The sequence below is a fragment of the Lutra lutra genome, chromosome 10 (genome assembly GCF_902655055.1).
Source record: "Lutra lutra chromosome 10, mLutLut1.2, whole genome shotgun sequence".
Taxonomy (NCBI): Eukaryota; Metazoa; Chordata; class Mammalia; order Carnivora; family Mustelidae; genus Lutra; species Lutra lutra.
Window position 1 is genome coordinate 69,996,679 of NC_062287.1, and position 288,358 is coordinate 70,285,036.

General features: G+C 44.5%; 2 protein-coding genes, 1 non-coding gene and 1 pseudogene across 5 annotated transcripts; 3 read left to right on the plus strand and 1 right to left on the minus strand.

Moving 5' to 3' along the window:
- The first annotated feature begins 11,429 nt into the window (after positions 1-11,429).
- On the plus strand, positions 11,430-16,245 carry LOC125079314 (calcitonin gene-related peptide 1). Its single transcript, XM_047692835.1, has 5 exons — positions 11,430-11,498; positions 12,538-12,632; positions 12,880-13,020; positions 15,170-15,354; positions 15,836-16,245. The coding sequence occupies exons 2-4, from the start codon at positions 12,547-12,549 to the stop codon at positions 15,327-15,329; spliced, it is 387 nt and encodes a 128-aa protein (XP_047548791.1). The 5' UTR covers positions 11,430-11,498; positions 12,538-12,546; the 3' UTR covers positions 15,330-15,354; positions 15,836-16,245.
- A 22,994-nt stretch (positions 16,246-39,239) lies between these two features.
- Positions 39,240-167,405, plus strand: INSC (INSC spindle orientation adaptor protein). 3 transcript variants are annotated; one of them, XM_047693998.1, is made up of 13 exons: positions 39,240-39,512; positions 79,363-79,463; positions 101,922-102,267; positions 103,326-103,378; positions 104,516-104,639; positions 117,790-117,903; positions 124,418-124,543; positions 143,128-143,299; positions 147,231-147,409; positions 154,867-154,933; positions 159,056-159,211; positions 160,713-160,789; positions 166,750-167,405. In XM_047693998.1, exons 1-13 carry the CDS (start codon positions 39,417-39,419, stop codon positions 166,876-166,878), a joined length of 1,740 nt encoding a protein of 579 aa, XP_047549954.1. In that variant the 5' UTR covers positions 39,240-39,416; the 3' UTR covers positions 166,879-167,405. The 3 variants fall into 3 exon arrangements, with proteins under 3 accessions (XP_047549954.1, XP_047549955.1, XP_047549956.1); XM_047693999.1 differs by lacking the exon at positions 39,240-39,512 and adding an exon at positions 41,167-41,459 and having other exon boundaries at positions 166,750-167,403; XM_047694000.1 differs by lacking the exon at positions 39,240-39,512 and adding an exon at positions 57,029-57,120 and having other exon boundaries at positions 166,750-167,404.
- Positions 54,884-55,383, minus strand: LOC125080135 (CGG triplet repeat-binding protein 1-like; annotated as a pseudogene).
- LOC125080212 (U6 spliceosomal RNA) lies at positions 93,894-93,999 on the plus strand. The gene has a single exon (XR_007121248.1). It is a non-coding gene; the product is annotated as a U6 spliceosomal RNA (small nuclear RNA).
- Positions 167,406-288,358: the final 120,953 nt, after the last annotated feature.

Genomic DNA, 288,358 nt, shown 5'->3' on the forward strand with positions numbered 1-288,358 from the left:
TTATTTTGTCACAGTAGCTCAAACAGACTGAGATACTAGTGGAGATGGAAATGGATGGATTTGGGGTGTGTTTGGGGTGGGGAGAGTAGAATTAATAAGACTTACTGATAGACTGGATATAGATAAAGGGAAAAGAAGAATTAAGGATAATACCTAAATTTTGAGCTGAACACACTAAGCTATTGGTGTTTCCATTTACTATGAAAGGTAAAAGTGGGGGAGAAATAGATTTGGATAGAAAAAAACCTGTAAAATTCCTTTTTAGAGAAGATTATTAGGTATTCAAGTGAAGCTGAGTGTAGCTTACTCAGTAACCATCCAAACCCCTTCTTGCAAGCCTTCCTTTAGAGGTTAGAAAATTAAAAACATTTCCTCTCAGGTCCTCTTGCAGCTAGAGTTCTACACAAAATTTAGGTTCTGGCAATTTTTCATGAACAGCCAGACATTCACGAACACTTGGAAAGCAAGCAAGAGTGAACATCTTAGGATACTGGCTGTATGAGAGGGTCCTGGATATTCTGCGGACGGCACTCATGGAGTAGTTTCCTGGAGGCAAAGCTGCTATAGGTGAACAGTAATAACTTCCTACTAGCACATTTCCATGGTGTGGTTGGTTTCTCCTGGCTGTGTGGCATCCAGACCTGATTCTCTAGCCTTAAAAAAAAAAAAAAAAAAAAAGTCTGTAAGCTACTCAGTACCCTGTAACAAATACTGTCCTGTTTAAATTAGTTTAGAGGACTCTGTTATATGACACTAAGCACTCTGCTGAATACAATGTCAAATGTTAACAATTAGCATTATTGGTAAGAGTTATTCTACCATGTTCCATAGCCCTCCATCCTTTCAGGAGTGAGTATGAAAATTTAATTTTAACTCACCAAGGTTGAGAGCTGAAAACACCTATATATGAAAAAAAATCCTGATATAATTATTTTCAACAATAAGCAGAAGGAATTCTCCAGTAATTTCCTGGCCAAGGAAATTTGTAGGATGTGAGGTTTGAGAAAATATGGTCTGTTCAACAAGAAATAGAAAATCGATTCATGAAAACTAATAAATTGTGATTGAGAACCCCCCATACCCGCTCTCCTGACTCCTGCTGCTGGCCTTTATCCAGCATTAATAAATCTCTGACAACACGTCCTTTATATTTTCCTTTGAATGGCAGCCTTCTGCATGGGTTTGATTTATTGCTTCAAGAGAATAGAGTACTGATCTTTCTGTGTGTTCGTCTACTGATGAAAGGAGCACTGACGTTAACAGTATCTAGGACTCAGCGGGTGCCAAAGGGCTTTCTAGATACTCTGAGAAAAGACCTTAAGAGTCAGATGGGTGGAAATAACACCAGCATAGAACAACCTGTTTGCTAATCTTTCACAGCATATTATGGATGAGAAACTTATTCCTGCCTGTTTTGAGGGAGGGTCATTAAGGAGTGGCAGACTATAATATTAATATGACTATAGTGGACTGTCTTCATGCCCCACCAGTGTTCCCAGTTCCATTTGCACCCACAGCTTTCTAGTGTAAGCCCCCAGGACCCTCTGCCTGGGCCAGAAGCTTGGCCATGTGGGACTGGCTAGAGGTACTGGGGAGTTTGTGCTCTGGGAGGACCCCCAAAGCAGTGATGGACTGGAGTTGGTAGATAGATAGCTTATCGTTTGTTGGATGGGACAATTCTAGGTTTTCTCTCTACAGTATTCCAGAAGATCCCAAGCAGGATAAAGCCCCAGTGCCTGCAGCTGTAACCTACCTATTACTATGCTCTGTAATGGTTATCTTTCCTTCCTTGTCTCACTTTCCTGTTCCCTTACTGATAGAACTCCCAAGTAAATATTTTGTACTCCAGTTCTTATTTTGGGTTATGCTTCTGGAAAAACCCAATATAAGACAGTGGTTAACATTTATATAGAACTTACTAGTTTGTGATGCACTATTCTACGTACTCCATGTTTATTACCTGTGTAATCCTCACAGCAATGCTATGAAATGAGCAATATTAGTATCACCCTTTTACAAAGGAAGGTCACAGGAACTTCAAGAGGTTTGTCTGTGGTCAAACAGCTAATAAGTTTGAGAGTCGGAATTTGAATGATAGGCTTTCTGGCTCCAGAATCTGCTCATTTAACTACTTGCTCTATTCCATAGACTGTGGTTGTCTAATACAGTAGCCTCTAGCTAAATATGGCTATTTACATTTATTTTTATTTTTTAAAGGTTTTATTTATTTATTTGAGAGAGAATGTGTGTGAATGAGAGGGAGAGAGAATCTGGAGCAGGCTCTGCACTGAGCACAGCCTGATGTGGGACTCAATCCCACAACTGCCAGATCATGACCTGAGCTGAAACCAAGCGTTGGACACCTAACCAACGGAGCCACCCAGGTGCCCTGGCTATTTACATTTAAATTAATTAAAACTAAATTAAATTTAAAAATTTAGTCTTTTAGTGAACACTAGCCATATTTCAAGTGCTCAAGAGCCGTGTGTGGCTAGTGGCTATTGTGTCAGATGGCACAGATATGGAACATTTCCATTATTATGGAAAGTTCTATTAGATAGCACTGTCATGCAAGACCCCATTTTATATCTATGGCCTATTTCATATTTCTTTAACACCATAGAAACACTCACTTCCCCGGAAACATTCTCTATATAGGACATAGGTGAGGACCAGAAAAGATAGGAAAGTACATTAGAACTCTTTAGCATTGCTCATAAGAGATATACTCACATCTTTCCCTTAATCCTCCTTTTGATTTGCTCCAGCCAGTTCTACTGAGCATGCTTCTTTTGGCTTTTTTTGATGGCATTGAATTCAGCAGGTGAAAATTCAGGTAGACGGGGCCTGGGGCTAGGGGAAGATACATTATTGGAGACCAGAAGAAATCATCAGAAATAAAAAATATTATCCTGCGATCTTGATTGAGAGGATCTTATAGGCAACTAAATATGAATAACTACTATGCTAAGATGAATATAAGATGACTAAAAATGATTGGCCAAGAGTTGAAAACCACAGCATTTGAGGTCAACAGTCCTGGAGGTAAACATCCCAGCTAACTCAGGCCCTCACTGAGGATATAGCTGATGATGGTTGTGAGTCATCCAGAGAAGGTTAAGAGGAGAATGTATGCATTAAAAATGGTTTCCATCCAAAACGGCTTTTTAAAAGGTACATTTTTCCATATAAAGTATGTTTCAGTTACCTGGAAATTTACCGAAACTCCCATTTTTTCTGACAGTGTTGAAATCAGGAGATTTTGCTCTAATTAGCTTTATGAGAAAGTTTTAAGGACCTGTATTTCTACTTCCTTTGTAGTGCGGGGCAATGCTCTCAGACAGCAAAGAGAGAGTCAATTTTGGTCCTGTGGGTCTGAGCCAAGAGAGAATTTTAATAATCTCAGAGAAACCCAACCTGAGTAATTCCTTGACGTCATTCACCAAGTCTGTCCATCTCTAACAGTGACTAGCTTGGGTCCGGGCCACCATGCTTTGCTCATTCTCTGGCAGGGAGAGACAATTCTAAAAATATTCTCTAGAAGGGACTTCTTTGGGTTAAATATTGGCATCTCTATTTCTCTTGGGTTTGGGAAAAAGTCTCCAGGCAGGTGGCCTGTGATGGGGAGTGGGAATCAGCTGAGGTCAAGTGCCCAGTGAACTGGGTCTAATTTGAGAGCTCTGCAAAGACTGTCTGTATCTCCCTCTTTTAGCCAGTGTTCTTAACTGGTCGAGTAGAAGAGAAAGAATTGCAAAGACATAAATTTCTAGTATAAACTCTGGTAGGGCAGGGAAATCCAACAAGAAGCAGATGACATGATACTTTATATGGAAAACCCAAAAGACTCCACCCCCAAACTACTAGAACTCTTACAGCAATTCAGTAATGTGGCAGGATACAAAATCAATGTACAGAAATCAGTGGCTTTTTTATACACTAACAATGAAAATATAGAAAGGGAAATTAGAGAATTGATTCCATTAACTACAGAACCAAGAACCATAAGATAGGGGTGCCTGAGTGGCTCAGTGGGTTAAGCCTCTACCTTCGGCTCAAGTCATGATCTCAGGGTCCTGTGATTGAGCCCCCACATCCGGCTCTCTGCTCCGCGGGGAGCCTGATTCCCCCCCCCCCGCCCCCAGCCTCTCTGCCTACTTGTGATCTCTTCTGTCAAATGGGTAAATAAAATCTTTTTTTTTTTAATAAGATACCAGGGAATAAACCTAACCAAAGAGGTAAAGGATCTGTACTCGAAGAACCACAGAACACTCAGGAAAGAAATTGAAGACAATACAAAAAGATGGAAAAGGATTCCATGCTCATGGATCAGAAGAATAAACATTATTAAAGTTTAAAACATTGTTAAAATGTTTATACTATTAAACATTTAAAATTAAACATTTTAATTTTAAACATTGTTAAACATTGTTAAAATGTCTATACTGCCTAGAGCAATCTATACTTTCAATGCCATTCCGATCAAAAGTCCTGGCATTTTTCAAAGAGCTGGAACAAACAATCCTAAAATGTGTATGGAACTAGAAGGGACCCCAAATTGCTAAGGAAATGTTGAAAAAGAAAAACAAAACAGGGGGCATCACATTGCCAGATTTTAAACTTGACTACAAAACTGTGATCACCAGGACAGCATGGTACTGGCACAAAAACAGACACATAGACCAGTGGAACAGAGTAGAGAGCCCAGATATGGACCTGCAACTCCATGGTCAAATAATCTTCTACAAAGAAGAAAAAAATATACATCAGAAAAAAGACTGTCTCTTCAATAAATGGTGCTGGGAAAATTGGACAGCTATGTATAGGAGAATGAAACTTGACCATTCTCTTACACCATACACAAAGATAAACTCAAAATGGATAAAAGACCTCAACGTGAGGAAGGAATCTATCAAAATCCTAGAGGAGAACATAGGCAGTAACCTCTTCAAAACCGGCCACAGCAACTTCTTTCAAGACATGTCTCCAAAGGCAAAGGAAACAAAGGTGAAAATGAACTTTTGGGGCTTCATCAAGATCAAAAGCTTCTGCACAGCGAAGGAAACAGTCAACAAAACAAAGAGGCAACCCACGGAATGGGAGAAGATATTCGCAAATGACACTACAGACAAAGGGCTGATATCCAAGAGCTATAAAGAGCTCCTCAAACTCAACACTCAGAAAACAGATTAATCACATAAAAAAATCGGCAGAATACATGAACAGACACCTCTCCAAAGAAGACATACAAATGGCTAAGAGACACATGAAAAAATGTTCATCATCATTAGCCATCAGGGAGATTCAAATCAAAACCACATTGAGATACCACCTTACACCAGTTAGAATGGCCAAAATTAGCAAGACAGGAAACAACATGTGTTGGAGAGGATGTGGAGAAAGGGGAACCCTCTTACACTGGTGGTAGGACTGCAAGTTGGTGCAGCCACTTTGGAAAACAGTGTGGAGATCCCTTAAGAAATTAAAAATAGAGCTACCCTATGACCCTGAAATCGCACTACTGGGTATTTACCCCAAAGATACAGATGTAGTGAAAAGAAGGGCCATCTGTACCCCAATGTTCATAGCAGCAATGGCCACAATTGCCAAACTGTGGAAAGAGCAAAGTTGCCCTTCAATAGACAAATGGATAAAGAAGATATGGTTCATATATACAATGGAGTATTATGCCTCCATCAGAAAGCATGAATACCCAACTTTTGTATCAACATGGATGGGACTGGAGGAAATTATGCTGAGTGAAATAAGTCAAGCAGAGAGAGTCAATAATCATATAGTTTCACTTACTTGTGGAGCATAAGGAATAACATGGAGGACACTGGTTGAAGGAGAGAAGTAAGCTGGGGGAAATAGGAGTGGGAGAGGAACCATGAGAGACTGTGGACTCTGAGAAACAAACTGAGGGGTTGGGAGGGGAGGGGAGTGGGGAGTTGGAAGAGCCTGCTGGTGGGTATTAAGGAGGGCACATATTGCATGGAGCACTGGGTGTGGTACATAAACAATGAATCTTGGAACACTGAAAAAATGAAATAAAATTAAAAAAAAAAAAAAAAGAATGAAGCAAGGATCCAGAACAAACTTGGGGCTTTGAGCAGTTGGTTGCCTCTGTTGTTGGAGATACAGGATGGACTGAAAAGTGGAGAAATTGCAAGACTTTAAGAGGAATACATAGACACAAGACTTCTTTCTACATCCCATGCAGTTAGATGTTTATCCCTCCTTGGTCCTAGAAAAGCCTGGAGGATTACTATAATGAATGGCAAACTGTTAGCCTCCTTCCCCACTCATTGGATTATACTCTACCTTGTACCCCATCCCACTGACCCATGCAGGAGATTGGAGGACTCTTAGGGTGAATGAAAAGACAAGGAAAAATTCTTATACCTACTCATAGTTTAGGATCCCCTCCAGTAAAATGGAGAGGTTGCTTCCCATCTAATCATTATATTCAGGCCTACTGATGGACAACTCTGACAAGTCCTTTATTCTGATTAGCAGTTTATTACCTTCCTCTTAAATATAAATGAGCAGTCAAGGAGAACTAGAGGTGTGAGGATAGCCTCTAATGTGAGAAGAACAAAACAAAAAAAGTAACACTCACAAAATAAAAACAAAAAACCTCCTGGAAATTAAAAATACAATCAAGAGAACTTAAAAACAAGGTAAATTTGAAAAGAACCCCAAAACTCAGAATGTTAAACCCAAGGTGGTAAGGGAGGGAGGAAATTATCAAAGAAATAAAGCAAGAAAATTTCCCTGAAGTGAAGGGCATGCAATTTCAGATTACAAGTGTTCTCGTAGTACTCATAACAATAAATAAAAACACCCTATGCCAAAGTACATCATCATGATATTTTAGAGCACTAGTGAGAAGACTCTGAGAGAGAGATACAAAGAAGAAGAAGAAGAAGAAGAAGAAGAAGAAGAAGAAGAAGAAGGAGGAGGAGGAGGAGGAGGAGGAGGAGGAGGAGGAGGAGGAGGAGAAAGAGAAGAAGGAGGAGGAAAAATCTGAGTGAGAGTAATTTCCAGCCTAGAATTCCATTTCCAGAAAATCTATCCATCAAATAATAGTGAATGTGATCCACAAAAGTGAGAGGAAACCAAGAATGAGAAACAAATAAGATCAAGGAAAAGGAATAAACAGGGATGGGCAGAAAGAAAATTAGACAAATGAAAAGTGAGGGAATTACTAGAAGTAAAACAAGTAAACAAGGAATTGTAATCAAAGTATACTATGTTGATCAGCTGAGAATAAATAATATTTACATTGTTTAATTACGTAAACCCCTAATATCCTTCTGACAAATAAATATATGACATTACCACACTGAAAGGATGTGAGTAGGGTAGGGATGTATTTTATTTGGGTAGAGGGTAATATACAAAGATTCCTGTTGAATACATCATTTTAAACTTTATTTATTTATTTGAAAGAGAGAGAATGAGAGAGAGAGAGCATGTTAGAGAGAGCATGAGAGGGGAAGGGGCAGAAGGAGAAGCAGAGTCCCCACTGAGTAGGGATCCTGATGTGGGACTTGATCCAGGACTCCAGGATCATGACCTGGGCTGAAGGCAGTTGATTAACCAACTGAGCCACCCAAGAATACATCATTTTAATACAAGCATCAAGAGGGCAGGGGTTTTGTTCATCATGAATTGCTAGTGCCTAGAATGATGTCTGGCACATAGTAGGTCCTCAAATAAATATCTGTTGCATGAATGAAACTTACTCCTAAGGAATATTTCTCCTAGGAAATTTGTAAAGAAAGCAGAGAGTAAGTAAAAATAAACTTCAAAAAGTTTAGTATATAGCATCTCTTTCTCTCTAAAATTGGTTAAGACAAGCAGTTTCAACTGGGGGTTGGGAGAGCCTGTTGGTGGGTATTGTGGAGGTCACATATTGCCTGGAGCACTGGGTGTGGTGCATAAACAATGAATCTTGGAACACTGAAAAATAATTATTTTTAAAACGACTAGCAAAAAAAGACTAGCAGCTTCAAAATTTAAAAGTAATTACATAAGATAGTTAAGCAGAGCATCAAAATACTTGAGATGATTTAAAAGCACAAGGCATTCCTGAGAAACTATCCTTTGTAAATCTTTATGCTAGTTGGTTTGATTGGGGATGCCTTGGAGCTCCAAACAGTTCCAGGGAAATCAAAATTTAATTTTCTCGATATAGAACCCAAGTTATTGTATTGACTTTTCCTTCCATCCACTCACTAATATAATACAAGGATGCAGTGAGGAAAACTGCTTTTGAGCTGGTGTACTTGGGAAGAGAAGTCCTCAGTACTTCCTCTCACATTAGATTCCAGAAAGTTTTCACCAGAACACTGATTCCTTCTGTTCTGTAAAGAGGTGTGTCTTTGGATCAAGGTTCTGTTTTGCCATCTAATGGATCTAAATTGGGTCTATTTAGTCCAACTTGGCTGCGAACTTGACTGCTGACTCTGACTGTTATGAACCCATGGAACTCTACTCATCCTCTTGCTGACTCCCCCTTCACCGAATATTGGCTGTACACCTACTGTGCGACAGACACTGTGCAAAGACAGGAGGAAGAAGACCATGTCAAAGAATTCCGGATGCTTACAGGTAAAATAGCCGGTCCCCTTGGAGTACGCAAGAAGATATTCAAAGCTCGGACCCAGGTATTTTGGTGTTAAGTTTGCCTGCGGGTGGGGTGCACACCTTACTTGTCAGAGGCCTTTAAAGAAACATCCGCGGACTTTATCGGGGTAGCAGCTGTTTGCTGGACTGTGGGCAACCCAGCGCGCGCCGCGGGGGCAGAGGGCACAGCTGGGGACTCCTCTTGGTCCCTAGCTCTCTCCAGTCCTCAATCCCAAGGAAACTTGGAAAAATTTCCCCCAAATTCATATTTGTGGGCCTCCTGGGAGGCCAAACCCCAACCTGAATCCACCCACACGCCCCATCTGCTTCCCAGGCTCGGGGCGCCACTAGCTTCGTCGGGCTAGGCAGCTTGGGGCTTTAGGGTTTGAGGTCTTCTGGAGCTGCTTTCCTACTCTTTCCCCCTCCCCCTCGTCCCCTAAGTCGGCCCAGCTATTTCCGCAAGTTCCCTAGAGCTCGGGGGAGATAGGTGCAACCCCGAATTCCTGGAGCCCGTTACAGGCTCTGCCAGACCTCAGAGACCGAAGCAGTGGTCCTGGAACAGGCGGTGTAGAGGGCAGAGACGTTAGTGGTGCCTCCCAGCTGTGCCTTTCCATTCCTGCCAGAAACAGGGAGAGAGGGACACAGAAGTCTCCTGTTTCTGCAGGGCTTTAGGAGGAAGGGGCCGGCCCCTGCTAGCCGTCCGCTACTGCTCTGAGCTACTCTAGGCGCCGCGTGCCCGGGCTACAGGCAACCTGGGTCATGCAGCCACTGTGCACTCTGCCTGTTGGGGGAGCAAGCAGACCCGGCAAGAGCCACCGGATTCCAGGATCAGGATTCTTTGGGCTTGTTACCTGGAGTTTAGTTGCCCAGGTGCATGGCAAATAAGATCCAGAGGGTCCAGACAGGCAGCCCCTGAGCGCCCTTCTGATCTGCAGAAGCAGTAAGCACCAGCAGGTGGGATCCCGTGAGCCTCTGGCTTCACCCTCTGCCCTTCACCACTGGGCGAGGCTATTCGAGAGGCTTCTGAGGTCAGGATGGGCCAGAGGACGCATTTGGGGGCACAGCCCTCACCCCTTAAAAGGACCAGCCTGAGGCCCCGAGGTGTGTGTGTGTGTGGGGGGGGTAATCTTCACTTCTTCCCACTGCTTCTATCCGCCAGCCCACTCTATGGCCCTTCGCCAAGAGCTGGGGATCTTCTCTCCGCGTCCAGGTGTGGCGAGAGCCCGCAGCGAGGGCTCCAAGAACCCAGCTCTCTTAAGAAATAAAGCTGAGGGACGCCTGGGTGGCTCAGTTGGTTAAGCAGCTGCCTTCGGCTCAGGTCATGATCCCAGCGTCCTGGGATCGAGTCCCACATCGGGCTCCTTGCTTGGTGGAGAGCCTGCTTCTCCCTCTGCCTCTGCCTGCCATTCTGTCTGCCTGTGCTCGCTCGCTCTCCTCTCTCTCTGACAAATAAATAAAATCTAAAAAAAAGAAGAAAAAAAAAAGAAATAAAGCTGAGACTGGGTGCGTGCGCGCGTGCTTAGGGAACAATGTGCACCCCTGTGTGTGTAAAACGTGTCTGTTACCCAAAGCAGAAACTCGCAGGGTCGCTTTTGGATTTGGGAGACGTTGGTTTGGCTTGCTGGGCGCGCGCTCATTTGCTAACAGCGGGTGGAGGCGCGATAAGTTGCAGCAAGTACCGGCTCTTTACCGGAGTGTCCGCGTGTGAATGCGAAAAGCCGAGCGGTGGCTGGGCTCCAGGTGTGTCAGCGCCAGACGTGCGCCCCGCGCGCAGCGTGAGTGCACTCACCAGCCCGCCTGTAGCTGAAAGAAGCAAGAGTGTGAAAGTCCGAAGGCTGCCCTTTGGGCTTGCGGCACCGGCTGTCCTTTGTGGGACCGCGCAGGAGCCCCGCCCGCTCCGCAATCAAGAGCTTCAGAGAAGTGGGGTCGGGGTGCGGCGCGACGCAGGTAGAAACCCGGACACAGGTTGTCCCAGCGCAGCAGCTTGGCAAACAATATCTTGAAGCACAGGACAGCTGTGTAAACCAGCCCAGCGATGAAGTGGAGGGTCCTGGGTTAGAGTGGAGGATGCTGAGCCGGCAGTCCAGGTCTCGGGAGTAGGAGGGAAATGCCAGCTTAGCCCCTTCCCCTGTCCTCCCTCCCACTCCCACCCGTCCCAGAGGAGTGAGGCCAGGGTGGCTTTCTCGCCAGACTAGAAGCAGAACAAATTTGCGTGGCGCAGGGTGCCAAGGCGCAGGTGGAGTGGGGGGGGTGGGGGAGAGCAGAGGATATCTCAGGAGTACCCAAGGTGTCCAAGGAGATCAATCTTCCAAGTTCCTCCCCCTTCCCCCTACCAACTTCTTCACAGGGGGCTATTTCAGCTGAGATGCCTTTATAGAACCCCAGCCTGCTGTTTAACTTCCTGGGGGTCTAGGCGGCCAGTCCGATGGTGCGGGGGGGAGGGTCCCATACTGGTATAGTAGGAGGGGCTTCGAGATCGGAGTTCAGGCACCAAGAAAGTGAGAGAAGCTCTGGCACCTCACCGTAGGTAACGCCAAACTCCCCGCTGGGCTCCCACTTTCTGGACGTCGAAAGCGCTCCACCCCTCCACGCCCTCCCGCTCTCCAAGCAATGACCTCATTGCAAAAGACAGCCAGAGCGGATGGTTCCCCTCCCTAGAGAACCAGTGCAGGGAGAGCGAGCAATGACGCAATTGGAGCTGGGTAGGTCCTGGCCACTTTGGATTGGCCACGCAGACTCGTGGGGACCCCCCTCCCACTATCGCTGGAATAAGAGCCCAGAGCTCCGCGGGGAAGACGCCCGCAGCAGGCGTTGTGTCCATCGGGGCGGACCAGCCGCTAGAGCTCTCCAGAAACTCCAGTCTCCAGGTGAGGAACTTCCCACTTTGATTACTCTAGTAACTTGCCTCTGGATTAGTTCATCTGGTTTGCTCCATCTATCTGCCTTTTGCCTCTCAAGGCCGTTGAGGCCCACCTGCAGGCAGGTGCTCCTAGTTCTCTGTCCGGCTCAAGGGAAGGAGGGCGGCTGGGATAGTCAGAGCGTTGTTTTCTAATTAGCGCAGGTGAAACTCCGAGCATTCCCTGGGCGTCGCCTGGGCGCTGGAAGCTCCGCCAGCTCAGGTAGGCGGGTCTGCAGCCCCTGCGTTGGTGCACCTTGGCGTGCAGAATCCAGCCTGAGTTTGGTCTGGGAGTACCCTGCTTGATCTGTGCCCTGAGAAATCAAGTTTGATTCTCCGGACGGCGGATCCTTGAGACTTCCTATGAGGCGCCGCCAGCCCACGAGCGTCCTGAGACGCTGGCGGGGACCTGGGCTGTGCAGTCAGCCGAACAGGGCAGGGGCTCACCTCCGGAGGCTGGCGACCAGCAGCAACAGCTAAACTGCACTCCAGCACGGGGGGCTGGGGTGCCAGAGCCCAAAGGCACCAGTAACTGGCAGGTTAAAAATTTCCCCGAGTCCAAACTCACTGAGAGGTCAGTGCTCCTTTCCAAGGTACCCTTCCTACTTCCCTCTCCCACGCATTAGTGGGGAGGGGAAGGTGGCCATGGATTTCTCAGTCCCTGAGAAGAGTGGCACAGTGGGAGAACAAATGTGTGTTAGGGTGGGCCCTGCTTGGTCACTGTAGAAGCAGAAGGGTGTGCATGTATGTGCAGGCACTGGTGTGTGGTTTCTCCCTGATTTTCCACCAGCCCCAGGACACCTGTTTCTGCTCTACCACCCCCTTCACTGCGGGTATCTTTTGAAATTCCCAACAGCGCTTCTGGCAAGTGCAGGGAGGCTGGGGGAGGTGGGGTAACTTGACTGAAGCCACAAGGCAGTTGTGACTGAGGCAGCACAGGAATCCATGTCTGTGGGCTCAAGGCCTTGCTGGGTCCCGGCGCAGTGTGTAATGTCTTTCTCTCCTTACAGAGAGGCATCATGAGCTTCTGGAAGTCCTCCCCCTTCTTGGCTTTCAGCATCTTGGTCCTATGCCAGGCAGGCAGCCTCCAGGCGGCACCATTCAGGTGAGGCAGCCTGAAGCCATTGAACCTTCCCCTTCTACTGCCCCTGGGATCAGGCAGTCCTTGCTTCTGAAGTCACCCCCGGAGTTAAGACGCTTGGTGGACATTGAATTCAGCCCTGCAGAGGCGGTGGGGAGTAGAAGGCACGTCCTCAGGGAAAGTCACAGAGACCGGGAAGCCTTGCTGCTTATCTTGGGGAGGAGGCAGGCAGGGGCTCAGAGTCTCTGTTGGGTTTGCTTTCCCTCCCCAGGTCTGCCTTGGAGAGCCTCCCAGACCCCACTGGGCTCAGTGAGAAGGAAGGCCGCCTCCTGCTGGCTGCCCTAGTGAAGGCCTACGTGCAGAGGAAGGCAAATGAACTGGAGCAGGAGCCGGAGGAGATGGAGGGCTCCAGGTAAGCCTCCCCACTCCGCCCTGGCATATGCGGAAAGACGTATCCCAGAGAGGTAGGAACAGCAGCCTCTGGCCAGCAGGAGTCCAGCAGCCTGTGGTTGTTCACCAGGCCATGCAGCGCAGCCATCCTCAGGCTCGCGGAAGACCCGTCCCCGTGGAGCCGAAGAGACTGTGGTTAGACACATTAAAAAGGCCCATTCCTGAAAGCAGTTAGGAAATAGAATGGGGAAGCGTAGAACCCCTTACACGGGGCATTGGTCTTGCCCTACTGAGGAGAAATCCCAGCATTGGTTGGCTTGGGACTGGTAAGTGTGAAGCCAGGGGATGGACTTGGTATATCTCAGGATGTTTCAGAAATTGAACCAGTGTGTTCTTTCACACTGACAAGGAGCCTTTATTGCAGGTTGGCAAGGTGAAGCCAAAGGCCTTTGCAGAGGGTAGGGTTGGGTAGGGCACTGTCTGAGGTAGGTCTGGGGTCTTTAGATGTGTAGGCTGTGCAAAGATGCGCACGTTGTCGGGGGGCCACACGCTCTGCCCCTGCTTCCCCTCCCTGCGTCCCCTGAGCTTGGAGCACACACCAGCCCCGTGCTGACCCTGGCCCTGCTGGCTCAGAGGCATGAGATGCACAAGCAGCTACCCTGCAAATCTCAGTGCAGAGCATGACGACTGACCGTTTGCAGCATGAGGAATGCTACAGAAGGCTACCCCTTTCCCACCACAGCCCTTCCCCACCCTGCCCTGGCTCAGGAAATCTCTAGGTTCTCCTACGGGTGGATTGAGAGCTGCGCGGCCGCCTGCCCCTCCTGCCTCTGCTCCAACTGCCCCCTCCCTGGCCCAACCTTCTGCATGACTGCCCTCTGGGGCAGACCCTGGGCATGGTATTGTCTGGCATGTCTTTTCCCTGCAGCCTGGACAGCTTCCGAGCTAAGCGGTGCAGTAATCTGAGTACCTGTGTGCTGGGCACATACTCGAAGGACCTCAACAACTTTCATACATTCTCTGGCATCGGCTTCGGGGCTGAAACACCTGGGAAGAGAAGGGACATAGCCAGCGGCTTGGAGAGGGGCAGTTAACCCCACTTTGGGGCTCCCCAGGATGCCAACTGAACTCCTCCCACTCCTTCCTGATTTCCCTTCCTGCTCCCATTGATGAACTTAGCACATGCAGGTTTCACTTCGGTAGCTCTTCAAGCTGGTATTGGCAGCTTTGCTTATGCCAGAGAATGCTGGGGATCTCAGGGTGGAGGGAAGAGGGCAGGACTCCTAGACCAGGTTAGAGGTAAGAGCAAGGGAAGATCTGTGAGATCCCAGAGGATTTCAAGGCAGAGTCCTCCCATTTCTGCTTCATCCCTCATGCTTCACCATTGATGAATAAACCTATTTTCTACAAGAATTTGCACTGTGGTGGTCATTACTCTGGTCCCTGTCTGAGGCTTGAGAGTGACCAGAGCCTATGTTCAAAAGCAGCTTTAGCCTCAGGGTAGCCGGATACAGGCCTTGGTGAGTGGTCCCTATGAACCGGCTCCACCATCAAGAACAGGTGTGCTGAGGAGCAGGTAAACACTTCTGGGGGAGGATGCAGCTTCCGTGCTCTCTGAGCCCCTTCCAGGTAAGACTTCAGGGGATTTTCATTTTCCCACGGAAAGTGGTTTTGTTGGTGTCTGTGGCTGCTGTCTGGCTGCTGGTCACTCCTTGCATGTCTTGGGGGTAGGGCTGGGCCTTTGGTGACCCCTTCCTCCTGGTTCTAAAAGGACTCTATGTAAGTGGCAATAACTGTAGGTTTTAGTACGTGTGTCCTGGAGTCTAGCTTAGCACTGGGTTTTTTCTTTTTCTTTTTGTTTAAGTTTTTATTTAAGTTCAGTTAGTTAACGTACAGTGTAATATCAGCTTCCTGCATACCCTATAGTGATTGCACAGTTCCATACCATCGGCACGGGGTGTTTTTCATGAAGGTCTTTGGGCAGGGCTCCTAGCCAAAGCTGCCAGGCCATTTCTCCTAACAGCTTTGATAATTGCATTTAGGAGAAACCCTTATTCTTAAGTGGTATGTCAAGGAGCTGCAATTCTCTTTATGAAGGCCCCATGGGGCAAGCTCTTGCCTCTTGCCTCTCACTGACAGGACTTGTCTTCTTTCTCCATCCTGCAAATCAGCATCACTACCCAGAAGAGATCCTGCAACACTGCCACCTGCGTGACCCATCGGCTGGCAGGCTTGCTGAGCAGATCTGGAGCTGTGGTCAAGAACAATTTTGTGCCCACCGATGTGGGCTCTGAAGCCTTTGGCCGTCGCCGCAGGGACCTTCATGCCTGAGCAGCTACTGGACTCCAGGAAGAAGGTGACCACCTTTGTATTGTTGAATGGGAGGGGAAGGAATTTGGAGGTTATGATCCACATTTTGAACCCCACTGGACCTGGTAGGGTGTTCAGATCCCTTCCTTCCAATGACATTCTTCCTTCTGAGTAGTGAGTTTCTTTTGTACATCAGCCTGAAATCAGAGCACTGGGATAGGCTGCAGACATGCAGTGTCATCTTTCTAAGAGGAGAAATGAAAAACAAAAACAAACAAACAAAAAAAAGCTTGCTGATTGATAGTTGCTTTTTTTTTTTTTTTTTGCTAAAAGCCTATTTATACCTCAGACCCATACTTTGTAAATGCTATTTAAAGAAGCACTCCTGTAAATTTGTTTTCTTTTTAGTAATAATTGTGATTGTTCCCTTCTTGTCCTTCTTATTCTCCAATTTATCTTTCTTATCCTTCTCCACTTCCTCCACCTTCTTCCTCTTCTTTTTTTATTTTTATTTTTTCCCATCTCAGGTAACCATGAAGCTGAACTCACCACTTCTATTAATTTCTGTTGACAACACTTGGTGAGAAGGCCCCATGGAAGATATACATGTTTGCATCCCAATAGATACTGGAAAAAAAAAAAAAAAAGCACCTTTGTCACTTGAAAGGAATGAAACTGAATGCAAAATAAGCTAATTCCATATGTATTGTGTATTTTTTTTTTATATTTGATTCTGTGTGCAGTGTGATGGCATCTATTATTGGCCTATCTGGTAGCAAATGGGTTCTCTGAGAGCTATCCTGTTGATCATGGTGGCTCTGCCAAACCTTAGCGGGGGCAATAAATCATTGCCTTCATGGCTTCTAGGGACACATGGGAACAGTGATGCTTTGCCTTGTTGTCTAAGAACATGATTGTATACTTTGTTTAAGGAAATCTCAATATTGTACCATTTGTGAACTTCATCAAGATTAAAAACATATTTTGGATACATGTGTTTTGAGACCCTGGTGGTTCATTTCAACTTGTTCCCCAGTATAATAATAATAATAGTAGTTATTGATGTTTTTTGAGTGCTAACTCAGAATAGGCCAGATGATATTCTAAGATAGTGTTTTATACCTATTAATTCATTTAATCTTTATGACAACTCCATGAAGGAGATCCCATTATTATTTCCACTTTGTATCTGAGGAAACAGAGGCCTGGAGAAGTGAAGTCCAAAGTCACATAGATCGTGGCAAACTCAGGTGGTGGTTTCCAGAGTCTACGGTTGAAACCACTGTGCTGTATACTTCTCAACAGTGGCTTCTGACATGTGCCAGAGACCCATGCACCATTCTTTGACCTAACGGCCTCAGATGGTGGATTTTGAAGACAAATGGAAAAAAAAAACAAGACATACAAACAACCTAGACTTTATATAATAAAATGCATTCCCTCTGCCCCATTACTTGGTGGTACAAGTTAAAAGTTTGTGTCCCTACCCCCCCAAAAATCGTATATTGAAACCTCACCCCCAAAGTGATGGTCTAGGGAGGTGGGGCATTGGGAAGGTGATTAGGTCATAAGGGCCATCCCTTGGTGAATGGGATTTGTGTCCTTTCAAATGATGATGGAAAGGATTCCCTTGCTCCTTTTGCCATGCAAAGTCACAGTCAGAAGACTGCTCTGAGGGAGGAAAGGGGCCCCCACCAGACACGAAATCTGTGGGTGTACTGATTTTGGATTTTACAGCCTACAGAACTGAGAAATAAATATTTGTTGCTTAAAAGCCACCCAGTTTGTGGCATTTTGTTATAGCAGTCCCAATGGACTAAGACACTTGGCTTCAAAAATGATCCTTTTATGGTCAATGTTGTTACATCTATGCATCATCTCTTACACCCCCCACATGTATTATAACATCAATGTAACCATAAATACTTCCCCATACATGGGAAGGACTTTTTAAACATAATCATAGTCCCATTTAACAACTAATATAAATTAACAGTAATTTCTTAATTCCTATATATCATATCCAGTCATGATTCAAATTCAAATTCAAATCCATAAGATAATGTGTATATATAAAATCAGGGCTCAACTTATATCTTCACTCTGTTGCGGGTTTATATGTTTTTTGTTTTTTCTGGTTTATATGTTTTAAGGCCCTTTTGATCTAGAGGTTGGCTGTTCTGTTGTTTCTTTCCCCCTTGCAATTTATTTGTTGGAGAAACTAATTATTTGTCCAATAGGGCTTTCCACACTTTGAAGTTTGATGACTACATTTCTGTGGTGAGGTTTAACATGCTCCTTTATCTGCTTTATTTCTTGAGAATCAGTGAGTGAGGAGAAAGAGAAGTCGGAGGCAAGGTCAAAGAAGTAATGAGAAGGGCAGATCATGTAGGACCTTATAGGGCACAGGAAAGACTTTGGCTTCCTGTCAGCTTCTCATCAGTAAAGCAGAAACCGCATCAGTAATTTTCAACAGAAAGTATAATTTAAGAAACTGACGAAGCAGGTAGTAGAGTTCTGAAAAAGCGAAAGAGAACAAGAGTTAGCACAGAGATAGAAAGTGAAGGAGGCGGCTGCCATCCTCAGGGACTGGGGAACAAAGACAAGAGTTGGGGTGCTGAAAATCTAGAACCTTGGAGAAGGACGCTCAGACCACTAAGAGGGGAGATGGGCTGATGCAGTATCTTTGAAAGGGTGTGACAAAACTGTTCGAGGAGTATGGGAAAACAAAATAAAACTGGAAACGACTTCCCTGCCAGAGTAAACTCTGAAGGTGATGCTGACAGAGACAGAAATCAAAATGGGAAAGAGCAAGTTTCTTTTTCTTCATGCCTTCTTATCTCCTTTAAGTGTTCCCAATTGGCAGACTCTGAGATCCACCTGACGAAGGAAAACACAGCTCTCAGAGTCCCAGCTCCATCACTCTGTTACAGCATATTGTTTTCAATTGACATAGAGAAAGGTCAATTCTTTTTGGTGTATAGTTCTATGAATTTTGACAAGTTGGGCAATCACCACCACAATAAAGATACAAAGACATTTCATTGTTCTTCAGTAGTCTCCCATGCTTCTCTTTTGCCCCCTTGACCTCAACCCCTGCTAACAACTGTTATGTCTCTGTCCATCTAGTGTATTTTTTATATTTACCTTTTAAAATTGAGATATAATTGACACGTAACACTGTATTAGTTCTGTGTGTATGACATAAGGATTTGCTATTTGTAGATAATGTGAAATGATCACCATAATAAGTCTAATCAACATTCATCACCACACATAGTAATAATTTTTTTCTTGTGATGAGACCTTTTAAGATATACTCTCTTAGCAACTTTCAAATATAGAGTAAGGTATTGTTAACTATAGTCCCCATGTGTACATTACATTCTCCAGGACTTACTTACCTTATAACTGGAAGTTTGTACCTTTGGACCCCCTTCACCGATTTTGCCCACCACCCACTCCCCGCCTCTGGTGACCACAAATCTGTTCTGTTCCTTTGAGTTTGGTTTTTGTTTCTTGGTTTTTTTTTTCTCAATTCCACATATAAGTGAGACGGTCCAGTATTTGTCTTTCTCTATCTGGCTTATTTCACTTAGCATAATGACCTCAAGGTCTACTCATGTTGTAACAAGTGGCAGGATTTCCTTCTTTTTTATGGTGAATAATCTTCCATTACACCTATATCTATATATTTCTCTCCATATATATAAATGGCATATATATCACATTGTCTTTAACCTTTATCTGTTGATAGTTATTTTTTTTAACACCATATCTTGTGTATTGTAGGTAATGCTGCAGTGAACATGCAGATGCAGATATCTTTTTGAGATAATGATTTCATTTCCTTCAGATAAATACCTAGAAATGGAATTGTTGGATCATATGGCAGTTCTATTTTTAATTTTTTGAGGAACCTCCATACTGTTTTCTATTGTGGCTGCACTGATTTCCATTCCCAACAGTCCACAAGGATTCCCTTTTCTCCACATCATTGCCGACATTTATTATTTTGTATCTTTTTGATAATAGTCATTCTAAGGGTTGTGACATAATATCTCGGTGTGATTGTGATTTGCATTTCCCTGATGATTAGTGATGTTGAACACCTTTTCATGTTTCTATCAGCCATTTGTATATCTTCTTTGGAAAATATCTATTCAGATCCTTCTGCCTTCTCCAGAATATCATATAAATGAAATTAGTATGTAGCTTTGAGTCTTTTACTTAGCATAATGCATTTGAGACTTATCCATGTTGTTGCATGTATGAATAATTTGTTTCCTCTTATTGCTGGGCAGAATTACATTGTAGGCATGTACTATAGTTGGATAATTCATTTATCTGTTGAAGGATACTTGGATTGTTTCCAGTTTTTGGCATTTATGAATTCAGCTCCTATAAATTTCTGTGTATAGATTTTTGAGTGAAAATAATTGTAGTGGGATGAATGGAGCTCCCCCAAAATATATGTCTATGTTCTGATCCTTGGAGTATGTGAATATTTCCTTGTTTGGGAAAGGGTCTTTGGTGATGTAATTAAATTAAGAGTCTTAAAATGAGATCATCTTGGATTATTTAAGTAGGTCTTAAATCCAAGGATATGTTTTTATAAGAGATACACAGAGAAAATACACACAGAGTAGAAGGTGATGTGAAGACAGAAGCAGAGAGTCACAAGCCAAGGAAGCCAAGTTAGCCAGCAACCTTTAGAAGCTACAAGTGGCATGGAGTGGATATTCCCCTAGAATCTCTGGAGGGAGTGGAGCCCTGTTGGCCTCTGGAATGGGAGAATAAGTTTCTGCTGTTTTAAGCCACCAAATTTGTAGCAGTTTGTTATGATATCCCCAGGAAACTAATACAGTATTAAAAAAAATTTTTTTAGGTAAATACCTTGGAATGGGATTGCTGTCATTTGGCAAGTATATTTATTTTTTTTCCTTAAAAGGTCTTTTATTTTTATAATTACCTTCTAATCTCTGTCCTCATACAGTTACATGCTTGATAATTGTTACCAAATAATCTACAGATAATACCTTATATTCTGCTTATTATTACATATACTATAGTAAACATAATTATATTGATTAATTAAGCAAAGTAAGAACAATGAATTACAAAAGCTTGGAAAAATCCAGCCATGATAACAGATTTCAGTAAGTTTAATTCAACCATGATTTTTGTATTGTTTTCCTTTTATAGGTTTATTTTACATAGTTCTGTACTGTTGTATTTTATTTTATTTTAACTGACCTGTTCTATTGTTTTCTTTCTTTCTTTCTTCCCTTCTTTTTAGTTTTATAGCCATTATGTCTGCTCTAATCTTTATTGTTTCCTTCCTTCTGCTGGTTTTGTGGGACTTGGGTTCTTCTTTTTCTAGCTCCTTTCACTGTAAGGTTAGGTTGTCTATTTGAGATTTTTCTTACTTCTTGAGGCACTTATATTACTATAAACTTCCCTTTTAGAACTGCTTTTCCTGCATGCCAGAAGTTTTAGGCCTTGGTGTTTTCATTTTCATTTGTTTCCATGTAATTTAAAAAATTTCTTCTTTAATCTCTTGGTTAGCCCAGTCATTCTTTAATAACATGTTATTGTAACCTCCATGTGCTCATTCCAGATTTTTTCTTGTGGTAGATTTCTAGTTTAATAGAAAATATGCATGATAGGACTTTGATCTTTTTTAATTTGTTGAGATTTGTTTTGTGGCCTAATATGTGATCAATTCTGGACAATGTTCCATGTGCACTTGAAAAGAATATGTATTCTGCTGTTTTAGGATGGAATATTCTGAAAATATCTGTTAAATCCATTTGGTCCAGTGTGTCATTCAAAGCCACTCTTTCCTTGTTGATTTGCTGTTTGGGTGATCTGTCCATTGATGTAAATGAGCTCTTACAGTTCCCTACTATTATTGTATTACTGTTAATGAGTTCCTTTATGTTGGGTTATTACTTGTTTTATGTATTTGGTGCTCCCATGTTGGGTGCATACATATTTACAATTGATATATTTTCTTTGAGATTGTCCCTTTTATGACTATATAGTATCCTTCTTTGCCTCTTGTTACCATCTGTGTTTTAAAGTCTATTTTGTCCAATATAAATATTGCTACTGTCTTTCTTTTGACATTCATTTGCATGATAAATGTTTCTTCATCCCCTCACTTTCATTCTGCAGGTGTCTTTAGGTCTGAGATGAGTCTCTTGTAGACAGCATATAGATGGTTCTTTTTTTTTCTTCTTTTTTTTTTTTTTTAGAGAGAGTTGGATGGGTGAGGAGGGGCAAAGGAGAGTAAGAAAGAGAATCTTAAGCAGGCTCTATGTCTAGAGCAGAGCCTGATGTGGGGCTTGATCTCACAATCCCAAAATCATGACCTGAGCTGAAATAAAAAGTCATACACTAACCAACTGAGCAACCTAGGTGCCCCAGTGGGTCTTGTTTTTTTTTATTCAATCTGTCACCCTATGTCCCCTTGATTGGAGTGTTTAGTCCTTTTGCATTCAAAGTAATTATTTATAGATATGAATTTATTGTCACTTTGTTACTTGTTTTGTGCTTGTTTTTGTAATGAGCTAAACTTTAGATTTTCAACTGGACACTTGACGTGTTCAATTTGAGGAATTAGAAAAGAAAAATGGAGAAAAGCTAAAGAACATGAAAAGGAGATGATAAAACAGAAATTAACTATGAGATGAGGATTAAATAAAGAAGATCAACAAAGCCAAAAGTTTGTTCTTTGAAAAGGCAGATGGAATTGACAAATAGTGAGGTTGAGCAGGAAAAAAAGAGAGCAGACACAAATAATACCAAGAATAAAAAGGAGAACATGCCTATAGATAGAGCAGAGATGAAATTATAGTAAAAGAATATCACAACTATCTTTATGCCCCAAATTTTTATAATATAGATGAAATGGACAAATTCCTAGAAAATCTGAAAGTATTAAAACTCACTTGGGTGGGAGTGAAAATCCTGAATATGTTTATAACTATAATATATTGAATCAGTTTTGTAAAATCTTATCACAACAGCAGCATAGACTTGCTGAAGTTATGATGAATTCTCTCAAATATTCAAGGCATCAATTCCACTTATATACAGAATTTTCCCAAAAATAGAAAAAGAAGAAATATTGCTTAACTCATTTTAGAAGGCCAGTGCGACAAAGATAATAAGAGCAGAAAATAAGTTCATGAGAAAGAAAAAATTCAATTCAATCTCACTCATGTACATAGATGCAAATATCCTAACCAGAACTATAACAAACAAAAATAAAGTATACCTAAAACAATGCATCATGACCAATAATTGCTTGCTCCCCAAACATAAGAGTGATTTGACATTTGAAAATCCATTAATCCATAAAAAATTAATAAATTTAGTAATATTATGATTAGCTCAGTAGATAAAATGAGCTGAGAAAACCTCAGAGTAATCAGGGAATGGAAAGGAACATTATTTTCTTTTTAAAGATTTATTTATTTACTTGAGAGAGAGAGAGAGACGGGGGAACGGCAGAGGGAGAGAGAATTTCAAACAGACTGCCCACTGAGCATGGAGCCTGATGGGAGGTTTGATCCCAGGATCCTGAAATCATGACCTGAGTGAAAATCAAGAGTCATGCCCAACCAACTGAGCCATCCAGGTACCCAGAAAGGAACGTTCTTAACCTGATTATAGATACTACCAAAAATCTGCAACAATTATCAATCTTAGTGAATAACATTAAAAACAATCCCTTTAAAATCAGGTAAAAAGTTAAGAAGCCAACTATCACTGATTCTATGTAGCAATTTACAATGGATTCTAGCTAATTCACTTAAACAAGAAAGAGAAAAGAAGTTTTAAAAATGGGGGAGAAGTTTTCATAATTTTATATGTTGAATCCCCCAAACAATACAGAAATAAAATTATTAGAGTTGATAAAAACATTTGGAAAATGGCTGGCCATGAGATTAGTAAACCTTAAATAGACTGACTTATAGTAAATGTTTTGAAAATATGGTAAACAAGAGATACCAATGACAATAGCAATGTGTATACATGTGTATACACACACACACACACACACATATATGTGTATAATCTAGGAACAAATTAAACAAAATATGTGCTGAGAAACCATCAGACTTTATTGAGAGATGCTAAAATAAAAAAGCAAAATAGTAGAAGAAACATGCTATGTGCATAGCTGAAAAAACTCAGTATCTTAAAGGTGTCAAATATCTCATAATTAAATTCAAAGCAAATTCGAGAAATACTAGGGTTTTCCTTAGAATCTGGCAAGTTGATTTTAAAGTTATATAGAAAAGAAAATGGTTAAGAACAGGCAAATGTTCCTGAAAAAAATAATATTTTTTGAGGATTGCTTGCCTTATAAAACTATATCAACTAAAACAAAGTGGTATTGATCTAGCAATTACCCAATGGGAAATCATCAAGATCCCAGAAATAGATTCACACATATGTAAAATTTTGCCAGAGGAACTACCCAGTAAATGAGTTTGGGCAATTGGTTACACCTTTGGGGGAGAAAATGAACTTGAATCCTATCTTGAACCTTGAAAAATACCAATTCAAGATGGGTTGGGATTCTACTGTGAAATGAAAATACTTAGAACATTTAGAAGAAAATATAAGGGAAGTCTTTCTGACCTCAGAGTAAAGAAGTCATCTTAACCTCAACAGTGCTAACCATAGAAGAAAAGTCAATAAATTAAAAAACTCCTATTTTTTTTTAAAAGATGCAATAAAGTGAAAAAACAATTGGCAAACTAGTAGAGGTATTTGTAACACATATGATCAATAAAGGATAGCATTGTATCATATAAATATAGGAGGTATACATCAGTCAATCTATCTATCTATCTATCTATCTATCTATCTATCATCTATCTGCCTACCTACTTTCCTGCCACCCATCATATGTAGTGGACATGAGAGAAATAGGCCTTCTCTTATAAAGTAAAAGTATCTTCAAGCAATGAAAAAATAACCTTCTGAACTGGGTATGGGAGGCTTATTTCTGAGGAATAAGAGCCTCAGTAGAAGAGTAATGACTTTAAATATTTGAAATCCCCCTGAATCTATCGAAATACCTCCTTTCAGAAATCTCAGGATCATCCTCATTCCTGATTAATGTCTTAATTTCATATAGGACACCTGGTGATCATATATAATTCCATAAAGGCAGGCTCAAACTTCAAGTTTGGATTTTGGTCATTTTGGTCCTACAGCTGGTGAGAAATTTCTTCAACACTATCATAGAAAGCCCAAAGTCCTTGAGTTTCAGTTCACACCTTGAGTTTGAGAATTTGGGGATTGTAGGGACATAAGTATCCACCTCCACCCTGAGATCCTTGGATTACCCATATCCTTGCATTTAATGGGAACTTGGTTCCAGGTAAACAATTTTTTACTGAGTGTCATAGTTGCTGGATTTCCATTCTGGAATGTGAATGGGTTTTTATGCTATTTACCTATGTCAGCTAAATAAATATCCTAAATTTCCTAAATTTAAATATTCTAAGTTTAAATATCCTAAATTTAAATATCCTAAACTTAAACTTAGGATTTAGGATATTTAAATATCCTAAATTTCCTTTTTCTGAACATTTCCCTAAGTATCTGTCTCCTGCATTCCACTCATGGCATCAATCTGTGTGTCAGTAAAAGTTCTTGGCTGGAAGCAATAACATTGGACTTGGGTACTGTCATGTGGGAAAGCAATCTTTTTGGAAGAATATAGGAACCTCACTGAATTCCTGAATCCGTAGAATGTGGGGATGGCTTAGCTGAGTGAGTGGTTCTGGCTCAGGGTCTCTCTTGAGATTGCAGTTAAGATGTCAGTCAGAGCTGCAGTGTCCAAAGACTTAAATGGAGGATCTTCTCTAACCTCACTCATGTGACTGTTGACAGGAGGTTTCAGTTTCTTGTCATGCTGCCCTCTTCATAACGTTGTTCATGTCCTGGTTTATGCCAGAGCAATTGATTGAAGGAGGAAAATGGCTGGGTTGGGGGAGAGAATGAGAGTGCAAGATGGAAGCTGCAGGGTCTTTCATATCTGAATTATTTCTGTTATATTCTGCTCATCACACAGACCAACCCTAGTACAATGTGGGGGAAATTACACAAAGGTGGAAATACTAGGGGAAGGGATCATTGGGGGCTGTCTTTGAGACTTCCTACTGCAATGGAAGTGGAGGACAAAGCTAGGAAACAGGAAGAAAATAGGGATGGTCTTGAAAGCCAGCCAGTAAAACTTCAGAAAATGGTACAGTGGGAACAGAGATCTTTACATTATTGCCACAGTGATGAATATGACCTTCAATCATTCTGCACTGTTGGTCACTCATTCAAGATTTAGAATCCTGAGAGATTTTTGAGATCGCTGCATGTGCTTGCATCCCCACTGTGATGGGTTAAGGAGACATTCAGCTTCTGTTGGGAGAAGCAAGAACCACCTTCCACCAAGACTACACCCAATAAGGAATTCTTCAAATGGGAGGTCAGGGTGCTAATATGGAAGAAAGGTTTAAAGCTAGATGTCTCACTGCCCCCTCAAAAAAGACACTAGACACCTTAGTCAATAGACAATACTCTATATAGTCATATAGAGTTGAGGACTCCTTCATGGCTAACACAATCTATAGCTCTTATTGACCTCTGCTGGTAATTAGATGTGGTAGTCATTGGAATTTGAATACAAGGTAATGCAAATGTAGCAAGTGTCTTTCAGAGTTTGTTTTGGAGAAGAATAATCCTTTCTAAATAATAGCATCTATCCATCTGATGATTCTTCAGTTGCCTCAAATCTGAGCCTCTAGAAAAAGAGTAGAAGTCATTCTACTTTAATCTATTGCAGACAAAGAGACAAAATTTCCAATATTTGGTATGTCTTGTGTTAGGGAATGATATTCTGCTTGTATAACCTTTCATTTTTATTCAATGAATATTGTGTTTGGAGCTCACCTGTAGGGATATAACAGTAAAGGATAAAACCAGAGCCCTTCTATTAGAGATAAGGTCTTTCCTATAGAGTAAGCTTATTCCTTCTTCCAGTTATATAGGGAAGCAGGCCTGCTTCTCCAATAAAACTAATACTAGGGAGAAGTGTCCCAAGTAACTGGAAGGGAATTGATCTCATCTTTGGCCTTGATTTCAGAAAAGGGATGTTAGGATGGCTAGAAGGAGGTTCACTGATGCTGGGTGTTAAGATGACACTGACCACAAGGAGGCAGGCTGGGAATTGAGAAGGCAGGACCCCAGGAAGGTGGCCAACCTTTTGAAGCTAGTTGATGGTAGTCTTTCTGGGATGGAAGTAAATTGTTAAAGGCCTTTGAGCCCTAGGAATGAACTCCTTGTGGTAATCCCAGCCTTTGACAATAAAGCTAGACTTATTATTCCCCCAGCTTTTATTTACCTGTTGTTCTCCATCTGGGTTCAAAAAAATCTGTCAAAGTTCTGGGCAGACTCAGCAGGGTACCTTAGAAGAAGAGCCTGTGTTCTGCATGAGCAGGAGAAATCATATATATGTAAAGCCACAGTTCACTTTCTCTTGACTGTTGGGGTTATTTGCTTTGGGAATGCAGAATGAGGAAGTAAAGCTTAGTGAGAAGCATGAACATATACCATATCTCTCTATGTACCACTGAGATCATACCTGGAACATCACCCCATCCGTGTAGGACTTCACGAGCCAGACTGTGTTCAAGTTCTGGTCCCTGCTCTTGCTGCCTTCTTGAGACCCCAAACCTGAGCTGATATTGACTGGAGCAAAGATCTGGACATTTTGTCACTAAGATCCCAGAATAATGAGCTAAAAGCCTAAAAACTTTTCAAGGACCCATGACAATGCTCAAGTTTCCAAAGTTAAGTGATTGGCTCCAAAATATGAAAATTGTGAAACATTGAAAAAATGTTTACTTAAATATCTACATGCCCATTGGTCTACTCCAACTCGACTCTTGTGTAGTTGTATATAAACTATATTTAATGTTAGGTACAGGTGCATTTTAATATAATGTAGGGTGAGGATGTCAACAATAAAAGTGTAGGGGCCTGGCACCATCTTAAAATACCCTGTCTCCCCCAGTCCCTTCCTCAGAGTGCAAAGCAGCCCCTTCTCCACCAGAGGGCGCACAAAGCAGGCACTTAAATTTGTTTTGCCAGGACCCCTTCCGCCCAGTCTGTCCAGCAGGTCTCTCAGATTGACCTCTCATTCTTCCCTCTCTGAGCCTTGGTTTTTCTGGTCTATAAATTTGGGATAATCACGACTTCCTCAACATCCTTTCGGAGGCACTCAGGATTCTGGGGTAGATGGTAGTCATTTAGGGAAGAGAGAGACTCGAAATTTCTCCTTGTCTGGGGACCTGGTCTGAGATGCCCAGGGACTAGGAAAAGGGCAGCCATAGTGAGACTTGTTTGGTTACCTTCTATGTCCCTCAAAGGACACAGGCTGGGACAGAGACGAAGGAGTAGTGGGAGTAGGGGGCACCAAGGACATGAACTTGGCATCATGCATTCTGACACAGGACTGGTCTTTCTCCTGAGTCTCTTTTTTTTTTTTTTTTTTTAAAGATTTTATTTAATTATTTGACAGACAGAGATCACAAGTAGGCAGAGAGAGAGAGAGGGAGAAGCAGGCTCCCCGCTGAGCAGAGAGCCCCATGTGGGGCTCGATCCCAGGACTCTGAGATCATGACCCGAGCCGAAGGCAGAGGCTTTAACCCACTGAGCCACCCAGGCGCCCCCTGAGTCTCTTTTCTAAGATTTATTATTTCAAAATGCTGTCTGAGCTCAGAGGAGGCATAAATATCTCCTGTCTGGAGTTGGGGGGTTGGGTGAAGGCAAAATTAGGTTTTATGGAAGCTTTATGGAGGAGTTAGTCTTGAACTCAATGCAGAAGGGTTGGCAGGTTTTTTTTTTTTTATTAAAAAGGTTTTTTAATTAAAAAAATTACTGAGAGGAGCCTGAGGAGACATGACAACTAAATGTAATGAGGTATCCTGGATGGGATCCTAGAATAGGAGACATTCGGTAAAAATCTAAGGAAATTTGAGTAATATGGGTTTTAGTTAATAATAATGTATCCACAGTGGCTCATTAAGTGTAACAAATATGCCATACCAATGTAAGCTGTTAATAATAGAGGAAGCCAGCTACATGGTGAATGGGAAGTATCTATACTGTCTTTGAAAATTTTCTGGAAATCTAAAACTGTTTTAAAATTAAAGGTTTATTTTTAAAAATTCAATAACTTCTTTTTGTAATTACTAAATAAAAATAACAGAAAATTTAGAAAATACAAGAAAGCAAAAAAAATGAAGAGGATGGACTGTGTTTGTTATTTATCTTACATGGCAGAGAAATCCACTGTTAAGTCTGGTGTATAGTCTTTCTTTTATATTCTGTGTACATACTTCTTTGAAACCTGTCTTTTTCAATGTATATCTTTCTATATCATTCAATATTCTTGTATTATTCTGTATGTCTATTTCACATTCCATTGAAGAAATGTGCCAGGGTCTATTTAATCAATCCCTTGTGTACATAATGTACATGTATTTTTACTTTTAGAGAGATTTTTATTATTGTAAAAAATGCTGTAATAGGGGCGTCTGGGTGCCTCAGTGGGTTAAAGCCTCTGCCTTCGGCTCAGGTCGTGGTCCCGGGGTCCTGGGATCAAGCCCTGCATCAGGCTCTCTCAGCAAGAAGCCTGCTTCCTCCTCTCTCTGCCTGCCTCTCTGCCTACTTGTAATCTCTGTCTGTCAAATAAATAAAAATCTTTTTTAAAATGCTGTAATAATCAGATTTAGAGCTTTGTAAAATATGCCTATTTTCTTAGAGGGAGTGTACATGGACATAACCTGGAATCATCTTAATCCAATTTTAATCTAATTGATATAATTATTTTTTATCTTTTCTGAAGTGAGATTGTAGAGTCAGAGTAAATGCATATCTAACTTTGCTAGATACAGGCATTGTACCATATTGCATTCCGCCAGCCATGTGTGAGAGTTCTTGTGTTTCCCAGTCTCGCCACCTGGATATGTTGTCAAATTTCTGGATGACTTAACACAGGGAGAGATAGAGTGACATAAAAAACAGACATAGAAGCTAAAATATAGGAGGAACAAACAGGAAGAGATGAGGACACACTTCTAACAATCGGAGCTAAGCTAAAATATAGGAGGAACAAACAGGAAGAGATGAGGACACACTTCTAACAATCGGAGCTAATGATAGCATAGACTTCTCTGGAAGTGGTAGGCTCCCAGTCACTGGAGGTATTCAAGGAGAGGCCAGATGACCATTCAATAGAATTTGGTGCAGAAGATGTCTGGTACTTGGCATCAGGACTGAGGACCTTCAGTGCCTGGAGAAAAACACACAGCTGTATTCATTGATTGCCTCATTTTAGATCCGTGAATCCATGAGCCTGAGCCTTAATTGGTTTTGTTTTGTTTTCTTTAACTGCCAGGAAATCATATGTCTTTAGTCCATTCACTCTCCCATATACTTTTAGATCATTATTTCACACCTTTTCCTCAAAATCCCAATATCTCCTCCAGCCCCTGACCTTGTTTCCTACTTCATTGAGAAAATGACATCAATCAGAAGAGACCCTTCAAAGACTCCACCAAAAGTGCTGTACACTGGTATCTGATTCCGGTCCTCTTCTCCCACTAGTTGCCGTAGATGAACTTTAACTGCTCCTAACTAGAGCCATTTCTTCCATTTGTGCAATAGATCTCATTCCCTTCCCATGACTCAAGGGCATTGCTCCAGTTACTCTCCATCTCGCTCTCATTCTCTCCTACACCCCTCCCTCCCACCCTTGTTTACTTTGCTCCACTTCCCTAGTCTTTTGTTCTTGCTCAAATATTAGATTCATACTTGTCTTAGAGTCTTTGCTTGGACTGTTTTCCTTTTCTTGGAAAGCTCTTCTCCCAGATAACCAGCTGAGTAGTAACACATAAACCCCTTACCTCTATTTACATTGATTGGATTTAAAAAAGAGTCTAACTGTGGGTTCTTCACAAAAAATATCAAAATGTAGGAATATAAAATGGGCAAAGGAAAGAATGCAATTTACCATAAAAAGAGTAATCAAAATAATGGTAATCTAGCTTTATTAATTTTGAATAAAATTGACTTTAAATCAAAAACATCACAGAGATAATGAGGCCCTTATAATAATAAAACCTAACATTTTCTGACAGGTTGTAAGAATTCTAAACGTACATGCTCCTAATAACATAACCTCAGAATGTATAAAGTAGAAATCCACAATTATGGTGAGACATTTTGATACACCTCTCTTATTAATTAACTCCTAGTATGGGAGTGCTTTATTTATGTTTCTTTCCCCACTCTTATACTGTGAAGCATCCCAAGGTCAGAGACTGCCTTGATCACTTGCATCCCAAGTGATGTGCATAGTTCCAGGCACAGGGCTAGTCTTCATTCATTGCTTGCTGGACTAAATATCTAGCAATAGTGAGATCATTATGTTCTGAAATGGCACATTCTTTCTTTTGGAATGTTCTTTGTCTTAGAAGGGTCTTAGTATTCTGGACTAAAACCTGTCCTCTCCCCTCTTTCCAGCTTTTCTAATGGGACTTGGGCATGGGTGGGTTCTGGAGAATTTCCCTCCAGGAAGAATGGGTGTGTCTGAGGTCAGACTCTTTATTTTTTAAATTAAATTCATTTTTTAAATAATGTAACAGACACATACTTTCCATTTTACTTTAAATCCTAAGAAAGTTCATCATTTGAGGGGCACCTGGGTGGCTCAGTGGGTTAAAGCCTCTGCCTTCAGCTCGGGTCATGGTCCCAGGGTCCTGGGATTGAGCCCTGCATCAGGCTCTGCTCAGCGGGGAGCCTGCTTCCTCCCCTCTCTCTCTCTCTGCCTGCCTCTCTGCCTACTTGTGATCTCTGTCTGTCAAATAAATAAATAAAATCTTTAAAAAATAATAAAAATTTTTTAAAAAAGTTTATCATTTGAAATATGTACTTTGGGGGGGGAGTATGGAGTTGCATATTTAAAATATTTTCTTGTAGAACTAGACAGAATGACCTGGGTTTATAACCAAACCCAAGTTCATCTCCCTAATGCACAAAAACATAATCACTGAGGCATCAAGGACGCAGCAAAGAAAGGGTTTATTTGATCGGCAGCCAAATGAGGAGATGGGAGTGCAATCCTCAAATCTGCTTCTCCCTGGGAGAGTCAGGGAAATTTACAGGCAAATGAAAAGGTCTAGGTAAAATGTTGCAGCTGAGTTTGTTAGTCTGAAACTGTGATCAGTTAGTCCCATTAACCCTTTGGTTGCTGGTTTCAGTCTCCACTGTCCTTTGATCATTCCTCATTCTTGAGGGAATTGGGATGATGACCATTCTAGTTACTTCTTGTTGAGATGGGGCGAAGATTGCATTCAGAGGAATGGAAAATGTCTGTATGACTTTAGAAATATTCTTAGCTCCAGGATGAAACCCAACATTCTGCATGACCAAGATTTTTGTACATTGGTCATTAGTTTTTCTACTATTTTTTATCTAGGGCCTTAGTGGGGATTTGTTGTAACCAAATAAGGTGTGTTTGAGGCCAGACCTTTTAAACCAAAGGTGGGTATTAATTGTAGGAAATTTAAAGTAGATCCATTGGGGTTTTTTTCCCCTACAAAGTCCTAGGCAGGGTATGGTTTCTTTTTTTCTTTTTTTTTTTTTTTCATTTTTTTTAAATTTTTTTCAGCATAACAGTATTCATTATTTTTGCACCACACCCAGTGCTCCATGCAATCCGTGCCCTCTACAATACCCACCACCTGGTGCCCCAAACCTCCCACCCCCCACCCCTTCAAAATTCTCAGCAGGGTATGGTTTCTATTAGAAGGGTTCTTTCTAGCTAATTATCCATTCATTCTCAATAATGTATCTGGAGGTTGGCATTAAGGCTTTTCAATTATTCAAATTGTCCAAGTTTTCATTTACTGGTGAAATTGTTCTGGAAGGTCTTGTGGCAGCTGTTGCTTATGCTTGATCCATAGCTAAAGTTCTTGCCTCTGTCTTTGGCAAGCTCTTAGCCAAAAGCTGTAAATCTGGGTCTATCAAGACCATTATGGCAATTTAGTGGCTTCCTGGACAGTTTAGTGCTTCTATAGAGAGATTTAAATGAGAGGGAAGATGTGGAGATTGAGAGCATTTGTAGATCATGGTTATTTTCTGGGTCTAGTTATTTTCCATTTGCACTGTGCACCCTCCCCCACAGCTTCTCCAACTTTTCTTGCTCTGTGTCCTGAGGAGCTGGTCCTCAGATCATACCACCAGGCCTCTCTGGTTGAATTCTGTCAATGGAGGCACTGTTAGGGAATTCCTTCCTTGCTTGTTGCTATGGTTTTGAGATGATCTCTTTCATGGATGCAGCCCCTTCCATGGTTCCACTGGAACACCTGTGAGCTATTTCCCCTCTGTTTCTCTAGGCTTAGAGGTGATAACAGCTTCCCCACTTGTCACTACCTGGGTGCCTCACAGCAGGTGTTCTACACTTAACCCTGACATAAATAGCCTTTCATTAAATTGTCTTCCATATCCCACCTGAGTAGATTTCTTTTCCTGCTGGGACCTGCCTGGGCTGTGAAAATAAACAGAATATACATTCTGCCGAATGATAACCTTTTTCCTTAGTTCATGACCTCAGAGTCCTTGTCAGATATACCTGGGAGGACTCTTAGACCAGATCTCAAATGCTATAGACTTGGCAACCCAGTGAAAGAAAGACATTGAGTTTTGGTCAGAGCGGGAAAAGATAAGCCTAAGAACCTTATCTCCTGTGCTGTGTTCTTCCCATCAACTTCAGGGTCTTCTCTTGATGCCGTATTCACCAAAGAGACATGGGGAGAATGTATAAATTAGTACTTTTTAACTTGTAAGCAAAAGAAAAAAAACTCAAGCCAGCTTAGGAAAAATTTTTTAAAAAGTGTCATCTCATGGAACTTCCAGGACAGGGAAGATTTTAGGTCTCATAAACCACGGATGCAAATGCTCTTCTCAGGGAAAATTTTTGGAAACCCAAGTCTTCTTCCTTTTAGGGGCTGGGTGTCTGTCTGGGCTCTGTTACATGGGGTTCCACCATGCTTGAACCATTCCACAGAAGTTTCTGGTATTTCTAATATGTGACAGGCTCTGCACTAGAAGATAAGGCCTCTGTTCTTGTGGAGCAGAAGGCGAGAGAGGCAATAATCAAGTAAGTAAATAAACAAGGAAATTTCAGAGAGTGATAAGTGATATTAACAGGAAAATGTCAGGGGAAAGTTCTTTTTGTTTGGGTGGTCAAGGAAGACCTCTCTCAGGAATATGACATGATCTGAGACCCTAATGGAGAGAAGAATCATGTAGAGTTTTGTGAGCCAGAGTAAAGGGTCTAGAACTTTTATTCTAAGTGCAAAAATAAGAAGCTGTTGAAGACTTAGGTTGGAGGAGAACGTGATCTCATTTATATCGTTAGAGGATGACTCTGACTGCTTTGTGATTAATGGAGTCTAGGCAGTTATGGATTCAATATGGAAGTAGAACAGATAGGCTGGACTGACTAGCTGGATGTCAGGAGAGGGGGATGATGAGTTAAGAGGAATTAAAAGATGACTTTTATTTTGTTTTTTATTTGATTTATTTGTTTTTGATCAGCTGGGTAGATGTGGTGCCATTTAATGACTTGCCTTAATTCCAAGTCACAACCGTTTGCAGAGCCTTCCACTCTCTGGGAGGGGAAAGTTCTTTCCACCTTGACCACCTCTATTGACAGACCCTGTTCCGTCTGAGAATCTGGTCCGTGTTCTTCCAGGGCTGGGGGCAAAGTTCTTCAGAACAGCGTGGGCCACACAGTGCCCTACTTGGGACATCCCCCAACCATAGTGAGGCAGGGTCCCAGCCATTTCCCCTTCTGCCTTTAGATGGTAAGCTCCTTCCAATCCCCATTTAGGACACCTCTCAGCTCTTATCTCCAAACTTAGATCTAGAGTTACTGAGTTCTGGCTTGTGTAATTGCTCTCCCTAGCTTCATTTCAAATGTCTGTTTTTCAACTCTAGCCTGGCCATGATTGTCATTCCTAATTTGCTTCTTCCCCTGCTTCCTAGGGGAGCTTGCTGTTCCTTCCTTGACTCTTCAGGGCTCTGTCCCTATTTTGGCCTCCCACTATAGAAAATGACCCTCCCACCTCTCCTTTCCATCCCATCTGAGCTAGCCCTCGCTATCTGTCTCAGCAGCAGGTGTCCTTCCTCCTGCCCTGGGTGAACCTTTGCACCTGTATTCTTCTGTTGTACCTTGTGAAGCCTGTAGGGTCTAGAGTCTGTCAGACCTGGATTTGAGTCTTTGATCCTCCACTCCCTGGCTATGAGATCTTGGGAGAGCTACTTCATCTTTCTTAGTCCATGTGTCCTTACCTCTACAGTGGGGATAGTTATAACAATATCATTAGATCATGGTGAAACATAAACTAGGTAAACCATGATACACAGAAAGAAGTCAATTCCTGTTCATACAGTAGTAACTATTTTTATTATTTTGTCCCTCTTCCCAAGACCTCACTTTTTTTTTTTTGCATGTAGCCCAATGTGGGGCTTGAACTCACCACCCTGAGATCAAGACTGGAGCTAAGTCGGACATTCAAAAGACTGAGCCATCCAGGTGCCCCAAGACCTCACTTTTTAAATTACCCTCAAATCTCATCTTCTTCCTGAACCTGGGAGCACAAAAAGCAGAGAAAATAGTGGACTCACACTGAAGAGGCTGAAGCAGCTTCTAAAGCCAGGTCCTTGGCAGGCCTCTTTCTAGAAGGATTCCTGAAGTTGTCCCCAGGCCAGCCAGAGCAAGCTTCTGAGAATTCAGAGGGTCAGGTAATGTCCACTGAGTCACTCCCTCAACCAGACACCAGGACAGTGATGGGAAATTCTCTACTGTATCTCTGATAAGCTTGTCCTGCTCTTTTTGGAAAGACGTTGGCCCCTTAGACTTTGAAAAGAGGGCCTCTGTCTTAGCTCAAGATGCATGGCTACAGCTCTGATACCCAAAATTCCCAGGAGCATGGGGTTAAGGAGGCTGGCCAGGAGGGAGTGTGATGGGTCACATAGCTGGCTCTGGTCTTGGCACCAGGATGACCTTTCCTCCGGAGCCAAACAGCCTTTGATTCATTGTCAGGGAGACAGAAACTACAGCCCCTCCTTTAGAATGGCAGTCTTTGAAGTTTAGAGGACATCAGTATCACCTGGAAGGTTTGTTAAGCCATAGCTTTTTGGACCCTAGCCTCGGAGTTTCTCATTCAGCAATTCTGAGGGAAGACCTGAGAATCTGCATTTCTTATACAAGCCCAGGGTCACTGATGCTGTTGGTTGGGATCATCTTGCAAAAACCACTGCCCTGGGGAATTACTTATTTCCATGTTCACTCATTCTTTTGCAGCTTGGACGTAGGGGCAAGACAAAGGGGTGGGGATCCTGGATTCTTACTTCTATTAACTTGCTCTGTGGCTGTATTTCTGGAGGTGGTTTTGGTTGGGAATAATGGAAAATAGCTTTTTACTTTAAGGCAGGGAATTTGTGGAGAGGATCTCTAAATTTAATGAAGAGATGAACAATTCAGGCTTGGGAAAGGCAGGGTGGCCCTGCAGCCGTCCATGCCTGGAATTCATGGATCTGCTGTCCAGGGCACTCCAGTTGAGTGATCTGGCCATGAAGAACCTCTAGTCCAGCCTATTCAAATTCCAGATGCTGATAAGAGGTAATATGATTGATCCACAAAGGGACCCTTCCTGCCTTGTCTCACTTAACCAACAAACCGCCACAAGTGTGTGGTGAAAAGGCCACAGGAAAAGGTCCAGAAAACAGGCAGGGCTGCCCAAGCCCCCACTGCCCTGAAGTGAGCAGCCATGACCCCACAAGGGACCTACCACAGTGACGGTGACCGAGATTCTTCCCTTCATCGGGTCTCAGTTTCTCTATCTGTAAAATGATGGGTTTGGGTTAGAACCTCATTCCTGGATCAGTGTTTCTTTCTCAAAATGGGCCTGCATCACAATTCCTTGGGATCCTTGAAAATAGAGACCCACATGCTTCATGGTGTACTAGCAAATAGTCCACAACAGAATTTCCAAAACAAAGCAAAACATAGTGTAACAAAAGAGAACACCCCAATTTGTAATGTTTGCCCAGTTTCTGTGATGTAAACAAACATTCCCACCATGGTCAGTTTCAAGCTAGCAAAGTGAAAGTCACTGAACAGGGATTTGGGAAGAGAGGTGCCCCTGTGGCCCCAACTCATCACTGGCCAACAAAATCAGGATCTCTGAAGGAACCCTGGGCATCTGCATTTCCCCCCGCCAGGTGATTCTGGTGGCTAATACAATTTCAGAACCCCTGCGCTTAGAGATCTCTGAGGATCTTTCTGGCCCTAACACTGCCTCGTTCTGATTATATCACAAATTCTCACACTGGCTCTGGAAGTTAGGGCAAGTTTTCCCTTTTGAGAGCATCACAGAAGACATCCTGGGGAGATCGGTGGGCCTAGTGTGTCAATGGTGTGCTTGTAGCAGCCAGTCTGGGACTCTGGGGCCAAATTGAGCTCTTCCTATTCTCCCAGAGTGCCCTGTCGTGCAATCACACCCAGATGCAGGGCACTGCCTTGGCGTGCATGCCTCAGGGATGGAGACAGGGGTTACAGGACATGAGGGGACAGCCACAGTTCCTGGGACCCTTTCCCAGCTCTCGTCTCTCTGGGTGCCCTGGCCTTCCTGCCGTCAGCACAACCTCGTGATCTGATATCTCCAGCCCCAGACCCAAGAGCCACCTTGGTTGGCAGTGATTTCTGTGCAGGTCCCTCAACCTGATAACCTTCTCTGAGCAGTTGGAGTACAGAGTGGAGGATATTGTCTCTCACTTGGGAAGTGCCAAGGCAGAGGGGCCATCATGGAGCCCACAGGAGACACAGTAGTAATGTAGTAATGGATAGCAGGGCCTGCACAGAGGCTGGGGAGATGGAGGTTGGGGAGGGGAGAGTGGAAATGACCCCTGGATGTGAATTCTTTTTTTAGGGACCTTGTGGAAGGATCCATTTGCACCTAACTTCAGTTAGGTTGCACATTTACTTTTGAGCTGGAGTGACCTCTGACTTTCTCTTATTCTATAAAGCAGGAGTTCTCATAGCCTAACGCCCAAATGGGGAGCATCTGAGAACCTTTCAGAAATGCAAATTTGCACACTCAGAATGTCTCCACCTCTTAGAGCCCTTGCCTGACAATGTGATGGCAGGTTCATTTGTGGAGGTTTAGCATTTGTCTCCCCTAAAATCCTTTTCCAATCCAGATGCTCCATGGGACTGCCCTGCTGAGCTGTCCTCAGACCACAGAGGGGATGGGCTTGTGACAGTACACACGGAGGATTCTGGACGGTGATGGGGGGGATGAGAAACCACAAGAGCCAATGGATATAAGCCTATGACAGACCTTCCTGGGTGGTCTCTGGTGGGGCTGTTTGGGAGGAGGCCCAGGGTCAGGGCAGCCTCTGTTTGGGGGTGTCTAGCTTAGCATGGAAGCCTCAAACAGTGGACAAGTTCTTGGATGCTAAACTCTTCTGTCCTTCTGCAGGCCTGTTCTCTTAACTCCCTGGGCTCTGGACTTGGCTACTTGTCCTACATCATGGCCCTGCCCTGTCTTCTGCTCCATTCCCCCTCCCACCAAAGTCTTGCCATGTCTGTAATGTGGCTCCAGTTCCCTTGAGTAACATGTGCTCTTTTCTGCCTGACGCTCTGGTGCTGTACCCAGTCTCTGGTGCTCGTCCACCCTCCTCTGGCCCTGGCAGCCGGGAGCCCTCCTAGGCCAGGTCCTCCACAGTGCCCAGAGTCTCTAAGGTGCTCCCACGATCCCTTTAGGAAATGACACATGGGTCTTCTTCCACTGACCTTGGAGTGGATGCTGGGCAAACCAGATTCGGCACCAAGTTGGGGGGCTGACTGCTGACCTGGCTGGGTAAACTGTAAACCTGAAATCTTCCCTCCATTTAGCTCTGAACTTGCCCTTCCTAAAGCAATTTGTGAAGCTGGTGGAGCTGGAAAGGAAGAAGAGCGTGGAGTTAGGCTACGGGAGACCTTTGCCTAAGGCAGCTCTGGACTATTCCTGAGGCTTCTTTTGGTAGAAGAAACTATGGTTGTGCCTCTGTGTGTGCGTGCACGTGTGTGCATGCACGCATCTCCCTACCTGTGTGTCTCCATGCTCCTCTGTGCGGGTTCCTGTGCATATCTCTAAAAGTCTCCTTGCAGCTTGCAAGCTGTGAGGCCACAGGCAGGTGACTTAAACCATTTGACCTCCATTTTCCCTGTCTGTATAATGGGATAAGAGTAACTTCCGTGAAAAATGACCGCAGTGGCAAAATGAAATGCACATAAGTCCCTTCCATAGTTCTTAGCACCCACTTGTTAGACTATTGCTACTAGATGCCTTATGCAAATGACTTAGCTTCCCTGTGCCTCAGTTTTCTCATGTGTACATTGCTGATAATAGCAGAACCCAGTGTTGTTGTGGGGATCAGAGAAGTTGCTATCTGCAAAGTCTTTAGCACCATGCCCTATTAGTGATTAGAGTGCCTATTATTTTTCTGTGTACGGTTGTATCTGCGTGAGAATCTCTGAATTTGTGAATGTCTCTGGGTAAGTCTTCTGTTCGTGTGTGTATACACATATGTGCATATGATGTATCTATGTTTATATGGTCAGGCAGGCCTCTTGTCTCTGGGTGGAGCTTGCTGTTGGCCCAAACCTGGACGCCATAAGCCAGCCAGGCCGGCGCTAGGGATGGAATTTCCATTAAGAATTAAACAGGACAGCACTGGGAAGCCAGGCAGACAGAGGGGAGGGGGTCGAGGGGGGATGATGTTCCAGCTCTGAGCTCCCTTGGACAGCCTCAATTCTGAACTGCCTTGGAGAAGGCCTCTGCCACCTTTGCCTTGAGTTGCAGGCCTTGCTGGAGCCATGGCCCAGAAGGATGGGCAAGGAGAGAGGAGTTGCCCGCAGGGGCCTCCGTAGGGAGATTTGGAGCTGTTGCAGCCAGGACCAGAGCCATGAGACGTCCTCCCGGGAATGGAGAGGCGGCCAGCGAGGGTAGAGGCAGCTGGGGCCTATGGGGCCGACAGGAGGCCAGGAGGCTGAACTGTGCCGTATGTATCCGGGAAAGTGTGTGTGTGTGTGTGTGTGTGTGTGTGTGTGTGTGTGTGTGTGTGTGTGTGTGTGTGTGTGTGTCAGGGAATGCAGGGTGGGAGACATTCATACAAGTGCCCTAAAGGAACCTCTAGCAAACCACGTCTGTTCCTCTCTTGCTCTGAAACCCAGGCACAAAATTTGGTCCTGGAAATAAAAGATTTCTGAGGCTCTTGCCAGTATTTATCCTGTTTATGATCTAACCTCATCCCATTACTTGCATACTAAAAAATATCTTGGCTTTCCAGGTAGTTTTACATTCCTGATCTCATCTCATACTTTTAACACCCTCTGAGCTAGGCAGAATTATTATGATTGCCATTGTAAATACAAGAAAATAGAGTCACAGAGAGGTTAAGTGACTTGTCTAAGGACACACAGCTAGAAAGCAGTAGATGCAGGATGCAAAGTCAGATCTCTCTGAGGAGCAAGTCCAGACTACTTTTATTATACAACCCATCTACCAGGAACAGACTCAGAGAAGATTCTGCAAACCATGCCCATTGGAGGAAGGCCATGGCCCCAAAGTCAATGCCCAGCCATGTTGGGTGGCTGGGGCCCCAGCTCTTTCCCAGGCCCTGAGACAGACATGATTGAGATAGGAACTGAAGCTCTCAGGGGACTGGGAGTGGAATCAGACTCTCCTGGAGAGATGCAAGCTGCCGGCGAAGCTGGCTCATCAGAATGACTCCGGCACCCAGAGCTGGGGTTCCCAGAGAGCTGATGCAGTTGAGTTAATGACAGGAGCTGCGAGGTGTCCAGGGTCAGGGTGCATTTGTCCTTGTTAGCCCAGGGCTGGAAAAGGGAACAAAGGTATTGGCATCAAAGAAGAGGAGGCTGAGTTGGGACCTGGGAGCAGTCCTTCTGGCGTGGAGATGGAGCTGGCCTTCTTCCCTCTGAATGCCTAGTGTGAGCGTATTGATACAGTTTACATATGCGGGATTTAGGTTAGATGCCAAGGAGAACTTCCTGCCAACTAGAGGGTGTGAGCTTAGGAACGGGGTCCCCAGGGAGGCTAGGGGCTGACTTACCTTGGTGATCTCCCAGAGTGGGTAGAGGCCCTTCAGGCCCCACTGGATTCCGGGCAGGGTGGAGGGACTTGGACGGAATGACCTTGCAGCTTCCTTCGAATTCAGGAATGCAACATTCCTGAGCTTTTGGGTAGGAATCAGCCTTCTTTTCTAGACGTAGCCATCTGACACAAAGACATCCAGAGGGGAAGTCTGATGTGCCCCAAGTTAGAAGGAGTCTCAACAAACACGTCTGTGGGTTTTGGCAGGTCGGTGGTCTGGAGGTCGGTGATCTTATATGGGTGACTTAGCTTCCAAAGGGAAGCACCTGTGGTCAATAAACCCAGGCACATTCCAGGCTTTTGGGGACTGCTCAAAGTTTGGCGGCTCTGTCCTCAGAGCCTGTGAACCGCACCCAAACCCCTCCTTGTTTTGTTTCAGCTCCAAGGGAAGCGCTCGCCTCTCCTTCCCTTCCCCTCTCCAGATGTTGGCCTACGGGGCACACGTGGGCACCCCTGCCTCGTGGGCTCCCGGGTGCTTCCGAGCCCCGACTCCTGCCGGGTCCCGGGGTGAGCCAGGCTCTAATTCAGCCTGACCACGTCCCCATTCCAGCGCTCCCCGCACACCAGACAGCGACGTCTCCACCGCCAGGGTACCAAAATAGCTTCGAGGCCGGGCGGAGACTCCGGCGGCGGCGGTGGCTGACACGGGACCGAGGCTTGGCAGGGGGCGCGCTGTCGTGGAAGGTCCTGCGGCCGGGGAGTGGGCGGGCTGGGGCTAAGCGGGGCGGGGGCGCGGGGCGGCGGGCGGCCCCTCGGCTGGCCCGGCCTCTGGAGCCCCAGCTGCGTCCTGCCGCTGGCCACCGCGCGCACCCGGCTCTCCGCCCGCTCCCTCGAGGTGAGTAGCCCCCCTGGGCCGGCTGACTGGGGCCCTACCAGGTGGGCCGGCCTAGTAGGGGGCGCAGCGTGCTTGCGACTCTGGATAGTAGGTGTAGGAGTGGCAGTGGGCAGTGGAAGGGAGTGCCTGGGTGGATGTGTTAACATGTGGAACTTTCTAGCATGTGTCCCAGGGTAGGAGTATGAGTTCTGAGAGAGTATGTCCCTGTGTGTGTGTGGGGGGGGCACATGTAGGTGGGCCTGGAAAGTGCCCACAGGTGGCATGGGTGTCTCTTTCCTTACTTATATTCGTGTGTGGGGTAGGAAGGCTGCAGATGGGCTGAGAGAGGGCACCCGTGGGGACGGTTGACTGTGTGTGAGTGAGCCCATGAAGACAGAATAAGGATAAAGAGTGTTATCTGAACTCCGACTTTCTAGGGTGACCAAACTTGTCCCCAGCTGGGGTGCCTTCTCTGTGGGTCACTTTGGCGGCTTTGGTTTCTCAGGGCTGTGAGCAGGGAGGGAGCTCAGTGTCTTCCCCTGACACTGGAGTAGATGGGGCTCTGAGGGACCCCAATGGGCTGGCCAGGGTGAGGAGACAACTTGGGGTACCCACTGTCATGACAGAAGGAGCAGGAGGACAGTGAGAGTGGATGGACAGACCACACAGTTGTGCACACTCACAAACACTGAGAGGGCACTCACACCCACACACACACAGCTGCTCGTGTACATACATTCCTACACACACACACTAGCTTTGCATGCACTTCCAGTCAGGACATCCATGCACACACTCACGCACTTCCATTACATACACCTGTGGACAGTGACATGTATGCAACACGCGTAGAATGTGTATATGCACAGATATGCCCCCCCTGGCTTAATGTACTCTCAGCCTCCATATCCCCTTTTTGGGTCCCCTTTAACCTACACGTAGCACCTTGGACAATGAGTCCAACAGGCTGGCCACACTAGGGACGATCTTAAGTTAGGGACTTTGGCTGCAGGTTCTTCAGGGAAGATGGTAACACAATGCCTTTGGTGTTTCCCATTTGGTCTAGAACTGAGGCTGCCCACGTAGCCTGGGGCTTAAGGGTCTGGCCTTAAAAACAGCTTTTACCCTCTTATAAATGAAAAGGCCAGGCTTGCAGGCTGAGGCAGAGCACAGCACCTGTAATTTGTACTAGGCTCTAGTTTGCACTCTGGATTCTCCCTGCTGTAGAAAAACCATGAGTCTTCTGTGGGCTGGGGCCATGCAGTCATTTGACAGAGAGGGACAGTGAGTTGAGCTGGGCTGATTCTTTGTCTTTGGTCTCAATCAGTCCTGTTTTGAGTCTCCCATCTCCACTAGACTGGAAGGGCTGCCTTTGGCTTTGCTCCTCCCCCTTCCCCCAGTGGTTATCTCTTCCCTCTACAGAATCTTTTTCTCCCTGATCTCCTTCCTCTGGGGACCACTGGGGACACACTAAACAGTGCTTGGAGGGGTAGGTGACCCAAAATCAGGTTGTTGTTGTTGTTGTTGTTGTTATTGTTATTATGGCTTCTAGACCTTTTCCATCCAGGTCATTCTCCTCTGGACAGGCTTCAGTGGGGTGCCCAGACTTATGTGCTCCTTCAGCCGGGAAGTTAGAAAGATGACATTGACTTACCCTTACTTAGGGTTTATGGTTTAGTCCAACGAGTGCCTGAGCTCTCACCCCACCAAGTCTCCTTGTATGCGGGGAGAGATGATCTTCAGCCATTTGTTTAGTGGGGTGCAGGGACTTATTCTCCTCTGCCCTGGTCCTCAGCCTGACCCCTGGGGATGGTTCAATAAGGCAGGCTGAGGTCAGCCTGGCAGCCTTCTTGCAGAGTGAAGGAAGTCTGCACACTTTCCCCGGCTTTACCTTTTGTAGGGCCCCAGCCACCTTAGGACTCGAGACAAGACTGGAAAACTGGAGGACTCATAGTGACTCAGTCCTGATCTATTTCCCGCCCCCCCCCCCCCCGCCTCTTAATCAAATACATATACCTGCCAGTCAGAACTTCAGAACAACAATGTGGAGCATCAGGGCAACCCCACTAAGTTCACATAGTTCCAGTTTAAAGAGGAGAAATCAGATAACAGAGTAATAGTAATAATCACATGTGTAATAATGGTAATAGAAACATATGGACTGAATCTTTAAATGTGCTTTATTTCATTTACTTTTCACAACTTTCTTAGGTTAATAGTCCCATTTTTTTTTCCTGATAAGGAAATTGAGGCAGAGAACGCTCAAGGGATTTCTGTAGGTCTCCGTGACTCTTGAGCACATGCCCGAACCTGTGGGTTTCTCTTCCTACTCTAGCTTCCAGGAGGCTCTTAGTCTGTCATATTGCTTCAGCCTAGTAATTGTGTTCCTTGGAAATCTGGCTTGACTTCTAATTTCTGCTTTGACAACTACATAGTATACACATCTTTAAACGTAAACCCCCACATCCTTTGTAGAAAGAGATAAATAAATGAACAACCAGCAATTAAGCCTTTTATTTGCCTGTGAGGATGGGAAGCGTGTTGCCTGGATTTGTGGGGGGACAGCTCCAATTTCAAATATTTCACATTGTTTCCAAGCCATGTCTCAATTTTGGCTTCTGTATGTTTGGCCTTGGATTCATGACTATGTCTTGGGGCTATTCTTTCTAGTGGCTCTGAGTGATAATGCCTATCTCTGTGCTGGCTCACACAATGGGGATTGTTGAGAATGAATTGGGCCATTGATAAATGCCCCTTGCTCTGAGGACTTCAGCGCCCAGCGCCTCCCTGTCTCAAAAGAGTGTGTGTCTGGATGCCCGAAGGAGTTTGACCCCTGCCCTAAGCCTGGCCCTGACCCCATGGCCACCCCTTCTTCATGTGACCCTGTCTAGGCCCAGGGCTCTGCTGGGAGGTCTGTGTCTCTTGGACTTGAGCTCTGCCTCCCCCACTCTGGACCACATGGTCTCCGATCATGATGGCTCTTCTATAACCAGAGCTCAGGATGAGGAGTCTGGACTCTGAAATGTGGAGGCTTTTCTGCTCCCTTTCCTGGACCTGTGCAGGCATAGATAAATGCTCACTTTTTTCTCCTTCCCAATGAGGGGGTTTCAAGTCTACCAGGTGGTGAGGGCATCATTTGTCACCTCTTATCCATAAGAGATGTTGGGTCACTAGGGGCCTCTGTATGCAGGGCAGGGCTCTGGCTGCTTTGAAAGTTGGTGAGACTTCTAACTAACTGACTCCAAGACTGACCACTTTACCCTGCCCTATTAATGTCTGACAGGGGGAGCAGTGGGGGGGGGAGTGTTTAGTACTAAAGAATGATTAAAAGGACTCTAATGGCAGGCTTTCAGGCACTGTATTGGGATTCTGCTTCTCTATGTATTAAGTCACCAACCCCTCCGCCCCCCACATGCTGGTGGCTGTTGTTAACTACATTTAAGACTGAGCCTTCCCAAAACGTTTGGTTTCAAAGTGGAAAAGAGGAGTCATTGGCCTGAGGCGTTGGGAAATACCTGGTGCTGGGAGATATGCTGGGGAGGAGCAGTGGGGAGGGTAAGGCAAGTGGTTTCCTCCTTCACTGGTAAATGTCATCTCAAAAAGGTAAGACAGATTTGATTGTGTCTCTGGTAAGGATTTGGGGTGTTCTCAGGACTTTTAGCTCAACCAAATGTGAACAGACTTAAAATCCAGCAAGAGCCTGTGGCCAGCCCAGCAGTCAGAGTGGCTGGGGGAAGTCTTACGCAGGGTTGCTCCCATTTGTTTACTACCTGCTAAAGGCCAGCCCCTTGTGGGTTCTTTGCATCTTTTGTTTCATGAAACCTCTGGAACAACCTTGTGAGAGAGGCGCTCCTGTTTTAAAGATAGGGCAATGGAAGCACAGTAAGGTTAAGTAGGAGCTGGTCATGAGGCCATCCCAGGTCTGTCTGCCGTCAGGGTCTGTGGTGAATGTCTGCTGACCATTCCCCCAGTTCTAAAGCTCTGAAAACAGGAAAATCCACCCCTTGGGGACAACTGGGGAAGGGCTAAGGGCTTGACGTCTCTGACTCTGGGACTTGAACATGAGCATCCTCAGCCTTACCAGTCTCAAATGGAGACTGCCATGCTGTGGGAAGCAGGGGTGGGGTGGGGAGGTCTCTTGGATTTGGCAGGGATCACACCCACTCTCTTGGGGTGGGCAGCGCTGGGCCTCTGTGGTTCCACTTCTCCCCTGGATCGGTCTCTGCCTAGGGAATGGAGGCTCCCCTGGGACTCTGTGATCCAGCCAGCTCAGTCTCCCTCCCCCAGTTCCAGGGTCCCCTTGATGCCAAGCTCTGGGGGAGTCTAGGATCCGCCGAGGATGTCTCTGGGCAGACCAGACCCTATTTGGCATGATGCAGTGTCTGTAGACATCAGCAGTTTGGCTGGGTAATTGTGCGTAGTGTTCACTTTCTGCTGGAGAAATGGAGGTTTTGTCTTACAACCCAAATATCCTGGGTTTGGAAACCATGTAAAATACAGCCTGTGGTCTGGGAGTGTGGGCTGCACTATGAGCCTGTGTGTGGTGCTGGTTTAAAGGACATGGTTGAGAGACAGAATGATGGACTCAGGCTGTCTCCTTGCCCCTGATGGAGGATCAGGGGAGGGCTGTACATTCCAGCCATGTGCAGAGAAAAACAGACAGATCTGACCTGGAGTCTCAGTTTCCCTATCTGTAAAATGGGGTTCCTTATAATGTTAGGGTGTTGCTAGTGCTAGAAAGTTTACTGAAGTGTAGTATATGACATAGAATAGGGGAACCATGAATGGCATATATTTCCTGCGTATCCCCCTCCCTTTCTGGGGAAGAACACCAGACTGATTGGCAACAGCCCTGGACTCCAGCTCTAGCTCAGACTCTGTGTTATCTTACTTTCTCGGGGCCTCACTTTCCATGTGTGTAAAATAAGGGAAGAACAAATTTCTCTCACACTCCGTGGTTTTTGAGGATAATGAAGTCAGGGGGATCTCTCAGAAGACACAGAACTCTCAGTTACTATTATTCACTTATTCATACCACACATATTAATTGAGACCCTGGGGTGTGCCAGGATCCGAGCAAGGCACAGGGAAATGTGAGCAGGGCATATTCTGGTCTTCCAGCTGCAGTCAGATCATGTGGCTTGTGAACAGTAAGCAACAGGCCTGTCTGTGGGACATGATTCCAGCAGCTACAGGACTCCTTGCCATATCAGAAGAGGACCTAACTATCTTCTCTTACTAGGGCAAATCAGAGAGGCCTTCCCAGAGGTGAAAACTCTTGGTCTGGATCTTGAGAGATAATAGGAGGTTTCTCGCCCTGGAACTAGCCATTTCTCCAAGAAGCTCTGGATCCTTTTAGTGGAGAATGGTGTTTAGAAACCAAATTCTGGGGCAACGTGTGCTCCTTGCTTTGGGTGTGTCATTGCTTTTATGCCCTCTTAGCAAACAGAGCTAAGACATAGACCCATATGTCCATATTTATTTCTATGATTAAAAGTACAAGAAATTATTATCTATTTTTAGAAAGGAAGAAAACCCCACGAGTGACTGAAATAGAGAGTAGTAGCGTAAGGGTACTTTAGATTCAGTGGTCAGAGAGGGCCTCTTTGAGGAGATGATATTTCGTGAGAGCCTGGAGTTTGTTTTAATGACAGGGACCTTAATTAAGACAAGGTGGAGAGGAGGTAGAATCAGGTGACCAGTCAAATGCAGAAAGGGAGGGAGACAAAAAAGTCAAATGGACTCTCAAACTCAGCATGTCCGAAAAGGAATTTCTGTGCTCTTTCCCTGTACTATCCCATTCCTGTGGGGTCCTCTTCAGATATGTCAGATCTCCTTGACAAGCTCCTTCATCTACACAGCTTAATACATCAGAGAGTGCTGGCAATCCTCCTCAGCACCTCTCTTCCCTCAGAGCCCACGTCCCATCCCTCACCAAGTCTGGTTGTTGTTCTCTTGTAAATATCTCTGAAATTCATCACTTCTCTTTGTCCATTTCCACTAGGATCACTCTGGTTCAAGGCACCGTTTTCATCTTTCTGGAATACCACAGGAACCTCCTAACCGGTCCAGCTATATCCATGCTAGCTCTCTCCAATTTGTTGATTGCAGAACAGCTAGAGTGCCTTTCAAAACCCAACTTGTTAATGTCATTTCCCTCCTTGAAAATTTTTCAGTTGCTTCCTGTTGACCTTAAGATAGAGACCACACACTTTAGTAAGTCCTACAAAGTCTCATTTGTCCAATGCTACCACCATCCCCTGTGTCTTCCTATCCAGCAACCCCCTTCCTTCCTTCTGCCATGCTGGTGTAGTCTCAGTCCCTTGGGCTTGTCAGACTCCCTCCTACCATTGGGCATTGCATTTGCTGTTCCTCTGCTTAGCACACTCTTCCTTCATGTCTTCACATACTGAATTTGGACTTATCTCTTAGTTTGTAGCTCAGCTGTCCCTTCTGTGACCTCCACGACTATGTCAAATCCCATTTTGTAAGGCTTTAAAATACCATTTACCTCCTTCAAGGGTTTATCACAGTTGTAACTTCACCTTTATTTATAATTATCACATGATAATTAATGTCTGTTTTTCCTATTAGATTATGAGTTCCATGAGTGCTGCTCATTGCTTGGTCCTAGCAGTTAATATGTTACTGAGACATGCTGCAAATATTTGTTGGATGAATGAATGAATGAAGTTTTATCAGCTGAGCACCCAGGTAGATGGTGGTGCCATTCAGTAGAATAAAAATTTTAAGGAAGAAGTAGATTGTGGGGGGAGGGAGATAATTCATTTTAGGACATATGGCATTTGAGGTGCCTATCAGCCCTTCCCCCTCAAAGATCTTACCATTGTTTGGGCAATACAAATTAGACTTGTCATTTAGCAGCTTTTGCAGGGGGTACTGGTGATAGATGACATCTAATTCTTAGAGGATTTTAAGGAGCTCCCTGGAGGAGGGAGCTAAGTCACAAGGCATTCCTGAGCTGTGGCTCACCCATCTACCCTGGTTTGTAGAGGATACAGGAGATCTGAGAGGCCTCCAGGTGGTCCTGACTTGGCTCCATGGCTGCTTTTTTGAAGGATCTTAACAAACTTATGAAGTCTCCTTGGAGCTTGAGAGTTATTTGCATGATACGTGGAACAGGAGCTGACAGTCTTCTCCCCACCCCGAGGTTGTACTAGACTTAGGCCTACAAGAGCATTTGGAGAGTCTTACTATAAGCCCAGGGAGCCATCCTTGCAATGAGGCACTGGGACAGATAGCCTATTCAGTCACTGTGGCTCACTGACTCTTCCTTTCCTCACTCACCCATTCAATGATCTATTTGGTCTTCACTTAAGTCACTTACTCCCTTCACCCTCCTTCAACACTCACCTGTCCAGCCACAGACAAGGATTTATGTTGGGTTTTTAGAGGGACTCAAGACTGGTGAATCGCAGTCCCTCTTCTTCATCCTTCTTTCACATGGTTCTCACACCTCAGAAGCTCAGGCAAAGAGACCATTGGGGTGGAGAGTTGTCACTGTGCTGTTTGAGGGCCATGTGTGATTGCAGGTTGTTAACAGGAAGAAAGGGAGACCAGAAGCTGCCACGATGATTGCCCTTCTATCTCACTTTTTATTCTTCTAGTGTCCTGTCCCCCTTTTCAGTGTGATATGAGCTTAGGAATTAGGCTCCTCGATCAGATAAATGGAAGGTGGTAGCTGGGCTCTGCAGAGGTGCTTGGGCCTGAGGTCCAAAGGGCCAAGAGAAACAAAGCTCCATAAGAGTTCCACCATGGGAAAGAGGATGCTTTTGTTTTCTTCTTCATCTTCTACCAGAACTGTGCTTTTAGCCTTGTGGAATTTGCAGAGAGGCTGGCAGGAAGAGGGAAAGCAGGATTTTACAATGTGGCCTTATGAAGCAGGCAGTAGACTAATCCTGGCCATATCCTCTCCAGAAGATGTCTTTCAGTTCTCTTAAGTTTTCCATTTACAAATAACCCCTAAGAATGTGTGCTGTCCATCTGCTGTAATATTGGACAGGGCTAGAACTGAGCAGACACAAGACAATGTCAACCACATCAGACAAAAATGTCTTAGAAAAATGCCCGAAGGTGTCAGGGATCTGTTTCGGACCCATTCACTGAATCCCTCACTGATCCAGCCAGCAACTATCCACCTAGTACCTCCTCTGTGCCATGCATTGCTCTAGACACTGGAGATACAGCAGTGAGCAAAACACATGTTCTTGTAGAATCTGCTTCCTGGTGTGGGAAGATGGACAGTAAGCAGGTTGATATACAGCATGTAAATGGTCCTGAGCATTGTGGAGAAATACAGCAAAGGCAAGGGAATCCCAAGTGTGGGAGAAGGTTTATGTATCTATACAGGGTCAGATGGTTTTTTTCTGATGAGCAAATATTTAACCAGAGGCCAGGAGGAAGTGAAAGGGCAAGCTGTGTGAATATTTGGGGGAGGAGAAAGGTGGAAGTCCTGATGAATGCTTGAGGAGCATGAAGGTCCATATACCTGGAATGAAATGAAAGTCAAAGTGTTGAAGTCAGTGCAATCATTTGGTGAGGTCACGAAGGCTATTGGAGAACTTTGGCTCTTAATCTGGGTGATACATGTGGACATTGGAAGGTTTTGAGTAGAGAAATGACATGCTCTGGCTGCAGGGATGGCAATTTGATGAGAGTAGGCAGGAAGGCAAGTTAGGAGCCTATTGTAGTAATGCAGTTGAGAGATTGTGGTGGCCAGGACGGAGGTCCACTTACTCATTTATTTCTCCATCCATTTCAGTCTTTCTTTTACCAGTGTGACATGGCCTCTGTCTGAGGCTTTTCATCACTGTTCATCCATTCCCTTGTCCCTCCATCCTCTGTCCAGCTATCTTCAAGGCAAGTCTTTACAAGTCTTTACCGGTCTTTAGTAAGTCTTTACCTGCCGCACATAGAGCATTATGCTAAAGGCTGGTTGATTGGAACGTATTCTTCAAGGATTTGGACCCCAGCAGGGGGTGCTAGATACACCCATGGGAGATCACCAGTCAGTTAGAAAACCAAGTGGGCCCTGGCAAGCCCAGAATGAAGCATGTCAATGCTTCAGTATTTTGGATGCCTTGTGGTTTGGGGAGTGTGAGTATACTTCCAGGAGGAGGCCACATTTATGCTGAATCTTGATGGGTGGGGGCAGCAAATCAGTTCTGAAGAATAGCAGGGAACTTGCTCTGTGGCTTGAACATAAAGGATGGCGGGGGGAATAAAGGGTGGTAATGCCAATTGAGGTGGGGTGGCCTGGACGCAGGGTCTGGGGAGTCATGAGAGCCAGGCTAAGGAGTTCAGACTTGAGTTAAGAGATATTGGGGAGGGGGCGCCTAGGTGGCTCAGTGGGTTAAAGCCTCTGCCTTTGGCTCAGGTCATGATCCCAGGGTCCTGGGATTGAGCCCCACGTCGGGCTCTCTGCTCAGCAGGGAGCCTGCTTCCTCCTCTCTCTGCCTGCTTCTCTGCCTACTTGTGATCTCTGTCAAATGAATAAATAAAATGTTTTTTAAAAAAAGAGATAATGGGGAGACGTAAGAGGTTTTCAAGGAGATATTATGAAAGCTGTATTTTAAGGGGCTGAAACTAACACTGGAATGACTGGGGTAGGCTGGAGGCCAATAAGAAAATAATTGCCTTGTGCCAGCTTTCTTAGCCATATGACCCATAGGTTCCTGAGAGTGGAGAGACTGTTGAGGTGGCCCCCAGGTGCCCAGTGGGCAGGAATGCAATGATGTGGGGGCTGTAATGGCCAATGATAGCAGCAGGTGATGTGAACAGCTATCACTGGGACAAATTCTAGATGTCTCTGGTAACTCACCTTTGAGCAAAGAACATAGAACAAGCTGAGTTGTGGGCAGAACAATCTGGAGAAGAGTTTGGGTCTGGCTTCTGGCCATGATGACTTTTGTAGAAGCTTCTACAAGAAGCTTCTACAAAAGGAGGGAGGGGGTCATGGGATTGTGGGAACATAAATTTCAGAATAGAAGTTCGTCTAATCCACTCCCCTCCTCTTCCAGATAGGACAATTGGCAATTGGTCCCCAGAAGGGACATAAGATGTTTAAGACCATATAGAGCACATGTGGCAAGAGAAAGGTCAAGCATCTTATTTGAACTCCTGTTGGGGGAATTACTAGATTGAATTATACATTTATATATTTCTTTCAATGGAAGAGGAAATTCTAAGAAAAAGAAAATTGTTTTATTCATTTACTTCTCTGTCATTTAGCTGGGGCCTGATACAGAGCAGATGCTCTGTCCACACCCCTGCCCCAACCATGACCATACCATCTTCCCTCTTGATCCAGACCAAGAAGGTGTTAGACAGGTCTCAGGCTGGGCCAGAGGTAGGCTGCCTGCCGATAGGGATAGAGCCTGGTTCTGGATCCCTCATGCACTCATGTGGCCTGGCCTGTGACCATTTCTACTGCAGTTGTACTCAGAGCTCTTAGCAAAGGCTCACTGGGGACCATGGGTGTGAGTGAGTAAAGGGGGTGGCTACCCATGAAAGTGACTGCCGAGAGGGCAAGGAGACGGATGTGTAATAGGCTGGGGTGTCCCGTGCCTGAGGTCATTGCAAGAGACAAAGTCCCTGCCCAGCAGGAGATAGAGAGCCTCCCCTGTGGGAGTCAGCCCCCACATAGATACCTGGGATGCATACTTGGGACACAAGTCCAGAGTTGGTCTTGTCTGAGGCTCAGCCTCCAGAGACTTCACTAGACCCACTTATTTGCTTTTCTGTTGTCCCAGCCAGCTAGAAGCCACTTCCTTAAGAACATGTCCTCTCACCACAGCATGCAGAAGTCTGCAACTTGAAGGCAGGATTACAGATGGAATTGTCCTTTGACACATTCAGGATCCTAGTCGGGGAGGGCTGAACAGGAGACAGTTTTCTGAAGAGTCTCAGGGATTTGGGCCATAGCTCCAGCCAGCCCAGGCCCTGTGGTCTCGGTCAGTACTGGGTTTGTAATTGGTTCTTAAGCCTTGGTCAACAGGTTCTGTTTGTCTTGTACTGTGGATTTGGCAAAGGGATTTCCACACGGAGGAGAGTGACTTATCCTCATGAACAAACTGAACTTGCAGATGCAGGAAAATAAGTGCCCCCAAGTTCAGCATCCCTCAGTGAGTACCCTGGAGAAGGCAGTGGCATTTTTTTCAGGTGACAGGTCATTACACTCTCTCTCCAAGGGGGCATTGTGGGCCAGAGTAGACCAGCATAGCATCATGCGCCAGTATCAGGACGGAACTGAGAGGGAGGGAAGAAAGCACTTGAATGCTAGTCTGGGTTCAGCCACAAATTCACTCTGTGATTTGGATAAGTCATTCACCTTCTCTCGGGCTTGGTTTCCCTTTGCACAAGTTGCAGGATTGGAAAAGCCAATTCTTGAGTACCTGTCCTCTTATAACCTTCCGGGTTTCTTGTTTACATTATGTTAATAGAGATTTTTGGTTAGGCCCCAACTTCTAGATTTCTATCTTGGTCCTGGGTTCGTTTTTTGCTTTGCCTGAAATCCCACTGTTCTAGGTTCATTCCTTCGGGTCTTTGAAGAGACTCTTATTCCACAGACCATATTGCCTAACAAAATCCCTCTTACTTTCATGACCTCGTGTAGAGATACAAAGCAGTGTCCACTCCATTATTATATTTCAGTCTTTACAACAACTGTGCCAGATTAATCAAAGGTGTATTATTATATCCAGTTTGAGAAAAGAGGCCTGGAGAAGTTAGTAATTTGTCCGGGTTCACAAGGTTAGTTATTGGCAGAGTTGAGAGGAGACTGTTGGTTTCTTAACTGCTGGTCTGTTTTTTTTTTGTGTCACATTTTGGGTTTGGCAAGGAGTCATAAGGACCGTATGAGTCATAAGGGGCTGTGGGTTTTTTTTTTTAATCAGGTGGCAGAAGTATCAGGATAAAAGCATGAGCCCCCACACATGGGTGCCCCGTAAGGTTAAAGTATCCTAAGCCAGGGCAGCCCTAGGTGCAGTGCTGAGGGGCTGTCCCTGGATATGCACAGGCTGTCCAGGCAGAAAGCAAGCCCTCTGTCTCTGTCACAGACTGTTAAGCATGGTGATAGTTATCTGATCAAGCCTGGGTCTTCTTGTTTTTTCTTTCCCCCAAGCTTTATGAAGATATAATTGACATGTAATAATGTATAAGTTTCGGGTATATAGCGTGATGATTTGATATATGTATTGGCTGTGAAACGCTTAGCATAGTAAGGTGAGTTAACATACCCATCAACTCACAGTTAACTTTTTTTTTTTTGTAAATGTGGTGAGAATATTGAGGATCTACTCTCAGCAACTTTCAAAGATGCAATACAGTATTGCTAATTATAGTCATCCCCTGTGCCACATGCTAGATCCCTAGAACTCATTCATCTGAAAATTTGTGCCTTTTAACCAATATCTCCTCATTTTCCCCAACCCCCAGCCCCTGGCAACCACCATTCTACTTTCTGTTTCTATGAATTCAGCTTTTTTAGATTCTACATGTAAGTGAGGTCATATAGTAGTTCTCTTTCTCTGCCTTATTTAGTTCACTTAGCAAAATGCTGTTAGGGTCCATCCATGTTGTTGCAAAAGGCAGGATTTCCTTTTTTATGGTTGAATAATATTCCACTGCGCATGTATGTGTGTGTGTGTGTGTGTGTGTGTGTGTATGTGTAAATATATATATTATATATATGTGTTTATATCATGTTCCATATATATAGAAAATGTGATATTTCCATGCCTCGGCTTTTCTGAATTATGCTGCAAGGAATGTGGGGATGCAGGTAGCTCTTTGAGCTTCTGGTTTCATTTCCTTTGGATATATATCTAGATGTAAGATCGCTGGATCATATGGTAGTTCTATTTTTAATTTCCTGAGGAACCGCCATACTGTTTCCATGGTGGTTTTACCAATTTACGTTTCCACCAGCATTGCACAAGGGTTCCCTTTTCTCCATATCCTCACCAAATTTGTTTTGTCTTTTTTGATGCTAACCATCCTTACAGGTGTGTGGTGATATCTCCTTGTGGTTTGATTTGCATTTCCCTGATGATGAGTGATGCTGAGCAACTTCCATGTATGTGTTGGTCATTTGTATGTCTTCTTTGAAGAAACGTCTATTTGAGCCTTTTGTACGTTTTAAACTGATTTTTAAATTAAGGGGTTTTTTTGTTTGTTTTTTTGCTGTTGAGTTGTAGGAGCTCCTTATATATTTTGGATATTAACCCCTTATCAGATGTGTGGTTTGCAAATATTTTTCCCATTCTACAGGTTGTCTTTTCATTTTTTTGCTTGATATAGTCCCATTTGGTTTTCTGTTTTTTATTTTTGTTTTTGTTTGCTTCTGTTGCTTGTATTTTCTTTTGCTGTTGTCAACTCAAATACTCCACATTTATCTTGATAATGTGGTTAACACAACCTGCTTGTCAACAGTCTTGTGAGTTGAGGAATTCATTCTCATTCTCATGTCCATGAGGCACATATGCTCTCTTCAGCAGGTCTGACTTAGGTATGGAGGCTCCGTTCTTCACATGGCGAGACAGGAAAGCACGGACTGCTGGGTGATCAGCCTTCTCAAGTGGGATGTTGGCTTCCAGGCACATTTTCACACAGTCCTGGATAGCACTGACTGTCTGCTTGTGCAGTACTTTTGCATTGAAGGGATGCAGTTAGAAGCCTCTGCTTCATTCTCACATTTTGCTCTTCATATGCGCCTCACTCTTGGTGTGAGTCTTGGACTTGAGGCGGTCGCTAACGGCAGCCTTGCGAGCGTGATTCGAAACCGCATTGCAAGAAGGGTAGAAGAGTTTTCCTTCCTCTCTGTGCAGCTCACCTCCAAACTCAGTGACTGGATTCAGAGGAATCAGAGCAAAGCAATCTCAGAACAGTTTTAGCCAGGTAGTGCTGTCACCATAAATCTTTCCATTCCAACTCTGAATAAGGTTCTGATCAGTTTCCAGTTTTTTTCATCTTCATACTTAGCAGGGAAGGGTCTCCAGTGCAAAAACAGAGACACTTGAAATCCTGGCACTGCCTTTGTTCAAACCCAGAGAGGCGTTCAAATCAGTTTTTCCACAAGTGGTGATAGGGAAATAGTTTGTGGGCTTGCACCCTATTTTCTTGGGGTGCTGGGAAGTCTTGCCTTTGTGTAGCATTAGAATGCCCTTAGGGGAAATGGATGAGACTTGGCCAGAAAGGAGAGGAGGAGGAAGAAAGAAAGGCACAAGGGGGTGAGGGAGGAGGAAGACCATTCCTCTCTGTCACAGTCTTTTCATTGCCTCATGAGCCCAGGGTGGCCACCATGTCATTGTCGAGACCAATTTCAGAGAGTTTTTCCTCCCATGCTTTCTTCTAGTTTTATAGTTTTAGGTTTGACAACAAAGTCTTTAATCTATTTTGAATTAATTTTTGCAGACACTATAAGAGAGGGGTCCAATTTCATTCTTTTGCATATGAATATTTAGTTTTCCCAGCACTGCTTATTGAAGAGCTTTTCTTTTCCCCATTGAATATTCTTGGCTCCCTGTCAAATGTTAGTTAGTCATATTTGTGGGGGATTATTTCTGGGCTCTCAATTTTCCCCACTGGTCTAGTTGTCTGTTTTTATCATTTTCCCACACAGTTTTGATTAGTATAGCTTTGTAATATAGTTTGAAAGGAGAAAACCTCTAGTTTGGTTCTTTCTTAAGATTGCTTTTAAGTCTTTTGTGGTGCCATATGAATTTTAGGATAGTTTTCTCTTTTTGTGAAAAAATGTCATTAGAGGGGCGCTTGGGTGGCTCAGTTGTTAAGCGTCTGCTTTCAGCTCAGGTCATGATCCCAGGGCCCTGGGATGGAGTCCCGCATTGGGCTCCCTGCTCACGGGAAGCCTGCTTCTCCTGCTCCCACTCACCCTGCTTGTGTTCTCGCTCTCGTTATGTCTCTGTGTCAAATAAATAAATTAAATCTTTTTTTAAAATGTCATTACAATTCTAGTAAGAATTATATTGGGTCTGTAAATGGCTTTGTGTAGTATAGACACTTTAACAACATTAATTATTCTCATCTATGAACATGGTATGTCTTTCCATTTATTTTTGTCTTCTTCAGTTTCTTTCATCAGTGTTTTATAGTTGTCAGTGTACATATTTTTCACATCCCTAGTTAAATTTATTCCTAAGTATTTTATTATTTTTGATGTTACTGTAAATGAGATTATTTTCTTTATTTCTTCTTTAGTTTGTTTTTAATGTTTAGAAATGCAACTTTTTTTAATATGTGGCTTTTTAATCCTGAAATATACTGAATTCATCTATTAGTTCTAACAGTTTTTTGGTTTTTTTAAGCGTTCTTATATATAATTTTTTATATATATTTATTTTTTAGGGGTTTTTTATATATAATATTGTGTCATCTGCAAACAGAGGCAGTTTTACTTCTTCCTTTCTGCTTTGGATTTCTTTTATTTCCTTTTCTTGCCTAATTGCTCTAGCTAGGGCTCTGGTACTGTGTTGAATGGGAATGTTCAAAGTGTGCACCCTTCTCTTGGTTTTGACCTTAGATATTATTTTTCTTTTTCAGGAATAATCTTGGTTATACATTTCAGATTTAACTCATGAAGTTCTAGGATAAAATCCTATGGGGATTTGATTGGGATTACATTGTATCTATACATCAGTTTACAGTAAATTGACATTTTCCTATCTATATATATGAAATATCTCTTATTTATTTTGGCCTTCTTTAATATATTTTAATAGTATTTGTGCTCATTTTTTGCACATTTTAAGATTAACTTGCACATTTTAAGATTAACTTGTATATACCTTACATATTTTTGTTGCTCTTGTTAATGCTTTTCGTTCTACATTTCACTTTACATTTGTACCAGTGTCTAGGACTACACTTGACTTTTGTATATTCATTTTTTTTTGACATTTTGCACTTTATTACTTTTTTTTTTCAGCATAACAGTATTCATTATTTTTGCACCACACCCAGTGCTCCATGCAATCCGTGCCCTCTACAATACCCACCACCTGGTGCCCCCAACCTCCCACCCCCCACCCCTTCAAAATTCTCAGATCGTTTTTCAGAGTCCATAGTCTCTCATGGTTCACCTCCCCTTCCAATTGCCCTCAACTCCCTTCTCCTCTCCATCTCCCCTTGTCCTCCATGCTATTTGTTATGCTCCACAAATAAATGAAACCATATGATAATTGACTCTCTCTGCTTGACTTATTTCACTCAGCATAATCTCTTCCAGTCCCGTCCATGTTGCTACAAAACTTGGGGATTCATCCTTTCTTTTTTCGTTTCTTTTTTTTTTTTTTTTTTACAGCTTTATAAACATATATTTTTATCCCCAGGGGTACAGGTCTGCGATTCGCCAGGTTTACATATTTCACAGCACTCACCATAGCACATACCCTCCCCAATATCCATAACCCCACCCCCCTCTCCCAACCCCCTCCCCCCCATCAACCCTCAGTTTGTTTTGTGAGATTAAGAGTCACTTATGGTTTGTCTCCCTCCCAATCCCATCTTGTTTCATTTACTCTTCCCCTACCCCCTCAACCCCCCATGTTGCATCTCCTCTCCCTCATATCAGGGAGATCATATGATAGTTGTCTTTCTCCGATTGACTTATTTCGCTAAGCATGATACCCTCTAGTTCCATCCACGTCATTGCAAATGGCAAGATTTCATTTCTTTTGATGGCTGCATAGTATTCCATTGTGTATATATACCACTTCTTCTTTATCCATTCGTCTGTAGATGGACATCTAGGTTCTTTCCATAGTTTGGCTATTGTAGACATTGCTGCTATAAACATTCGGGTGCACGTGCCCCTTCGGATCACTATGTTTGTATCTTTAGGGTAAATACCCAGCAGTGCAATTGCAGGGTCATAGGGTAGTTCTATTTTCAACATTTTGAGGAACCTCCATGCTGTTTTCCAGAGTGGTTGCACCAGCTTGCATTCCCACCAACAGTGTAGGAGGGTTCCCCTTTCTCCGCATCCTCGCCAGCATCTGTCATTTCCTGATTTGTTAATTTTAGCCATTCTGACTGGTGTGAGGTGATATCTCATGGTGGTTTTGATTTGTATTTCCCTGATGCCGAGTGATATGGAGCACTTTTTCATGTGTCTGTTGGCCATCTGGATGTCTTCTTTGCAGAAATGTCTGTTCATGTCCTCTGCCCATTTCTTGATTGGATTATTTGTTCTTTGGGTGTTGAGTTTGCTAAGTTCTTTATAGATTTTGGACACTAGCCCTTTATCTGATATGTCATTTGCAAATATCTTCTCCCATTCTGTCAGTTGTCTTTTGGTTTTGTTAACTGTCTCCTTTGCTGTGCAAAAGCTTTTGATCTTGATAAAATCCCAAAAGTTTATTTTTGCCCTTGCTTCCCTTGCCTTTGGTGATGTTCCTAGGAAGATGTTGCTGCGGCTGACGTCGAAGAGGTTGCTGCCTGTGTTCTCCTCGAGGATTTTGATGGATTCCTTTCTCACATTGAGATCCTTCATCCATTTTGAGTCTATTTTCATGTGTGGTGTAAGGAAATGATCCAATTTCATTTTTCTGCATGTGGCTGTCCAATTTTCCCAACACCATTTATTGAAGAGGCTGTCTTTTTTCCAGTGGACATTCTTTCCTGCTTTGTCGAAGATGAGTTGACCATAGAGTTGAGGGTCCATTTCTGGGCTCTCTATTCTGTTCCATTGATCTATGTGTCTGTTTTTGTGCCAGTACCATGCTGACTTGATGATGACAGCTTTGTAATAGAGCTTGAAGTCCGGAATTGTGATGCCACCAACTTTGGCTTTCTTTTTCAATATTCCTTTGGCTATTCGAGGTCTTTTCTGGTTCCATATAAATTTGAGGATTATTTGTTCCATTTCTTTGAAAAAAATGGATGGTATTTTGATAGGAATTGCATTAAATGTGTAGATTGCTTTAGGTAGCATAGACATTTTCACAATATTTATTCTTCCAATCCAGGAGCATGGAACATTTTTCCATTTCTTTGTGTCTTCCTCAATTTCTTTCATGAGTACTTTATAGTTTTCTGAGTATAGATTCTTAGTCTCTTTGGTTAGGTTTATTCCTAGGTATCTGATAGTTTTGGGTGCAATTGTAAATGGGATGGACTCCTTAATTTCTCTTTCTTCTGTCTTGTTGTTGGTGTAGAGAAATGCAACTGATTTCTGTGCATTGATTTTATATCCTGACACTTTACTGAATTCCTGTACAAGTTCTAGCAGTTTTGGAGTGGAGTCTTTTGGGTTTTCCACATAGAGTATCATATCATCTGCGAAGAGTGATAGTTTGACTTCTTCTTTGCCGATTTGGATGCCTTTAATTTCCTTTTGTTGTCTGATTGCTGAGGCTAGGACTTCTAGTACTATGTTGAATAGCAGTGGTGATAACGGACATCCCTGTCGTGTTCCTGACCTTAGCAGAAAAGCTTTCAGTTTTTCTCCATTGAGAATGATATTTGCGGTGGGTTTTTCATAGATGGCTTTGATAATATTGAGGTATGTGCCGTCTATCCCTACACTTTGAAGAGTTTTGATCAGGAAGGGATGCTGTACTTTGTCAAATGCTTTTTCAGCATCTATGGAGAGTATCATATGGTTCTTGTTCTTTCTTTTATTAATGTGTTGCATCACATTGATTGATTTGCGGATGTTGAACCAACCTTGCAGCCCTGGAATAAATCCCACTTGGTTGTGGTGAATAATCCTTTTAATGTGCTGTTGAATCCTATTGGCTAGTATTTTGGCGAGAATTTTTGCATCTGTGTTCATCAAGGATATTGGTCTGTAGTTCTCTTTTTTGTTGGGATCCTTGTCTGGTTTTGGGATCAAGGTGATGTTGGCCTCATAAAATGAGTTTGGAAGTTTTCCTTCTATTTCTATTTTTTGGAACAGTTTCAGGAGAATAGGAATTAGTTCTTCTTTAAATGTTTGGTAGAATTCCCCGGGAAGCCGTCTGGCCCTGGGCTTTTGTTTGTTTGGAGATTTTTGATGACTGTTTCAATCTCCTTACTGGTTATGGGTCTGTTCAGGCTTTCTATTTCTTCCTGGTTCAGTTGTGGTAGTTTATATGTCTCTAGGAATGCATCCATTTCTTCCAGATTGTCAAATTTGTTGGCGTAGAGTTGCTCATAGTATGTTCTTATAATTGTCTGTATTTCTTTGGTGTTCGTTGTGATCTCTCCTCTTTCATTCATGATTTTATTTATTTGGGTCCTTTCTCTTTTCTTTTTGATAAGTCTGGCCAGGGGTTTATCAATCTTATATATTCTTTCAAAGAACCAGCTCCTAGTTTCGTTGATTTGTTCTATTGTTTTTTTGGTTTCCATATCATTGATTTCTGCTCTGATCTTTATGATTTCTCTTCTCCTGCTGGGTTTAGGGTTTCTTTCTTGTTCTTTCTCCAGCTCCTTTAGGTGTAGGGTTAGGTTGTGTACCTGAGACCTTTCTTGTTTCTTGAGAAAGGCTTGTACCGCTATATATTTTCCTCTCAGGAATGCCTTTGTTGTGTCCCACAGATTCTGAACCGTTGTGTTTTCATTATCATTTGTTTCCATAAATTTTTTCAATTCTTCTTTAATTTCCTGGTTGACCCATTCATTCTTTAGAAGGATGCTGTTTAGTCTCCATGTATTTGGGTTCTTTCCAAATTTCCTCTTGTGATTGAGTTCTAGCTTTAGAGCATTGTGGTCTGAAAATATACAGGGAATGATCCCAATCTTTTGATACCGGTTGAGACTTGATTTAGGACCAAGAATGTGATCTATTCTGGAGAATGTTCCATGTGCACTAGAGAAGAATGTGTATTCTGTTGCTTTGGGATGAAATGTTCTGAATATATCTGTGATGTCCATCTGGTCCAGTGTGTCATTTAAGGCCTTGATTTCCTTGTTGATCTTTTGCTTGGATGATCTGTCCATTTCAGTGAGGGGAGTGTTAAAATCCCCTACTATTATTGTATTCTTGTCGATGTGTTTCTTTGATTTTGTTATTAATTGGTTTATATAGTTGGCTGCTCCCACGTTAGGGGCATAGATATTTAAAATTGTTAGATCTTCTTGTTGGACAGATCCTTTGAGTATGATATAGTGTCCTTCCTCATCTCTTATTATAGTCTTTGGCTTAAAATCTAATTGATCTGATATAAGGATTGCCACTCCTGCTTTCTTCTGATGTCCATTAGCATGGTAAATTCTTTTCCACCCCCTCACTTTAAACCTGGAGGTGTCTTCGGGTTTAAGATGAGTTTCTTGTAGGCAACATATAGATGGGTTTTGTTTTTTTATCCATTCTGATACCCTGTGTCTTTTGATTGGGGCATTTAGCCCATTAACATTCAGGCTAAGTATTGAGAGATATGAATTTAGTGCCATTGTATTGCCTGTAAGGTGATTGTTATTGTATATTGTCTCTGTTTCTTTCTGATCTACTACTTTTAGGGTCTCTCTTTGCTTAGAGGACCCCTTTCAATATTTCCTGTAGGGCTGGTTTGGTGTTTGCAAATTCTTTCAGTTTTTGTTTGTCCTGGAAGCTTTTAATCTCTCCTTCTATTTTCAATGATAGCCTAGCTGGATATAGTATTCTTGGCTGCATGTTTTTCTCATTTAGTACTCTGAATATATCATGCCAGCTCTTTCTGGCCTGCCAGGTCTCTGTGGATAAGTCTGCTGCCAATCTAATATTTTTACCATTGTACATTACTGACTTCTTTTCCCGGGCTGCTTTCAGGATCTTTTCTTTGTCACTAAGACTTGTAAATTTTACTATTAGGTGACGGGGTGTGGACCTATTCTTATTAATTTTGAGGGGGGTTCTCTGAACCTCTTGAATTTTGATGTTTGTTCCCTTTGCCATATTGGGGAAATTCTCTCCAATAATTCTCTCCAATATACCTTCTGCTCCCCTCTCTGTTTCCTCTTCTTCTGGAATCCCAATTATTCTAATGTTGTTTCGTCTTATGGTGTCACTTATCTCTCGAATTCTCCCCTCTTGGTCCAGTAGCTGTTTGTCCCTCTTCTGCTCAGCTTCTTTATTCTCTGTCATTTGGTCTTCTATATCGCTAATTCTTTCTTCTGCCTCATTTATCCTAGCAGTGAGAGCCTCCATTTTTGATTGCACCTCATTAATAGCTTTTTTGATTTCCTCTTGGTTAGATTTTAGTTCTTTTATTTCTCCAGAAAGGGCTTTTATATCTCCCGAGAGGGTTGCTTTAATATCTTCCATGCCTTTTTCAAGCCCGGCTAGAACCTTGAGAATCGTCATTCTGAACTCTATATCTGACATATTACCAATGTCTGTATTGATTAGGTCCCTAGCCTTTGGTACTGCCTCTTGTTCTTTTTTTTTGTTGTGAATTTTTCCGCCTTGTCATTTTGTCCAGGTAAGAGTTTATGAAGGAGCAAGTAAAATACTAAAAGGGTGGCAACAACCCCAGGAAAATATGCTTTAGCCAAATCAGAAGAGATCCCAAATTGTGAGGGGGGAGAAAGGGGATAAAAAGGGGTTCAAAAAGAAAAAGAAAAAAGAAAAGAAAAAAAAACTATTTAAAAAAAGAAAGCTGATAAAGAAAAAATATAAAAAGAGGAAAAAAATATATATATATTAGATAAACTATTTAAAAAACGTTAAAAAAGAAAACGGTAAAAGTTAAAAAAATTTAGCAGAAGAAGAGAAAAAGAAAAAGAAAAAAAAATTGAAAAAAAAATTAAATTAACTGCAAGGCTAAAAAATCATGGGGAGAAAGCCATGAGTTCCGTGTTTTGCTTTCTTCTCCTCTGGAATTCCGCCGCGCTCCTTGGTATTGAAACTGCACTCCTCGGTGGGTTAACTTGGTCCTGGCTGGGTTTCCCGTTGATCTTCTGGGGGAGGGGCCTGTTGTAGTGATTCTCAAGCGTCTTTGCCCCAGGGGGAGTTGCACCGCCCTTACCCTGGGCCGTGCTGAGTAATCCGCTCGGGTTTGCTTTTGGGAGCTTTTGTTCCCTGAGCGCTTTCCGTAGAGTTCCAGAGGACGGGAGTGAAGATGGCGGCCTCCTGGTCTCCGGCCCGGAGGAGCCGAGAGCCCGGGGCCCCACTCCTCAGTGCGCCCTCAGAGAACAGCGCCCAATGACTCCCGTCATCCTGGCCTCCGGCCGCGCTCCGAGCTGACCGAGCCTGCGACCGGTTCAAGGCAACCCCGAGCTGAGAGTCACTCCTCGGCTCTGTCTCTGTAGCCGGCTTCCCCGCTCCAATACCGGTAAGCTCTGCGACACGCAGACACCCCCGATCCTTCTGCGACCCTGCGGGACCTGAGGCCGCGCTGACCCCGCCTGGGCTTCACCCCAGTTAAGCCTCTGGAGCGATGTCCCTCAGCGGAACAGACTTTTAAAAGTCCTGATTTTGCTCCGTTGCTCCGCCGCTCGCCGGGAGCCGGCCCCTCCCCCCGCGGTCTATCTTCCCGTCGCTTTGGATTCACTTCTCCGCCAGTCCTACCTTTCAGATAGTGGTTGATTTTCTGTTTCTAGAATTGCTGTTCTTCTCTTCAATCTCCCGTTGGATTTGTAGGTGTTTGCAATCTTTAGATAAGCTATTTAGCTGATCTCCCGCTACCCGAAGTAGTCTCAGCTGCTACTTCTCCGACATCTTGACTCCTCCCTCCTCAACCTGTATATTCATTTAACGCCAACTTCCTAAGTCATTTTATGAATTAAAATAGTTTATTGTAGATACTTTTGAGTTTTCTGTATTCACAATGAGAGTGACTTGCTAGTTCATGCTACATTTTAATAAGAATTAGGGAACGACATCTGGGGAGATGTGAATCCCTGGAGACTAGGCATGCCCAGAGGACTACAGGTTTGTGTCTGTGTAAGGAGTGTGACTGGGTGGTCACAGCAGAATGCCAAAAGCAAGCTCCACTCACTCCCTTGGCTGTGTGCTGTTGTGCATAGGCAGATGTGGCAACCCTGTGGAAAATCGTATTAATTGCAAATAATGACAGTTTTGTTTCTGTGTAAGGAGTCTGACAGGTTTGTGTCTGTGTAAGGAGTGTGACTGGGTGGTCACAGCAGAATGCCAAAAGCAAGCTCCACTCACTCCCTTGGCTGTGTGCTGTTGTGCATAGGCAGATGTGGCAACCCTGTGGAAAATCATGTTAATTGCAAATAATGACAGTTTTGTTTCTTTCCATTCTTATAAGTTTTCTTTCTTTCTACACTAGCTAAGATCTGTAGTACAATAATGAATAAAAGTTAGTGGGAACTGGGGATTTTTATTTTGCTTTTGGTCTCGTAGGAAATGCTTTCAACATGTCATCAATAAGTATGTCATTCCTGGTATATTTTTTTCTTGGTAGATGCCCTTTAATCAGTTTAGAGAAGATCTATTGTATTTCTAGTTTACTAAAAGGTTTTATTATAAGTGGCTGTCGAATTTTATAAAGTTGTTTTTCTTCATCTATTTACATGATCATAAAGTCTTCCTTTTTTAGCCCATTAATGCAGTGGGTTTCATTAATCTATTTTCTAATGTTAAAACAGCTGAAACATTAGGCTAAAACCAACTTGGCCATGGTGTATTAACCTTTTCGTATGCAGCTGGGTTGTTTGATGGTATTTTGTTTAGTGTATTTTCATCTATGTTTGTATATGAGATTGGCCTATAAATGTCCTTTCTTGTGTTTTTGCTTAGTTTCAGTATCAAAATTATGTCAGCCTCATAAAATGAATTGAGGTGTGTTTTTTGGAAAAGTTTCGGTGAGTTTATCTTTTTTTTTTTTTTTTTAATGATAGAAACTCATCTGTGAACTTCTCTGTACTTGGTTTTCCTTATGGGAAAATTAGTTTATTTCCTGGTTGTAGATCTATTTCTTACTGAGTCAATTTTGGCTAACACATTTCTCTAGAAATTTGTCCAACTTATTTATGAATAATAATATTGCATTTATGAATAATAATATTGTAGAATATTCCTGTCCATATAATATTATCCATAATATTCTTTTATCTCTGCTGCACTATAATTATAAATTCCTTTTTATTGTTAATATTGTCTGTGTTCTTTTTTTTCCTGACCTTTCTTCCCTCTGATCATCTCAGAGTTTTGTCTATTTTTTTTGTGCTTTCAAAAACTAACTTTGACTCTACTGATCCTTTCATTTGTGTTTACATTTTGTTTTGTGTCTTCATTGTGTTTTGCTTAATGTTTTTTCTCCTATTTTAACTATTTTTCTTCTGCTAATTTCCTTAGAATTATTCTCTTCTCTGAAATGTCTTATGTTGGTATGCCTCGGTGGCTTAGTCAGTTAAGTGTCCAACTCTTGGTTTTGGCTCAGGTTATGATCTCATGGGCCATGAGATCAGCCCTGCATGGAGCTCCACACTCAGCAGGGAATCTGCTTGAGATTCTCTCCCTCTTTCCCTTCCCCTTGCCTGCATGTGCTCCTTCTGTCTCAAATAAATAAATATTTTTTTTAAAAAATAAAGTGTCTTCATGAAAAAATATTCATCATCACTAACCATCAGGGAGATTCAAATTAAAACCACATTGAGATACCACCTTACACCAGTTAGAATGGCCAAAATTAGCAAGACAGGAAACAACATGTGTTGGAGAGGATGTGGATAAAGGGGAACCCTCTTACACAGGTGGTGGGAATGCAAGTTGGTGCAGCCACTTTGGAGAACAGTGTGGAGATTCCTCAAGAAATTAAAAATAGAGCTTCCCTATGACCCTGCAATTGCTCTACTGGGTATTTACCCCAAAGATACAGATGTAGTGAAAAGAAGGGCCATCTGTATCCCAGTGTTTATAGCAGCAATGGCCACGGTCGCCAAACTGTGGAAAGAACCAAGATGCCCTTCAACGGACGAATGGATAAGGAAGATGTGGTCCATATACACTATGGAATATTAAGCCTCCATCAGAAAGGATGAATACCCAACTTTTGTATCAACATGGACAGGGCTGGAAGAGATTATGCTGAGTGAAATAAGTCAATCAGAGAGAGTCAATTATCATATGGTTTCACTTATTTGTGGAGCATAACAAATAACATGGAGGACATGGGGAGATGGAGAGGAGAAGGGAGTTGAGGGAAATTGGAAGGGAGGTGAACCATGAGAGACTACAGACTCTGAAAAACAACCTGAGGGTCTTGAAGGGGCAGGGGGTGGGAGGTTGGGGGAACAAGGTGGTGGGTATTAGGGAGGACATGTATTGCATGGAACATTGGGTGTGATGCAAAAACAATGAATACTGTTACGCTGAAAAGAAATTTAAAAAAAAAGTCTTATTTTAGAAGTTAAAAATCTTCTAATTTTTATATTTTCTTATTTTCTCTTTTAATGCTGTAATTTTTGCTTTTAATTTTATCTGTATACAATATGATTTTTGTATAAGTATTTTTATAATAATTTGGATTTGTTTTTTAATTTCTGTTCTGATTTCTTCTTTGACCTCTGATTTATATGTTTAAAATATCCAAATTATGGGTGTATTTATATTGGGGTAGAGATTGCAGTCTATAGGATACCAATCATTTGAAATTTGTGGAGGCTTGCTTATGCTCTAGTCTCTAGTCATTAAAAAAAAAAAAAAGAACAATTCATGAATCCTTGAAAAGAATGTGTATTTCTGATAAGTTGAATGCAGTGTTCTGTTTATAAACATTAAATCTAACTTGTGTCATTCAAATGTCCTATATCTTCACTGATCATTTTTCTGCTTAAGCTCTCAATTAATGGCAAAATTGTGTTGGCCTCTCCGTCTGTGATTCTGAACTTGTTTATTTTTCCTTGAAATTTTATCAGTTTTTTTCTTTGTATATTTTAAGATTATTGTTGTTATTATGTACATCCTCACTATTATATTTTCTTGGCGGGTCCATCTTTTTATTTTTATGTAACAAATTTCTTCATTTCCATAATGGTTATTGTCTTGAAGACGTCTTTAAGTAAATATTTCTCTGGTTTATCTTTTGGAGCATTTAACTTTAAGTTGTTTTGGGTCTTTTTATTTTTGGGATATTGTTGCTGGAACATGGCACACTTTCTCACTTTTTTCTCTACTTTTCTTTCTCTCTTTTCCTGTGTGTGTGTGTGTGTGTGTGTGAATGTGTGTAAGTGGAATGCACACTTTATAATCTTTGCTTACAATTAGCTTGTTTAATTTGTCTTCCCCTTACTGTGATTCCTATTATTCACCAATAATAGCCCCCCAAACTTCCTTTTTCTTCTTTTTGGTTGCTTTTTTTTATTACTCATTTATTTTTTCCCCTTTTAACTTATTTTAATGGTAATATTTATTTTTATTTTTATGTAAATTATCTTAGTTATGCATACATATTATAGCATTTATCATAACCTTATAAGGTAACCCTAGATATTACAGCATTAATCATTACCTAATAAGGCTAAAGTTACATCTCTATTTTCCTTCTCCTCAAATAAAAGAAACTTAGAACACTTTAGTCATCCCTTTTGAATTTGCATAGAGTATTTTGGATTTATCTTTTTTCCCCTTACCTCACAGGTGAAGTGTAATTGTTTCTTATAATTAAGGTTTGTTTAGATTTACTCAAATGTCACAAGTAAGTTTGCTCATCATTCTTTCTTGTATCTCAAATCTTCCATTCTGGCATTATATTCTTTCTGCCTGAAATCCTTTAGAATTTCCTTTGTGGGGTTTTTACCTGTTTGAAAATTTCTTTATTTCATCCTTACTCTTGAAAAGAGTTTCTACAGATATAGAATTTTAGGACAATTATTTTTTGTAATCAGATATTTTCTCATTGCCTGCTAACTTTCATTGTTGCTCTTAAGTGGTCACCTGTTGGTCTAATTCTCTCTGTCTCTCTGTCTCTCTGAGTCTCTGTCTCTCTCCTTCTCTTTTGCCCCCTTTGGTTGCTTTAAAATCATTATATTTGGTGTTCTTTAGTCTTAGGAGTTTTCTAGGGTGTGTATATATTTTGTATTTTTCCTGCTTGGAATTCATCGGCATTCTTGGATTTGAAAGTTGCTTTGTCTTTCAAAATTTCTGGGAAAAAATTCAGCCACTGTTTCTTTGAATATCACTTTTTCCTCTGTTCTTTTTATTTTATCTGCCTTTGGAAATCTGATTAAATACTTGGTAGACTACTTAACTCTTTATTCCTTAGCTTTATTTCACTCACATTTTCTCTCCCTTTGTCTTCCTGAGCTACATTTTGGATCATTTCTTTTGTCCTTTTAGTACACTAATTCATTCCTTAGCTGTGATTAATCTGTCCAATGAGTTTTTCATTTTAATTATACATTTTTAATTTATAAAAGTTCCATCTCAAATTTGGTTCTTTCTCAAATCTGCTTGGTCATATTTTATAGCCTTTGTTCCTTGAAAATATTTCCAAGGCTCTCTTTTATTTCTTGAAACTTAATTCTCTAATTGAGTCCCTCCCTTCCAGATAGTGGGAATTCAGGCCACAAACCTATATGAAGGCCATATTGTGGTCGTTAATTCTTGGGAGAGATTTTATTTCCCTTTACTCAATGCAAAATTTGCGACACTTTTCTTGCATCTTCTGTAGGGAAGATTATTTCTCATTTACTCTTAACATTGAGCTTCTGATCTTTTGGACCCTCTATTTGATTCCTTCCCTAATCCCTAGACTTTGTGCCTAGTTTTCCCTGCCCCATACACATGTGAAACAGAAGCTTAAGGAGTACAGTGGCAGATGTCCTTAGGGCAAAAATTCCCTTCAGTTCTTGCTTATCACCCCTGGTTCCTGCTTTTGTCTTCTTCCTGGCCTCTCCAGATTGCTTATCTTTTGGTGATGCATTTTAAAACCATTGAGAACATTTTAATCAGTCCTTCCAAATTCTTCTTAGGGAGAAGTATTTTAGATATGTGATCCACCATATTGCCAAACATAAAATTCACGTGTGATCTTTCTCTATAAGAAGGGGACTCTATTTAGTCACCTAAAAACCAGGAGCTGAAAAACAGTGGCATGGTATGAAGTTCCTTAAAGGGAGGGTGTCATCTTTATCATCACTCAGCTTACTAGCTGTGCACCTTGGCAAATTATTGAATCCCTCTGGGTCTTCATTTCCGCATCTTTAAAATGGGGATAATAGCAGTACTGATTATTTTGGATTTTTTGAGAAATAAATGAATTTATTTCTGGGAAGCACTTAGAAGAGTGCTTGGCATATACTTAAGTGCCTAGTACTATATTTCATTGAATTTAAGATGCCACAGATTATAAGATGACCTGTTACTTCTTCAAAGAGAAAATATGCTCTCAATGAAACTGTGACACAGTGCCAAGATACCATTGACTGAAACATGCATCTTTATTTCAGTTGCTAAAATATGAAAAAAAAATGCATCTGAGAACCACCTGAGTATAATAAAATTTAGCTATTATTGTGAATGGATGCACATGAGCAGAGAAGGCAGTGGCTGAGAAACAATCTTAGTCTCGGAACTGATGGGACTTTGAACGTTTGTAGGTATTTATTCCATCCTACTCTCACCTCATCAACTTCTGGACTCTGGCTGTATGGTACATGAACTAGAGTCAGGGTCCAGACAAATACAGACAAACACAGTATTCCACCATCTCCAAGGCTGAAGAAGAAGAGAAAAGGAGCTTATATTTACTGAAAGACTTCTGTGTCTAGCACACTTACAGATGCCTTAAGTATAGCATCTATTTTAGTTTTTGTAATTAGGTTAATTCAGATTAGTTGCTATAATAAACAGCCCCCCAATATTAGTGGTCTAGCACATTGTGTGTGTTTCTTACTTACCGTCCCCCTGGATCGATGTGAGTTGGGTGGCTCTACCCCAAAAAGTGTTCAGGACTCATCTTCGTCCATCTTTTGGCCTTGCTGTATTGTGACTTTCCAGTTGCTGTGGCTTCACTTAACAGGTGGACTGGGGAAGAGAGAAGGACATGGAGAAAATATGCCTTCTATTACAATATAGTTTAAAACTGTTCAAGACCACCCACTTTCATTGATTCCTAGGGAACTTTTTGGAGGGAGAAATTACTGTCAGTTAGAGTGGTTGGAGAAGGCCTCTCAGATGAGGTGGGATTAGAACTGAGTCCTGAAACATTGGTATTACCAGGAGATAGAAGAAGAGAATTGACGATATTTTGGTCTGGACATGTTGCGGTGCCATGACCAATACATAGCATTATGGAAGGGCACGATGTTTTTGGAGAACCGTGGAATCCCCTATTGGGTAACGACTAATATTTATTGAGTTCCTACTCAGTACTAGACACCTTGCATTGCGCTGTTTGGATGCTACTAGAACATGTGACATATCAGACTTAAATGAGCCTTAATAAGACAACATTCTGTGAATGGGCTGTTCATGTTTGACTCCTTCTATGCCCCAGATTGCATGGTTCTCTCCCCTATGTCTTCTTTCCCAAGGGTGTATAGAACCCCTCAAACTGGGGCCTCATCGTGACTCAGTGAGGGAAATAGCTTGCCCAGTGTAACCTCTGAGTGTGATTTATGAAACAGGATGTATCCAAATTTTCACCACGCTGGAGCTATTCAATTTTCTCTAATGGCTTTTATCTGAAAATTATGTCTCTTTGTGGCAGTCACGACCAGTAAGTCATTAGCTTAAAGTATACTGGTTGTTAATTTTAGCACCCTGGGATCTGGGCCCAGGGAGAGAGAGCTCTCACTTTTGCAAATCAGAGCTAAGGAACGTTTGAGCAGTTGGCTAACATTCACATCAGGAAAAGTTAGAAAGTAAGAAGGGATAATTAAAAAAGTTAAAGAGTAAAAAGCAGTTGACTAGTTGGATATAGTTTAGGAGGCTGTAGTGTGGCCTCCATCTGGCTGTTCCCTGACTGCGAGGTACTTGTCCTCACCAGGAGAGAAATAGAACCAGTCTTATATCAAGCACCCCTGTGTGCTGGCTGCACATGGGATCTCAGTGATCCACACCGTAGCATCATGAGGAAGGAACCATTGCTTCCATTGTCCTTCTTATATACCCAACTTTACAGACAAGGACACTTAATGCCCGTGATCATATGGCTAGTAACTGACTCCAAATCTCTAATCTTAAGCAACAGAGGTCTGGACTGGGGTGGCCCAAAGGTCCAGCCGAGCATCTCCCAGGGACTACGCTCTGCCAAAGGTCCTGGAGGTTGGGGACGCCACTTGCTCCTTCTGACCCTTAGAAAGTCAGCAGCTCAAGTCCAGCTCCCAAATGCCAGCAACCGCAGTTTCCTTGTGTGGTTCAGGGCTGGGTGCTCATCTGATGGGCGGCTGGGATGTCGGAGTCCTGGAGCCAGGAAGGACCCACCCTGGGGTATAGGATGGGGGTCAGCATGGCTTTCCAGTCTCCAGGAATTTGGGCTTCCTCTAAGACTGTTACACATGCTCCTTCAGGAAAGGCTGCCTAGGGCTTGTCTTTGACAAGTTGGAGCCATTTAGAAGATGGGCTGTCATATTGATTGGGGACTGGGGCACATAGAACTTTGCAGGGAGATCTTGACTCTGGCTCCTTCTCTCAGACCTCTGGGGAGTCTGCATCAACCTGCCTGGCTCATTCCAAAACTGGGCCTAATTAAACTAGGAATCCCTGTAATTTCTCTCTCCACTTTTCATTTCCCTGTGTTGATAGCAGCAGCAAAAGAGAAAGAGCATGAGTAACTATCCCACTTTGTAGATGGCGAACTGCCAGAACCATTGATTTCCCAGGGTAAGTCACTCTGAGCATGGGTGGGTCTCTCAGGGCTCTAATCACACAAAGCCTTCCTTGGATTTCCCATGGGGAAGTTGATGGCAGTGAGGAGACCAGGGTGCATGTCCCAGATATAGCTCAGCTGCTGTGTGACTTCAAGCAGATCTCTTCCCCTCTCTGAATCATTCTCTCCATCTGCCCAGACTCGTCTCTGTGCTTCAGTTTCCTCATCTGAAAAATGGGGATAACAAGAGTATTTTGAAGATGAAATTTAAAGCACTTACCATAATGTCTAACATAATGTTAGTATCCTAAATATTTCTCCCTCTTCTCCTTCTCATTATTATCATTATAGTTATTATTACAAAGCAGGAATCCCTAAGGCCTCCTACTAATTCTAATACTCTAGCTTTATGATGTGAGCTCCTCCAGGAAGGCTACCTAGATTGTGGCTGGAGGCTGGAGGCTATAGTCTTACCCTTGACATATTTGTGCAGGTGGGATTCTTGTTACTTTTCAGGTAAAGCCTAGAAGATAGATGTATCCAGTTAATCAGGGGGAGACTCGGAGTCTTGCCTGTGCTTTGTTGAAACTGTTCTAACTCTGGAATGGAGGAGCAGAGCTCAGGTCTGGGTGGCCCCTGTCTGACACACAGTCATTCTGGGCTGCCCAGCTCTGGAGCCCAGAGGTCTCTTCTGTCCACTTACCGGACCCTGTTGCCTGACAGCTGTAAAATGTCACTCGGGCTTCCTCTAGAGAGTTGCTCTGTCTGTATTTCATAAGGCTCAGCCCATTCAGTAGGTTATAGTAGTCCATTCAAGCTAGGTGACAGCCTGCTTAGTTTCTTGTGCCTCCCCTGGGAATGAGAGTCAGAGAGTCAGATATCTGATTGCTGTAGGATGCTGACCACCCCAGCTCGCAATACTGAAATGTCTTGATGTCTATTGCCACCCTCCTGCAGATCAACAGGGCCTTGAGTGGGGGCAAGAGGAAGCTCATTGTCATTACCTCCTAAAGCTCATTGTAACCGCCCTCCTTTCTACCGCAAGTCCCCATGGCTCTAACCCCAGGACTTTTGTGGTCCCCCTTGGGAGTAGCATCTGTCTCTTAAATGGACCCCTGCTGCTGGCCTCACTCCCTGGAGTCCATCCACTTACTGGTCACCATGGAAGCTGAAATTCCACTCTGATCATTTCAGTCCCTACTCAAACAACCTTCAGCGACTCCTTATCACCCACAGAATAGAGTCCAAAGAATCTGGCATCCAAAGAAGGTGCCACAGAGGCGCCTTCCCTCCAGCCCCATGAAGGAATCTGGGTCCCTGAATACTTGCTTCATTTTCTTTTTGCCACTTCTCACACTGCTCTCTTGGCACTGGATGTCCTTGTCTTATCTTCACTTGGCAAAATCCCACCCTGCATTTAAGACCCAGTTCAGCTGAAAGTGGCTACTCCTTCTTCTGCATTCCCATGCCACTAGGATATTTTCCCTAAACCCCTCCCCCAGCCTGAAGTGCTCACTACAGCCTTCTAGAGACACTTGCAGTTCCTTGAAATTCCCATGTTCTTCCCTCTGCCCCTGCACTCTTCCCTTTGCACCTCCCCCTTTCCTTTGTCTTCAAATGCCTCTTGCAAGGGTCACTTTTAGGGTCATGCCTTGAGAAACTTGCCGTGACCCCTTCTCCCCACCTTCCATTCCTGCCTAGCACAGCTGGAAAGCCTTCTGGACCTCCCTTAGCAACCTCCCTTTCCCCCCCCAGTTTTTGCAGCTGTCATGCAACTGTCTTTTGTCCGTCTGTCTGTCTGTCTGGAAGAACTTGCCTAGCAGAGCAAAGAGCTCATGGTGGGGAAGGAGCCTGCTCAGCCAGGTATGATTGGACAGTGAGGACCACAGAAACTCAGGAGGGGCAAGTGGCTTTGTCTCAGTGGGTGTTAGGATGCCAAGCCCTTTCCCTGCAGCGTATATGGTTGGAAAAGGCCCTCCCACAACCCTCTCAACCAGTACTGATCACAGTGTGACAGCATAGGCGCCTGTCTCTCTTTTACCAGTGAGTAAGCTGGGGTTCCGGTAAGAACCCACCCAGTCAGTCAATAAGAGTTCATCAATCTGATCGATCTGATCACTGTGCACCAGGCACCTGTCAGGAGGGGGTGTGGGGGATACAGCAGTGGGCAGGACAGACCTCTAGTCCCTGCTCCCAGGATCCTCAAGGGAGAAAAGTTAAAGCCACTAATTTCAGTTGTTTAATTACAATTGTGATAAATTCTAAGAGAAATAATGAGGGGGTAGGGGATCACATAATGAGGGACTTGATTGAATCCCCATGTCTCATTCCTCCCCCACCCACTCCCCCAGCTGCCTCCTCCCTATACCTAGCACAGAGCAGAACTTAACCTCTTTCCACAATATTTACTGTCCTGCCTTGTTGACAGCCCTAATGGATTCTGCAGATTAAATAATCCCAGCCCAGCCTTGAACCATACCAAGATTGGCCCATCAAACAATGACAGAAGCCGCTCCCGTCCTGGTTCTAACTGAATAATTTACTGTAAATCATCTACCATTTCCTTCTGAGCCCAAGCTGGCTTGTTCGCCAAATGGAGGTGAGCAAGGTCTGCCTCTAAGAAGAGGCAGGAGAGAAATGAGCTGTCCAAATGAGCAGTTGTCACAGCGGGCATTGAATTAAATCAGAGAAACTTAAGGCTTCAGGTTTGTCTTGTAAACTAGCCTCTTCTGGTGAGGGAGGCATTGCTGAGAGCCCCAGAGAACCAAGGCTGCAGCCTTGAGGGTGAGATTTCCAATGAGTTAGGAAGCGCCTTGGGCAGGGTTGTGGGGTGGGGACGGAAGTGATGGAGCCTCCTCTTTCTCACTCACTCCTGCCTGTGTCCTTTCCACTGTTCTCAGGGCCAAGGCAGCATCTCTGCCCTGAGACACATTTCTCAACTCCTCCTTCCATGAAGAACACTTCCTCTTTGAGGCTGCCATGTGCCAAGCACATGATTCTTTCCCTTCCCTTCCCTTTCCTTCCCTTTTCCCTTTTCATTTCCCTTTCCCTTTATCCTTTCCTTTCCTTCCCTCTTCCCTTCCCTTTTCCTTCCCTTCCCTTCCCTTCTCTTCCCTTTCCCTTTATCCCTCCCTTTCCTTTCCCTTCCTCTCCTTTCCTTTTTCCTTCTCTTCCTTTTTTCTTCTCTTTTTCCTTCCCTCTTCCCTTCCCCTTCCCTTCCTTTCCCATTTATTAGGGGCTTTTGCAAGTGAACATATTTAACCCCTATGAAGCTCCTAAGAGGCAGGTATAATTGAGGTAACCTCATTCATGGGGGTTCATGATTTTCTCAAGGTTATGCACTAATCTGATATAGAGTCAGGATTTGAATCCACGTCTGTCAGATCCCAAAATCCAAGTTCTTTTTCCAACACCATTGAGGACAGACAGTGGGGAGCAAAGGGATTACCTTGAGTCCATTTTCTGACATGCTGTCAGGAGGCATCATACTTGGAATTTCTGCTCACTAGGATGAACCTAGCTTAGGGCTTAGGGAAGGGGGCTGCCAAGGCAGCTGGCTGCGGGAGCTTCTATGAGGGCTGCATCCTTGAAACAGGTCTCTCTGTAAAGCTAGTGACACTTAAGGCCTTAGCTGGGATTATGGTTTCCTCATCCCTGATTCCTTTAGGGCCCACAGCTGTTCACATGACTCTCACAAAAGGAACCAAGAAATGAGGGACAGAAGAGGTGTGCCCACTATCCACGCCCCTCTTCCTTCCTCCGTTTGAGTGGAGTGTTGGCGATCTGCTTCATTTTTCTAAGGACTGTTCTTCTGTCCTCTGGCTGTGTCATAGAGGGCCAGCACCAGACGAAGCTGGAGGACTCCCAGTCAGGGAGGTGGGAGCAGAAGGAGGCCCTTGGTGTGAAGGAAGAGAGCTGGAGGGCTAAGTGTGGTTGTGACCTTGGAAGGGAGTTTGGCTTCCCATTAGCAAATGCAAACACCTGTCATTTGTTGTCTGTTGTCGTCATCCCTCCATCTGCTCCAGGACCTCCCCTCGAAATCCTAAAGCCTGGACCCTAGTCCTCTGTGTGACCCTGAGCAATGCACACACCACCTCTGAATTTCAGAGTCTCATCTGTAATGGGCATGATGATCGTATAAAATGAGTTAATACTATATGAGGCATTTAGAACAGTGCTTGGCTCATGGCACGCACTCAATAAATGCTAGCCATTATTATTATTAGAGACATTTAAAAAATATCAGCTGGGTTAAACTCTTGGTACTTCCTATCTTACCTTCCAGATGTTCTCTCTTACCTGTGCCCCATCTCCAGTGCCTCTGAGCGGTGGCTCCTCTGTGAGCTAGTCTGATTCACAATCTTGTCTTCTACCACGCGGGTCATCATGTAGGATCCTGGGCCCAGGCTCACACTGAGCAAGATGTGCTTTCAGGCACCGAGGAGCCTTGTCCCACTGGGGGAAGAGGCAGGCATAAATAATACAGTCAGTAGACCGGGCAGGAATGGAAATGCAACCCACACGTCCCCACGAGGCTTCCCCTGCCCCTGGGAAAACCTGCAACCCCAGGAACCAAGGTTTTGTTTGCTGGATGTCTCCACTGGCACAACTGCTGGGAGGCCAGGGGTGAAATGGATGAACAAGGACATCTCACCGGGGCATTTTAACGAAATCAAGATATACCAGGTTTACTGTCGTGTTCCCCTCTGCTAGGAGCCCACGGTCCCCTAATGAAAAGGAAGCCGATTGTCTGGGCCTGATTTGTTCCTCCTGGGCTCTGGCTGGCTTCTGCCTGAGGGGCTCACAGATCAGCAATTAGGAATCTGTTCTAGGATTTCAGGGTCACTGAGCTGTGTTTCTAGAATCTACCTCTTAGAAATTCAGGTCATTCTCTTGCATCCAGGTTTCTGCTCATGACAGCTCTCCCTTTGTCTGGGGGCATCAGATACAACTTGATCGGATCCATAGCTCCCCCAATACCAAGGACATGCTTCATCTCCTCACAGAACCCTGACTAGATCACCCTTTGAAGGGCCTTGGAGCCCATAAGTTTGAATCCCCCCTTCCCCGTTTGTACACTGTATCCCTTTCTGCTTGATGACGGAGTGGAGGTAAAATAAGATTTGCTTGCGCACTGCTGTCTGATGACGTCGTAGCATTCACTCTGCGAAGCTCGGATTTCCCATTGGGTTTCTTTGGTCCTGCGCATCAGAAGAGGAACAGTTACCTCCTTTTATTGTTTCTGGCTTTTTCTTGTGTGCCATCCTTTTCAGACTGCTGACTCACTGGGTCCCAAAAACACACTTTTTCAATCATGATCATAACACTAGAGATAACAATGGCGATACTGCCAATGTTGATGGGCTCTCATCAAGCACGATCAAAGCGTTCTGGGCTTTGTCTCATTTTCTGCGTCGCCTTCAGCATAACGGACCACAGGGCTGAGCGTACAGCAGACTCTCGGGGCATGAGAATAACAAAGGGCTACTGTTTATCACACTCTCACCCTGGCCTGACACTTGCAGAGTCCTTAAATCAGGTCACTGTTATCATAGATAGCATTGACAATAGATACAATAGATAGTATTATTCTCAGTTACAGAGAAAGAACTCAGGCTCAGCATAAAGGTATTAAAAATGTATTCCACTCATCTTTTCAACAGATACATAGAATGCTGGCTGCATGGCTGGCGTTTGGGTTACGGGGCTTATAGGGTGGTGGGACCCGCAGACCAGGAAATACGCAGTGGGAGTGAGTCTCCGCAATTACATAATGCCCTAGTTTATTCTGAGCTCCTGGCTCCCATACTTTCCAGATCGACTGTTTTCTTCTTTATTCCACGCGTCATAAAGGGTACATTATGTCCAGCGATATCACTGTTAATTAAAGTCCTCCTCCATTCTTTTCTCATAAGGGTCATTTGTAATCATGGAGTAAGAGTTTACTTTTTCTGGATTCATTTTACCCTTCCTAGCTATTCTCTTCCCACAAGTTCATACTTGTGTTTTCTCAGAAAGTCTTGAAATCTGCTGTTCTTCAGCTCAGGGCATGCCAGATGATGGCCAGTCCTCTCCTGGGTTGCTCTACCCAGGCAAAAGCAACAGAATCTCCTTTTTCCTTGGGGAGGGCTTCCTCCCTGGCTTGAAGAAGGAGGTGGCAGAGAGGGAGGAACAAGGAAAGGACAGGTGACAGGAGGAGTCCAACAGGTGGAAGGACATTCTTGTCTTGGTCCAATCTGTGAAACACAGGCAAACCAGGTAGGTCCTCAGTGCTGGGATTGGAGGCCCCTAGAACCTGGTTTACCATTATCAGTTAGGCTGCTTTTGGCTATCTACCAGCACAATCTTCACTTAAACAACAAGAACTTTATTATCTTACATAATAGGCCTAGGGGTGGGCCAGACTCCAGGGATCACTGATTGATTCAGTGGCTCAGGGATCAAGGACCCAGATTTATTATTCTCTGTGTGCCAACTTTATTCTCCCAGCTGGGTCCTCCCTTGATTGCAAGATGGTCTCCAGCAGCAATGAAGTGACGTCCTTCCTTGCTCAGGGCCAGCGGGACAGATACAGTCTCCTTGTGGTTTGCAGTTAGGAGAATGAAAACTTTTTCTGGAAGCAATTCTGTCATGGCTCATTGGTCTGAATTGAGTCCCATGCCTATTCCTGAACCAGTTAGTAGCAGTTTGGGTGAAATTATATCATCTGATGTGGAATGGGTTTGGGGAAGCAACCACCATGCTCATTACAGAGTCACATTTCCCGGGCATAATCGAAGTAAATAACCCAGTGTTCTGATGGTTATGGAGAATTAGTGTGTAGAGTTTCCAGATTTAGCAAATAATACACAATGCCCATAAATGTGAATTCCAGATAAACCATAGATACTTTTTAAGTATCATGTAATATTTGCTGGTCTATGTGTCCCAATGTTTGGAACAAAGTGAGATGGGTTAGGCAAACATTTGATAATGGGAGATAAAAGATTGTAGGGATTCCTAGTGAGCTTGGGACGTAGAACTAAGTCCTGCACTACTTGTGTGAAGACAGTGGTGTCTAAACTGGTTCAAAAAGAAGAGGGTGAGGGGGCCTTCCCTCTGCACCTGCCTTGGCTCCTTGTAGCCAGGAACTGGGAGAGAAAATCATTGCACCTCCTCTCTCAGGGCATCCCTTGACCTTGGCCTACTCTCCCTTTTTCCAGGGTCATGACCACTGTGGGAAGGCTTTGCTACAAATTGGGATCAACATGATGGCATTGCCTGGAGGCCGGCATCTGGACTCCATCCCTCTGCCCGGTCAGCGGTAAGTCCCGTCTCTTAGGGCCAGGCCTCTGGCTGAGGCCCAGCTCCAGGATCTTGAAGTTGCAGGTAGTCCCATCTCTCTGTGCACTGTCCTGGACAGGAAGCTTAAGGCAAGGTATTGGGGATGCCATGTTGACTCAGGAGAGCCTGATAGAACTGGACCCTGAGACATGGAGGAATCAGGCATATCCAGTCCCTCAAGGAGCTGGAGTCTGTGATGCAGGCAGACAGTGAAACAAATGATTGAATGGGATGTTCTGCTAAGATAGGGGATCCCAGAGGAGGCTCCCAATCCCACCTGGGTCAGGAGGCTGGAGTCCTTGGGGGCCCTCGGGGTTATGGAAGCCTCTCTTAGAGTCTCTTGAAAGGGACGGCCTACTCTTAAGTGTCCTCTCCTTCTCCCAGGGCACCAGGGAGGGAACAGAGCACAGAGCTTATCCTTGGGGATATTTATTGTCCTGAGTTGGGTTGGGGGTGAGAGATGGGGAGGAGGAGGAGGAATCCACTGAGCAGAAGTTGAAGCCCAGATGATGAGGTGGGAAGGAGAGATGGGGGCACCAGAGGTGACTTCACACGCTGAAAGACCTGGGGACCTGGCTGGTCCTGAAGGTCAGAACCAGAACCAAAGGGGAAAGTACCAGAACAATGAATCTGTGGTGACCAGCTGTCCCTGTTGCCCCAGGACTGTCCTGATTTTGGCCCTGAAAGATTTGTGACTTTGGAAATGCTTCAGTCGTGGGAAGACCAGGCTCTTTCCTCTCTCATGCAGGTTTGATCACGGAGGACCTGTGCGACTGAGTGTTCAAGGCTTCCATCTTGCTTTTCTTTTCTTTTTTTTTTTTTTTTCTGAGACATTTTGATGGGGCCATTTTGAGGTAACAGAATCCAAGTAGCCCTTGTAAGACTGTTAAGTCACTGTTGTGTTGTCTGGTTTTGTTTTGTAGGTTTTGTTTTGCCTATCACAGGCATCATGGATATCTGAGCTCTATTCTGTCCTTAACCACATCCCACCTGAGTTATCATCATTCATTTCTACATTGCTTGGGTTTTGAGTATATTTCTAAGTGTGTGTTGCTTTTATTTTTTTATTTTTTTTTTAAAGATTTTATTTATTTATTTGACAGCGAGATAGATCACAAGTAGGCAGAGAGGCAGTCAGAGAGAGAGGAGGAAGCAGGCTCCCCGCTGAGCAGAGAGCCCGACGCGGGCCTCGATCCCAGGACTCTAGGACCATGACCTGAGCTGAAGGCAGAGGCTTTAATCCACTGAGCCACCCAGGCGCCCTGTGTGTTGCTTTTAAAATCAGAAAAAAATGTTGACTATTTGCTGAAAGTCTACTAGTACTGGGTTAACCTTTATGAGGTCATCTGTCTGCTCCCCCAAAGTCATCATGACAGCAAGGCTTATGGGTATGACATATAACTTGTGTGTGCCATTTAGAATAGAAAACCCTTTTAGAGACATAGCTGGGAATTTTCTGTGCAGCCTGATGCTGAGAATAAGAGATCCAATGGGGGCCCAGATATCTTTCCACATGGTATGCCTTAGGCCGAGCTCAGAGATTGTGAGAGGCAGACCCGTTGGGATCCATATGTGTTGGAAGAGCTAATGGCCTTTCACGAGGTGGGCAGTGGCCATTCAGCTTTGAACTCACGGCAACCTGGTTTCAAAGGCAGGGTCTACCTCTTATGACTGTGTGGCCTTGTGCAAGTTCTCACACTCCATCAGCCCCTCGGTTCCGGTTCTCTCATGTATGAAATGGGGATGAAAAGAATATCTACTTCATAGGGTTCATGTGTGAACGGAAGGAATTAGTGGGTACAAAGTGTCTGTAGTGCAGGGAACGCTACATAGGTGGCGCTCTTGTTTATTGAGTGCCTGCTGACTCCAGAGGTCCACCGTGGCTCTCAGGGCAGTCTTCTAGAAATCCCTTCCTGGACCCCTCTTGGCCAGTGATCTCACTAAGAAAGTAAGAATCACCCACAGACACTCCCAGTATTTTAAACCAGGAGGAAGTGGAACTGTTTTAGATGTAGTGGAATCATAGTCTTCCTGGCTCCTGTCCAGACCAGGCAGTAGGTTGGTACCACATACCAGATGGGCGGTGTGTTGGTTCAGAAGCACCTGGGGACTTCCCAGGTGCAATCTGAAACCAGCCTCTGTAAGCAGATGGCAGGAAGAGACCAAAGACAGAGACAGACCACTCCAGACTGGTGGGCAGCAGGTTTAGCAGGCAAGGGAACTTACATATGGAGCTTGTCTTCAGTGGTAGCAAGACATGGTTTCTGCACCTGCCACCAAATCTTAAAAGTTTATATGGAGGCCTTAAGTGGGTTCAGTTGAGTATACCATCCAGATGGTCTCAGCATCTCATCACTATCTCAAGGTTGTATCCCTGGGGCAGCCTCTGGGAGTCGGGAAGGCAAATGGAATGCACATTCCAAGGATGGGAGGGGTGGGGGGAGCCTCTGATGGCCGGGGTCCTGCGCACGGGTCAACTGGCGCCATGTCCTTTTGACGACTTCACCCAACACAATAGGGCTTTAGGACCCTTCCTCTGAGCCTCGTGGGTCCTGGGATGGTCCACCAGTCCCTGTGCTGGGGTAGGGGAAGCTGCTCTCAGAGGGCAGGTTAGGACAATGGTTAAGGACCAGGACAGTCTCAACTTAGTTCTTGGTTCTGTTGCATATTAGATGTGACCTGGGGCTTCAGTTTCTTCATGTATAAAAAGAGGATATTTACACTTACATCACTGAGTTGTAAAGAGAATTTAAGATAATATGTACAAAGCACCTGCCTAAACACGGAAACAGCCCCATCAGTGTTAAGCTCTCCAGATGAGGACTGGGTCCCTGGGGTAGCAAATTGGGGCAAAGGTAGATGAGACCCTGGCACCTTTTCTGCCTTGGGGAACCTCTCCCCCCAACCCGCCTCACTTCCAATCTCCTCAGAAATTTTAAGAATACAGAAATTTAAATCACATGACAATGACTTAGAAATTGGATTTCTCTTCTTTTGGAGGCAGGCTAGGGTTTCTGGTTGATACTGCACACACACGCACCTTGGGAGGAAGGTCCTGGACTAACGTGACCCTGAGAGTTCTGGCTGGCTACAAAGCTGCAGCCTGAGAAGGGGTTTGCTTAGAAAGTCTTCAGCCCTAAAGTTCTGATGGGGCGGGGTGGGGGAGGGGCAGAGAGAAGGTGCTAGTTCCTTTAGTATATTCAGAGCCTGGCCTGGCCAGAATATTGGGGGAATGTGATCCCTGGGCCTAGCAGCCTATTAATTTCATGTGTTTTGGGGCCAGGTGCATGGATCATGTTCCCAAAGAAGGCTTATGTGTATTCACAGGATGTCAGGAGGGTTAATTTACCCAACCCAGTCTGCACTGTGGACAGATAATAGCAGCTACCTCTTCTTTCCTCTTGTTCCAAGCTCTAGAGGCCTCGAGAGTGAGGAATATCACCACAGTTATTGTCCCCACATACATAATTAATGCTGGATAATTGACTTCTCTCTGCTGTGTTCTGCTGAAACTGAATTTCACTCTAAAGTGCCATTGTTCACTTCAATATGCAAAATAAATCAATATTGTCGAGTTGCGTGGGATCAGCCAGCAGCTTGGGTGGCTCCTATGTGGTAGGCCTTTGGTATTTGAGACCCTTAGGAATAAATAGCACCAAAAAAAAGACCTATCTAGGCATGGACTCCGGGGAGATGATAGAGGGCAGGACATCCCAGCGTGCCACGACAGGGGCTGGGATCTCATGCTGAATTGGTGTGGGCAATAGGAGAGGGAGGGTCAGGGTTCTCAACTTCAACTTCATCTGAAGCTCTTGGAAAGCTTTCAGATTTAAAAATAATGAACAAGCCAAAGAACAAAACCCTACTGTTGGAAACATTAATGTGGGCCTAAGGGTTTGAAAGCATACAGACCTTGGAATCAGACTTGGACTCAAGTCCCAATGCTCCTCCCTACCAGCCGTGTGACCTTGGCTCCCCACCAAACCTGCCTGTCAGATAGCGCAACTGTGAGCTGGTTATTATCTCTATTTTGTGAATGATGGGACAGGTTGGGTTCTCTGGGAAGCAGCCTTTGGGATGGAGTTGAGAGTTCAGGGTGGTTAATAGGGAGTCCAAGCCCTGGGGAAAGAAGAGGACAGAAGCAGGACCAGGGGAGGGAGAAGATGGGCTGAATGATTTCAGCTACCCTCACAAGGAGCTTTGGAGTCAGAGTTTTGTGCATTGGCCAGGGTGACCATAGCCTTCATTCATGCCCCACTTGATGCGTGTTTTAAGTGGGCAGCGGTGGACAAGGCATGACCTTAGGTGAGGTGGCTTTAAGACAGTCCGAGGACCTGATGGCTGGAGGCTGTTAGTTAATGATACTCCCAGCAGCTGGAGGCAACAAGTCCTTCCTTAAAGGGGAATCTGAGCAGCACATACATGTGCCCCGTGAGGAAACGGAAGCTTGCCCAAGGTCAGAGCTTATAAGGAGCAGAGCTTAGACAGATGTTTCCAGATGATGCTTGAGCCCGAGTGCTAGCCAGTACCCTAACCAGTCTCTTTCCCACAGTCTTCTTGGGGTCATCACACAAACAAACCACTCACACATTATTTCAGATGGTCGTACTCATTTGCCTTCTACAAATTTTACTACATGTTCATCTTGAATGCAGATCATGGGCCTTGTATGATGCTTGTGTGCTTAAGGACATGTTGGTGACAGAATTGGACATGGTCCCTTCCCTCGTGGAACTCACTGATTTAGCTCTTGACCTGATCAGGCCTGCGTGTATACAAGGATACAGCCAGGGTCTTTGGTTTGGGATCACTCACTGTCAGTGACTCACTTTCTCACCTGCTTTCTGTTCAGCCTGGAGTCTGAGACGATGGGATGGGGGCTGCTGCCCCTAATGGCACACAGCCTCCCGGCTGGCCTGGCCTGTTGGCAAGGAGCCCTCCAGCTTCTGAGCCACTGGGGTCCACCGCAGGCCTGCCTGTCTCCGAATAGATAATGGCTTGCATGTGTGCACCCCTGGGCTGTGGCTGGTTTTCTGCTGCTGGCCTGTTTTCTATGCCTGCGGTGAAATGTGCAGACTGTAATTGTCAATGGGATAATTGGATATTTTCTTCTCTTGTTTAAACAGAGAGGAAGGCCAATCAAAGTTAGAGTCGAATTCCCTCACTTCTCTCATCTCCCAAGAGAAATCCACAGAAACGCAGGCATGACCTTGAGAAGGGAGAGGGACAATGATTCAATAGTTATTTTTAGGAAGAGAGATTGGGTTTAAACTCCCATAAAGTGCCGGGAACTGGGCTCAGAGAATAATCAAATGTTAGTGCTGGAAATTTCCTCAGATCCCATCATGATGGTGGGGAAACTGAGGCTCGGAGAAGTGAATGGAGCTCTCAAAATACTCTTCAGACCCCCACCTGCCCATTTGTGAAGTCCTGCCTTTTCTGAGCTGTTTCTTAAGCTGTTTCTGGAAGTGCTGTGTCCTAGTCCCGGTGGAATTCTCATGTGGCAGTGATCTGTAGTAGACCCTGATTTCATTCATTCACTCATTCATTCAAATGAGACTTACTTTGGGCTAAGAATTTACTTTGGGCCAGGCCCTGGGTTGTAGGGTGATGATTTATGTAAATTTCATCACCCAGCTCAATGACAAATGTCCATGTCTTGAGGGCCGAATTACATTCTGATTCATAGCTATGCTCCCGTAATTAGAATGCACACAGAAGGAGCTCAATAAGTGGTTGTTGAATGAATAAATATTTAATAGATGTTTGATGAATGAAGGACAAATGGCTGAGGAGTCTCAGGTGAGTGTGAGAAGTTAAATGGCTTGGATTTTGTTCCTTTCCCCAACACACTCCTGTCTCCAGCAAAGTACTCTCATTCTTCTTGGTAGAAAGTTGCTGCTTGGAGGGAAAGAGTAAGCTAGTTTTATCTTGATTAATTTAAATCCTCTTTCTGAGTGGAAGCCAAAGATTTAATTGGCTGATGGAGTCAGAATGCTGGAGAGAGATTTTTTTTCTTCTAAAGAAAAGTAATTCAGAAATATTTTTAGTCTTTGGTTTTATGTTTACTGGAAAAAAGTCTGCAATTTTATCATTAAATCTCTTGCCGGAAAACACAGTGCAGTGGGGAGTACGGACTAGAAACTAGAGGCTTCCCTTCCTCCTTCCCTCCCTCCCTTCCTCCTCTCCTTCCTTCCTCCCCTCCCTCCTCTCTTCCCAGCCCTGGCCTGCACTAACCTGCTGTGTGTCACTGGACAGTCCTTCTTCCTCTCTGAGCTTGAGTTTCTTCTTCTGAAGACGAGAAAGTAGGCTAAAGCTTCCCCAGGGACCCTTCTAGTTCTAACATGCTAAGAGTTTGTGAATGAGTTTTGGATAGTCTGTCCCCTTTTCTGGATAAAAATATCACACTTTAGTTCTTAGGGCTGGGAAAGCAATCCCACTGACCAAAACAAGGTCTTCTCATTCCTTCCTGTGACATGCACAAAGAGGTCTAGTGTTTGCCTTGAAGCTGGGATGGAAACTGTAAGACCTACTAGCATGGGACGCCCTTCCAGCGTCCGAGGGTATGCCTTGTTCAGTTTTATGGAAGTCCCTTGGTGTAACCAGGAGAAATGTTCTGTAGGGGAATAGGGTGCCCTGCTTTGGTGGGATAGAAGACGGATAAATCCATGACCCCTAGCACTCAAACGTGCTTTGTAATTTGACATCCTTGCTTTGGACTCCACCTCTATGCCTCTGGTTGTTCTTAGGACTTGCCATGTTCCCAGTATGTGGTTCCATGCCTTCATTCCTTTGTACAGGCTATTTCTCCCATCAGACTCCCCATCATCTTCCAACTCTGGTTCCTCTCCTGAAGAACTCAACAGCCCTCTTCTGGTGTTGCCCTGGTAGCTTTCTCAGATATCATAGCTTGGACTAAACAGCCCTTCTTCCACTTGTCAATGCCTGTGATGTGCCAGGTGCCACGCTGGGTGGAGGGAATGTGTCACTGTGCAAGGTCCTGCACTCTCAGAGATCCTCCTCCCACTGCCTCCCTCTTAAATTGCAGCACTCTAGCCTAGTGCTGGCACAATGGGATGCTCGGTAAAGTTTGGAGGCCATTACCAAGTGTTCTTGGCATAGTGGAGTGGTTTTTGTTGTTGTTGTTTTGTTTTGCTTTTACAGAAAACACTCCACACAACGGGTAGAATAGGGTAGGGCAGAGGAATCCAAATTTCGGACTTCGAAGGAATAAAGTTCCATTCTAAGTGAATAGAGATTAAAATGAATCAATGAGGGTGTCGGCATAGATTTCCATAAACTGTTGACCCCCAGTGTTTTGGGAGAGCACTGGATGCTAGGCCATTTGAAGTAGCTGGGGAAGAGGACTCTGGTACTAGCAGCTGGGGGTCAGGGCGTGGGTCTGCTGAGCTGGGAAGAATTGTTCCCTTTAGCATCTGAAGGGTCAGGAACAGTGACCTTTCCCCAGTGATGGGCTTTGATGACTGAAGGGGACAATCCAGGAGACAGAAGCAGAGGCAGGACAAAGAGGGATAGGAGGGGACCGCTTTGCATCCGAAGTCCCGAGCGGGTCACTTCCCCCTCTGTTTGCATGGTCTCCCTGGCTTCCCTCCTCTGATAGTCCTTCTGGTGCAAACAGAGGTATGTGAGGATGGGGCCAGTAGGCCACAGTTCAGTCTTGAATTCAAACAACACACATCTGATTCTTTCCCGGAAAGAAATGGGGTAAGGGTTTGAAAAATGACTGGACACGCCATAGTCTTTGATGATGGTAAGTTTTAAAAAGGTGTTGCTATGTCATGGAAGGGCATTCTACCATAGTAGAGAGGGCACTGGCTGTGCGTCTGAGGGTGTGAATATCAGCTCAGTTGCTGAAGACTTCCCAGAGCAGCCACATCATAGCAAGGCTCTCGCCTCAGAGTGCCTGCATCCTTATTTCTATGTATTTCTACTTATCCACTGTGTAACCTTGGCCAAGTCACTTAACCTACCGAATCTCGGTTATGTGGACCTCATGGGATTATTTTGAAGGTTAAGTGAACAATTAAGATTGAATCACGCCCTTAGCACAGAGCCCAGAATGTGATAAACACTTGATCCATTCAGCTTTATTACCACTATTAGCAGTGAGGTCTTAGACAAGTCATGTCATGCTTCTGAGCCCCTTTCTACACCCATAAAATGGGGATGGTGATCTCCAACGTCAGTGTGCTGTTAGGGCCTGAAGGAAAGAGCACTTGGTATACAGAAGGCGCTCTAGTGTTGATAAGCCTCCCTGCTTGCTGGATGGGTACTTAATTCCCCCTGACTTTAAAAACAGGTTAGGGGTCCCATTGTTTCATACTGTAATTTCTTGGTATGAGACTACACTCTTCTCTTCGCCTATTCCAACTCCACCCTGGATAATTCCAGCTTAAAAGAAAATCATCCTACCAGTACCCTGATATATTGAGATGATTGTGGTTATATCTGGCTTTGTGTTTGTAATCTGCCAGACTACAGAAAACCCAGATTTTAGGCTTTGGTCACATTCTTCCGGATGTCCAGGAAAGCTGCCATCAGAGAACAAGGAGGTTACTCAGGGAGCAGGCATCTGCTTGTCTCCGGGGCTCTCTGGTGAGAACTGGGCGGGCTCCTGGGAGTTCCATTCACTGTCTGCCCATGGCTTCCCTGCTCTCCAGGGGTGGGGATAATCTTGACAGTGTCAGGCTCAGATTCCAGTTCGTGCCGGAGACTGAGAAAATCCAACCCCAGTCCTGGGCCCTGGCCCCTGGCTCCTCAGTCTCCTTGGCCAGAGACCCTACCCTGATCTGACTGTGGTGGTTTTCCACCATGAAGGGAATGTGACTTGCTGCCAGCCCATCTGCTTTGACCTCAATTTTCAATTCCCTTCTTCTGTGAGTAATCAGATCAGTCGTTTGGACATGCAAAGGAAAGAGGTCATGTGTAGGGAAACGGCAGCTCAAAGTTTATGGCTGAGGATGGTCAAATCACCGGGAGCTGCGAGGTTCAGGGCCAGCAGGCAGTCCCCACTGCACGGCGAGAGCTGCCCCATGTAGCCAGACTTTCTGTGTTGGGGTCAGTCAGCAAATCCAATAGGAGAGGTGGAGCCCAGAGAGCGGAGAGCTAATGACAGAGAGTCAGGCGAGCTATGCAATTATGGGATGCTGAGCACTAATGCAGTCCAAACCTTAATGAGTCGCGGTCCCTAGACTCCAAAATTGAGAAGAGCAGCTTATTATGTGGCGGCAAGGTGGCCGTGGCTGGGAGGGGACCGACTTGTGGTGGGGCCATGCCAGGTTCACTGGGCCTAGTCTCTTCCCTGAAAAAGCTTGGGGTGTCCTTGATAGACCTCTGGCTAGGCCTGGGCCCCCCATCTGCTGGGGCCTTGTGTACCCCACTTGTTATCATGCCTCGCCCTAGAACAAGCAAAATGAGAACTAGCTCTTCCCTGTGTGGGTTTTCTATCTCACCCAGGCTAGACACCCAGGAGCCAGGCCTGTCCCTTTCCCTCCTTCACCCTCACATCCTCTCCTCTCCTTCCCAGACCAGTCACTTCCTCTCCCATGTCACTCACTGCCAAGTTCAGGCTTCCATCCTCTCTCTGCTTTATGCCCACCAGCTCCCAGTAGGTCAGCCTCTTGTACTTAACCTTGTTTCGATCCAGTTTCTACTAACTCTCTGCACAATGATAGCATTGCCCTGCTCTACAGCGTTTTTGTGGCTCCAAATTATCTTTAAGATTAAACCCAAATTACTAATCAAGTCAGGGTCTTTGATCACCTGGCCTCTATCTCTCCCTTTAGGTCCTTCCCCAGCCACTCATGCGGAGCCCCCCAACCCCCATGCTTGAGTCCGGTGAGAATCCTTGGTGTATTTCTATTTTTAGGCCTCTAGGCTTTTCCATGTTTGTGCGGAGGTCTTTTTGCCCTCACCATCCTGGCCAGCTCCTCTTCTCTAAGAACCGGGGCAAATGTCACTTCCTTTGTATACATATTCCCAGGCCAAGTCAGGCCCTCTGTCTCCTGTGGCCCTCAGCCATCCTGCTCACAGCTTCTTGATGGCTTCATGATGGCAGTCTGATGTTTAGTTGATAGGAGCGGAGACACAGACTGGGTCTGAGTAATGGCTCTACCACTTAACTCACCATGTGGCCTCTTCTGACAGAAGTCTCCTCATCTATAAATGGGGACAATAATAGTTTTCTCTTTCAGATTGCAGGGGTGGGGAGAGGGTGGATTAAAAGAGATAATACATAGAGAGGGCTTACAACACTGCCCTGCTCAGTGCATGTTAGCTGCTGTTGGAATTACCACTGGAGTGGATTCCTGGTACTTTCTTGCCTGTTTGGGGTCTTAGCTGAGCTCTGTGCTTTCTGGAATTTTCTCCTGGTTGGTTTTGTCCTCAGCTCTTAGGACAGGCTGGTGAGCAGGTACACAGAAAGCTCTGGAACATCAGGGCCTCAGGCCTGGCCCCAGCACACACTGGTTGTGGGAACTGATGGGACAGTTAACTTCTGGCCTCTGCTCGTAGGGACCCTTTTGGAGGGCAGTTCTGCATGTAGAGCCCCAAGGTGAAGAATCTTTCATCCTCAGAGTCTGCCCACAACTGGGGGATAGAGAACCTTGACCAGAGCCTGAGGCTTGGGTGTGGTAGAGGAAAGGGGTCCTAGGAGTTGGGGATGGGAGGCTTTTGCTTCTATGGAGTCTTGGCCATAGTGTATACCAGGTCTTGAAAACCCACTAGTGGTGACTTATCTACTGACAACTGCATTTTCCAGAACTATCTAGAGGTACCAGGATGGCAATGGACACATTCAATATGTGAATTCTCCTAAATGTTCCACTTCAGCAAATGAAAAGACTCTCCTTAAAGGAAGGAGAACAGAATGGGAAAGACAAAGCCTTTTCAGCCTATCCATCAGGTCCTGTGGGAGAGCCCTGAAGGTGGAGGGCAGCCTAACGCTGACCCTGTGTGTGTGAGAATGCATTTGTAATTTTTACCTGACAGTGCTAAACGTGCCATTTGGACAGGGCAGGGCCAGAAGCAGCACTTAAGCATGTGGGGTCTGGAGTGTGGTAGGCTGAGTTCAGAGTCAAACTCTGCCCCTTACGAGCTGGGGGATGTCAGATAGTTCACTTTCCCTCTCCAAGCTTCAGTTTCTTTAACTGTAAGCTCGAGGCAGTGGGATTGCCCTCCTTGTAGGGTCATTCTGAGACACAGATAAGGTAATATCCATGAGCCATCCGCTTGAGGGCTGGCATGAAGCCCAACCTCTATAAAGGTTGGCAGTGATGATTTGGGGTTTCATCTTGCCCCTCACCCTGAGCCACCGAGGCTGCATTACAGTGCTGGTTAATATTATTCCCATTTGATTCCTAGCTCAGTCCCATAGACACCGAACCTCCTCAGCGCACCAGGTCCTGGGCTGGGTGCCATGTTGGGAGCTTGTGACAGACGTGAGCCCTGCCCTTGGGTCCAGTGGACGAAGCAGATATCAATCCAGTAGTGAAACAATTGAGGCTGGTGTCCCAGCGGGGGAAAGACGGGGTCCTACAGACTCGTGGGACACCTGGGACATAAGCTCCCCTCGGAGTCGGAGCACCCTATTTCAACAGAGACGTTCAGACAAGATTTCAGGGGTGTATGGGCATCGGCAGGGTGGAGAGGAGATGGGGAGAGGGAGGCCAGCCTGTGCAAAGGCTGGAAGGGCCGGAAGTGACGGCAGAGGGACTGAAAGAGCTCCACGTGGCTGGGACAGAAGTTGGGAGTGAGGGGGACGGCAGGTCAGGGATGTGACTCTGGGGAGGTGAGTGTCGTGCGCATGAGCCTGCAGCTATGAAGAGGCAGAGGTGGGAAGGGGGCCCGGGGGATGGTGTGTCATCAGGTGTTTTTGCTGTCATTATCGTCATCCCTGCTCTCCTAGTAGGCTGGTAGTGCCGAGAGACACGCATGGAGCCTTTTAAGAGGTTAAGAATGAGTCATTCCTTAGTTAATGAAAGGCCAGGGAATGTTAATCAGCATCCCCCTCTCCCCGGGGCACATCTAAAATGCCTGAGTTTGACAGAGCTAACAAGATGGGCTCTGAGTCATCGGAGAGTGGGCAGCTGTCAAATGAATATATTGGTTTATTGGATTGGAAACAGTTACCTGGAGCCAAATTCTTGTTCCTTGGCTTTCTGAAACAAAAACACACTCCACTGGGGTCCTGGACAGACCGGGTGGTGGTGAGGATATGGGCTTTGGAGTTAGCAGAACTGGAGGGATGTCTAGGCTCTGCCATTGACCTCTCTGAGCCTTGGTTTGCCCTCCTCTGTAAAATGGGGATACTAAATAGCATTTCTGTGAATCCAAATGGGGATCGTATGTGCAAGCACTTGATACATGCTTGGCTTGTGCAAGGTACTCAGCGTTTCCTTTATAGCATGCTTGGAACCATGCTAGGTTCTTTTAAATTGATTTTTTAGAGTGGTCCGACAGAGGATTAGCTCTCTCCCACCACGTTATACTGGACACTTTAATGAACAGAGAATGCTGTGGGACGCATATATCCAAGTGGGTAGGGTAAATTATGAAAGTGGGGGCTTCTGGAAAACAGTCTGAAAACTCTTCCCAGTGTGACAGCATGGAGCAGAGGTTGTGCCCCAGAGATGGCCGAGGACACAGAGATCACATAGGGAAAGAGACCAACCCCAGCATAATAGGTGGGTATAAGAACCATTTTTGCACAGTCCGCTGTAGGAGAGAAAGCCTCCTTCCTGGTTCTGGGATTGCCCACATGGGTCAGTTACAAGTTAGCAACAGAACTTCTGTGAGCTGCCTAACACCGCATGTCATGAAGGCTCGACACAGGCCGTGTGAATTTGGAGCAGTTTGGGCTGGAGTGTTGCAAAGTCCCAGGGCACAGAAAGGCCAGGGCCAGTGCAGCTCAGCGTGGGCTTCTGGGTGGATCAGAAGCAGGGCAATGTAAACACGGGAAGATTCAAACAAGATCAGAGAAGCAACATTTCCTCTAGCCCCAAGTGGCTGGGGCCTCACCAGGACCTTAGTGAGGAGGGGTTAGAAGTTAATATCGTAACCACACTGTAAATTATTTATAGCTTGTTGCATAAATAATTGTACTTAAATTAACTGTTTAGTAAACAGTTTACAATTCACTGCATAGTGAAGTTAAGTCACTGTATATGAATCTGTGTGTTGTTTTTACAAAGCCCTTAGTGAGAGAGCCTTCCAGGTTGGGCCTTAGAGAGGTATAGGGGCTAGGTGGACCCAGCTGACATCTGGTGACAAGATTCCTTCCATGCTTGGGAGGAATGCTTCTCTTGACGCAGGGGAAGCCTGGAGGGCCCACAGTGGCTCCCAAGGCCCCGTGTGATCTAGCCTAGAGCTGAGCTCATGTCCTATTCAATTCCCTTGCTCAAGCCACGTTGATCTCCCACCCTTTCTCAAACAAATCAGGCATACTCCCAAGGTGGGCCTTTGCACGCTCTGGTCCCTCTGCCTGCATGACTCTGTACCCATACGCCAACATGGTTAACTCTCCCACCACCTGGAAGCTTTCATCCAGGCCTTACTTCTTCGGCGAGCCCGGCCATTAATTCATTTCAAATGGCAGTTCCCTCCCTGCCTCCTGCAGGAGCAATCTCATCCATACTTATTCTAACTCGGAGAGAAATGATCTGCTTTTTACATATTCTATCCTTTTTCATTCATTATTATTATTATATTTATTGCCCCCTGCTCTGGAGGAGAGGCAGAGATATGTTTGTTTTGCTCACCAGTGTGTCCCAAGCAGCTAGACCCGTTCCTGCACATAAGTGAGCACCTAGGAAATGTGCACTGAGCGTTCAGGGTGGGATTTGTGGGAGTGTGTGGGCCACACGCCCAACGTGGATGCTGGGAGCCCTGGGTGGTTCTGAAATGAGGTGCTACGTGAGGACAGTCCAGAGAGAGGGACTGGACCCCAAGGAAGAAATGGGCCCACTGCACTCAACATGCCCCAGACTGAGCCGTCTTCTGAACAGGTTTCTCCCGTTGGTCTTGTGCTCAAGTGAAAAATCGGGGGTTCTCTTTGTCCCTTTCATTCATCATCTGTGTGCATCAGCGTCCAGGATCCAAGATCAAGGACCATCTCCAACAACTGTCCTCCAACATCGCGGCGCTGGTGTTGCTTCCTTCTCACCTCACACTCGAAAGTCATTTTGGCTGAATATAAGGTTTTTGGCTCACATTTTATTTCTCTGAGTATATTAAATAAGTTACTCTACTTTTTTTCTAGTATGAAATGTTGCTATCACAAAACAAACAAACTGATGATAGCATCATTTTTTTTATCCCTTACAAGTAACATGCACTTATTTCTAAATGCACAAAGGATTTCCTTTCTTTCTTTTAAAAATCTAATAATCTTGTGCTCGCTTTGGCAGCACATCTACTAAAATTGGAATGATACGAGAAGATTAGCACGGCCCCTGCACAAGGATGACATGCAAATTTGTGAAGCCTTCCATATTTAAAAAAATAAATAAATAGAAGTCTAGTAATCTTACTAGAATATGTCTTGTACATTTGTTTTCATGTACAGAGTATGCCTTTTCAATATGTAACAATATGAATATGTAACACTATGAAACATATTTTTTTCCCAAGAAGCTTTCCCAGCTCATAGCTTTTCATATGCATTTTGTTGTGTGTTTTGGGTTCCTCCCTAGGGAACTTTCTTTCTCTTTTTTTTTCAAGTAGGCTCCACACCCAGCATGGAGCCCAAGGCAGGGCTTGAACTCATGACCCTGAGATCAAGACCTGAGCTGAAATCAGGAGTTGGATGCCCAGCCGACTGAGCCACACAGGCACCTCTCTTGGGAACTCTTATTGTATGTATGTTCGATCTTTTTTTGCCCATCCTTAAACTTCATCACTTTCTTGCAAACCTGTTTTTATCTTTCTTCATTTTTTAAAAAATTTAAAACCTTTTTTTTTGTTTTTGCATTTGATTTTCTTAAGGCATTATCCCACATTTTCTTCTTGTTTAATCTGTTTCGAAGATGACATTTCCTGTTTATGTCTAATTCTTTTCTTAAGATATCTCTTTTCTGAGGTTTTGTGCTTCTCTTTCACAACTTACATCGTTTTTAAAAATTTTAAGTTCATTTTGAACTAGTATATTACATTCCCTTCTGTTTTGTGAGACCATTTTCCTGGTATTTTCTCATTGTAGGGATACTATTTTGTTATTTATTCTCTTTTTTAAATGATTATGTGTGGAATGAGAGTTCAGTATTTTTGTGCTGCTTATTTTTACATGAAATTAGTTTTCATGAACTTTTAGAGGGAAGCAGGGCTCAGGAAGGCAGTTCTAAATTCATACAGCTCCATCCTCGTTTTTGTGTAAGGTTCAACGTCATGTGATCTGCTTTCTGAGAGTTCCAGCTCTGCTTCCACCCCTTCCATGGACCTCTCACCTTTGTCTCTGAGGTCCCAGTCCTGCTCAATTCTGATCGTGCTTCCAGAAGTTTCTTCTCCACATGGCAGTTTGTTAGAGAAGGGACTCCTGCTGGGTTAGTTTTTAGAATTCTTGGTAGGTGCCGTGCACGCACCTGATCATGGAGAGGCACGTCCCCTCCTAGTTTCAGCGACTATTGAATGGTCATACTGTGATTTCCAATAAATACCCAGTGACTGGGGGGGGGGGGCGCTCCTCCCTCATATTCCTCAGACACCACCCCATCGCTCTCTCCTCCTTCCTCTTGGACAGATGATGTCCAGCAGGTCTTGTAGCTTTAAATGGTCGATCCCAGCTGCTTGTATTTTGAGTTTTGTGGGGATATTTTATCATCTAGTTTTGTTGTAAATTTTATCCATAAGGTTTCGGTTTTATTATCTTTGTTGTTCTGCCGGTTTTTCACCTGGGAATTTAGAGCAATTTAAAAACTGCTGTCACGACGGCCATCTTCCCAGAGTTTTCCTTATTTCTCTACTTCGAAGTAATTAAATTTCTTATGATAACAGCTGCTTTAGTTGAAACTTCTCTAATAACAACTGACATGTATAATACTTCCTGTCAGGCATTATTCTAAGCAAGTAGATATACATACTTGCATAAATGCATATGTATGTATATGTATATACTCTCTTCACTTAATCATCCCAAAAAACCTGGGGGCTGGGTAGTATTTTCATTTCTTTTCTACCAACGAGGAAACTGAAGCACAGAGAGATTCAATAACTTGCCCAAAGTCATGCAGGTGGCAAGTGGCAGATGTGGGATTTAATCTAGGCAATCCAGCTCCCGAGTTCACACTCTGATGGGAACAGTGATACCCCACAAAAGCCACATAATGCCTAGGAGACCCAGTGGTGTGCCTGGTTCTGATGGTGGCACTATGGTGCCTAGAAGACACAGCAGCAAGAGAAGAAGTGGTGACTGTGATCAGCATGAGATATTTAGTGGAGGCGGACAGCAGGAGAGCCCCTGGAAGGAAGGGTCGCCGTGCCAGTGGGCCTGACAGGACCTGGCAGCCAGGGTAATCCCAGTGTAAGGGTGCTAAAGGAATTAAAGATCACATATTTGGGGGAGGATCTACACTTGACCTTTGAACGATGCAGGGTTTAGGGGCACCCACCCCCCAACACAGTGGAAAATCCACATGTCGCCCTTGACTCCAAAACTTAACTACTAATAGCTTACTACTGATCGGAAGCCTGACTGATACCATAAAGTCAACTAACACATCATTTCTGTGTTACGTACGTCCTGTACTGTATTCTTACCAAGTAAACTGGAGAAAAGAAAACATTACTGAGAAAATCATAAAGAAGAGAAAATATGTCTACAGTACTGCACTATCCACCTATAAGTGGACCCGTGCATCCAAACCTGCATTGTTCAAGGGTCAGCTGTATATGAGATGAACTCTGGGGACTCCTGGATAATGCTTGAGGTGTGTGGCGCATGGTGTTGGGATGAGAAAGAGGTTGGGTTACATTTACTTATGTTTGTCTCTCTCCTAGATGGGGTGAGTGTCCTGAGGGCAGGGACCAGCACAGAGTGTGTGTGCTCAACATCGATAGTGTTTCAGTGAATCAGGTCAAGTAGGGATTGTCTGACAGGCATGGCTTCAATGTTTTAAGCCTTATTGAACTGAGTGAAGATATTTTGTGTTTGTTACAGGTGTCCTATGGGGATAGCACTTCCCATAGGAGCTAAGATCTCCCTTTAGCCACTCCCTACCCCCCCACCCACCCAACCCTGGGCTTGAGTGTCCATATCCATACTTTACCATTTTCCTGGAAGTTCTGAGAATTGGGACAGTGGTTGCGAAGGGCCCAAGCTTTATGGCTTAGTGGAATCAAGGAATGTTTGTAGAATGACTTGTACAAAAGGTCTCTCTGATTCTACTGATACCTGGTCATGTGTTTCTATTTAACACAGAAGTTTTTATTATGATGTCTTTTGTGGAATGGAGTTACTTACCCAGCTCTTAAACTTGAACCACGCTGCAGGGAACTCACCTACACTTTGTCTGACACGCCGGCCAGAGATCGAAACCACAACTCCTGAAGTGTAATTCAGAACAGAGGATTGCATGAGTTCAAGGGTTTCCCATGTGTCAGGCCAGAGCACTCATGCTTATCTTGTAACACCCCTACAAGCCCAGAAAATATTTCCAGCTGGCATGGCAGGGCTTACAATCCATGCTTCCTAGGCAATTTCTGATTTACTTGATCGCTTAAGTATTTACTGATCCCAACCATGTGTCAGGCCTTGTGCTGAGTGCTGGTCAATGAGGGAGGTCAATGCCTGCCTTTGAGGATATCTCAAAGTTGGTGGTAGAGAGAGACAGGTGAAGAAACTGTAGAATATGGTCAATAGGTAAACAGTCTTTGGAATCGGGTTGCCTGCAGGGAGTCCTGGCTCTCTTAAGTCATATAAGTCTTCTGTACCTGTGTATTTTCATCTGTGAAATGGAGACAAGGAAAGTATGTACTTAATCAGGATATTCTGAGAATAAAATAATGTGTGATAATTATATAATCCTTGGAGTACTATAAGGGTCCAATAAATATTAACTATTATTCCTGATGGGTTTTGTCTATTTTCCCTTTCCCTCTGCTTTCAGAACTGCTTTTCATCCAATTCCCTATTTTTTTAAAATGCCAAACACAGTGTTTGCTTCGGCAGCACATATACTAAATGCCAAACACAATTATATTGTAATCTCAATGGTTTATTTGTAATTTGGGCAGCTTGGGTGCAAAGCATACTGGGTAAAGTCAGGCTGGGTGGGAGACAGATACATGCCTTGAGCAGCCAACCCATTTTTCCCCTCCAGCTTTGATGGGTCAGAACCTCTTGAAGTCCTCCCAGCCCTCCTGGAGTTGGCCCTGGACCTAAGGGGGCTGCGCCTACTTGATGGGGCCTGAGGCCTAGTCACTGAATGAGGTTAAGAGGAGGCAGGGGTCTCTGCGCTTCCTAACCTACAGTTTATTCTTCTCAGTATGCTTGTTTGCTCCTTAGGGGGGAAAGAGGAGGTATCTCTTCAAACAATCTCTAGAAATGGAAGTTATTTTAAGCTCATTCTTAAAGAAAACCAGATTCTGCTTTCCCGAAGGCGCCCCTGTCTGTCCTCGCCTCTGCAGCTGTCACCCTGGAAGGCCGCTCCGGCGGTTGGGCAGGCCGGGAGTGGGTTTGGCCTGGAAGCAGCAGCTGCATCTCTGGAACTGGGTTCCCGGTCCGCCCTGTACCCCAGAGCTTTAGGCAGAGCCAGGGGCTCCCAGCTTTCCTTCTTCCTCCCGTTGCTCATAAGCAGCCCCAGAACTCTTTGCTTGGGAAAATTGTCCTTCCTTTCTCCCTGTGTCAGGCTGTCTCATCTTGCTCTCTGCTCCTTGATGTATTTTTTTTTTTAAGGTTATTAGAGTGGGAAGCAGTAAGGCTAAGAGGTTAAGAGTGAAAGAGACCAAAGTTTTAATGTCAATGCTACTACCTTCTACCTGGGTGAATTACCTCTCTCATTCTGGCTTCCTCATCTGTAAAATGGGGATAATACTACTACTAACGCAGACACTTGTCTTGAGGGGTAAATTAAACGATTCGTGTAAAGCACTTAGCACAAGGCTTAACATGTGGCATGTGCTCAGAAACTTCTAGCCATTGTGATGGTAATTATTGTAGGTGCTGAAGCATTCCATGGGGGACACACAGCAAAGAGAACTAACATTTTTGAGCATTTCTTTAGGCCATGCAATGTCCTAAGTCCTTCACGTTCACCATTTAATGTAATTCTTTCATCTCTCTGAAATTACTACCTTTATTTTCAGATAAAGAAATTGAGGCTCAGAGAGGTTAAGAAACTTACTAAAGAGACTAATTAATCTATGTTGTTAAAAAGTCAGGATACTGGATATCCTCGTTGGGGAGTGACCAAAAGGGGGTGCCAGGGAGACTACCGGGATACGGGCAATGTTTCAAAACTGGTTCCTGGACACATGAATGTGTCGACCTTATGAAAATTCATTAGACTGCAGCTTGATATGATAATTTGTTCACCTTCATGTGCATATGTTATTTCAATACAAATTTCAGAAAAAGGGGGAAAAAGCAGCAATAGCTTTCCTTCAGCCACACAGATTGTAAGTTGCACAGCCAGCCCTTCACGCCCCCACATGCAAAGGTACAAGCCTTCTTGGTCTGGGCCTATAGTAGCTTTTCGTAGGCTTCCTTACACAGTGGGCTGTTTCATCCTCAGGAAGCTTGGGTTCAAAGCCTGTTCAGGCAACTAAGGAGGGAGCAGGATCATCAGAGAGGCGTCTGAGGGCCTGACTCTGCCCAAGGGGGCCTCCCTGGGCAGGTCCAGGAGGCCTGCCTGGAACCAGCCATTGGTGGGCTCCAGGGCAGATCATAGGACCAACTGGAAGACGAAGCCAACTAGGCTTGCCACATTCCTTTCGTCTGAGAGAACAACTTCCGTCCTCTGGCCCAACCAGGTACCCTCTTTCCTTCCACTTCCAGGTTTTTTGAGGAAGCTTCCACTCCTGGATCCTTAGCTAGGTTCCTCCTACATGTCCACTGGAGCTTGGATTGCTCCAGTGGAGGATGATACATTCTCTAGGTTTTCCTCCCATGAGGCTCATGACACAAAGCCAGAGAGACAGCCAGTTCCAGTCTGGGCTCCTATTTGGGGAAGAGGCAATGGAAATGCAATTCTTCCTGTGGATAATGGAGTAAGGAACCCTCAGCTCTGTTAGCTGGATTCTACCTCTCTCCCCAGAACCCCATTTCTTCAAAGAAACATTCAAACTTTAAAATAGCTTTAGATTTACAGAAAGTTGCAAAGATAGTACAGATGGCCCCTGTATGCTACCCACATACCTAATTACCTTGATCGTTAGCATCCCCTGTGAGCATGGTACATTTGTTACAACCGAGGAACCATCATTAGTCTGTTGCATTAACTAAACTCCAGACTTTATTTGGCTTTTACTAGTTTTCCATGAGGGTTCTTTTCTGTTTCAGGATTCCATCCAGGAGATCCTGCTGTAGTCAGTCATCATGTCTCCCTTGTCTCCCGTTGCCGCTGATAGTTTCTCAGCGTGACCTTGTTGGTGAGGACACTGGCACTTGTGAGGAGTATTGATTAGGTATTCTGTAGAATGTCCCTTAGCTGATCCCTGAGGCCCTTCGCATGATTAGACTAAAGTTCAGTGTTTGGGAGAAGAAAGTCCTGCTCGGGGCGCCTGGGTGGCTCAGTGGGTTAAGCCGCTGCCTTCGGCTCAGGTCATGATCTCAGGGTCCTGGGATCGAGTCCCGCATCGGGCTCTCTGCTCAGCGGGGAGCCTGCTTCCCACTTCCTCTCTCTCTGCCTGCCTCTCTGCCTACTTGTGATCTCTCTCTTTCAAATAAATAAATAAAAATCTTAAAAAAAAAAAAGAAAGTCCTGCTCATCACGTCCCATCCAAAGCCCACGCTGTCAACAGAGGCTGATGAGCAATGAGGTTCCTTTGGATCACTTGAGTAGGATGGGGTTATGTCAGGTTTCTCCACTGCAAAGTTACTTGTTCTCCGTCCCCTTTCTGTACTCTTTACTTTGGGACTGAGTCATTTAATGCAGCCCACGCTCACGGCCCACCCCAGCTGTTCTTAGTCATCGAGTTTATCTGATGCAAGGCTTGTAAGCACCCACAATCATTGGATGATTGGCGCAGGTAGAGACACAGCAACTCCGAGCCAGACATCCCAGACACGAGCACACAGATATATAGACAGACACCTAAATGAGTTCATATCCACAAACACAGACTCTCACAGGCCCCAATAATGCAGATACTAGAGAAATCAATAGCTTTGTCATTCCATGTCTCTTACCCGCCAAACGATAAATCAACTAGGATTTTAATTAACACAGCTTCGGAAATCCCACTTTCTTTCTAGTTCTAAAAGATCTTAAAGGACAAGAATGGAGTATGCCTCCGTGTGAGCTGGGGCTGGTGGGGGTGACAGAATGGTGAGTCTGGGATCTAATCAGGCCTCCTGGGAAGGGTCCGGGCCAGGGGCAGTTTGGTGGCACTGATTCCCTTTTGCTCCCTTTGTGGCTTTTCCATGGCCCTTTCCATTCCAGGCCTGAGGAAAGGGGTGGGAGTGGGTCCCACTCAAGGGTCCAGAGCTCTTCCCTGCACAGTACAACAGGCTTCCTCTGTGCCAGGTGCTGGTTCCCAGGTGCCAGGATTTAGCTGCCTTGCAAGCCCTGTGTTTGGAAGGAGGGAACAGCCGTAGCCCACGGCAAGAAGCCACACCAAGGGGCAGCAGTATCACTTGCCTCTGCTGTTGACAGAAGAAGGAGGAAGGATGCTAGAAGGACAAAAATGACAGCTGTCCTCTGTAGTGTTCATGGAGTAAATGAGTCAGTGAGTGAGGGTCTAGTTCCTTTCCTCCCTCTTGGACGCTCTTAGATCAGTCTGCTTCAGCTCTCTATCTCTAGAACATGATGATCAGAGGCTCTTGTATTCTCTTTATCCCCTTTCTAACCATGTTAGTCTTGGGCCACTCTTTGTGAAAGCATGTTTAAAAATGCTTTCATTAATAAAATAAATTTAAAAAGGTTCACACTCGGTAACCACACAGCTGACTGTAGCTCCTAATCACATAACCAGGATTCAATATTTAGGCTCCTTCTGTTTTCTTCTTCTTGTAAATACAGTCTGCTAATGTGCCTGACTTCATGTCCTGGTGCTTGTCTGGTCATCTGCTTCCAAAACTTCTGTGCCTCCCTCTTATTATCTGTGAGTTGGAGATAACAGAAGAAAAGAGGGTTAATGTAAGCGAGTGCAAGAAACAGTGATGAGCCTAGAGCAGGTGCTTCATAAACGTCAGATGACCTGAAATGGGAACCTCTGGAAGTCGCAGGGTGCTGACAGTCACTGTGGTGCTGCTCCCTGGCTGCAGGCTGCACCTGATGCAGGCGGACTCGGTCCAGCGCTGGATGGAGGACCTGAAGCTCATGACGGAGTGTGAGTGCATGTGCGTCCTGCAGGCAAAGCCCATCAGCCTGGAGGAAGATGCTCAGAGTGACCTCATCCTGGCTGGCAGCCCTGGCCCCGGAGACCCCCTGCAGCTGCTTCTCAAGAGGAGCTGGGTCATCAGCACCGAGCTGCACAGGATCGGGCAGAAGCTGGCCCAGGACCGCTGGGCGCGTGTGCACAGCATGAGTGTGCGTCTGGCCTGCCATGCCCGCTCCATGGTCAGCGAGTACAGCGCTGTCAGCAGGAGCTCCTCGCAGGAGATGGGCCAGGTCAGCTGCCCCAGGGTGGGTGCGGGCGGGCATTTGCAAGGGGGATGCCTTCTAGAAGCACGGGTCTGAAGTGCTTGGAGGTTGAACTTTTCCTGCTCCAACACCTCCCTCCTCTTCCCAAGAGCAGAGAAGATAGTAAGGACCTTTACTAAGTACCTACCATGTCCTGGGCATTGAGCTAGGTGTTTTCACTCACCCATCTCATTTAACCTGCACTAGATACAAAGCAGACAGAACCACTGTGAGAGCTGTGAGAGGCTGTACAGGGGAGCAGTGCACCTACTTTAATGCCAGACTGTCTGGGTTCAAAGTTCAGCTCTGCCGTGTGACGTTGGCAAGTTACTTACCTTTTCTGTGCCCCAGTTCCATCCCATTAACGAAATGAGTAATAGTACTTTTTCATGTTATTTACATGTTATTTACATGTAATGAAACATTAAAAACAGTTACTGAAAAAGTATTAGCTAGTGTGAGAGTGCACCGAATCCTAACCACTAGACCACCAGGGAGCATCGCTAGTGTGAAGTCCTCACTGTATTGATGAGGAAACAGAAACTCAGAGAGCCTAAGTAACTTGCCCAAAGTTATGCAGTGAATGGTATAAGCAGGATTTAGTCTAAGTTCTTCTGATTCCGAAGCCCATGATTTCCAATCTTCTTTTCCAAGCCCATAGCGGAGCACTGAAAATCCCCTTGTCATTGTTTTTCTTTCTTCTGGCATTCACTTCCCAGCTTACAGCTTTACCATTTTCCTTGCTCCACTTCACAAACAGCAAACTTCTTATTCATCCTCTGCAGCCCAGCCCAAATGCCCCTTCCTCTCAGAAGCTTCTCAGATCCTCCAGCACAACTAAGTGCTTGGTTTTCTTTTTTGAGCTTGCAAAGAAGCTGATGATGGTGTCTTGCCATCCATACAACACTGTGTTATAGTTGATGGGCCTGATTCCAAAATCAGATGATTTGATTCTTCATCTTTATACCCCAGAGAGCCCCACGCAGTAGTCAGTTCTCAACCAGTGCTTGTTGAATTGAATAAACTTTCTTCTGTTTTTTCCACAGATTGAGAAACTGTTAATGGAGAAATGCTCAGAGCTCTCGGCAATCACAGAGAGGTAAACCTGGCTGCTGGATGAGACTGGACAGCCTGTCCTCAGTCAGGGGAAGGGGCTGGTATCTTCTTCCAGGGGGAAAAAAGGTTGGGGTTGGGGGGGCTGGTGGTGGTCTGGGAGCTTCCTTTTGCTGACTTTCATCACCAACCTTGGAAGACTCCTTTGGGCTTTTCTGCCCCATTTTCAGGACCTAGAGAGAATATAAAAGAGGAGAGGCCCGTGCGTAGGAAAAAAGAGGATTATTGAGGTTAGTAAAAAGGAAAAGTTTTCCTGTAGCTTTGGGAAACCCCCTAACCTGATCCCCAAAGTCAAGACAAAGTGAAAGCAGACACTCACAGCCTATACTCACAGACACATAGACAAGGATCTCACAGACACACTTGCCTGTATGTAGTGTATAAACATACACTCATATATTCCCAGAAATACACTCACACCCTCTTCTCTGTATGTCACACACGTCAACATGTACATGTTTACACTCAGACACATACAGACGCTCAGCCTCACATGTATACACACCCACTGTCCTTACTCTTTCCAGCCCCCATGCCCTGTAAGAGAAACATGGGACTTAGTCTCCCTTAGGACCCTTTGGCGTCTTTGGCCTTCCAGTAGAACATTCTCAGGCCCTCGGGATATATTTAAACCTGATCCACCCCCTGTTCTTTCCACCTGGGGAGAAAATTTTCAAGGCTCCTTTCTGTAGACAACCACTGTAGATGGCCATTTCTTCAAGGGTCGTGAGTATTACCGTGGCAACAGCAGCTGACCTGGCAGCAGCAGCAACCTCCCCCTTGCAGCTCCCACCCCCAGCCCCAGACCCTGGTGCAGTGATGGCGGGTTCTCTAAGGGAGGAGCCCAGAGGAATGGGTCTGACCACTGGCTGACAGCCTTTCTTCCTGGTGACGTGGACTGTTAGCTCCCATTTTTACCAGCACTTCTCTGAACACTAGGAGGCCAGAGGATGAGCCGGTTGTGAAATATTCCATCTCTGACTCCCCTGGAGCTGATGACGTCCTCCTAGGCCCCTCGCACCACTCACAAGCCTGCGGCAGGCCCAGATCTGGCCCCTGCAATGGCTCTGGGCTGAATACCTGCCCATCCCAGGGGCCTACGTCATGATTTTTTTTTCCCCAGGTGCCTCCAGGTTGAAAATGAGCACGTCCTGAAGTCGATGAAGGCCTGTGTGAGTGAGACCTTGAGCACGCTGGGTCAGCACTTCGGCCAGCTGCTGGAGCTGGCGCTGACCCGGGAGGTGCAGGTCGGTGCAGGCTGGGCTATGGATGGAGGCGCTTGCGTGGACTCCTGGGGTGGGAGTGGGGGTGGGGCCGAGGCACCGGGCCAGGCTGGGGGAAGCTCTCACATGCTTTTCTTGGGGCACATCCTCAGGCTACCAAAATGAACCCCAGCACCTAGCAAATAGGACTGTTAGAGCTCGATGCTTCCCAAGTTAGCCCAAATCTGCATTTTCTAGATGTGAGAACTGGAGCCTAGAGAGGAAAGAGACTTACCTAAGGTCACACGAGGCCATGGCAGAAGCATTTCCTAGCTGCTCTCTCAGTATTGTCCCTACTATCTTAAATCTCTGTTGCTATTGTCTACAGTATACACAACAGATCTGTATTGTCCTGGAAGATTGAGGCAGCTGTGGGGAACAAGCCAAGTCCAGAAATCTGGCAATAGAAAAGAATCTAGAAAGGTCATATAGTCTAGCCCCTGCCTCTAGGCAGACTCGTGTCTGATTCTAGAAAGAATGAGGGCTTTGGAACCAGACCTTCTTTCAAACTATGGCTCACTGTGAGACCTTGATCAAGTTCCGTAACGTCTCAAAGACCTCATTTTCTTCACCTACAAAGTGAGAACCTTCCCCGGAAGAAAAGTGAGAACATTAAGCAAACAGCACAGTGGGGGTTAAATATATGTGATTTCCCTCCGTTGCCTTTTCCTATTTTAAAAGCCTCCCAGAAAAGCAGATTCCATAAGGTTTTCATTATGAAAGGTATTTATGTGTTATTTATAGTTACAGAAATATTGTGTTACATATTTGCCATTCTTTTCCCACCACCAAATAAAAGCCTTCCACAAATAGCAAGTCTCTTCCCCTATCAGCTTCTCTCCAGAATCAGCCTTTCCATAGAGCCCAGAGCTTTCCTTTTTCTCCTTCTTATTTGTCCGGCTCATTTTCCACAGGGGAGAGGCTCTTCTGGTCTGGTTCACCTGCTTCGTCAGCATGTCTGGCCCCAGGCTTTCTCACCCTTCCTACCCCAGAGATCTGCAGAGGCTGCTCTGTCCCAGGAGCCTGGGATGAAGGGAAGGAAGGGCCAAGGGGGGGGGGGGGGGGGCGGGGCGCTGCTGGGGCTGGCCTTGGAGTTGACATGCAAATGGCGAGTAGTGGCTTAAGCTGGGGCCAGTGTCCCACACTGAGCTCTCAAGTCCCAGAGGGACCCTGTGGGACATGGGGCCGAAGTGGGTGAAAAAGACAAGGGAGCGATGAGTGAGAATATTGAAGGTAGTCACAGGGACGAGGGGAGCCTGGAGGTATTTTTGAGAAGGACTGCCGGTGCTGACGATGCTTTTTATGTGACTTTTGTGCCCTTTCTCCTGGAACTATCGGGTTCAACAGAAAGGGCTAACTGTGAATTATAAACAGAAGTCAGCTGGGTTTGGAAGTAGTCTACTGGGAGTCAAAGAGGGTAGAGTGCATGGTCTAGGTCAGAATCCTGAGGAGAGCTCCCTGGGCTGCCAAGGAGTCTTCCTGGACCTTGTGGGTTATGTAGCTGTTTTCCTGGGGTTTCTGGGCCTATTCTGGTTTTTCCCTCATCCTGATCTTGTTTGCAATGGAATTCCTGATCTGGGTCCTTTTGCTTCCCCAACTAAATCCTGCCCATCCCCAGGTCTGGCCATGTGGGTCACGGATACTTGGCCTGGGAGCTTAGCTGGATCAGCTGCTCCTCTCTTAGAATTTGCACCCCCCACCCTCCACCAGCCTGAGTGGCTCAGTCAGTTAAGCCTCTGCCTTCAGCTCAGGTCAGAACCTGGGGTCCTGGCATCGAGTCCCACATCAGGCTCCTTGTCCAGTGGGGAGCCTGCTTCTTCCTGTGCCTGCTGCTTTCCCTGCTTGTGCTCTTTCTCTCTGACAAATAAATACATAAAATCTTAAAAAAAATTTGGTCCCGCATTGGCCTCCCTCCCCTTGTCTGCCCTGCATTCCTCTGTATATTCCTTAGCTTCCCAATAAGCCCCCCTTTCCTCCCAGTGAGCACCGTGGTGTCTGCTACACCCTCCTATTGTTTGGGCTCACCATGCTCTTAATACATTTTGGCTGATCTTTAGTTCTGTGTGTGTGTGTGTGTGTTTCTGTACAGATGGCAGTGACATAAGGAGATACATCGGCTGAAGGCAAGGTGATCTGTGCTCAGTGTTGTAAACATATGTTTCTTAACTGGTGACCAGTACATTCCCTAGGATGTTAATTATACGAGGATCCTATATTTGAGGTCTTTTGACATAAAGGGACTTAAGCCTGTGTCCTTACATCAGAATTTCCCCTATGATGTGCTCTTCTGCACTGGGAGTCCTCTAAAAGATCTTCACACATTCATAGTATTTCTTGTCTGATCTGTAGCTCCCATAGACAAGGATTTGGGTTTGTTTTGTTCATGGGTATATATCTGGTGACCAGGATATTACCTCTGCTACAGTAGGCACTCAATAAAGACTGGATACTAAGCTGTATGTTCCAAACTTACATAGTCATAACAAATCTTTTTTCTTCTTAAAGCACCTGATCACTTGGGATGCTGGTGTTTCAGGAAATGCAATTTGGTCAAAACATTTTTTGTCCTTGGGAAGTTCTCAAGCAGAGCCTTGCCACCTCCCCTATCCCCACCTCGCACAAAAATAATCTATGGTAGAACAATGCTTACGATAGGGCAGCAGCAATCTAGCACTACTTTGCACTGGTCTGCTCCATCCTGGAATGTCATGTCCAGTTCCAGACCCCAGACACATCACTGGCAATGGCGGTACTCTGAGGAGGCTCCTGAAAGGGTGGGAGAGAGGCTGAAGATCAAGGTCTGTGGGAGTAGATGGAGGAGCAGAGAATGTTTTGTCCAGAGATGGACACTCTGTCACCTCCAGCATTCTGTGTTTGGGGACCCCGAAGGGAAGAAGGTGCTCAGGTCAGCCTTTGAATCTAGAGGATGTTCTATGTAGAGAGGGGTTTGTGAAATGACAGGGCTGTCCTGCAGGGGGTGGTGTTTGGAAGTCCCATCCCTTAACAGGCCAAGCTAGGCTTGGAGGACACTGGCAGGGGATGAATGAGTTCCAAGGTCTCTTCCAATCTTGGTAGTATGGGATTCTATGATGTGGGGATGGTAGGGTAGGGGCCTGAGCATGGAGTCTGGAGGCATATCAGGGTTCACATCCCGCTAGTGCTGCTTACTGGATATGCAGACCTGGGTCAGTTACTTCCTGTCCTCACGTCTGCAGTGGGTTGTCATTAGGATTAAATGAAATGACCCATGAGGAACCAGTGGACTTTTCTGACTCAGTGAGCTGCTTTCTTCAATCGAGTCTTGTTCTGCCTTAAGAGAAGCTTGCAGCACTCTTTGCTAAAAGAGCCCCCTGTCACCTAATGAATTGTGTATTAAGATAATTTAACTATTTGGCGGGTATGGAAGAATTTAAAGTTAAAATGTTAGGAGCCACTGATAGGAAATTAATGAACATTGATGATTAATCTATTTGGGAATAAAGGATTATCTATGTGGGAGGTAAGAAAGACTTAACTTATAAAAACTGATTTGCTCTAAAATAAAGGGGACTCTATGAATAAATTGACTCTTAGCTGTACCTTTGATTCCTTGACTCAGCTTCATGTGGGTAGATGTTATATTAATTTATCCTTTCATTCCATCTATTACTTTTGATTTTAGTTTAAAATAACATCTTTATTCTAATAAAACTGATTAGGGAATGTATCTTTGGCTCTGTGGCTAAACGAACTAGTTCAAGCTTTATCTCACAGCTTAATTTCCCCTCCCTGTCCTAGGCAAAGCTGGTCAGCCTCAGGCCTCACCTAAGGGAAAATCACCTAACTTGTGACAGAACTCAGACCTGAGGGACACTTCCTAAGAGAGACAGGTGCCAAGCTGACTGTCCTCAGTTCCTTCTTCCCAAACTCATGAACTCATCCCTACCTTCTCAGTAGGGTGACCTAAAAAGGTAGGGAGTGATGCTAGCAGGGGTGTGTTGCTGAAATCCTTATCTAGGGAACAGGAGTAGTGGGGACCAAGTACTGCCCCTTAGTAGTGATAGTTTCTGTCCTACTGTCTCAGTGGCCTTATCCATTGGGCTGTGGTCAGGCGGGAGTGCGGCTGAGCACCTTGGGGGAGGAGGTCAGCTGCCAGTGGGAAAGATATTTCCCACCTTCATGAAGCCATTCTTTCAAATAACAACACCTCTTTCTTTGTAGATCCTTCTGGAATCATAGTGGGAAATTTACACTCTGTTCCCAGAAGGCTTGAAAATGACTCATGATATTAGATCCATTAAGTTAGCTCTAGGAGGTTTTGTAACTAAAGCTCAAAATTTGCTTTCCTGTCCTATTTCCCACTGTCAGATTTTGCTCAGCTATGTTGTCCTATATAGGTAATCAGAGGCTGCAATGCAACTAAATTGTAACATAAAGATAATCTGTATTTACCAGATGAGAAATATAAAGATGTCCAAAATTTAGAAATAGTGTGTCTCATTATAAAGTTCCCAGAGAGAAAGTAAAGTTAAAGAAAAAGGTTTAAAAAAAAACCAACCACCACCACAACAAAAACAGCATGAAAAACAAAAACAAAACATAACAAACAAACAAAATTCCCCGCATCCCTTTACCTGTGGGAATAATTCAAAGTCTCAAGTACTTAGATTAATATAATTCTCTCCCATTTACTTACTGTGCTCATCTTAGCCAGAAGGGTCTCATTCCAATGTGTGTGTGGTCATGTTTTCTTGGGAAGCTACAGTCTGGGCTGTCTCTACAGCAATGGGAGGGGTTCCTTCCAGGCTTCTCAGTTTGTACTGGTCTTTCCCAGCCATACTTGGAAGAGTTCATACCTTGGATATGCAATAGTATAATAGCACTACCCCTGCACTCACAGAAAGTTAAAACAGACCAATCCTTGGTCCCTATGGCAGGAATTCCATGCAACATTTCATGCTGGGACTCTGTCTTAGAGTTGCTGAAGACCTTAACAGATACTTACCTGCAGCTGAACAAAAGAGGGTTGGGAATGGGCAGCATCTTGATAGCGTCTGTTGTGGGACATCAGTTTATCTCAGGTGTCCATCATCCACAAGGTTTTGTGGAAACTCACTCACTGGGGGAAAGCATCCACCCTAGGTTAACTGTGGCATTATGTTTACTATATATGGGGAAAAATGTCTCCTTCTTTATAGAAGGGCATTTGATATGTTTACTTCTTCCTGCAAAGTCAGGCACTTAGAATCTCTTCCCAGTAACTTGCCTGGTTTGCATACTTTCCCATCCAGCATTTTCAACATTTCTTAATTTCTAGCTCTCCTCTAAACACTGTCTTTCTGTCACCCCAGACTGCATTGATTTGGGCTGCTTGAAGTGACTTAGGCTAGAAGTTTTCAAACCACTTCAAAGGCATTGCATTCTCCAGGTTCTCAAAGATTTACCAGAAGAAATGCAAGCATATATACTTTTAAGGAAATCAATGCCCAGATCTTCAATTTTTGTTTCTTTCCCAAAACGATCCTCCCAATAATATGCAGTTTCTAACATTCCTTCTATTACTTTCCAAAAGAAGGACATGCTCCCACCCATCCCAAATGTTATGGTACATTGCCCTGCTGTGTAAAACCTTGGAGTAGCAGTAAGACTGGGGAGATCAAAGAAGAAGCCTTCATTCCTGAACCATAAACCCATAGGCCTCTATGAATTATTTCTGTGCATTTTCTTACATATTTCTGTTGAGAAAGGCATTAGAAATTACGTGTTTTGCCCAGTATGGAGATATATGGTAGAATGGTTTTGTGTGTGTTTGTGTGTGTGTGTGTGTGTGTGTGTGTGTGTGTGTGTGTGTGTATAGGAGGAGTGGATTTGAAAGTCTTCAATTTATCATATCCCTTCTATCTGTATTTACTCCCAGATTGTGAATAGCTCTTAAGGGACATTCTCCTTAGACAAAGCGAGAGAGCTGGTCAGACACATCAAACACTCAGAATGGCTTTTGGGGGCACAAATTTAAATGCAAGCAATTCCTTTTAACTATATCTCATACTCAAACCTAGGATATGTCATTCACTGGAAAGAAAAACATCTTTGAAGAGCCAAAGATTCTAAAGGTTAATGATACTGATTCTTTTAAATGCTGGAATACTTTTGAGAATGACTAAATTTTTCAAGATATATTGGATAAAATCCACAGATGCAAATTTTACATGATTTTTTTTTGTCAGATTTGGTACACATTATTTAAGAAAGCGGTTAAAGCCTATTTTGTCAACATATTTTTGAAATATTTATACTAATTTCTGCTTCTTGTTAGCAAAAGATAAAATTAATTGCTAGCAGCTGGACTAATTAGATTTAAGCAGTGAATACCTTTTTCCTTTTTTAAATATGTAGGGAAGTCTGATCATCAGAGTCCTAAAAATAATCAAATGATTTCTAATACTTATATATGTATGTATTTATTTGTTTGTTTATTTATTTATTTATTTATTTGAGAGAGAGCACACACACACAAGTGGGAAGAGGGTCAAAGGGAGAGGGAATGAGAATCTTAACCAGGTTCCATGTTCAGCATGGAGCCTGACACGGGCTCAGTCCCACGACCCTGAGATCATGATCTGAGCTGAAGTCAAGAATCAGACACCTAACCCACTGGGCCACGCAGGTACCCCGATTTCTAATATTTTTATTCTCAAATTTGAATTATTCCTTATAATGAACACCAGATTTCAATATATATACCCACCCACCTATTTACTGAAAAAATACTAGCTACATATTACTTTACATTATTAAAAGTTTAGTAAATTGCTTTATCTTGGCTTTATAACATACACAAATAAAACCAAATTTTATTTTAGCTCTACATTATTTTAATATTAACAGTTTTAGCATTTTCCCTTGGAGAATGATTTCTATAATTATTTGTCAGTGTTGTTTTAATGTTTCTTGAAACATATCAAAACACTTTGTAATTAAAAACGAAGTCAGTTCTATATTGAGAAAAATTTGTCTTGGCTGATTGGCTTGGCTAAAAGAATGGTCTGCCAATTAGTTTATAGGGTGGGCGTTTTCCATAAATTAAGTAAGCAAAAGCTGTAGCTTCAAGGTTTTGATAAAACATATTTGAAACAGGTGCAAATATTTTACTAAAAATTATATTGGCAATGAAAGTAATAATATTTTGATTTTCCTAATCCTTTCTGAATAAGTTGGATAACCCAAGGTACTCCAAGTGAAAGAGCAGTGGGTATAATTAATAAGTATTTGATAAGTCTTGGTAAAGTACTTTTGGACTTCTTCCCAGAAACTGAGATAGTGAATGAACAACTTTAATGATTGGGTAACAAATGCTTTTACAAGTCAAGTGGTTTCCAATTCTTTGCTTTTACCAGTTTAAAGGAGTTATCAACTGGCAGATCATTAAAAATGGTGTTTGACGATGGATCGCCATTGTGATTGCTTAACTCAGAATGTGCAGGATTGAGCAACTTGGCTATGTAAACTCTTTCCATTCCTCTCTATGGATTTATGGGAATGTTTTTCAGGGTTTACATCTAAAAATATAGCATTAAGTCAATATTCAATCATGTATACATCAATTAATGAGAAACCCTAAAAAGGATACAGAGCCTCATTTATCTCATTAAGATATACATTTATAACAACATTTTAATTTTTATAATTTATAATTATTAAGCAGAATTTATAATTTACGTTTGGACCAATTGTACTGATAATAATTATAACAATGACTCAACCAAGAAGAGAGTATTTGTTTAAGATTTTAATTATTTATTTGTTTATTTATTTATTTTGAGGGCAAGCAGTGGGAGGGCAGAAAGAGAGGGAGAGAGAGAATCTCAAGCAGACTCTGCTCGGAGTGCCTAGCCCACGTGGGGCTTGATGTGGTTCTCGATCTCATGACCCTGAGATCATGACCTGAGATGAAACCAAGAGCTGGACTGAGCCAACCAGGTGCCCCAAGGAGAGAGTGCTTTTAAGCACTTGGAGCCGATAGTTGCAGGAAATAAAATGACATTTCAAATGTCAGTGATAACTATGACAAGGATGATCCCTAAAACACTTTGAAACTTAAATATATTACATTAAGATAAAATTCTCAGGAGGGATTGGATTGGGAACATAAAGGATGAAAAGAAAAGATGAAAAATGCTCACAATGTTAAAGAAAGAGATTATTCATACATTTTTAAGGGGATGATGAGGGCATCAAGTTGTTTTGGTATTTAAATTCCACTGAACACATCCAAAAGAGTGATGTAATGGTCTTATTTTATGTCGATATTTACAACCTACTGGAAATTACATCCTTTCCAACTTTGTTCTTGAAACTTATGATGAAAAATTTTACCTTTCAAATTAAAAATGTGTAAGGGGTCATATGTTTTTCAAAATTCATTTAGAGCTAAATAAGAAAATAAAAACTGCATTAGAACACACAGGTATTCTAGTTCTATATCATGAAGCCTATCTTTCCTGCCTCTTCCTGGAGAATTGCTTCAGCCCTAAAATCCCTGTCTATAAGGAGGGTTTTCTGTGATGCTCCTGAAGTCTGGACCTTTACAGCCTTGTGAAGACCAGTCCTTCAGCCATGCGCTTCTCAGAACACAGTCTTTCCATATCTTTTGAGTATGTTAACTTTAAGTAGCATTTCTTTCTGCTACATCTCCTTTTTTTTTTTTTTTGCATTAATGAACTACGCTTCCAGGATTCTCTCTCCTTCTGTTAATCCCCGCCTCTTTTCAGGGAGACTCTGCTGAATTTTTCTGAAGTTTACCCTGGGTCTCATGTTGGTCTCTTTCTTTATCTAAGTCATAGAATGAGCACTAGTTGCTGGATTTGAGCAGCTTTACCACGTTGACTTCTCTTTCCTTTCTGGAACATTCTTTTGTTTTTCAAAACAAACAACTTCTAGATGTTGGAATTTGCCTTACTGAGAAAAATGAAATCAATTAAGGTCTGTGTTTGCCCCCAAACCTCCAATTCTAAGAGATCTTATCCCCATTTGCCTTCCTAAATTGGATATTCCAACCCAGGAGATATTTTCCCATCAGAACAATAACTAATCCAAGCCTGGATTCCGTTACGATTTTGTCCGTCTCCTCTTTAGTATGTGCAGTCTTTCTGTGCCTTTCCTGAGATGCTTGATTCACGCATTTCTCCAATATATTCTCTGAGGACACCAACAATACTGTATGCTCCTTTTCAAAACCTTTCACCTAGAAATTTATCTAGCAATCCTTTAGATATCTCATGCTGTTTGCTGTAGTCTTCTGTTTTCCAGGGCTCTGTTGGAGTGTAACAACCATTTTTATTATCTTATCATCTGAAGGATCAAGAACATGGGCAGAGCCTGGCTGAGTGATTCTTCTGTTCTGTGTGGCATCAACAGAGGTCACTTGGTGTTACTCAATTGGCAGATGGTTCGGGAAGTCGTAGAAAGCTTCTTCGCATGTGTAGTGCCTTGGAGGGGATTGGGGGGAAGCTAGTGTCTGCTAAGAGCACTGATCAGGGATCCTACAGTCTCAGAGTTCCCAAATGTCTTACATGGTAACTCGGGACACTGAAAAGTATGTTCCAAGAAGCCTGGGGGCAGCTTCAAGGTGTCTCGTGAGCTAGCCTTGGAAGTTCTGGAACATTCCTTCTATCAACTGCTGGCTTTTATTGTTCGAGCAGGTCACTGAGGCCAGTCCAGATTTAAATGGTGGTGGTGGGGGTGGGTACCAGAGCCTACCTGTCTATGGGAGGAGTAGGAAAGAACATGTGACCATGTTTAATCTATCACACCCTGTCACATCTGCCCACATTTATGTAATCCCTTGGCATGGATGGGCTGCCCTAAGTATGCCCAGCTATGGATTCTCTATCTGAATCTTTAGCTAGAGCATGGCTCCCTCTGAGGAACTCATTCCAGGCTGATGTATGAGACTTTACCTCTCCTGATCAATTTCCCTGGGCTGCAACTGCTCTTTCTGACTGAGAGACAATTAAAAAAAAAATTTTTTTTCCTTTTTGGATTCCTTATTTAGAGAGGCTAGGTGGTGTGCATCTCCCTAATTCTTTTTATCCCTTTCTCCTGATCTTCAAGATTCTGAGGGTTTTTTTTTTTTATTATTATTGTTTCCCCTCTGCCTACTCTGTCTTTAAAACAATATTTCTGTCACTCAGCTTCATCAATCTTTGTTCCTTTATTTTGTCTCTTTTCTACCACTTTTCTCACAATACAGGGTGAAGCATATTTTTGACACTTCTTCAGTTCCCTCTTGATTGACTGACAAATCTTGATTTTAGAGACTGTGGTAGTTTGAAGCTGACACCAAGATAGGATGGGATAAATGTCTGTCTAGGATAAAGTGGGGGAGCTGCCTGTCCAGGATACAGGGTGGGTGGGGGGGGAAGCAGGGTCAGGCATGAAAAACCATGTTGCAAGTCTGAAAACAGAAATAAAAGGGTGAAGGAGGACATGAATTGGAAGAGACGTGAATTTTCAGGCCAAAGTCTGTTAAAGGAGTCCCCCCAACACCCATGGGAGGCAGTAGTGTCCCTGCTGTGATCAGTCACAGCTGGAGTGGCTCAGGGAGCTATGGCCTCAACAAGGACATGGGATAGATCCAGAGGGGAAGTTGCTGGGGGCGGTCTGTGAATGCTGCCCCCGGCAGGAAGAGCTCTGGCTACCCCAGGGCAGAAGGCTGTAGATGCTAATGGGAGCCAGGAAGGAGAGCCCCTCTCCAGTTTGGTGAGAGCTGCTAATGAGGCTGGATATTCTCCTTGTCTTGAGACCTCTATCTTTGCTGGTCCAGGTGAGGTCCTGCCAACTTTGAGGGAGAGGAACTCACTGACTTTGGAAAACAGGAAGTTGGATTCACAGGAGTTAAGGTCCAACTAACTCCACCACACACCACGTGCGTGACCTTGGTCAGGTTTCTGCGTCTCAGTTTCCTGAAGTGTGAAGTAAGGGTTGGACGAGATTGCTAAGGGCCCTTCTGGCTCTGACATACTGTGATGCTTAGGGCCTTGATGATTTCAGTGGAGCCTTTGATCTCATATTCTTCCAAATTTATCTTTGTGAAAAGGATGATTACAACTTTTCATTGTCAGGGAGCTGATTCACCAAGATGATCTGAGGTATAATTACGGTGTATGTGTGTATAGGCAATAAGAAGAAATTATTCTCAGGCATAAATGGTCTAATGTGAGCAGATGATTGCAAAAGACATTGGATTGAATTGTTTAACATCATGCTAATTTGCTTCAAGTGCAAACACTAATCAAGAACACTGAGTAATTATGATTTAGGTACAGGACCCCAATATATGAAATCGGCATTTTCATGTGAGCATCATTATCACTTATGTAACTGCTTACGGTATGCTGGGGGAGGATTCTAAGAAATGCGTTCATTACACAGCTCTGCAGTGACAAATCTTGGTTATTAATTTTACCTTTTGTCAAATCCCTTACAAGAGGCATCTATCAAATCTTAGAGAATAATTTTTACATTTAATGTAGCTTGATTAAATACCCACTTAATCTTAGACTACTTTATGTAGGGGATTAGTGTCTTGCGTGTGTGAAAAATTGTAGGAGTTTGGATAAAGAAAAGGAGAGTCCAGTTTACCTGGAGCCCTAAACCCACTTAATTTTAATCATTTTACGGATGGGGAAACTGAGGCCTAAGGTGTATATTGCCCAAGATCACAAAATAATAACAGCTAACAATTTTATTTTGCTTCCACGTGCCGAGTACCTTTACAAGTCATATATATATATATATATATATATAGTATTCCTATATAAAATTTCTCTCTGTGTATATGTATATGGGCTCTATATTGGCTACCTTAAGAAATGGATACAGCCACCCTAAGAGACAGGCAAAGTTATTTCTCCCTCACTTCACACATTAGGAAACTTCAGGCTAGGAAGGCTGAGTTACTTGCTCTGGGGCACATGGAGAAAAAGGGCAAAAGGGGCAAAGCCAGGATTTGTACCCGGGCATTTTGGCTCCAGAGTCCCTGCTTTCAACCTCAGACACACTTCCTCATCAACACACTGTGTAGAAAAGGCGAGCTGGCATCAGAATTCCAATCTCCTCATTTCCTTCTAAGTGTTTTTTTTTTCCATAACGTTAGGTTTAATAAAAACAAATCCATTTTGATATTTTGAAATAACATAGCAACGGAAACCTCCTGAGTAGCTGCCCAGAGCTGCGGCTCTGGAGGTGTTACTTTCTCGCATGAAGCCCCCCAAGGCGATCTTTCTGAATCACTATCTCCACATCTCCCAGGAGACAGCAAGCAGCTAGAATTAATTAGCAGGTAGGAATCTTTTATAATCAATGAATCATATGCTTCAAAGCAAATGGCTGATTAGGAAGTAGTTTCAAGATATGTGAAAAAGCTTTTTCCCAGAAATAAGCTAAACTAATCTTTATGTCTCATTTGTTGATGAATTTTCCATTTGCTTTTTTTCCTGGTTCTCCCTGGGTCTTACGTTCAGTCATTTCCAGCCTTCTTGTCTCAAGCCTTAGCTCCCAGAGCCTGGAGTAGTCCGATGTTCCTGAGTTACCCACTCTTTGACAGAGAGGGTTCCTGGGGTTGCTGCATTTGGCCTGGCTATACCCACAATGGAGATGTGCCCTGAGCACTAAGCTACTGTGGACTACTTCTCTTGACTCAACCCCGGAACCTATTACCCAGCTGGAGTTTGCCGTAGGCAAATGAACCAAGTCTTTGGTCATAGCCATAGCAACTCATTGGTTTTCAACTTGATGGCTTATTTAACTGATGGTTTCTCTTCTCATTTGAAGCCAGTAGAACAACAAAGCATACTTGCTGAGACCATCAGGATTGGGAGCTGGTTTTCTGATCCACTGGAAAAGAGCACATTTGCTGTCCATGTCCCAAGGGGTTGAAATTATCCCATATTCCTGAAACGTAGTTTGGACCTCTTGCAGACTCGTGTCTTTCCCAAAGCTAGAATACCTCCTCACCCCCATAGTGGGACCGTGGATGGGTTGGGATTATAGATTCCAGGGGGCTTCTAAGAGCATGTACCCACTGGTATTCCATTAAGGAAGATTAGAGGGAGTGAGTGACCATCAACCATCAGACTCTGCTCTCCTTTCTTAGGCGCTGGTGAGAAAAATCAATGCCTCAGACAACATCTACACCACGGAATCCACCACAGGGAACCTGTTCAGCCTGACCCAGGAGGGGGCTCCCTTGTGCCGCATCATAGCAAAGGTGAGCTGATAGTTGGTGGCCAAAGTGAGGGACCTGGGGAGAGGGGGAGGAACCTAGTTTGGTGGGACTAGCTTGCTTGAGAAGTCTGTCTTGCCTCTAGCATTTATTTGCCGTGCGATCTTGGAAGAGTCAGTTCCCCTCTTTGGGCCTTGATGTCTCCATTTTTAATAGTGGCTAGGCCCTCTGCTTTCAGTTCCCACTTTAGAGAAAAGCTTAGGTCCCCAGAGTCTCTATAATTCTCTTCATGTGGTATCTGTTAGAAATGTCAACCACCCCTCCCACCAAACCCAAACAAAACACATCCCCTAACTCAGGTTCTTGATGGTTCCCCAAAATACTTGCAGCCACTACAATACTATATGAGGGGAAGACAAAATTGAGGGCGACAGTGGTTTTCATCAATTACAATGGAAGGTTCTCTTTAAAGATTTATTTATTTATTTGTTTTATTGAGAGAGAGAGAGAGAGAGAGAGCGAGCGAGCATGGTGGGTAAGGGCAGAGGGGAAGAGAGAGTCCTGAGCAGACTCCCCACTGAGTGGGGAGCCCAGTGTGGGGCTTGACCCCAGGACCCTAAGATCATGACCAGAGCCAAAATCAATAATCTGATGTTTAACCAACTGAGCCACACAGGCACCCCACGGTGGAAGTTTTATTTTGCTAGCTTCGTGGTTAATTTGCCCCTAAACTTGGGGTCCAAACACTTCGGGCAAATACAGACAATTGATAACCCTAGGATCTTATTTCATTTTTACTATTTTTTTTTAAACTTGAGAAATGACATTGCCATGGAGATAGAAGCAGTGATCTAATTGGAAGCAAAGTTACGTCTTTCAGTCGACTTCATGTGGCAGCCCCAGGAAGACACTGTAGCTCAGTGGTTCCCTGTCTTGGCTCTGTCACCATCCCTCAGGGGGTGTTTGGAAACCACAGATAATTTTTTGCCCCACCTAAATTTACTGAGGTCCTGGGGTAAGACCTGAGACTCTGCATTTTAACAATCCCTATAGGTAATTCCAAGGTAAATTCCAATTTACCCTACAGGTAATTCCACTCTCAGAATCACCCATCTAAGTCCTTAAAGAAATCTGGAAAAGGAGAGTAAATGCTTGTTGACTCTGCATAGGGGAGAAGTAAATTGTGTAGAACAGCAATAGCTGACATTTGAGTGTTGCTCTCCAGCATGCTTAATGCCTTACAGACGTTATTTCCTTTAAATCCTAAAACCATCCTAGGAAGTAGGTATCATGTTTTTCTCATCTATGATTGAGGACATGGTTTAAAGGTCTTACTCAAGGTCACACAACTGAAAAAGAGTGGAGTCAGAATTGGAACCCAAGTCTCTTTATTTTTTTTTTAAAGATTTTATTTATTTACTTGAAACAGAGAGAGAGAGATCATAAGTATGCAGAGAGGCAGGCACAGAGAGAGAGAGGAGAAAGCAGGCTCCCGCTGAGCAGAGAGCCCGATGCGGGCCTCGATCCCAGGACCCTGAGATCATGACCTGAGCTGAAGGCAGAGGCTTAACCCACTGAGCCACCCAGGCGCCCCCAAGTCTCTTTAAATCAGAGCTCATGATCCTCAAGCCCACAGTGGTGACTTCTTGTTCTATCCTGACCCTTTAGACTCTTGGGCCAAAGAATGACTCAGAAGTTCTCAACCCTGATGAGTATTAGAATCACTAGGGAGATTTAGGTGTCACACAGCTAGTAAGTGGGTGAGCTGGAATTTGAAACTGCCTGCTTGGCAACAAAGGCTATGCTCTTATTTAGTATTCTGAGCTGCCTCTTAGCAGTCCTTTCTCCTCTTTCTCCTTCTTCTCCTCCTCTTCCTCCTTCTGCCCTTCTCCCCCCTTATACAACCTTCATTATTTTTTGCCTCCTTTCTTTTCACCAAGCACCGTGATAAGCTTTTCATTTACTACTTCACTGATCCTCCCAATGACCTTCTGACGTGTTATAATTCCCATTTTTAAGATGAGGGAATAGAGGCTCAGAGAAAAGGTAAACAACATGTCCGAGGTCATGTGCTTTCAGGGCAAAGCTGGTATTTTAACCAGACCTACTGACTCCAGAATCTTAATCTCAGCTTCTTATGTCTCCAACCCTTGGGAGAGAGCAGACAGAAGGCTGAAGGGAAGAGAAGATTCAGTGACGACTCCCATCTTTCCAGCCTAGAAGATGGTGACACTGGTTCCTCCAGTGGAGTCACTGTTCTTGGGTTCTCAATCCTGACAATGATGCAGGAGCTGGGAGTCCCTGGTACCTTCTACGGTGCCTCCACATGGCAGCCTCACTATCGATGCTCATTGAGTGTGCCCAACGCTGTGACAAATGTGGGATGGCTGCTCTCAGTGGCCTTCCTCACCCACCTTCTTGGGGCCCAGCATGGTCTGCCTTTGGCCACTTCATCCATCTGAGCTGCCTCCAGAAGACGATTTGGGCAGCCTGTCTGAGGTCTGTCCTCTCAGCCCCTTGAGTTCCGTTGAAGGCCAAGAACAAACCTAGTCTTCCCTGTGATGGTCATGGTCAGCCCCACCCCTTCCTGAGGACAGAGCCAAGCAAACTCCCCTGTGCTTTGTCAAAATCACCCCCTCTCCTGCTCCTCTATTACTAACCACCCCCGACTAGCCTACACCCCACAAGTGGCCTCCTTAGCTTTCTGACAGTTGATCCCAAGTCTGTCTGAATAATACCTACCATGATACACTTTGGCTTTGAGCCCAGCGCTTTCTACAAAATTAAACAAGCTCCAGCCAACAGTGCCATTCCACCGGCACAGGCGATTCCTGGCTCTACTCTAAGCTGAGTGCTGCTCTTGGGTCCGGGAGGGGTCTCCAGGGGTGTCCACACAACTAATTCATCTCACTTTCTCGGCAGCCTCCCTCCTTCTCTCCCTTCCACATACCCCAACTCTTGGGATGCCTTTCATGAGGATTTGAGATCCTCTTCCAACCAGGAAGCTTTCCACAGGCTGACCCTCCCCTGGCTATCCAGACCTGGGAGCTGGGCCCTTTCACATACGTTAACTCAGTTGTTCCCCCGAGAGATTGGCTGTGTAGCTACCATGACCCCGTTTTTAGTCAAAGTTAACCAGCAGCAAAGCCAGGGTTTGAACCAGAATCCCTGCAATCCAGGTTTAGGATTTCTTCCCTTTAGCTTTTGCAGTAGCTAAAAATGCGAAGAGAGCTATTTTTCACAGTCTTGGGAAACAATGTAATGAAAATCCAATGCAGATGGGTACAGAGGCATAAATATATAAATATGCTGGCTTCATTGTCTCCTGAGCCAAAGGAAGCCTGCCATATTGATCCCGGCTCTCAGTCTGGCATTCTTTGGTATCATTTCTTTGTTGGCTGCTCCAGATGTAAATACCTACCCACTTATTGATCTATCTGTCATATCCATATACTTATGTATCTATGTATCTATAATTTATCCATCATTTCTATCATTGTACATAGAAATAATATTTATACTACATATGCTTAAATATGAGCATACACATATAAAAATATATATATATAAAATATATATATATATAAATATATATACATATATATATAAACACATATAGATGTACCTACATATATAAGCACCTATAGGTATATAAATACTTGTATGTGGAGGGAGGTCCTCAGTAACCAGCCAGGCTGGCTCGGGAGACCATAGAGCTCCTGTTCCTTTTCTTCTCACTTTAAAAAGCAATTTGACTTTCCTTCAGTGACTCTCTGAATAAGACCTTTATGTGCAGCCCTCTTCAGCTGTCTCAGGGACCATGAGAAAGCAGGAAGACAGGGATAAAGGATTGTGGATTGACAAGTCAGAGAGGGAGCGCCTTGTCACGAACTAGAGTCTATCTTTATCAGAGTCGTGCCATGCATTTACAATCAGAGTACTTCTGTTTGACCTTTCCACAGTCCTCTCTCAGATGACGTTAGGAGCTCCTTCTCTGTATTCCTCTAACCCTGCACACCCTCATTTCATCACACTCCTCCCTGGATTTCTTCCCGCTTTAAAGATTAGCTGTCATCCCATGACTCACGGGTTGTCGGACCATGAGTTCAATATGGACCGGGCCTGAGACAGTGTTGTTCTGTGCTCAGCACAGCGTCTGGCTTATAATACACCATTAATAGTTCCTGGGTGCATGAATGCATTCATCTGTTTCCCCACCAGATGAACTACCCCAAAAGGAAGTGGGAAGATGAAAGTTAAGGACCGCTCTCAGCTGATGATAAAATGTTGGAAATGACGAACTCATCTGGGTTCCTGCCGTGACAGGCAGCAGAACTCTCAGAATGAAAGGGCTGCTGGGCTGAGTTTTGTGGGATGCTGGGTTGAGAAGATTCGGGACTTGTTGCGACAATTCTGTGCCGGGCTGTCATGGTCTTGGCTGCTTCTCCTTCCAGTTCCTCGCTCATTATCTGTGCTGTCAGTCACAGCTGCATCCCCAAAACACGAAACAGTGCCTGTTGCGAGGTATATTGTTTCTTGAAAGAGTTCACAAAGATCTGACAGGGAATGGTATTTTTGCCGAACTCAACCTCCTTCTACCTACAACATTTTTTTTTTTCCCCCAGTTTGGGGAGCAGAGTGCAACAGGTTTAGTTAGAGCCAGGAGGAGTAAGGTTAAAGGCAGGTGTCCTGCCAGACCGAGCTCCTGTCAGTCTTCACGCATTCCTGGTTGCCGCCACTCCCAGGCACCCTTGTAGCCATCAGGGAAGGGCAGAGGGAGGAAAGAGGGCAGAGCCAGATGGGGGTGTTCAGAGTCCCCTGCTCTAGACATTCATGGTGGTGTTACCACCGGTTTGCTGGGCACTCTGGTGGGTCTGCTTTGTGATCTGTCGGCTCCCTCACTTTGGTCTGAGAGCCTGGGCTGGGGGGAAGCTCCAGTGATTTTTTTTAATAGGGTAACTATGACCACCTAGGACATGTGCATCACCCCAGGCTTCTTCTCAGAAGTCCTCCCAGACTGCTGTGAAGTCTCCACAAGTGAAACATGTTTCCATGACCAGCTGTCACAAAAGAACTATACGTCCACACTCAGCTAGGGTGATTGCTCCTAAAGATTTCTTTTTCTTTTCTTTTCTTTTTTTTTTTTTTTTTCCTTTTACAAACCAGAGTGAAGAAGGGAAAACAAGGATGTGTAGATTTGGGTGAATTATTTCACCCATCTGGACTTGGCGTTTTTTCCCTCCCAAAATGAGAATAAATCCCAGTATTGATATAAATAAGACTCCTTTTTTGTATGCCTGCCATGGTTGGGAGGATCTGAGGAATGATGGTGGTTGCTGGAGGAGGGGGAACCCGCACCGGGCTCCTAGGCTTCAGTTTCCTCCACCTGCCTCAGACTTGCTTCTTCTAGAATCTATTTCTGAGGGCTCCAGGCTTGTTCTGAGGCAGGCTGCTGAGCAGAAGCGATGTTGAATGGTGTTGAGCCTGGCCCTCTCAAATATGTCTGGCCTGGACCCTACTACCCTAGAAGCATCTGGGGAGTCCCTCCTCCAGTTTGGACTATTAGAGTAATGTTCCTTGTGGAAGGAGCATTTCTTTGCAGCATGTACGTGAGCATGGAAGTGTGTGTGTGTGTGTGTGTGTGTGTGTGTTTAGGAACTATAGGAGAGGAAACACTCTTTTCTTTTTACCACCTTCTTAGTTCTCTAGCTGGTGTCCTGTAAATTGAGCTGACAAAAGATAGATTAACAAGAGGGCGCCTGGGTGGCTCAGTGGGTTAAGCCGCTGCCTTCGGCTCAGGTCGTGATCTCAGGGGCCTGGGATCGAGTCCCGCATCGGGTTCTCTGCTCGGCAGAGATCCTGCTTCCCTCTCTCTCTCTCTCTGCCTGCCTCTCCATCTACTTGTGATCTCTCTCTGTCAAATAAATAAATAAAATCTTAAAAAAAAAAAAAAGATAGATTAACAAGAGAATAACAAACCAAACTTTCTTCGTACGTACATCACAACTACACAGTGAGCTCTCAGAGATGAGTGAGTCAGAGGGTTGGTTAGAACTTGTACTTATATAGCAAAGAACAATTTTAGAGAAATAACAAAACAAGGAACAGGAAACCTGAGAAGAACTTTGAATCTCTAGCTCTGGCAGATCATGATAAGGCAAAGCTACGGAAAACTAATAATGGATGAAGGATGGTTAGTCAGATTTGTTGTGAAGATTCCCCTGGAGCCACCTCCGTGCTAGAAGGTTTTGAAGTTTTCTCTGATGATTAACTTTTTTCCTTCCTAGTAGAAAGGGGAAGGGGATAGCTCTGTAAATGTGCGTCCTCCTTTTAGGCAAACAGGAGGAGGGCAGAGATCTCTGGTATCTCCTTCTTCCCAATTACCTTTAGTTCAAAATAATCTTTATGCCCCAACAATGTATTTTGGGGGGACATATTCAGCTGCCTTCCAGACCTGAAAAAAACATCACAGCTGGGTGAGGGATGCCAGTTATTCTCACACTAGCCCCAGGACAGGGGACCCAGGGAGGTCATGTGACATTTTCTCTTTTCTTGGCAGGAGGGTGGGGTTGTAGCCCTCTTCAAGGTCTGCCGCCAGGACAGCTTCCGGTGCTTATACCCCCAGGCGCTGCGCACGCTGGCCTCTATTTGCTGCGTGGAAGAGGGTGTCCACCAGCTGGAGAAGGTGAGAGAGCAGCTGCCTGGCTGGGGTGGGGTGTGAGGTCCCTGAATCAGGAGGGCAGTGGGTGGGCCCGATCGACCTGGTGGCCCCCCGGGCCTCTTCCCTGAGAACCTCTTTCCCCAGGCATCCCTCCGAAGGGGTTGCTGGAATCTTGACTGTGGGAGTTAATGAAGAGGATAGGGATTGAGGAGTCTGGCCAGGTAGGGCAGGGCTCAGAGGGGCACTCAGCACGTTCTGGGTGGAGTGGCCAACGGTCCAGTGGGCAGAACAGAGCAGAAGGTAGACAGTTAGGGTGCGGAGTGGTGTCAATGGTTAGGGCTTTTGGTTCTTCACACATGGCAGGACCCAAGTGGAAGGAGGAGGATCCCACTCCCTGGAGAACTGAGTGGGCAAAAGAAGGATGCCTTGGCTTGGGCAAAGCAGGTGGGGCTCTGCCAAGACAGAGGGATTGGGTCAGGGAAATGGAGCCTAAGTCCAAGCGTATGTTGGGTCCATATGGCATGGGGTGGGCGGGGCCAGAGGGAAGCGAGTGATGTGGTAGACCCAGGTGCCTCAGGCCCAGACGCCCCCAGGGCAGTGTCACTAATTCCATCTATCCTACCCCCCCACCCACCCAGGTTGTAAGGGTGAGGTTGCTCTTCAGCTACCCAGACCTGAGTGGCTATAAGACCTGCAGATGTGCCGTCAGGGACTTTAGCCAGGAGGGTTGGGGAGGCTAGGGCTGACATTTGGAGATGTCTCAACCAAGTTTCAAGGAAAGATGTTGAACACTTTTATGGAAGAGAGGCACAAAGGCCCGGAATAGCCTGGCGACGGTTGTGGTACTCTCAGAATTAGGGGGTAGGTGCCTTGAGTCTGTTCTGTATGGGGATGGGGCAAAGAAAGTGTTCCCCTCAACTCTGTACCCATGTCCCCCAGTCTGGTGCTGGCTCCAGAAAACCCACACACACCATCTTCTTCACTTTGGTCTGGACTCCTAATCAGATGGTTATCTCATGTCCTGCCTGCCTCTTTCCACGGGACAGGGATCATGGGCTCAGAGACACTTTTGGCCAAGGTTGGAGGATGCTGAGGGATTCTGCTCATTTTACAGAGGAGAAGGCTGTGGGTCAAAATGGGGAAGTAATTTTTGTGAGGTCACAAAGCAAGATGGTGGAAGAGCTAGTACCAGTCCTCTGGGCAGAGCCTCCCCTTCCTGCGAGGGTGGAGACCTTTGTATGTGTGTGCTTACACGGAGAGCAGAATGGGGGAGGTGGAGGGACAAACTAGATGGACACACAGACTCCCTGAGGCAAATGCATTGGACGTCTCCAGCTCTATGTGCTGAATAATCTTCTCCCTTCTCCCATAAAATCCTCTTCCTGGGACAGTGGAAACACGAAACTGGTTTTGTTTTTCATTTTCTTTCATGCTGGTTAGTGGGAAGAACAGGAGAAAAATAGAAGGGACTGGAATCACCAGTTGTCCAAAAGCAGTGGATTTCTTGGCTTCAGAGATTTGCAGAGCAGCAGGAAATTTCTAATCCAGGGAAGAAAAACAGCAGAGCTTTTTTGTTTAGAGCTGAAAACCTGTGTAGCTGGGGAGTCTGGAGGCGATTTTTCCTTCCACCTTCCTTCTGCTGCTCCAAAACCAGAAGGCATGAAGGCACCTTTACCAGGCCAGATGGGCCGCCCAGGGCCTGTGCTGACCTAGCCCTAACACACATCCCTTTTTAACTCACTAGAACCCTGTGAGGTGAACCCTTTTTTTTTTTTTTTAAAGATTTTATTTGTTTATTAGACAGAGAGAGAAAGAGAGAGATCACAAGCAGGCAGAGAGGCAGGCAGAGAGAGAGGCTCCCCGCTGAGCAGAGAGTCCGATGCCAGGCTCGATCCCAGGCCCCCGAGACCATGACCCGAGCCCAAGGCAGAGGCTTAACCCACTGAAACACCCAGGTGCCCCGAGGTGAATACTCTTTACGTCTCCATCTTAAAGACAGGAAACTGAGTCTCAGGCAGTCTCGGCGACTTGCCTAAAATCACAAAGAACATTCTAGAACCAGAATTTGGACCCCGTCGACCTGAGTCTGACGCCTAGGCTTCCTGACCGCCTTGCTGGTTTTACAGATTCTCTCAGAGTGCCAAAAGAGTCCTTGCAGCTAAACCCACGGTCTCCTTGCTGCTCCTGGCCAATATGCCAACCTTCCCCGGCCCGGGAGAAGGTAGTCCTAACTGGGCATTCCCCTCATCTGGGGCAGATTACTTTCCATACACAAACAGTCCGGAAACACCTCTATGCCCAGCGCTGAGCAGGAGGGAAAACAGCCAGAGAAGAGCCCCCTGGTGGTCAGAATAGCAACTACATGTTACAGCCCTGGTGCTTTGCCTAGCGGTTCCCAGGGATTTCTTCTTATATCTGATGCTTGCCTGAGTGTGCAAACATCCCCATTACACAGATGAAGAAACCAAGGCTTAGAGAACTGAAATGACTTGTCACCCAGAATTACACAGCATGTAGTTCATTCATTCAGCAAATATTTTTTGACTGCTCTTTGCCTGGTACTACTGTTTCAGGTACCAGGAGCTTAGTGAACAAAACAGCCAAACCCCTCATCCTCATGGAGCTTCCATTCAAGTGCAGGGGGTGGCAAGCCAAGACCTTTCACATTCAGCCTGCTGCCTGTTTCGGTATAGCCCGTGAGTGGAGAAATTACCCCCCACCCCCTTTTTAAATAGTTTTTAAAAATTGGAAGAATAACATTTTGTAGCCTGTGAAAATTCTGTGAAATTCTAATTCAAATTTTTGACCCAGAAAGTTGTCGTGGAACTGGCATTCTTCTTCATTTAGGTGTTGACAGTCTACCTTTATGCTACAGCAGTGAGTTGAGTAATTGTATGAGACCATAAGGCCCACAGAGCCAAAAATATTTCCTGTCTGGCCCTCGGCAGAAAATGTGTTTTGACCCCAGTTCTAACAGGTAATCAGATCATTGTGACAATGATGAACAGGACAGTTAACAGCGAATACTTGCTTTGGGCAAGCACTTTGCTAAGCCCTTCCTTTCACTGTGTCTTGTAATCGTTACCACCCCGATGATACTGTGATTATCCTCTTTGTTTACAGAAGGATGGGAGGCTCAGGGAAGTGAAGCGCCTTGCTCAAGGGCACACAGCTAACGGGTGGTCCAGGAGACATGTAGTCAAGCTCTACCAAGCCAGAGCCAGCCTGGGCTGTGAACCATCATGTGGACCCAGGACTAATATCTGACATTGTAAGGCCTCACAGTGCGCTGCTTCCAAAATTGAGAGAAATCCTAGACCCAGGAAGGGCTCAGGGTCTCTCCCACCCCTGCCATGCCCTCTTCCCCAGATTGTGCCCACACCTGCCCCAACTGTGTGATCTGGGCTGCTGAGAGCTGGCCTCAGAGGCTCTAGTGAGGTTGGCCATTGTTAGTGTTTAGAGTGCAGGGTGGAGAAGCCCAGAGACAGTCTAGATTGTAGAAACCGCAGCAGGACAGGGGAGGTAAAGACAGGATAGGGAGTGTGGTGTCCAGAGGCTCTTGCCCGCCGCACAGTCACAAGGCCCAATTCATGCGCTAGTCACAGAATGTCAAAGTCTCAGCCTTGGCTGATTTGCTGGCCTGGGCTCCTCGCTGAGGCCCACTTGACTAATTGGCAGTGAGAAATGGAAATTGCTGGATTTGGTGAAATTCATCTTTGTCATGCTGCTCCCCCACTTTCCTCCAACCCCAGAAAGGTCTGTTAAATCACTCACAGACCCTAGTGACAGCGGCGTGGGTCTAGCCAGGACACCAGACACACATGCCTGGGCTCTGTTGGGTGTGGGGCACTCATGTGGTCCTTGATTCAGGTGTGGATCCATTCATCCACTCTGTGAAGCCACTTCAGCACCGGTGTCCTCCTTGCTTCTGTCATCCAACTGTCCGCTCACTCATTCATTCATCTGCTCAGTCCATCACGCAGCAACCATGCTCTGCATCCCTTCCCTCCTGGTAATCTGCTGAGAAGCCGCCCAGCACGGTGGGGAATCCATGGCCTCTGATGGTCAGGCTTTCCTGGTTGGGAGCACAGGGTTCTCCACGACAAGTTTGGGTACCTTTCCCTGAGGACTTGGCTTACCTTCCCAGAGGTGCCGCGTCCTCAGTTAAATGGGCATGAGGAGATCTACCCCTGAGGACCATCAAAGGAGACTAGATGCACAGGAACGTGGTGCTGTTCACACGAGGCACCAAGAAAGGGTAGCTGTTATGATGGCATTTAGAGAGACAGTCACCAGGATTTGACCATCAGTGGCCTGGGGAAGATTACTGTCGGGTGGACTTGGGGAGTGCTGACCTGGCGGGAGGAGGAGGCTGGCATGGTGGGAGATGGTGCTCAGGGCTCAGTATGGAGAAGCTGGGTGGGGCTGGGGCACGAGTCCTCGTATCCTTTCCGTTTTACAGATGAGGAAACTGCTTGGAACTGCAGAGCTTTAGAACCAAGGCTGGTTCTGAGGTGGGGATTGCAGAGGAACGGTTCCTGGGAGCCAGGCTGCACGTGTTAGCTTGGGCAGCGGGCAGACTCGGACACTCCCTGAAGAGGGTTGGTGGGGCGACATGTCAAAGCACAGTGCAGGCCTCTCCAAAGGTGTCTGGAGTGTCTTTCAAGAATCTATTCTTTCTTTTCAGAGGCCTGGTTCATCCTGGCCACAGCCTCTCCTACATTGTGTTTCCCCTAAACCAGTGAGTTTCAGGAAGTCTGTCCTACGTCCCTTGTGTCCTTGGCAGGCAGTCACCCCTCATTCCCCAGACTCTGCGCTAGGCTCTGGAGAGGAGGGACAAACAGCTATGTTCTCGCTCTCCCTCTGGGGTTGGCTGGGGCAAAGCCAAGAAATTCAGACAGCGGAAAGAGGCTGTTCCATGGCCATCAGAGGCCACAGGCCAGTGGCACCACCTCTGCTTTGGGTGCTGGTGAAGGCAGGAGTAGGGAGGCAGTGGAGCTTGGCTCAGAGGGCCAAGGAGGAGCTCCCAGGCAGGCCAAGGGAAAGGGGCCTCAGCAAAGGCAGAGGTTCTCCACAGCTGGCCAGTGGGTGGTGGAGCTCTAAGTCTTTCAGGAGCTCTATATTCAATGAACTGGGGGAGCCTGAAAAAAAGACAATGTTCTCTGGATCCTACCTTGGAGAAGACTGGAGGAAGAAAACAAGGGCCCAGGAGGGAGTGAGGGCCCCAGAGGCACACGGTCCAATGAGAGCAGACAGACCCAACTCCATCTGGATGGCCAGAGACGACCCAGCCTGCCTGGCCTGGTCATGGCAGCCTTCCTGGGGAGAGCTGTAGGGTTTAGATAGGCTGACAGAGGGCTAGGGGACAAGTCATTCCTCTCTGAACCATGGTTTCCACTTTATAACTTGGGGACAACTCTTCCTTGGTGGAGGGGCCACGATGAGGCGGTGGGACAGTGTGGGCGGGGCTCGCCCTGTGGTGCCTGCGAGGAGGGAGCACTCCGCCTGAGTTGGCTTCCTCTCCCTCCTTCTTGCCCATTTGTCTCTACTATTTCAGGTGGATCTGGGGAAACCCTGCATATCCCTAAAGAGGCTGAGTCCTGGGACTTTTACAACAGTCCTGGCAGAGTCCCAGATGTTCTGCGCGGTGAGAGGGATGGTCAGGGCACTGCGGGTGCAGGAGCCAGGTTTGGACAGGGCCAGGGGCCAGGATGGAGTTGCAGGAGGTGGGGGCTTGAGCGAGACTGGGGCTGTGGTCCAGGCAGGGGGGTGGGGATCTGAGGGGCAGGAACCCATGGGTCTAGGGCCATAATGGGGACATGGGGGCACCCAAAACCCATTGCTAAGACAGCCTCAGACAACCTCAGAGACAGTTCTAGGAAGTGCCTCTTCTAGCCTTGCGACCAGAAACCATCTTGCTTTCAAAAGAGCTTCCTTTTATTCCCACCCCCTCCCTCTTGTTTTATTTTTTCAAATAAGGAGTTCACCCTGTGCTGGAGCCAAAGGGAGAGTTTAATGAAAATCGATGGAGAAATTAAAGATGGAAAGAAATTAAAGATGAGCAGAGGGCAGGGAATGAGGGTTCAATTTCAAGTCCAAGAAGAAAATTGTCAGTGGCAAGGGTTGGGAAAACTGCTGCCTCTCTCCACGCAGCTCTGCCACCCCTCCCCTGTCTACTGGGCCCATTTCTCGGGATTGAGATGCCCCGACATCTGAAGGGCTAGGCTGGAGGTGGGGGGGCCTGAATCCAGCTATTTAAATCCCAGAGACCCTTGGCAGGAGGGGGCAGGGTGTAAGGGGGCCACTAGGGCACGATCTGCCACTCCAGCTGCCATTTCACAGGACTTTCTCTCCCTGCTTCTTCCCTGCAGAGTTGCAGATGATCATAAATAGATAATATTCACACACAAAAAAATCCAGTTTTTACTTTCTTTTTCTCATTTGATTCTCACAATCACATTGTAAGGAAGGCAGAGAGAGATGGTCCCACCCATTTTACAGAGGGCAGAGTTGAGGCTGGAAGGCATATAGACACAGGGAGGCAGAGCCTGGGTTGGGAACCCCATTTTTTTTTGCTCCCAGCTATAGGTTCTATTTGCTACAGTCTTCTTTGCATACTTTCCCTATCTAAAAACGGTGTGGTGTGCAGACCCCAGGGCAAGGAAGCTATTCTATCTTGATATAGTCAGTTCTAGTTTGTCAGTGAGGTTTGGTGGGGAGAGTGGGGCAAGAAATCTGCTTAATATAACTTACAGCCCCTTCTTTAGCCAGGAGTAGCTGCTAGAGGGAGAGAGAGAGAGAGATAATGTCTCTGGATGGAGATCCCAGATACCTCTCCATCCCAGGGCTCAACCCTCTGAGGCTTATCAGCTTCCCCCTCCCCTCCAGCCCCCAGGTGCAGGCCTTCACCTGCCTTGGAAATGGGCTGGAACAGTGCAAAGAACCCCAGGGTTCGAGGTCAACTGTCTGTGCTGACTGGCAGGTAGACAGGGGTGGGGACTGCAAGGGGACTGTCTAGAGGGAGTGTGGTTCATTTCCTTTCCTGAGTTCCAAGTCTCCCAAGCTTCTCCCTCTGCCTTGAGAGTAGGGGGTGAGGGGGCTTGAAGGAGGCCAGGATGTGAAGAGGCAAAAACAAAATTAGGCACTGTCCCACCTCCCTGCAAGCCCTCCTTCCCCCAATCCACTCCCTCCACCCCCGCCAACCCGCAAGAGTTCGCGCTGAGATGACAGGCCAGTATTGTTCAGACTGAAGGAAGGCCCTGCTGGCTTGGGGGGCTGCAGCCCATGCACAAGGCACAACCCGAGTTTGGACAAGGCAGGGAGCCCCCTGGCAGCGGGAACAAGTGCAGCAGCGGAGGCAGGCTGGGCTCGGTCGGGGCTGCCGTAGGTTCCCGTGCGTTGTGCGGCAGCGACCCCTGGTGGATAAGAGCGGCAGCGGCAGCCCTGTCTCACCGCCTGAGGCTGTCTTCTGGAGCTGTCCAGGCTGGTGGGCTCAGGGTCCGAACCACCCATCCAGAACAGTGTGTCCTGTGTATGTCATGTGTGTGGGGAGGAAGGAGGGAGATTTGAAAATTCAAGGCAACAGGAGCTTCTTCCTACCAATCCAGCTTCCTCCAGAAGAAGGATGTGGATACAATTTGTAATCTAACGTGTGTCCGACTCCCAGAAACCTTCCTGAGCCTCCCCAGTTCTCACTGGACTCCAAACCGCTCGGCCTGACACAGAGGTGCCTGTGAGCAGGCTGCTTCTGGCACATTCCCCCTTTGGTGAGCAAGCCTGGGTTCCATGCCCGGTTTCAGCACTTAAGAGGTGTTGACCTGGTAGTCTTCTAAGTCCTGGTCCCTTCATATGTAAAAAGGAGTGACAGTCTCTACCTTGCAGGCTGTGAGGATGATATGAGTGCATGTGCCATACATGTGAGGTTTTTTTTCCCCTTTCCTGCCAGAGTCCTCCACTGAACGTCTTCAGGCCTTCCTTGCTTTGGTGCACCTGCCTAGGCTGGGGAGGCCTGGGAAGGCATCTCACACGCCCTTGCTGAAAAGGCTCTGATGCCCTTCTCTGGTCAGCCTTCCCGACTGCTCTCTTCCCTCCTGGCACTCACACTGTACTCGTGGCTGCTCCTGGAGCGTGTCCCACGCTGCCTGGCCTCGGAGCTCTGCCTCGGCTTCCTACCAATAGACACCATATCGTCCACCACGTAGCCCATCAGGGAAGTAGCTTGCACACCCAGGTGAGCAATGCTTGCCATATGACTGGATAAATATTGTTGGAAGAGTTCTAGTGCATTCTTCCCCATTGCAGAGGAGAGGGTGGAGGCCCAGAGAAGGGAGGTGATGTGCACATACCCCCCGACTCCTACTGTGAGCAGCAGGCCTGAGGCCAGAAGGCAGGTCATGGGAGCTCACTGGGCTGCAGCCTGGCCTCTGTGAACTATTTCAGGCCCAGGGGTGGGGTGGGCGTGGGGAGTGCAGATAATGAAGCATCCCTTCAGTAAGGACAGAATGCCCCAAAATCTGTCTGTGGGATTTTCCCTGAGCCCCCTTTTATACCATCCATCCCTAGTAATTTGTTCCAGCTTGCCCTCCCCTTGCTTTCACTCCTCTGGCCCCGAGCCCACATTCTTGGGTCCCCAAACAAACCTTGTCCCCAGCTTAGGGGTTTATGGGGAGAACCCGGGCCAGACTTTCCTTTGCCGCGGGTTTGCTGAAGACCCACAAGCAAGTTTTCTAGTCCCCACGAAACTCCGTTTTCTCATTTGGTGGAGGGAGGCGTGTGTTCCCTGGGGACCGTGTGACATATGAAATAATTTTGGAAGACAAATGTGATGAACAAATGTCCGAAGTGGTGAGCAGGCCAGGCTGGGAATTCTGGGGCCTCTTCTCCAGGGTTGGATGTGTGGTGAGGGGGCGATGTCCCTCGTTCCTTGAGGAGTTGCCTGGGTGCTTGTCCCCCCTGGGAGTTCACAGATGGAGGCCTGTGCTTCTGTGCAGGTGGGTGGTGGGCTGAGGAGATGCAGACTCGGAGAAGTGCATTTCCCGCCTGTCCCCCAAGCAATCTGGTGAGAGCAGAAAATAAATAAGTCTGATGTAAACACAATGCCAGTGCTGGGGAGGCAGGAAGCTGGGCCACGGGGACGCGGGGGTTTCTGGGGGCCCTGGACAAGGTGTAGAGGAGCCTGCACGCCCCCCCCCCCCCACGCTGCCTTCCCCTTTGGCTTATGAAGTCTGGAGGTGAGCCCGGGAAAGGCAGTTGCTTGGGCAGGAAGGGGAGAAGCTAAGGAGGCTGAAGGGGCGGCAGAAGGTGTCAGTGTGGGGCAAACCTGACTAGGGAGGACCCACTCGCATGGAGAGTAGGCCCGCTCTCACAGCACAGAGCCAGAACCACTGTCCTGCCCCGGCCAGCAGGTGACCGGCCTGTGGTTCCCAGCAGCAGAGACAGAGAGAGACAGGGAGAGGGAAGGGGGATGAGAAAGAGGAGGAGGGAGGGGGGAGATGGTTGGACATACCCACGGAGAAGGAACAACATGCAGGGGAGTTTCATTCTCCTCTGGGCTGCTTCAGAGGTAGGAAGCACTTTGCCACTTAGCCATAGCTGGATAGGCAGTGCCCCCATTGTCATCTGCTCAAGGTGCAGAGTGGCCTCGCAGGGTGGGTTTCATTGTCATTCTCCTGATGAGCAATGATTTTGAGCATTTTCCTACATCCTTGTTGACCCTTAGGATATTTTCTGTGAAACGTCTGACACTTTGGTCCATTTAAAAAAAAAATGACTTCTTTGTCTTTTTGTTATTGAATTATAAACTTGGATAAACATATTCTACGTATGAAACTTTTGTCAGATATATGTCTTGAGAATATACATTCTCAGCCCGTGGTCTGCTCTTCCATTCTCTTAATGGTGTCTTCTGATGAATAGAAAGGCTTAACTTAGGTAAAGTCCAGTTTATTGATCTATTCTTTCATAGTTGATGCTTTTTGTGTCCATTGAAGAAGTGCTTATTTAAATCATAAGAGACTCTTAATCTCTGGAAACAAACTGAGGGTTGCTCGAGTGGAGGGGTATGGGAAGGATGGGGAGGCTGGGTGATGGACATTGGGGAGGGTACATGCTACGGTGAGTGCTGTGTATTGTGTAAGACTGATGAACCACAGACCTGTATCCTGAAACAAATAATACATTATATGTTCATTTTAAAAAAGTATAAAAACCCTTAAAAAAAGTGTTTGTTTACCCCCTAATCATGAAGGTATCCTATATTTTCTTCTAGAAGCTTTATTGTGTTACACTCTATATTTAGGTCTCTGATCTATTTCAAATTAAATTTTTTAGTGGTGTTCGAAGTTCAGTGTTTTCCAAGTGATATCCAGTTGTTCTAGCACCATTTGCCAAAAAGACCATCTTTCACCATTTAATTAAAGAGGTGCCTTTGTTGTTAGTAAAGTGAGTCTGTTTCTGGAGTTTTTTTCTTTTTCCTGTTCCATTAGTCTTTGTCCATCCTTGTGCCAAGATGACACTGTCTGAGTCCCTGTAGTCTATAACAAATTTTAGCATTTAGTAGTATAAATCCTCTAACTTTGTTCTTTAAGATTATCTTGGTAATTCTAAGTTATTTGCCTTTCTCTGTACATTTTAGAATCCACTTGTTAATTCCCACAGAAATTACTGCAAGGATTTTGATTGGGATTTCTTTAAATTTATAAATAAATTTTGGGATTATTGACATCTTAGACAGTATAGGGTTTTCCAATCAATAAATGTAGTATAATCTCTTTATAGAGACTGCCTTAATTTCTCTTAGCTATGTTTTGAGTTTTCAACATCTTGCATGAGTGTCAACATCTTGAATATCTTTTTAAGACTTATTTCTGGGTGTGTTTTATGCTTATTAAGTCCTATCTTAAGATTCTTACTTTCTAATTGTTGCTGATACATAGAAAATACAATTTTGAATATAATGGTATATAGACTCTTTTGGATTTTATACAGATTTGGATTGTGTTCAGATTGTGTACACAGTCAAGGGATCTTTAAACTATGAAAGTTCTTCCTCTTTTCTGGTAATTTTACCTTTGTATTTCTTTTTCTTATCTTATTTCATTGGCTAGGGCCACTGTAAAATGTGAAATAAGAGTGGTGATAATGGATATCTGTCTTTTTCCCGGTTTGGGGGAATTCCTTCAAAATTTTATTTACTATTTCATTATTAACTGTGATATCATTATCACTTTAAGGACTAGATAACAGGCTCAGAGAAGGTAAGTAACCTGCTCATCTCACCAAGTCAGCAAGTAGCACAGGTGAATTGTGAAGCCAGACCTTTCTCTCTCCTAAGATTGGGCAGCTTCTACCATACCATAGGTACATCTGGGACAGGGGTGCTCAACCTAAGATCCCGGTTGGAATTAGTTGAGGAGTCTTTAAAAGTATTGATACCAAGACTCTATCCCAGATCAATTAAATCAGATTTTCTGGGGGTGAATCCCAGGCATTAGTAATTTAAAAACTTTCCCAGATGATTCTAATCATCTGAGAACCCAGGCTAAGAACCACTGGTCTAGAAGCATTTTTGGTACAATTCCCACCCAAGCTGTGCCCAGGAGTGCTTTGCTGAAAACTTGGTGTTTTTACATCAGCACAGGCCTGCTAACCCTAACTCAAAGGGAAGTGAATTTGTTCTTGCTGGTCTTTTGATATCCTCTCCCAAACTCCTCTCCCCAAAGGCCTTCAGAGCATCTGTTTGACAATCCACTTTAAGGAAAATCATCTGCCTGACAGGGAAATTATTTTTTATTTGTCAGTAAAATAAAGTGATTCTATCGCTGGTTTTCCTCTACTGCAATAACTCATCTCTCTGTACCTCAATGACTTCCTTAGCAAACTGGTTATAATCCCTTTCATCCATTGTCCCATTCTCTATTACATATTAATGTTTGTTTTATCCATTTTGACACTGAGCTTTTAATAAAAAATTCTTGTTTGCAATAGCAAAGGAGGTTGAGTGGTGTCTGGGACATGTTAGTTTGGAAGGAGGATAATATGACCCTCCCAGAGGCCTGTTTTACTTTCGTAGCTTTCTACAGAGCTGTCAGCTCTACCAGCACTCCTTAAAACAAATACCCCATTTTATAAAGCGAGCCTTTAACCCCTTATATTGTGCACAGATTCTGTGTTGGAACTTGCCCTGATCTGGTTTATATCCCGCATTCAGATCTTGCTTCTGATGGATGGATTCATTTATTCCGCCCAATGCTTCTCCCTGTCCCTTGGCCCAGGCTTGTCTTTGTTTCCTTGGGCATGACATTTGTTTCCCTCTCTATGATTGACTTTTCCCTCTGGCTATATCCTGGGCAAGCAGATCTGTCCTGCCTGGTCCCATAAGCAGAATTCCCACAGCTTTGTGGTCCCCACTTGTCTTTTTTTTTTTCCCCTGCAGACTTCAAGTGTCTGAGTGGACAGACAGATGAAAGAGGAAATCCGGGGGTCTTTAGGTGTTCTTCCTCCCCTATGGCTGAGTTGCCACCACATTCGTGTGATTCTGTTTAACTGTTACAACCCAGAAACCTTCTGCCTTTCCCTAAAAACTAAACATGCAGAATGGAACTGGAAGATAGCAACCCAGCACCAGAATATATGGTGGGTCTTTATGTACTAGCCAGTATCCTTTAGATATCTGCATTAACGCCACCAGTGATGCTTTTCTAATAATTAGTGGGAGGAGAAGTTTGCTCATAAATCTGATGTAATGTTTACTGTGCATTTTGGGTTCCACCAGCTCCCTCTGTGTCCAGATTCCAGGTGCATCAGCCCTGCTGCCCAGGTGATGAACAGGTCATACCATCCTCATCATCACTTGCATGCCCTCCCATGAGGAAAGCTGGGCCTTGGGCCCAGGCCCATCCCATTCCATGTAAAAGCTAATTACATATAAGTGCTTCCAGCAGCAATTTCTTTAGAGATGTGAAAGTGCTTTGATTAAATTGTTCTCCTGGCATCATTAAGTTTATGTCCAGGGATGGGAAGTCGTGGTGTGAGGATGGAGACTTTCCAGAAATGGGACCAGTGTTTGAGGAAGCTGGCCTCAGGCTGGGCCACTCCTGGGGCCAGCGTAGGAACTAACTAAGCAGCCGCTATTGACCTGTCCCTTTCACTTGCTTCTTCCTTCACTGCCTTTCCCAAAGGCTGCCCAGAGGGGCACAGGGCAAAGGGTGAGGAGGCCAGGATGGGAATTCCGGCCCTGGCACTAATGTGCTTTATGGCCTTGATGAACTCTTTGCCTCCTCAGTGCTCTGTCTCCCCACCATTCAGCCTGCTGTGTTAACTGCCACGTGTCAGGTTTCAGCTGGGTGCTGGGGACCAGAGATGATTCAGTACAGGAGCTGCCCAGAGCAGCTCTCTAGTGCGGGGTGGACATATAAACTTATGCAGACAGCCTGACACAATAAGTGTGCTTGTTGTGACCAGACCAGAGTGGTATGGCAGCTGGAAGGACAGAGACAATCTGTGGGAGGCAGGCATGTGTTCACAGAGGAGATGTCTTACCTGAATCTAAGAAGGGAGTTGGGGCAGGGACTGGGAAGATGACCACTCAAGCTTTAGGTGAACTGGGTTTGAGGTGCCTATGGAATATCCAGGCAAATTAATTTGGGAGTTAAACATAAAGTGATTGAGTGGCAGGTTGGAAATGTAGATGTGGATCTCAGGAAAGAAGATCGGGGCTGGAGAGCTAGGTTTAGGAGTCATCAGAGTGAGTCACTGAGGCCAATTGGCTTGGGTGCTCTTGACTGAGATGGTACAAATGGGGCTAATGGGGGAACCTGGGGTAAGCTGCCTTAGGTGCATACAAAGGAGGGCAGACTAAAGGAGCAAACGATAGTGATAGTTAGCTAGGGAAGAGATGAGTCCCCCAAATGGGGTATCATGGAGTCCCAGGCAGGAGAGAGCACTGAGGTGGAGAGGTCAAGTCAAAGAGGGACTTGGAGGCTACCATACAAATCCCCAAATCCTTTTTAAACGTGATTTTTCTCTCTCTCTTTCATCTTTTATTTCTCTGTGCATCTCTCTGTCTTTGTTTCTCCATCTCTTGTTTCGTCCTGATTCATCTTTGTACGAGGGCCTAGTTCAGGGCCCACCACAAGGTAGGTGCACAATTAATGTTTGATGAGCTATGAAGAGATGCAGGGACTATCCTACTTTTCTCTTTATTCTCCTCTGAGGGATTGTAGTTATTCATCTTATTGGTGCTGGTCAGGAATTGAAATAGGAGTCACTCCTCTTTTAAAAGTTCTAGTTCTGGGCTGCATGAGTTGGTGCTCAAACAAGTAGGAAAACCTGTGGGCCCCAACTCAGAGGGCTGAGGTTCCCAGTGGGGTCTCAGTCCTGGGGGGCCCTACAGAAAGGTGAGTAGGACTCAGGGCCCCAGATCTAGAGATGGCTACAATCATCAGGTGTGGAAGAGATGGGATGATGGCACCACCATGTGGCAAATATTTTACCTGCATTATCTTTGTTAACTTCCAATATCCTCTGAGGTGGGTATTTTTACCCCCACTTAGAGATAAAGCCTCAAAGTAAGTACAAAGATTGTGCAGCTAATAAGATGCAGAAGCAGGATGCAGACCCAGGTAAGTGTGACTCCAGATCCTGTGCATGTTCTGATGCTACAGGAATGGGTTCAGGCACTGGGAAGCCTAGAGCCCAGTGGTATAGTCCCTCCAGGCCTCTCACTGTGATGAGCTGGCTGGGTTGGAGTTGCTGAGAGGATGATGCACACAGAGATCAACTTGGCTAGTGGCATCTTGCTGACAAGCAGGCAGAGTGGCACATCATTATCATCAGAGCCAAAGGCCCAGGAAATTGGCCCAATGTGACAATCTACCAAATAGAAAAATGGGCAAAACACATGAACAGGCAATTCATAGAAAAAGTCCAAATGGCAAAAACCAAAATCAAAAGCCAAATCTAATCAAAGTAAAATGGAAGCATGAAAAGGCTCTGAGCTTCTTTGTAGAAAGTGAAGACATGCATATTAAAATACAAATTCTGCATATCCACCAAACTGGCAAAAATTTAGAATCTGACAGTACCAAATGTTTGCAAGAATAATGAGTTAAGTGAGTTTATACATTACTGATGGGAATATAGATTGCTACAGCTGTTCTGCAGGACAACTTGACCACACTAATAAAATTAAAGATGTGCAGACCCTATGAGTTAGTGATTCCACTCCTCGATGGAGACCCCTAGAGAATCTGGCATCTATGCACCAGAAGACACTTAGAAGAATATTTACTCTATATTATACAGCATATACAGAATATTATTATATATTATAGCAAAAACTGAGAAATGGCTCAAATGACCATCGATAGGAGAATACATAAATGAATCACAATTAGCTTATACAATGAAATACCACCCAGCAGTGAAAATAAGTGGACCCTAGCCACTTGTGGCACCAACAGGAAGGAGTTTCCCAAACATAATGCTGATGGGGGGATAAAGCAAACTGCTATATACAGTATGAAACCATTTATGTCAAGTTCAAAATTTTATAAAGCAATATACATGCAATAAATCTCTAAAGAAAACAGGGAATAATAAGAACAAACTTCAGGGTAGTGGCCCATCCACTAGGGAACAACAGAGGTATGAGATCAAGAACTGCATACTGGGGGCTTTCTGATGTTATTTTATTCCTAATACTAGAATTTCTGGATATTAGGCATATACATACACACAGATAGTTGTTCATTTTGATATTTTTTTGTATGTCATACATTTGCAACACACACACATGTATTCTCTTTGGAAGGGATGGTATATTTTGTAATTAACAAGATACCAGAAGAGATCTGAAGCATAAGGGAAGCAAGACAGCAGGCAGTTGCTAGGACAGGACACCACAGACATTCTTCTCTGGGAAATCTAAGGGTAGAAGAGGAATCAGGCTCAGTCAGAGTCACTCTCTTGAGGTCAGGAATCTGTGGACTCCAGGAGCTGCTCTTTCTTTCTGGAGCTGCTCTTTCCTGTGGTGGCCTTTGCTCCCAATATCTCCTCTGCAATGCCGTTCCTCTCCCTTTACTCATCTAAAGTGTGTGTTCAAGTCTTTGGCTAACTGTCACTCGCTTGCATTTACTCCTCCTGTGCCCAAAGCCAGCTACTACATGTGAGGCCTGAATGAGCCATCCCCTGATGAATGAGTCATCCCCAGGCTTGCAGAGTGTCCCGGGCGACAGGGGACACAGGGGAGACATAATCACATCACAGTGGTGCTGCTCCCAATTGCTGGGGCATAAAGTCATCTGTAAACCTTGTTAAAAGGCAAATTCCAGGCCTCCCCAGAGTCTGAGTAGGTCTGGGTGGGGTCCAGAAACATGCCTTGGAGAAATCCTCAGTGAATTTGGTGCAGCTGGTCCTCGGACACCTCTTGGAGAAACAGTGTGATGAACTCAATGTTGCTAGTAGAGCTCTGAGGGCCACCACCCCAAGCTGGGATGTGGGTATTAAGTCAGGGTGGCTTCCACGGGCCTCCCCAGAGGGTGTCCTCATGGGAAACCACACTATAAAATGGTTATTTGTGGATGAGCCTCCTGCTTCACTGCAGGGGCCACCCTGCCCTGGCTTACCTCTGCTTCGGGGAAATCACACTCGGTGGGTTTGCTGAGGAGCATTTTGGGTTGGGAAGCAGGCCTGCTGTCCAGCTGTTGATGGCCTAAGCCCTTGGAGACCATTAGCCCCTGGCCTCTCTAGTGTGTTTAGAGTGGCCCATCTCCAAGCATGTATTGGGGACTAGGTTTGGGTCTGGTTTGGGCCTGACCAGCACTCTCAGATGGGTTTGGGAATGCAATTCCATTTGCCTCCAAGATCAGACTGAGGAGACCAGATAACTGAGACCATTAGCTGTCGCCATGGATAGTGCTGGAAGGGGGAAAGGGATAAAGGTCAGGCAGGTCTAAGAGGTTTCTTATGTTGGCAAGCTGCCAGTAGGGCTGCTTCCTCGTTGGAGGCCCAGAGCAGCCCCCTTTGCTTACCTGGGCCCCAGTGAGGCCCCCTCTGAAGGCCCCCTAGTCAGATGTCTGGCATGAGTCCAGTCCTGCCAGCCACCGCCTGGCTGCTATTTGTTCTTTTTTATTAGGCACTTCCAGGTGAGTTTTATTGTGGACAGCTCCCCCAGTTCCTGTTCCCACGTTCATCTCTGAGTCTGAGATTGCCAAAGGCTTTTACAGCTAATGGGCCTTACAGCTCCCAAGAGCCATTTAAGGGAGGCCCAGAAGTCAATGGTGGTAATTAGTCAAGAGAAACACTGACCTCTGGAGAGCTGCTTGAGCTGAGTGGCAGGAAGTGAAGGTGTAGGGACAGGAGCCCGGGGCCTGCAGCAGGCATGGGGAGCATTGGCATGGGGGTCTCCTCACTTCACCTCTCCCTGGTTCTTCCCGGCCTCATCCCTACCCCCCACTCCTAACAGGGGAAGGACTTCTGGGTGCTTGATGACAGGGTCCTCAGGCAGGCTGGTGTCCTGGGGCATCTCAGGGGCAGCAGGCACCCTGCTGAGCTAACTCTGATACATTACTACCCACCACCCCTCCCCTGCCTTTCTCCAGAAAGACTCATCTACTGATGCTTGTTGAGGTGGAGGTCTGAGCTCAGCTGTGACTTCTCAGGAGGCAGTATGATGTCCTGATAGAAACCGTGGGCTTTGAAGCTAGACAATTTGGGTTCAAATTCCAAACCAACTTGTTTTAAAGTTTGTGATCTGTAGCAAGTCAGTGAACCTTTTTGTGTCTCGGTTTCTTCATCTGTAAAATGGGGAGACTAATCATGCTGGCCTCCGAGGCTTCTGACAAGGAGGAAATGGTATGCTACTGCACTTGGAGGGATGAGCCCTTGATAAGTAGAAGCTATTATTGTGCCATGAGTAAGTAAGTCTGATGGAGGCAGAACTGGGAAGCTGAAGCCTTTATCTGGCATTCCCATCCCACCACGCCCCAGTTCATTACTCTCTGGTTAGGAGAGGGAGCAAGCCTCTAGGGGAGCAGCCGTCTTTCTAGTGGGTGAGGATGGTGGAGGACAGGATAGGGAGGGAAGGAGGTTGAGCTCAGCCTAGAGCTAACCCAAGGAAGGGAGGAGAGAGCCAACACTTGTCAAGCATCCTGTTTGGATTTGCATAGCCTACTTCATCACCTTAACCCCCAACACCCTGTTGGTGGATGAAGATACAGAGTCTTGGAGAGACTGTGACTATGACCAAGTCATACGGTGCAAGTAAGAGGGGGCCAGGGCTAGAGCTTGGGGTGTGGGAGTTCTAAGTGACTGTTCTTTTTACTGTATTTTGCTGTGGTGCATGGTCAGGGGCTAGCCCCTAGGCGCTTGGCTTGGTGCCTGCTATCTAAGAAGCCCCTGGGAGGTCACCTGTCTCTGCTGGAGCCAAGGGTAAGGCTTCAGATGCCAAACTTGGGGTCCTTCTGGGGCCTTGCCACCAGGTTTTCCTGGCTCCACACAGAGTCCTGGGCTGGTTGGACCCTGTGGGGGGCTTGTGTCTATCTCCTCACTGTCGTGAGCAGTGGTGCTCTCCTGGGATGTACAGGGCTGTGCCCTCTCTCCCCCTGCAGGTGGATGGCGTTCTGTGCTTGGCCGACATCCTGACCGATGACAGCCACTCAGAGGCCACGCGGGCTGAGGCTGCGGCTGTGGTCGCCCAGGTCACGTCCCCACACCTGCCCTTTACTCAGCACCTCAGCAGCTTTCTGGAGAGCATGGAAGAAATCGTGACAGCTCTTGTCAGTGAGTCACCCTGGGCGGGAGGGGACTGCTGCATGAGTGGGACTTGTCACAGTTGTCTTCAGTGGGGGCCAAGGAGGCCTTTCTGCCCCCCTCCATCACACACCCACACTCACTGCACCCCATGTAGCTTGCACTGATGTCACACTAGCTGAAATCCCACTGTTCATGCAGTAGAGGTTGGAAAGAACTTTCTTGTCAAATCTCCTATTAAAATGTATGCAGCCTTCTGAGAAGCTCTTTGAGTTAAGGTCACATTGGGATTAATGGACCTTTCAGAACAAAGACCAGGACAAGCCCCATGGAGATGTAGAGGACCTTGAATTTCGAGGTTCAGATCCTTGACCAGAAAGACTCTGACGGGCTTTGTTCCTGAAGTCTCAGACTATTATAGACAATGAATGTGGCAACAATGACAGGGCACGTAGCTTCTCAGAAGGCACTGGTACATGCCAGCCTGCCACCTGTAAGCCCACCACTGGGCCCACAGCGCAGGGCCTTGAAGGCTTTGACTCTTCTGGATTCCCCCATTCATACTTGTGTACTCCTGGCTGGAGAATCATAGTCTGAGATCTAGAATACTCTCTCCCTCCAGCTTCCCTTTCCAAAACTGCTGAAGCTGGGACTTCTCTAGATAAAATCCTCAGGAAACTTGTTTTGCAAACCACATCCTTCTTTTATAAGTGCTGGCAAGGGTGTGTGTTTCTACTTCTACCCCTATCCCTGTCACTGTCTCCATGTCCATGTGTGATTGAAACTGAATGAAAATTAGTCTCATCAGAAAATCTAACATTCACTCTTGGGATCATCAAACCAAGCCTGGGAAGATTTGGAGTAACACAAATATAGGTGCAGCACAGAAACTGGGTTAGGAGTCTGAACATTCGAGTGTGACTTTTGTCTTTTCATTCATCCATTCAACAAAGAGCTGTTTACCAGCAGTCCTGGGCAGGCCCTTCACAATTTTCCTGATATAGAAAACATGAGGTTGGAGCCATTTCTCTCAAGTCCTTCTAGCTCTAGAATTTTCAGATCTGCAAGGACTTTGAACAGAAGAGTCATCAGTTACCCTGACTTTATGGCTGATTCTAGGCACGGGGGCAGTGGTACCCACAGGCCAGGCTGGGATACCTCAATTTGCCAGGATCTACATTTCTTCAAAGTTGAGAAAACCTAGAAGCCAACTCTTGAAAGTCTTGGCTGGAGAGAACTCAAGAGAGCAGAAAGTTCAATGCTCACTCAATAGGAGAAGAAACCTAGGTCTAGAGAGGTTGAGGAACCTTCTTAAGGGAACATAACATTGTGAGGATTCACTTATGCCTTGAGTCTCATCCTCAATCCTCCATTAGAGCCAGGCAGGAAACATAAATGGTTGAAGAGGGCCAGATGGAAGAAGAAAATAAGAAAATTTGAATCCTGCCTGAAACTGAAAAGCATGTGCATTGATGAAGGGTGGGTGGTAGTCACTGTTAAACTCCCCATTGGTCAGTTGCCATGTAGGAAAGGCCAATTTTTAAAGACAAGACAAAAATCCTAAATTTTATTGAAAATCTCCCAATGTATAAGTGATAGCAAGAAACAACTAAATATCCCCAAATCTATATGGTCTAAATAAGCTTTCCAACTATTGCTGTTATCTCCATCCCTACTTCTTGGCCCAGGCTGGATTTCTCCCTGAAGAAGAGGAGCTTCTCTATTTCTTTCCCCCTGATGAAGATGCACTGTAGAGTCTACTCTGAGAGTCAGCAGATGGGATGAATTTCCTGGGCAGGACGCCAGGACTCTGTTCTTTGGTGGGAAATAGCCCTCCAATTTCTTGCTATTCCCTGGAAACATTTATAAATGAGTCATTGGAATCCTCAATTTAATCTTCCTAACGCATCCCAGGTGACTCAGACTGTAGTTTAAATAAATGGGCACCCAAATTAAAAGGCACTTAGGTGGTTGTGTTAATAATTGCTGTGTTGGCGGCAACTGTGACTGCATGAGAATTAAAGTGGGTGTTTGGATCTAGAAGAAATCTTTACAGCAAAGTGGACCAGTGACTCATGTGGTCTCACTTCAAACTTTGGGTAAAGGGAGGTGGCCTGGAAAAGGTTGGCTTGTCCCTAGGGGTTCCTCCAAATTAGAGGAGAGGGCAGTCATTGGAAATCAGCAATCATAGAGTTCTGAATTCCTGGGCAAATCCGCTGCTTTGCCCTGGAAGATTAGATCAAGGTGCCATGTTGCTTAGTTGGTCCCACCTGGGCTGAGGGCCACAGCACTGCCCAAGGGCAGAAATTGCCTCCCTGGTAGGACTGAAAGCTAAATATGGAGGAGAACCATTGGGGCAAAGTCAAAGAGGCCTAGCGACACGAGGCAGCCTGGGATGCAGAAAGAATGGGGACCGAAATCGGGCCGACCTGCCTTTGAGTCTAGATGGTAACAATCACCCAGTAATCCTCAATTCCTCAATTTTGGGGAAATTGCTTCATATTTGAATCCTCAGTTCCCCCACTATAAAACTGTGATAGAAAGTTGGATCATGGTGAATGTGGAGTGGCTTCAGGAGATCAAAGGTACACAGCAGTGCCTGCACCGAGTAAACACTCAACAAATGGGAACATTGTTGCTACTACGAGCTTCTCTGAGCCTCGGCTTCTACACCTGCAAATGGAGGCGAGTCTTTGCTGTGTTAAGGGTGCTCAGAATTTAATGGTGCAGGGCAAGGCACACAGCAGGTGGCCCAATGAATATTATTTTCTGTTCCTGTTTAAGTAGGGACCAGTAACTGTATTCACTCAAAGGGACAAGAGGTGCCAGCTTCAATGTCAGAAACTAGAAGCACATTTTCCTGAAGTGTAGTTTCTCTCCCTGTGTTTTCATAGAGGTGTGATCAGTAGGAGAGTACCGAGACGCAGCAGCACCTTAAATGGTGCTCAAGTTGGAGCTGAGGGTCCGAAGTTGAGTCCCCTGGAATGGGTGGCTGGCACACCTTCTCCTGGGGCAGGAGGCTATTTGGGGTCAAGTAGAGCCCATGGGGAAATGTGTTAAATGGTGGAGAATTACAGGGTGTGGGGGATGTTTCCTCCTTTGCAAAAACCCATCAGATTCATCACTTGCAGATTAAAGTGGGAAGCTCTGGTTAGGTTTGGGTCATGGCCACTAGGATCCAAAAGAAAGAGCCTGACATCCCAAGGCTTGGTGTAGGAATTTTCCATAGCCATGTGACCCTTTTCTTGGGACCAAAGAAAATCCTGAAACTCTGCTGATGGCAGCTGGAAAGGCAGAGACCTTATGTTTTAACTTCAGCTTCTTTCTTAAGGCAAATTCAGGAGCAGTCCCAAGTACATTGCTGGAGACACAGACGGACTGGGAGCTCTTTCCTGCTTCAGGGCCTCTGTACATGCTGCTGTTCCTTGGGCCTAGAACATGTTCTTCCCCAAATACTCTCATGATTGCCTCATTTTCTCCTTAAAGTCTCACTGTCACTTTCCTAGGGGAACCTTCCTTATGTACCCCACTGGGCCTTTAGTTAATCTCTGAGCTCTTGTTCTTTTTCTTTCTCACATTGGAATTTGCAATAATCTTATTCATTTTTTTAAAAGCTAATTTTCTCCCACCTACTACTAGGATGTAAACTTAACAGGGGCAAAGCCCTGATCTGTGTTATTCACCATGCCATCCCGAGACACCAGCAGGGCCTGATGCGCTGTGTTCTCCCAGTTAAGGATTAAATGGACACAGGAGTAAATAGAAGGCGTACACCAGGATTCGAATCCCAGCTCTGCCACTTATGTAGACAGATACATTTCCCTCTCTGGCAACTGCTTTCCTATCTCTAAAATGGGTATCCTGCGCTGACTTTCCCCCAGAGCTATTGCGGGACCCGAATGAGATGACGGATTCAGGGGCCCTAGCAGGGAGGCTGATTATCTTCCTCTTCACCATCCAGAACTGTGCCAAGAGGCCTCCTCTGGGGAAGTGTTCCTGCTGGCTTCTGCAGCCCTTGCCAACATCACCTTTTTTGACACGATGGCCTGCGAGATGCTTCTGCGGCTGAATGCCATCCGCGTCCTCCTGGAGGCTTGCAGCGACAAGCAGCGAGTGGATACGCCTTACACTCGGGATCAGGTGAGCAGCCCAGAGGGGAGCAGCCCAAGAGCCTGTAGCCGTGAAGACAGAGGTTGGGAGGCCAGGGCAAAGGTTCTGGGGGAGACAGTGTGGGCAGGCAGCATAAAGCCCATCCTGTTAGTCACATTCTAGGTCAAGGAAAATGCTCTAGACATGCCTTGTTGCCCTTGGAGCATCTTCGTGAGCCCACTCCCCACCTCACTTTTCCCTCCTGACCACTGTGAGGCCCTCCTCTATGCCCACCCATGCCGGCATAGCCCAGGAGGCAGAGATGCCACTGGAAGGTCCCCGGGCTTCCTCTAGAATTCTGTGTCCCAGTCTGACATTGTTTCCTGCAGAGAGTTTCTTCCCTTCTCTGCCTCCGGAAAAGCAGGGGTTGGAGCAGAGCCTTGATTCAGGGCCTCAACCCCTCTTTCAGAGTTTTTGTACATTTGAGCTCCACATAAAGTTTTGTTTGGGGAAAAAGGGTTTACTGCTAATCGTGTTTGAAAATATTGACTGAGGGGATTTTCGGAGCCCTGAGCTCTAAGGTGATAGAATTCTATCCTGTCCCACCTCTGCCATACTCAGAATCCTATTTCCCTACCAGCAGGTGGGGGTGGTGGACCAGGTGGGTGTTAGGCCCCTGTAAATTCCACCAGGTGCCTGAGCCGATTGTCCCCCCAGCCTCCAACCCCACTCACCCCTATCTGCCTCTTAGCTCCAGTCTCTCTTTCTCCCATCCCCAACACCTTGTCAAAGCTACCACAACTTCCTGTTGGACCGCTGCCCCAGAAACTTCTGGAAAGCCTTCCCTGATGGCTTCAGCTCTCTGGAGGCCAAAAGCTTTTCCCTACAGACCGAAAGCTTCTCTACTATTCTATTCATGGACCGTGGGGACATTTCACTCTGAGCCTTATCTGCCCATGGGGTCGAAAACGACATACTTCACCAAGTCGAAATAAGAATGAACTAAACACATGAATACAAATGTGTGGCACGCAGCCCCAAATGGGGAACCTCCAGACTAGAATTTCCTTATCTGTAAAATGGTCATGGTCTCTTCCAGCTCAGACATCCTGTGGCTCTAGGGGCCGAGGTCCCTTTTGTATCATGAGGAGTGACCGACCCCCTCCTGAAACCTCATGGATTCCTCGGAACGAGGGGGTTCAGGGCCAGGAGAGAAGGTGGTCAGACTCTATGCAGGTGGCAGTTCCTTCTGAATCTGGAGTCTTCCTGCCACACTCTCTCTGCTCCCCCACATTACCCCCTCCCTCCCCCTTTCCCCCAAGTCTGGGCCTGGCACGTCCCCCAACCTCTCCATCCTCAGGACAGCTTCACCTTCTGCCCACCTACTTGGTGACTCAGAGCAGCCACTTAGCTAGTGAAAGCGCACCCATTAAAGAAACAAATGGCTCTTTCCTGTGGCAGGGGGAGGATTAAAGTGATCAGAGAGCTCTCTGTAATGAAGACAACCAAGATGAATTAGGCACTGAAGTGCTCACCGCCCCCTGAAACACTTAGGAAATTAAATGCCGCGAGGCTTCCGGTAATGCGTCTGCCAGTGACGCCAGGACTGTCCCGCGCCCCCGGGTCTTGGATCTCTATTTTGTCCACCTCCACGTGGCCATTTCCGTGAGAACCCCTGTCACCCCAGCAAGCTGAATTCCCTTCAAATGCCTGACAAAAGCCATGATTGCCTTGTCATCTTGTACCCAGCATTGGGGTGTGGACAGGGCTGAGGGCTACCTTAGGTGTGCACTCTTTACCCCCACCCCAGCCCCACCCCCCGCTGCTAATGTGGGGGAGCTGGACATGGTCATGCATCCAGAAACCCCTGCCTCACCAGACAGCTGCATGGCCTGTTTTCATTCCCGGGAAGTATGTTCTAGGGGCCACGCTGCCCAGGGAATCCAGCCACAGCCACGACCTGGGGCTGTTTCATCTCTGCTCTGCCCCAAGGCAGTGGCAACCTAAGGTGACAGGGACCCAGTTATCCGGTCTAGGCCACCACAGAAGCTTTCCCTGAGCATGACTTTCTGTGACCTTTCAGAAATAATTGCTTTCATAGAGGTGGAAGGTACTGGTTTCCGCTTCCCATGAAAACACACATTGCATTGGTTTGTATTTTAGAATGTTCAGATTTTGTGGCATTTCTGGAAACTCACTGTGAATACCATCATTGGGAATCCATTATCAGAAATGCCAGTTAGTAGGGATTATAATTGACTCATGTTGCAAAGGCCCTCTCTACTGTATAAAACCCTTCTATATACCTATGTGACACACGCAACATAGTAGTAATGGTACAGGCTTTGGGTTCAGACAGACCCAACTTCAAATCCTGACTCTGCCACTTGCTAGCTGTGTGACCTTAGACAAATCACTTAACTTCTCTGAGCCATAGGTTTCCTCATTTGTGTAATGGGGATAATCTCTTTCTTCCCCCTTCCTGTCATTATGATGATTAGATGACAGAAGGCTCATAAAGTAGTCAGAAGCAAAGCAGATACTCAGTGATGAATGGGGCTGGGGTCTGTGATAGAACCAGGGCCTGGGATGGGTCTGAGATGGAATGTCAGCTTTGGGAAAGGAGGGTGGGGCCAAACATGGAGGTGATGTGGGGGTGGTGCGTGTAGTGTGGAGTCAGGCAATGCATGTGTTGCTCCAGTCTGTGTGGGTAAATGCAAGTTGTGTGTGTGGATCGGGGAGTGGGGTTTCGGGGGTTTTTGATAAAGATTGTAAACCAGCATCACAACACCCAGTGCTGACCTGCCCCAGGAGTCCCTCTTACATAGCCAAGGGAACACTAAACACAGAGCCCGTAATCTGGCATTTATCCATTCTCTGATCCTATGAGGCGCACACCCCAACCTCGATGCAATCCCCGGGCACTGTCCTCTGGCTTAGTTCACCAACAGCCTGGGACCTACATCCAAGGCAGTGTTATGGCCGTTGTGGTTCTCTTTCCTGAGTCCAAATCCCAGGCCTCTTGTCTTGTGTCTCTGGTGGTGAGGAGGGCAGGCTGGGTCTGGAAGATCCAAGTTCCCGAGAGTGGGACCTGTGCTTTTCTCAGGCCTAGGCAGGTGCTCCTGGTGTCCAGGCCTGCCCAGTTCCCAGCTCCCTGGCCCCTGACCATGCCTAGCAGATGGAGTGAGAGGCTCAGGAGAGAGAAAGAGGCTGTGCCCTCCCTTGCACCACCTTGGCCCCTGGCTTTGGGGAAGAAAGTGCGTTCAAAGAGACCACATCCTCTCTCGGAGCTCTTCATTCTTCAGACCAGTGTCCAGTGTCCTTGTCTTGACTGTTTTGTTTTTTTATTTTAAAGATTTCATTTATTTATTTGACAGGGAGAGACACAGTGAGAGAGGGAACACAAGCAGGGGGAGTGGGAGAGGGAGAGGCAGGCTCCCCACTGAGCAGGGAGCTTGATGCAGGGCTCGATCCCAGCACCCTGGGACCACGACCCAAGCCGAAGGCAGACGCGCTCAACGACTGAGCCACCCAGGCGCCCCTTGACTGTTTTTTTTTGGGGGGGGGGTAGAGAAAATGGCAAGGAGGGAGGAAGGCAGGACAGAGAGAAGCACTGGGCTCCCCCTAGAGGCTGAAAGAGATTTTGCTGGCTGCTGTTGACATTGCTGCTCTAGCTTTTAGAGAGTTAACACAGTCATGGTAGAAATCTAAATATTCCATCTAGCAATTAAAGAGTAATTCTAATTACAGTCGTATGAAATGTTGGCCTTTTTGTCCTAATTACTGCACAGCATAAAAGCAATCATAACTTTTCATTAAATGCATCTCAGATTTTCTGTGTTGTGAATGCTCTCATATGAGCACACCTGTTCCTTCTATTCGGGATCATCCTCACTTGATTTTTATAGGATGTGGTCTTCCTAGTTTACAATGTAAAAAATGTTAGTTTACAATATAGAAAATGAAAGGGACAGAGATAGAGTCAGAGTGTGATCACAGGCAGGCTTTGCTGAGAATGTAAGACAAGTCTGGTTCATGCCTTGGGATCAGTTGCAGACAAGTGTTCCAGGGGTACCTGCCCTGGGCCAGCATGGAGTAAACCTTTTTCTCTGGGTGTGTGCTGACATCAAAAGGCTTTACCAACTTCCTCTTACCACATGGGGCATTTCTTCTTGAATCAGTGACATGGGAGGTCCCCTGCTAATTGGCTGGGCCAATTTGCTATTCCCCCCAGTTTTCCTAAGGTAGGCAGTCTTTGGGAGGCCAAAGGAAAAATGCCACAGAGGTAATGAGCACAGAGTTTTTTTGCGTCGGGGGGGGGGGCGGTTCTCTACTGGGAAGGGCTCCTTCTGTTCTGTGATCTCGCCTCCCTTCAGGAATGATTTTCCATTAACAGCACATTTGGAAACAGGGGGTGCTGCATTGGCTAGGACTCCTTGACATAATCCTTGAAGCTCTGGATACTTTCAGGCTCTGTTTCCCAGAAGGAAGTTATGCTCATTTTGTTTAACAGAAGTTCTGGGTGTTTGACAAAACATTAACTCATTGAATGCTTGTAACTATCTTATGAATCATGTTATACATTTATCCTGTTGTAGACCAAATAATGATCCCCCCCACCAAAGAGGTCCACATCGCCATCCCCCAAGCCTGTGTTCTACGTCATGCGGTCAAAGGGATTTTGCGAGTGTGATAAAATAAAGGATCTTGGTAAAGGAATATTACCCTGGATTATTGATGTGGGTCTAACCTTACCACAAGGGTTCTTATAGAATGAGGCAGGAGGGTCAGGGTCAGAAAGTGAGCTCCGAGTGAGGAAGCAGAGGTCAGAGAGCTGAGAGCCAAGTAATGCAAGCAGCCTCTAGAAACCAGGAAGGGCAAGGACGTGGATTCTGCCCTAGAGCCTCCCGAAGGAATGCATCACTGCTGATAATCGGGTGTTAGCTCCTCGAGACCCGTGGAGGGCTTCTCACCTTCAGAACTACAAGGGAAAATTATGTCGTTTTTAAGCCGGAGCCTGTGGTAATTTGTTATAGCAGCAATAGAAAACTAATACAACTTCATCAACCAAGGAAAGGCTAAATACCATGGCCGAGATCCTATGGAAAAGAATTGATAAAGCCAGGATTTGGAACTAGGCTGATCCCTGTGTTTAGCCACTACGCTGCACTGCCTCTCATCTGGGGTGTCTCTCGAGACTGATATCCTCTGTATTCACCGATTAACTGCAGAGGGAATAGTGCCCTTTCACTCAGGAGGATTAGAACTTAACTGGAAATCATCAGATAGGATTGAATTAGCCTGGGCCAGGGGAAAACTGCCCAGCTCTTGCACTGTCCCCTGACGGCATTGTTATCATGTCTCCAACAAGGTAAACCAGTTGTCCCTAAAATCCCATTCCTACACTTGACTTCAAGAAGTATTGATTCCCTTTCCCCACTACTTCACAGGGCACATGCAAGGATATTTCAGAAGGGGAACTCAAAGCAGGGCATAATTGGCATTTATTCAAATTGTGCTTAATTGAATACTTCATCTGAACCTCAGAAAACCACATGGGGTACAGGCTTTGCAAAGAGGAAGTAATTTTCATTAACAGGATCTAAATTAGTCTGGCACAAAGACCTACCTGGGCCCGTGACACAGCTAGTAATTGCCGTGTAATGAACCTGGTGCTGCAGACAAAGGTTTCCTTTTCCTTTTTTATTTTGTCCTTCCTTCCTTGCTTCCTTGCTTCCGACCTTCCCGTTTGGATCTGTGTGTCCAGGAAGTGTCTTTATTTGGGATGGCTGGCTGGTGACGGTTGGCGCATGGTGGGTCTGGGTGGTGGGAAGAGAGACTGAGCTCCCTCCTACTGTTAACGGCCCATAGAAGGCCATTGAACCACAGTCTGACCCAGACTTGGCCTCTTGTTTCCTTCCTCGTAAGACTGTGCACTTCAAGCCTCTTGGGGAACCTTCCATGTTTTAACTGTATCTTTGACCCATATTTTTCCTTTAACTCCTTCCCCTCAGCCCATACATACTCACTGTCTTAGAAGAGGAGGAAAAAGAGCTTCTAGGGACCAAGCCTTCATAGAACATCTAGGGGGAGGGGGAGGGTTGTCTGTGGGATAGAGCTTTTGGGGGTATTCTCTTGTTCTTTCCCTGGCAGCCCATCCCAGCATGCTTAGCCAAGCCCCTGACCAGGGCTGAGCCTCAGGGCTGACACATAGCAGCCTAAGCGTAAACATTTTTCAACATGTTTAGTGGGGATGGGGGTAAATACTCTATTAGTATGGCAAACTTTTTCTTTACTGTGCAGAAGAAGAGATTTGTTATATGCATTTTTTATGAAGAATAATATGCCAGTATTGAACCAATTAAAATCTAGATAATACTCTTTGTTGGTAAACAGCACATTACTATGCGTTATCCAGTTCTAGAACTGTCCTCCGTAGACTGTCAGCTGCTGCCTCAGAGGTGGGGACATGGCCTCCAGTTATAATGTGTCACAAGCTTTGAAGAACCCTTTGGAGAGAGATAGGACTGCACCAGTGAGAAGTGTTTTCTGTTTTGTTTTATCATTTATTTAAATTACCACTCGAAAGTGCTGTCTGCTTCTGTGGCAGTGGGTGGGTTTCATTTTGCCATTTATGTCAGGAGCAGTGTCTTGGGTGGCATCTGAGTTAATAGGCATCAAGTTTCCAACATTTTCCAGTGGTGTTTTGGCACCTTACAGTTTGGGGGTCTATAAGCGGTCCCTTGATGGCCCATTCCTTAATCCAGTTTTGGGCAGTGAGTTCTCTCTGCAATCTTGACTATGCCAAGGGGTCGGGGTGGGGTGGGCTATTGGCTACCCAGCCCACATGGTTGTAACCAGGCTCGTTATCCACCTGGCTTCATCATATCTTCACTACAGACAGAGCCCTTCAGGGATGACCAACAGGCAAGGATCGTAGACTGCAGACTCGTAAAGTCAGCTGAGCAAGAACTTTCTCACCAGATTCCATACAATACATGACACTTGTGGTGTAATGCTGCCCTTTAATCTTACTCATGTCTTATAACTTGATCTTGATACCCATTAATTTCAGGTTGAAAGTAGGTGGGGTTCACTATCAGGGGGAGAAGCTAGGAGGAGTAAAACCCAAGCCAGGGGAGGGGCTAACAAGGAGTCAGCCAGTTCTGTCTGCATTTCAGGGTCTGGGGCTAAGTATACCCAGTAGAAAGGTGATGGGCCCCCCATCTTCACTCAAGCCACACTGCTTTCTCCAATGGAGTCTTGGGGCCCCCGGGGGCCACCCCAGTGCCACATGCTGCTGAGTGGGGACCAGTCACTGGGGGAGGCACATGTGGGAGGCAGGAGCCCATGAGGATGGAAGACCATACCATGGGAGGTTGGGCCATACAGATGGAAAGACCCATAGGCTAAAGGAAATCTTCATAGCTCCGGGCTCCCCTGTCTGTAGAGAGCACCGTCTGGCTCCAGGGTGCCCGTTTTCTCAGATTCCCGATTCTCTTTTCCAGATTGTGACCATCTTGGCAAACATGTCTGTCCTCGAGCAGTGTGCCTCCGACATCATTCAGGAGAATGGTATGTCTTTTCAGCACTGTGTACCTTGCATGGATTACATGGCTCTCCAGGACCGTGTGCCTTTGTGTTTGTGTGAAGGCCTGTGTGTCGGTATGAGAATTGGGGGTGTGTGTCTCCACACTTTCGTGAGCGTGTGTGTGTTTGTGTGTATGCATATGTGTAGAGCCGGGCCAATATGTAAGTGCTTGTTTGCTTTCAACGGACTTCATTCCTCATGGGACACAGGCACTGACCGAGAAGACGGAGCCTGTCAGATGACGCTAGTGGCATACTGGAAATAAAGCAGGGCAGGGGTAGAGTACACCCAAGCTGAGGGGTTAGCAGGTGCTATTTTAACTAGGGTGGTGAAGAGTAGACACATATTTCATTATGATCCAAAAAAGGAAAATTCTGTCCCTGCCAGAGGATATGTTTGAACTTTCGATCGTTCCTATCATATCGGCCTCCCTCAGAAAACCGGAGCTCCTGAGGAGGGTGAGGGTGGGGGAGCAGGTTGGGACAGGCCTGACCCCCGGACCCCCCTCCCCCACCGCCCCCCTGCCGAGAGCATGGCCATCCCCCTGGCTCCCTGGTCCCGCTTGCACCCAGGGTGTCCGCAGAGTCCAGGTGAGGCGGGCCGGGTTTCGCTGGCCGGGGAGTGGCCCTGCTCCGTCTTTGCCTCTGTGGGAGGACAGGACAGGTCTGCTGCCCTGCAGCTGGGGTAGCAAGGGCTTCCTGTGACTGGGAAATAAGGGAGCAATTAGCAGCCGGTTGGAAACCCGAGACGCTAATGAGGACGAGTGAGCTGAGAGCCTGGGGCCAGCTGCTTCTGCTCTTGTTAAACCCCCTTCTTCTAGGTCGTCCCGCTGTTTTAACAAACACACACATTCCCCATCCCCCATTGCCCTATCATTAATTGAAAGACATCATTTTGAGTTAATTTTATGTGATTGAGCTAATAATGAAAAACTTTACTGAGCCAGCTGAGGCTAAGAGACTGAGGGGTGTTATTTGAGGCCCGTTCCTTCAGCACTCAGAGCCTTAAGTTCAAGTGGTCAGCGGCGGCAGGTCTCCAGAGGCCTAGGGATTTGGGATCGGAACATCTGGCCTCTGTAGGGGGTTTGATGGCTTACAAAGGGCTATTGACAAGCTTGTTCAGTCAGCAGTTAGAGACCTACTCCATGCCCGGCATTGTGCTGAACAAATGCACACAGAGGTAAAGAAATCCTTGGCTTTGTCCTGGCAGGAGAGCCCAACTGGGTCAGAGTGATAATGTGAGATAGCGTGAAATTGACAATAAAACATTGCAGCCGAGGGAGGGGCGTTGCGGGAGGGGAAAACTGGAAACAGGCTGGGCTTGAATGTTGGCCCTGTAATTTACTAGCTGTGTGACTTCTGATTTTCCGTCTGCAAAATGGGAATGTACCTAGCTCCCTGACTGATGTGAGGATCAATAGGCAGCTTGTTAGAAGACTATCTGGCAAAGAATGGACGTGGGGTCAAGGGCACCTGCTCTTTCAGGAAACAGTGGCCATCTCACAGAGCTCAGCTAAAGAGTGTTTCATGGGGCAGAACTGGAGGGATGGGCTGTGATGGTGAGGCAGTCAGCACCTATGGGAGCTCAGTGGGATTCTGGACGGAACAGGACAAGGCTATTGTGGGGACTGGGCTTTGAAAGGCAGTCCTCTTACTAGGAGTGCCTGAAACTCTGACGTGGCTTGCCCTGAAGCCTGGTGATGTTGTCTCTGTCCTGCCTGAATTGTGTGTGAGTATTGGTGGTGTGGGCTGGAGGAAGGGTGCCAGACTGGGGGGTCAGAGGCTGTGCTGCTGTCACCCCTATAAGGGGAGGCAGGCCAGGGCAGCCCAAGTTCTTACGAGATCCACTGACATCAGTATCCCTCTTGAGGCTTCTCTTGTAGGGGCTGGGCTGAGATGGAGAGAGTGTTGGGGAGGGAACAGGGCCTTGGGGTCTGGTCTCCGAAGATGTAACTCCCAACCTTCAGGCAATTTTTCTGGCATTGAACCTGTGCAGGACTTGGAAACAGTCTGGATTTTCCTAGGCAGCCCCAATTTCATGGCATCTTATCTTTTTCTAGATAAGACTTACAAAGTTTATATTTAAAGGAAACTTGGATTTTATACATTTGTAAGACTTTTCACCTGAATGCATTCATATTCATTCATTTGATATTTATTCAACAAATATTTGAGTGAAACACTATTGTAGGTACTTCAGCTATTTTCATGCAGGAAATGGACACAAATCCGTACCCCTTGGGGTTTACCTGCTAGTATATGAGAAACTATTTGATTCTTTATCAGATCCCAGGTACTAAGTGGGGGTTGGGAAAATGGCTTCTTTGTTGGGAACCTTAACCAGGAGTTAGTAAAATTATCTGAGCCTGTGGCATTTCTCAAAGTTGTCATTCTGGTGTCCCTTGTTCATGTGCCCACAGGCTATAACATACACATCTCAGGACATTCATGGTTTTGACCTTGTCTTAGGGACATTGTGGACATAGGGAGCCCGAGGACTATGTTTCATTCAGTGCTCCGTGAGAGGCTTGGGAAGAGAAGCACCTTGCCCTAAGGTTAGCATGTGTGGTGCCAGAAGTAAGAGGGACTGGGTCCCTTGAGCCTGTAGGAAGGAAGAAGGGGCATTTATTTACAAAGCTCATCAGAAAAATAAAAGGCTCATCCCTAGGACTGAATTGTCCCAGGGCCATAACTAAGTGACCTATAGCCCCTGTGCATTGGCGGGATCTAGGAGAGTTAGAAATCACACTTGGTTCAAGTAAGATTCAGAGAGACATGTGGCTAAGGTCTTGGACCTGGAACAGACTCCTGTGTGAACTTGGGAAATCATTTTCTCTCTCCAGACCTCGGGTGCTCTTCTGTGAAATGGGGGATGGAGGGGTTGGGCTAGATCTCTAAAGACCCTTCTGGTTCCATGGTCAGAGATTACAAACTTAGATGCTTGTAGACCCAGACAGGTAATATGAATGGATGATGTAGACTCAGCAGGGACCAAGCCAGTCTCATTTAAAATAGCAAGCTTATAATAAGCTTCAGCAAATTGTCATGAAGAAATATGGGCCCAATGTGAAGTCAGGAGGCAATATTTTTGGAAGCTGGATTTTGATGGAAATCTGAATTTTAATGGAAGTCTTCCAATTTTCATAATAGCAAAAATTTTAAAAAATGTTTAGACAGTGTGTGGAGCAACAAAGCAACATAAAATATATCTGTGGGCCATGTCTGGTTCAAGTTCTAGTCTGGCAGGTGTCACTGGGAGCAGGGAAGGGAGTAGGCTGGGGTAGGTAGGAAATACCTTTCCTAGGAGAAGGACTTTTACTACAACTTGCAGGATGGGAATTATTTAAATGGAGTGTGAGAGGGAAAAGGACATCCATGCAGAAAAATCAGGAGGCAGAGGCACAGAGGTGGGAATCAATGTGGAGGTGGGCTTATGGGGCAATCAGAAGAGAGATCTGGATTCAGGGGAGGGCAGTAAGTCTTTTCAGCTGACCCAGTTCAGGCCTACAGCTCTCAATCCAGCTACCTTCCCTCCTCCTGTGCTTGAATTCCCTCTAAAACATTTGCTATGTTGGTTATCCAGCCCAGGTTTGGGTCACCTCCTCTGGTGCCCCATCCCCTCTGGATTGATCTCAGGTGAAGCTGAATCAGAGATGAAGGAGGCTTGGAGAATAACCAAATTACCTGAGTTCTGATACCCGCTCCCCAGCTACTCCAGGTGTGACCCTCGAGAAGAGACTTCCCTTCTCTCTGGGCCTCACAGTGAATTATACTAGTATCTAGTTCATGGGGCTACTGGGAGGTTTTAGGGGATCATGCATTTATTGTGTATTCAATATAGTATCATGCATATAATAGAAGCTCAGAAATAACATTTTAAAAATGAAAAGGGATATCTTCCCATGTCCCTTCCAAGTATAGTGACTTAGTACGTGGAGTCAGAGATATCCTCAGGGCAGAAGGAGTAGAAGCGATGGCCTCATCCAGCTTCCTTCCCAGGGTGGAGACTGCCTAAGTCTCCAGCTCTTGCAGCCTTCTACCCAGCTGGCTCCCGGGGGAAGGCTCCCTGCTGGGGCAGGTGCCACCTGTTCTTTGCCTCCTACCCAGGGGTCCAGCTAATCATGGGCATGCTGTCCGAGAAGCCAAGGTCTGGAACGCCTGCTGAGGTGGCGGCTTGCGAGCGAGTCCAGCAGAAGGCTGCGGTGACCCTGGCCCGTCTCAGCCGAGACCCAGAAGTAGCCCGGGAGGCTGTGCGGCTGAGCTGTAAGCGGTGTTGTCTGTGGCAGGAGGGAGGGGAAGGCGGGTGTGGGGAGGGGAGCAGCCCTGGTTTCATGGCAGCCACAGATGACTCCAAGTCAAGCCTGGCAGAGGAGAGCCGTACTCTCCCAGGGCCAGAAAACGCTGGAAAGGGGGCCCATGTGCAGTCCCTCGTCTAGAAGAGACTAATTCTATTAAAATAAAGCTAGAGAGGAGAAGGGCCCAGAGAGGCTGAAGTCGGATGGAACCATGACTCCCCTGTAGACTTCCCACTTAGAAGTCTAAGTTCCTTCATTCACTTGTTCCATTCCATCCTTTACTCCCGCACTCGATTATCCGCTTCCTCTCTTGTTTCCTTATACCTGCTCATTTGTTGATTCACTCATGACCTCATCCTTTTGTTCATTCATTAACTCATTCGTTGCTTCTTTTACTCACTTTTTGCTCATTTATTAACTAATTCACCCATTAAATCACTCATACATTCAGTTCATCACATTTACCCAATGGAGGGGTTCAGAGCACCCACTCCCTGCTCGACTCCGTCCTGGCCCCCGCGACTGTCACCCTGATGGTAACATTGTCCTGACCACTGGGGCTTACAGCCTCACGGGGTGGCAGATGTGGCAAGGAAAACGTGCGCTTGAATACCACAGAGCAACGTTCAGAGCATGTCCAAGTCTGTTGCCGCACAGGGGAGGTAGCTCACATTTATCTGGGTGGGTCAAGGAATGTTCTAGCAAGGAGGTGAGGCCTCAGCCACAGTTTGAGGCCTTATTGCAGTGTGGTGGTTGAGAAAGGATGCCCCAGGTAGGGGCACAGGGACAGGCATGGCCTTGCTGCCCATCATACAGGTCCCTGGCAAAGGACATGAGGTAGCCCAGGCTTCCAGCTCCAGAAAGACTTTCTGGAAGGTAAACACACAAAATGTGTCTCTACACCTTTTTATTAATATCTCATGAGTTGACTTTTTGTTTTGTTTTTGTTTTTTGAAGTTTGTAGAAAGTCCCCTTATACTGAAAAGCATAGGCCTTTATTTACCTTTCCTGTAAAGGCCGAGGAAACATTAGCCTCCTCACTCTGAAGTTTTCTGTCATCTTAGCAGCAACATATTTTCTGACCAAGGTAGACATTTGGGGGAAAACGGTATTGGGCAGTCCTGCTGATAATGACGTAAACATTTGATAGAGTTCCGGCAAAATCAGAAATACCCACACAGGAAGTTCTCTCCCCAAGGTCCCCCATACACCCTGTTGCAGTCTTCCTGAGCTCAGTGCGGGCCCTGACCGGGGTCCCCTCCTACCCGAGGGAGCAGGAGGTCTCCACCACAAGCTCCTCCAGGGGGCTTCAGCCCCTGTTCCCCAGCTGGTTGGTGAGCTGGTGGGGCCCAGGAGTCACCTCACCAGCGCCCCACATAGAAGGCGTGAGGGAGAGAGAGCACCTCTGGGTCAGGCCTGGCCGGGTCCTTCCCCTTCCTGGGCATGACATTCGTGTGTGTCTCACGCAGGTATGTCCCGCCTCATCGAGCTCTGCAGGTCACCCTCCGAGAGGAACAGCAGTGATGCTGTGCTCGTGGCCTGTCTGGTGAGTTCTCCAAGGTCCCCTGGCTTCCTCCCCAGGCTTTCGGGACTGCAGGCCAGGGCCAGGAGAGCAGCTGAGGCCTCAGTTGCCCTGCATAAGCCATAGACTTCTCTGCACTCAACTTTTCTCTTCAAAATGGTGATAAGGGTGTTTCACTCATTCACAAAACTGTGAAAAGAAAAGGGGCACCTGGGTGGCTCTGTCAGTGGGGCATCTGACTCTTGGTTTCAGCTCAGGTCGTGATCTTAGGGTCTTGGGATCCAGCTTGCATCAGGCTCCCTGCTCAGTGGGGAGTCTACTTGTCTTCCTTTCCCTCTGCCCCTCCCCCCAGCTCATGCACACACACTCTCTCTCTCAAATAAATAAATAAATCTTAAAAACAACTGTGAAGAAATGATATGAGGTCATACATATGGGAACCCTCCCCCGGACCTGTACTTTTAGGAACCATGAACCTTTGAGGTTCTGAGGAGTCTTAAGAGCACACGGAGAGCAGGGTGTCTGGTGGGTGGAATGCTGGGAGCTGGCAGTGACGCCATGATGCTTGCAGCAACGGGAGCTAGGGTGTGGAGGTCTCCTGCCTGTTCTTAAGGGGACACTGGGAGAAAAGCCTTCCATCCCCTTGGGCAGAGCCCCTTTACTGGAGCCCTTTTAGCTCTGTAGCTCTCCCATCCTTTGTGGAATAGGACTGGAAGCAGTAGGACAGGATAAAGAGTGCTATTCACCGGGATCTTCAACCTGAACCAGACAAGTGCATCTCACAAGGTCCCCACCCAACTTCTCCTTGCTGCATGAGGCCACCATGAACAAATCCCCTGTACCAGCTGGGGGTACATGTTTTGTCTCTCTACATTCCTCCCTGCAGGAGCCATCCTAAATCCCAAAATAGAGCAGCCTCCAGTTGGAAGCATGAGGAGGCAGGGAAGCCAATGGATAAACAGGTCATTTGACTTTCAGAAGGGAGTGCCAGATTCTTGGTTGGTCCTTAAAGAACATGGTGGTAGTGATGGATCTGAAGGGCCTTTGAGCTGGGTCACAGTAAAGCCCGCTCTGCATCCCATTATTTTCTAGACTAAGCTCATCTCATTTTTAGGAGCTCCTGATAGATGTTGTATGTTGTGAAGACAGGAGGGCATTGCAGTGAGACACACCTGTCTTGGTTTTGTCATTAATGAGCTGTGTGACATTGAGTAGGACACTAAACGCTTGTAAATCTTATTCAGTACATATTTACTGAGTGATTCTCTGTGCCAGGCACACTTCTAAGCTATGGGGATACAGCTGTAGGGGGAAGAAAAGACAAACATCTCTGTTCTCATGAGGTTTTGATTCTGGTTCATGGAGAACCTTAACTGTTTTGTGCCTTTGGTGATCTGGTAGAGCTTCAAGATCCCTTCTAAGAATAATGTTTTAAATGCATAAACCAAAATGCATAGGATTAAGGAGACTAATTCAATTAAAATAATCATTAGAGTATTTATAGGTGATGTATTAATATATGTACTTTTAATGAACACATTAAATAAGAGAAAGCAGTGGGTCTAATGAATATTATAATCTTGACTAGGGGTAAGCATAAATGGTATCTGACAGTACCTCCAACAAGAGTTGCTCTTGTGACTTTTATTAGCTCATGAGTCGCAGGAATTGTTGAGACTTTGCAGTCTAGCAGGCAACTGACAACTGGCAACTGAAGGAGATGCTAATTTTCTGTTGAAGGTTAGTAGGTAGAGTGATGTAATTTTTCCCTCCAAGTTCACAGAACTTCTTAATTCTGTCTGGCTTAGGGAGTCAAGTGGAGAGAGTTAATGGGGGGGGGCAAATATAATCATTGGCCCCAACTGCCATTATCTCCACAACTCAGGGGGCCCACAGTGCCCGGCACTATGAGGCCCTGAGGCAATAGAGGGGAGTCATAAGTCTTCAAGCAGCATGTGGGCCTGTCACAGTTCCTTGTCCATCTCCATACTTAGTTTGAAGTAAAACATGCAGAAGGGCTTGGCCACCATCTTTAATCACTTGAAGGTCTTCCCAGTGGAAAGGGGATTACATTTCTCCTGGAGGGTGGGTCATGGGATGCTGAAGAGAGCTCCTGCCTTCCTAATCCACCCTCCATGTGGCTTCTGGGCTAACCCTAATTTTACAGTTACAACACTTCCGTCACGGGCCCTTCCATGATTCCCCTTATCCATGGCCTACCGTCTCCAGCCCTACACAGGCTGGCTGGAGCACACCGCAGGAGTCAGAAAGCCTCCCACTGCCTCCTGGCCCTGTCCCGCTCGGCCAGGCCAGAGTACTGAGAGCCACCCTGACGTTGCCCTGGCCTCTGTCCTTGGCAGATGCCCTTTCTCTCCCTCTGCCAGCAGCCCCTTCAAGGTTAGATGAGACTCCTGCTCATCTGTGAAGTGTCCCAGGAACCATCTGTGGCTCAGAGGCAGGGAACACACAGTGTGCACCCGGGCCTGCAGGCTGGGATTTTGTTTTCTTCAGTAGGAGGCAGGTTATGTGATCCAGGGTACCAGGTGTTGGAAGGGGAGGCTCTTGGAATCCAAACCTAGGCCTGCCTGATGCCGAAGAGCTTGACGTTGCAGCCAGACCTTGTTTTCAGCCATGTTTTCTCCCCCATGCCTTATGGCCCTGGTCTTGCTACCTCAGCTCCTGGTTGGTTTTTGTGTTTCTCCCCAACTAGTCAGGAACCTTCTTAGGGCTGGGGCCCTCTTCCGGCTCTTGGTGTCTCCATAGAACCTTGGGTTTGGGGACTGTTTCTTGCCTGGCCAAGGGCTGTGTAGACTTGTCTTCCCATCCCAGGCCCCAGAATGAGCAGGTGTTGCTGACTTGGCTCCTAGAAGGGGCTCCACATTTGAGTATGGGCCCCTCGCTGCTGCAGTGGGAGCAACTGGGTGGCTGGGCTGGCAGATGGAGTTGGAGGCTACCTCTCCTACCTTCCCCATGGCCTTCTCCCAGGCTTCAACAGCTCTCTTCAGGTGGAAGGAGGACATTTCAATTATTGTCTCCCACATCTGGGAAAGTGGCAGTGCAGATTGCCTCTCGCAAACAGAATTGATTTTTCCTTAATGAGGCGGTTGTCAGTGGGCTGCTGGGCTTGGGTGTTTTCAGACTGTCTGGGAAGGAGATCCTGGGATGACTGGCTGTTAACCCTCTGAGGGAAGCAGGGGCCCAGAGACAGTCTGCAGAAGGGGGATGGGTCCTTTGAGTTCTGGGATTCTGAGGAGGGGGTACTCTGAGTTGGTTTGGGTTCCTGTCCCACAGGCTTCCTGGGGACCCTGGGGAGATGAGGGTGTCTGTTTGCCTTTGTGCTTTTTCAGGTCTGTTTCTAGTTCATTCGCTTTCCCTCCCCCTCTTCTCCCTTTTTTTTCACCTCTTCTCTCTCTCTACCCCCATCTCTTGCTCTCTCGCCCTAAAAAAAGAGAACTACAGGCCAGGGAGTGCCTGGGTGGCTCAGTCGGTTAAACGTTCAACTCTTGATTTCAGCTCAGGTCATGATCTCAGGGTTATGAGATTGAGCCCTGCTCTGGGCTCCACACTCAGCCGGGGGGCTACTGGAACTTCTCTCTCTCTCTGCCCCTTCCCCCCACTCTCTCTCTCTCTCTCTCTCCTTCCCTCCCCCCCCTTTTCTCCTCTCCCCCTCCCTCTCTCTCTCCTTCTCTATCTCCCTCTCACCTGCCCCCCCTTTCTCTCTCATTTTATTTTTTCCTGTTCTTTCTTCTAGAGCTTACCTCTCTCAGAGGTTTTTCTCTCTCTCCTTCTTTCCCTTTACTCCTTCCCAACCCTCTCCTTGCTTCCCACTCCCTCCCTTTCCTCCCATTCTGGCTCCTCACCTGCTCCTACCTCCATTCTGTCCCGTTAGCCCCCCCATCCCCAGGACACTCTCTTTATCTTTGTCACTATTTCTCTCTCTCTTTCCATCTCCCTCTTGTGCCTAATCTCTTTTCTTTCACCAGTTCATCTCTGCCTCTTTGTTTTGACTTTTCCTCCGTGTTCCATTTCTCTGTTGTCTCTTTTTCTCTGTCTCTCTATTTTCTTCTTCTAGCTCATTCTCTTTCCTCGTGAGTCTATTTTCTCCCCATTTCTTTTTCTTTGTCCCTCCCTCTTGCTTTATTTTCCTCCTGATGATGTAAAATACCTCAGTGGCCTCAGAGCCTCCTCTGCTGAAGATCTCAGGTTCCATTTTTTTCTGTGACAAGCCAAGGATTATAGAGTTATTTCTCCCAGTTGGAGCCAAGAGGAATCAGGAAGTGCCACAGAGTTCAGCCCCATAGCTCTTAGGGGAACTCCTACCCCAGGAGAGGCAGGACACACTAATAAGGGATAATCTCCTGGAGTCCACTTCTTGCCACTGGTGTTTCAGACCCTGCTTACGTGCATAGAGACATAGGTCCCCTCTCCTTGATCTACCTTGGACATGGCAGCATCTGTTTATCCTTCTTCTCTTTTTACCAACTTGGTGATTTCTCAGCAATAGGTGTAGGTAATGGACCTCTGCCTGCCTTGTGCTCAATATAACCCCTTGTCCTGGGCTGTACTAGTCTTCCTTTGTGGATGAGTATGAGGGCCTTGGAGTGGGACTGCTGTGGGATCTCAGGAAGGCCGTTTTCCCTTACTGAGCCTTTGTCTCTTCATTTCCAAACCGAAGATCATGATACTTACCTTGTAGTAACCTTTAGGGATTAAATGAAATACTATGTGTAGATACTGAGTAATATTGGTATTCTTTTTTTTTTTTTCTTCTTCTGCCATTCTGGATATTCCCCTCTCTTTGTTTCCCAGGTTGGCCTTGGGGGGGGGGGGGGCGCTTAATCTCTCGCCTTGCTCCCTGCTGTGTACAGGTCCAAGAAGAGGGAAGGAATGCAAATTCACTGAGCACTTAGCATGCACTGTCTCAGCTGACTGGTAGGTGCACAGCCCACATGGAGTTTTGGGCTGCTCTAGCAATAGAACTCTGTTTAAAGCATTTCATTTGTTCTTTTTTTTTTCCCCCCTAACAGACATTTATTGGGCCCTATGCCAATCCCTGTCTTACCTGCTATAGATGCAGAGAAAAATAAAACAGAGTCTCTATCTTTGAGGAGCTCAGAGTCTAGTATGGGAGACAAACCCCTCAAAACCAGTTGCAGTCGAGGGTGAGACGTTTGAGGTCCACCCAGGGACCCAGGCTGCACAGAGGAGGGAGGGACTGTCTCTGCTTCAAGGAATCAGGGAAGGCTTCCCAGAGGAGATGACGGTGGACCAGGCCCACAGGATAAATGTATCCACTGGCTCAGAAAAAGTGGGGAGGAACTTTGTGTCATGGAAAGAGCTGAGCAAGGGTGCAGGGACATAAAACAGGATAGAGCTCTCAAGGAAGAGTGAAATGCCCAGCGCAGGAGACCTGGCCAGTGGTGTCATCCATCCGTACCTCTCTTTCCAGCTAGAACCTCCATCTCCTTCAGTTTTATGACCTTCCTTCCTCTTTCTTTTCCCTCTTTCCCATCCCATAATGCTTTGTCAGAACCTTGCTGAATGTATGGATCAATAAATAGCCCTTGCTATACTCTAGGGATCCAAAAACAAGGATATCATTCCACTCATGCTTCTAATAGTAACGGTCCTGGCATGAACAAATCTTGAACCTAAATATGTCAGCAAGAGGACCAGATTTTTTTTAATGACAGATGTTTAGAACAACCAGGTTCCTAAGCTGATTGAAAAGTCAAAATGGCAGAACCATTATTAAGACCATGAAAGCTGTCGGATGACACCCACCATAATGATCAAGGTACACATGACACCAGATGGCCAAAAGGACCGCATCACGAAGGTGTCAGCTGACCGAAGTGATGATTGACTCAAAAACTGCTACAGGAGCCACTTCCTGGAATGTACTTCCTGGATCAGTGGAGGGGGATGCATACACCTGAGCAGAGCCTGGTCTGACCTGTGTCACCTCTTCTGTTTCCCCCTAGGCTGCGCTGCGGAGACTGGCCGGGGTCTGCCCTGAAGGCCTGCAGGACTCTGACTTCCAGCAGCTGGTCCAGCCCCGGCTTGTGGACTCTTTCTTACTCTGTAGCAACATGGAGGAGAGTTTTGTGTAGTGAGTACGGGAGAGGAAAGGCATTGGGCCCCAATCTCATGCCCTCTCTGAGTACATACCCATGAACACACCTGCGTACACACCAGCTCCCTCACCTCCTTATTTATACTTAATTTATTTTTTACAGGAAATGGACAGAGGGCTAAATTGTCTAGCAACAGCATCAGGCAGTCTGTGGGCCTGGGAGTCAGTCTTTTGTATTTTTATCTGGGACTTCTGTGACTTTTCAGTTACCGATGTTGAAAGGCATAGTGCCTAACATGACCTATTATCATGGACGATTTCCTTTCATCTTGCTTTTTCTACTCTCACTATATAATCTTGCTTCATTTTTCCCCCTTTTGGAACCAAAGTATGTTTACTGCCCAGTAGCCTCTGACTTTTTTTTTTTTTAACATGTCTTGTTCTTTTCTAAAAGATTTTAAATAAATTTCATAGTTGGACAGAATATACTGGAAGGAAGGTTCTATTCTTTACTAGATGAAATCATACAGAATGTGTCTTGTATTTTCAGGTTATATTACATCTTAGACCAAATTCTTCAGTCATAAGGTTTCATGTCCCCAAATCCTTTCCAACTATTAAAACCCTGTAGAGAGTTGTATTGCTTTCATAAGTGCACGAATGGGTCAGATTCTGAGGGATTTAGTGAGAAATCAAAGAGATTTCTGAAGTCTCCAGAACCTCAGTTTCCCTAGACTTTTCTGCTCTTGTGTAACTTCCTGGCAACTGGGATCCTCAGTAAATGATATCTTTTCAAAAGTGTACTTGAAAGTAGTGGTGTGCCAGAGCTGGCTCTTGCCAGCTTGCAAGGGACAACCGTGAGAATTTCTCTCCAATTCTGCATTCAGTGATCTCATTTTGGTAACTTGAAGTTGGCAATGGTGGGAGTATTTACATCTCAGAAATTAGATGATGTTATAACTCAGAGCTTTTTTTTTTTTTTCTAGAGAGCTGGTTTGCCAACATCATTGCTTGAAAATATTTTAAAAAACTATAAATCCTTCTGAAAGGCTTCATATCATCATATTGTTATATGATTTTACACGATTCAAGAAACATGTCTTGAACTCCTATTACTAGTCTAAATGAGTTAACGTCATGTATCCTGTCCTGAGCTGTGCATTTCATATGCATGATCTCATTTATTTCTGATAATAATCACATGAGATGTCACTGTATTATTAAATCCTTTTGCCCAAGATTACTAACTAGTAAGTGGTGCTAGGATCTGAACCCAGCAATATCTATTCCTGGAACCTTTGCTCTGAAGTCCTATGCTATAGAGAAAGGTGATATCAGGGTCCTTCCACCTAAAATGATGACAAAGATAACAGTGATAATCACAACAATAACAAACTTCTTGTACAATATTTTCCATGTGCTAAGCCCTTGTTTTATATATTTGTATATTGCGTGTATAATATATATTTATATATTCTTATGAGTATACATTAATATTTATTACTATATATTATTTATTCAGTCCTTATGCAACTCTGTGAGGTAGCTATGATGCCCGCTTTACAGATGAGGAAACAGAGGAAACTCATTATTTTCACATGAGACAAGGAAATGGCAGGCCCTGGATTCAAGACAAGGTCTTCTGAGTGCTTGTACCAAGCTTCTACTTTTAGGAATAAGATTTTTGATATATCTCATTGAGTTATGCAAATTATCTAAATGTTGACACCATTCCCCGTATGGCAGCAAATTCTATTAAGATCATTTCTGAGCTCATCAACGGCTTGAGAGCTCAAATTTTAGCATTGGCCACAAACACCATCAGCTGTTTTGTTTTGGGCGACAAGCTTGCTTTGTTTTTGTGACAATGACTGCCAAATACTTCTTCAGTCTCAGCAACCATAGTTTTTCTGTTACTTATTCTCTCAAGTAAAAACAGTATTCCATGGGAGGCAAGGAGTTCCCTTTGCGATCCAGACAATCACACAAGTGCTTTTCTCTTGAAACTGACACCCATCCTAGTCTGGCACACCACAGAGGTGCCTGAAGTGTAATTCTCCTGTTAGCACCCTGAAGATAGAAAAAAGATGTCTACTAAAGGGTCAGTACTTAATGACGTTCATAATTTGTGCTGTTTCATCCAGAGTCTTTCTAAGTGAAATTGGTAGTTGACAAAAGTACTTTAAGGGCGGCAGTAAAGCATACAATGAGGGTAAGAACAGTGTGGTACTGCTACCTCAATCAGATCATGGTATGATTTTATCTACCATTGCTTTCACAAGATTAGTGCAAATATCAACAAGTGACAGAAGGTAAATAACGCACAATACTTAAGACCAAAGTTGGAAGACTGACACTACCTACCTTCAAGCTTCCTATAAAGCTATAGTGATCAAGACCTTATGGTACTGGTGAAAGACTAGACAGATAGATTACACAAACAGAATAGACAATATGGAAATACGTTCCCATAATATAGTTAGCTGATCTTTGACAAAGGAGCCAAGACAGGAAAGAGAACCAAAGGTAGTCTTTTCCACAAATGGTCCTGGGACAACTGGATGAAAAATTGAAACGAAAAGAAAAAATTGAAAACAAAAAATTGAAACAGAAAAAAATGAAAGAAAAAATTGAATGTAGACACAGACTTTATATCTATCATGAAAACTCAAAATGGATCACACACTGAAATGTAAAACACAAAACTATAAAACTCTCAGAAGGTAACATAGGAGAAAATTGATATGACTTTGGGTGTGTTGATGACTTTTTAGATATTACATCAAAGTCATGACCCATGAGAGAGAGAATTCATGAGCCAGGTTTTATTGAAATCAACAATTTCCGCTCTGTGAAAGACAATGACAAGAGAATGAGAAGACAAGCCGAGACAGGGAGATGATTCTGTGAAATACATGTCTGGTAAAGGTCTCATCTCCAAAATATACAAAAAATTCTTCAAATTTGACAATAAGAAAATAAATAGCCTTATTAGAAATTTAGGCCAACGACCTTAACAGACACCTCACCAAGAAGATATATAGATGGCGAATAAGCAAATGAAAGGATGCTCTGTATCATGTCATAAGGGAAATTTAATTAAAGCAACAATGAGATACTACTACACACCCATCGGAATGGCCCAGATCTGAAACACTGACAATGCCAGTTCTGGCAAGGCTCCTGAGCAATGGGAACTTTCCTTCATTGCTGATGGGCATGCAAGCAGGACCAGTCACTTCATGAGACAGTTTTAGTCTTTCCTATAAAACTAATCATACAAGTGTATGTCTTAGCACATGTCTTACCATACAATCCAGTAATCATACACCTCGGTATTTACCCAAAGGAGTTAAAACCATGTCCACACAAAAGCTCGCACGTGGATGATCATAGCAGCTTTATCCACTATTGCCAGAACTCGAAAATAATGTGACCTTCCACAGGTGAGTTGATAAATAAACTGGTACATCCAGGCAATGGTTCTACTCAGCACTATAAAGAAATGAGCCATTAGCCCAGGAAAAGACAAGGATGAATGCATATTACTAAGTGAAAGAGGCCAATCTGAATAGGCTCTTTACCGTATGATCCCAATTATATGATGCTCTGGTAAAAACAAAACTATGGAGTCAGCGAAAAGGTTAGTGGTTGTCAGGAGTTGGGGTGGAAGTGACGAATGGGCAGAGCACAGAGGATTTTTACAGGAGTGATGATACTCTCTATAGGATACCGTATGGCGGATCATGTGGTCATAGCTTTACTCAGACACCAAGAGTGAACCCCAGTGTGAACTGTGAACCTCAGGTGATGATGATGTGTCATGTGGGTTTATCCGTTGTAACAAATGTGCCGCTCTGGTGGGGGACGGTGATAGTGGGGAGGGACAAGGTGTATGTGGGAAATCTCTGAACCTCCCCCTCAATTTTGCTATGAGCCTTAAGCTAAAGAGATTAAGTCTTAACAATAAAAATAATAGGAAGAAAAGATCGAAGATGGAGGGAGCCAAGAGCCTACTCAAAGGCACTGGGATGCACAAGTTGCAATGGAAGCTTCTACCATAAGATGCTGGGGGAGAGGATTCTGCCCCTTGGAGACCTGCAGCTTCGTCACATCGTTCTCTGGCTTTACTCAACTTCAGAATAATTACTGTACCCCTAACACCTTTTGTAACACCCACAGATGTATGATATGACACAGAAGGGACACGTTATCAAAAACCAAAAGAGAAGGAAGAAAAAGAAGCTGGACACAAGATGGAAAACTCAGGCCAAAAAAATTTTTTTAATAATGTTATTCGGAAAGAAAAAGACGGTTTGAAAGTAGAATGAAAGGGTGACATCAGGCCTTGATGGAATTTACAGTTACAACCTGTTGGTAGCAGGAGAACACCTTGTCCCTGCTCTCTAGGCTGTAAGGGGTGGGAGGCAAGATGGCAGGACGTGGTCTCAGCTGAGGAAACCCTCAAAGTCCCTCCAATCTACAGCAGCCTGCGATGTGAACTGGGGGCTTGGCTGTATCTATCTGGGACAGCTTCTGGGCTCCCGGGGCAGGAAATCCCACTCTGGGACTCAGAACAAGGCGGGCAGGAAGGAGCCTTTCTTTATGGCTCAGTGGCTCCACCTGCTGTTTGCCCCAAGGTGGGAACGAATGCTGATTCGAATTTAGTGACCAGCTCCTGCCTGCAGTCACTGTGCCATGTAATACCTCTCAGAATTCTCGCATTTGTGAATTATTATTGTCAATATTCCTTTTTATACCTTCCACTGCAGATGGGAAAAGGAGGAGTGGAGAGGTTAAGCAATGTTGCCAAAATCGAATAGTTACTACCGATGTGGAGAGTGCAGCCACATCTGTCTGACTTTAGACGTTTACTGGGAAGAAAGCCGGCACTTAGCACAAGGCACCTACTAGAGAGTAGACATAGCTCTGGACTTTTGTAGAACCACAATCCTCCAGCCAACATACTGTGAGGGTCTGCCCCGGGGCCAGGAAAGAAAAGTCCTGGGATTACTTGGGGTTTTAGTTGTCAATAAGCCAGTGCCCTTAGAAAGGCTATAAAAACATAATGGTTAAAAAAATGTGGGCTCTGCAGCCTATCTTATTTTGAATCCTGGCTCTACCCCTTACTCACTCTGTGACTTTGGGCAAGGCACATAACCTCTCTGTGCCTCAGTTTCCTCCTCTGTAAGATGGGATAAGGATAGTGCCTTAATCATAGAGTCATTGTGAGAATTAAATGTATTAAGACACGGAAAAAGCTTAGTATAATGCCTAATGTCCAATGCGCAATAAGTGTGGCGGCAGTTACTGTCCCCCAAATCCCACCTTTTCATCTATCCAGTTGCCTGGTCACTCTTGATGATGCTTCAAATACAAATCCGTAGTGTATTAGGACAGACTTTAATCCTGCAAATGATGTAGGGACTATCTAGTCCCATTTCTACGTCCTACACATAGGAGCAACAAGACTTGCCTAGAATTGCACAGCAAATTAATGGAAGAGTTGGGACTTGGAACCAAGAAATAACAACTACAATCACCAGAGCCGCCATTTTGGGGAGCATGGGTTCCGTGCCAGGCACTGTAACAAACGGGACTTCACGAAATTTCTAAAATGACCACGTTAAGTAGTCATTATTAATCCCTTCTTATGGATAAGGAAACCAAGGTTTAGAGAGATTTTACATTTTGCCCAATGCCGCATCAATGGTAACAGAAAACAGGATCTCAGCAAAGACTACCCGGCACCAAAACCATGATCCTTTCACTTTGGTGCGCATACATCTTACTGTATCCATGTGCACATAAACCCAAACGTAAGATGTTTGACCTGAAAAATAGAAGGACAATGTTTTGGCAAAGTCTGAACCTTCTCTTTATTTGAAAAAAAAAAAAAATAGTTTTCATTTTTAACTAATTTTTAAGCATTGATACATGAGCTTAGATATTCACTTGTTAAAATTGCAGTAATAGATATGAAGATTAAATTCAGGGAGAAAGAGAATAGGAATGAAACAATGAAATATGACTTAATCAAAATAGAAATCCCGGGTAGTTCCTGATCAATACCAGTAAAATGTCTAAAACAGATACTCCTTCGTCTAGTTTCAGAATAAAGCAACAAAGACAAACCAAAGTAGATGTTCTGTGTTATCAATTCCATTTTTAAAGCCATGACAGCCTTTGAAAACAATTGTTTTAAAATTCCTTCTTGTTGGAGATTTCTGATGGCCCCTTTGTAGAGATCTTATTTATGTCTGTACCCTTATAGTCTCCTTTCCTGTGATGTTTATCTGTGGTTTCTCTACAGTGTTTGGGGCTATACGTGACTGACCAAAGCAGAAATTAAAGATGTGGTGGGGGTGGGGGGAAGGGGGAGAATGAAAGGGAGAGAGAGAGATCGTCTTTGACTTGAGACTGTCAAAAGAATAGAAATCCACAGAAAAATCCATAAAGGGCTATTTGCCTATTTTCAAATTTTGGATTATATAAAAATAAAACTCTCATCAGTTTACCTACATCATTTACATGGCATTTTCCTTAAAGTCTGTGGCTTTTCTCTTCTCCACTCTGAATCAGTCCCATTGAGCCATGCCCCACCACTAGCCTTTAAAATACTCATGTCTCCCTTGGAGCACCTGGGTGGCTCAATGGGTTAAAGCCTCTGCCTTCCGCTGGGGACCTGGTCTCAGGGTCCTGGGATCGAGCCCCGCGTTGGGCTCTCTGCTCAGCAGGGAGCCCGCTTCCTCCCCTTCTCTCTCTCTGCCTGCCTTTCTGCCTACTTGTGATCTCTTTCTGTCAAATAAATAAATAAAATCTTAAAAAGAAAATACTGATGTCTCCCTTTACTGCTGGCCACGGTGACCACTTTGACAGCAAGGGATGTTGGAGTGACTGCTTGTGAGTGAGGCTCCTCCAGGGAAGGCCAATTGAGGGAGAAGCTTTTAGGGTGATTTTCAGCTCCATCTTGCAGGCTTGGCTGCCCCCCGCAGCCCCCTTCTGTGTTGTGCTCTCTGCTAAATCCACTCTTGCCTTGGGGTACACGGTGGGGGGAGGAGTACGCCATTTTCAATGGTCTTTGAAAAATATATTCTTTAGACTTCAGACATGTTAAAATGTAATAATGAACTTACCTATACTTTTAGAGAACTTCTAAAGTTAGAAGTTCATCTGGGGAGTTCCATTTAGGTTATCTGTTTTGAGAAATGCTTCATATGACCCATCTCAGGTAATTCATTGCCTTGTACCTGCTTAGCACTCCCGTTAGGGAGGTCTTTAGAGAGAATTTCCAATTGTGAACAAGACATTTATAAGGCATATAGCAGGCAAGGAAAGTGGAGTTCTTTCCTTAACATGCACATCCAACCTCCTTTCTCACCTCCAGAAGACAAATCCATCTGATTTTCCAGCATTTTCCTCAAGGGGCCCAGTATTTGGGAATGACGTGGAGTTCTCTTATGGAGCCCTTCAGACAATGATAAAGACGTAGGTACACAAAAGCAGAAGGCGCTCATGGAGGTCAGATGTCACACCATCAAACAGGAAGAAAGTGGGCCTGGATGAAGACATCAACCTCTTCCTCTGAAGTCACTCCTCACGAAGGTTCCTATCACTCCACCCATGCTGGCACCTCTGAGTCAAATGACCAATGGATGTTTTCACTTTCTCTAAGAGCTTGACCAGGATGGCCACGTCTTTGTCTATCTCCGGGCACCTGAGTTTGACGGCCATGTTGGGTACTTGCAGACACTGGTGGGCCTTTCTCTCCTCCCCACAGGGATGCATGTGTGTCCTTCAGCTGTGCTCTACCTTCTGCCTTTAAAATCAAGGCTTCCTTCATTTCACTGAACCTCAGGTGAGTCATGGCTTGGGCAAGGGAGACCCCAGAGAAGTAGGTAAGGCTCAGAGATGCTTCCCCTCAAGAGACTTTGGGAGCCATTCTGTAGCATCCAGGTTACTATTTAACCTCCTTTTGAAGGGTTGGCTCCTCACCATGATTATTGATCAAAGGACAGTGGAATCAATCTCCTTCCCCAAAGACCAGTTCAGCAGAGTCAGGGAGTGGGACACAGCTCATTAGCAGCATCTGCTTTCATCCTACTGGCACATCCCACAGGCTGGGGACCCCCAGCTGTCACCCCAAGGCTCCCTCAAACCAAATTCAAAGTTTTAATACTTATTCATCAATTAAAATATCTTCCTTTTCTCCTTTGTTGCTTAGTGATATTCCCCAACAGTTATGTGGCTCTCTTCTTCAATATGACTGGAGACCTTACCGAAAGTGGAAATTTGGACACAGCGACAAACACAAGGAAGTGAATGCCTTATGAGGACGGAGTTATGTGGCTATAAGTAAAGGAACTACCAGAAGCTAGGAGCGAGGCCCGGAACAAATCCTCATCTTATCCCTTCAGAGGGAGCATGGTGCTGTCGACACTTTGGTCTCTAATGTCTAGACTCCAGAACTGTGAGACAATAAATTTCTGTCGTTGAAGCTGAACAATCTGTGGTTCTTCATGGTGGCAGCCCCAGGCCACTCACAGGTGGGAAGGATACACGTGAACTCCAAGATAATTCTTATCCTGGGAAGGAAGGGAAAGGGATGGGATTAAGGAAGCATATAAAAGACCTTTATTTCATTAATAATAAAATAAACGATCTGTAGTATTTATGGTAAAATCTTACTGTTGTTAAATCTGGGCAGTGAACCTACGGGTGCTTGTATATTATTCTCTGTACTTTTCTTAATATGTGAAATGTCCCAAAATGAATTAAAAAGGTGATTTAGAGGGGTGCCAGGGTGGCTCAGTCAGTTAGGTGTCTGCCTTCAGCTCAGCTCATGATCCTGGGGTCCTGGGATCAAGTCCCGAATCAGGCTCCTTGCTCAGCAGGGAGCCTGCTTCTCCCTTTGCCTGCTGCTGCTCTCCCTGCTTGTGCGCTCGTGCTCTCCCTCTTAACAAACAAATAAATAAAATCTTTAAAGAAAAAGCTATTTAGAGGAGTGTGTGAGCACACCTATCACAAGCAGAGTCTGCTGTCTTTGTCTGTCTCCGGGCACCTGAGTTTGGTTGCTGATTCTAAATGCAATAAGCGGATGGCTCTGCGTTGTCTTTAGCGCTGAAGGGAAAGCCTGCAGGGTAAGAGGTTGAAGACGCCGGGGAGCAATCCAGGCGGGCTGCATGGGAACTGGAGAGCTGGCCCACCCTCGATTTATTTTTAGAAGCACCACCTATTCACTTGTCTGTCCCTTGAACATTCTTTATAATTGATGCTGCCCCATTCATCTTGCCTTGGGGTTGGGATGTAAGGTCAGAGATTTACCAATTAGAGGAGTAGATCCTTATGGGAAATATTTTCTCTGAAGCTAATGTTCGCACAATACCCCGTCTAGAGAAGCTCTTCAGGGCAGTGCACGATGTCATTTGATGTGTTAATCCTTGACTTGGAGACAGTCAAGAATTCATACTGACATCTGCTAGACCTTTTGAATACTCCCTGGTCTGAGTTAGAACCAGGAATTCTGGAGCACAGCTCCTGACCGGCTGCTTGCAGAGCTCTCTGCCCTGGGGCGGGTTCAGCATCATGCTGGATATGCAACTTGAAATCAAATTTAAGATCTTTTGCTCACTGTACACATTTAGCACAATGCATCCATGACAGAACGAGGCAGGACATCTAGGGTATAATTAACAATCACTACTCTATGACAATCTCAGCAACACAAATGCCAATTTGCTTGTCAAATTCCGGCGAGAGAGGAAGGGTCCATGCGGTAACCATACAAAACAGAGTCCTTTTTGTTTTGAGGCCCCAACTCAGCAATCGCTCTTCCTCTTGTGTAGGAGGAAAGGATATCTTGTCTGATTCTGGGCCCCTGGGCTCTAGATGTGGGTTCACTGCCTGAACATCTCTCCAGAATAAAATTCCAATCCTACTGGGTCCTATGGGTCCTTGTGGGAGTCAGGAAAGATATGAATGGAGGTCCAAGAACCAAGAAGAGGCAATTCAGAGAATGAACACCCAGCTCCTTTGCTTGTGGCATACAGGCTACGTGGGAATTAAAAGCTCTAATCGTCATTGGATTTCGTTGTTGCTTAATGAAGACATGAAAGTGAATTACTACTTGAGAACTGTGGTTTGACAGGGAGATGTCTATCTAGAAGTGGGATCATCTTTGAAAATTAATGAAAAGAATTCCCTTGTGGTATAAATGTTAAAAGCTTCTTCTAGAGATAATAATGAAATTACTTTTATTTTCCTCCTGAAAAGGAACTATGGATCATGACTCCAAAAACTATATTTGTATCCCTTCCACCCCATAGTCTCCTAAATAGAAGAAAGAGTTGTAGGATCTGAGTTAAAATTAAATTATAAAGCAAATTTCACCCCTATTTTTCTATTATTGGGTGAAAGTCAGTTCTCAGATTCTTTCTATTTAAGAGACAAGATGGAAGAAAAGGGATAAGATTTATCAAGGTGATTAACACCTTACATGCATCCTTTGATTTTATTTTTAGCAGATATTATTATATCCATTTTACAGATGAGACACTTTGTGTCAAAGAGGTTCAGTATTTTGCCCTCAATTTCATGACGAGCAAGCAGCAAATGCAGGATAAGAACCCAGTTTTGTGGGACTCAAAAGCCCATGCTCTTTCCCATCTAGAATATTGTCTGTTCTTGATTACAAACGCTGGATGTAAACATTTACCAAATTCTACTGAGGTCTCTTTTGAGTACCTAAGCAATGGAAATACACATATTCTTAGTGTTTAGACTCAAATCCTTTCTCTGTACTCTAATGTGGGAGAGAAGCAGAAGGTGAAAACGGCAGAGTGAGCAGTAGGCAAAAAGTGGTGACAACAGACGTGGAAGTTTGGTTTTATGGCCAAGGCAGGCACAGATCCAATAGGCATGGGGCAGAGGAGAGGACCCTTCCCAACCCAGCCAGGCTGGGGGGAGGCCCGGCCCACACTCCCAAAGCCCCAAGTCCTGCTCCATCTCTAAGCTGAGATCCAAGAGGCCAGTTTCTAACCCAGTCTTCCATCCCAGGACACAAGGCAGTAACAACCACAAACATCGCCTGGGTCACCATCTACTGTGCTCTTGATTGGGTTGTTTAAAGGACAACCACGGCAGAACGCACCCGAGAAGCACACTGATCACAAAGTGTGCAATCAAATTTGTTCATTTCATAAATGTTCGTCTAGCATCTGTTCTTGATGTCCTAGGACAGAAGGCAGGTGTACGGGCCATCTAGATTGGATATAAATCCCTGCCAACTCACTTACTATCTAATCTAGGACTATCGTTTTCTATCAAGGTAGCACATTCATAAAATGAGACTAACACCAGCTCACGGAGTTGTTGTTAAGAATTTGAAATAATAGATGGGATGTGTCTAGTACGGGGCCCCGGACATTGAAGGTATAGAACAAAATGCTAGTTATTATTGCTTTTTAAAATTATGTATTTAAAATGACTGTCCTGTTCTATTGATGCAATAGAGCCTGAAATAGACCCAGGGACAAAAAAATGGAAAGAATAGGGAAATTTCCCTGTGAGCCTTTGAGAAATACACATCTAGGATTGGAGCCAGACATGTAAACTCAAACAGATGATGGGATGAGGTAAGTCCTCTGACTGAGGGAAGGGCAAAGTTCTCTGGGAGCACTTTTTACAGTTTACTCTTTGATAACGTAAATATAATTTTATATTTTTAAAAAAGCTACATATCCTATAGGGTCTAAAGATGTCGGGGGCCTCTTGCCTTCACCAATGTACTCCACTGGAGTAAGGCTCTAAGCCAGGACTCTCTGGGCCAAAGATGGAAATTAGACGTTATTTCACATACCCACTCTGACCATTGATAGTGGCTTCCTGCACAGTTATTTTGGTGGGAATTTGGAATAGAGCAGCATAGCACACTCTCCTTCTAGCGACAGGATATCAACGTGGCTAAGGGCTTGGATTCCGGAGCCATGCTCTCTGTTCCTTGCTTACTCTCAGGTAAGCTTCTTGACTTCTTCCTGCTTTCGAGCCTTCATCTGTAAGATGCTGACAAGAGCCTTAACTGGATTGCAGAATTCTTGTTAGGAATAAATTGATTAATTTAGTAAAGAGCTTAGAACAGCAACATATTTAGCTGCTATTATATTATTATTATTATTATTATTATTGTCACCAGCAGCAGCAGCATGAATTAGTAATCCCCACCAGGGCTGAGGGAGGGAGGAGTGCCGTAAAAGATGTCAGTATTTGCCATCGGTTTCTGGGGCATTGTTTACTAGTCCTGATCTAAGTTCTCTCCTTCTGCCATATGCTGAGTTTTGAGTTTAGTTTTGTAGTTGTCAGCCCTTCCTACAGCCTGCTAGTCCACATTCCCTTTCAGCCTTAGCTAGTCCACTCCACGTTCCTCTGTCAGAGCCAACACCCAACAGTGGACTGCTCCTTCTCTGTGCAACAGCTCCAAGTCTGGTCTTCAAAGTACAGAGGAACACAGTACCCACCACAGAAACCTCTGTATTCTTCCAGCCGTTTGGTACCTAATGAATCACGTATTTTGTATTCGATTCTCTTTACACATCATCTCTGGTACTTCAAATAATCTGACAAAGATGTAGTTACCAAGGAGGAAATGAAGACTTGAGAGAATTTGAGTGACAATTTACTTCTGGGATAAGACCTTGGATGCAAATGTTGGTATTTTTGGTCTCAAAATATCTTCTTCCTTTCCTACTACATGCCTTGTTCTGGAATCTGCTGTCATCAGCACTTGGTTGCAGCACAAGTTAAGATATGGAACTCTGCAGTGTTTGTCCTGAGGAGTAGTGACAGAGATGGGCAAGCTAGCAGGAGCTCCTAGAAAAGAAATGGGCAATGATAGACCAAGTACTGTCAGGAGATGGTCTAACCCACTTGTGCCCCTGGTATGGGAATTAGGCTGGATTGAAGTAGGTCAGCAAAACAGAGGGATAGGGAAGATTCAGAACTGCGGAGCGGGCATGGTAGGAATGGCAGGCACAGTAGGGACAGTGGGACTGGGCCTCCGTGGAGGGGATGCACAGGGCCTGCAGCTTGAAGCAAAGTAAGACTATGCTGATTTTCAGAGTGTAGGATGAGGCTCCCATCCTGCTGGGTCCTGTTGCTTCACAAGATACCCGAGAGAGAGAGGGAAAAAAGCAGGTGGTAGCTGGTGCTCCCCTTGGAGAATTAATCTTGTAAAAGGACGAGAGTGCCTGGAACTTCCATTTCCACAGTGTGCCAGATATGGGGTACCCTGAACGGCCCTCACTGAACACAGGGCATCAATTATAGACAACATCTTATTAAAGACTCTAATGAGCTGGCAAGAGAATAAGAAGCTAGGAACTAAGTGGAAGTAGAAACCGTAGAAACCCAAGAGGCAGGCTTTTACCAGGAGGGCATTTGCTAAACCAGATAAAAAGGAGCTACGGTTTTCAGAGCCTCACAACCTGCTGAATTAATACCAAGTCCAGAATGGACCTGAAGCAGAGAGTCTAAAGAGAAGCCTTCCAGCACAAAGTTGGGGCTCTAAAGGATCGCACCCTCAGTATAAAGGTGAGCTTATAAGTCCAAGCTTCCAACCCAGAACAGTGGAGGGAAAATGGTCTCTCTGGGTTCTTGACACCAACACAGACACATGTGTGCCACAAGAGGGCGCTCACACGAATGTGCGGTCTGAAGTCACATTATTTGGGTGATTCAAAAAAAAAACCCAAAAAACAAAAAACAAAAAAACCCTCCAGGTCAAGGATTTTGATTAATGTTGTTCTTTAATTAGATAAAAATAGAATTCTCTGTGAAAGAAACAATTTCTTTTTTTTTATTTTTTTTTAAAGATTTTATTTATTTATTTGACAGAGAGAGATCACAGGTAGGCAGAGAGGCAGGCAGAGAGAGAGAGAGGAGGAAGCAGGCTCCCCGCTGAGCAGGGAGCCCGATGCGGGGCTCGATCCCAGGACCCTGGGATCATGACCCGAGCCGAAGACAGAGGCTTTAACCCACTGAGCCACCCAGGCGCCCAAAAGAAACAATTTCAAAGGCCTCAGAACATTTCCACAGATAAAGTTCTAAGATACATGAACTCGGTTGGAAAAAACCCACGTGACACAAAAGGAAATAAAGTACTTTGAGAAAGGACCAAAACAACAAAAAGTACCAGATCTACATTAAATATAGAGAGTTGAATCATCAAATCCAGAATATAAGTAAGAATATTTCTTTTTTTAGAGAAAATATTTGAAAAGAGTAAGACTTGCTTTTTATAAGATTTTTAAAACTTACAAATTTATAATTTATAATTGCTAATTACATTTGAAAACTCCTTCTTGCCATGTGACATAACCTACTCACTAGTTCCCAGCACTGGGGCGTGGACATCTTTGGAAGGGGTGTTATTCTGCCTACTGAGTAGTGAGAGAAAGTGACTGTTGGTTTGGAAAGCTTTTTCAAATGGATTATAAAACCAAATGGATTTAAAATAGAAACAATAAAACTTCTAAAAATAATTTTAAAAATAAAGTTATTGAAATGAGAATTCAATAGATGACTTTTTTTTTTTTTTTTTTTTTTTTTGAAGTAGGCTCTACACCCAACCTGGGGCTTGAACTCATGACTCTGAGATCAAGAGTCACATGCTCCATGGACTGAGCCAGCCAGGCACCCCTCAATGAATGATTTAAAAAGCCTGTTAAAAGCTGCTGAATAAATGTTCATAATAGCCAAACTATGGAAAGAACCTAGATGTCCATCAACAGATGAATGGATAAAGAAGATGTGGTATATATATATACAATGGAATAATATGCAGCCATCAAAAGAAATGAAAGCTTGCCATTTGTGACAATGTGGATGGAACTAGAGGGTATTATGCCTAGTGAAATAAGTCAATCGGAGAAAGACAATTATCATATGATCTCCCTGATATGAGGAAGTGGAGATGCAACATGGGGGGTTGGGGGGTAGGAAAAGAATAAATGAAACAAGATGGGACTGGGAGGGAGACAAACCATAAGAGACTCTTAATGTCACAAAACAAACTGAAGGGGGCTGAGGGGAGGGGGGGTAGGGAGAGGGTGGTGGGGTTATGGACATTGGGGAGGGTATGTGCTATGGCGAGTGCTGTGAAGTGTGTAAACCTGGCGATTCACAGACCTGTACCCCTGGGGCTAATAATACATTATATGTTTATTTAAAAAAAAAAGCTGCCGAATAGGAGTGCTTCGGGGGCTCATTCGGTAAGCATCTGCCTTTGGCTCAGGTCATGATCCCAGCCTCCTGGGATCGAGGCCCCCATCAGGCTCCCTGCTTGGCGTGAGGCCTGCTTCTCCCTCTCTCACTTCCCTTGGTTGTGTTCCTTCTCACTGTCTCTATCTCTCCCAAATAAATAAATAAAATCTTAAAAATAAATAAATAAAATATTTTTTAAAAAAGATGAATTGGAAGATATGTCTGAAAAAAGTGTACATAGAAGAGTCTTTGGGGTGCCTGAGGGGCTCAGTGAGTTAAGCCTCTGATTCCTGGTTTCTGGTCAGGTCATGGTCTCAGGGTGATGGGCTTGAGTTCCACATCAGGTTCTGAGCTCAGCATGGAGTCTGCTCATCCCTCTCCCTCCCCTGTCTGACCCTCTCCCTTTATCCCCCACCCCACCCTACCCCATGATCTCTCTCAAATAAATAAATAAATCTTTAAAAAAAGAAAAAAGTCTTTGAGGGACAGTGTGGAAAAGAGGTTAAGAAAAATGAGACACGGTCAATAGGTTCAACACATGTTAACTTGGAATTCTAGAAGAGGGGGAAAGAAAGAGTGGGGTAGTGATTATATTCAAAATCAGAGCTCAGAATGTTCCAACACTGACAAAAAAAGACATCACTTTCTCACTCAGAAATGCTATTGATTTCCTAGCAGGACAAATAAAAAGAAATTCACATGTAGACATATAAAAATAAAACCACAGAATTTCAAAGATAAAGACAAGATCTTACAAATAGGGAGTGGGGAAGAAAAAGATGACTTCTAAAAAAAAAAAATGATCACTAGAACAACAGCTTGTTTCTTAACAGCCAAAATGAAAACCATCAGTGGGGTGCTCTTATCAATGTATTAGTTTTCTACTGCTGTCACAACAAAGTACCACAAATTTAGCCCCTTAAAACAACACAGATGTACTGTCTCACAGTTGTGTGGGTCATAAGTCCAGGCTGACAGCTGATTTCACTACCCTGAGTTTTAGAAGACTGAAACCAAGAGCCAGGTGGCCTCTTACCAAGAGGCCATGGGAAGAATCCATTTCTAGGCACACCGTGGTGGGTTGGGATAATTCAGTTCCTTGCAGATGTAGGAGTGACAATCTGTTTCTTTGCTGGCTGTCCACTGGGGGCTGCCCCAGACCCTGGAGGCCTATCTCTGCTCCTTGAACATGGGTCCCTAGATTCCAGAACCAGCAACAGAACTTGCATGAACCTGTCTGTCTTCCTCTTTGTTATATCTCTCTTCCTCTTCTACTGCTCATCTCTGACTTTCTCTGCTTGTGAAGGATCTTGCAGTTAGATTGGACTCAGCTGGACACTCCAGGGTACGCTCCTGTTTTTTTGTTTTTTTTTTTTAAAGATAGATAACCTTAATTACATTAGTAAACTCCCTCTTGCCATGTAACATAACCTACTCACTAGTTCCCAGCACTGGGGCGTGGACATCTTTGGAAGGGGTGTTATTCTGCCTACCCAGTAGTGAGAGAAAGTGACTGTTGGTTTGGAAAGCTTTTTCAAGGATAAAGGGAGACTGGCATTCTTAGATAAAAAATAACTAAGAGAATTTGTCATGAAACAGCCTTCACAAAAGGGAAATCTAAAGAATGTGTTTTAAGTGGAAGGAATGTAATCCTAGAAGGAAAATCTGGAAATGAAGAAACGAAAAGGAAAGAAAGTGGCAAAACATGGGTAAATCTTAGGGAACATCGTGTAAGATAACAAAAGGTTTTATGAAGTAAGGAAATTAAGGTTATGCAAAAATATCTGACAATGGGAATGGGTAAGTGGGGTGGAATGGGTGTATCCTAAAGTCTCTATAAATATTCCCTGCAGGCCAACAGATTTCCTGTAAAGAATTCCTTCAGGCTGACCTCTGCAGGGTCCCGTCAGTATCAGTCCATTTCTTTATTGTATACCTGTGCTAGGTTTTGAAATCAAAGTTGTGCTATCCTCTTAGTAGAACTTTCTTTCTAGAACAACTTTTAAGATAGGAACGTTTTGAATAATTAGTAAAATTAATCAATGAGACCATTTAGTGTTCTTTGTGAGAAGATTTTTTTTTTTTTTTCAATTTTCAACTCAGTTTATTTAAGGGTTATTGGACCAGTCACCTTTTTTCTTTTTTTTTTTTTTTCCTCCTACAGTCCGTTTTGGTAAATGTTTTCCATAGTCAGTTTTTGGAGGATTTTGTCATTCATGTCTCTTTTATTGGCACAAAAATTTCAGAATATTTCCTTATCTTTAAAAATTCTGCTGATGGGAGCGCCTGGGTGGCTCAGTGGGTTAAGCCTCTGCCTTCAGCTCAGGTCATGATCTCAGGAGCCTGGGATCGAGCCCCGCATCAGGCTCTCTGCTCAGCAGGGAACCTGCTTCCCCTTCTCTCTCTGCCTGCCTCTCTGCCTACTTGTGATCTCTCTCTCTGTCAAATAAATGAATAAAATCTTTAAAAAAAAAAAAATTCTGCTGAAGCTGAATTTCATCCCATTCTTCATTTCCAGTATTTTTGAACTTTTATCTTTTGTATTGATCAAGTTTGCTAGAAGTCTGTAAATTTTGTGGTTTTGTATAGTCTTTCAATTTTATGTTTATTTTATATTTTATTTTAATAAATCCTTATTATTTCTTTAGTGTGGTGTTTATCAGGTGTATGTTTTTTTATTAATTTTCTTTCCTCAACTTTTAATCTTTCTATAGCCTTATATTTTAGCTATCCTTTTTTTTTTTCAGTCATCACAGTAAAATTTATCTAAAACTTAGAAGTGCATAGCTTTTGTCTAAATAAATTTTCCAAGAGGCTTGTGATTCTTTCAGGCTAGAATTTCCTGCAGATACTCAGGAACCAAATCCATCATGCCGGAGACCACAGACAAACTTGATATCTGCTCAAGCTCTGACATGATTTCCAGGAACAAGGAGATAGGGATGATGTTTCAAATGCTTCTTAGAAGTAGAGAAAAAACTAAGAATCTACCTGAGTCAGTTTCATCCTTAGAGACAGATTATTTGTATTTTTGGAGAAGGGAATAAAATTTTTAAAATAAAGAACTTTCTAGAATGAGACCAAGGACCAAGCAGTTTGTTGTATAGGTTCTAAAGTTATTTGTCTATGGAAAGGTGGAGTCCAATCCACAGCCTCATGATAAATATAAGGAATGGCTCTTTGAGTCATAGAAAAAGAAAATTGCACATCTGTACATCATTCATGCAGGGATAGTGCTTCAATAGTAATAAAAGGGATAAAAGAGATATCAAGACCACTGTTCTTCAGAGAAACATCATCTGATATTCTTCAAGGCCCAGTCTGATGTTTTCAAGGCTGTATACAAACATTTCCAGGCACACTTCTACTACGAAGAGAAGAGAGAAACATGACAGTTTTACCATATATCACATCAAACTAAGGCCAAAAGTAGCACTTACCAATGGTTCATCAAAGAGGTATTATCGAGGCTCACATCAAAGTAAGATGTTTTAGAAGGTAGTTTGATTATCTCTATACGACCAGAAGAAGATCCACATAAGAATGAGACTTCACAGTTTTTACATTGATGATATGGAATTTTGGAATACAGTAGGTACCACCATAAAAAGGGATATTGATTATCCCTTTGTAAATGAGACTACACCAAGAGAAGACTAAATAAATAATAAATTAAAATACGCCCCTTTTATCTAGGATCATATTTCTTAAAGGCCCTGATGGAATAAATGGAGGCTCCTACTAGCCTTTATTTTTGGACACGTATGCTTTAGAAGGAAAGTTCAGAGCTGGATCCAGCTTCAGTAAGAGATGCCACATTCATTCGCAGGGAGTGTGCCAAAGAAGAAATGTGCATAACGGTTATCAAGGAAGCATTGAAATAGACAAAGGCAGCTGTGGATTCATATACTCCAGATGTTTCCTAGGAAATAGTGGAGGCATCCTGCATTCTCCACACCAGCCCCTGACCCACATTTTAAATGACAGATCCAAAGAATGTGTCACACTTGTATTCCATCTTTGGTCAGGGATGAAATTCAAACAATGGATGACGTGATGGGATTTCTAAGAGCCACTTTGCACATGATTCAAGATTTTGAATGTCAGAGACACACATTAGAAGAGGAAATTTATAGATGCCTTGGAACTGCACAGGCCTTTATAGAGGTCTGTTAACAATTTTCAGAGCAATTATTGTTACATGTATTTAATTAAATTGAGACTTCCTGATGATTATGTCCATCATCTGTGAGGAATGGATCACTAAATTTTATAGGGAGAAAGCTAAAAAGGGCAAGTGGAACTTTCTTAAAATGGGTAGAACTAGGGGCCAGAAGAGACCAATATTTTCCCCATATACCTTGGTTGCCATTGCAAACTATGTAAAATCTCATGTTCCTTTATAAGTTATCTCAATATGCAGATCCCACTAATATAAAAGTACTCTATTACAGTTACCAAGACTGGTGAGCCATGGGATGTTCTAGTATACACAGCAACTGGGTAATTTGAACATGATTCATTATGAATTGGAAAAGGTCTCAAAAGAAAGGTTCTTTCTGCATATATTCCAACAGTCCCAATTGTAACTTCCAATCCACTCTCCAAACCACTTCATATAATCTTTAAAGCAAGTTTAGAAAAGAAGTATTTTATGAATGGGTCCAAGAGTGGGGGAGGGGTGGCCCTCAGCAGTGATGGGCTTCATGTTACCTCAGAGTCTTTGTTAAGTAATTAAGTAGAAAATAGATGCCATTTCCTGTAATTTCCAGGGTTGTTTTTTTTTTTGTATGTAAATTCAGATTTCTATCTAGTATCATTTTTCTTCTGCCTGAAGAACTTCCTTTAAGGATATCTCGTAGGAATAATCTACCAATACTGAAGTCTTTTAACTTTGTATGTCTAGAAAAGGTATTTTTGCAAGTTATATAATTCCTAATAGGTTTTCCTAATTTCATTTGTTTTTTCTCCATTTTTGCTCTACCATCTTCTAACTTGTTTTGTCATCCTTCTCTTTGTTCCTCTTTATTTTTTTAAAAAAATATTTTTCTTGTTATTAGAGAGAGAGAGAGAGAAAGCATGAGAGGAGAGAGGTCAGTGGGAGAAGCAGACTCCCTGCCGGGCAGGGAGCCCGATGTTGGATTCGATCCCGGGACTCCAGGATCATGTCCTGAGCTAAAGGCAGATGCCTGACCAACTGAGCCACCCAGGCGCCCCTCTTTGTTCCTCTTTATATAATTTCTTTTATCTCTAACTGTTTTTTTTTTAAGATTTTCTCTTTATCATTTATTATAAGCAATTAGAGTATAATATGCAGTTTTTAAAATGATTATTATGATTTGGGTTCCTTCAGCTTATTGGACTTGTTTATTATTTTCATCAATTTTGGAAAAATTTTGGTCATCATTTCCTCAAACACATTTTCTGTTCTTTTCCTCCAAGGGCTTCAGTTACATGTATATTGGGTTGCTTAAAATTGTCCCATAGCTCACTCATGGTTTGTTCATTTTTTCCTAGATTAAAAAATAAGTTCTGTTTCATTGTGGATAGTTTTTATTGCTGTGTCTTCAAATTCACTAATATTTTCTATTGCAATGTCTAGTCTGCTGCTAATTTCAACTAGTCCATTTCTCACCTCAGACGTGGTAGTTATTATCTCTCTATATAGATCTTTATTTGGTATCCTCTATGTTATAACATGCTCCATCTTTCCTCTATCTGCTTAACTTAACATGCTTCTTGAAAATATGGAACATATTTTCAGGAACTATTCTAATATGCATCTCTACTACTTTGATCATCTCTGCCATTGATAGATCCATTTCTATTGATTGACTTTTCCTCTTATGGGCCCTAGTTTCATCCTTCTTTGCATGCCTGGTTATTATTGGTTGAATTCATGCAAGTCATTGTGAATTTTATTGGGGGGGGACACTAGATATTTTTGCATTCCTATAAATATTCTTGAACTTTGTGCTAGGATATGGTTGAGTTACTTGGAAATAGTTTCATCTTTCAAAGCTTGCTTTTAATCTTTGTAGGGGAGAAAGAGTAGCCTTTAGTTTGGGGATAAATTCTTCCCCCTATGGAGGAAATGCTTTTCTGAGTACTCCATACTCAAAGATATATGATACCTTGTGATTTTTTCTATTCTAGATGGCGGGAACACAGAATATCCTTGGCTCTGTGGGAGTACTTGGAATAGTTTCATCCTTTCAAATGATTCTTTAGCCCTTGGTCATTTTCTCACATGTCCACATTGGTCACAATGTGACCAAAAACTCAAGGGACACCTGCTGATTTATAGATCTCTCTCTCTCTCTATCTCTCTTTTTCTCCTCTCTGGTAATCTGGCCTGTGAACTTTAGCTGCCTTGTACTCCAATTCCATCTTCTCAATTTAGGGAGACAACCAGGCTCTGCTTGCCTTCCACCTCCCTGCACTGTGGTGTGGAAAATCTTATTAGGTAGTAGGATGGAAAAATCCAAGGTCTCCCTCTTTTAGTTCCTCCTCTCTCAGAGAATGTATTGTCCTACACTGATTGATGTCCAACATCTGAAAAGAGTTGGTTTATATATTTTGTTTAAATGTTTGTTTCAAGTGGGCATCGAGTCTAATCCCTGTTAGTACATCTTGACCCAAAGCAGAAGTTCCCTCCCCATTGAATATGACATTCAATATTCATTGGCTACAAAGGACTTGATGTATTCAGAAAATCCATTCTTGCTTTCATGTCCTCTTTCAGTACATAATAAAAATACGGTTGACATGGGATGCATTCAGAGTGTTCCCTTTAAGTAAATAAGATCTGATCAGTGAAGGATTATTATTAATTCTTTCCAAGTTGAAAACAATTGGATTCAAGAGTCTGAAAAGCAAGATGGCAGACATGGTAGCCTCTAAAATATCATATAATATTTTAAAACAAATTATTTGAAGTATCAACTTATGAGAAGCGTGTTTTCAGCCATCCAGAAGCAACAATGCTACAAAGAAATTAGGTACTTTAAGCTCCAAGCTATTTGGCATTCACACCAAGATTGAGCAGGTTACTGGATCCTCAGGCTCTGCCTATTCAAGATTTCAGGCACAGCATCTGAGGACAGTCCTGTGACCTCAACCTAGTCCTTCTGAGCAGTGGTTTTGAAAGCTGAAGTTTTATATGATTATGTGAATAGCCTAGGCACTGTGGCAGTTTTTCTTACAGTTTCAGTTCCTTGAAAAAAATGCCACTTGAAAATAAGAATTACCCTAAATACCTACATTCCTAACTTCAGATTGGTACAAAAAAATGTAACATCTGTTATTCGTAGAGAAATACAGGATAATCTGCAATTTTTACATTTTTCCATTCATTTGAATCTGAATTCCTTGCGATAAAACATCCCAATTAACTATCAGTCACTGCTCTGTGAAACAATGATACTGTACTCAGTCTGTCAACGATTTCGTCTTCAAAGGTATAGATATTTCATTAGCAGTTATTATTACATCAATACAGCAATACTTTTCCCCCTCCAGGTGCTCAAACATTTAGAATACTCAGTTATCCCTTTGGAATGGGTATTCTGATTAAATCTTAACCTATTATATATTAAAGCAGCCTATTAAATATTCAATAAACCACAGTTATGAGACTTCTTGGCTTTTTTGACATGTTCTGAGCCTGCCTTTGAGGTGCTGATGTCTGATTTTCTAATCTGCAGTCAAATGGCCAAGGCCTCCTGACCCTGTTAGGCACCCGTAGAATAAGGACACCAGCTGCTCCATTTCCGGAGGCCATTTTTCCTTCCTCAGCTGTGATACGGTGCTTCTTTTCACCATCCACAGCTGACTGGACTTCCTGGTACCTTTTGGATTTTGCTTCTTTTTCTTCAAAGACTTTCAATGGAAATTTTTTCAATAGCAACGGTGAGAAAGACCCTGCCATGAAAAGAAGATGAGTTGCAAGCGATGAAACAAATCATCTTTTGAAGAGCATCCCACATGACCTCTTCTTCTCTGTCTCCTTTGTTCCAGTCTTCATTGTTTATCTCCATGGGAGCCAGTTTTGCCCACAGAGCTGATTCCTGGTTTTCCAGGAATAAAAGAAACAAGTTGTCAATATTTACAACTTGTCTACATTCCTGGTCAGACTGGCTTCCTCAGCCAATCCCAGACTTGATTCCATGAGGAGGTCCAGTGCTTAACAGTTCTCTTTCCACCAAAGGAAGCTTTGCATTGCAGGTACCTCCTGAAGAGGTTCACTCTCCTTTCCCTCCCCAACTCTTCAGGAAGAATTAGATTGGTCAAGTCAGGGCCACTGTGTTGTACGGTTCCCAGGGGTAGCGTTCAATTGCAACAGAGTTAAATAGTGCCCGGGGCTTAGCTGATACTGCATCCTTGGGCCTGATTATCCTCAAATTTTCCCCAGGGCCAAATTGTTGATTATCTGTATGCATGCAATTTTGCAAAGCACCACAGTTCTTTTGTATAATTAATTAACCTTGAGATCTTTCAGATCTTTCAGAGTACTGGCTTTTTCATTATTTTGAAATTCTACACCTAAGACTTTATATAAACGTTTTTCATGAGCTGTAGTAAGTGTTTATATCAGATGGCCTGGCTGCTTTTCCATATCCGGGAGGGTTTTGTCCCGTGCTCTCACCAGTTGTCTTCATCTCAGATGGCGACAAATCATTACTGCAGGTGCTCAGACTGAAAGGCTTTGATCCATACGTGATTCTTCCCTTTCTCATAACCCGGGGCATGTCGAACAGCCCATCTGCTTATCTCCAACTTCCATTTAAACATCCACCTTCATTCTTTGGGGCCTGGTTTTTCTTGAATACATCTATGAGCAAACTTTATAAATCACATCAGATGGCTTGAGAGCTGAGATGGGACTAACATTTAAAGAAAAAGTAAATCCAGCGGTGCCGAAACTATTTCAGTCCAGGAACAAACAGGGAAAGCTCACAATTTATTTCAAGAACTCAATATAGCATTAATACAAACTCTGTCCCTGGAGCCTTGAACCCATAGCCTGAAGGAACTAGCCCATGCAGGATCACCCCTCAGTTCCAAAAAGCCTTGTGTGAGGACTTTGCATTTCTGTGGAGGTACCTTCTCATCAGAGAGACTATTTGATTTAAAAAAAAAAAGGGGGGGGGCGCCTGGGTGGCTCAGTGGGTTAAGGCCTCTGCCTTTGGCTTGGGTCATGATTCCAGGGTCCTGGGATCAAGCCCCTTATCGGGCTCTCTGCTCAGCGGGGAGCCTGCTTCCTCCTCTCTCTCTGCCTGCCTCTCTGCCTACTTGTGATCTCTGTCTGTCAAATAAATAAATAAAAAAAACCTTAAAAAAAAAAGTCACTATAAGAAGGGCACCTGTGCGGCTCAGTCAGTTAAGCGTCTAGCTCTTGGTTTCGGCTCAGGTCATGATCTCAGGGTCTTGAGATCAAGGTCCACTTTGGGCTCTGTGCTCAGCCCAGAGTCTGCTTAAAGATTCTTTCCCTTTCCCTCTGCCTCTCCCTGTCCCCCGACTCTCCCTCCCCCGCCCCTCCCCCACCGCCAACCCTGGCAGCCCCTGCTCTTGCCCTTTCTCTCAAAACAAAACAAAAATTACTGTGACAATATTTTTCTTTAAATAGACCCAGTTTATTTCTATTATTAGAACTATTTCTGTTCCCTTATTTGTGTGCTTTCTAGGTGTCTGACCCTTTCTTTTTCTCTTTCTTCCTGCCTTTTTTTTTTTTTTAATGAATTGAGTATTTCCCCCCACCCTGTGGTTTTTTTTTTCGTTCTCATCTTTCCTGATTTCTCTTCTTTTTGTGACTAACTTAGAAATGTATTATGCATAGTTAACATGTCAAAGTCAAAAATTAAACATATCTGTATCATCCTCCCAAACATTACAAGGATATTTTAGCTTTAATCGTTCATTTGAATCTGCATTGCTTGTGATAAAATATCTCAATTAACTATCCACTGCTTGTGAATATATACTATAGTCAGTATATCAACAATTTCGTCTTCAAATATCCTTGCCAGAAAATCGTTATTGTTTTGGTATATTTATCCCTGTTTTGTTTTTAAGTAAGCTCCACGTATAGCATGGAGCCCAGTGCTAGACATGAGCTCATGACCCTGAGATCCAGACCTGAGCTGAGATCAAGAGTCGGGTGTTTAACTGACTGAGCCACGCTGGTGGCCCTCGTTTATTTTTTAGCTCGCAAGACATTATTATGTTCTTTTATATAGTTAGAGTTTGTTTAGATTCATGTAATTGCCCGTTTCTATGCTTATCGCTTCCACTTGCATCTCAGACACCCCATCTTAGATAACTTTATGTAGAGAAATTTTTGCCCAAGCCCACCAGGAGACATGTACAAGCATGTAGATAGCAGCACCCTCTCTAAGATCCCACACCAAAGGCAACCTAAATGTCCATACAGCAGTATAATGGATAAAGAATTTGTGTTATTTCTTCAGTGGAAATCTATAAAACAGCAAAAAATGAGTGAATTCCAGCCGTGTAGAAAAATGTAAAAGCATGTTTAACAAAAGAAGTCAAGTCACCAAATACATTCACCCATTCCTAGGAAATTAAAAAAAAAAAAAAAGCACAACCGAATACTGTTATTGAAGGACGCAATCATATGTGGTGAAACTCTATAAAGAAGAACAGGAAATAATACATACAAAATTCAGGATGGTTGCTACCTCTGGGGTGAAAGGAAAGGGGCTGGCATGTGAGAGGGGGGACCTAGAATGATAATGTTCTTTCTCTTACATTTGTCAGTGAGGACAACAGGTCTCGCTCTATGCTCATAGGCCATGACACAGACATCCCATCTGTTCCCTCCCAGAGCCAACCCCCCCTTGAAATTAGGCAAGGCCATGTGACAGGTTCAAGCCAATGAGCTGCAGGCTACCTACGCGTGAGTGTTTGCGTGCGCGCGCGCGTGCACATGCGCGCGTTTTCTGGATCGAGGCATGAAAAAGTCCGTGTGGGACCTGCGGTTTACTCTTTCCCTCCCTGACTTCGGGCTGTGATGGAGGAGCCGCGAGAGAGCAAAGCAGCCTGGATTGCGGCGTTTCCTTCTCCTCCAGGCCTTACCTGGAGAGGTGTCTGGATGGGCCGTGGATTCCGTAAGAGGTAAGAAGTCTACATGTCCCGTGTCAAGCTTACGATACTTCAGTTGGCCACTGCACTTAGCCTAGCCTCTGGGGAAGAGTTCGCACGCTTTTACAAAGCTTCTTTAGTTCTTCCTCAATATTTAATAAAGTCAATTTTGCAGGCCCACATTAAACATTTCAAACAATGCGGACAACTAAAAAAAAAAAAAAAAAGTGTCCCTGAGGACGAGTGTAAGTCAGTCATTACTACTTCCAAATTCTTCAGGTTCGAATGGTGATGAAAACTGCTCTGCGGAACCGCTGGCCTCGCGTTAGTTGCAGAGAAGAGGGGTTGGGGCAGAGGTAACGGACAGACATTAGGGTCAGCTGGAGGGGGCTGGGTTGGCCATGGCCTTGCTGCCTCTGGCCCTCTTTGCGTTACTGTGTACCTTGGCCACAGGCGTAGGTCTGGGCTCCCCGCTCCCAACCCCCAAGTCAAACATTCCGTAAGTCTGGGATCCTAGTGTCTCCTGCCTGGGTTCGCCACCCCCCTCCTGGCTCCAGGCCCTGGGATCCTAGTGTCTCCTGCCTGGGTTCGCCATCCCCCTCCTGGCTCCAGGCCCGAGACTGACCCAGAAGTACTTGTTGCTCTGAGCTCTGGAAGCCTACCTTCCACTGCCACTGAAATTCCTGACAGCCTGCCCGTGCTCCCTGCCTTCTCCCACCTTGCTGTGCATCTTTGGCCCCAGGGGGCCTGCCAAACAAGACCCAGGGGATCCAGTTTTCTAAGAAAAGCTGACTTCTCCAGCAGGGGGGATTTGCGAGCCGGTGGATGTCATGCGAGACAGATTGCGGACGCCTGGCCTCCGTGGCCATCAGAATCAGAAATGCTTGCCTGCCAATCAGCATTACGGTGAGGAGCTGTGACATGACAGTTGTCTGACTTGTGTTAATACGTCCTAATCTTGCAAACTAATTTTTCCCCCACTTGGCCGGCCCCACATTGTGTTGGGCCTGCCAGGGCTCGAACCATCCATCAATCTTAGTTAGTGGCCCACGTCTTCCCTACAGCAGAGAGGATCCTGGATGCTACTGAGACACCCTCAACCCTCCCGACAAAGCGTCCTTTGCAGATAGCTCTGTAAGAATGCGGTCGTCTGGCTCAGAACATAGATGACTGTCGTGGTCTAGGCGGGCCGACCAATGATCATTGTCTGCACACGTTTTTCAGGACGGCTTTTCTGGGGGGAGAAATATCCCAATGGCATAAGGACAGTATTGTGAGCCCAGTTGTCATTTAGGGTCCAGTGAAACTGGTTTGTTGGCATCAAACTCAGTGACCTTTCTTTGGACTTAGTTTCCCCAACTGGACGTAGAGGTCTAGGCTATATGGTCTCTGAGGCATTTCTTGTCTCTCAAATTTGGGACTTCATTCATTCTCCAGAGTGACCTTGTCTCCTGGCGTCTGATCAGAAGGGCTCTCCTGGTTCCCTTTAGGTTACTATTTTAACATTTTTGAGGGGCAAGGGATATTCCAAATCCGAGAGTCTGATGAAAGATACTAACTTCCTCCCTAGAAAAGGCACGAATGAGCAGCATTCATCCTTACAATTTCCTGAGTTGTGTAACCCTTAAAGCCCCTTCTTGGCTTCTAGGTTGACAATATTTTTTGTGTCCTGATTTTATTTCTTACTCTGCCACTTACTTACTTTAAACTTGGCAATGATTTTTAAAGACCTTTTTTTGTCTTTTTCCCAACTTTTTGTTTTGGAAAATTTCAAAACTACAGAGAAATGGAAGGAGGGATATAATGGCTATCCATTCGTCCTGCAGCTGGAGTCACCAACGGCAACATTTGCGATCTTCTCTTTCCCCTCCTCCCCTCAACCCCGTCTTCCTCCACTCCTTCTCTTCTTCTTTGTCTTCCTCTCTTCTTCTCCCTCCTTCTTCTCCTCCCCTCTTCCCTCCCTGCCTCCCTTCCATCTTTTTCTTCGGAATCATTTAAAAAATAAGTTGTAGAGATCATTTAAATACTTCCTAAATGCAGGTGGGCTCTAAATTTGAGATGGGGACATAGAGAACTATAACTGTCTTTGTCTGGGCAGGCCTGGAATGGAATGCATGCACTTTGGGACTAGTGTACCCTCAGACCCAGCCTCACCTAGCCCCTCGATCATGGAACAGAGACGTCCAAGTGCGTGACCAAAGAACATTCATCAAATGCTTCCTATGCACCTCCTTTGCCGCAGGCCTAGGGCTGGAGGCTGGCTCTTTGGAGATTAATAAAACCCAGCCCCTTCCCTTTCCTCTTCACTGTAATGTTGGGGGTTATGACGAGGACACATAACAATTGCAATAGAAGCAGACCCAACCAGTGCCACATTAGAGTCTAAGATAAGCTGCTGTGGAGAAGAGAAAACACCTCCACTGGGGTAAGGGGTCGGGGAGAGGCTGGTAAAAGTATCATGAAAGGGGTGCCATTTACCCTAGTTCCAGAAGGATGGGCACTTGGTGTAGCACACAGTGTGGGAAAGGCGCCAGGATGACTTGGAACCGGGAGCTGTGAGCAGGGAGGGAGCCACTTCTCCTTTGGGCTTACTGGTATGCTTTTTCTCTCCTACTGGCATGTCACCGAATAAGCCCCTGCCCCCCATCCCCAAGCCTTTTGGGAGGATTCCAGAGAGGAACTGGTGTTCATTGCCTGAGCTCTTCCGTCTTCAGTGATGTGACAGAGGAGCCAGTGCTTTGTCCTCCTGTGATGCTTGGCTGAGGAGCAGGGGATGCATGTGGCTACAAGCCTGGCCTCTCCTCCCTGGGTTTGAACCAGCTGCCTTGGCCTGATCTGCCAGGCTTGATTGTGCACCAGTTTTGAAATCCACTGGCCAGCGTCGAGCACTTGTGATTTTCTGATGAGCCACAAGAGGGGGAAGTATGAACACAAATGAAAAGAAGGACCGAGGCAAAAGGGGAAAAAAAAAAAAAAAAAAAAAAACCAACAAAAAATCAAAATCAACAACCCAGCTGGGAAATGAACAGCTTTTCTGAGACCCTCATTCCTGATGCCAGGCTAGCAGTTTCAATCTGTTCTGTTTCTCTAGCTCCGTCTCTCTGTCCCTGTTCTTTCTCTGCCCCTCTCTCACTTTGTCTTTCACTTTCTCTCTGGAATTTCTTTGGGAAATACACAAATTCATCTTGCTGCCTCTAGTCTCAAAAATCAATTGCGTTATTCCATATTGGACCCCCCCCCCCAAGGTCTGAGGGGGTTTGCCTTTAATCTTACTGTCAGTCAGTGTGAGTTTTGGCAGCTATCCTCCTCTCTCCTCACAAAAATCAAGACAGAAGAACCTGTAAGAACGCCAGTGCAGTTTCGGTCATAACAACAGTTAATACTGGCATCACTCCCCAGTGTGACAGGGAGAGTTCTAAAGACTTCACACGGATGAGCCCCGTCAATCCTTCTAACTACCCTTGGGGGTCAGTACTCTCATTACCACCCTTTGTCCTGAGGCACAGAGATGGCCAAGAGTCTGGTCAACGTCACATAGTTAGTGTCAGAGCTGGATTTGAACCTGGCTGTCTGGTTCCAGACTGTCTGCTCTTAACCTCTCTGTTGTATTTGGATCTTAAGATTATCAGTGTACAATGTTCCAAGCAAGGGTAGTGTTGGCCCTAATACAGCCTGTCGCAGTTGAGACAGATCTAGAGGCATATTTTACTTATTTTTATTTTTTATAAAGATTTATTTCTTTATTTGAGAGAGAAGGAGAGTCAGGGGGTAGAGGGAGAGAATCCTTAAGCAGGCTCCCCGCTGAGTGTCAAACCTGTTGTGGGGCTTGATCCCAGGACCCCAAGATCATGACACGAGCTGAAATCAAGAGTCTGACGCTCAACTGACTGAGCCACCCCGGCGCCCCTGGAGGCTTATTTTAAGAGTGATAGTTAGTATTGGCATTTGCAGCAGATGGGAGTAACCGGGGATGGAAATAAGTTCATATGAGTGAGATTGGTCAAAGCAAAGGAGGAAGGTTTAGTCTGGAAAAACAAAACAAAACAACCTGAGAGTGGAGGCCAGGAAACTTGTTCTCAGATATTTCCAGGGATTCTGAGAACTCTTTCTGCTTCCAGAAGCTCAGTGACCTTTTCCTGAGGCTCAGAGCGCTTTCCTGGGCAGGGGGACCATCTCTGGCTTATTTGGTGCAGGCTTTCAGATTCTAATCTGTCCCCAGTCAGGCGGGGAACCCATGATCTAAGAAGGAGATTGACCCGAGGTCATTTGCACTCCCCTTGCCTCCCACTCAGCTGTCCAGTAAGGGGTTACTTTTCTAGGGTGTGGGATGATGTCCATGTGTATTAGTGAGGAAAAGCAGTTTGAAATTTACACATGCACCAATGAAGACATACCAGACTTTTCCTTTAAAAATAATACCGTTTTATTATTATGAATACAATGCATGTTGATTATTGAAAATTTTAAAATTACAGAAAAATATAGAGAAGGATTGCTTACACCATCCTACCATCCTGCGGAAGTCAGTGCTAACACCTCATGATATTTCCTTCTGGTCCTTTCTTTTCTGCTGCTTGTATTCTTATCCATGCTCTTCTTAATAGTCCTGAAAGGGGTCCTTCCTGGAAGAGGGATTAAAGAAATGTCACAGTCCATTATGGGGCATGAAAAGAGTTTCCTCCAGCCTCAGAAGAATGGTCTCTGGTGGAAATATTTCAAAATCATTCTGGAAGAGAGCAGTGATGTAATTTCTTCTAGACTCTCCTGCAGAGGGTGCAGATTTTTTAGGTACAGAACAGAGTGTGGAATATTCAGATTTTACGATACCAGAGGAAGGCAAGAGGAAGAGAACATATTGCCTGGAGGCTGGTGTGGGCCAGGCACTAGGCTTGGCACTTGACTCACCTATTCATTTAGTCAAGAAATACCTGACTGCCTACAGTGATGAGTCTTGGGGCTGTAATGCAGAACACATTACCCGTGCATGGATCCTGCCCCAAGGGAGAAAACAGTCTTAGGAGGGATGCTGGCAGGGGAGGGCACAGCCGGATGATAGAAGAGGGGCCTGGTCTATCCTGATGCAAAGGCGAGAGTGGTTGGAAAAAGCTTGCTCTACAGAAGGGTGACAGGATCTGAGTTCTAAAGACTCCCTTTAATCCTCCCACTCTGCCCTATAGCACACAGATCACCACATCAGCCATGGGGATCAACTTCTCACGAGCTCTCTAGCTCCTAAGATCATAATATTGTCTTTGGAGTAGCCCCAGAATAGTGAAAGGAACATAAAAAATATTCAAGATGAAAGAAGTTACATGCTGAAATTGTAGCATAAACAAAGAGCTGTGGAGTTCCAGAAGAGGAAGCTGTCTTGACAGGTAGAGAAAACTTCACGGAAGAGATGATGTTTGTTATGGATTTTAAAGGATGAATAGGAGTCTGCCAACTGAAGAGTGTGTAGAAAGATAGTTCAGTAGTATTGAGGAAAACATATAAAAAGGCATACAGGTAGGAGGCATCACGACATACTGAGGGAAGAGGCAGCAGTGGCGGGGAGGGGTGGGGATGATGAGGTGGGGTAACAGGACCCCCACTGGAAAGGTAGTCTTCCTCCAGGGCTGAGATGTTTGGATGTCAGGCTAAGAAGCTTGAACTTACATCTGCGAGGAAGGGAGGATTAGCAGAGTTTTTCTATTTAAATTTTAATTTTATGTAAGAACAGATAAATTTAAGAAATCATCTGTAATACCACTGAGGACCCACTGGTAACAATTTGATCTGTATGTTTCCTGAATTCTGTCTGTCCATCTGTCTCTCAATCTTTGTATCTTTCATCCATTTGTATTTTAAATAAGACCATACTATATATACCATTACTTATTCAGCTTTAAAAAAGATTTAGCATAGGATAGGCATTTTTTCATTGTCAACAAACATATTCCCTGGTCTCACCCTTCTTAAGGCTATACAGTATTTTATTGCTTGGCTGCATATCTAGATTTTAGTTAACCAGTGTTCTATTATTGGGGAGTTGTTTGATTTTCAGCTTTCTCTACTGTAAACAATTCTGTAACAAAAATCTTGTGTGATTTTCTGTTTCTTTCCTTTGCATAAACCCGCAAGAATGTAATTTACAGTTTCTTAGAATGTTGGATGTTTAAATGTCCAGGAAAGGCTTTAAATAGAGAAATGGCCGTAAGATTTTTATGTAGAAAGATCATTCTTGCGGCTGGACATTGGTTAGAAGTGAGGGCAAAAGCTGCTGCAAGAATCTTTAAGTGAGGGATGATGAGGACTTGAAGCAAAGAAATAAGAGAGAAATTTAGGAGGTAAAAAATCAATAGAAATAGGGGATTAAGAGGTACACATGTCTGATTATAACATTTTTTAAAAAATCAATAGAAATATTTGTAAATGACATGGGTGACAGATTCACAGTGTAAATGTGAATATTTAAGAGGACATTTTTTTAAGGCAGTGGTATTTTCTCCTTTAAAAAATGGAGAAAGGAAAGGTTTGTATTTACTAATGTTACGGGCTTAATTGTGTCGTCTCCCCCCCCACCCCGATTCCTCTTTTGAAGTGGTAGCTTCTAGTACTTTTGAATGTGACTCTATCTGGAGTGGGGTCTTTAAAGAGGTGATCATAGTCAAATGAAGTCACCATGGTGGGCCCTGATCCAGTATAACTGGTGTCCTTGTAAGAAGAGGAGATTTGGACACAGACAGAGAGAAGACCACGTGAAGACATAGAGAGAACCATGTACAAGCCAAGGAGAAGCCTCAGAAGTAACAGGCCCTGCCAACTCTTTCAGCCTTCACAAACTAATATCATTAAAAAACAAAGAGAAGAGACAGAAGAGCAGGTCATAATTTAAAAAAGGTATTTGAATCCTCCTTCTCCACTTTCTTAGCTACTAATGGGTTTGGAATAGTTCTGCAGAAAAGGTGCTCAGTGGTATAATCAAATTCTGTTTACTAAAGATATAAAAATAGTATAACTAATCAAATAAAAATGGTGTTATCAAAGGAATTCCCACCAAGTTTCTAACCACTTACCAGATAACTCTCTCATTTGGTTAATTTCTTTTCTTTTCTTTCTTTTTTTTTTAAATGAGCGATTGATCTTTGTAAATTTTCCACATGTTCCCAAGGTTAAGTGTTTTAGTGTATAATTATCCTACATTGTGTTTGTGAACCTCCAACAAGCTGCCCTCCATTCTTTGTAGACAATTTCAGCCTTGGGTTTGTTTACCTATGATTATTAACATATTTAAATGAAACTGCAGGATTCTGATGATTTATTTCCAGTTGATATGTTGATATGTTTCAAGAGGAAATTAACATAGCCAATAAAAGAATTTCTATAATCTTCAGGCACTTTAATAGCAAGAATGTTATAGAATTTTGTTCATGAGATTATCAGAAACTTATCTGCCCCAAGTGTTTCTACTAAAACATTCTCTAAAGTGTTAGCAGTCAAGAAAATCTGCTAACCACAGATGAAATTGACCCGACATTTTCCCTGTGTAATGGCTACTTGGGGGACTCATGAGCTGGTTGGTTACTTCAGGTTGTAAAAGAGGGTCCATAAGCCGTGACCATTTCAGAAGAATGTGATTCGATCATCTCTCAAGGAGGAATAGCCTTTATTGGAGGCTGATAGGACAAGCTATTTAAGTTTCTTGGGAAATCACTGTGTTCTAAATTGAGCTCAGTTGGAATCTGGAGACTGGAGAAGCTTATTGGACTTCTCTGTGCCTTCTCTGTCCTGTAGACAGTCGATGATGGCCTGAGGCTATGATATATCTGTGACTTACTGCTCAGGACATCAGCGTCTTGCCTCGATTAGTTCCATGCCTGTGTGCCAGGTTATCTCATGGGCACTGGCAGTACCAGAAGAGATAAGTCACTCTTTGCTCGAAGAGCTCACAATATTACCAATACCCTTATCATTATCCACACAGAACGTGAGAGCTCGATGACAGTCTGTAGGAATCATGTTTCCTGATCACATACATGTAAGATATTTAAGAAACGCCACATCGTCTATTCCTTTCTAAAAGTCATACTATGTAAGAAACACCACGAAAGATTCTACTATAAAGACGCTCACATGACAATTTCTAGGTGAAATATCTAGAAATGTCCCAAGGAATACAATTGGGAAGATGCCGAGTTTGTGGTGCCTTTCAGTTCTGGGATTTCTGCTGGCCTTGGTCCTCCTGGTAGCCTTGTCGAAGTTTCATCTCACCTAGTCTTTTGCCCAGTGCGCTCGGGTACTCAATTATGCAGCAAGTTTTATATACGCCAGACCTTTTTACAAGGATCCCAGGGGTTTCTTTGAATTCTTTTCCTGTTACAGGAGGTTTTATTGTTTCAAGTATTGCTTACATTCAGTGCGTCACTGGCTGGGAATCTTTGGTTAAACTGAGATTTCACAGTAATAGGAACTGATTGAGTCTCTCGGGTTCATTGTGCACTTTGTCGGTTGGGTTTTCACTCAGGTTTATAAGGATGATTACGGTCCTACTGGTTTTCACCTCTTATTAGACGATGGGCTCCCTGAAGGCAGGGACTGAGGCTCCTTTTTTCTCTATATTCGTTCAGCTGTGCATCACTAAATCCCTCCTTCCCTCTGTGACACAGAGAATTTTCCACATCTGGTATCAAAAGAATAATTTCTTTCAAGGCTGTGAACTAGTGGCTCCTGCTTGTATGAATGTGTTCATCAAGGTCATAGCATCTTCTCTTCTACCGCTTTTATCTTCAAGATATTCTCCTTGACTAAAGCCTAGGCAGAAGAAAGTTCTAGAACACCTCAGATGTGGCTATCTTTCTGTTTTCTTAGCCCCCTTATGACTTGGGAATTGCTATAATAACATCATCCCAATGTTATTTCCTGTTGCATTTCTTGGGTCTCCAGGCCCCTTCCTGCCTCACCACTCCCTCAAACCTCACGTGAATAACTTGATAGCAGCTCTGAGCACTACACTAAGGTTAGCTAAAGACACTGAAGAAGGAGAAATGAGAAACCTCTGTGTGGATATCAAGGTGGTTCTTCCTTCTCGCTCATCACCACATGTTTTAGAAGCTATTTCAGTCTGAAATGGCTCTGTCTTGGGAACCACAGACAAGAGTCAGACAAGGCTCAGGCTTTCCCTGTAAATGTTCCAGCAGCTCCCCCTCAGTGAGCGGGGTCTGCTTCATCCCCAATGAGGCAGCATTGCTCAGCTTACTCAACTTGTGCTTGAGTCTCTCTGGGGCTCAGGACATGGTTCCTTCCTCATTCAGTCATTATTCATAATTTGTTCACCATGACCTGTGGGAGAAAAGTAAATGAAGAAAAAGTGGCTTCTTCCCTCGAAGGGCTTGCAGCCCAACGGTGGAAGCAGATACCACAGCAGAACCCGGTGGGCTAAGTGTGTGAAAGGGAAAGGTTGGGGTGTGGGGATGGGGCCTAATGCGCCTGGGGATGGGGAGCTGTCCGAGGCAGCGTCTTCATGAGCTGTTCAGCGAGGGCTCAACACAGTTGTTCTGTCACGAGGCAGATAGCATATCACTTGGGGGCCGTAGTGTCGCTGTCACAATTCTCAGCCTTGCCACGGTGGCAGGAAGTGAGCTTGGATAGTATATGAACAAATGGGTGTGGCCGAGGCTGTGCTCCAGTAAAACTTGATTTATTAAAGTGGGTAGATGGAGTCAGTCTGCAGCCATAGCTTGCTGATTTTTATAACAACGAATAGGTAGGTACTGCATCCTGGGTGCCAAACACAGGGCACGCACATACACGTATGCACACATGCATGTATGTACACACACACAAATACTCAACCCTCACCACAGCCCTGTGATGCAGGTGTCATCATCTCCATTTGATAGTTGAGGGGTCTGAGGCATTAGCAGGTTAAACTCACCCAAAGTGAAACAGCTGCTGAGCTCTAGGAGCTAGAGACCTCTAGGGAGGTCAGCTCTAGATTGGCCAGAGGGTCCACACCATAAGGCAACTCTACACTAGACAAGAAGAGGAAGGAGTGGGTCTTGAGGCTGAAGGAACAAGAAGATCAGTGCCCCAAAGGCAAGAGACAGTAGGAAGAAGACATGGAGGAAATGTGGGAAGCGGAGACTGGTAAGGAACTGAGTAAGAAAGGGACAGATCTAGGGTGGGGTGGGCTTTGAAGCCATGATGGAAAACGGGCCTGTGAAACATAACAGGCCACACCAGCCCGGGGCCGGGGGTGGGGTGTGGAGGCACTAACATGTGATTTTGAGATTTGACCCTTCTTGCTTGCATTCCTAAAAGCGAGGCTTTAGCTGGAGGGAGGTAGGAATAAGCGCCAGGTGCCCGTGGAGGCAAGGAAGGGGAGCAGGAAGGAGAGTCTTTTGGCAGATTCTGGTTTTCCTGAGGGCCAGTACTGGTTGGGGAATAGCCCAACCCCAGAAGCTCTTGAAAGGTTGCGGGGGGGCAGTCTCAGCAGGTCCCACCCACCTCCCTCCTGTTGCCCGCCTGTTTGCCTTGGCAGAGGTGAAGAATACAGTTTGCCCATAAGGCCAGAATTCCTCTGCCAGATGTGAAGTTTAATAGCCATCAGAGCCCCGTAGCCGGGAGAGTTTATAAATTCCCATACTTATTACATGCAAGGCACAAGACTGTTTATTGAGATTTTTTTTTTTTTAATTAAAGCTCCAGCTCAAGCCCCGCCCACCCCGTTACCTTACTGAGTGAGTTATTTCTCTCTCCATCTTTTTAATGGGCTGCAGTCACCCTGGTCCCTTGCCTGAGGCGCAGGGAGAACTCTGCTGGAAATAAAAGTGTCCAGCTTGGAAGCGGCAGCCAGCTGCAGGCCAGGCTGGGCCAGTAATTGGCCGAGATGATACTGGAGGCTCAGCTAACAGGCCCAAATTGGTCCCTAATCAAGTTCAACCTGAGAGCGGCTCACTTCCCAGGGCTGCCAATTTTCCTCTCGGAGAGATGAAGCTATTGGGCCAAGGTTTCCGGGCGGCCTGTACAAATGGCTCTACACTGGTGAAGGGCAGGAACACAGACCCTCTTCAGAAGCCATCAGAGCATGTCACCTGCTTTGTCCTGGAAGAGCTTTGGCTTCACTCATCCCTTTGCTTCCTGGTTCCCAGGCCTCAGCCTGGCTTTGGGGGACTTTGGAGAGGCTGGAAGCCTGTGATGCCAGCATTGCTGGCGATTTTAATCATCACCTCATCTCCCCTTGCACCTGGTGTGTGTCAGAGCACACTTCCCACATGGACCGAGGATAACAGTCTGTCCTGGCCTAGCAAATGTTATACTCCCTCATTCTGCAGGCGAAAGAAAATCTCAGTTGTACAGATGAGAACGAAATCTCCATTGGGAGATGAAGACACAAAAACTCAGAGAAGTCAAGCTACCTGTTCAAGGTCCTCCAGCAGCTGGTCCTCTGGGAGCTGAGACTTGACTCCAAGGCCCTTGGTCTCTGGTGCCTTTTTGCTATGAGAACAAGCAGACTTTTGGATTTCTGGGCTGATGTACTCTGGGGAAATGGGCCCTGGGCCTGGCTGAGCCAGGGGTCAGGAGTGGCAGTAGAGAGTTGGGTTGTCCCCACAGGCAGTGGCCTGTGGGGAGGGGATGTCACTGGGGTGAGGACCTGTTGGTGTGTGCAGGAGTGGAGAGGTGGGGCATTGTTGCCAGGCAACTAATCCCCTGCCCAAGTTACCTAGGTGATGGCGGAATGAAGAGGTTCTGGATGATACCAAGGCTGGGCCGGGTATGAATTCCAATCCTTCACGGTGTCTCAGGCTTGGAGGAGGGAGTCCTCTTTCTCCTGCTGATTTTCTTCTTCTGTATCTGGTTCTCACCTCAGCACCAGGATGCTCCTTCCCTCCAGTCATCACCTCTATTTCCTTTACTCCAGGAGGGAATCTGTTTATGGATTTCCCCTCCTTGGCTTGCCTCGGTGTCTGCCTCAGATTCTGGGACTTGGAGGACAGGGCCCAAGCGAGATAAAGTCCATGTACATTTGTTGATTTCCTGGTAAATGGGAAAGCTGTCCTGAGTCTTCACATTCATCAAGTCCTCTAATATGAAAGGCGGGCTGGCACGGGCTCAGGCTGGCTTTCAGGAGCCCAGGGCCCCGTTCAGCATCTAGAGAGGCCATGTTGGCAACTTGAAGGGGCTCGGGTGAGAGTATTGATACCACGAGAGGCAGCAAACCCTATAAACCAGGGCTTTTTTCATTCAGAAAGCTGGTAAACATTTACTGACACACCATTGTTGTCCTTTCTACAACTCAATGAGAAAAGTATTGCTCTTTTCAATTGCTTATTTTTCAAAACTGAGACTCTGCTGGCATAATTAATTTGTTCAGGGGCATTCAACTAGCAAGTGGTCGATTGGACGTTTGAACCAGCACCAATCTGATCCCAAAGCCTTTGCTCTTTTCATGCTATTCCATTTATGATCCTGGTAATGCTTCAATTACATGTATCAGAGGTTGGGATTCCGTTGGGCCAAGTCACAAGCACAAGACACAGGTAAATGTCCCAGATACTTTCGTACTCATATTACTTGAGCTTCACACCTTCTGGTGAAGTAGGTAAGTATCATTAGTTCCACCTGAAGTTGAAGAAATGAGATTCAGAGAAGTTAAATAAATGTCCCATGGTTACACCTATAATAGTGAATTGAGGCTGGAATCCTTGTTAATGAGTTCTTGGTTTAGAGTTCTTTCCATCATACAGCATGGCCCCTAACTTTGACAAAACAGATCCTAGCCAATTCATTGAAATAGAATTTTTATTTTCCTTCTGCTTTTTTTTTTTTTTTTTTTGAACATGGAGTACAACACAATGAGGGAGACTCCTCTTACGGATTTATTAGTAAGAAAGGAAAGGTCCATGCTAGGATCAGCCCACATCTAAGTCTGCCAAGTCCCTGCCTCTTTCTGGGTCCTAATCTGTAAGACGGAGGTGGAACAAAAGGAGGGAATGGCAGGAAGACAAGGGCTGATTAAGAGAAATTGCACCTTCAGGGATTCTGGGATCCCTACCACTCACGGTCCTGGGTGGTGAGAAGTATATTCAAAGATTGTCTGTGCAAACAGTTCCTAGAAAGACTCTTCATTCACCATATTGTTTGTAGAGGCCAATACAGGAAAGATACCCAGTCTAGCTCTGGGAAATATACAACTACAGCTCTGCCACAGATTGCCTCTGGGATCGTGGGCACCATCTTGGCTTCTCTGAACTCCAGTTTCAGCCTTTATGAACAAAGGCAAAGGAAGTGGGACACGTGTATTTGTTTGGACAATTCAAGGAAATGGGATTACTAGGATGCGAAAGGGCATAGGGGGCATTCAATAAATGCGTTCAACACGTGTTTCTTGAATGAAAAGGCATTCCCCAGCTGGCTCTAGAAGCGTTAACTCTTGACCACTCTTTGTCAAAAATCCACTCGATGCGGCACAGAAAGGGTTAAGTTTGATTCAGCAATCCCACCGATTGTCCTCTTTTCTGCAAGCCTGTTTAGGGAATGAGGCCATTCTGCTGCCACCTCCCTGGTGGCAGGATGCCCAGCTGCTTTTTGTAGGCAATGGTGTGAAAAAGATTTTAATAGTCAGTCATGCCCTAGAGTGGGCAGAGCTTATAATTTTCCATGACTTACTATGCTCAGCCCCAATTACTCTTGATTGAATATATATATTTTTAAATCACCTCATTAATAGTGGTGCTTGTGATTTCGCCTTCTCTTTCTAAGAGAAAGCTACCATTTTTCATGTGATGGTTTCCTAGCCAAGTAGGGAAAAGACAGCCTGGATAAAAATGGATCCACTGAAAATAGTTTATGGAGAACATGGGCAGAAAGATGTTTTCGAAACTAGTGTCAGGAACACCCCTAGGCCATTCTCTTCCTTTTTAATGAGTCACTATCACGCCTGTCTGTCTTAGCCATTTTGTTCATCATTCAGCCTGCAAATTAGTTTATTGGTGCAAACTCGTGAGCCCGCGAACTGCAGGATAAAGAAATTAAGAGTTCGTGGAATGAAGTTGCTCCCAACTGTGTGCAACATGCAGAAATCATTTCATCAGTGCTCAGACATGAGGACCTCCACTTGGAGCGAGTGGATAGGCCTGCAGATTGCCATGATGGTACAGTTTGCTGGACTTGTTGCTGGCTGTCTTTGTATTTTCACGTTCTCTGCCTCTCCTGCACCTTAGCCAAGTCCCTTCTGTGCTCCTCACAAAATCCTGCTCTCGAGAAAGGCTCTGATGGATTTAGTCAGAGTAAGGTGTCCAGGAAAGATACTGTTTGTTCTGTCTGGTACCTAGGTGAGGATGGGGTTGGAACCAGAGATTTCCCTCCAGATGGCACATGCCATTGGATTTCAAGCTCAGTTGAAGGAATTCAATTCTTGGAAAGGCAGACATAGTTTAAGGAATGGAATGGAATAGGAGTTAACCACACAATTCTGCTGGTCACTGCAGATAGCCCCATGGGCTGGGCAGGTCTCATTGGACCAACAAGGAAAGAAGTAGCATGAAACCAGGTCAACACTGCCCCCTCCCAGTGCTGCACACCCCAGTAGCCTTAGCCCCTGGTGAAATAATACATTCTTCTTCTAGGCCTTAGCCAAGTGAAATGCCCTCCTAGCACCCTTTGGTTGCCTCTGGAATCTTTGCCAGTAGAGCTTTAGAAACATACAGGAAGTGTTCGACCAGGCTGAATCTTCTAAGACTTCTGAATTCTGCTTCAGCCTTGATGAAACACTCTATGATATAACAATTCTGTGTCATCAGTTCTCCAAATACAATCAATCCCAAGAAACCAAGAATCTGCCTTCCTAGTACCACTCAAGTGTAGGTTTGTATATCTTTAGGCTCAGTGCCCTTTCTTCTTACCCCAGTGGGCTCAAGGCCACTGGCAGATGAGATCTGAATTCACTCCTGCGACCACAGGCTCTGTGTGGCGATGGATGCCCATCAGGAGGGTTTTGATGGGAGATGGGAATTGAACAGTGTTGAGAAAAAACGATTATGACATCTACAGAGTCTAACTGGGAGGGCTGTGACATTCTAGGAAGGACACAGGCTCTAGAGTCAGGAGAACTGAGTTCAAATCCAACTGCTCCCCACCCATGTGACTTGGACAAGTGTTTTCATCACTGTGGACTTCGGTTTTACTTACCTGTGATGCAGGAATCATTATCTCTGTCCCGAAGACATCCAAAGTTTGTTTTGAGCATCAAATGAGATCCTGCCCTTTGGCTAAGATGAAGGGGGACCTGTCCCTTGGTCCTGGGTTCAGTTGTCCAAAAAAGTTGCAGAGAATCAGCTGACATTGCCTGGAGAGCAGGGAGTGGGTCAACATGACTGGCTGCCCTTCTCTCTGCAGGCCTGTGGACCTGAGCAGAAAAGCATCCAGAGAAAGTCTGCCCTGGCCCCAGGTGAGATTTGCAAAGATGAGGCCCTAGGGCTGAGTATAAGCCCAGATTGTGGAGGGGAAACTGATAGAAATTACAACTGACAGGTCACAGATTTAAACATTTATTGACTCCAGCTAACTATGCATTCTTATTCCGGTGCTACATACACTTACTTTGATCTCACACACACACACTCTCAAGATGTCACAAATGCTTGGCTGTTACACACACTCAGCCTGTTACACAAACACACCCATGCAGATGTTACACATAATTTCTCAGATGTCACCTACACTCACTCAGATGTCACAGACACTCGATCATAGAGTAGACACACTGTTCTGTTTGGCTTCACGCTGTCTTAGGTACTATTTGGTTATATGAGACCAAGACCGCTCAAGCCAGCCTGGGTCAGAAGAGGATTGAGTGGAAAGATTAAAGCTGTGTCACAGAACTCAGCAGGGTCCCCTGAGGGAGTCAGGAGCCAGGGTGGGATTTTTTTCTCAGGGGAGGAGTGGCAGCCTAGGCTCTGCTCTCTGCTTCTTGCTTGGCTTTCAGTTCTTACTTCTGCTTCTCCTCCAGTCGGCTTTCTTTTCTCTGCCTGTATTCAGGCCACCATAGACTTTCCTGCCTGCTTACCCAGCTTTTATAATTTGTTAACATCCTGATACCGTCCATTTGTCCCAGAGACTTAATCATGAGCTGCCTGTTCATCTGCCTTGGTAATATTTGGTATAAACTTGGTGTTTTCCCTCGTAAGGCAAAACTTTTCATTATAGAAAAAAAAAAATAGAAAATCAGCAAAATGAAAAATATTACCTATTGTTATATGGAATAGTAACTTCCATGAAAATTTTACTTTATTTTCTTCTCACCTTTGTTTCTGTGTGGTGATTTTTATAGTTATGATCATAGAAAATAGTGTAATTTATAAATACTGTTTTTACATCTTCTGCAGAAATGTGGTGGAAGCTATTTTCCTTCAAGTATTTACTCTCACACGGGCCAATCAAGGCTCTGGTGCCTGGACACTGGCCTCGTTCACCTTGGTCTTAGTGAAATACATGGGGGTCCTTAAGCATGTCGGGTCAACTGGTGGACCAGGTTGGAGGCCACTGTCTCTGCCATCTTCCTTAACTCTCACTGACACACCTGCGTGCCCAGGAACCCCATGGGCCTTCATCTCCATGATATTTCTGATTTGAGCCATTCCTGTCTTCCTAACCAGGAGTTCAGGGCTGAGCATTCTTGAGAAACACTCCACGGTTTTATGCCACATTTTGTAGATTTGCTTTTTGGGGGGGGGGCAGCAGAGATAGACTCCATAGTTTTCATCAGATTCTCAAAGATATATATGATCTGGACATTCACCAACCCTTTGTCTACCATTAGTGACGGAGAGCATCCCAGCCTGCAAGGGCCTCTGCCTTTCTGATTTCCACCCCGCCCAGCCCAGCCCAGCCCTGGTCAGGGAGAACAACTAGCCCCCCCCACCCCCAAAAATCCCTTCTTCGTCCATTTTTTTATTTAAAACTTTTGTCTTCATTTTTGAGGTCTGATGCTCATTATTCTAAACTGTTAAAAGGGGTGAGAACCTTCCCACACAGAAGAAAATGGAATTGGTATGCAAAGTAGACCCAGTCTTGAATAATTAATTCTGATTTGCATGTTCAGATGAGCCTGAAAGCCACCCTGGCCGCCAGGAGGGAATTCAGATGCTGGAAGGTGGAGCTTGGCACACCCAGGGGGAGAGAGTCGCCTTCCCCAGGAACCTCCACTGCCCTCCTCAAGTCAGTTCTTTGGCTTACTGGTGCCATGAAAACCCAGGGCCAAGGGGAATTGAGGCCTAGGGAGGGGGCGTGTCTTGCCTGAACTCACCCAGTAACTTAGGGACAGGAAATACCACCTCGTGGTTAGTAACAGGGGCTCAAGGACTCTTGGACTATGGAGATTCAATCCCATTGCTTACCAGTTATGGGACCTTGGTAAGGTACTTAACCTCTTAAAACCTCAGTTTCCTCATCTTTAAAGTGGGGGTAAATAAACCCTCACAGGGTTATTGCAAGCATTCAATTCAATGTGCCTGATGGTTATAAGCATGGTGGAAACGGTGCCTGCCCTTGTGGCCCTTATTCTCCCCGTCTTTAATGGTGAAACTGTAATTAGAAACCAGACTTCCTTATCAGCACAATTTATGTTCATTAAAGACAGTGTCGTGTCTTCTGTGAGCCTTAGTTCCTGCCACTGCTAATTATCCTAGGATCCTATGGCCAGGTAATAACAACGAAAATAGTAATAATAGTGCCATATACTCAGTAGGCTTCTCCCCAAGTACTTTGCTAAACACTCAACATATCTTAGGTTAGATTCCTAGCGGTGATGATTCACAGGGGTCCTAGACTCCAATGTGGAGGATGGAGAAAAGGCCTTGTGGGATAGGATTTTCTTGGAGGTTCAGATAAGCAGAGTCAATAGAGACTAGAGCCTGACCAGAGCACACCCTCCCTCCCGCCCCTCAGCCTGGCTGCAGAGAAAGCCACTCAGATCCTCTAAGAGCTCAGCACCAGTCTAACGGACTGATGGTCTGCAAGTCAGATCCACTGAAGCTCAGTGAGGAGAATGGAAACCACTAACAGACTCCAGGCATGCATCCTGAAAAGGAGCATATGTCCTTACTGATTTCATTCTCTGAATAGAAAAGGGGTCCCATGGAGGAAGGACTCGGTGTTGGATAAAGGGGTTAAAAAAAAAAAACTGTATAGACAGATTTTAGCTCTAGTTTAATTCTGCAGAATAATTCTCTATAAAGATGGAATAAACCTCATTGGGATGAATTTGGAGACATTGATAGTTTTTGTTTTAAGATTTGGTTTTTGGGTTAAATTTGGAGACACCGATAGTTTTTGTTTTAAGATTTTATTTTAAGTAATCTCTACACCCAGCATGGGGCTTAAATTCACAATCCTGAGATCAAGAGTCACATGCCCCACTGACTGAGCCAGCCAGGCACCCAAATACTAATAGTTTTTAAATACGGGTCCTTGAGATGTTGCAAAGAGGTTAGATAAGATGATGCTTGAGGTCCATAGACCCCTTAGGAGTCTCTGTCCTAAGTCTCTAGACTGGCTGATGAGCCCCTTTTGCCTTCAGGAGGCACAGAACTAGATCTTCTCCCCACATTCTAGAAGTGTAGGAGACTCCAGGATCAGAGAGCTGAATTGCCCACATGCCCTTGGTAAAAGACAATCAACCCTTTTTTCTGTACCTGTGAAGGAAGGACCTTCACAGATGTGCAAACCCTTTGGGGCCCAGGGACTTAATTCTCAGAGGGAGCAGAAGATAAGGGAAAGAATACTGTAGTTTGAGTCAGATATGCTCCATTCAAATCCCAACACTACCACTCAGGTTTTATAACTTTGGGCAACTTTCTAAACCTCTGCTTCTCAGATTTCTTGGGCTCCCATTACCCACTTGTCATGAAAAGCAGACCATAAGTTTGTGTGGAGTCAGACACAGTGTAGGGGAATTCAGTAACGTGCACGTTATAGGTGCACATGTTGACGGGGAGATGGTACAGACTGAGCAAACACAGGGTGGGAAGCAGAAATGTAAGTTTCGATCCCCAAGCCCTTTTGGTGCATCAGAGGTGTCTGTGTCCTCTGATACATCATTCCAAGTAAACTAATATATTTCTTCATGAAGTCCCTATCTCTACTGCTCCTTAAAGGAAGGCCAAGCTGGGACCATGATGCTGACAGAGGATTTGGGTAATGCAAAGGGAAGAGGGCCTTCCAGATAGTGATGACATTTACTGCTGATTGAGTATGGGGATGTTGTAAGCATCTGTTGTAAGACCTCTTGTCTCTGGAACCCTGGGGCAATTTGTTGTTCCCTAAAAAGTACTTAGAGCAAGAACCAAAGAAGTGTCCCTACCCTTTACAACCCAACTTCTCTCTCCTTCAATTTCCTCATCTCTAAGATGTGGACAGTAAATTCTGCTTCTTAGGATTATAAGGACTCTATGAGATCAACTGGTGGAAATATCTAGTCCAGTGCCTAGTTGGCGCTCAGTATACACTAGTGAATCTGAACCTGGATAGTTGGACTTTCTGGATAGTCAAGGGTTAATACTTTAAATAATCAAATCTTTTTAAAAAAATTATTTAGCTCCAGATCTTTATATCTTTCTTCATCAGAGGAAACAGTATGATTTAACCTTGTCTTAGGGACTTGGGGTCTTCATTATGAATAGCAACCAGTGCTCAGACCTCCCCTGGGAAGGTAGGTAGGACTGTTTACCTCCATGATGAATAGAACCAGAATACACTTCTACCTCATCATTCCTGTTGATGCATCTGTGAATAGTAGCTTCCTCTACGATTTTAATTGACTGCCTCTCTCCTTCTGTAGCTTGGGAAATGAACATCCAAGAATTTTGTGAGTAAAATGAGTTTCCGAATGCCAGAGGGTTCCCCATGGATAAAATAAAAAAAACATGGGTGTGTGACAGCTCTCTTGGCTGGTTCCCATCTTGATTACTTTCTTCTGTGTACCTGGATGCGCTCAGGACACACATTATATAAGTTATGGCCTACCATCCAACTGGAAAACAAACTGTAGAATCTTCCACTGCTCTATTGCAGCTTGTCTGAGAGGCACAGGAGCAACTGTGTAGCAACCCTAACTTCTTGACTTTTTATTTTAACCACACCTAGTGTCAAGAGTCATGTTGCTGTGTCCACACACATGTGCACACTTGTGTATGGCTGAAATACAGCTAGGTTCTGGAGTTACAGTCCTGTGGTTGACTTATCTATGGCTGATCCTCTTCCTTCTAGCATAAGGTTGTTTGGAAATCCCTGACCTGAAAGTTCCTACACTACTGAGCTTATGCGGTCAGTCACTACTGAGCTTGTGTAAGTCAGAGGGTGACTCTGTCTTCCATTAGCCTGTGGGAAGTTCAGTGTGTCCGTAAATCTGAACCTCAGGCAATCATGGGAATGTGAAAGCTTGACTTGCAAACTTGGGTTAGAGTAGACATGGGGGTAACAGTTCTTTAAATCCAGAGTTGCTGCCCTGAGCCCTTCCAAGGTCATGGCCCTTTGCTCTCTGGTTGCCTCATTTACAATCCAGAGCAGTGGTACCTGGTTTTGAGATATTTCCTGCCACAGAATGCTGTGATTCTCAGGCACTGAGACCTGGACATACAGAAGTACACGCACGCATGTGTTTCACAAAGCACACACACACACACACACACACACACACGCATGTGCACAGACCCCAGACAAGATCCAGTTGCCATGGGCACAGTACACACATGTGCACAAAGGCACCCAGATGCAGCTTCTTCCTCTGGTTCCCTTTCTTTGCCTGGCTAACTCCTCCTTATCTTCAAGTCCAGCTTAAGTTCCACTTCTTCTGAAAAGTCTTTCTTAATTTCCCTTAATTTATGTTCTGTGGCTTTGTTATACACACCCCAGATACCCTTTCCTTTTCTCGTCTGAGCACTTGACATGCTTTACTGTGATTGGATATTAATGGGTGTCTAGAGAGTCCCCCATCAGACCATGGTTCCCTGAGTAGAGATGCTTTTAGAGATTTTATGACCATTGTAATTTCACATTGTCTAGTGTAATAGATGCTCAATAAAAATCATTGAATGGATACAAGAGTCCTACAAACTCCAACAAACCCAACAAATCATTCCCCCATGTACATTCTCAAAGATAGAAATGTGTACACAAATATAAATGCACAGAAAAATGAGTTCACGCACGGTTACACCTACTCTCTCCTCACCCCAGAGCCATGTGCATAAGGCAGACACACTCCCCCAGGCACAGAGATGCGAACATATAGAACAGGCAGGCCCACCTGGGTACTACCATACCCACAAGCAAAACACACACACACTCGCACATGCACACACACACACAAGCACGTGCTCATACATCCACCTCGAGGAAGCTATTTTCTTTGCACTTGTACTCACAACCTGTGCATGCAAATTGGATTTTCAGAACGTTCTAATCCTTTGTTGACATTTATTAAGACAAAACAGAGGTGGGCAGACACAGCCTTTTGGCTGGGCGGATGCGTCTTTGCCGCGATGTCGTGTCAGAAACTGTTGATGCAGAATTAATGCTCACTTTTACAAGTTTATCTTATGTCATAGAGTTGAAAAAAACCTCGGTGTAAATATTCATCATACAGCTTAATTGGTTTGATGTACCATAGCAACAAGCACAGCGCCAGACGTTTGCTGCGGAGGCCGCCGCGTTGTTTCAAAGTCTTTATTATTATGACAGCAAAGTCTTGTTCATTAAAGTTTCACAATCCATTTTCATTAGGTCGAAGCTGAGTCTGTAAATGAACAGTTGCTCTGAAAAATCAAGCCCTCACAGTTCTCGCTGGGGAGGCAGAGCGTCTGTATTAATTATCAGGACGCTGGTGTCGATCGACGATGTTAATTGCACTGATGGCTCGTTATTTGGGGAATTGCCATGCATTTCATGCAGGGATAATAAAAATGAATTTTTAAACAAAGAGACTTAAAATAATATCGAATCTGCAGAGAATACCAACATCAAAGGCGTATCTCAAAGCTTTGAATTTTATCTTTGTGGTCCAAAATGTTAAAGAGGCGCCCGTGATGCAGTTGGTTCCAGTTTGCAGTGAAGGAAAACAAAACAAGAGTTAATTAACTGTTATTACAAACCTTTTCAACTTTAATTTGACTTTCAAATATTAGCATTTATCTATGAACTGTGCTTCTGGGTTTGACAAATTAGTTTTCACAGAACAAGTTTAATTAGGCGTCATTGTGCTTTTATGTCAGTTTTCAGAGCTCCAGACAATGAATGGATTAACTTATTAAAAGTCATCTGTTTAAAAGACTTTGTCGAATGGCAAATGGGTGGGCAAAGTTGCTTGGCTTTGCGGGGAGAGGGGAAAATGATATTGCCGGTTGGTTGTCAGGGGGGTTGTAGATCAGATGAAAAGGGGCTTGGCATCCCTGCCAGCCGGAGACTGCTTGATCGGTACCTCCACCTTCTTGCCCCCTCAGGAAGTGAGGGATCTGTGATCATTTACCAACATTCCTAGTGCCTGGGATGACTGAGTGGCAGAAAGTGCTATCCCTATTGCTGAGGAAGGGAATGACATGGAGAGAATCTCTACCATAGGATTTAGGGTCTGTTCCCATGGCAATCTGCAATTGCTTATGTGTTATATGGCAAGAGTCTCTAATTCAGAGGTCAGCAAAATTTTTCTCGAAATGACATACAGTCACAACGCTCAACTCTCCCATCGTAGTATAAAAACGGTCATTGACAATAGGCAAACAAACAGGATTTGCTGTGTTCCAATAAAACTTTATTTACAAAAACAGGAGATGGAGGCCATCCATGGTCTGGGGATGTGGTTTGCTGACATGTGCAGTAGTTGAAAGTCACATGTGGGTCTGGCTGCACTGAGCAGAACACGTCCATCAGAAGGAAGTCTCTCTTCTACCAATAAGATCATTCCATTTAAAACAGTGTCCCTGAATCTGTCTCACTGTCTCTCTGCTGGGCACTGTGCTCTTAGCACATGTTATTGTGTGGTGTCTTATATCTGTAATTTGTATTTTGTTTGTATCTCCCAACCAGAGTGTGAGCTTCATGGAAGCAGGGCCTTGTTGCAAGGCCATTTCTGTAGTATACCCACCACATGGCATAGCTCTTGCTCAGAAGAGGTACTCAGTAACTCATCAGATAGTTATGTGCCAGGTACTGGCAAGGGAGTAATGCTTGCCCTGGAGATGGTCACCATCCAGTCCAGTCATACAGTAAATGGTCACAATAGAGTGTGATAAAAGCCAGAACAGACAATGACCTTTAGCACCAAGTTAAGGAGGTTGGCTGTGATCTATGGGTGATGGGGTTGCTATGGAGGCCTCCTGGGCGGGGAGGAGCAGGACTGGATTTATGCATACACATCTCTGCTTAGTACCGTAGGGACCACAATGAACCAAGAGAAGGTGTTCCTGTCCAGATAGGGATCTGAGTGGCTCTCCTCTTCCCAGTTGTGTCCTATTAGGGCAAGAATGTGCTGTGGTCCTGAAGATTGCCCCCAGGTCTGCTCATTGTTGCCACCCCAGAACTCCTCGCCCAGGCCCGGGATCAGGGAATGGTGGAGGTTCAGGGCAGGGTGCACCATTGAGGAAGGCACCCCCCCAGGTGCTGGGCCTCTACCTGCATTCTCCTGAGAGAGAGCACCTCCTTGTAGGGTGTGCTCCAGGCTCCCTGGTGGCCTTGCCCTAGTCCTGGCCCTGGGGAGGCAGCAGATCCAGAAGGGGAATGGGCTAAGTGGTCAGGCCTGTTAGCTGCTGTTCAGAATGAAGAAGCAGGAACGGGAACCTGGGAAGATCATAGGCCCAGACAGTGGGGCTCCTAAGGAAGGAGAAGGGAAAGGAGATAGATTTCAGGGGTCCAGATCCCAACATCAGGGCTCTTGCTGCTCTCCCATCTTTAGATTCTGCTTCTCCAGCTTCCCCCTTCTGGACTCAGTGTTCTTGTGTCCCCCCCGTAGATTCAGCCTGCCTGGGCATCCTGACCAGAGGATACACTGGGCAGGCAGGTTCATGGCTTTGGTTCACCTCTAATTGCTAGATGTGATAAGCTTCTGGGGGCTGTGCCTGCTGCTTCTCCTGGAGCTCTCTACTAAGCTTCTGTCTATTCCTCCTCTCAGTTCCCCTCCCCAGGGGTTGGCTTTGCCTTAGCTGGGGCCTACCCTTGATTCCCTTGGGATGGGCTGTCATCCTTGGGTCATCCTTCTTGAGGATGGTTGCCTGACTCTTATGCCGAATTTCCCTCCTCAGGGCCATGTTTCTCAGTAGGAGTTGTCCTACCTACTGGTTCCTTTAATGTCTGCATACTTCTGAGTCCCTCAGACCCTGAGTCTTATCAGCCTCAGAGACCAGGCCCTGGTTGGATCCAAGATTAACCATAGTTCCCTGAAGGACTTACCAGCCCTAGGAGGTTGCTGTTAGTGTTACACTCTGGTGTTATACTCTCGGTGTGAGAATTACAGTTTGGCCATAATACAAAAGGGAGTGAGGGACATTGGGAGGTATCTTGTGAATAGAATGGAAATAGACAAAATCACAGTCACAGGCAGTTATTAACTGTGCTTCATATGATCAGGATGGTTTTCCTCCAGACTCCCACTGTTTAAGAGTGCTTCAGGTACATTTCCTATTGCCACTACCCACGAGGCACCTCAGTGAGAAGAAAAACAAAGCAATCTCACTTTATCCTTATGGCAGTCTTTTGAAGATAGATTCATCATTCCCATTTCACAGATGTGAAAACTTTGGTTTGGGGAGGCGAAATGACTTGGATCAGAGAGCTGGGAAGTTGTCAGTCTCACCCTAAGACCGTGCTCTTCATGGAGTCCCACTCTGATCATACCCTGGGACTCATGCTGGGGGTATCGGAGCCTAAGTCAGTCTAGGGGAGCTAAGAACATTGGACACCCTCTTCTCATTACCTTATCATTCCAGGGAAAGACAATGATGGCTGGGTGCATACATGCAAATGACACCCCGCTTCTCACTGCCAGATCCCCGAGCACAAGCACTTGTTCATTTCTATAAATGCTAACGTATCAGGATGTATTTTGACACGCTACTAAGATAAGTGCTAGAACTGACAATAATAATGTATAATTTATGTCTCTCATATTACCTTCCCATCACTGTGCTTACATTATTACATAAATTAGTTTAATGTATCTGACATTCATCAGATAATTTAAGCATTTGTTCTTTTGTCTCTGTCTCCTGCTCGCAGGCTTCTAGGCTGGAGATCATGGCACCATGGTGGCACTGATTTGTGGGAGGGCTGGCAGAGTTATGGAAGACTTTCCTGACAATCATGGAGGAGACTTACTTTCTGTGTGAGTTTCTGGGTCATAGGGTGCAGACAGCATGGGAGAAGCACTTGCCTCTGAGAGAAATTGCAAGAATGGCCATGGATCCTCCCCATCCCAGCATGTACACTCCATGCAGTGTGACACTGGAGCTTCTCCCATCCAGAAGCAAGGTCTCTTTCTCTACTCTTTGAACCTGGGATTAACCATCATCTGGCTTTGGCCACATAGGTATTACTTGTGCACAGTGACTTGTCCTCTTGCTACTCTTGGTAATAGACACTTACCACCATGTGCATGAGCCCCAAATAGCCTTCTAGAAGTTGAGACCCGTGGCTCAGTTATATTCTTTGTCCCTAGTGATATGCAGCCAATTACCAGACATGCAAGTGAGGCCATTCATGGCTCACTGACTGCAGCCACATGGATGAGACCAGAGGAGGCCGAGAAGAACCAGCCAATGGATCCCAGCCCGAGTGCTGACCCACAGCATTTTGAATTATATGCATGGCTGCCATTTGAAGCCAGTGAGTTTGGGGTGATATGTTACACAAAAAAAAATGACAGATAGAAAACTGAGGTTGATTGTTAGGAAAGTTCTACTTCTCATGGTTGGAGAAAAGGGGGTATTTCTTGAGTTCCTGCTGTCCCTCTAGCCTGGGTCAGGCACTTCTGTATATATGATCTACTTTGGGCCTCACACTGGGTATCTGATTTCCATTAGTTGACCCTATTATCCTCATGTTACAGTCAAGGAGACTTGAGATTCAGAATATTTGGGTTAGTTTCCCAGGATCACAAAGCTAAGGAGTGGTAAAGCCAAGATTCCAACTCAGATCTGTTTACACAAACACCCTAACCCTGATCGTTGATTGGGAGCTTTAGAAGGAGAAAAGTTTGAAGCAATTCTGAATTTGCATTTTTGTCCTGGTGAGGGGCATCCATAAAACAACTCTCAGTGTCTGCTAAGAGAAGAGTCCAGGAAACTGGAGTGTAATACTTGCCATTTGCAAGGCTTCCTCAATCGCCTTGTCTCATTAATTAATTAAACTAGCCTTCTGGAGACAGTAGTCATGTCCTTTTCCCCCACCCCCCAGAATAGGCAAGTAGATTTAGAGATGTTAAGGAATTTGCCCAAAAAAGCAGGGGACCCAGGTTGTGAACTCAGAACTCCTAAATGTAAACCCTAAGCCTGCTTCCTTACGCCAAGTCATCACCCTTTCTGGTTTTTCCAGAGGAACCTCACGCTGGATGCTTTCACCTCCAAGATATCATCATTGACAGAAATGAAGACAGTAGATTCAGACTTATCACCTGTGTGCAGGGCTCTGCACGAGGCTCTGGCACATTGCAGAGACAAATATGGCTTAGATCCTGTCCCTCGTTCTCTGGCCGGGGAGGCAGCACTCCACAGTGGATAATATCTGGGTCTAGGCAGTGCTGTTGTGTGGGGGGGTATCATCTCCTGAGGTGGTATATTGGTGCCTTCTTTTCAAGTGATGCTAACACATGTTCACTTGGATAAATCAACAGGTCCATTTTCACAGTCAATGCCTGTGATGCATGGGGTGCCCCAGGAGACCCCTCCAAAGTGCATCCCTCTGTTTTCATGTTCACAAGAGTTAAGAAACAAAGATTTAAAACTGCAGTGTCCAATATTGGCAAAGATCTAGAGAAGCTGATAGAATTGGTACATTGATACAAATTTTTCTGGAGGGCAATTTGGATTAGGTAACAAAACCCTCAAAGCATTCATATATTTGACCCTCAGATTCTGGGAATTTATTCTAAGGAAATCACCTACCATGAGGAGGTGCAAAGGTTTAGTTATAATATTTTTTATGATGATAACATTTAATTGGAAAGAACCTAAATGCCCACTAGTAGTTATTGGTTAAATAAAATATAATACATCCACACACGGCACTGTGAATCAGTAAGTTAAAGTGACGTTGTAGACTGGGGGTGCCTGGGTGGCTCAGTCTGTGAAGCATCTGACTCTTGATTTCAGCTCAGATAATGATATCATGCGGGTGAAATTGAGCCCCATAGAGGGCTCCGTGCTCAGCAGGCAGTCTACCAGAAATTCTCTCTCTCCCTCTCCCTCTGCCCTCTCCTCATTCACTCCCCAGCTCTCTCTCTCTCTCTCTCTCAAAACACAAAAGTAATGCAGTAGGTGAAAAAACGTGAGGTATCATGAAGGAAAAGGCAGATAATAAAAATAGATTGTATTGCGGTGTGAATTCCCTGTGTAAACAAAGTACATATGGAAAAGATCTGCAAGGGAACATAGTCACTGCCCCTTATCCGTGGTTTTGCTTTTCACAGTTCAGTTACCTGTGGTCAGTCTTGGTCTGGAAGCAGATGATTCTCCTTCTGACATGTAGTCGGAATGTCACAGTCAACGCTACCTCACAACACCTACATCATTCGCCTCCCTTCATCTCAGTCACGCAGGCACTTACCATCTCCTGTCATCCTCAGAAGAAGGGTGAGTACAGAACAATGAGATATTAAGAAATAGTGACTGCATTCACACAACTTATTGTAGTATGTTGTTATAATTGTTCTATTTTATTATCATTTATTGCTATGACTCTCTGACTGTGCCTGATTTATAAATCAAACTTTATTGTAAGTATGTATGTATAGGAAAAACTTCGATTGTGTAGGATTTGGTACTATCTTTGGTTTTCAGGTGTCTACTGGGGGTCTTGGAACATATCTTCCCCCAGATAAGGGAGGGACTCCTGTATCTTAGAGTATTAACAATGTCTATATCAGGGGAGGGGGCATTAGGAAATTGAGCATATGTCTTTTTTTTTTCTGTATGTTTATTTGTATTTTTTTCCATTTCTTTCAGTGGTGATGTAATGCTTTTGTGGTAAAAGATAAAAGAATGAAAGTCTTAATAAAAAACATTCAGAAGTTTAAATAAAATTTTCATAGTATCTGTTTACCAACACCCAGACATCTATGTGGTATGCATGCGTGAGCTTTAAATTTGATAGAAAAGTAGATGCATAATTTAAGAAGTAAGGGATGGAAGAAACGGTATCAAAATTGGGTACTAATATCCCATTTGTTCTGCTCCCATCCCAAAGCTATATGGAATTCTTATTCATAGAGACCATGTTTTCTTTTATTTTCATTCAAAACATATCTAGTACAAAGAGGAGAGGTTTTGGTGTCAGCCAGAAATGGTCTCAGATCTTACTGGTTTGCTACCTGAGTGATACTGGGCAAGTCAGATAGCATCTCTAAGTGTCCCTTTCTTTATCTGTCAAGTGCGAATACACAACCTTGCTTGCAGCAATGTTGAGAGAATTGGATACAGTTTGTGTAAAGAGCCAAGCACAGTACCTGACACATAGAAGGTGCTCAGTAAATTATTATTATTAGAGTGTGGTTGTTTTGGTGTTATTGCATAAAGGAATCATATAGTGTGGATACTACATCCATTTTCTTCTTGTGTGCACACTGAATTAGCAAAAGAAATGTGCTTTTGCAGGGTCCCAAGGGCAGGAAGGAAGTGCTTGCTGCCTGCTTAGCCCAGGACTTATCTTCTCAATGGTTTAGGTTTTGTTTTGTTTTGTTTTGTTTTGTTTTTCACTTACTTTACCCATTCCCACACCCACCACCCCTCTAATTTTGTTTTTGTTTTTGTTTTTTCCATTACTTATTATACAACAGTGACGTTCTCTCTCTCTCTTTTTTTTTTTTTCCTTTTATTTTTAATGAAAGAGTGAGCTCACATTAGCAGGGAGAGGGGCAGAAGAAAGAGAGAAACTTTGCAGGCTCCACAGCCAGTAGGGAGCCCCATGTGGGGCTCGATCCCATAACCCTGAGATCATAACTGGAGCTGAAATCAAGAGTCCAACGCTTAACCCACTGAGCCACCCAGGTGCCCTGAGGGCAGTGGCATTTTAAACAGGTTCCTATATGTCTTCTGAGACACAACCAAAAGCATCTAGACTCTTAGGCAAAAGCGTATTTCCTGTTCCAGACTAGTTGGGATCGTTATCTTGCATGTGTAGCAAAGTGCATCATTCACCCTCAGTATAAACGTGGCTAGAACAAGGCCTGGGCTGGCTCTGCACACCTGCACTGATGGCAGATGTTGGTAATTGATCATGATACCCTTTCCTACTGAGCCCGGGTGTGGCCGTGGGGAGTCTTCTCAACATGATGTTTTGTTCAGCTCTTGCCAATTGATCCGAAGTTGCAAACAAGATGAAACCAGCTTGTCTTTTTTGGATGAAAACAGGATGGGGAAGGAGAAGGCCAGGGCTGTGGCTTTCCCTGTTTCGACCTCCAAATTTGCTTCCAGGAGATTAGGAGAAGAGTTTTTCCTCTCGTTTTCTTTATCAATGTAGCAAAGTCCTTGGGTTAGATCAGGGCTGGTGATAGGTTTCCTTTCATGAGTCTACATTGATGAATTAGTATCTCAACAGAGTATCTTGTGCACAAGTATTCCCATCTGGACGCAGCTACTGTGGAGTCATGGCAGGCCGTCCATGGTGTGGAGGAGTTTGGGCCATGGAATGCGTTCCGGGTGTTTGTCATTCCTGGACTGGATGATTTCTAGTAGTTCTAAATTTCTACTTTTCTAGGAAAATGAGGGCCAAAGGGGAAAGTGACTGGTTCAAATGAGTTGGTGACAAAGCCAGGACGACGACCTGAGGTTCAGCTCCCCTTTTGGGACTTTTTCACAAAGTCTCAAATCCATCCTCAAGTCTGGGCAGTGTGAGTGTTCCCTAGGAGGAAATACAAGTCCTTAGTGAATGGGTGGGGTCAGTCCTTCCCTCCCTGGGACTGAGCCGGGCTGTCCCAGGAGGGCTGTCTGCTCTGCCTGAGAGCCCCAACCCTGGCCCTAGCCTCTGGAGCTAGGGGCCAGCAGCTCTTCCATGTGGCCCAGGACTTCTTTCTGGGTCCTTCCTAAAAGGCTTGGGGAAGTAAGTGATTAGGTTCCAAGCCTTTCCCCTGAGGTGGAGTGGGAGGGGGCATGCATATCCCAGAGTGGGGCTTTGGCTAGGCAGGGGGCTCAGCTTGAGAGCTCCCAGGAAACAGCAGAGACTCCTTAAATATGCAACAGGAGCAGCTGCCTTTGATGTCTCCCTCTGCAGAAGCAGCCACTCCCTGCTGAACCGGAGTACGCACATGTGCGTTTGGGTTGACATGGAAATGAGAGCAGACTGGACCCCAACATGAGCACGGTGCATGTCTGTTCATGCACACAGGTTCACGGGCATTCATAGGTCTGCATATGTGTGCCCAGGTCTGTGCATGCGAGTTCATCAGTTGTGTCTGAGGGCCCACCATGTGGTTTTGTGGGGCTGAGCACATGTCACCTCATGAGTTCGTCCAAGATATCTCTAAAACCCAGTGGTCTTATCTGCCCAGCAGTCCCCATTCGGGACAACTGAGTCACACCATGGCTACTGGAGCCACCACAGGGGCCCAGCCTGGTTCTGCCTCCTGGCTCAGTTCAGTTTGTCAAGGGATGAGTCCATTCTTCAGCTGGTCACAGATGGTCAGGAGATGGTGCGGTAGTTGGGCTCACTATTCAGAACTTTCCTTGGCTCTTTTCCCCCACTGATGTCAGGAAAGGCAGAATGGCAGAATGGCCTCCCTTGGTCAATGGAATGAGAGCACAGGTGACACGTAGCACACTTGCACAGGAGTTCTGAGAGCCTTTGCATGACTTGCTACTTCTTTCTCTCTTTCTGTACTTTCCGTTTGCCATGTGACATTCAGATGAAGGCAATTTTGTCATCCCGAGTCCCAGAAAGGAGATAGCGTGGAGCCGAGCCATAGCCAGCCCACGGTGAATACAGAGCATAGTGAAAGCGAATCCTTCTGGAAGTAAACTCTGGCAATCTTCAGGGTTTGTTCCCTTTTTATGACTGCAGCCTAACCTATCCTATGCTAACTAAAATAGATGGGCACAGGAATCAATTGTCATATCCCTTGGACTTTTGGTCCTACAGCCAGAAAACACTTGTCATAATTTCTGTCTGCTGTGATCTGTGGCCAGGGAGCAGGAAATGTGTAGCCTGGTTCCCTCATGTGGCTGTAAGTCCTCTTTCCCACATTTGGCTCTGTACATGCTTTTCGTGAGAAACCGGCACGTAGAGAAATGGAGTCCAGAGAAACTGAGACCGCAGTGGCTGATGAACGTGATGAAGTCTATGGTTCTGTGGTTAGTTGTCTTTGAGGCCCAGCTTCATCCTTGCTCTGCAGTCACTTTGTAGTGACTTTGTAGTTCTACCTCTTGTTGTTTTAAGCCATAAATTCCTCTTTTCACTAAAGCCCGTGTGAGTTGGGATTCTGTCACTTGCACCGACACGCTAATGTAATATGCATGTTTTTGTAGGACTGTATCTATGTGCATAATACACTGTGGTGTGTTTGCACGTGTACTTGTGTGTATTTACATGCGTGCTGATGTCTGGGGAAGGTGTGTGTCTGTGTGTGTTTGCGTGGGCTGGTAATCCTCTGCAGCCTTCTAGGTATGTTTAGGGCATACAAATATGTGCATAGACTTGCTAACACATAGTAGGTGTTAAATAAATGTTTTTTGAATAAGTACGCTGCACTGTACCTGTTGGTTGCACAACGAGTGACTTAGAAGGAACCAGGTGGGAGGAGGGGTTGGGTATTTGTGGCAATCTTCTGCTGGGACAGCTCTGGCTGCACTTGGACTCTGGGGAGGGACGACTCTCATACTTTATTCCTCTCTATAGAATTTATGCGACGGTGTCACAGGTTGCTCCTTGGTCTTCCTCCTGGCTGTGCTTTATCCAATCTTGGTCCCTTGACAGGAGAAAAAAAACAAAAACAAAAACAAAAAAACGCCCAAGCCTGCCTGGCCAGTCTCTGGTGGTGCTGGGACAGCCACCATGAAGGCCCAGGAAAGGCCGTGGCTTCAGGAGGCATTTCCAGATGATCTCTTAGATCCGGTGTCTGAAGGGCTGGTATCACTCCCAGCCATCTGCGGAAGCTTGAGGTCAGGTGCTTATTGTTGTATGAGGGACTTTCAGTCAACAGACTGTCTGCACTTGACTCTGGCCGTTTTATGATTAGGTGGTTTGACAGAAACTTGGGACTTGATTTTTGCTATTTGCACTTTGCTGTCATGTGTTAGGAAAGTATTTTGAATTGCTGAGGTGGAAAGATTGAAGAGACAGCAGTGAAGGGCAGTGGAGGCGAGATGGCAAGACTGCTACAAAGAAGGCAAGCATTGCACTTGAGGGCCCCCTGAGTGAGAGCCAGGGGCTCCCAGGGCCTCAAGGAATTTTAAAGATCAGCTGGTCCAGTCCTGCCCCTATGCTCAAAATTCCCTCCGTAAATTGTGATTGTAATGACTATAATAATAGCTGCTCTGTGTTGAGCCCCTATTAACCTTACAGGAAGTTGGTCGAGTCAGGCTTGATAGGGTGCAGGGAATAGAGACCCACCCAAGATAGCTCTTGTCTCATCTCCTTTCCGATTCCTTGCTTGCTTCCTTCCTTCCCTCTTCCTCCTCCATCCCTTTCCCTTCCTTTTCCCCCTTCCTTCTTGTCCCTCCCTCCTTCCTTCTTCTTCTTCCTTCCCTCTTTCCCTCCCTCCCTCCTCCTGCTAACTAAGGAGCTCTTTATTATTACTGACCCTCAGCCTGCGTATTTTGTTCTTTGTTAGTTTCTTGGGTTAGGACAAAACATGCCCAAACCATCTTCTGTGGGACTGCTCTGCAGAGATGTGAACTCAGGTGTTGTGGTCCCTGGAGTGGCATCTTCTCCAGACCCTTTAGCTTTCACTGTTGTTCCAAGCCCATCCTTGTCCTATCTTCAAATCAAGGCTGCTGAGTTCTCTTTTCAAGTATGGCTTCCAATTCTTGACCCATTCCTCCCTCGTGGGGGTTTAATGAGAGTTTGGCCGTAATCCATAGATGAAAACACCCTTCAAGAAAGACTTGTCTTTCTTGACACTTGTCTTTCTTGACATGCTCCAGTTATGTCCCCAAAGTGTTTCACAGCCCCATGGGAAAGTCACTGGAGGCCTGGAATCCAGTCAAGTTGACCAGTTATCATCAGTCCTGCGAGGTTCAGTGCAGCTCGACGAATTTGGCAAACATCTAAAGCATAGATTTTGGAGTTGAGCAGATCTAAATTTGTCTCTGGGTCCATCGTTTTGAGGTTGTTTGATTTAGTGTCAAGGAGCGATCACTCTGAACTCCAGTTTTTCTCTTTTGTTTTACAAAGGGGAGTCATACCTGACTCATGGGTTTTCCATAAGGATTAAGTGAAGCCACATGTGTGAAACCCTTAGAACATCTTAGAACATGGCTTCAGCCATCCCACCATTCTTTCATCCATTCTTCCATTCTGCATGCTCAGAGCTTTGGGGATTCACTGGGAGACAGACAGGGTTCTTACCCTCACAGGTTTCAAAGTGGCACGTACTTGCCACGCACTCCGCAAATATTGCTCTGGCGGCCTTCCACAAGCCTCTGCATGCCCAGCAGTGCTGGACAACTGGGTGTGGGCAGAGCTACAAAAATAAAGAAAACAGGACAACTCCTTTCAAGGAACTGAGGTTTCAGGAGCAGCACGATGTCATTGTGGGGTTGGGGAGGGGGCTGACCAAAGTTTTCAAGCCTAGAAAGAAACTAAAACCCTTGGCTTTCTTAGTGACTAGAATGCTGATAGAAGACAGTGGTCCCAGCTGGAGCAGAGGCAGCCTGTAATCACAGAAGGCCAATTTCTCAGAGCTTGGCAGAGAGAGAACCTGGATCAGAAGGAATAGATAGTTCTAGTAAGCCCAGACTAGTTCTGAAGGGAAGTATGGGGCAGCAAAGTTCATTGACTGTTCTTGAAGGTCTTGCTCCAGTTCGTGCATTCATTAATTCATAAACATTGCTTGAGAGACTGCTGTGTGCCACGCATACGTAACATGCTAGTATGGGTCCTTCCCCTCATGCTCTCACAGTATAATGGGGGACAATTGCTGAACTGAACCCAGTATGAGGAATGCTAAGATGGGAGAGGAGTGTCACAGGAGCCTTCTATGTTCTGGGGATAGAGGAACGGATGATCCTTTTCAAGATGATCCTTTACAAGAACAGTAGTTCTCAGCTGGGGGGATTTTACCCCCTCAGTGGACAACTGGCAATGTCTGGAGACACATGTGGTTGTCACATGGGTGGGGGTTTACCACTGGCCTCTAGAGGATAGATGCTGGAAATGCCATTGAACTTTCTACAATGTAAAAGACAGCCCCCACAAAAAAGAATAATGGGACTCAAAATGCTGCAGTTGAGAAAGCCTGACCTAGAGGGATTATAGAAAGCTCCTCAAAAGAAGAGATACTGAGTTGGGTCCATTAGGTTGAGAAATTAACTGGATAAAGAATGTACCTGAGACAGACCCTCCAGAATGAGAGCCAGTATGTTGAAATCCTTGGAAATGGAGCAAGTGCAAGAAAGCAAAAGGAAGAGCTGGTGGGGAGGTTCTGGGAACAGTTTACTGTGGTGGGAACACAGGTCTCAGGCAGGGAAGGATAAGAGGTGAGCATAGATCAGTGGTAATCTGTGGTCTGAGAGGAATAGTTCACTCTCAGAGTAAAGGCTGGGGCATGTGGTTTGGACTCTCACACAGTAGCATTTTCAGCTTATTTCTGTTGCTTGTGGAATGGATTGTGTGTCTTCAGGATTATTTGGAAGTCATACTTCCAAGAGTCGCAGCCCACAGCTGCCAGTGGGACCCTATAGGGCACAGAGGAAGCTTTGGTATGAACATCCTTGGTGGTAGGGACTACTTCTTTCTCTGTAGCCTGGGCATCGTCTGGGGGTTTGAGAATTTCTCTAGGGTAATGCTGAATTTCACTTCTTCAACAAATGTCGTTGGGAATGTCCCCTCCTGTTTAGTGACCACGGGGAAAGACTTGCTAAAAATGCTTCAAGATGGATCTAGAAGCAGCCAGTTCTTGGAAGAAACCTGAGGGGTGTAAGGGCTGAGCTCTCTGAAGGTGGTCAGGTAAAGGGGGCCCCTCTGGACCCCAAGGGCTGGGTGGGTCTGGGGAACCCTTTGAGGTTGCTGGTCTAGCATGAAGGGGCTCATTAGGAATGGGATCCCAGGTGCCCTCCCTGAGTCAGATGAGACGAGATCCACCTCACAATCCTAGGTGGAGACCTCCTAGTCTTTCAGGAGGCACCTGTCATCTGGGGCTGCAGGGGCAGAAGGTCAAAGAGAATGGAATGACACAGGTCAAAGCACCCCCTGTCTGTGTCCCCTCTCCCTCTGTTTCCCTTTTCTGTCTCTGACCTTTTGTCCTTGTCTCTTCCCGCGCCCCCCCACTGCCTTGACCTTCTTTCTTTGTTGAAGGTGACTTGAAGCCAGATCATGAATGTCAAGTTAAAGAATTGGATTTCATGCTAAATTTATTCAGCAGTACAGTCATCAAATACCTACCAATTTTTGGTTCCTGGCATAGTAACACATCTTCAATGCACAGGAACTATTTGTTAAATGAAGGTGTAGACATATGAATTTAAGTCTCAGTTTAAATGTCATGTCCTTGGAGAATCCTCTTTGTGACCATCTTATGGACCAAAGTCTTCCATTCCAACTCAATCTCTATACCTTGCCTCATTTCATTTCCTTCAAAATATTTACAAGTTTCTGAAATTATATTAAGATATTTTTTGTTTGTATGCTCTGGTTGGTGTCTCCCGCTAGACCATATGCTCTGGAATTTGTCTGGTTCACCCGGTCTCCCCTGTGCCTGTGGGAATGTCAGGTACACAGCAGGTACTCTGAAATATTTCCTGGATGAAGAGGTTTACTCTGGGTCAGCCCTTGTGAGAAGCACTGGGGGTTCAGAGCTGAACAAAACATGGCTTCTGGCTAGAAGACTCTTCCCATATGGGAATGAAAATTCCTGGTAACTTCTGGAAGTGATTTTGCTGGAGTTCCTCTAGAGGGTGACTCATCTGTCATCTTGGAGAGGGTATTAGAACAAGTAACCACTAACTGCTGTAACACACAACGCCCCAAAATCAATGACATGGTCCAATAAAAATTCTCTTTTTTCTTTCTTCACAGTTCAATGTGGGTAGGCAGCTCTTTGCCAAATGGTGACTCAGGAACCTCAGGTCTTCCACTTTGTGATCCCATTTTCAACATCAGTATATGGTCACTGAACCTCCTGGGGGAGGATACTAAAAGATCACAAGTTGCGGATTTTTTATGGGCCACGCAGGAATTGGCATGTGTAATGTTGGTCTACATTTCATTGGTCAGAACCCAGTCATATGATCCTAACTAACTGCGAAGGGCTGGGAATGTTATCCATCTATGTGCCGCAAAGGAAAAAGAAATGAATTTGGTGATCACACAGCTTTTTGTTTTCACCATAGGTGGGGTGGGAGGGAGAGGTCATAGACTGAGACAGGGAGACTACTGGTTCTTGAGAACCAGTACTAAGGTAAAAACAATAGGCATGGCTGTTGTACGAGACTTCAACATGACTATTATCAAACCCAGAAGTTAAAGTCACATAATAATGCACTGGTTTGATGGATTCTTTAATACAGTGACCATGAAACTTGTATCAGAGATGCCTTCTGACCCTGCTCTTGCATCTTTGTCAGAAGTCATTTTGAGAATGGCATTGTCTGCTGCTCTTTGAGTTTGGTGTTGATACAAAGTGACAAGGTTCTGTCTTACTAAAGGGATAAGTGGAGCATGTGCAAAGGGTGAGAATTTCAGGCATGAGGTTTGCCCAGGTCTTCTTCTGACTTCTATAAAGTGTTCACCAATACGGGACAGTGTCCATTACATGCTTCATTCTGTGCTAGATGCTCTGGGGCAATAAGAATGGAAAGATAGGAGCCTGGCTCTCAAGTGACTTAAATTTGTCTCCAGGGAGCTGCAAGTAACGCAGGTGGCACGGTCTTGAGATGCAGGTGCTAAGTGTCTCGTGGGTTGCCAGTGAGGTGGGGTAATTATAGGCAGGTGTGGCTGGAAATGTTCTGAGGGAGGTGGCACTTGAGTTGGGTCACCTGGCATTTCCTCAGAAGTTACCATTCACTCGGAAGTTTGTTTCTGGGGCTAACAGCATGACGGTGGGGTCAGATCGGCCTACATTGGGATCTGGGTTCTATTCCTTACTAATTCTATGATACTGAGTAAGGATGGGCAAATGCGATCCCATAAACACAGAGTTCCTGGTGGAAGAAACACTTAATAAGTGGTAGATGTTAGATCATAAAAGAATGGTGAAAGTATGGTCTCTGAAGCCATGTTTTTTGGATGTGAGTCCCAGCTCAGTGCCTTACTTTCTGTGTGTTTATGGGCAACCCACTTAAGCTCTCTGTACCTCAGTGTCTTCATCTGTAAAATAGGTATCATGGGTATCATAACCAATATATATACCAATATAATAGGCATCATAACCCTATCTTGTAGGGTTGCAGTGGGGGGGCGGTAAATCCATTAATTAGTATAAGGAGTATGTAACAGTGCTATATAAGTTGTAGCTATTATTATGACGGTTAGAAAGGTATTCATTTTTGTCTCCACACAGGATCACCCCTACACTGAGAAATAGTGGTGATTTTTTTCCTTGGAGACCCACAGAATAATTCAGACACATGCAGTATGTGTGTGTGTGTGTGTGTGTGTGTGTTTGTGATGGGAAGTGATGGCCCAAGTGATGGTGGCACCTTTCTCACATTGTGACATTGACATATGTATTTTCAATTAAATTGAGTTCCCGTTTTGCTCTCCTCATTTGGCAGCAACCACAAGTTCACAGAAAAATATGAATAGACAAGGGGAAGGTGCACAAACGGGGGTGGGGGTGGGAGAGGCAGAGAATCAATTTACAGTTTGTCAAGACCAGAGTATTAATGCCTCCCTTTTATTAAAAAAAAAATTAATGCACTGGGTCCTTGTCTGTCATGGATCATAACAGCTCTAGCCATCACTTACTGAATACTCACTGTGTGTGGGCATTTTGCTAAGTGCTTATAAATGCATTATCTCATTTAATCTTCATAATACCCTAGTGGGTATTTCAGTGGTCAGTACCCTTTGAAAGGGCTTTAAGAGATTAACTGGCTTGAGGTCACACAGTTGGTATATGATGGGACCAAGATTAAAACACAGGCCTTTCTGACTCCACAAGGTCAGAGTCTTAACTCGGCCCGATGTTCAGCCAGGACATGCTAAGATGTTTGTAGAAGTTGGTAGCCACTGTCCTTCCTGATGTATGTGCCCCGGCAGTCCTGGCTATCAAGTATTTCTTCTATCCCCTGCTCTCTTCTCAATCAGGAGGCAACATCACATTGTTATAGTCAGAGGTAGGAGGGTAAAAGAAACAAACGTGCAGTATCTTAGAACCTGTGACACACTGATCTGAATTGAAACAGAAATAACAGTAAACTTTAAAATGCACAAGATCGGGGGTGCCTGGGTGGCTCAGTTGGTTGAGTGTCTGCCTTCGGCTCAGTTCATGATCTCAGGGTCCTGGGATGGAGCCGTTCATTGGGCTCCCTGCTCAGAGGAGAGCCTGCTTCCCCCTCCCTTCCCCGCTCATGCTCTCTCACTATCTCTGTTGCCATCTCTGTCTGTCTCTCAATCTTAAATAAATAAAACCTTTAAAAAAATAAAAATGAAATGCCCAAGATCTTGGGAATAAAGTGGTCATCAGGTGTGTCCGCATCACCTGATCAGCCTGGCAGAGGGAGGGCACGCCATGACAGGAGTCCGGGGGCTGGCTTCCTAACCTCCCTTCCCCAGGAGAAAGAGGCTTTTGACAAAAATACATAGGTGCATACAGGAAAAATCACCCCCACTTCTCAGATTCTTATTTCCTAAAGAAAACGTCGGAGAACTGTGGTTACCACTGTGGTGTGCTCTGTGTGTGTGTGTGTGTGTGTGTGTGTGTGTGTGTAATTTTAGAAATGTATTTATATATTCCTCCAGCTGTAGGCTGAAGAGGTCGATCTTAGAGGTCCCTTCTCTTGGAAAGCATTCCGACAATAATTCAATAACTCTCTAAAAAAGGTGTCCAATGGGAGAAGCTGGGGGATGTGCCACTTTTGACTGGCTAGCTGGGTTCTCTTTCATCCCCAGCAAAAAAATTGTCAAAGGGAAAATTTCTTAGTGTGTAAAACTGAAAAGCAGACCTCAGTACAGTATATAAACCTAACAATGCCGTATGAAAATGCAGTAAAAATAGAGTCAATTATACACTGTCAAAGCTTTTCTCTAAACAGCTGCCTAACAGAATATGACAATTTTTCCTACAATGTAGTAAAAAAAAGAAGTTCTCTCACAATGCCAACAACGCAGGGCCGAATTCATTAACACTTTATTACCTTAAACTCCATTGTAAGAGAAAAATAATATGACGCAACTTGTCACTTTTTCTTTTCCCGGTTTTGTTACTGTGACACATTAAGATTTGGGCGTCTGCGAGTGTGTTGTGATCTACATTTAATGATCTTAACAGGGACTTAGTAAGACATTGTTCGTTTTTCTTGCGCTATCCCTGAGCAGGGTGTTACATGAACAGTGAGACCCAATTATATCATAGTGTAATTTACAAAGGAGAAAAAAAAAAAAGTTCTTTTCATGGCGTGTTCCCCAAGGAGACTAGGAGTATTGTAGCAGTTTCTTGGCTCTGCTTTGCAACAATATAATTAGCTATAATCTGAGCATTTGCATATAGTACAGAGAGCAGGAGTAATTCTCCGCTTGCTGGGTTAGGATGTAAAATGGTCTTTTATAAGACAGTCGCTCTGATACACCTAATTTTACTTAGCACATTTGCATCTATGTTGTGGCTGATCATCACAAATGGAAATTGTCACTCTCAATATGGAAGAAAAATGAGCAAATGCATCATAATGAAAGGTAATTTTTTTTTAACCAACAGATTTTAATCAAGAGCCTGTTGGTAGATTCAGAATTGGGACAGAACGCTTATGACTTTGCGATAAAAGTCCACACTTTATTTCAGGCCAAACTTTATGGCTTTGCAGTTAGGTTTAGATTTTTTACACCTTGTAAGTTATACTTGTAGGTGTCAAATCCTTTGGCACCGTATCTCGAACTTCTACTCTAAGCACAGGTCTTTGTTTCCTTAAACAAACAAACAAGAAAACACCAGTTTGTGAGATTGAGGAATAGAAAGGAGAGTTTATTCATTTGCTGTCTCTTTCGTGTCTATTGCCCACTTTCTCTCTCTCACCCTTAACCACCAAACTTGGTGATTGATCACAGTTCCATAAACTGGGCATATTAGTTGATCACACCTTAGGGAATGTGTATGGATAATTCCAAAGTGTAAGGCAAAAATCTCAGTCGAAATCATCCTTAAAAATCACACACAATCACACTCAAGAAACTCGAGAAGTTCCATTATAGAAGTCAGTGGGAACAGAGCTCATTGAGGGAGTCGTAGACTCAGAGAAATTTCCCATTTCAAGCTCCCTCCAGGGAACACCTTGTGAGTGGAATAGCCTTGCGTTGAGGTAATTAACTCCCAGGGTCCTCCTCTCTCTTCCTCTCCATTCCATCCAAACAGAAGAATTTAGTTGGCAATAAGCATGGCCCTCTTTCACTCTCACTAGAATGCAAGCTCTACTGAAATGTTGGTTTTGTTCACCTTGGCCTCAGGACTAGCCCAGTGCCTGATACATAGAAGGCATTCGGTAGGTTTGTATGCAAAGAATGATTGAAAAGATTTGCTAATCTTTCAACCATCAGCCACAGGAAATATACTAAAAACTGTCGTGGATGGATATCAAGCCCTACTGGTCTTCCTAAACACTGCCATTGTACTATGAAAATTCGAAATACGGCAGAGATGTGCTGCTAATGTGTTTTCTCCAAAGTTTGATTTATTTTCTCATTGCAGGTCTTGGGCATGTGAAGTTCTGTATCTTTGAAACAGGTCAGAGTGGAGCTCTGGCTAGCCAGTATGCATTGATTGGATGTTGGGAGTCTTGGACTTACAGAAATGTAAAACGTTAATGCTACATGGGCTCTCAGATATAATGGAATCTGGGACTGCAAATTCACAAGTGGGTGTTGGGGGTTGAATTGTGTGTGCACCAAAATTTGCATGTTGAAATCCTCATCCCTGATACCTCAGAACGTGACCTTATTTGGAGGTATTCTTTATGAGGTAATCAAGTGAAAATGAGGTCATTCAGGTGGGCTCTAACCCAATATCACTGGTGTCCTTATAAATTACAGAAAAGTTTCAATAATAATGAAAGGACTCCCCTATACTATACACCTGGGTTACCATTTGTCAGTAATTTCCACATTTTGCCAAAATCCATTATTGATCCATCTATCTTCCTAAGTATTTCAGTGTGCTTTTCCTAAAAACAAGGGAATTTCCTTATGTAATTAGAGTGTAATTACCAAAATCAAGAAACTTAGTATTGATAATAACCTTCAGAAATTATTCAAATTTTACCAGTGATCGCAACAATGTCTTTTATAGCACTTTGGTTTTTTTCCTGGGTCAGGATCCAATTCCGGATCTCAGGTTGCATTTAATTTTCGTGAACCTTTTAGTGTCCTTTTATCTGGAAAGATTTCCTCATCTGAAGATATGGACATATTTTTAAGAGGGTAAGCCATCTGTTTTGTAGAGTGTCCCTCGCTCTGGGTTTGCCTGATATTTTCTCATGATTAGATTCAAGTGTGAGTCTCTGGCAGGAAACCACTGATGTTCTGGCATGTTCTCCTCAGTACATCACATGTGATTCTGCTTTGTCTCATTGGCTTCCTCTCCCCCAACACACTCTACTGTGTAGGTAAAAACAACAGGGCAATACTTAGGATACTAAGGATAACTTTCAAGAGGAAAAATCATTTCTTCATCACACACAGGAATTTTATAATCTCCAGAGCATCTTTTTTTGTCCTTTTGTGGAAGACTGATTTATTAGTTCTGAATATTGTTTTAGTGAATTTCAAGATACTGTTCAGGTTGCAGAATGCTTGGATTTGGGGCCCTTTTTACAGATTTTTGGGAGATCATCTTTCTAAATGCAAATACCAGAAAATAAACTGTAAAACCACCCCCATGTCTTCAAGTAAAACACAAAGAAAAACAAACTGTTGAACTAAACATTAGTCATTGTCTCTAAGTTTTCCTGTTGATAACTTGTTCCTGGCCCGTTTGTTCTGTTTCCTTTGAGCCCAGTCTAGCAGGTTAGGGTTAGCTGGACCTGAAGTTTTAAAGAAAAAAAATTGTGGGGACAGAAAAGGTCGCTTAAGAAACGTTCCTCATGAATATCACGTTATTTGACAAATTGGGGAAGAATGGACAATGTGGCATTTTAACTGCAGAATCCACGTTCAACTGGTGGAACACAAATGAGCCAAGGGGAAAGCTATGGTTTTTCTCCCAGCATGCCTTCTGAACAGGTACAGGGTGAGTGGATTACTAGTGGGTGGGGGATACTGGTTCCCTAATCCTGTGTGGTGATTTGGTGGGGTCTGGGGAGTTGGAACCCCAGGGCTGATTGCCTCTGACCACTAGCAGCCTTGTGAATTTATCTTAGTTTGCCCTTAAAATTGTTATTACTTTCAATGCTTACCTTGAAGTAAAAAGACTGGGAAATGCTACAGTCACCTGCTTCCTTTCTCCATCTCAGAAGCCCGGTGCCTGAAGGCGGGACCTGGTGTCACTCACAAAATAGCACAAAATAGTTGCTCCAGTGTATTGATTGCATCAGAATTGCTGAGGAGCTGCTGCTTGCACACACCGTGAGAAGAGCTGTGGTGGGGGAAGTCATAAGACGCTGCTTGCGTCTTATGGGCCACTTCCCAACAGCTGTTGACTTGGAGGAACAGGGCGCCTGGCAAAGCACAGCTTCAAGGACACCTTGAATCTAAAATAGAGCAAATGACAAAGTGGTGAAAGAAGAGACACCTCACATGTCTCTGGAGGAAGAGAGTGAACCCAATCCCTGACAGGATTAGCAGGTTAATTAGAGACTCTATCCAGAGGAAGCTGGCACATCTTCAGTTCAGACTGATGTTAACTCGAGGCCCAGGCCCCAATCTTTCTTTCCCACCAGCTGCCAGGACGCTGACATGCTTCCCAGACTAGTCGGTTCTTAAGGACTTTCTGGGCACGTGTAATCATCTCCCAGGTGGAACCCACTCCAGGAGAGCTCGGGGAGTAGCGGGGACAGGGTCATTGGAGTAACTCTTGACTACCTCGTGGGGGCCAGTGGAGGGCATGGGTAACAGGAAGGGATAGCGTAGAGTGAGGAAACAAACATTCTCCGAGCATCATAATGCACCTGGGACATCGTACCACTTCTTTTCCTCGATGTGGTGATTAAGAGAGGGGCCACTGCCGTCAAGTCGACCTGGGTTCACATCCAAGCTCTCCCATATTCTGGCTGAATGACTCTGGGTGGGTCACTTTTCTGTCAGTGTTGGTTTTCTTTCCTGTAAAACAAGGACTGTGATACTATTATATTAGTTTTTCAAGGCTACCATACATAATTAAAACAAACCTCATGGCTAAAAATGGCAGGAATGTATTCCCTCACAGTTCTAGAAGCCAGAAATTCAAACTCAAGGTGTCAGCAGAGTTGAGCTCCCTCTGAAGACTCTAGGGGAGAATCCTTCCTTGTCTTTTCTAGCTTACGGTGACTCTAAGTGTCCCTTGGCTTGTGGATGCATCCCTCCAAGGTCTGCCTCTGCCTTCACGCCTTCCCCTCTATGTCTTCACCTAGTCTTTCTCTTACAAGGGCATTCTGCATTGAATCAGGGTTTACCTGGGTAATGCAGGATGTTCTCATCTCAAGATCATTAACTTAATTACCATTTGTAAGACCCTTTTTCAAAATAAGATCACAGGTTCCAGGGGTTAGGACTTGGGCATATCTTTTGGGGGGGCCACCATCAGCCCCCTACCGTCTTCTCTGTACTTTTTGTTTGGTGTGAAGGGCAGCGTGAGAGATTATATTCCCGGCATTTATCTTAGCACATAGTAAGCACTCAGGGAATATAATTGTGAACACACAACTTTATGAAGTCTGGGAGGTAGGTCTTCGCAACCTTTTGTTACATGTTGAAGTAGGTTCAGAGAGGTTTATTACCTTTCCCCAGTTCACCAAACTGGCTTTTCTATCCAGTGCTGTGTAACCACGAGCTCTGTAGTTTGACCCCTCACCATGGAGAATGAGTTGGATCCCTTAATACAGAGCCTGAGACAAAGATTTGGGTACAAGTAGATTATTTAGAAAGTCATTCCAGGAAGCAGCGAGAGAGTGGGGGAGAGGACAAGGAGAGGTGAGAAGCCAAGGAAAGCTGCATTAGTGAGCGCATCACTGTTGTGGGCACCTGGGCCTCACTCCTACCAGGGCCTCTCGAGAGGTCAGTGGATATGAGAACTGTCTGCCAGGGCTCACGACCCTACTCCCATTGCTGTAGTCCCCTCTACAGTATCCCGTATCCTCATATTTGTCCTCGGTGGTTATCTATAGCCACTACATAGATACTTGTAGGACCAGAAGGTTCACCAATTCCTGAGGCGATATGATCCATTAGAGGGATTCAGCTCTTACCATGAATAAGATCCCATGTTGAGAACAAATTTGACTCCTCAGGTCTTCCACCAGCGGAATTCAGGTCTTCTCCCTAGTTGCCCCTCCTCCCTAAGAGACCCGCTTTTGCTTATGTGATACTTTCATCTCTACAGTCCTACCCCATCCCCGCCCTAGAGCTGTGGCTCTTCAGAGACACCGTGTTCTGCTCCTGTAGGACTCCTGCCGATAATGGCATAGGAAGTAGCTTAAGTGGTTTTAGAATAAAATATAACTGCACCCTCAGGGACAGTTGGAGCATATGGTGCAGTAAGAAGAAGGTCTATCCAACAAATGCCAAGTAAGCACTTACATTGTGTCATACCCTCAGATCCGTGGCCAAGAGTCTGTTGGGAGCGATGGACATAAAAACCACCAACTCTGATGTCCAGTGTAAAGGTCTTAAAAGGTCATTTTTATGAAGGGCAGAATGAGGTGTGCCATGCTTACCAAAGCCGGATGGACTGCGTGCTCTGAGTATAGCAGTTTCATCCGAGGAATTAGGGAAGACTTCGTGGAGGTGGCATTTGAATTGGGTTTTGAAGATTGGTTAGGATTTTAACAAATTCTGTTACTGGCAGGAAAGGAATCAGAGTATGGGAATGGCACAAGAAAGTACTAGAAATAAGACCATGTGTGCTTCCTTCATGGAACGGCACGTTGTTAACTGTTTTTATAGAGTTTAGGGTGTGTAATATATGTGTGTTTATGTGGTTAGTAACACATGAGCATAGATGAAAGACTCATTTAGACTATATGGTAGGATAAGTGGTCTTGACTTACTGATTCGATGATAGGAAAGTCTTCAGGTGTTTATATACAGGAGATAGAAGTACTCTGTTTTATTTGTAAAGGGGATATTCTAATACCACTGTAGAGGGTACCTCGGATTGTGGGGAAAAATGGTGACAGGAATATTAGGTAAGAGGTGGGTGCAGAAATTCCATGTAAAAGACTTTACTCACCCATGCTTCTATCCATTCTTCCTTCCTCCCTTCCTCCCTATCTCCCTCCCATCCATCCATCCATCCATCCATCCATCCATCCATCCATCCATCCAATCTTGAGCATTTACAGGCTAATCATTGTGCTGAATTTTAGGGTTTTGGACAAAGGAAAGAGATTTTCTATCTTAAAGGGGCTTATGGGAGAAGTTAAGAAAGAAGAAGGACAAAAAGATGGTTCTTTTTGAAGTAGACTTTCATCAGTGCCTAACTTCATGTGAATGGCAAAAAGAGGGAAAAGTGGGAAAAAGTCTTCACACTGACAAGTTTTCTAGGCCCAGCCATACCATTTCTGGGCTGTGTGACCTGGGGCAAGTTCTAACCCTTCCTGGTCCTATTTTCCTCATTCACAAAGTCTGGACTTGATTTCTTCCAGGGCTTGACATTATAGGATTCTATTATTCTATTACTTTGTCTATTACTTAGTAAGTGAAAGAGCGAAGGTTAAGAACTGGTAAACTAGGGGGTGTAGGAAATGAGTGTGGGACTGTGTGAATCTGTGAGGAAGTAGGTGGAGACAGGCGTTGTGGTAAGCAGTTATTATAAAAGCTTTGTTCTGTCAGCTCATCTTCCAGCTTCTGACATGCCTCCCTCTTCCACTCTGACCTCACTGGTGTACTCCCAGAGGCCTCTGGTGTGGCAGAAAGGTCACCTACTCTGAAGCCAGATAACCACAAGTGGATCTAGGCCCTGGACAGATTTGAGGCACTTTCAGATTCACCAATTACAGACTAGCAGGATGTGGATTAGGGGACTCTTAGACAAGGACACCGACCTCTCTTCTGCTCTGTGGAGTGGCTACCTCATTCCCCTTGAGCTACAGCCTATTCACGTTCCCCCCATTGGCCTCTCCTCAGACAGGGCCTCGGTCCACCTTGGCAAAGAAGAACCACTAAGGTTATAGAGTCAGGAACCTAGGAGGACACAAGCTGTCATTGATTCTAGAAGACTGTGACCTCCTCAAGGGCAAAGGCCACACTTTAGGTACTTGCTGAATATCAGCCCCCAGCATAGATCCTGGTCCATAATTTAGGTACTCAGTCAATGTTCACCAGAGGAATGAATGATTGAATGAGTGATTGGAACCAGGCATATACAAAGGAAAAAACTGAGGTCTGGGATGGCCAAGTGTCCATTGAATTGGAGCTTGAGTCCTGTCTTAGTGCCCTCCCTTCATGGTTGTAAATCTTTAAAATGAAGATGGTACTATATGCCCTGAAAAGTCAGCTGTTGTGAGCATTAAAATGATAGCATACATAAAGCTTCTAGAATGGTGCAGAACACACAGTTTGTACCCACTAATTTAAGTCTCTAGTGCAAGGCTGCCCAGGGTGTCAATGGCAATCTCCTGATCTTTGGGAAAGAACTAGAGGTGTCGAGTAAGGAAATCCTTTTTTGAAAGTTTTTAAAGACCTCAGAAGCCTCATCTGTCTAGGGCAGCTCTGGATACAGCCTTGTTAGGAGAGGAACCTACCCAGTGACCCGGGCCCTTCCCAATCCCTTCTTTTTCTTGGAACCAAGGCTGCATTTCTGATCCTGACCATTGGGTGGCACCAGCCCATCAGGTTAGGTAGCTCACAGAGCCCAGAGGGCGCTCAGCTTCCCAGCAGGGGAGTTGGAAAGGGTTGGAGGGGGGCAGGGAGCAAGCAAGAGTGGGGTGGGGGAGGGAGCAGCTTAGAGAGTCCAGGTGTTTGTGCCTCTGTGAGCCTGTGTATGTGTGCCTTTGTGCACGACTGGGGTGGGGGTGGGCTGTATAAGCATTATGAGGGTGTGTGTGCGTGTGTGTGAGTGTGTGTGTGCCTGTGTGTGTGAGAGAGCTAACAACTTGGAGAAAGGGGGCCTTTGTTTCACTCCTGTTTATGTGCAGGGAAATCATTTGACCTAAATAAAATCACTCTGCCCCAGGGATATTAGTATACGGTTGTGGTTGAAGTCAGGTTTGGGGATGTGAAATTTTCAAGATGTTAGAGCCATTAGAATTTGTTTTATTGACACTCTCATTTTTCGGATGGGAAAAACTGAGGCCAGAAGGGGCTGTAACCGGGCTGGGGTATGCCGCAGAGCCTGGGTGGGCTGGGCCAGAGTTCCAGCTCCCAGACCCGGTCTACGAAGGGCTCCACATTGGAGCTTTTGGCACAGACAAGGAAGGACAAGGAAGCTGGACCATCCAAATGAGATGGGTGACCACCAGGAAGAAAACTCAGCAAAATGGGGTCCACACCCCCTGCTCAGTCTAAGTCATATTTCAGTAGGAGCATTGTGGACTTCTCTGCCCTGCATTTCACTGGTCCTCTCTGGGCCCAGAGCCAGCCTGGCCATGCCCTGCTGGCCATTTGAGGACGGCTGACGTTGCTTGGGTGCCCTGGTAGGCAAGTGATGGTCAGGGACTGGAATCCAGATTTCTGGTCTTCTACCCTGTGTCCTTATCCTGCTGTCCTTGTCTCTGCCTCACTCCCTGGGCTTTATCTGGCCCCTCGGTGCCCCAGGGTGACCCTCTGGGGGCACCACGCAGCTCTGACTCTGCCGTGTCAAGACCCCTCAGGGTGTCTCCATCTCCTTTAATAAGGGCCTAGAATCAGACCCAAAGACTGCTGGTGGTCATAAAGATTTGCGCACTCAATTGGCCCAAAGCTGGTAAAAATGATGATAAGAAATATTTTCTTTTCTAGTGTTTGCTGCAGGCACTGTGCTGGGTTCTTTGGTTCCGGTATCGGACTGCCTGGGCTTGGAGTTTGGCTCCGTCACCCAGCTCCATGACTTCAGAATCAACTCCCTAACTGAGGAACCTCCTATCTTCTCAGTGGCTATGCTGGAAAACTGGAGGTGTCGCTAGTGCCCACCTCAAGGGTCTTGGGAGGTTTGAATGAATCAACACCTAGAAAGTGCCTGAAACTGATGAATCTCGGTACCCATTGTTCTGGTTTCACCCTCAGAACAACCCTACCAAAAATGCCAGCTATGGTGATCCCACTTTATGAATGAGGAAACTGAGACCCAGGGGTCATGTGTATGGGTGGGACAGCTGGTAAGTGTGGAGAGTACAACAGAAGCCAAGTCTGTGGATTCAGACCTTAATGCCCATCCTCTGAAATGCTAGTGGTCCTGTCACCAAGCCTAAACATGAGGAGGGGGGCTTCTTTCTAAAACAAAATACAATAAAGGCAGAATCCAGTACTGCATATGTTATACATTTATAGATAATTGTGAGAGAGTAACAGGGAAGTTAAGAGAAAATAATTTTTAAATGGTCCTCTTCTAAACCTAATGTTTTCATTGATGTCTTGAATACTAATAGGTTGGTATCAGGGTGTTTTAGGAGAGAGATACATCCCAGAAACCCTTCCTCATCTGTCAGGACTCCTGTACTCTTGGCTCCCTCCCCTCCAAACTACCCCTCTTTTGTCACTCAAACACATGGCACGGGGTGGGTCTGGAATGGGTCATGGATGACAGGTGCCCCACGGACTCCCAGCACAGTTCATAATCACTGCCCCTTTACGGGCTCTGTGCAAATGCATGATCGGCTTTATATAAAACATAGTTATGAGCACTCATTATAGTGGGAGGTAGTAGTTAACATAGAAATTACCCAGTTGCAGATGTGTGATGTCAGGCCACTAATGAACCAGCCTGGCAGCCTAGCAGGTCCCACCTGATCCAAGAAGGGGCCTCTGGGCCTCTTCACCCCAGCCAGTGGGGAGCCCTTAAGATAAAGTCTGCCCCCTCCTTCTGACCTCTTCCCAGGATTCCTCCATCAGCAGAGGCTCCCTCCATCCCAACCTGACAATGAACTCCCAGCCCATCTCTACCCATCTCTTCACACAACCTGCATCTTCAGAAACCTCCTCCCCACACCCCCCACCCCACCATAGGGCATTGGAGAAACCGTGAAGAATGGTATCAACACTTCTCTTTACTTTCATGGATCTTATAACGGGCACTTTTGGATCTTACAAGTGGCATTTATAGACTAACCCAGTGCCTTTGGGGATCCAGAAGGCCTGTCCCCACTTGTGCAGAGCCAGCTGGGCAGGTGGGCTGGTGGCTGAAGTGGCTAGAGGCAATAGTTTCCCATACTGAGGGGCAGGGGGCGGGGGTGGTGGGGTAGGGATGGAGGGTGCTAGAGAATGGGAACGGTTCCATAGGAGCTCTGGGGCTGGAACCACAAGCCACATCAGCAGACCAGATCTCTAGTAGACTGTGAACTGAGACTCCAAAATTCCATCTGTTACCTGTGGCTTATTTTTCCCTCAGCAGCCAGGGTGATCTTCTAAATACTTAAATCATACTGCATTTCTCTTTCCTTAAAGCCCTTCAATGTTATCCTTAGGCTAAGAATAAAATCCAGACTCTTCGCCTGGATGGTCTGTCCTTCGCCTGCCTTGTATCTTACAGTCCTCCTTGCTCTCCCCCTGTCCCATGCACACTGGCCTGCTTTCTCTCCCTGCAACTCCGGCAAGCTTAGTCTGGCCTCAGAGACTTTGTACTCCCTTTTTATCTGCCTGACATACTACTGTTCTCCCAAATTTTGTAAAGGTTGGCACCCTCATTACTCAGGTCTCAATTCAAATGTCACCTCAGAGAATCCTTCCCCAGCCATCCTTTCAAAACTAGTTTCACCCTGCAACTCCCTTACTTTTCATCGTACTTCCGTTTGTTTTCAATGTAGAAATGATCATGAGTTGAAATAATGTCATTTGCGTATTGTTCATATCTTCTCACTGGACTATAAGCTCTGTGAAGAAAAGGAACTCATCTGGCTTGTTTATTGTTGTATCTGTCTTTGGAGCCTAGAAAGCTGCCTGGCACACAGAAGAATCCCAGCTACGTTTGTTGAATGAATGAATACATGCTTGCATGAATGAATGAATGAATGAGTATAAAGTGAACAACTTTATATTTATAACAACTTTTAACAACTGGGAATGAGATGAGCGGCTTCAATATAATTTCTGTTGAAGAGCCTCTCCGGCCATTGGCTCATTTCGATTATCAGCTGGACAGTGTGTATGAGCTCTGCTCATCTGGACGTCCTAATGGACAGAAGGTCTCCAGCACTGGGGAATATGTCCAGTCATTAGGTCCACTTAGAAGTAGGCTTAAATGGCCACCGAAGTATTCTTTATATCATTGCTGGATATCAATCACTTCTGAGTTGAGATGATGGGGATTTTGATCTTTTCATCTTAGAACTGATTATGGGATTCTTGGGAAAGCATCACACCATGTGGTGATGCCTGAGATGTGATCTGGGTCAGATTCCCAGAGACCTGGGGAAGCCCTCATTCCCAGCGGTGATGCCATCAGAAATTTAATAGATGTCTGCTCTTATAACGTGATAGGAAATATAGAGAAAGTTTGCCATCATCCATCTGAGCTCCTGAAAACCAATGTTTTATCAACATCCAAATGGTAAAAAAACAATAGCAAAATTCACTCATGGTATCAGTGTCTCAACAGAACTAAAAAATTTTATTCGTCTGTCTTTTCTTCTAGGCTTTGTCCATACACATCAAGCCAAATGATTTTCAAAATGTTCATGTGTAAGGCATCATTTGGTTGTTCAGGAAAATTTTACCAAGAGATTAGTATATGTCATTCGCAGGTAAGGCACCTGAGTGGAAAAGATGAGTGAGCCTCGATCACGCTCTCCAAGTGCTTGCAGACTAGAGGGAGGCAGATGCGACCATTATCACCCCAAGACGGAGTAGTATAATATCAGGAGCCATATTGCATGGGTTAACTCTAGCTGGGCATCTCTGGGAGAGTTATTTAACAGCTTTGTGTCTTATTAGCCTTTTCATTGGCAAAATGAGGATGACGAAAATAATACCTTCTTGAAATACTTCTTGAAAAGATGAAATAAACTAGTGTCTGGAACGTGCTAGAACAGGGCCAGGGATGTGGTAAATGCTATGTAAGTGTCAACTAATGTGACTCTCATAGGGCAAAGTGCTGTAGGCTTTGAAGAGAGAGGCACAGGTGGTATGGGGACATGTGACTGCTAGAGGAGACGAAGGTAACAGCAAGACTAGGGCCACTGGGAAAGAGGGGCCTCTTCTTCAGTTCTGCCTTCATTAGTTATCAGTTTGTGGTTTGGACACATTATTTTATTTCTCTGGGAAATAGGTATCATCACACAGGAATACTGTGAAGAGCAAATAAAATGACACTGGGAGGTTTCTGGCATGTGGTCTGTGCTGGGAAAGGGCACTCCTCACTAGGGCCCTAGGGATCCTCACTGTGGTGGAGTATGTGATTCCCTAAGTCCTGCCAGCCTTCTTGGGGATTGCCTTGGTGGGAAGACACTGCCTCTTCAAGGGCAGCCTGCTTCCAATGACTGAGGCCCTAGAGGACCCTTCCTCTAACTGGAGATGACTCTGAAGGGCCAGGCCAGCTCCAGAGCTTCTCATGGGTTCACTTGAGGTCTTTATCAGGCCTGCACTATAGCTCAGCATCTGCCGCCGTCCCTCCCTGCTTCCTTCACCTCCTGTTTCAGTCAGCTCAGGCTGCCATAATGGAATGCCACCGACTGCTGGCTTCAACAACAGAAATTTGTGACCTCTCAGTTCAGGAGGCTATACATCCAATGTCCGGTGCTGGCATGGTTAGTTTCTGCTGAGTCTTCTTGTCCTGACTTCCAACAGTTACCTTCTTGCCATGTCCTCACATGGCCTTTCCTCTGTGCTCACATGGAAGGAGAGAGCTCCAGTGTTTCTTCCCCTTCTGATAAGGACACCAGCCTTGTCAGGTGAGGGTCCCACCCCCATGACTTCATTTAACCTTAAGTACCTCCTTTAAAGCCCTGTATCCAAAAACAGCCCCATTGGGGTTTAGGCCTTTAACATATGAAGTTTGGAGGGACACAATTCTCTTTTTTTATAGGTGTGGGCCTAAAACACATTCTGTAATAACCTTCTTCTACAGATATCTGCCTCAGGGTTTGCTTTCTGAAGAACCGGAGCAGTGGACACACTCCTAAGTCATCCTAGCACCCCTAGTACCCAGAACATAGTAGTTACTCAATCAGTATTTATTGAATGAATTCGTAGTGTGAAGGATTACGTAGCACCACTATTCGTAATGGTTGGAACGAGTAAAAATCCATCTGTTCTCATACAATGGGTTTTTATTTAACTATTCATATGCACAGGTACAACGAACTCCAGCACAGTGATCGCGGGGTCAAATCGTTTACTTACGGAGTTAGGAAAAAGGTCATCAGACTGGTGTAGGTTCCAGTTAGGAATGTCTGAAAGGAAGACTGGAGAAAGAAGTTCCTCTATCAACTGCTTTCTCTAAGCCAGTGTTCTGCCAGAAATCTTGTTGGCACTTATCTTCCTACATACTTTGTCCAACTACCCTAGAAAGTAGGAATCTTTGTTAACGCCACTTGACAGATCGAGAAACTGAGGCTTTCTTCCCATGGCCAGCCAACAACATAATTGAGAGTAAATGCTTGCCCGGCACCAAAGTCCCTGAGAGGAGAGTGGGACCCCCCCCCCCCACAATTCCACTGCCTTTCATCAGAGGCACCTGCTCCCAGGCTGCTCCCATCACCTCCTGCCTCTCTTCGTTGGTAGTGACAGGCCTGCCCACTCTCTCCCTCCCCATCGTCTGTGCACAGGCCCCATCCCAGCTGCTGTTTCCCAGAGGCCTTTGCAATGCTGAGGAACCAGACCTCTGGGGCTAAGTCTGACACTGGAAGTTAATGATTATCAGTTGAGACAAAACACTTGTTTACATGTTGCCATCATTAGAGGTTCCAGCCTTACCTCTGCTGGGCCTCCTGCCAGATGTTCGGAGGGGCTTTTCACAAGCTGTGCAGTTTACTAAATACAAAAGCACTCACATTAAGGCATTTTAGTATTAGGCAGTGCAATTCTGATAATGGGTAATTTGAATTTCTTTATGTGGAGCAAAAGGGACCAAGACATTCTTAGAATTTGCTCAGCTGGGACACACAGATGGTTGTGGGACACATGGGGATTGTCTTCTTGAACCCCCACTGAGGAAAGCAGTTTCGTTCAATGATCCTTTGAGCTTTGTGTCTGGCTCCTGGGGGATGCTGAAGCAACTCTTCCTGGGGAAACCGGTGGTGGCGGGGGGGTGGGGGGGTGGTTCCTAGGACAGGAATATTTGTACTTGATGCTGGAGGATAGTTTTTGTTTCCCAGGTAGAAAGAAGGGTTGGGAAAGAGCTTTCCGGGGGAGAGAACAGCACAGGCAAAGAACGGAGGCATGGAAGTCTGTCTTGTTGAGGACAGACAGCAGCTCCCATGACACTCAGCACTGGCTAGTGTCTGGCTAGTGGCCCTCCACACCTGTGGTTCTCAGCTCCACCGAAATATCAGGATCATCGGAGGAACCTTAAAAAATTGTCCAGTCCTCCTCTCTAGGTCCTAATTTAATTAGGATCCAGATTTAATTAGTCTGGGATGGCATTTGAACATCAGTTGGTTTGAAAAGTTCTCCAGATCCTTCTAACATACAGCCAAAGTAGAGAGGTATCTTTACCTCCCAGTGGTTTCTCACTGTCCCAATGTTGAGACAAATGTATCGGGGAGAAACTTTAGTCAACTTTTCGAATTTGTTACTGAGAGTGACTGAAGTGTAAGCTGGGGCTTCCCGAGTGCTCAGCCTCAAGGGCAAACATTTCCCTTTGGGCTAGAGAGGCATATGAGGCCCCCTCTTTCCTGTCAGAGCCCATTAGGGAAAGAACGACTTGCACAAAGAGCTCAACTTTGACCAGACCCGGACTGCATCAATCAAATAAGTAAACAAATACCGATAGGGCCCCCCGTGCCTTTACCTACAACTCTCCTTCTGCTCACTTTTCTGGATGAAAAAAAAAATGGTAAATTATTCAAGGTTGGGGAGAGCAGGTTTTGTAACTGTGAATTGTAAGACGGCTGAATAAGAAACTATAGTAGCCTATACATATTTTATCCCTATTTTTTTCACTCCCTTGCAGAAGAAGATTTCAGTTTTCGTTTCTCCCAAGCAGGACTGCTCACTTTGACATTCCCCGGGTGTCTGTAGTACTAGGCAATAATTAAATATCAGGTGCATAAGTTGGTCTTTAATTTGACATATGTGCTCCAGGCAATACGGCACGCAGTGCCATGTGGGAGTGTAATTGCTAAGGAATAAAATCTTGTAGCGAGTGAGATCATTGTATCAGGTACGGTGTGACAGCTCATTTGATCATTATGCCCAGGCTAAAGAGTTTGCCTAATTAGTTTCCATTAAAACTCACCCTTTAATCAAGAGTTATTCTTGCATAAAGAATGTCACTCGGTCCAGATGAATGAACAATGGTTTCCCCTCGAGATTGGACTCTCGGCTGCGCGGGGATGCCATATGTCTTTTCAAACAATCCACACCCGGCCCTCAGCTGGGAAGCCTGAGCTGGAATGGCTGGTATGAATGGAGAGGAGGAAAGGCATTGGGAGCGGAGAACTGGATGCTGCTGGCCCTGGTAGATGGGGCTTAGATCTTGGGGAAGCCCCCTGCCAGTCACAGAGACCTGGGGTTTTAGAGTCTTCTATGTGCAGGGAGAATGGGGACCTCAGAGGGGAAGTCACTTTGTCATGGTCCAACAGCAAGTTGTGGCAAATCTCCTGCTGGGACCTAGTCCTTCCGACTTGCAAGCCAGAGCTCTTTATTCATCAAACAGCGACCTTAATTCTCAAGCTTCTTAGCCCAGAGGACACGGACCTCTCCTTCCTAATGCACTCTGAGCACCAGGCTTTGAGAGAGCAAGAGTGAGAATGAGTGCTGGCTACACTTGGCACTCAGTGTTGTTTCATTTCCCTTTCCTAGGCTCTGGAACCAACCTACTTTCCATAGAAATCCTGGCTCTGTCCTTTAATAGTTATATGAACTTTGGCAAGTCTCTTAACCTCTTTAAATTTTTTTTTTTTAACCTTCAGGGTAGAAGTAATGATATCTTCTGGATAAAAGGATGCTTCTCTGCATCCCTAGAATTTAGGGACACCTCTTCCCAATTTGGGTTTCCCAGGCAGCTGTATTACTCCTGTATTCCTGCATTCCAGGATGGGCTGAAACTCCAAAAGAATTCAGACCTTGGATAGTCTGGGTCTAAGGGTGGTTTATCTTCACCAGGTGATTGACAAAAGCAACTCGAGACGGGATTCAGATCCCATCTGAGGGAAGCTAGTGTGTTAGCAGTGTTTAGGTGGGAGAAGATGCCTCAGCTGAACTGGGGGTCTAATAGAGGAAGAAGCAAGTCAGTGTGACCATGGGCCTTCCAGTGGCCTCTCCCGGCCAGGGATGCCCCAGTTCTTTCTTTTTTTTTTTTTAATATTTTATTTATTTATTTGACAGACAGAGATCACAAGTAAGCAGAGAGGCAGGCAGAGAGAGAGGAAGGGAAGCAGGCTCCACGCTGAGCAGAGAGCCCGATGCGGGGCTCGATCACAGGACCCTGGGATCATGACCTGAGCCGAAGGCAGAGGCTTTAACCCACTGAGCCACCCAGGCGCCCCGGGATGCCCCAGGTATTCAGGGAAATATTTCCACCAACATTGCAAGGGGCCTTATTGCTGTGACTCCCCCCACTCCCTCGAATGCCCCTGCCTCCAGGTGCTGATGATTGCCAAATTCGTGTGATGGGCCTTGGTCGTCTTCTTTGAACCCTGAACTTCTAGTAGTCAGCCCAACACTCCATGCTTCGGAACAACCCATTGGATCCTCAACTCATGGCTCACCTACTCCTCAGCCTCATTTATGTATTGTGGGGTTGTTTTTTTTTTAACCCACTTTGCCAAACCTTGAGACATCCAAGCTGAGTAAACTCAGGATGTGTGTTGCAGTGAAAGAGAGTGAGCTCCCCCCCATCGGAGGCCTGACCCGGGGCCATTCACTCAAGCTGTCGGGGCTTGACTTGGTTTCCCCAGATATAAAATGGGACACAATTATGCTACATACCTCCCTGGAATCCTCCCAATCTGATTCTTGGTTGTCTTTCAACATTAGCCTTCATTACTTTCCTCCAAGTAGCCTTTGCTCCTGACAAACCAGCCTCCCTGCTCTTCCCAAATCACAGTGATTATGTTTATTCACACCTCCATGCATCTGCACACACCAGTGTTTTCTGCCTGAAATGTTTCTCCTTTCCATACCCACCTGGCGAGCTCCTACCATTCTTTACGTCCCAGTTCAAGAGTTCTCTTCCTTAAGCTTTTCTTGGGTTTCCCAGGTAAGAGTAAGGACTCTCTTTACTATCTCATGGTACTTTTCTACCTATATCCCCCATAGTCTATTCTATTTTTAATATCTTTTAGCATTCCTTTTATTCCGGTTTCCTCAGTCTGATTTTCTAATTTACCGCTTGATTTTTCTTCAAATTTATCTTGCCATTTATCTCACTGTTTACTTAAGTTATTGAGATTTCTTATACTTCCATTTCCACTTGGTATCTCATACTGAATTCTTGTTCTTGCTTCATTTTCCTACTATGTCAGCCCTTGTCTCCTGGAGTGTCTTTGGCATGGTGATTTTATAGTTTTGGATCATTTGTTTCAATAAATCTGCTTTCAGTGTTGTTCTGTGGGTTGCCTTTCTTTATAGTAATTATATCCTCAAATCTAGTTATTTTGGTTTATGAGTCATGTTTCCCTGAGGCTATTGCTCATCGACTTTCTTTGGTAATGCGCAGTAGGGAAAGAGGGTAAGTTCAAGTGTTTGTCTCCGTGGGTTTAAGGTGGGGGAACAGATGAGTCCCAGGGCAGAATGTCAGGGTCCCTTAGGCCCACTGGCTAGGGTTTTACTGTTAAGCCTGTAGGCTGAAGAGGCATGGAGAGACGACAGTCTCCATAGGTTGTGTCCACCAGGCCTGGGTTTGGAGGAGATGCCTGGAGGTGTCAAAGCCTAAGGACTGCAGAGCAGACCCAACCTATTTTTATCTCCTTTTTTTTTTCTTAAGACTTTTTTATAGCAGTTTTATGTTCACAACAAAGTTAAGAGGTTTCCCATAAAGAGATACAGAGATTTCCCATAAACTGCCTACCCCCACATATGCAGAGCATTCCCCGTGATCAACATCACTCACCAGAATGGTGCACTTGTCAAACTGATGAACCTACATTGACCCATGTTAAGGCCCGAAGTCCATGGTGTACTTTAGGGTTCACTCTTGGGGTTGTACATTCTATGGGTTTGGGCAAATGCATAATGACACCTATCCATCATTACTGTATCATACTAAGTATTTGCAATGCTGTAAAGATGCTCTATTTATCCCTTTCCCCTTCCTGCCCCACCAGCAACCAGTCAACTTTTTCCTGTTTCCCTAGTTTTGCCTTTTCCAGGAGGTCATACAGTCAGAATCATACAGTATATGGCCTTTTCAGAGTAGCCTCTTTCACTTAGTAATATGCATTTAAAGTTCCTCCATGTCTTCTCATAACCTGATAACCTTATTTCTTTTTAGTGCTGAATGATAGCCCATTGTCTGGATGTACCACAATTCATTTATCTATTTACCTAATGAAGGACATTGTGGTTACTTCCAGGTTTTGGCAATTATGAATAAAGTTATTAACATTCATATGGAGGTTTTTGTGAGGACAAAACCTTAGATAAGTATCAAGGAGTATGGTTGTTCAGTCATATGTTAAGAGTATGGTTAGTTTTATTAATAGACCACCGAACCCTTTTCCAAAATGGTTAAACCATTTTCCTTTTTCCCACCAGCCATGTATGAGAATTCCTGTTGCTCTGTATTCTCATCAGCACTTGGTGTTGTCGGTGTTCTGGATTTTGGCCATTCTGATAGGTATGTCTCGTTGTTTTAATTCATCAACTCTTTACCCCAGCAGGGCTTTCCCTTTGCCGTATGTTGGCTTGGCTGGGATATGAAGGGCAGATGATGGTTTGTTCAAGGCAGGGCAGAGGGAGGTGAGAGCAGAACTCCAAAGCTTTCTTCCCACATGTTGGCTGCTACAATCTCTGGGCGCTCTGAGCTTCAAACTGCAGCGACCCACCTTCCAGATATGTGACTTCCAGGCACCATTCCCGGGGAACTCATGTTTTGATATTATTTTTGTTGTTAGTTCATGGACTGTATATTTTTCTCTTATTTCTACACATTTTTTTGTGTTAATTTTGGTGGAAGGAGAGGAAACGAGTCAACCAGTGTAGCAGAAACCAAAATTCTATGTATCATGACACTTGATATAATATCTTTAAATGCACATATCGCATTGGTTGGATGGCCTCGTGGTTAAATACGAGGACTCTGAAGTTAGGGTGCTTAAGTTTTATTTTACTTCAAAAAAAGGTAAAATAAACTTCACAGAGAGATCATTTACATCAAATAAATTCACCAATTTTAAGGGTACAATATGGTGACTTTTAACAAATACATATACCCATGTAACTACTACCACAATCTAAATATTGAATATTTCCACCACTTCAAAATTCCCTCATGCCCCTTCCCAGTCAATATCCACTCTGTGCCCTAGCCCCAGGCAAACGCTGATCTGCTTTCTTACACTGTCCATTAGTGTTCTTTTTCTAAAGTTGCATACAAATGGAATCAGAGTGCATTGTGCTCCTTTGTGTCTGGCTTCTTCTGCTCAGCATGAAATCTTTGTGACTTTGTCCTTGTCCTATCAGTAACTTATGGCTCTTTGCTGCCAAGTGGTATTCTGTTGTGTGAAGGCAAAACGATTTGTTCATCCATGTACCTCCTGATAGACCTTAGCGTTATTTCCTGATCTTGGCAATTCTTAATTCCTGGTCTGCACCTTTTTAGCTGTACAACCTTGAGCAATTTCCTCCTTTTTGTTTCAGTTTCTCCAAGTGAAATGGGGATAATCATAGTCCCTAGCTTATACAATTATTGTGCTTATCAGATGAGTTAATAATACAAAATTCTGTCTCTGGCACAGAGCACTCAACGAATGCTACTATTGGAACTGTGTGTTGTACTTTTTTTTTTTTTTAAAGATTTTATTTATTTATTTGACAGACAGAGATCACAAGTAGGCAGAGAGGCAGGCAGAGAGAGAGGAGGAAGCAGGCTCCCTGCCGAGCAGAGAGCCCGATGCGGGGCTCGATCCCAGGACCCTGGGATCATGACATGAACCGAAGGCAGAGGCTTTAACCCACTGAGCCACCCAGGCACCCTGTGTGTTGTACTTTTGTCTTCCCACTGGAGTGCTAGTTCTTTGAAAGCAAGAACTGTTTTATTCTTTAGAACCTCCAATCCTAGATCAGTGCCTAGCATTCCTTCCCCTCTCAATTCTTCAATCACTCTCCACTCAGGAGGTCTTAACTGAGACTTACTTCGTACTACATGCCACGTGGTTGCATGGGATGATAGCACCTGGTATCACAAGAGCTTCAAGCCTAAAGCGAAAGACAGACAAAGCAGGTCACTACAATAGGGCAGATAAGGGAGCCCAGGGGCTGAGTGTGCCCTAACCAGAGCTGGAAAGGAGCAGGGAAGAAAGTGGTGGCTCAACAAATGCATAAAGGAAGAATGAGAATTCCTTCCCTTGGGGGCTATGGGGAGAGAGGGAAGAGTCTGACAGGTATAGGAATGGTCTATACTAAGGCTCAGAGCAAGAAAGGGCCTGAGTAGAAAAGGTATAGCATAAAGGTTTGATGATAGAGTGCATAACAGAGCTATCGCAAGAGGCCAGGAAAGAGCTATCCAAAACCATGATGTAGGAATGGATGTAGGGCTGTAGCAGATGAGAGATCTTGATGAGTTAGAAATTACGGCATAATGGCATGAATGCAGTGGGAAGAGGGTGTGGTCAAGGTGATTGGGAAGGTGGAACTGTCATTAAATACCCGATGTTAGGAGAGAAGCAGTTTATTGTGGGTAGTGATGGGCTAGCTACCTTTCTGGGGGAAATTGAGGCATTGGTGAGTTCCCTACATTGAGGTACTGGGGGAACTTAGGGGAGAAGTCAGAGATGGAGAAAGCTGAGTGGAGAGAAGCAAGCGCTGCCCCCCTCCCCACCCCAATGAAACACCTGTCCAGGTATGTCTGATGAAATAGGGGACAGCAGGCTCCTAGGCTTCTATCTGCACACATTGATCCCTGGCATTTGGGAAAGAGCCTATTTGTAAAGAGAGGAGAAGCAGCAAAGGCAACCTTGTTCCACATCTGCCAAGACCCCTGAGCCCTGGCCCAGCCTCAGTGAATCATACCCAAGACCTGCAGAAAGACAGACAAGGAAACTTGGTCTTAGTAACCAGTTTATGAGGCTTAGTTACAAACAGCACTGTTTGGAGGTTTGGGAAATGAAGAATGAAAGAATGGTGAGAGGGGCCTTTAAAAAAAAAACAAACCAAAAACTTTTTAAGATTTTATTTATTTATTTGACACAGAAAGAGAGATCACAAGTAGGCAGAGAGAAAGGGGGAAGCAGGCTCCCCGCTGAGCAGAGATCCCAATGTGGGGCTCAATCCCAGGACCCTGAGATCATGACCTGAGCTGAAGGCAGAGGCTTAACCCACTGAGCCACCCTGGCACTCCATCCAAAAACTTTTTATTTTGAATAATTACTGATTAATAGAAGAGTCGCAAAAATAGTATGAAGAATTGTCTATGACACCAAATTCAGCTCCTGCTTAAAAATCTACGTGTGATTTTTCAGACCAACCACAGGCAATACAAAGGCTTTCTGGGGCTACATCACAGAGGATGGGGGCGGTAAAGGGGTACAGCCCCCACCAGACTTCTGGTGCACAGCCAGTCACCATCTTTCCCATATTTTGGTTCCTAGCCCGGGCACCTTCCTTCCCACTCAGGAAAGTGCTCTTTATCCCAGGGAGGAGGGAGAAACTTGAAGACACTTTTCCATTCTGACTCAATACCCAGTATTTTTTTACTCCTAACCCTCCCTTGGACCCAGAGTCCATCAAACTGCCTGGGACTTTGGCTTCAGGCTCCCTCAGTGGTGAAATGACCCCCACTTCTGCACTGATTCCCCTGACCTTCAACCAGAGCAGTGTTCCACGGGGCAAAATGTAATGTGGAAGTCACTGTTTTCTCATCAGGGGCTCTAACGCCTGATGCTTAGCTCTCTCCCGCAGCTCAGCTGACCTCCTGTCCCATGCCCTTCACCCTGCTTCCTAGATGCAGGGCTAACTCCACGGCAGTCTCCCTAGACCCCCACAAGAGTCCCACCTTGGTTTTATTCTCTGCTGTTGCTGTTTTGAAATCTTAATGATTTTGACTCCACATTTTCATTTTATACTGGGCCCACCAAATTAAGTAGTCAGCCCCATGGTGAGGTTCACACCTTATACAGCCATGGTACTTTTATCAAAACTCAGAAATTAACATTAGTACAATACTGTCAACTAAACTATAGACTTTATTTTGATTTTACTAGTTTTTCTACTAATGTCCTTTTTCTGCTCCGAATCCAATCCAGGATGCCAGACTATATTTAGTTGTCCTGTCTCCTAGTCTCTTCTAACCCGTGGCAGTTATTTGCTTTTCCTTTGTCTGTGACCTTGAAAGTTTTGAGGGGATGGCATCTGGGTGGATCAGTTGGTTAAACCTATGCCTTCAGCTTAAGTCATGATCTCAGGGTCCTGCAATCCATCCTCACATGGGGCTCCTTGCTCAGCGGGGACTCTGCTTCTCCATCTGCCTCTGCCTCTCCCCTCTGCTTTCAAATAAATAAATAAATTTTGGGGCACCTGGGTGGCTCAGTGGGTTAAAGCCTCTGCCTTCTGCTCAGGTCGTAATCCCAGGTCCTGGGATCGAGCCCCACATCAGGCTCTCTGCTCCGCAAGCAGCCTGTTTCCTCCTCTCTCTGCCTGCCTCTCTGCCTACTTGTGATCTCTGTCTGTCAAATAAATAAATAAAATCTTTAAATAAATAAATAAATAAATGTATATATACATAGGTGTGTATATATATATGCATATATATATATATATATATATATATTTTTTTTTTTTTTTTTAAGAAAGTGTTGAGGAATCCTGGCTAGCTATTTTGTTGGATGTCCCACAATCTACAGTTTGGGCTATCTTTTCTCTTGATAAGACTGAGGTTATGGGTTTGGGGGAAGAATACCGCAGAGCTGAAATGCCCTCAGCACCCTGGGTCTGGAGGTACACGGTATCGGCATGGCTCCTCTCTGGTTTGACCGTGACCGCTGGATGAGTGTTGTGTCTGCCAGGTTTCTCCTCTGTGAAGTTACCGTGTTTTCCCATTCCATACTCTTTGTTCCTGAGTCATTAAATCCAGCCCACCTCCTGGAGGGAAGAATAGCAAACAATTTGTGAACAAATGTTAAAAGTACACCAGCAATAAATAAATATTTGGAAGAGAAACTTTGAGACTATGCAAATATCCTATTTTTCCTTAATGTTTCACCTGCTATTTTTAGCATTTATCTTGCCTACAGCAGTTATTACCGTGACAGTGGTGGTGTTCTAAGGGCGATCTTTTATTTCAAGAGGGGTCTTTTAGAGTGATGGTGCTCACCTCATTTGTGTATTGATTTGTTAATTTTCCAGAACTAGTAAAGCCTGCAGGCTGCGCTTTGCACCCTGCCTGCCCCCTTTGGTTCTCAATGAACCTCTGTATAATTGAGCAGAGTTGAGTCCCTTTTATTGGAGGATGCTTAAGATAGCATCAGGCATAACTGGGTCGGGGTTCACACAATGTGGTCCGACCGGCTGCATGAGCGTGACCTGGGATTAGCAAGCCCCACTCCAGTCCTCTTGAGTCAGAAGTTCTAGTGGTGGGTCCAGCAGTCTGGGTTTTAACAAGCCCTCCAGGTGTTTCCAATCTCCACGAAAGTTTGAAAGCCACTGATCTAGTTTGAAAGCCTTTAATCAGTAACTTCATGTATATCTTAATTCATTCACAGTCACAATTCCCATTCAACACAATCCCATTGAAACCGTTCTTTCCTAGAGTTGGGAATGGATGTTTTACAGACCAATGAATGAACTGATTGATTGTTTAAATCAGTATGGACGGAGTGTCCACTCTGTCACTCTGTGCCGGGCATTATGCTCCATCCTTGAGAAGTTCGTGGTTCAGTGTGTGAAATGGTATGAAAACCCGAATGAATGACATGTTACGTCTCTAATAGGCATTTGGGCAAAATTCTATGGAATTTTGCTCATCATCTCCTCATGCCCATCATATTTTGAGAATTTGTCATATTCCAGGAGTTTTATGTACAATATATTTAATTAATCTCTACAAAATTGAGAAAGGAAGATACCAACTGAGTACGTGAGAAATAAAGCATTTTGCTTAAAGAGCTTGGAAGTGTCAGGAGTGGAGGTTGGCCGCTCATCCTGCTGGCCCCGGGCATTCTCTTTTCCTCGCCAATCTGCTCTGCCCCGGGGAGGGGGATAACTAGTTCAGTTTAGGGGGGAAGTGGGGGTGTAGTCTGTGAGTGGGGCAGAGATCAATGGGAGTTTTTCAGGTGGCAAAAGTGGGCAAGGAACTCCAGGCAGAGGGAATCTATTAAGAAAAAGACAAAGATTTATGGAAATATGGAGCCTGCTGACTCCAGGTAGGCAGTGCCTGTGAGCTCGCGGAAGATGAGGGAAGTGGGGGCTAGAAGGAAGCCAAAAGGTGGGCTGAGCCCCATGAGGAGAGCAGCTCTGGTGCCTGGGGATGCACCTCCTGCTCCTTGCTGTGGATTGACTTCCCGGGGAACGCAGAGCACCAATTACACCCGAGTGTCCCTAGAGAGCAGTGGTCTAGAAGCCTGGTTTATAACCCAGGCCCTGGCGTCATAGGGACCGTGTCTCCTTCGGCTCACAGTGCAGCGCTGAACTTGTTGCTGTTAACCTCTCCTTCCTCATCTGTAAGACAGACAGTAATGATCACACCATTGACCCAGTACTTACCATGTGTCATTCGCTTTCACACGAGCTCACCCGTTTACTTGTCAAGACTGTGTCATGGAATCAGTAACGTTATTGCTCTCATTTTACAGAGAGAAGGCAGACATGGGCAAGAGTAAGTCCTCAGAGTTATTAAGCAGGGTGGATGGGATTCAAATGCAGCCTGTCTGTCTCTGGAGCCCACCTTCTAACCTGTCTGAGCTTGTAGGGTTTCTGAAGGATGAACTTAGACACTGTATGGAAAACACTCAGGGCTGTGTTGCAGCCACAAGGAGACCTGGTGGATGGTAACGGTGAGTTGTGGTAACCCACAGGGGTTCCCTGGGGATCTGTGGAGGCTGGGAGCCCTGGGTTCTGTCACCTGCAGCAATCTGTTCGGGTCTCCCACATGTTTTAGGGCTGTGATAGTCTCTTGTCACCTCTATTCAGGGGATGCTCAGAGAGACCTACTTTCCCTAGGATGGGCCCATTCTAAGTGAACACCAGGTGTGAAATCCGAGGATCTGTGAAGAAAAGGAGGCACCATGAAATGACTCAAGAATCAGGAGGTCCTGGTTATAGGCTGGATTGCGTCCCTAAGCCTTTGTGACTTTGGGCAAAGGTTCTCAGGATCTCAATTTCCCTATTCATGACAGGAGGGGCTCGGGTCTTATTTCCTCTGAGTTTCCTCTTGTGTCCATTTCTCTTTCTGAGCTTGACTGTCCTTTTCATTGAGGGATTGGCCCCCAGTTATTGGGGCAGTTCCTCCTTCCTGGATTATGTACCAGCCTCATTACACTTAATTAATGCTTAGTGGACATTCCCAGCGATATTAAGCCTCTCACTTATGGGACTCATGTGTAGCCATCACCAGTGTACGGGATACTCGGTGTCATTCACTGGGACTAAAAAAGTTCAGAATTGAATTGGACTTACCCTGCCATCATGCTGACTTTTGCATCTAGAATGTTTCTGAAGAATGACCAAGCACATAAAAATAGTGAAAAGGATCAAGAAGAAACCCATGAACCACCTTAAAACGATCCAGCTTCATGATTTGCAACTCTCTTTTTTTCCATTTAAGCAAAATACTAGAAGCCACTTCAAATTCTTATTTGAAAAAGGTATAGTAATAGAATTAAATCAGTGAACTTATTAAGTATATTCTTTGTCCATTAAAGCAGGTTTTAAAAGGACTCATGATAGGCAAGCCTTAGTTATCATAGTTTGGGTTTCCTCTAAATTCTTGGAAGAAATAATAGATTTATTCTCACAGCCTCTGTAATTGCAGTTTTGGCTGAAGAAACAGTGGCCATCCCTGATGTCAGCAGCAGTTAAAGAAATTTGGGGCCTCCCTAAGATGGGCTTAGACTACTTGAACATCCCATTATGGCCACACTCTTTTCCCAAGTCTGCCTTGGCCCTCACAGATGGCAAGGCCCAGCCACCCCTTGGAGGTGGGTGGTGGTGGGAGCGATTTTCTCCCCATTTATCTCTTCAATAGCAGCAATTTCTGTGTGTTCCTGACAGCGGTGGATGTCATGCTGGGTAATCCTCTTCCTGTTGTGAAGGGATCTAAGCAATTATCAGTGAAGTAGTCATGAAAGATCCAGGAGGAAAAGACCTTTTATCAGAAAAAAATAATACCTGAGGAAAAAAAAACCCAAACCCAAAACAAAAACCACACTTTGAGAAAAAGAAGACATTTTTTTCTCTTTACAGGTTATGTTGTGGTTTTGAATGTGGGTGGGAATGTATGTCTTAAAAGTCTTATCAGTATTGGTATTAATGAATTAGTTTTACTTCAAGGGCAGCCCTTGTCTCATTACAGAGTTAGGGGAGATGATTAAAAAAAAAATCACCTTTCTTCCTTCTCTTCCATTGACCCTCACAATACTAATATCCCCTTTCCTCACAGCAACCGGAGTTGTCTTTTTTGTTTTTTTTAAAGATTTTATTTATTTTATTTGATAGACAGAGATCACAAGTAGTCAGAAAGGCAGGCAGAGAGAGAGGGGGAAGCAGACTCCCCACTGAGCAGAGAGCCCGATGCGGGGCTCAATCCCAGGACCCTGAGACCATGACCTGAGCCGAAGGCAGAGGCTTTAACCCACTGAGCCACCCAGGCATCCCCAGAGTTGTCTTTTGAACTATAAGTAGATCACATCCTGTTATTCCTTTAGAAATCTTCCCATAACATCCCCCTGTACTCAGAATAAAATCCAGACCTGAGGCTGATGGTGGCCTTCAAGGCCCTGTGTGATCTGGCCCAGCATCAGGTGCGCTCAGGCGCAACGCCTTCCACCGGTGTCTGGAAACACACCTCTCAGAGTCCTTGCACCTGACAGTCCCGATGCTGGCGCTGGCCCTGGCCCCCTCCTCTCTGAACCACCCATCCGTTCGTACCGTTTCACTTGTCCTTGTTTAATAGTCTTCAGAACTTTTATCACTTTCTGAAATTGTCTTGTTTGTTCTTCTGTTTAATGTCTGCCCTCCCCTCCATGTGAGCTTTGTGAGAGAGGGAATCTAATCTCTTAGAAAACACTGCTTGACCAGCACCTGGCAGGGTATCCTGATGGTAACAGGTGCCCTGCAGAGGTTTTTGAATGACTGAATGAATGAACATAAAACTTGGCTGTGATCTGCATCTCCTGGCTCTTCCTGGTCTAGTTTTTCCTTTGTATTCTAATTAACTTGGAAGGAATTACCACGGCTGACCAAGTAAGAGTGAAGGCTCTGTAGGGCATGGAATTCTTGTCCAGAAGATGGTTAGCCCCGATGAATCAGGTTAGAACGATATTTGAAAGTCTGGGGACTGTGAGATGTAGGAGAATTTCCCATCCTTAGTTTGAGACCTGGATGTCAGAGAGTTTACTGACAGTCAAGCATTGTATACATTTGTGTTTTCCAAACTGGATGAATGACGCCGTGAACACAGGGGCCTCTCAAGAATTTTCTGGGCAGACAAGTTCATTAACTAGTTACTAATATACCTCCTGCCTCCATTCTGACACTTGTGTTTCCATTAGACTAGTTAAGTTTCACTTTGTCCCTGTTCCGAAGGAGATCCTATAGGATTGTTTTTCAAAGCAAATGCTGCCATGAAAATCCCCTGCTTGCCCCTCACTGGAGAGCATTTGGGATCCTAACCTGAAACTTTGGTAATGCACATGGGTTCCCATCAGATGGAGGTGAAAGGGGGTGTTTGCTTCCCTGTTAATTAATTCTTTATCCTTTGTGGCCATTCTCCTTGCAGACATTGACCCTCTTTTATGCCTAGTTGCCAAAGACACACCTGCCCTAGCCCAAAACCCCAGATTTACCAGTTCTCACCAATCAGAATATAGTAGTAGAGAGGAAGGTGTTCATCATTATTCAGTTGAGAAGCTAAAGAATTTTCTAGATAATAGACAACAAAAAAAGTGAAGCCATTCTAATCCAAAGATTCTTAGGAAATATTATTGATGTCATGATGCCTATAGGAATCATGGGGCAGGAACTCAATGTTGTGTCTTACTCCAAGAAGTACCTTTAGAAAAAAAGGTTTTGTGAGATGCCTCCATGACATCTAGTGGAGGCATTCTAGGGAAGGACAAATGAAGCAAGGCTACAGATGTGATTTTTATCCTTCATCTGAACAATTTTCTTCAACAAGGTCTTATCTATTCATTTTTGTCTTAAAAGTAATTTTAATGTTTATTTATAAGAGAATCATTCTCATTTTCTTTTTGTGCACTCTTTGACTTTTGTGAAATGTGAGCACATAAAAATCTTCCAGATAAGTGCAGGACTAAGGTATCTCTTAGATCTATGGATGTTCTTCCCTATCCAAGCATCATGAGATTTAAACTCAAATCACATGAATGCTACATGTCACTAGAAAGACCTTCACAAAACTGATGACCAGTGTAACACATTGGCCAAGATATTCATATGTCACAAAAATTTTAATGTATAATTAAGTTTCATAAAAAGAGGGATTTTTGTCTTGTTTATTGCTGTGCTTCCAGCATCAAAAGAGAACCTAGCATATGGTAGGCACCAAAAATATTTGTTTTCAAATTAAATAGTGTGTTTAACTCAGTTTTATTTACCACATGACTTCTCTGAGTCTTATTATGTTCATGGATAGAGCAGAGCTCTAAGAGGAGTCACTGGCATGCCTTATCCCCCAAACATATTTGACCTGGGTCACTCTGGGAGATATCATCTACTGGAACAGTGTTTCATATAACACAATTTGGGAAGTACTGAATTAAACTAAAAAAAAAAAATTCTAAGGCAAAAAGGAATGCAGGTGGTGTATTCAACTTGAAAACATTAAATCTACAATTTAAGTTAAGTACCTTTGGCTGACCTATATTTTTTGATCCTTGGAAACAGGAAAAATGGAAAAGAGGATAAAGGAGAGCGAGACCTGAGATGAAAAAAGTAGCAGTTCTTTGGATTGCAGAAAAACAATTCCACCTGCTCTGGGCCTGGCAGGCAGTTCACGGACAATGACAGGGTTCTCATGAAACCCAGTGATAGCAATTGTCCAGAGTGGCTTTACTTTGTAAAGGCTTGTTTGAAGTCTGTCTGCTCAGCTGACTGTGACCAAGATGGGGGGACATTGACTGTTGGGTCTTTCATCTCCTTTTCCATGTGGGTGCATCTATCCCTCTTTCATGCTCTAGGACACATATTTGTCGGAGGTCTGGGTTCATTCTTACACAGGAAATTAGGCAACGGAAGGTAAGTGGTAAGACTGCAGATTTTGAAGACAAGCTGATGATTTGATGGTGAATATCCTCAGTGAGTGATCTTGGGCCTGTCGCTTAATGTCCCTGTGTTTCCATTTTCTCTTCTGGAAAGATGGGGATGGTGATGACATTTATCTTGTAATACCGTGAGGGTCAAGTGAGATGAAATGTGTGTACTGACCATAGAAACTAGCTGTAATTATTGTTATCATTGGTAATGGCAACAAAAATGATATTTCTGGGAGCTCACTTAACTCATAACATATGTTTCAATTAAAAAACATGTATATTTCTGAGAACTCTGCATTTAGTATTTTCTAAGAAGACCCTGGAAGTTCTTTCTTTTACTGCAAAGCACATACTTCAAAATCTACTTGCTTAGGGAGGTTGATGTGTGGTTTTGATGGTGGCTGTGCAGTGGGAAGAGGGATCCTCTTGCAAAGGGGGACCCTCTCACCTCCTGCCATTGATTCCTCTCTCTGAAGAAAATAAAATGAATAATGCTCAGTCTGGAGGGAAAAAAAGGAAGAAACATTTGGACTCTTCTCTCTCGAGCCAGTAGCTCAAGACACCTTCTTAATTCATTTTCAACCCACTTTTTTTCTTGCTCAAAAAGTTCCCATGTCAGAGGTCTTTAACTCTAGTTCTCCAAACTCTGCTCTACTCTGTGAATAACATGCAGCCCAGCAGAAGAGAAGCAGCCCTTCCCACATGTGATTTGTGAAGGCAGGGTGGGTCCAGGTGCCTGTCCCAGGACATATTGGGCTCCACCCTTGGCTCCTAGGTCATGATCTTACTTGTCAGCTGGCTTCATTGTGTCCTAAGGGGTCAGCCTCCCACCTGGAGAAAGACTTTCAGCCTGAAACTCTACAGTGAAAATACACACATTAATGGCTGCTCATGTATAAGGGTTGGATTATATTTAATTTACAAAGCAGGTGGTTTAGGCCCAATTGCATATTTATCCAACAAATAAATACTGTACTGTAGTCCAAGTATCTAGACCAATGCCCGGCAAATAGTAGGCACTCATACGTACTTTTTGAATAAAGAGATATCGAATTCAAAACTTGTGAAGTATAAAAGGGAAATCAAACCAAACAAGGGCCCTAAGCCCCCTGTCCAGATCATTCCTACTGTCCCCATGTGAGTAGTATGCAAATAAGGTGAAAAAAGTCAAATTAAACAGGAGCGATTGTAGGAAAATGCTGCCATTTCCCCCTTCGGCTCTCATCCCATCTCCCCAAAGGAAATGGCTGAAAACAGTGAGTTTTGTGATTGTTTCTGTAAAGTGATTATTCGTGTAGGAGCACATACACAGGGGCGTGTTACAGATATAACAGGTGACAAACACAGAAGAAGAGAGATTTTCAAGGTGGGGTCTACCAACAAGCCACACAAAGTCCAGCTGCCTCAGAAACACGTGGTTTGCTCATTAACAAGTTAGATTCCAGTACACACTCTGATCTGGTCATCTGGCGGGCCATGGGATTTGCCTTTCTTCAAGCTTTTCCAGGGAGTGTATTATGGGAACTGGGGTGTCCATAAGGATCAGGAGTCCTTAAGACTTTTAAGGTGGTTCAGGCTTTACTCCTGATCCTACCTCATCATGGTATTGGTGGAACCCTTAGCTAATGGTGGGCAGAGCATAGCTCTGGTCTGCTGCCATGTGTACCCTCTGACCTTATCCTCCTGCTTCCCTTTTATTGAATTCTCTTCGGCTTTTCTTCCTGATCCATATCTTTTACTAAATCAAATTTGCTGAATTTGTTGCTTCACTGGAGCCAACATGGGTATTAATTGCAGGTAATTTGAAGTCTTTCTGCCCTCAACTTCTCAGCTTATGTGTGCCTTTCCATTTCTAGCTGGAGCTCTGGCTGTCCTTACTTGGGATTGTTCTGCTGCACAGATCTGAGCAATGCTAGAACTTCAAGTATATTTGTTCTTCTGTAGGAATCTCCTTCTGAAAAATGTCTGTCTATGATGATCACGAGAGTATCTCTGTCCTTCCTTCTCTTCCACTCACTCTAATCAGCTGGGTCCAACCCCACATCTGGGCTTGGTTCTCTCTGCATTGTGCAGATGGACCTTCTGTAGGTTTTTCTGGATTTTTAGGCAGTCGAGGACAACCTCTTAGGTTTAACAGTATTGGAAAAATTCTCTCCAGAGTATAGACGCCATGTGTTCCAAGGATGGCACTGTTGAATATAGAAAGCTGGAGCCCAGGCCTTGCCCCTGTGTTCAGGTCATTGAGGACAGTCTCTGCTCTCAGGCAGCTTACATGTGAAGGGATGAGCAGGAGGAACGCAAAGGAGCTGACTCTGCCAACTAAGTCTCAAAAAGCATCTGACTTTTACATGCAAACTACCACCATAAAAGGGGATAGATCCTAGTAAAGGAGTGTGTCTATCACCAGGTTATATATGACCTTAGCAGAGCGCTCTTTCTCCATCAAGATTCTGGGCAGAGGAGTGACATAGCTGACCCTGGTTGGAAAATGACGGCTCTAATTACTACGTAGAAGATCAGTTGCAGGAGGGGTGGGGCTAGAGCAGGGAGAGCAGTGTGGTGGTATTGTCATAAGACACGAAGGCTAGAGATAGTGGTGACTGGCACCAGGGTGCTTGCATCAAGGTAGGAAGAAATGGTTGGAGGTAATGCAGAAACTGCCCGACTCCTGAGGTCTGGGGCCTCCTGAAATACACAGACCACCAAAGTCACCCAGTTCACCTTTTAGTTTCACCTCGAAGGCCTGTCATCACAAGATGACCTGAGAACTTCTGCCAGCAAGTTGACTACATCTGGCCAAGAGTGAAACATCTGGAACCTTCATGTTCCCATATGGTTCAGGTCATTTGTTTCACAGTGTGCAGTTTTTGAGCTAGTGCGGCCCTGAGAAGCAGGGTGGTGGGGCTGGGAGACCCTGCCTCTCCCGCAGGTCCCGCCCTGACCTGCCCTACTCACTGTGTAGGTCGCTGCTCTAGCCCCAACCTCCCTGCTCTAAGAGGAGAGGTGCAAAGGAGGGGCTTTCCACCTTTGGTAGGTGATGGTTCTTAGTTTATGGAGGCCCCGGGCTCTGGGTAAGTATTCCAGGAAGGATGTGGGGCAACTGTTTTGTTTTCTCTTTTCTCATTTATTTAAATTCTTATTTTTAAAATGACACCAACATCCTTGAGAACCTGTATGTCAAGTTCAAAAGCGAGTGACTGCATTTAAGCTTGTGTCCCTCTGGAAGCTTCTATTCTACCTTCTTGCTTGGAGAACAGTCACCCCAATTCTCCTTGACACCCTGTGGCAGCAAGCTGCTTGGGATGGGGAAAATAAAAGCATTTTCCTAGAATGTTTCATTTAGTTCAGGCCGTGGACGACTCTGGGAGTCTGGGAGGCTGCCTTAGGATGAGCCTATTTATACTGCTGGGTTCTCCTTGGATGTGATTGTTAACAATCGTCAAAGACTTTGGCAAACGCCCCCCCAGTTTCTGCACAGCTCGCCACCACTGCTCGAATGGGGGATGCTAGCTGCCCTCTTCCTGTGTGTGTGCCTGAATCTGACCAGAAAAGATGCATATGGCCTGGTGAGATGAGATAGCCAAGAGTAAACATTATGGGAGCCTTCCTTCCTTCTAGACATTTCTTGGGAGGGTTTTCTTCTTATCCATTTAAGAGAGGCAGTGGGCTGTGAGGTTTACACCAGAAAACAATCTTTGTAAATACATTCTGTGAGCTCTACAGGCCAGGGTCCGCCAAGAGCAAAGGCTGTGGTTAACGAGGCTTCTTTAGCTATAACCAAGGCCCGGCACTGCTTAAACATCCCAGAACGGGTTTGTAGTAGCGGTCTAGCTGATGCTGAGCAAAGAGTTAGAGGACCAGAAAAGTATAGTAATTCAGGCTTCTCATCACCTCCTCCAGATAGTTTGCTGGTCAGACCTCCCCAGAGATCACAGGCCTATGATTTTTGTTGTTTTTTTTTTTTTAAGAAATTTTTATTGAACAAATTTGATAGCAACATGGTTTAAGTTTAAGGTATATAGTGTGTTACCTTGACACATTTATATGTTGCAGTATGATTGATGAGATTGCAGGATTTATCATGTGTTGTAATTACAAGGCACTGTTGTTGTCCATACTCATCAAACTGTGCATTAGATCCTCATGGCTTATGTACTAGGAGCCACAAGTTTATACAATTAAACTCCAGCACTCTTATCTCCTTCCCCCCCATCCACTGGTAACCACCGTCTTACTCTCTGTTTTTACAGGTTTTGCTTTTTCCGATGCCACATATAAGTGATATCAGGCAGTACTTGTCTCCCAACTAACATTTAATGAGCACAGCCCTTCACCTGCACCACCTCACCGAGCCACACCTGCGAGGCAGGTGTTAGTATTTCATTGGCAGATAAGGATGCTAAGATTTGGAGATACACCTGAAGTCATGCAGTTAGTGGCAGACTGCGGACGGCCTGGCCCAGGAGCCTGATGGAGATGCTCCTATCATGCATCACCCGGTTTAAGACAGCAGCTACGCTAAGCTCCCTCCTGGGTCCACATTGCAGAGATGGACCCAGGGACCACAGAACAGAGCAAAGCCAGAGAGAGACAGCGGTTAGGAAGGAGGTATAAAGAATGTACAACCGAGTGGGGAGTTTGTGGGTTAGTGGGATTCTGTGTTTTCAAATATGTTTGTCTCATAGAGAGCAAATAGTTTTCTTATAATTAAAAACATTCCCATCTATCTATGCTAATTTCCCTAATTTTCATTTCTAATTTTTTTCTATTGCTATTTTCTATTTTATTTCTCTTATTCAGGAATAAATAAGCTGGTGAATTACTTCTTTCATTATTGTTTTTCCCGAAAGAAATAGCTCTTGAACTTATTTGTTACTTCAATTCCTAGCCTATTTTCTAATCTATTGCTCTTTTTATCAGTTCCCTTTTTCTGTTTTGCTTAAGATTATTTCATTTAATTTTTCATTTCTTCAAGTCAGTGTTTAATTCATTCAGCTTCATTCTTGTTTAATAATACAAGTTTTTATGAGTATGACTTTTGCTATGCGCACTGTTCTGGCTGTGTTACATAGGTTCCAATAGGCAGATATTTTATTATCTGTCATTCGTTGGATAACCTGGGTTTATTGAGGACATAGGTTGTGCTGGGTTTTGTGCTAGTGACTAGACATAGTGTTCCTAAGACATTTCTGCCCTCAGGACTTAATTCAAATGGGAAAAGAAAATGAGTAAGTGAAGACAATAATGTCACTGATGATAGATGCTGTGATAAAAATAAAGCAGAAGAAAGAGTGATGAAGAAGGAGGTGGTATTATAAAAAGGATGTTGAGGAAAGTTCCCTTTGATGTGCTGACAGTTAAATAGAGACCTGGGAGAAGTGAGAAATCAACATGACGGGGAGGACCATCCCAGGCAAAGGGGACAGCACCTGTGAATGCTCCAGTGTGGGAATATGCTTGGTGTGTTCTACAGTTCCCAAGGACGGAGTGATGGGGCAGAAAACATATAGGGGGAGTGGTTAGAGAGTCTGGAGAAGTATGCTGGCGATGCGAAGCCCTGTAAGTCAGGGCAAGGACTTAGGATTTCAATATAAATTGGGGTGGGAAGATATTGGAGGATTCTGAGCATGAGAATGATGTGACCTAACTTACCATTATTTGATTGGTTGATGATCAGCTTTATTGAGGTATAAAACTCACCCCATCTAAATGAACAGTGTCCTGAATCTTGACAAATGTATACACTGTGTAAACACCAACACAGTTGATATATAGAGCATTTTTCATACCTCATATAGTTTCTTTATGCCCTTGTACAGTCAATCCCCATTCCCACGCCTCAGCTCAGGCAACCCTTGATCTGCCTTCAATGCCTATAGTTGTACCTTTTCTAGAATTTCATAAAAATTGATCAAATCCACCAGTTTTTGCTCTCTGATTTTTTTCACTTCACATAATACTTTTGAGTCTTCCTTCACATCTTTGCATGTATCAGTGGTTCCTTCTCTTTATTGCTGAGAAACATCTCATTGTATGGATATACCACAATTTGCTCGTCCATTTACCAGTGGATGGAGATGTCAGGGTTTTGGCTATTACCAATAAAGCTGCTATGAACAGTAATGTACAAGTCTTTGTGTGGACATATATTTTCATATCTCAGAGGGAAGTACAAGGAATAGTATTGCCGGCTGATGTAGGAAGCGTAGACTTACTTAAGAAACCACTGAACTAGGGACAACTGGGTGGCTCAGTCAGTTGGGCATCTGCCTTTGGTTCAAGTCATGATCCCAGGGTGCTGGGATCAAGTCCTGCCTTGGGATCCTTGCTCAGCGGGGAGCCTGCTTCTTCCTCTACCTGCTGTTCCCCTTGCTTGTGCTCACTCTCTCTCTTTCTCTCTCTCTGACAAATAAATAAATAAAATCTTTAAAAAAGAAAAAAAAAACTGCTAAACTGTTTTCCAAAGTGGCTGCCTCTTTATGTATTTCCACCAGCTGTTTGTGAGAGTTCTAGTAGATCTACAACCTAAAATGTGGTACGTCTTTCTTTCTTTTTTTTTTTTTAAGATTTTTTTTTTTTTTATTTGACAGAGAGATCACAAGCAGGCAGAGAGGCAGGCAGAGAGAGAGGAGGAAGCAGGCTCCCCGAGAGAGCAGAGAGCCCAATGCGGGGCTCGATCCCAGGACTCCGAGATCATGACCTGAGCTGAAGGCATCGGCTTAACCCACTGAGCCACCCAGGCGCCCCCGTCTTTCTAATTGTAGTCATGCTAGTGGGCGTGTGTTGGTATCTCATGCTTCTATTTTGCATTTCCCTAATGATTAACTATGTTGAACATCTTTTCATGTGCTTGTTTGCCATTCCTATAGATTCCTTGGTAAAGTGTCTGTATAAATATTTAGCCCATTATTTTATTGGTTGTTTCATTCTTATTAACATTTCTGAGAGTTCTTGGGGCACCTGGCTGGTTCAGTCAGTGGAGCATGTGACTCTTGATCTTGGGGTTGTGAGTTCAAGCCCGATTTTGGATGTAGAGATTACTTTAAAAAAAGCATTCTGGGGTGCCTGGGTGGCTCAGTGGGTTGAGGCCTCTGCCTTCGGCTCGGGTCATGGTCCTGGGGTCGAGTCCCGTGTCGGGCTCTCTGCTCAGCGGGGAGCCTGCTTCCTCCTCTCTCTCTGCCTGCTTCTCTGCCTGCTTGTGATCTCTGTCTGCCAAATAAATAAATAAATAAAAATCTTAAAAACAAAACAAAAAAAAGCATTCTGAGAGGTTTCTTGTATATTCTGACACATGTCATGTATCAGATATGTGATTTACAAATGTCTTTTCTCAGTCCACGAACTGCTTTTTCAATTTCTTTACAGTGCCTCTCAAAAAGCAAAAGTTTTTAAGTTTTTAAATGCAGATGAAATCAATTCATTGGGTTTCTATCTTTTATATTTGGGTGTGATTTTTATGTTCTAAGAAATGTTTGCCAACATCAAGGGCATGGAGATGTTCTGCTATGTTTTCTTTTAGAAGTTTTACAGTTTTAGTTTTGACATTTATTTTATTATTATTTTTTAAAAGAATATATTGTCTCTTTTGGGGGGAATCTCTAGGAATACACTTTAAATATTTGCTCCTGGCGGATCCAGACAGTTTCTTTTTTTTCCTTCTTTCTTCTTCTTCTTCTTCTTTTTTTTTTTTTTTTAAGATTTTATTTATTTATTTGACAGAGAGAGAGAGAGCACAAATAGGGAGAGTGGCAGGCAGAGGGAGAGAGAGAACCAGGCTCTCCGTTGAGCAGGGAACCCAATGGGGGGCTCAATCACAGGACACTGGGATCATGACCTGAGCCGAAGGCAGACGCTTAACCCACTGAGCCACCCAGGTACCCCTAGTTTTAACATTTATATTTAGGATCCAGTTTGTGCCAAATTTTTGTGTGACATGAGGTAAGGGCTTTTCTTCCTCACCCTCCCCCTCCTCCTTCATTTCTGCCTTCCCTCCTCCCTTCCCCTTACCCTTCCCTGTCTCTCTCCCACCACCTGTCACCTCCTCTTCTTTGTGTGGGAACGTCTGACTGTTCCACCAGTGAAAAAGGTTATCCTTCTCCATTAAGATATTTTCACATCTTTGTCAAAAATGAATTAAGGATAGGGGCGCCTGGGTGGCTCAGTGGGTTAAGCCGCTGCCTTCGGCTCGGGTCATGATCTCGGAGTCCTGGGATCGAGCCCCGCATCGGGTTCTCTGCTCTCTCGGGGAGCCTGCTTCCTCCTCTCTCTCTCTCTGCCTGTCTCTCTGCCTGCTTGTGATCTCTCTGTCAAAAAAAAAAAAAAAAAAAAAAAAAAAAGAAGGATATACCTGAGCTCTTTCTAGACTCTATCATATTTCACTGATTTACATCTCTATTCTTTTGTCAGGTGCCTCAGTGTCCCAATTACTATAATTTTATAATAAGTCTTGAAATCAGGGAGTATAATATTGTTCTTCTTCAAAATCATTTTGGCTAATTTGGGTTCTTTGCTTTGTCATATGAATTTTAGAATCAGCATGCCTAGATTTATATATTAAAAAACCTATTCACATTTTATTAGTACTACTTTGAGTCTACTGATAAATTTCAGGAGAATTTATATTTTAACGTTATTGCATCTTCAAATCAATGAATAAGTATAATTTGTCATCTAGTTTGGTTTTCTTTATTTTCTCTAAATAATGTTTTTTAGTTTTCTCTATATGGATTTAAACATATTTTGTTAACGTTATCTCAGGTTTTCAGGGGTTTGTTGTTACTGTATTATATTCCTTTCAATTTTAACTCCCAATTATTCATTTCTAAGGTATAGAATTATGATTGATTTTTGTATATTGATCTTGTATCCTGAAACTTTGCTAAACTCACTTATTATTTTCAGTGACTTTTTTTGTAGATTCCTTGAAATTGTCCACATAGATAATCATGCCATCTTTATATAAAGATGGTTTCATTTCTTTCTTTTCAATCTATATGAATTTTATTTGTTTTCCTTTGCACTGGCTTGGAACTCCAGGAAAATATAGAATAGAAGCTGCAAAAACAGATATCATTACTTTATTCCTGGTATTAGGGAGAATGTATTTAGTTTTTTCCATGGAATCCTCTGCTAGTTCTTGGTATTTCTGTTGAGCTCTGCTTTTATCCTAGTTCGGTGAGTACAGTAGACTGAATGTTTATGCCCCCCCCAACATTCGTATGTTGAAATTCTAATCCCTGTTATAAGGGTATTGGGAAGTTGGGTCTTTGAGAAATGAGTAAGTTATGAGGGCAGATCCCTCATGAATGTGTTTAGGGCCCTCATGAATGAATCCTGGAAAACCCTCTTTCGTCCCTAACTGTGTTAAGACACAGGGAATAGGCTGCCTATGAACCAAGAAACAGGTTCTCACCAGATACTGAATCAGCTGGTACCTTGATTGTAAACTTCTAGACCTCCAGAACTGTTGAGAAAGAAATGTTTGTTGTTTAAGCCACCAAGTCCATGGAATTCTGTTACAGTACTCTGAATAAATGGACACTGGAGGTATTTTTACAAATCAGGAATGGTATTGCATTTGGTTAAATCTCTCTATGCATCCATTGAAGTAGTCATATGGTTTTTCCATTTTAGTATGTCAGTAGGATAAATTGCATTGATTGATTTCCAAATGTTAAGCCATTATCACATTTTTGGAAATATCTTACTTGGACATGACGGATTATATATTTTATATATTATTACAGTTGATTTGCTAGCTTTTTCAAATTAAGACTTTATTTTTTAATCAATTTAAGTTTCACATCATAATTGAGGCTATAGTATAGAGATTTCTCATATATCTTCTGTCCAGATATGATGAGCCTCCCTCATTATCAAAATCCCTCATTAGAATGGTACATTTATTACAATTGATGAATTCACATTGACATATCATAATCACCCAAAGTTCATAGTTTACTTTAGGATTCACTCTTAGTATAATAAATTCTATGAGTTTGAACAAATGTATAATGACGTGTATCCATCATTATGGTATCATACAGAGTATTTTCTGTGCCCTAAAAATCCTTCATGTTCTGCCTGTTCGTCCTGCTACCATCACTGCCACCCACTCTGACAACCACTGATCTTTCTACTGTTTCCATAGATTTGCCTTTTCCAGGATGTCATATAGTTAGAACCATACAGTATGTAGCCTTTGTAGATTGACTTTTTTCACTTAGTAATATGCATTTAACTTTCTTCCATGTATTTCCATGGCTTGATAGCTCATTTCTTTTTAGTGCTGGATGATCTTCTATTGCCTGGAATATACCACACTTCTTTTACCAGTTTACCTAATGAAGGACATCTTGGTTTCTTCCAAGTTTTGGTCATAATAAATAAAGCTGCTGTAAATACCCATATGTAGGTTTTTGTGTGGATGTAAGTTTTACCAAGGAATGCGATCGCCTGATCTTATGGTAAGAGTATGTTTAGTTTTGTGAGAAACCATGAAACTGTCTTCCAAAGTGACTGTACCATTTACATTCCCCTCTGCAATATATCGGTATTCCTGTTGTTCTTCATTCTAGCCAGAGTTTGATGTTGTCAGGGTTCTGGATTTTGGTCATTCTAATAGGTGTGTAATGTTATCTCATGTTGCTTTAATTTGCATTTCTCTGATCATAGAAGATATGGATCATCTTTTTGTATGCTTATTTTCTATTGGCTTATCTTCTTTGATGATGCATTTGTTAAAGTCTTGGCCCATTTTAAACATCAGGTTTTTTCCTTGTCTTATTGTTGAATTTTAAGAGTTCTTTTACATTTTGAGTAATAGTTCTTTTCCAAGTATGTCTTCTGAAAATAATTTTTTCCAGTCTGTGGTGTATCTTTTCATTCTCTTGACATTATCTTTTGCAGACCAGAGTTTTTAATTTTAATAAAATCCAACTTATCAATTATTTCTTTCCAGGGTCATGCCTGTAGTGTTTATCTAAAAAGTCATTGCCATACTCAAAGTCATCTAGGTTTCCCCCTATGTTTTCCTCTAGGAGTTTTATGATTTTGTGTTTTACATTTAGATCTATGATCCATTTTGAATTAATTTTTGTAGGGGGTTTAAGGTCTGTGTCTAGATTCTTTTTTTTTTTTTTTTTTGGATGTGGATGTCCAATTGTTCCAGTACCAGTTGTTGAAAAAATCTTCCTCCATTGTATTGTTTTTGCTTCTTTATCCAAAATCAATTGACTATATTTATATGGGTCTATTTTTGGGCTCCCCATTCTGTTCTATTGATCTATTTGTTTATTCACTCACCAGTACTACACTGTCTTGATTACTATAGTTTTATAGTAAGTCTTTTTTTTTAAGATTTTATTTATTTATTTGACAGACAGAGATCACAAGTAGGCAGAGAGACAGGCAGAGAGAGAGGAGGAAGCAGGCTCCCTGCTGAGCAGAGAGCCTGATGTGGGGCTCGATCCCAAGACCCTGAGTTCATGACCTGAGCCGAAGGAAGGCAGAGGCTTAACCCTCTGAGCCACCCAGGCGCCCTATAGTAAGTCTTAAAGTAAGTAGTATCAGTCCTCTAATTTTATTCTTCTTTGATATTGTGTTGTCTATTCTGGGTCTTTTACTTCTCCACATAAATTTAGAATCAGTTTGTTGATATCCTTGAAAAAACATTCTGGAATTTTTTATTAGGATTGCATTAAGTCTATAGATCAAGTTGGGAAGAACTGGCATCATGGAAATACTGAGTCTTCTTATCCATGAAAATGGAGTATCTCTCCATTTATTTAGTTCTTTGATTTCATTTATTAGAGTTTTATGGTTTTTCTCACATGTAATTCTTGCACACATTTTGTTAGGTTTATATCCAAGTTTTCATTTTGAATGTGCCAGTGTAAATGGTGTTATTTTTTACAATTTCAAATTCCACTGGTTTATTGTTGGCAGAAAAATAATTGACTTCTGTATATTAACTTTGTATCTTTTTTTAAAGATTTTATTTATTTATTTGACAGAGAGAGATCACAAGTAGGCAGAGAGGCAGGCAGAGAGAGAAGAAGGGAAGCAGGCTCCCTGCTGAGCAGAGAGCCCAATGCAGGGCTCCATCCCAGGACCCTGAGATCATGACCTGAGCCAAAGGCAGAGGCTTAACCTACTGAGCCACCCAGGCACCCCTTAACTTTGTATCTTGCAACCTTGTTTTAATTACTTATTGGTTCCCGGAGGGGTTTTTTGTTGTTGTTGTTGTCAATTCTTTTAGATTTTCTACATAGATGATCACATCACCTGCAAACAAAGACAGTTTTATTTTTTCCTTGCCAATATGTATACTTTTTATTTCCTTTTCTTCTCTTACTGCATTAAGTAGAACATAAAGTAGTATAATGTTGAAATGGAGTGGCTACTAACATTTTTAAAAAGAGTTTGTGTTTATGTTTATAAAGAATATGGATCTGTGCCTTTTTACTTGCAATTTCTTTATCAGGTTTTTATTTGGCCTCATAAAATAAGGTAAGAAGCATTCCCTCTTCTATTTTATGAAAGAGTTTCTGTAAAATTGGCATTATTTCTTCCTTAAATGAGAGAATTATCACTAAAGAGATATAGAGCTATTCATATTATCTCTTCTTCTTTTTTTTTTTTTAAAGATTTTATTTATTTATTTGACAGAGAGAAATCACAAGTAGGCAGAGAGGCAGGCAGAGAGAGAGGAGGAAGCAGGCTCCCTGCTGAGCAGAGAGCCCGATGTGGGGCTCGATCCCAGGACCCTGAGATCATGACCTGAGCCGAAGGCAGCGGCTTAACCCACTGAGCCACCCAGGTGCCCCATATTATCTCTTCTTTTGAATGAGCTTTTGTTGTTTGTATCTTTCAAGGTATCTCTCCCTTTATCTAAGATACAGAATTTATTTGCATGAATCTTAATCTCTTACAATATTTGACAATTATGTAAATCTTATAATATTTGACAAATGTGTAGATCTGGTCCCTCTTTCATTCCTGTTATAGATTTATCTTATCTTCTCTTTTTATTTCTGGATTGTCTAGCTAGAGATTATCAATTTAATTGATCTTTTCAAAGAGTCAGCTCTTGATTTTATTTTCTCTCTTCTCCCCCTCTGTTTTATTTAGTTCATTATTTCTACTTTTATATTTATTTATTTTTTTCCTTGTGCTTCCTTTGGTTTGATTTGCTCTTCTTTTTTCTAGGTCCATAAAGTAGAATCTTGGATTATTTATTTGAGACTATTCTTATTTTCTGATTTAAGCATTTAATGCTATACATTTTCTTCCAAGCATTGCTTTAGCTGAATCCCACAGAATGTTGTATATTGTGTCTTAATATTTGTTTCACAATATTCTGTATTGACTCAAAAGGAAGATTGATCTTTATCAATTTGCTCCACTTAAACAAATGAGGAGTCTGAAAATTGTTCACATAAACCCTCTAAGAGCAAAATAATCAATGATTAGTACAAATCAACCATTTCTTTTATAAGCATAAAAGTTATAGCCAAAAATGGTAAGTGCTGCATTTTATACTCAAGTACTTTGAATTAGAATAATCATCATTTTTTTAACATAATGATGGCAGTAATAAAGAGGAAATATCTGAAAGATGAGCATATGTCACTCCTAATGACAGTGAAAGTGACAATGGTAGAAGGGAGAAAGGCATTAACAATTAGCAAACACCTGTTATGTTTCCAGATTTGGGTAAGGAGTATCTGTTACTCAAATTCCATGAGTTAGATATTTAGAGTTGAGGAAGCAGAAGCTCAGAGGGTTGAAGTTACTTTCTTTCTTTCTTTCTTTCTTTTTTTTTAAGATTTATTTAGAGAGAATGAGCAGGGGTTGGAGTAGAGAAAGAAGGAGATGGAGAATCCTAAGCAGACTCCCTGCTGAGCATAAAGCCTGTTGTGGGACCTAATCCCAAGACACTGAGATCATGATCTCAGCTGAAAGAATTTGCAAACACCAAACCAGCTCTACAGGAAATATTGAAAGGGGTCCTCTAAGCAAAGAGAGACCCTAAAAGTAGTAGATCAGAAAGGAACAGAAACAATATACAATAACAGTCACCTTACAGGCAATACAATGGCACTAAATTCATATCTCTCAATAGTTACTCTGAATGTTAATGGGCTAAATGCCCCAATCAAAAGACACAGGGTATCAGAATGGATAAAAAAACAAAACCCATCTATATGTTGCCTACAAGAAACTCATTTTAAACCCGAAGACACCTCCAGATTTAAAGTGAGGGGGTGGAAAAGAATTTACCATGCTAATGGACATCAGAAGAAAGCAGGAGTCCCAACAGCACTTTTAGAGCAGCTTATCCAAATCTCATGGGGGACGAACTTAAGAGGTCTACTTCCACTTACCCTCACACCAAGTGTGAGTCCCCAATAGTTATGTCCCCTTGGTGGAAAAACAGTGCAATAATCCCAATAAAAATGGGCCATTAAAATAATGCCCTATAATCACTCTTACACCACATTGATTGGATAGTTCTAGATGATGAATAAGAAAGAAAAAGGTAGACATATCAGCAAGGAATAGACATAAAGATTATTTTGAAAATCCAAATGAATCAAGTAGTAAAAGCACCACTTTAATAGAAAGGTTCAGTAGAAGGTCACTTACAAAAGATATTTAAAAAATAGGTTTCTTTTGTACCAGAAAAAGTGTAGTGAGAAATGACACCATTTGTAAGAGCAAGAAAAACTTGAAAAGACTAAGGACAATATTAACAAGAGTAATTTTGCAGGCCTTATATCTGGATCAACTTTTATATAAGCCTTTAAATAAATAAAACTTTACTGAGGAGCATAAAAGAAACCTTGAATAAATGGAAACAGAACAATATCCATGTTCCTGGATGGAAAGGTTTCATAGGGAATGGTACAAACTGTTTCTAATTAAATCTACACATTTTAATGGTTCAAATAAATACGTAATGAGAGTTTTCTCTCTGAAAGGTGACTTAAGTATTTTACAGTTCTTCTGGAAGAATATATGTTGATGAATGCGAGGAAATTATTGAAAAATATGAACAACAATGGTGAATTTTCCCTTCCAATCTGCTACAGACTTGATATTTGTATCCCCCCTCAAATTCGTATGTTGGGGGTTACCCCAAAGTGATAGTATTAGGAGAGAGGTGATTAGATCAGGAGGAAAGAACCTTCATGAATGGACTAGTACCCTTACAAAAGAGATCCTAGAGTACTCCCTTGCCCCTTCTGTCATGTGAGGACATAGCAAAAATATGGCCATCTATGAACTAGGAAGCAGTTCTCCTCTGTTGGCATCTTGATTTTGGTCTTCCCAGCTCTCAGAACATTGAGAATACCACCCAGTTTGTGGTTTTCTGTTATAGCAGCCTGAATGGACTAAGACACAGGCATTCGTGAGTAGAATGATGTCATAATAATTTCCATTGTTTGGTTCTTATGCAGTAGTAAATGGATTGATCAAATAGAATGCCAGAAACATAAAAAACTTAGTATATGATAAAGATAACCTTTCTGATCACAGGTTAATAGTTGTATTCTTCAATAAATAGTGTAGGGTTAAATGTTGGGACAACTGGCAATTATTTTTGAGAAAAATGACAAGGCCCCATTGATATCAAAGTATTTTCCCCAGCTTGCACTATTTCTTGATCTATATGTCTAACAAGGCCTGAAGCTGATGATTTGTTTTGATGAGGACCAAGACACAGAGTGAACTCTAAGGAAAGGGTTTTATACAGCCTCTAGTGGTCACACTGAGAAAACCACACTTAATCTTTCTGGATGAGCCAACATTTTTATCCTGGCTTCGTGAATGATGCTGTTAAACGGCCACAGTGTCCTGACGGATGTTGCTGGCATCACTGCTTTTCAATTGCTGGTGTTGGCTCTGAAGGAATTTCTACTCCTTTGTGGCAGAATAATGGAGGAGGGAAAATAGAGTGATTTTCATAATGCAAAGCTTATTCAATATAAAACAGTATTTTTTTTTCTAATATTTTCTTCATCTTAGATCTTGGTATTTAGAAGGACTTTCTGCGTAAAATGTTGGAGGTGGTATTTGGATGTTTATTTTTATGACTAAATATTAATGTACTAAGTTGAAAAATAACTTGCTTCCAACTTCATTATTTATTTTTAATGGTACACAAACATACAACTTCTAACTCTGTGCGGCATTAGTCTATCCTGAACATCTTAAAATGGTTAGAGAATCAAGTACTCTCAGAATTTTAGGGACCTGAGCAATGAAGTGCAAGGTCTCTGCGAGGTCATCTCCAAGCTCTGGTGAAGAGTATCAGGCTCCAACCAAGGAGGAGGCTTATGACTTCTCACAAAGCATCCTCTTCCATTTCTAGACATTTCTACTGGGAACATTTTCCTGTGGGACAGCAAAGAACGTGATTTTTTTCTTTTCCAAAAGACAACCCTTCAGATACTTAAAAACAGCAACCATATCCTTTATCTTCTCCATGCTATGTCACATCTCTTCCCGTTTTCTTCAAACTGCCATCTGCCAGTGGCCATCTCTGTGGATAAAAATACCAACAGACTTGGATTATTTGGCAATCACGTCATATAGCTTTTGCATATCAAACTTGTAACTAATTAAAACAGCTTAAGCTTTTGTTTGTTCCCACAATGGCTGCTACTTAGCTAGAGATCCCCCATGTCTATGTATAAGAACTTGACTTTCTGAACCTATTGAAAACATGATGTTTATCCTTGTCAGGTTGATACCTACATAGATTTCATTTATATCTAACAACACTATCCACTTCTGGTTGTCTGCAGCTTTCAATGGATATGCTGTCTTCATCTGATACAAGATTCTGAATGAAATATTAAATAGATTAGGGCCAAGGACAGTGCCCTATTACTAAGGATGGCCATAAAGGCCAGAATCTTTTTACAAAGGTTTCAATCACAAATACTCTCTTTTAATATCTTCAGTTATTACTTATTTGCAACAAGTAGCCAATGGACCCAGAGCATTCTACTAGAGTTGTTTTTTAATAATTTTTTAAAAATTTTTTATAAACATACAATGTATTATTAGCCCCAGGGGATTTTTATCTAATAATCATTATCACTTTTGATACCAATGTTCAACCAGTTATTCTGCCAATTTCCACACTTTCCCAATGGCAGACAGATCACATACACTGTCAAGCACTTGACTAGAGATGAGGTATAACTGGTCTGACAACTCAATGAAAAATAATTCCCATTAGATTTATTGGGTAAGATTTCTCCTTATGGGACCTGATCATTATTGCTTATTTTCTAAGCTTTCAAAACCACAATTTAACAATGATTGCTTTGCTCGTGGTTGAGGTGACTAGTGTTTAGTGTTAGGTCTGCCTTTGTCTCTTTTGAAAGCCAACACAACCTTATTCATTCATTCACCCATTCATTCATTCATTCATTCACTCAACAAATATTTGTGGAGTTCCCATTATACACCAGACACTATTCCTGGTACTAGCATACAAGAATTATCTTTATATGCATTCATCTTGTCTTTAAGCACCTTTCCTTTTTTTTTTTTTTCATGGTTTCTCAAAAATCGTTTTCAGGAAGCAGTCTTATGCACACATTCTTTCAGTTCTGGAAAGTTGCTCTCACTCTGATTACCAGCTTTGATACTGGCAGCACCCTCGATTTATATATATTTTCCCACCCTCCTCTTCCCCTTTTCATCTTCATGAAAAATGTGTATATACATTTTTTTCTGAACTCCTTCCAGGATTATAGACCCCCATCTCCTTTCAAAGGAAAAAAAAAACTGTAAAAAGAGCTATTTCATTTGATTTTGCTGGAGTTGGCAAGTGATCTCTGGGGATTGCACGCTTATTGGAAGTTGGAAGAATATGGCTAGGATTGAATATTGGAAGTCCTACTTATTATTTACTTATTATTCAGTTGGTCAGTATAGAAGAAAAGGAGTGTGAGAAAGGGAATAGGAACGGTCTTATGAATGGATAGGGCCAAAGCTGAGGAGGCCAGACATCTGTCTCCCCATTAATTCCTAGAAGGGTCTGTCATCGCCCCTGGTTCTCTGCAACACCAGCACTTTAACCATCACTTCACAGAACAAATAACCACTTTCCTCCCTGCACTAGTGTGGCAAGGAATAATAGTAATTTACAGTGCTTGACTCCAATCAATTAACTCTCTGGCATTTTATGAAAATGTAATTATTCTGTAAGTAGGAACTCCCGGGCCACTGATGGAAGTGATGGGCTTTGCATACTTGCACAAGTTCCATCAGCTAGGAAGGAGGACTTTTTCTATTTGTTCCATCCCCTTAGCACACTGAGCAGTTGGATTAGGGCTGACTCTGGTCTTAGCTTTCGGTGCTTTGTGAGGAGATGGATGGTTCATCATGGATGGATTTCACCAACATTTGCAACTTTCTGAAAAAGAAAAAATATGCTGCTTTTCTAGTAGTCATTTTTGTTTTGTTTTACTCCCAAATCCTTAACCTTCTCATTGGAATAAAATCCATACCCACATGTGTGTGCACATGTATAAGCACACACACATACACACACACACGCACACACACCATAGCTGTTGGGTTTGGAGAACACCATCAATAATGTAACCAAGTCTGGGTGCTTTTTAAAAGTCTATTTCTTGCTTATAAATAAATGGTAATTTGTTTAAAAGCATCATTACACACAGTGTTCAGCCAGATCCCATGCATTCGATTATTTTAAATAAATGGACCATAAATGGAACAAGTTCTTTCTAATTTACAAATGATAGGAAACATTTTTCAAGAAAAAAAAAAGGAAAAAGTGTAAAATTTGTTCTTAACTACATCTCATTAATGTAGAACTGTTCAATGACCTGTAAAGATTAAAGAATTAGTGAATTGGTGGAATTATCAGAATGAAAAATCTGTATAATTTTGGTTTCAATTTAAAAATCTACTAAACAGTCTAGCGACTTTAGTCTCGGATATTACTTTTTAATATCAGTTTCTACAAATGCAGTGGCATCGGAGTTACAAATGGACTGAACGGAAAGCAACAAATAGTATGTTTAAATTCACAGCACAACAGAGGAGCTAAGTGGGAAGGAGGGATGCCTTGCGGGGGAGGGATGGGTTATTTTTTTTCTAATAAAACAACTGAAGACATCTAATTAAGTGACCACTCTGCTAAGTGGAGCAAAAATTAATATACATAAATGCATTTATGTCCAGGCAATGGTGCCTTAATTAAGAAGTCAGCTTCCAATGGAGAACCAGAGACAGCTATTTAACCAACATTGCCAGAACATCTTTTTCTTCTGAAAATTTTTCCAGCGATCACAAAGAGGAGAAGCGACAGCAGGAAGGAGTGGGGAGGTCTTACACACTGGCTATGACTCAAAAGATGGGGCCAGCCCAGCTATGAGAGTCTGCTCATAGGCGAGGAAGGGGTGGCTTAAGGACCCCTTCTCAGCCAACTCCACACCTGCCCACATCCATCTCCGCCACCTCATTATGACTCGTACCTATCAGATGTCTCTCTTCTGCACTTCCCTCCACTGGTCTCTTTCTGCTGGGAATCTATTTAAACATTTTTTTTTTCTTTTAACCTTTACTGCTGGGCTATAATCCTTTGAAGCAACAACACATTATTTCTGAGGTCTCTCAATGACACCCATCATATCAAGCTCAGCACAATAAATATTTTTAATTTGGGATTCCAGACACAGGCAATCTGTGCTAGGACTCTAGCCCCCTTCTCAGGCAAAGAAATCTTGGAGAGGGGATTCCTGAAGGAGTGGTCTCTGGACAACTGGGATGTGCCCCAGAAGGCTGGTGTGGCCTGTGGCCAGGCTTGTTGCAGGAGTCAGGGCCAAGGGAAGCTTGTCACTCTTGGGAGATTGGGTGTCCTGGTGCCACTGAAATGGATTGGTGTTTAAAGAACAAGGTGCTGCTGTTCTAGAGAAGTACACTTCTGTCTAACCTTCTACCAGTGGGAATCAGCCGAGATTATAATGCCCACTTTTGGAGGGGTGGCTGAGTGTCCTTTCAGACTATGGAACTTCCAACTGTGGGCTCAGGTGAGCATTTGTCTAATTTAGGGGATAAGAAACATTGCAACCCCAAGTTCCTACTCCTTGCCCCACTGCTAGGTGCTCTGAGAAACAGAGGATGGGTGGATAGGTTGCTGTGCCCTTCTTGGACTGTGTACACTTTATGGGAAGGATTCTCCTTTCTGCTGAAGAGAAAGAAAGAATGACACGTGTGTGTGTGGGGGGGAACTGTTCCCTGCCACCCCCCATTATTGAGGTGTAATTAACAAATTACAATCATATCTATTTAAGGATGTTTTGATCTCTTCTTACAAATGGTGAACTATACGGTCCAATAACTGAATCCCAGAGCTTCTACCTTTAGATTCATACTCAAAAGCTCCACAAACAATTGCAGGGGTTTGTTTTGTTTTGTTTTGTTTTTTGTTTTTTGTTGGTTTTTTTTGCCAGGCACTGTCGGCCACTGGGGAATATATACAGACAAATTAGACAAGATATTCCCTGTCAAGAGGTGTAGAAAACTCCCTTTTGGCCAAAGAGAAGGCCAGCCTCCTTCCACCAAACCTGCTTCAGCCGAAGTGAGCTTTGCAGCTAACCTAGAACCGCCCCTGCTGGTATGAGCTGTTCCAAATTTGACCAGGTTACTTATCTCCACTCACTTTTGGCTGGTTCTTTAGCCTTTTGTGTGTCTGGGCTCTGCCTCTAAATGTTCTCCAAATTTTCTTGACTACGTCCTGGCCATCGCAGCAGCCCAGAAATCATCTGTTGTACACTGTTTACTTATTATTTTCACCTGCTCTGGATGTTTTCTACTGCCCTGGATCCCTCACGTCCCCACCCTGACTCTACTCTGGTTTCTGGGGGTCTCACCCATGAGAACTGCCTCTGTGGTTCCCTTGCTTCTGGAATAATGAAAGAGGTTGGGAGGATAAGGGTCAGGGGATTTCTTCTCTGCCCCTTCTGGATCACTGTGTGTTGGCTGTCCTCCCAGAAGAGTTCTCTTGTACAGCTTTTTGCTTATTCACTGTCTACCAGTCCCTTTCCAGCTTGGGTTTTAGTGACTCCCAAATGTTCTTAGCCCTAGAGCTGTGTACTATCTCTGCTTCCCTTAAACCCTGCTCACACATTAATACATAGTTGTTTTGTTAAACTCCCTTACATTACCAGTTCAGTGTTACCTCTGCTTCCAAGTCCCTGACTGATGCCACTCTTTCTAGTTCATGCCCTTTGGTAATTTTTCTCCAGGCTTGCAAACCATGATTATGGTCAAGAGGGACATGCTTAGACCCTGAATCCCCACATTGGGTCTCATGAGAATAGCCGAATGGGTCTGTAATTTACTTAGTGTTGTCCATTTGGAAGACGAATAGGCCAGTGATGCTGCTAGACATCCTACAAGGCACAGGACAGCCCCTCCCTGCCAGCAATACAGAATTAGCGGCCCAAAATGGCAGTAGAAGAGAGGTTGAGAAACACGGCTGTGCTGTATTGTTTCTGCTTGAGAGATACAAAGAAATCCACACGGGTATCATCAGGAAGTGAACTGTAAGGTCTAGGGATCCAGAGTATCAAGGATCCAGAGTACCCTTTTCTAAGAGAGACCCAAATCAGTATAAATAGAGCAGGAGTCCAGAAAATTGAGCATTAGACCTGAGAGATGAAGTCCATGGGCACTGAATGTCAGCAGTACCCAGAGCCTCATTGGCATGGGGGCCAAAGCTTTGTGCTCAGCCTTGAATGTGCTAGCCTGCTCTTCTCACATTCCTTGGCCTTGCGCTCTCACTCCCTCAAATTGTCATTTAAGGTTGAGACATGAGTCTAGTGGACTACCAAGTCCACACTTGTTCTGCTACTGTAGTGTGTCTACCTACTCATGAGGGAAAGAGGAGAGAATTTTGATGAGTGTGAAGATGTTGGGGTTTTGTTAACAACAGAAGTTCCAGAAAGAAGAAAAAAGGGTAGATATGACATTGAAAGATCTAAAAAGAAAAGAGGAAGCCAAGATACATTGGACTGACCATGGCAAAAGCCTCAGTAACTGAGGCTGGGCATGAGGAGTGTGATTTCAGCCCACAGAGATGTAATGAATGGATGAAATTGATTTGCCCTTAGTATTCCAGATTTGCAAAGGTTGTCTCAATGTCACAGGAACTCTGCCCTTTCAGTAATAAAGATGTTGCTTTCTGAGAATTTCCTCAGTGGACCCCCAGCTTCTGCCTGTCTCTGTGGAGAGCACTGTCAGTAATCATGCCCAGCTGGCCAAGGAAAAGGAATGATCAGGTGCTTGGGACCAGTTGACCTAGAAGTCAGCATGGAGGCTGGTTGCAGTGGAGATGTCCACAGATGCATGGCTCCCTCTGAGCACGCAAGGGCATCCAGCATCCTTTGAAATCAGTCAGTGGTCTGTCTGTAATAATTGATGTGCACAGTCCCCTAATCAGGGACCAGAGTCCAATGCCAATTGTTTCTTTTACTTTTTAATGGATTCGAACTCCATACCCAAGCTTAGAAAATCAAAGCACTTCTGGAAGATATTTATTAGCGGCCAAATTATAAAAACACATAGCAAACCTTTAGTTTGCATTACAAGTGTTAATATATGCAGAGCCCCGTGAATAGCTCATCTTTCTGCCTCTCTTGTATCTTAAATTTTTCATTACAAATTTCCAGGGCTTCAAAGTAGACTCTCACAGCCAGTGCCTTTTTTCTCCCTTGCATGACAAAGAGCTGTCAAAAACGGTTCCTGGGCTGGCTAGTTTCTTCCCCTTTTTTCTCTCATCTAAATGTCAAACAACTTAGCTTAAATAAAGCCCAGCATTCTTCGTCTGGTGCTTCTCAAAAGAAAAACACCACCACAGAAGGCATCTACAAAGGCCCTAATTAATGTTTCTCATTGATTTGGTTTTAGTGTGATGTATTTTATGAAAAAAATATGAATCCAGAAGGCACTCTCATTAAAATCATTAGCGGCTCAACATTGGCTGCAAACAGCCTGGTGCGTGGTAGGGCTTAGGAACCCAGATTCACACAAACACACCGAACCCCCAAGGGCTCTTGTACGTGTGCATGCCAGGCCTTCCGGGTCACACACAACACACCTGGGTGTGTACACATAAGAAATTGTGTGCCAGGTGTGCACACGGGCATCTATTAAATCACTGATGCACATGCAGACTTCCAGATGGCTAGCTATTCCTGGGGTGTGCATGCGAGCACACCAGCAGCATCTGATTGCCCGTGCATGCTCAGAGTGCAGAAGGCAGTGAATGCTCACACGCAGTGGGCACACACGTGTGAACAGATACGCATGTATTAGGAGAAAGGAAGAAAACTAATTCTTATGTGGTTTGGGATTATATTCTTGGAAAGGATCACGAAATACCAGTGCCAGCCATGTTTCACAGACTATATTATCTCTCAGGAAGATGTTTTTTGTGTTTTCGTCCTCAGCTGGGCTGCTAATACCACAGGCCAAAGCTGTCAGGGACTATCAGAAGCACACACGTGTTCACCTCTTCGCTGAGACAAAGTTTTCTTTAGGTGGATGAAACATTTCCTGAAGCTCTCTCTTCTGACAGGTCTCAGACTCCTCATGATGGGGATGGAAAGGGGAAGAAAAGAAGGATTCTCGATCTCGACAGGGCAGGAAGGAGAACTCTGTGCTCGGAGGCTCCCGAAGCTAGATTTTCAGTCCTTCGATGACAGTTATCACCAGTGCTGGGTTTTGGCAAAATCCTACATTTTCCCCCCCTCTTCCTAGCAGTCAGTTCTTGGGCCAAAAAACTCTGTCTCCCACTCAGGTGCCCTTTTTAAAGGGCCCTTTGTTGGTTTCCAAGAGTGACAATTTTCGAAGGGGCTTTCACAACTTAAAGAGGGAGTGGAAGGAAGCCTGCCCCTCGACCTCACATCTAGGGCACACGCACTCTCTGCTCCCCTCATGTGTGTGGCACCTGCGCATGCACCTGCCCTTTCTTCTGTCCCAAGCCAGTGGGGTCAGGAATTGATGCGTTTGGTCCTCCTGCCCCGACAGCCTCACTGGCTGGCCTTCCGCACTAGGCATTAGGATTGGGAGCCGTCAATACTGCGCTTATCAAAGCAGATTAGCTCTCAAGACACTTTGCCATTGTTTCACACACACATGTATTTTTTTCAAGGACTTGGTAGGGAGGAAGTTACTGAGCAAAGGCACAGTTTATGCACATTTTAGAGCCCACACGTCAAGATGTTATCTTGCCCCAAGTGACACAGGACACTTGGACTAGGTGGTGGTGAGATGGACTACAAATCCTTGGAAATGAGACTCTATGGTCTTCCAAGGTTTTCACCCCCAAGCCCACGGGGAGTACAAGCTGGCTGTCAAGGACCCTTTTTCTCTGCTCCCTCAGGACACTGGTGGGACCCCGGTGGTTACAACCACGTCTCCCCGCAGAGAAGCTGAGAAGCCCAGTGTAGAAAGCCTTACATTTGAAGGCCATGCTGCCCCGGGGTGGGGAAGGGACTCAGGGTTCAAGGTCAGAGCTCATGCAAATGCCCTCCTAACCTCTGTCCTCTCTTGAGCTTTCTGCCTGCTCCTCGCCCACGTGGCCCAATCGGTAGACTGGCAGAGGGGACATTTCTCTCTTTTACTCTCTTGAGACGTGGATGACTGTGAGGTCCTGAAGTTTACATTCAGAAGGAAGGAGGAAGACTCTGTTTAGTCTTGGTCCTGAGCCATGTACAATAATCCATTTTTGCCAAACTTTGGGTTCTTGGGTGCTTGCTGGCCATTAACAATGTGATTGATTGAGAGTGTGCTTCCTATTTGACTGGTGATCAGTGTATATACCCTCATCCCGAATCTTAGAAAGGTGTAGGAATGAAGGCAACTTCAATCCATAGCACATATGAAAACAAACAACATTCAATAGGGAGGCATGAAGATAGGATAAGTAATGGCTACTTTAAGCGTGAGAGAGAGTGTGGGGGGGAGGGGAGTTATTCGCCAAGGCCTCTCCAAGTAATTAAAGCACAGCCTTCATGTCTTGCCATTTGTCAGAACAAAGTAAATATTGGAATCTTATACTTGCATCCTCTTGGCTAAATATCCTTCTGTGGCTATTGCTCAAATATTGAAAATACTTGTGTAAGGTCTAGTGCAAAACTACCATTGGAGTGATTTATGAAGAGACATAACCCGCTGCCTCCCTGAATTCATGCATCTACCATTACAGTTCATATCAATTTTGCTCTGGTTCCCATTAGCAATATTGTCAAAAAAAAAATCACAGAAAAATAACGACCCTGCAAGCTAAGAAATTTAGATCCGGATATGAGCCGTAAATCTGTATTAATTTAATAGTTAAAGTGTGTTAATGCTTTGTAATATTTTTTCTTTATAGAGAACACAATAGTGAGGTCATCTGTAATAAAGATGTTAATCCTGAGCCACCTGCTAGTTTGTTTTGCCTCTTGGGGCAAGAGGACGTTAATGGATGAAATATGGTTTCAAGCTCCTTAAAATAGTGTTTTATGGCAACCTCTATGCAGGGCAGTAAAACACTCACTCTGAGTGATA

Excerpts from the sequence above, each read along its gene's own strand:
- LOC125079314 (XM_047692835.1), top strand. The coding sequence starts at position 12,547 with ATGAGCTTCTGGAAGTCCTCCCCCTTCTTGGCTTTCAGCATCTTGGTC. Across the intron at positions 12,633-12,879 it reads CTCCAGGCGGCACCATTCAG|GTCTGCCTTGGAGAGCCTCC; the intron begins GTGAGGCAGCCT and ends TTCCCTCCCCAG. Across the intron at positions 13,021-15,169 it reads GAGGAGATGGAGGGCTCCAG|CATCACTACCCAGAAGAGAT; the intron begins GTAAGCCTCCCC and ends CCTGCAAATCAG.
- INSC (XM_047693998.1), top strand. The coding sequence starts at position 39,417 with ATGAGACGTCCTCCCGGGAATGGAGAGGCGGCCAGCGAGGGTAGAGGC. Across the intron at positions 117,904-124,417 it reads TGTGCCGCATCATAGCAAAG|GAGGGTGGGGTTGTAGCCCT; the intron begins GTGAGCTGATAG and ends TTTTCTTGGCAG. Across the intron at positions 159,212-160,712 it reads GGAGGCTGTGCGGCTGAGCT|GTATGTCCCGCCTCATCGAG; the intron begins GTAAGCGGTGTT and ends TGTCTCACGCAG.